This window comes from Leptodactylus fuscus, chromosome 5, assembly GCF_031893055.1.
Source record: "Leptodactylus fuscus isolate aLepFus1 chromosome 5, aLepFus1.hap2, whole genome shotgun sequence".
NCBI classification, from domain to species: Eukaryota; Metazoa; Chordata; class Amphibia; order Anura; family Leptodactylidae; genus Leptodactylus; species Leptodactylus fuscus.
In genome coordinates this window covers 54,676,422-54,964,779 of record NC_134269.1, presented here as the reverse complement: position 1 = coordinate 54,964,779, position 288,358 = coordinate 54,676,422, and the positions used below count along the sequence as shown (strand labels likewise).

Below are 288,358 nucleotides of genomic sequence, written 5' to 3'. Positions count from 1 at the left end.
TCTTGTCTACTGACAATGTCCCTATCCCATTCAGTGCCACATACTGGTGTCTCTTGACCCTTCCACATCAATAAACTGGGACTTGTGAGGTAGAAACCTGATTCCTGCAGTGAAGACCAAATCCCCATATATGTGCTAAAGGGTAATCATTTAGATGACATCCTCAGGTGTAGCACCAAGCCAAAAAATGTAGTGGCACAGTAATTCACATCAGCTGCAATACACTCAGTAGTTACAAAAACACGAAGCATGCTCTAACCTGCTGACAGTCCATTCACGCTATTCACTCTATTCCAGGCATCTATTGCCAATTGCAGGCTTAGCCCATGTTCACGTTTGCATTGCGATCTCTGCTAGTAGCCTACATCGAAGATGGCATAAAAAATGCCCAATATCCATTAAAATACTGTCTGCTGGTCTCTGTTCCTATGTATGCCATGCAGCTGATCCAGGGCTTCTGTTATTCTTGTTGTTCTGATTCTATAACAGTGTGAAGCAATGGAAATAACACAGATATGAACGAAGCCTTACACACTACACACATACTGTCAATTATAAGCTATGATATCACAGCTAAATAGAAGTTTACTTTTACGCTTTTCTCTCTTGCCATCTTTCATATACAGTAACCAGCTAAAGAATAGAATACCTTGATATTAAATTCTTAGCTCTAAAATACACTTCTTGTAACTAGGAATCCTAAAGGATCCTCAAGTCATACAATAAGCAGCAAAAATTATGATTAAGTAGCGAAAAACATGAAGGTCACAAATGGTCTGGTCTCTGAAGTGCAATATAAAATGGAAACAAAACAACGGACCTCATCCTCATGAAAAGGCTTGTAAAAATCCACCTATTATTTCTGACTGGCTTCCCAGGGGGCTCTCGGGCTGTGCAGAATTGATTTTTTTTATGTTTTCTTTTAAATAATTTTGCCCAAATGAGCACTTTTATTCCCTGTTATTGCCTGTCCTGATTAGCCGCTTTCTGGAAACCAAAATGAGCAAAGCTAAAGCAACACTTCACGAGTTAGCAGATGGAATAACACACAATTAGCCGCTCTCTGGGACAGTTTAGCAGAATTTATTTCTCTGGAATTAATATGGCTTAAGAATTTTGAAGACTTATTAAATATGCAATAAAGCAAAACCATTAAGAAATTAGCTGCTTTATATACCAGATTATTTCAAGAGTAAAAGTTACTTAACACCTGGCTCATGACTCATGCACTTTTATTGGATTGTGGGTTTTATCCATCTGAGACCAAGACGACAACGCGGGAGCGGCTCTCATGATTAGACAAGCGCACAAATGTCTGCTGTTTCCTATGTGTCATCTAAGTAACACAACCCAACTACACATTCTAATCTGAAATAGACCAATATTCCAAATTTTACCAGCGTGAAAGCAAAAATTCAAGCATTAGAAGGTGCCAGAAAGAAGCAGGAACCATGCAGACAGCAGGTAGTCTACAGATTATTATATTACAGAACTATAGGTACCTAAAATTGTGGGGGACAAGATATCAGCCACTTTCATTGCAAAAAAAAAAATTTACAACAAGAAATTTATTCTAAATACATTAGAAAACTAGAAATTTCTTATTGTTGATAGTAAACCCACAAGCAAAAATGTATCATTATATATCTAGAACCTGAATTATAAAAGTTCTCTGCCAAAGGGGCTGTAAATAACCCCATGTAAAATCCAGGGCTGTTTAAAAGTGGGTTTCACAATAGTCAAATTATAATATGTGTAAAATTGGTCTTTGCCCAAGGGTCAAGACTGTAAGAGGGCTCAGCGGCAAGTAACATCAATTTGCCCCATTATAATCCTTGTAATCAACTGTATCAGCATCTGCCAATATAGTTTATTACTGTAGACTGCAAGAGGCATGAAGATGATGCACCAGAGCCCAGGGGAGGTGAGTAACACTGTTTGGTCACCTTCACCATGCCTCTACTTACTATACTCTGGGGTATGAAGATATCCCATAGTGTAATAGTAGTTTGTGAGTGGCAGACCCAAAAATTTTGTGTTCAGATGTACACAAAATTTTTGGAAAATTTGTAATGAAAACCTGTTCAGTCAACCCTAGGTATGTGCAATTATGGCACATTATACTGCATGGAGGGGGTCACTATGGGACATTTACTGTATGGGGGCTGCTAAGGGACATTATACTGCATAGAGAGGATCACTATGGGACATTATACTGTATGGGGGCCACAATGGGACATTATACTGCATGGAGGGGGTCACTATGGGACATTATACTGTAAGGGGGTCACAATGGGATATTATCCTGCATGGATGGTTATTATGGTACATTATTCTGTCACAAGGATCTTTGGCGTGAAGTGGTTAGCTTTCTGAACAGTCCTAGAGCCATGGAATCTGCCCCTATTCATACACCTGTATAGTATAGTGCACACTAAATTGCAAAAATATATATTTTACCTGACTGTTCCATGTGCATGCTACCTAAACAACCCCATTCAGGTTAACAGGGCGATTTTCAGACGTTTTAGCAACAAATCTACACCTTGTGAATGTATAGTATATAGTAGATTTGCAGTTAAGCGAATAAAGAGGAGCAGAAAATGATCTTTAGCCGTTTATGAGTCCTAGTTTGACTTTTGCAAAACTGTAAGTTGTGGGACACCAACGTAGCTGACAGTGTTCAGATTTATAAAAGATTTACACAGCTGTAACGTAAAATTTGTGTAGCGCTTCTATATTTCTGTATGTCTAAATTCTATATCTTAGAGAAATTTTAGAGAAATTTGTTTAATCAGATTCTGAATTATGGTGATGCCCCTGGCTAGCATGGCAACCTACATAGGCATCCTACAGTCACATTGTTAAAGAGGACCTTTCATCAGATCGGCACATGCAGTTTTAAATACTGCTGGAAAGCTGACAGTGCGCTGAATTCAGCGCACTGTCGGCTTTCCCGATCTGTGCCCGGTGTAAAGCGCTATTGGTCCCGGAACCGTAGCGCTTTAGTATCAGAAGGGCGTTTCTGACAGTTAGCCAGGGACGCCCTTCTGCCCAGCAGCGCCTATCGTGCTGTACTGTGGAGCGGGGAGGAACGCCCCCTCCCTCTGCTCACACAGCTCGTCCATAGACGAGTATTATCAGGAGCAGGAGGGGGGAGTTCCTCCCCGCTCACACAGTACAGCGCGATAGGCGCTGCTGGGCAGAAGGGCGTCCCTGGCTAACTGTCAGAAACGCCCTTCTGACACTAAAGCGCTACGGTACCGGGACCGATAGCGCTTTACACCGGGCACAGATTGGGAAAGCCGACAGTGCGCTGAATTCAGTGCACTGTCAGCTTTCCAGCAGTATATAAAACTGCATGTGCCCAATCTGATGAAAGGTCCTCTTTAAGATTCTGAGAAATCCCTCCCTTTCAACATAGTATCTGATGGGTATATGATAAGAAATAGAGTTATGGGCTCGTTAACATCTGCACCCGGTCTCCGTTCTGCAGGTCTCCGTTTCCTGCACAAAACAGAGGCAGGATACGGAAACCTGCAGGATTCTTTCTCACCCATTCATTTGAATGGGTGAGAAAGCTGTCCGGCTGTGAGCGGCGGTGAGCGTTTTATGCTCTCCACCGCAAAATTGCTTTTTTTTTTAATGCGGACACAGAGTCGGACATGCAGTACTCTGTGTCCGGATTTAAAAAAACGGTTTCGCGGCAGAGAGCATAAAACGATCACGAGCATAAACCGCCGGACCCGGTCTGTGGTTTCCGTCTTCTTGCATGCAGAAGACGGAAACCACAGAACGGAGTGCCGAACGCAAGTGTGAACCTAGCGTATCTCTGATCCTAGTTGTTGCATTACAGTGTCAGCTGTCTGTAAAGTTAACATTCGATAGAGCTAGAATTGCTTCTTAGCTCATTCCTTCTTTGCTGGAAAGTGTTAAAGCATTTCTTCTAGATGAAGAAATGTCCATACGTAACATTCAGAATAGTTTGCAACTTCTTGTGCCTTTTAAACGCTAAGTCATTTCCATAATGGTCAGCAGCCGCCATCTTCACTAAACCTTTGTTAAGTAGAACATACAGTTTATGATCTCTTAGATATTACTGGTCAACAGCACAAGCCAAAGGCTGCGGAGTGAAGTTCACAAGTGAAATCGCTATGATAGGAAAAGGACAAAAGATACATAGAGATACATTCTGTGCCGCTACCCAATGCACTACAAGAGCATTCATCAAATTAATTACTAGAAGAGGACTAACACCTCGGCTTGGGAGACAGTAAATGAGAGACTGGGGCAGCCTGACAGGACCTGACGCAGTCTGAGCTGTTTGCTTGTGTAATTAATTGGAATCTCGCCAGCTTGACAAATTGGGATGATGAATCTATCTGGGGTGAAGAGATAGGGGGAAAAATGCATAATCAGTCAAAGATTTAGTCCAGACAGTTTTCTACCTGACTCCACACGACAGCAAATCCATTAAATCTGGGAAGCATCACTTACTTAAAAGACAGTGTCCTTTCTTTCTGTTTATTTAACCCTTTCCACGCAAGGGAAGACATTTTATTCAAGAATCCTACCATTTTTGGTACCATAAGCTTGAACTTAATTTCGACATCTATTATCCCAATACTTTAATTTCTTGAACTGAAACGGTTAATAGTAGAACTGGCGTTTGGCTGGGCTGAAGAACAGGTGACTTTTTGGTAGCTCTGGCAGGCAGTGACACTGAGTGGGTTAATCATATTAAAACGATAAAACAGACAAAATATGTTGTAAACTTTTGGTAGAGTCTCTCCAGCCTTTGAGCTTTTTCCAAAGTGAGTTTAGACAAGGCCACCTGCGGTTTAGGGAGTTTGTAAAGCAAAATGTTCTGTAGATATTGAAATACAGAAAGTAAAATAAAGGAACGTGAGACGAGGGAACCTCTTGGCAAGGTTATTAGCTTTATCTTTGATCCATAGCTCAGTGTCTGGTTCATCGCGTAGAAAGTAGTTTATTATTATACTATTTGCCCTGTCTACTTTTAGAGATGGTGTCGGCCAAGATCTGTACAATACACTTTCCAATGGTTTAGAATAGAGGCCCTGCTGAGAAAAAAAGGGAAATTGCACATTTGGAGGTTAGGTCATTCTTTGGAAAATGATTCTCATATTTTTGCGTTTAAAGCACCCAGAACTGTAGTCTGTCAATGAACTGCAGATCAGAAGTTTATCTTAAACCTCTTAGTTCCTAATACATAAAGTCTAGAAGATACCCACATACTTGTATGCCCTCTTTTATGGCACAGGGGCATACAGGCTTTCACAGGTACTGGGATTAAGTGTGCCAGTGGCATAACTAGGAATGGCAGGGCCCCGTGGCAAACTTTTGACATGGGGCCCCTCCCCTACCGACAACCTTCCCCCTGCATTCCTGCACACAGTATTATTCCCTATAGTAGCCCCTGCACACAGTATTATTCCCCATAGTGGCCCCTGCACACAGTATTATGCTCCATAGTCACCACAGCACATAATACTGTGTGCAGGGGCTACTATAGGGAATAATACTGTGTGCAGGGGCTACTATAGGGAATAATACTATGTGCAGGAGCCACTATGGGACATAGTACTTTGTGCAGGGGCCACTATGGGGAGTAATACTGTGTGCAGGGGCCACTATAGCATAATAGTTATGGCATAATTATAGCAGTATTATGCCCCATTGTGGACCACCCATGAACAATTATTAAACACTGGGGACTTTTCAGACTCTAGAGTATAATAATCGGAGCCCCAGGGGAGGATACAAACATAAAAAACACTGTTACTTACCTTTCCCTGGGTTCTGGTGAATTCCTCGGTGATGTCGGCCATCTTCAATGATGGACCAGATGTCACCTGACTCAGGTCAGCGTTGCGATGCATAATGATGCTGGCCTGGGCCACGTGACGTATGTGACATCACCAAGTAGGCCCGAAGCCTCCCAGAGCATAGGAGAGGTAAGTAACAGCGTTTTTTTATGTTCCCTCACCTCTTCAAGCCCTCAGATCATTATACTCCGGGGTCAGAAAAGACACCACACCAAGTATAATGATAATGTTTGTGGGGTTTGCAGGCCTGCAGCCTCACTTATCTTTCCCGGCTCTTGCTCACAGCGGCTTCTGCAGAAAAAAAATATCACCAGCGGCCGTGAGCAGGAACCAGGATCGGTAAGTAAATAGGGTCGCTACCTGCTGAAGTATCTCCAGCAGGTAATGGATTATTTTTTTTTTAAAACACAGCGATATCGGCTGCCGTCGGGACCCCTAACGTCCCAGACCCTGTGGCAGCTGCTACCGCTGCTACCCTGGTAGTTACAGCCCTGCAGTGCACCCTTACAGCTAAAGCCTTGTGCTTACCTGGTTGAAGGAGTCTCATTGCAAGTACAAACGTCAGACAAAATTGCAGTTATTTTGCTATTTTGTCTAGTAGAATGCCAATCCCCATGACAGAAACCCTTTGGACCCCAATATAGTCAATGGGTTCCATTGCAGTCCCCGATGTACCAGATCTGCCACCTCCATGATTTTCAATATTCTGTTCCTATTAAAGAGCAAAACAAATCATTAGCATAGATGTAAACTGAGCTTTAACGCATACAGAGAATATAATAGAATAGAATAGAATAGAATAGAATAGAATAGAATAGAATAGAATAGAAAGAATAGAATAGAATAGAATAGAATAGAACAGAATAGAATCCGAAGACTCAGCTTATATCACAATTTTTATGTTCCATAGTCTTGCTGCCCTTATTGTAAAGAATCCCCATCTACATTGATGGTGAAATTTTCTTTCCTCTAGAAGAGAGGATGGCCACTTGTCATGGCTACAGACCTAGGAGCAAAAAGATGAGTAAAAAGATCTCTGTATTGTCCATTCACATATTTGCCACCATGCCTTTTTTTCTGCTCAGTGCTGTTCTGCCCTGGTGCCAGTGATCAATACTGAGCATGTTGGTATGAGTAAGAGATGTTGGTATAAATAAGAGATCTAGGTTCACACCTGCATTTGGATTTCCATTTGATGGGCCCACTTGAGGTCCCCTGTGAATGGAAACCTAATACAAATAAAAAATCAGTTTGCCACAGAAACCTGCAGACACCATAGACTATAACAGAGTCTGCCAGGTATATGTCTGGTTTCTGCCTGAAACCCATGTAAGCGGAATGGGGAACGGAATCCCCATGCCAAGTGCAGGCACAGATGTGAACCTAGCCTTAAACATTACTCAGGATCCTCAGAGCCCTGACCTCTACATTAGCCAGTCTGTCTGGGATTACATGAAAAGACAGAAGGATTTGAGCAGGTCTACATCACAGAAGATCTGCGCTCAGTCCTCCAAGATGTTTAGAACAACCTCCATGTCCAATTTCTTTAAAAACTGTGTCCAAGTGTACCTAGAAGAATTGATGCTGTTTTGAAGGCAAAGGGAGGTCCCACCAAATATGGATGGGATTTAGTTCATTCACTTAGTTTTGTTAATTGAGAAAAATAAACTATTGACTCTTCTATCTTTGAAAGCATTCTTTTCTATATGCAGAATGGTGAGTACATATGTTGTAAAGTCAGGGTTAAATACTGCTGCTCCTATAGCTGACAAGATACAAATATATTTTAAAACTGAGAAAAAATAGATTTGTGAGACCCCGCAATGAGTCCTTCTTTAATTGGATCTGATGTAGAACCATGGACTGGATACAAATTATCTGACAGAAAAAAAAATAAAAAATAATATAAAATAAGAGAGATTCATTATATGAAGGACACAGTATCCTTCGTCTCTGCTATGATTCAGCATGGTAAGTACTCATTCCTAATAGGTTCTGAGCAGAGCATGAAATATTTGTATGCCACATCATCTAATGAGTGCCTGTACTCCTGAGGGAGGATGCCGGGGTATCCAAGGAGGAAAACGGCAGAAGAACAGCTCTCTATACGACGACACTTGAGACTCCTGCTCATAACCCTCTCTCTCTAACTGATAGGAACAACCCTGAAGTTGAGAAAGTCAAGTCTGTTTAGAAATGTGTCCTGAAACAAATGAATCCATATAGGTGATACTTTAATGAGATTGATGTTACGAATTCATGGACCTTGGCGTACCGCTAGAAAAGGAATAGGGTGCTAACATCATTCATTAGAGGGGGTTACCTTTACTGTTTCACGGATCCACCACCCATGACGTCTACATTCAGGTCATAAATATGCCCTACTGTATAAGTAAAGCAATTTTATTATTAGAGCAAATATGAAATATGTTTCCCAGCATATAAATGTATATACAACAGTTATTATACAACATATAGTGTAGCATTGTATGTATATTTATTAGGGTTATTTCTGTTCAGTATTGTTACTAAAATTACAGACTTGAATCTAATGAATTCTAGTAAAAAGCCCCAGGCATTGAAAAAGTTTGTATTCTGGCTGATGTAAAGGTATGAAATTTTGGAGAAACATGTTATGTATTTTTATGAACTATTATGCCTTTGCAAGGGGCCAGGACCTTAACGGACTACACCAACAGATTGTGCCTGGCCAAGAACACCTATTCCGACCTACCTAATGACAGAGCAGTCAGATCCCCATTACTTGAGTGCATGCAAAGTTGTGGCCCCAAAACTTTGACAGGGTTTGTTGTGACCAGTGCTTTACTGCGGTCGGCACAACTGGGTTCAGCCCATTGGGTTACAATGTCCATGCCGCCTTCTTTCTAGAAAGTGGAAGCTCAAACAAGGTGCAATGATTCAGCATCAAATACAATTAATCTGTCAGTTATAATGATTCATTGTATTAAGTCATCAGCATACACAGCAAAATACAAATGACAAGATACACAACAAGGACAGAATGCACTAAACATTTGCAAAAGCTCATCTTGAGTAAAGACCTAGCAAAGTCGCCCACACACACAGACATTCTACAGAGTGAGGACCATTATACACAATGCTTTCATTAAATTCAAAGACTTTTCAAAATATTATAAGCCAATTAAATGAATTAAGTGATGGGATTCTTAAAAAAGTGAAAGGGTCCCAAGACATGCAAGGAATGTCATCACAAAAGATTCAAATCGATATGGGGCAGACATTGGGTGATAGTGCCCCAACTAATTCAACTGTAGTGAAATAGCACAGAGAGTTAGATTGTTACAGGGAGTCCTGCAAAGGTGCAGAACATTCAGGATGGTCTTCAACCTCTGTCATAGAGGAAAGCATCATATGTGTTCATGGTATGGGCATAAAAGACAGATGAGCCTGTGTGCAATATGCTTCTGAAATAAGATGCATATCAATTGGAAGTGTTGGTACAATCTTAACCAGTTCAGTGGAGAAGACGTGTGTCCATCACTGTGACCCTGAAACTAAATTGTGTGGGGACCAAATGTATCCGCCTTTCGAAAAATGTTCCTTGAGTCGTTGCTTCAGCAGGAACAATTTTTTGGGATATGGATGGAGTTATCATTGAGGATTACCTGGAGATGGATAATACTGTCATAGGGGAATACTACAGAACCTTAACTAGTCATCTATGAGAGAAGCTATGTAGGTGATAAGGTTTGGAAAATTGAGGAAAGGCATTCTTCTCCCACCCACACCTGCAAAACGGTCATGTCTGCCATTGCCACTTCTGAAAAATCCGCCCTACCAGCCAGATCTTTCCCCAAATGACTTAAATTTATGGCAAAATAATTGTATCTGATTCGGAAGTGATATAAGCTGTTGGGGTTTGGTTGGCATATTTCCAGTAGTTGAGCTCTAGCTTCACACTCTTACAACTTTCCACCATGGAAGCTAGATGAAGATTACCCATCTTCCCCCACATACCAGAACTTAACCAAGAGCTCAGGTCTCCACCGTTCATGATGGACCAGCGCATTTAAAGGGGCAATATACAATTACATATAAGAATAAACATGAAGTACAGAGAAAAAACAAACACATAACAAACACTGCACCAGTCCAACAATGACTACTGGGGTGCTGTATTATTACAGACCTTAATGCATACCCGAAGAAAGATGGAATAGTATAGGAATTTGTGTTTACTAGGACAACTTATCTTTAAAGAAGCTGCTGATCCGGATGCTACAGCTGACCTTACACTTTGGCTTTTTTCTTTCTTTCTCAAACAGTCTGAAGGGGGTTTCTTTATAGAAAATAACTTTATCACATTCCTCTGCAGCCCAATCCCTGTATGTCTTGCAGAATGTCAGTCTCTCCTTGATGTTTTTCTTAAGAAGAAGTGGCTTCTGGAAGAACGATTGCCCAGAGAAGAAAAGATGAGCCCTACTGATAGAGAGAAATAATCACTATAGTCTTTACTAATCATCAATTGCTAATACATTCTATTGCACATAATAATTTAGACTTGTGTCCTATGAACAATAAAGGATCCCTACACTATTCATTTGTGGGGGCTGCTTTTCAAACCAAACAATTTCGGATATTTGGGTTGAACCCAGCTTGCACCAAAGCAGTTGGCCCATCTTTAGTGATGAACAATGCTCTTTCCAGCATGATGGAGCACCAAGACACAAGGCAAAAATGATAACTAATAGAGATGAGAGAGTACTGTTCAGATCAGCCGATCCAAACAGCACGCTCCATAAAAATGAATGGATGCACCTGGTACTTCCGTTTTGACGGCGGCCGGCCGCTTAACCCCCCGCGTGCCAGCTACGTCCATTCATTTCTATGCAAGCGTGCTGTTCGGATCGGCTGATCCGAACAGTACTCACTCATTTCTAATAACTAAGTGGCCCAATAATCAAAACATTGAAATTTTAAGTCCATGGCCAGGAACCAAAATCTGTGTTAGTCCGGCAGTTTTAGTTAAAAATAAAAAAAAAAATAAAAAAAGCCGACTGACCCCATTATAATCTAGGGGCCTATTTATGCCACTTAACAGACCTGATTCTATCCATTATTTTCATTCTTCTGGTCCTCTAATGTACCAGAAGACTGGAAACAACAATGCTGATGTGAACCTGGTATAATTTGGTTCATATATTTTTTCACTCACATACCAATACAGAAAAAAAGTTGTAATACAGTCTCTCAATGGAAATGAAAGTGTTAAGTATAACTACCATGTGTAATGTTGTGCACACACGGCTGCTCTTCTCATTTTTAGTATAATACAAGCTTTTCCTGGCATTCTGTCATTGGTGACAGAAATTAACCCTTGCACCGCTAGAATGACCTGCAAACAACTCTTTCCCTTTTGCATTTGTTTAAACACAACAAAAAAAGGCAAACAGCATGAAATTCAGTGTTTCATGCATTAGTAATCATTGCCAAGTGCATTGCTTGACCCTTTAAACTCTGTGAAATTAATATAAGTAGACAACCCAAATGCACTTGGCCCCTGAAGACGTTGGGAAGTTCACTTAAGCTTCCAAATCCCTTTAAAGTTTTATAAGGCGGCTTTTAAAGCAAGTTCTTTGTACTTATTAATGGTGACAGGCAGCAATGCTGCAACTACCGAACCTTTGCTGACCTCTGACCTCAGAACAGTGAAGTACAGTCATCCAGGGAAATATCACAATCACAACTTGTATATTACACTGAGGTCCTGACTCTTGAAAAAGGCCCCTGAAGGCTTCTCAGAGGATGTTAGTGAAACACGGAGCAGATACCATGAAGTATTCCCCGGATAACTCCCTTCTGTCCCACTCAAAGCATTTAGCTGAATTCGCCCTAAATTCCGAGCATACAACATGTTGTGCTTTCAGCCTCTCTGCGCGCTACATCTTCTCATGGGCTTCTGATTTCTCCAGTCATCTACCTAAAGAGGACCTTTCACTTTGCATTTCATTCATTTGTCTTGCAATACCAGGTTCATAAGGACATAAATGTGACTCCCCCTCTGTCACCTTATTTGCACTGACTTACCAAATGAATGTGGTGTGAAAACTAAAATTACAACACTTACTTCCTCCTGCACAATTTCTTCAAGGTATGACCTACTAATAAGGCTAGAGATACACGGCGACCCCGGCCACAACTCCAAATTATGTTAGTGAAGGGAGTTGCATTGGGACCCAAGGATGCCACAACCATTGTAAAAAAGTCAAGTAATGTTCAACTTTTTTGTGACTTGAAAATGTGGTCATGGTACCCTCGAAGTCACAATGTGACTCCTTTCACTAACATGGGTTAAAGAGTTGCAAAGTGACGCAGCGATCATTTGTCGTGCAACGGCAGTCACGGGTAAAGATACCATGTAGCTCCAACCTGAAGGTCAAATGCAGGGTCTGTTCTAGAAATAAATGGCTACCTCCACCTGTAGGGAGCAGATCTCGTCCATGCATTACACAGACAGTTCTTTCACTGCAGTAGGCACAATGGAATCCATAATATATTCAATGGTGGTGCTGTAGGGAGACTGTGCACTTAGTTCCCATGCAAAAAAATGTAGTCATGCATTTGTGGAAAATAGAGCACATGGCATCTGTGTGCAGTCCATGTTTCTACAGACCCTATCAATAGAATAGACAGACCAAGTGTTATGGAATTGCTAGGACAGCAATTCCCCAGTAGCTGCTGGAAACCCTGGGGCAGGGCACAAGAGACAGTGAGCCCTAAGCTGAAGCCCCCCACTTTCCCTTCCTATTGCCAGGCCCTATGCTACGTAATAGGTGGCAACTCGAAGACGATCCCTTCCTATATATGTGAATAGAAAATGCAGACAATACGAACAAAAACAAAGGGAGGTGAGCTAGCCAGGGTTCAGTAACAGTCGAGCAATGCAGTGCCAAATCGGAGTCCAAAGACTAGTCAGTAGGGAAAGCCAGAGGTCAAGGATTAGAATACAAGTAATAACAGCAAGAGCAGAAGTAAGTACGCACAAGGCAATAGCAAGCAAAAACATGAATGCAAACAAAGAATAAATAGGGAAAAAGAACGCGCTCTGAACCTGATAAGAAGGCAGGCTGTCAATCACAGGGCAAGGAAAACATTAACCACTAAATGGACAGAGGCAAGAAGGGCAGAAGATGGGTGTGGTGCAAATTCAATTACAGAACTAGAGCCGTGTTCACACAGTGTAACTAAAAACTCTAAGCAAATTATCAAACTGCACATGCCTCCTGTGCCGCAGCATGTGAGCAGAGGGTGGCGCAGTGACTTGAACAGGCAGAGATGTTACACCAAGTTGCAAGAATAGAACTTGTGCAGCTTATTCCTACAGCATGCTCCACATAGATCCATACAAAATACAGCCACGTGAATGGGTCCAAAGAAATGAATTGGTCCATATACTATCTGTTATTACAAATCCATAATAATGAATAACACATGGACAAATATGACATTTGTGTGTATGGAGCCTTATTGATGGGTTGCCCTGCAGATGATAGTAAAGGCCCCCATGTATAATACACAGTCCAGTCACATTAATGTGACCACCGCCTACTTTTGACATCAACGTTAAATAACCAATCGCAGAAGGCACGTGTCATCACCCATCTGGGTGCACTCATCATTGTGGAAGGCACAATGGATCAACACAAGTATGCATGTAAGGATTAGAGTCAGGGTCAGGCAGTGCAAAGTGACACAGCTGGGAAAGCAACACTGTGCAACTAAGAACAAAAGGGGTCGCAGGCCCTGCGGCTATGACTATGCTGTAATATCTGAGATGAGGCAGACCAATGCACTTCCTAATTGAAGTGCGCCTACCACGGCTCCTAACCTTCTATCCGGTGGCTAGGATAAGGGGAGAGGAGGCCCTGAAAGTCCTAGGGACTGGAGTCACGGGGTCACACCTAAACAGAAAGCACAGTGTAAATGCAATGCAAAACAAAAGACTAAACAGCATGGAACCAGGGAGGACCACAAGTCCCAGCAAGACACAGAAGAGAAAGCGAGGTCAGACGAGCAAGAGGTCGAGCCAGGAGATATAATAAAGGTACCAAATCAAAAGACAAGGTATAGTCAAAAATACAAGCCGGGTCTAAAAACCAAGAAACATATGGAATACAAACAGACAGGGAATCAGACTGAGCAGGGGGACCAGGAAACACAAAGTGAATGGCTGGCAAGGATCCATGCCTGGGTGGGGTTTAAATAGCAGCAGAGAACACACCTGATGGCTAATGACATGGAGACTGAAGGCAAGGAAAAGATTAACCCTTAATGACCTAAGCACACCCAATATAACTCCTAACACGTCTCCCAGGGAGACGCCGCGCAGCAAGGAGACCGCGGCGACTCCGTATCCTGACAATGCATCTATCCTTGCGGACCATGTTCACCCCTACATGTGAAATGTTTTTCCTCAGGATGATGGCATCTACGAGTAGGACAATGCGACTTCTCATAAAGTTCGCAGTGTAGTGCGTGGTTTGAGGAGCACCAATATGAGTTTACCATACTCCCTTGTCCAGCAAATTCCCCGGACTTGAATCCAATCGAGAATCTGTGGGACCACCTCTATCGGGTTGTTCGCGCCCTGGATGCTCAACCGCGTAAACTAGCACAGCTGGCCACGGCACTGGAGTTGGCATGGCTCAACATCCCAGTGAACATCATCACATCCTCTCTCTTCCTACACGACTCTCAGCAGTCCCCTCTGCCAAAGGTGGTTATTCTGGATTTTGACAGCTGGTCACATTAATGTGACTGGACTGTGTAGAAAACAGTCAAACCTCCCAGTTTTGGCCAGATCGACCAACTATCTTATGTGTATGGGGACCTTCCAATTCTCCCCTAACTGATAATGAAGGAACAGTGATGTTCAACTTAAACACCTAATCCCTGTGTTTTCAGAGGGGATAAACCACTGCCAGATGTGTTTGGTAGCTGCTGACCTGGTTCACATTAGCTTTTGGATTCTGTCTGGGGGAGTCCGCATGAGGACCCCCCGGAGAGATTACAATCACAACTGCAAGCGCTGCGCAGTTAAAGCACACGGACCCCATTACAGTCTATGGGGTTCGTGTGCTTTTACAGCATAGCGCTTGCAATTGCAATTGTATTCTCTCCGGGGGGTCCTCATGCGGACTCTAACCGGACGGAATACATACACTAATGTGAACCGACCCTTTCGCCCCTCTTCCCATTAAAAACACATGCAAGCTCAGCTGAGCTGATCATGTATATAGAGAGGTCAGGATGAATAGACGAAAACTCTTCACAACCTGTGATTATCTGTTAACTATACTGTGAGCAATTAAAAAATAGACAAGGCCCTGTTCACATCTTCTTTTGAGGCTCCTTTGGAAACCTCTATTGCAGATTCCATCAAAAATTCAAAAAGTAACTAACCTGTGTATAACACGTAACAAGGAGGTGTGCCAACATCACCAGCATGGTAAAACTAGTGCAAAAAAAAGTATAGCCAAAAAAGGGGCAGATGCTAACCTCCAATGTCTTTTGGGTTCATTCATGTGACAGAACAAAAGGAAAAAACTAAATGTCTGAAGCAGACATGATGCAGATGTGTCCAGCGCCAATATTATAACAGAAACCTAGAAAAGAGACAGTCATAGAGAGTAACTAGTGCTCAGTGTTACATTTACCAATGTCCCTGAAGAACTTACACTAGGTTCACACTAGTGCCATTAAGATGTACCATACAGAGCTAGAACTGTTGGAGCCTAGGGTGCCCAATATATGGGGTCTATGGGTGTCCACCATTTTGAAACTGAAAGCAGCAGCAAAAAAGTTCCCCTGCTGATTTTCAGCAGTCTCTGCAACAGAGTCTCTAGTGCAGATGTGAACCCAACCTGACATACAAAATGTCTCTCGTCTTCATCTCTTCTCCTTCACCTTAACATATTCCATTCCCTTTGTCTGCAGTTACCACTACTACATCCATGATCCTCAGTTCCCTATAGTACATGATTGTCCATATGTTCCCTTTTTGCTAACAGTCACTAATGTCCACTTCCATGCTATTGTACATGCCAGGTATAGGTAGGTTCTCCTTAATTGCCTTTGCCTGGCTTCCTATCTCTTTCTTGCTCCGCCATCCCAGGAGATGTCTCAATTAGCGTGCCTTCTCTGACTACCTTGTCACATCTCAGCTAGAAGGTGGGTCTGACTCAGACTGAATCCATGCAGAAAATAAATGAGCTTGCATTCTTGGAAGGTAGGATGATTTTACAAACTGGTGCACTTTTAATAGATGATAAATGCACTGGAAAGGACCCTTATTAATGCAGCAAGAGTTGATTTGTTTGGCAGGCGGGCGGTGTGCCTTCATTACAGTAGGATTCACTTTTCAGATGCCATGCTTCCCTACAGGCAATGAGTACAGGCTAATTAGCATTGCCTTGGTCAGAAACGAAGAATTAACTCTTGTCTTCAAGGCCAGTACTCATGGATATAATTTGCTTTTGTCTACAATTACATTTGTAGGTAATTATAGAGACCTTTAGGATAGCAACGTACAAGAGGGTTTTTTTTTTAGAAGAGAACGCTGAGCGACATTTTGCAATATCCAAATATTCTGCCACCAGAGTTGTGTGAATCATCTTCCCACATTGGTGGCAAAGGTCAAGAAAACTCACCAAGAGCCATTAATTAGTATAATACCAAGCAATTACATTGACATTAAAATTGGACAAATTTAGGAAAGGCGTGCTAAAAGTTTCATCACCTTACATACTAGTGGATTTGTGATTATCTAAGTAGCTTCAATATAAATGGAACTGATATTCACAGAGGTTATAAGGTAAGCTAAAATGCATATAAAATGGTATTTCCTGAGTCTAACAGGTCAGTATAATTAGGATTTTAAGATCATGATTATTTTTTTATGAAATAAAAGGAAGTTACTTCTTTATTTAAGCCGCGCGGTGAATGTTGTAAAGATTATAATCTCTTTCCCAGAAAGAGTTAATAAAAGTAAATCAAAACCCCCAAATAGTACCATTAACACTACCACTTGTCACTTAAAAAACAAGCTCTTATGCAGTTACATTGATGTAAAAATAAAAAAAAGATATAGGTTTTGCTATGTGACAATGGAAAACTGCAAAAAAAATTTGGTCATAAAAGGGGTTGTCCAAGCAAAATAGGACAACCCATTTAACGTTTAAATCAGCCGAGGGCAGTGAAAGGAAATTTTAAAAAAATGCATACTCATCCCTGATCCTCCAGCGTGTCCTGGTTCTTCTGCCCTCCCGGGTCTTTTATGGAGACATGACCACTGAGGCCAAACAGCGGCCTCAGGAAGAGGACCCGTGATGTCACACGTAGTGACATTGTAAGCCCGTCGCTAAAGCCAATCCCCTCAGAGGCCTTAAATAGGTCACTAAAGGGATAAAGAGGACCCGTCACCACCTTCACCAACTCCAATTCTTAATATCTGTTAATAAGTGCTGTTCCACTAATTAGAGCACAGTGATACCTTAATGTGATGTATAATTCATTACGTGCAGCTGACTGCATGTAGTGACGAATGGTCAAAATGTGGTCACTGACCACAGTGACTGGAAGGGATTTTGGCCATATGTGGCACAAGAATCGGTGACCTTACCATAAAAATACTCAATACTAATTATATAGAAGAACTCACCCAGTACAGTATTCATTATGCAGGAACAGACTTGCCAGTGGTCCATCTTCTGCAGATGCACAGGGGTCCAGTAGATCAGGGGGCCCTATAACCTTAACAGATGCTTTATACCATCTATTAGATAGTGGAAAATGCCTAAACTAATGAATATTATGGCTAACAATTACTAATGGATTGTTGGACATAAGGTAGTGCTCTATGCTAAAATACTGGAAAACAAGGGTCCTATATTTGTTCCTGCCCAGGGGCCATCATTAGTTTGTGCGCACCCCTGATTTCATGATACTCTTAACAGACACTGATAATGTCTGCATAATTACATGTAGCAATAAGTGAACCAATCTAGATCAAAGCAGAGTCAACCTAAGTTTTCCATAAGTTTTAGGTTTGACCCAAACCCAAAACTTTGGAGGTTCATCAACCTGGTGGCATAACCCCTGTGACTGCTGAAACCCAATCACATGCTTCATTGTAAAACCCTTCATTTCACCCAGGAGGCCAAACAAGTACCCAGGGGGAGCACCAGCCAATAGGTGAGGGAAGGCGAGTCTAAATGTTTGTTACGTTCCTGCACCTCCTTTGGACCTCCACTTATACTCTTGGGTCTGAAGAGACCCCAGATTACAACAATTTCACTTCCAGATTGTGAAAAACTTGGGCCAAACCATCTGAACCCAAAGCTAGACAAATCTTCAGAGGTTTGCCCTCTCTATTTACAAGGTGTCCAGGTTAATCTAACATATTTCAGATGAAATTACTGGAAATAAGGGGCCACAAGGTGGCTTAGTGGTTAGCACTGCAGCCTTGCAGCGCTGGAGTCCTGGTGTTCAAATCCCACCAAGGGCATAAAACCATCTGCAAGGAGTTTGTATGTTCTCCCCGTGTTTGCATGGATTTCTATCCCATATTCCAAAAAAAAAAGACATAATGATAGGGAAAAATGTACATTGTGAGCTCTATGTGGGGCTCACAATCTACATAAAAAAAAAATAAAAAAAAATTACTGGAAGTATCATCCATATACCCCCTTTACAGACTATCAGCTACATGTTTCCTAAGTCAGTGATATCTGTGTTGTTCTTACAACTCCTTCATTAATATGAGCTGTCAATGGAAACTAAGTAGAACAAAGCCAATTTCAGGAATTTCACCATGTGATCATCATTGGAGATGTTACAACTTTGTTGCTGAAGATTGCTGTTCTATCAACCTGTTCTGGAAAAATCATTTCTCCACAAAGCAGTTCATGTATTGCGCTGTAATGCTGAGCCTTGCAATGCTGCCTCTGCCCTCAGGATCCATGTGCAATAATTCCAGCAATTGTGGCCATTTATTCCAGGCTTCAAATCGCCTCTGCAAACCTTGCAGCTGTCTCTGGGTAATTCATTCCATAATGTAATTGTTCCATGCTGTCCCCAGCTCTTTGCATAAACTGTAAGCACTTGGATCTGCCTCTTTGGTTTTAGGCAATCTCGTCTGCTTTTATAAGACTATTTAGTGTATCTCCAAGAACATGTATTCCCCATAGTAGTAAGGAGGCTTTCCAGCGAATATAAATAATTTATTTTACTATATTACACTTATAAGTATCATTGAGGTTGGCGTTCTACATAGCATTGAACCTGTTTTTATTTTATTTTTTTATGATATCATGTCTATGGGTCATACTGTACATGGACTCCCTTAGCTGTATGAGCTACTTATAGGTCATGTAATGATGTGTGGTTGCCCACAATGTTAGGGCCCTTCTACACAATGTATTCAGGCCAAGAAGTACAGTCCACGTCTTTTCCACCCCGACTGTGGAATGTGATCCTCAAAACTACTACAGCTCATCAGTGACTGTCTCTCTGCGGTCTCTAACATCATGTCTTCTCTTTATCTGAAATTGAATCTTTCAAAAACTGAACTTCTTGTGTTCCCTCCATCTTCTAACCGATCTAACCCTAATATCTCTGACATTTCTGTCTGTGTTCCTACTATTACCGAGGTGGCATGCCCGCTGTCTTGGGGTTGTATTTGATTCAGATCTTACCTTTACCCCACATATTCAGACACTTGCATGCTCTTACTACTTGCATCTCAAAAACATCTTTAGAATTTGCCCTTTTCTCACCGTGGTGAGCACCATTGGTGCTCTGATTCTCTCTCATCTTCACTATTGCGATTCTCTTCTAATTGGGCCTCATCTTACTAAACTCTCCCCACTACAATCTGTCCGGAATGCAGCCGCCAGACTCATCTTTCTATCAGTCTACCTTGTGTCAGTCAATATATTGGTTGCCCATTCAACACAGAATATAAAATTATCACTCTGACCCACAAATCCATCTATAGCGCTGCACCCCCCCTCCCCCATATATCTCCTCTCTTGTCACTGTCTACCACCCTAATCGTCCTCTCCGGTCTGCCAATGACCTTAGACTTGTATACTCTGTTATCCGACATTCCCACTCCCATCTCCAAGACTCTTCTCAAGCTGCACCAGTGCTCTGGAACACTTTACCCCAAACAATCTGATTAATCCCCAAATACAACAGCTTCAAAACTGCCCTAAACTCATATCTGTTTGGTCAGGCTTATCACATGACCTGATAACAGTGTAGTGTGCGGAGGTCTAGGACAATAACACTTTTTATTCTTCCTCCTCTGTTCCTCAGAACACTGTTACACTGCATTCCTTGCACTTAGTATCTGTTTATTCACACATAGTGGCTGGTGACGGGTTCCTATAGCTTCATTTACACAACTTTTTCTATTAAAAGATGGCTGGGCCATTGTAGCAAATAAGCCCTCTGACCTTGTGTGTCCTCTACCTCCTCATAGAATGTAAGCTCTTGTGAGCAGGGCCATCACTCCTATTGTTTGATATGTTTATTTCTTTGTCACATTGCAATGTATCATATTGTCCGTTCATGTGTCCTCTAATTTGTAAAGTGCTACGGAATATGTTGGCGCTATATAAAGTTTATTATTATTACCGATGACCTACTGTCCAGCACTCACAGCATCATCTGAGCACCAGTAGAGCATCCAATGGAACATTTCAAAGTCAAAATCTCTATTTGGCTTTGTGTAAAATCAAAGCATGCAGAGGTATGTTAGGTAAGTCTACAAGAGCTCAGCAACACCACACACGACCCAGATGACATGAAGACATTACTGTTAGTCCTTATGTTCAATAACATTGAAAAAAACAGATGTTAAAAATGGATAAAATGTCCTGTTTTCAATACTGTTTTCCATCTGTTTATAACATGTTTCTTATCCAATTTCCGACCATCTGCCCATTTTCCATTTGTTATCCGTTTTTTTACTGTCCATTACAAAAACGGAACTGTTTTGCTGGACGTTAAAAACAGACTTATTGAATTGGCCATGAGAAAAATTCTTTTTGCTTCCCTAGTGTTTTTTTTGTTTGTTTTTTTTCCAAAATGCATCATGCTCTGGGTCTGGCGTTTTTACTCAGTGTTCGTCCTATATACTTCTTTATATTAAATTAAAAGCACATACAGGGCTCACAATGTACATTTTTCCGTATCAGTATGTCTTTGGAGTGTAGGTGGAAACCCACACAAACACGAGGAGAACATACAAACTCCTTGCAGATGTTGTTCTTGGCAGGATTCAAACCCAGGACTCCAGCGCTGCAAGACTGAAAGTGCTTAATATTTTTACTCACCTCCCCTGAACAGGTTTCTATTGGAAATTGGCACAATGGCATGTACATACATCACATGACACTAAGTTCCTTTCCATTAATGGTGCTCTACACAGGGAACAAAGATGAGCGCAAGTCCGAGATATATGGTGGTTGGGGAACCAGGATTTCCCCAACTGCTATCATGGTGCTACAGGATCCTGGTGTCTCCAGCTGGACACCATAGTCCCCCTATCCCTCCTGGTTATTCCCTCATTTTAGACAAAATGGAAATATTACTATATTTTTTCTCAATGTTTTAGTTTAGTAAAACAATTCCAGAAATACTGTGAATGAAATGATTCTGTATTTACTGTATAGTATATAACTTCTTTAATGCCTACAGAGCAAGTTGTATTAATCTATGTAGGTCAACAAGGGTCTTGTATCTCACAGCCAAGGAGCACATTACCAAGACATTGTATGGATGCACTGAAAGGTTTCAGACACATGCAACATTCATCTTTCCATCAATGGAATTGATTGACTTCAGCCGACACCTGTATAAAATGATTTGCAATCAATGGCGCCCAGACTGACCTCAGTTTTTCTCCTGCCTGGGGCCACAACACTCCCACCAGTAGAGTAATAGGCTGCCAATAGCAGAAAGTGAGATATGTGTATTACTTAATGCAAACACCTAGTACAACTTTCACATGGACGTCCTGGAGAGTCTCACAGCTGATCACTTAATTTACCTCGAGATTTTTAAGCCGCTAAATGATCTATTTTTTCTGAAATACTATGAATTATTTATTTTCCATCACTTTTATGAGAGATACATTATTGGCATTTGTAATTTTCAGCTTCACAAATCCCATAAATAATGTATACAATCAATAAACACAGTGTTGGCGTAAAGTAGAAATGACTTGGTTAGTTTCCCACCGATGTGATAGCCTGCATTTTATTGAAGTCATACTATTCAGAGATTTGCACCTTTAAGCCATATCTATTTTAGCAAAGGCACACATTTATATTAGAGAACTGCATTTCCTGCAATACTTTATAGGTACAGCTATATGGGACTAGTCACCTAATCCCAGAGAGAAAGTAGTGAAAAATTAAGTCCCCTGGGACTGTTGTCAGTAGGATACAGGTGCCATTTCCATGATGTTCTACATCTCTCAATTGACAGACTTCAGTCACCACAAGGACCTATGCACCCAACAGAGATGAATGCATAGACCCCTATAGACCCATATTAAGCCATGAGAAGAATGTTTCATGTGCCTATGTATTGAACTGGAGACTCATAGAGGGGCAGTATGGAACCTTATAGATCATAGGTGTCAAACTCTTACCCACATGTCATTATATTTAGCCCACGAGAACATACCAAATGTCTACTAGAGCGTCTAGCAGACTGGATCAGAGTGTAGCAAACAGTATTAAGCTTTGCTTGTTCCATATTCTATATTTGAACAAAACATAAGTTTGTTTCTATATGAAAAGGTTCATCCTTATATCTGATGATTAGGAAAAACTTCCTCAATTGTAGACATGTTTTCAATGAATATCAAGGTTAGTCCGTGACTTTGTACAAGTTTATAATTTGGGCCCACTGTGTATTTGAGCTTGACACCCCTGTCATAGATGCTACATTAAGGTTTTGCATAATATGGATCTGTAATACAGAACTGAACATGAGCTATAAGTGGTGGCCTAAACAGCACCTCCCTTGTACACTGGCTGCATCTGTTACTGCAATTGCCCAATTCAAGCAAAAATATTTTTTAAATATTGGTTGCAAAGGTGCACATTGCCTTTTCTATGTAACTTCCTCACTAACCCTCTCACCTTACTCCACCCCCTCCTTCCTCACTCCCTCCCCTTCCCTGTCTCTCTAGCTATCCTGCCTTTCCCTACCTACACAGCCCAAACTCTGTAACATATTATATTCTTACCCTCCATGCTTCTTCCTGTGAGACGACCCCTTCTCCTGTACTGATTCAATCTTTTAAAGGTGAATTACCGGCAGCGGTGCGCTTAGTAGAGAAGAGGAGAAGATCGCACACAGACAGAATCACTACAGAGGGAGAAGCCGGCTCGTCGGAAGAAGCCTGGCTGGTAAGTATAATGGGGTGGATGGGGAAAGTAGTAGTGAGGATCCGTTTCCGGAAATGGGGGATCGTCACTGGATAATCAGAAAATGTCCCTGTGCTGGCCACATGACCACCCTAGGGATACGGGTGACTATACATTTTTGATTACTAACGTTATTCAGAAAGTAGGAGGGGAGGGTGTTTAGATTAGTATAGGGATTTCTAGTTATCCCAGACAACCCCTTTAAGTTGAAGCTCCTGGGTCCCAATACAAAATCATAATGGGGAGCCTACCTACATTGTGCCATTTAGAATAGTGGTATATTTTATGTGGCAGAGGAACCTTTGTTACCCCTCTATAACTATAGCGCTGATGGACTTTGTTATATCATAATACTATATTATTACTATAAATATCTCATCACACAGTCACAGTCAGGGGTTGCAGTAGTATATTACTTAAAATAACCTGCTATGTATTATACAGACATTGCCCTGGGTGAACTTTCCACATCAGTGGCGCTGGTCAAGCATGTATGTAATGTGTTCTCCGCAGCTCTGCTAGGTTAAGTAAATGGTTACACAGATTCTATATACTGTACTTATATGTCATGAGTCATAGTGGTGTATACACAAGTGAATATATGTTGTGTCCTGCTGTAACCAGAAATTTCTCCGACTAATGGAATGTAATCTAAGTCTGATAGTGACCATATTATTTTTACAGGGAGATGCTATTCATTATATACAGTATATTACATTATTATACTTGCCGATCTAAAATGTTTAATTATATTTCTTTGTAAATTCTGACCTGTAGAACGTCTTCTATATATCACTTATCCTACAGGGACATCTAGTGTTCAAATACTCTAGATCTTAGACTGTAAGTGAAACATGATCATAAACTTTAGTTTGTGTTGTATGTAATGGTACGATGCATATGGCAGAAAATTAAAAAAAAAAAAAAAAAAAAAAAAAAAAAAAAAAACTTTGCTGCATACAACCTGGTCCTGAGATACTCTGAAGAATACTAGACCAAACATTATACGCATTACAACCTCCTTTCTCTCGGAGGGTGTTGTCACTTGTTTGGACCCAGAAGTTCAGTACATGTTTGTTTTGTTAACTTTGTGGATAACATATAGAGGAACCAAGGTAAGGGGAATGTAACAGAGCCGGTGTTTGCTGATGTCAGCTACAGGTTTTATAGTCCTCTACTATAGCTGGAAGAGAAACCGCTCAGACAGGTGCAGCGCAAAAGGATATTCGAAACACATAGTCACAAACATACCAGATTTACTAGACAAGCCAAATGAGAGCCAGGGGGGACTAATAAATACTAAGTATTCTAGAATGAGAACTGTAACATTGTATGACATTGGTTTTCACCTGAACAGGAACTGATGTAACCAACAGTTGCTTCTTAAACATGGAGAGATGGAGCAAATTTACTAAGAATACCATATCATATGGCCTTATACACATGTCCGGATGTTTTTGCAGACCATAAATCCACTATGGTCATATTGTAATGTTAACATTTTATTGATGACAATGGCATAACCCTTTAAGTTATCGAACAAAACCTTCAGTTCACCCAAGGAACATGGGTCTTCCAAATCAGTCCTCAGTAACTGGAATGTAACAGACAATAAACGAAGAAGGAGCATGAAAGAGCAAGTAATACAGAAATCTTCAATGGTTTGCTGTGAAAAAAATGAAAAAGATCAAATCTTGTTTAAACTGTATATAACATTACTGATCAGAGAAAAGAATCCTATTTCATGTCAGTCAGCGGCTACACATAAAGCATGTAGTGACCCTGGTCTGACCTGAGCCAGATCTATAATTCTCTCAGTTTCTGCCACCATGCTGCACTGGAACCTGCTCTCGAGTTCACCGACAACAGATTGACCACAGCTTTGATTCCACTGATCTTTATATCGAGAGACAACACTCCCTTGTTAGGTTCTCAGCTCTAATACGGGGGGACAAGTGTGAGGGAAATGTCACAACGTGGGGAGCTACGGAGTGGAAAGAGCGGCCTTTGGACGGGAAGCTCAGAGCCCCTGGTAAAATGATCTAAGTGGTTTTGGACTGTGGCCATGAGCCTCCTCCTTTGGTTAATGTGTGAGGGGATGTGTGAGAGGGTCACAGAAGACTTGCTGGCGTCCTGTACAAACAGCGCCTTGTCAGACGTAGCTCATAGAATATACTCAAAGTAGCTTTAGAGAAATAACACTAAAATATACCTTATAATTGCAATAATGTGCCTGAAATACATAGCATAAAAGATTATAAGTAATAAAGGTAAATAGCCATGTAGTATAGTGTGTAGTTCAAGGATCCCAGGGACTCCCAGATTTCTGATAATCTTTGTATTCATGGGAGCATTAGCCTAAATTCACCCCTGAAACTCAGTCTGTGTCTTCACTGGATTTACCAGCCTAAACTTAATGCCAGCAGAGGATTTCCTAGCATTATAGTTATCTATGCTGGTAGGAGCCCCTGTCTTTCTGCGACATACTGTCCCGTACCCATTACAGTATGGAACAGTATATTGCTGGAAGATAAGGACTCCTAGAATCATTGATAACTACAATGCTAATGGTCCTGCTCCCGGCATGAAGTTTAGGCCGGTAAATCCAGGGAACACATGGACCAAGTATCACGGGGAAACTTGGCCATGTGAATCTAGCCTTCTAGTTTCTATGAAAAGTCTGAATAATAATCTCATGACTGTTGTTTTAGGAAAGCACCATCTAGAACAAGATGTAATAGTCTATCTAGCGAGCATTGCTCCACAATTGGCCATAAATATTAGGTTAATGTCAACCAAACCAGCAGGTTTTAGAGGGACCAACTATTTCCTGAAGAGGATGTTGATGATGTTGTGGGGTTTCACCTCCAAAGGTTTCTGATAGCAACTTATTCCTTTGCACAGGGGTCCTCAAACTATAGCCCGCGGGGCACATGCGGCCTGCCGAGGACATTTGTCTGGCCCTCCGCATGTGGCACGTGCACCATCACCCGGATCGCTCACTAATGGGAAATCCGTCGTAACTCATCGCACCTGCAGTCTAAAGGAGGAGAACGTGCAGCGACTCTTCATTGGTACGTATAAGTAAGTGTGTGTATATGTGTATGTACGTGTGTGTATCTAGGTGTGTACTGAAGAGCATATAATACTGTGTGTGTGTGTGAGGGGGGCGTATTGAGGGGCATATAATACTGTGGGGAGTGTACTGAGGAGCATATAATACAGTGGGGGGTGTACTGAGGAGCATATAATACAGTGGGGGGTGTACTGAGGAGCATATAATACAGTGGGGGGTGTACTGAGGAGCATATAATACAGTGGGGGGTGTACTTGGGAGCATATAATACTGTGGGGGGTGTACTGAGGAGCATATAATACAGTGGGGTAGGCATGCTTTGGTGCGTATAATACTTTAAAAAAAAATGTAACTATTTTTAGGCCCTCCACTGGTCTGAGGGACAGTGAACTGGTCCCCTGTTTGAAAAGTTTGAGGACCCCTGCCTTTGCATCTCATTGAAATCACATGCACACTTAGTTTCACCTGTTGAAAGATTAGCTGTCAGCAGAACAATTCAATTGAGAGCTATTGATGGTGATTCATAGCATTTTTGGCTACAGAAACAAATACTTTAAATACTTTAAAGCAAAGTGATTGAGGATTTTTTTAATCTGATCCACTCATAGCAGAAAAAGAAAAGCAGCATTTAAAAAAAAAAAAAGTGCTTTTTTGAAATACGCAGCATGTTAATATCAGCTGTAGAATCCTATATGTTTTCCCTTTGTATTTAATAGTTGAAGAATTATACCTAAGGAAATTGCTGGTGGTCTCCCTATAGGTATAATGGAAGCAAAAAGTCCACAGAGGAAACTGCTGCAAAGTGCTGTGGGAAAAACTGTGATGTGTTGCTGCTGCGTTTTTTCCCGCAATGCTTTTTTCCTGCAGCCCACTATACATTGTTGCCCTATATATTGTTAAGTTTAGCTCAAAAAAAGACATTGCCAAACATGATACTTTGTATCTGTCTCCTATTAAGCAATTTATTTTACGTGTATGTGCAACAAGTTCATGTGTGATTCAGAGGTGCCTTGTAAAAATCTTACTGTGTACAGTCACAATGTTTTTTGTCCTGCTGCATTGGTGATTGCTAGCGTGACAGAAACACAGGAGATCTCAGCGGCATATGTGTGGAAGGTGTGACATTTTCCCTGCAGGTACACAGCTGAGTCACTATTTGCTTATCTTCATCAGTATTTTTATATATATGACAGTCGGGGGTTGAAACTGTCATTTAACCCATTCAAAGCTGACGGGTGAATAATTCTATTAAGAATCTGATACCATGCATTTTGGAAATCATATTATAGCCCTCAGATGCCTAAAGTAAAATCTAGGATCAATGCTTGTTTCCAATATGAAGCTTGTTTGGGGTACAATGTAACTCAGCACACCTAACTACAACATACATGGAGGTGTTGCATAATGTGATAATTTGCCCTACTGCTAGATATAGGTTCCAAGGTATGGGGTTTGGGGGGGTTTGTTTGTTTTGTTTTTCTTTTCTTCTTTATTGTTTTTTCTGTCTTTTTGGGGACAAGGAGGGTTGTGTTCCCTTTTTAGGGAATGTATATTGTAATTTTTGTTGTTATTGTTTTGTTTCTAGAAAAACAAATAAAAAAGAAAAAAAATCAGATGCAATGCTTTCCATGTGTCCGGAGACATAAGCACTGATTGGATAGAATCTGGACATGTACCATATGTCTCAGGGAAAATTAAAGGGGTTGCCCCATCTCAAGAATCCTATCTATACTGTTAACTTATGAAAATTCAAGAGTTTTCCTAAATCCATTGCTTTAGCAATGCTGCTTTGTTTGCCTGCTATTCAAAATCACTCCTCCCATTGTTTATAGATCATTTCTATGGAGCATGGCCTATGTGATAAGACAGGAGGGATAATGTGATTCACTGCTCTCTTGGGGGGGGGGGGGGGCTGAGTGCTCTCACTGTTATCTACACCTCTGCCAGCAGGATCAGTTCAGCTAATTGCAGTTTGCTGATAAAGGCTCCAGGAGATCTGTCTGTTGTCTCTCTATATAAACAAAAGATAACACTGAGTACGTTCTATAGAAGCATGGTAAGTGTTCTATACAAACCTGTATAATGTAATATACATTTACTGTGCATATTGTTTTATCTACACTTATATTAGATTTCTAGTAATCATAATAAATATTCTCTCATTGAAAAGGCAAGGTCTATATTGTGATGCTTCACAGTGTTCTGTTCAAAAAACGAACAGTCAAAGCTGCCTGCCCCAGCTTTCTGAAGAATACATTAAGTGAAAAGAGACAGCAAAGTTGATGAAACAGGGATGTAGGAAAACCCCTTTAATCCCTTCTCCAATATCAATGTAACAGATTCTTTATCTGATGCACTCTTTATAATCAGATACGTAGCAATTTCTGTTTCTGAACATGTCTATAGTGTTTACAAATAAAGACCTAAGTGTCAATTTTATTATAAATAGACTACCTAAATACATTATAGTAGACTGTGATCTTACTGATATAGTCCATTAGGAATGTAAACACTAATCCCAGCGGTTTTACCTGTGGTGATGGGAAATGCTATTTTACATATGAAGCTTTCATTTATATAGGAGGTATTCACTGCCAAAGCATCCCTGCAACAAAACCTAGAATGAAATACTAGAGCCCAGTCGGTAATATATGCGCCCCAGGGGGTATATGCCATGTTTCTAAAGGGTACTGTCACTTTGCTTTTTTAGGCATAAAAGTGTACAATCACAGCTTTGATGGTAGTTTAGTGTAATTTATTTGAGTAGGGGGCATTTAGTTTAGAAACACTAGATCTAGATTACTATATACATCATGTCCAGCCATTCGGTCTTATTTATGTAGGCTCAATGTAATGTCCCCAAAAAGTTATGACTTTGTGATTAAAATAGAACATGGGTCCAGTTATATTTTGTGCATTTGGGTACTATTGCTCCTAGCCTTTACAGTAAAATATGCCTAAATCCTTCCACTTACAGGTTATATAAAGTGTCATGTAGCAGCAAAAATCCTGGCTAATATTTCCATTGGCTTTATACCAATTAGCTAAGACCAGCACTAAAGATAATCTAGAAGTGGTTAAACTGGTGCTAAGTGAAATGTATCCCTGCGGGTATTAGCATGGCTTGTCACAGCTCTATTATTTGGACTGCCAAGTACAATAAACCCAGTGTTCAAGGTGGGGAAATTGTCGTCTGGGGAATTGAAGAGCTTTGGTAGGAAACAGCTAATTATGTCACCTGCAAAAACTTTATAGGAACAGTCCCCAAGAGGGAGGTCAGTCGTACCATGAATGTGAACTCTTCCTGCCAGGCTGCGCTTATACTAACACAGAAGATCTGGACCTTTTCAGTAAGTAACCAAAATAAATCTGTGATTCGGCTTCAGGACCTTTTCTTAAGTTTTTAATTAATTGACTTCCTTTTTATTACATCTGTCTAGAAATTAGAGGAATTGTTAAACTTTCTGCAATAATTAGGAAGTGTGGGACTGATAGTTAGGCCTCATGCACACAACCTGTGCCGTGCCATATGGAGTCTCGTATGGCGCTGTATGATGGAGCCATATGGGTCTCTGAGTGCTGTCATACAATTTCCCATTGGGGTTGATTAAAGAGGTATGCTCGGTATATAGAGCAGCTAGCCAGTCTGTGAATTATATTGAGACATTTGGATTACGAATTAAGTCTCTCAAGCACCATAAGTGGGATATTGATTATATGCTGGTCACTATGTTACATTGTAAGTGTAAGGCTAGTGCTACACCATGAATTTGGCCGCCAGTCCCGTCTCGATACCAAAGATCACCAGGTTGACCTGGAACTCCTTCACTGATGTTAGTAAATGGAGTCACACTGCAACCTCTAGGGTACTATGGCCCAATATATACATACCCATGGTCCTCTATGCTTATCTATTAAAAAGCAACAAACCTATATTATGTTCCTACACAAGAGTACTGCGCAAGCCACAAGTTATAAGCTGTCATGTATGTCTACTATACATCAAGAGTAAGGTTATATTCACACCACCATATATAAAAACAGTTGTGTAGCAGTATGTTTTTCATGGCCTTTTTTCATCCATATGGGACCCATTTTTATGGATTCTTCATAGACTTGAGTGTAGAGGGAGATCCAAGAAAATGGACCAAAAAGGGCATGTTATATTTTTTTGACGGTCCATTAAAATGGACCATCAAAAAACTAGACAGGTGAATATCCTAATGTCAAGTAATGTATTCTAAAAACAGACGTATGATGGCCGTTGCAAAAAAACCTGAAACGCGTAGGCGGCTAAAGCATCGTGTGTCCATTGTTCCATGTAATCCGAAACAGTTTTTTTCATGTAAGTGCTGTGTCCGTTTTATATTTTTTCACTGGTTTTCTAAAGAAATTTTAAACAAATGGACTAATAAACAAAAGTTTCAATTTAATGCAAATCTGGTCGCTGGATCACTATTGGTCTTTTGAATTTAGTTGCAAAAAAACAGCTAAGTTGTTCATGTGAATTTACTATAACCCTGTTTCTGGTCATTATATGACTGCATTTTTAGCACTTTACCCCTTTGCAGGCTATACACTGCACACAGTAAGTAGAGGAGAATCTGATCCCTAATTTTCAGTAGAAATGATCTGTATTCATGTGAATAAAGCACTTATACTGTTATAAAAAGTTCTAATTTAGCTGCAGCATGAGCCTAAACTTGTCTCTGCTTTCTGCCTCCCACTGCTCATTCTCACTCCTCTCCCTCTTCTGTCCATAGACTTCTATAGACATAAGTAATCTGATACATGTAACCTTAAGTTTGTCTTGAAAGAGATATAGTAGAGATTTCAGAGTGATCCAATTTAATAAGGAAGAGGTGAAAATAGCCTGATAAGTGTAGAGAGAAGCATTTTTTTCTTATAAAATATATATATATATATATATATATATATATATATATATATATATATATTTTTTTTTTTTTTTTTTTTTTTATTACCGGTAGTTTGCGTGTACTATCCATTAATGTAACGTATGCTAAAATGACAGTGACCATTAAAATTTATATATAGAAGCGTATATTTTAATTCTATGTGATGTACACGGTGGTCAAGAGTTTACAGCCTACATAGTTTTTCTAGTATGAATCGATCTATTTTTTCTACCTTTATTATATAATAAGTAATATATAGCTCATGCTCGCAGCATGCACAGCGATTTCAGAGAAGTGAAGTTGTATTTGTCATTATTGGCAGCATTGTTGTTGCCTAGGTTTTTACTCATCTGCACGTAACTTGTAATTGTTAGGTTATTACTCTAGAACAGCGAGTGGGTGGAATTATATATGATACAAGAATACAGTCCACTTATTCTGCATCAACAGACTTCTTTAGTTTTACCCCCTTCTCAAATATTATCCAAAAATTGTCTACCTTCGAAAAAGGAAAAAGTCTAAAATGAAAGATTGATCAATGAATATTTGCAACCATATTCTAAACATGCAGTTATCTCATAGCTTACAGGAACACTATCAACATCAAGCAGTGAATAGTGAAGAGGAATTTTAGGAAGACTTCCACCCAGTGATGTAAATACCGGGCTAGCAGTGGTAGCAGCTGCCAAAAGGCCAGGGACATTAGGCAGTCTGGCGGTCTGTTTGGTGATGTTCCAGATGTGATATGGGCCAGGCCAGCTTCATTATGCGTTGTGATGCCAGCCTGGCTCATGTGATGTCTGGTCCAACATTGAAAATGGCTGAGAGTAGCGGGGAGTGTGCCAGTGAGTGGTAAGCAACATTGTTTTTTTGTTTATATCCCCCCTTGGGTCTCCGATCATTATATTCTTGGGTCTGAAAAGCATTATCCATATTTTCTATAGAATTTTCATGAACCACATCTTTAACATGTAAAACTTAAAAATTGAGACTGTGTTTAAGAGTAAAAGTACCTTATACTCTTAAGCATAATGCCCAATGTACTGAGCCAGACTTGTGACCCTTCCATCTCCTTGCTGATTGTTATCACAGACAGGAAGCAAAGGATGCAAGGAAAAAGGGACCAGATCCAAACAGCTTGGAATACCAAAAAGGATCCAGTAGAACCAGCACCAGTCATACCATAAGGATGCAATAAGCAAAATCACGGCCGCAAACTAGCGCGGCGCATACGATCCCCGCTCCCATTGAAATCAATAGGAGCGTGTACGGCCCGCAAAGGCTCCCACGGCGTAGACGTGCCACATCACGTGGCACGTTACACCGTGTGAACCCTCCCTAATTCAATCCTAGAGACCATATGACACATTATTGCATCCTTATGGTGTGACTGGCGCTGGTTTTATTGGATCCTTTTTGGTATTCCATGCTGTTTGGATCTGGTCCTTTTTTCTTGCATTCAAAACGGAGGAATCTAACATCTGTCATCATCATTCTAACAGGATTTGGTGATATGTCTACTGTGGGTGTTGTGACTCCAACACAACCCGTAAAGGTGAGCAACCACTTGTAACTATTTCCTATCCATTTTTGATAAACGCTAATACACAGGGCGTTGCTCGGTGGTTTCTTTGTGGTTTATAGGAAGCAAAGGATGGTATAAGTGAGCCATTCATCAAACACATATTCACTAAACTGGCCACAATCTGTAATGCAGCAGGTGTGAACCGTCTGTGCTACTAACCTGATTTAGCTTGGGTATACTCCTCAGTAGAGATGAGCAAACAGTGTTCTATCGAACACATGTTCGATTGGATATCAGGCTGTTTGATGTGTTCGATTCGAAACGAACATCATGTGGCAAACTCCAAAAAAATTCAATTACCCTCCCTCCTTCCCTGGCGCTTTTTTTGCACCAATAACAGCGCAGGGGAGGTGGGACAGGAACTATTACACCGGAGGCATCGAAAAAAATCGGAAAAAGTAATTGGCTGCCGAAATCAGGTGACCTCCATTTTAGACGAATAGTGGATTTCAAATCCGGGTCATATGAGAATGTGAACTTTGTGACTAAGAGACAGGGATAGCTGTACAGGCAGGGATAGCTAGGGATAACCTTTATTTAGGTAGGAATGTTATTCAAAATAACTTTTTGGGGCTCTATCGGGGGTGTAATTGTGATTTTTGTGACATAAACTTTTTCCCATAGGAATGCATTGGACAGCGCTGATTGGCCAGAGTACGGAATTCGACCAATCAGCGCTGGCTCTGCTGGAGGAGGCGGAGTCTAAGATCGCTCCACACCAGTCTCCATTCAGGTCCGACCTTAGACTCTGCCTCCTCCGGCAGAGCCAGCGCTGATTGGCCGAAGGCTGGCCAATGCATTCCTATGGGTATGCAGAGACTTAGCAGTGCTGAGCCAGTTCTGCTCAACTATACCATGTGCCGGTCAGCCCATCTGATATAGCAGAGCCGAGTGTGCACACTCGGCTCTGCTACATCAGATGTAGCAGAGCCGAGGGTGCACTAGAACCCTTATGCACACTCAGCTCTGCTACATCTGATGGGCTGACCGGCACATGGTGTAGTTGAGCAGAACTGGCTCAACACTGCTAAGTCTCTGCATTCCCATAGGAATGCATTGGCCAGCGCTGATTGGCCAGAGTACGGAATTCGACCAATCAGCGCTGGCTCTGCTGGAGGAGGCGGAGTCTAAGATCGCTCCACACCAGTCTCCATTCAGGTCCGACCTTAGACTCCGCCTTCTCCGGCAGAGCCAGCGCTGATTGGCCGAAGGCTGGCCAATGCATTCCTATGGGTATGCAGAGACTTAGCAGTGCTGAGCCAGTTCTGCTCAACTACACCGTGTGCCGGTCAGCCCATCAGATGTAGCAGAGCCGAGGGTGCACTAGAACCCTTGTGCACACTCGGCTCTGCTACATCTGATGGGCTGACCGGCACATGGTGTAGTTGGGAAGAACTGGCTCAGCACTGCTAAGTCTCTGCATTCCCATAGGAATGCATTGCCAGCCTTCGGCCAATCAGCGCTGGCTCTGCCGGAGGAGGCGGAGTCTAAGGTCGGACCTGAATGGAGACTGGTGTGGAGCGATCTTAGACTCCGTCTCCTCCAGCAGAGCCAGCGCTGATTGGTCGAATTCCGTACTCTGGCCAATCAGCGCTGGCCAATGCATTCTATTAGCGTGAGCTGAGTTTGCACAGGGGTTCCAGTGCACCCTCGGCTCTGCTACATCTGATGTAGCAGAGCCGAGTGTGCATAAGGGTTCTAGTGCACCCTCGGCTCTGCTACATCTGATGTAGCAGAGCCGAGTGTGCACACTCGGCTCTGCTATATCAGATTGGCTGACCGGCACACGGTGTAGTTGAGCAGAACTGGCTCAACACTGCTAAGTCTCTGCATACCCATAGGAATGCATTGGCCAGCCTTCGGCCAATCAGCGCTGGCTCTGCCGGAGGAGGTGGAGTCTAAGGTCAGACCTGAATGGAGACTGGTGTGGAGCGATCTTAGACTCCGCCTCCTCCAGCAGAGCCAGCGCTGATTGGTCAAATTCCATACTCTGGCCAATCAGCGCTGTCCAATTCATTCCTATGGGGAAAAGTTAGCTTGCGAAAATCGCAAGCTGACAGGGATTTCCATGTAATAAAGTGACTTTTATGCCCCCAGACATGCTTCCCCTGCTGTCCCAGTGTCATTCCAGGGTGTTGGTATCATTTCCTGGGGTGTCATAGTGGACTTGGTGACCCTTCTGAGACGGATTTGGGTTTCCCCCTTAATGAGTATATGTTCCCCATAGACTATAATGGGGTTCGAAACCCGTTCGAACACTCGAACAGTGAGTGGCTGTTCGAATCGAATTTCGAACCTCGAACATTTTAGTGTTCGCTCATCTCTACTCCTAAGGGTTCTTCCCTGGTTTACACTCTTTAACATACAGTATACATACATAACATACAGTATATATACATAACATACAGTATACATAAATAACATACAATATACATACATAACATACAAAGACTTCTCTAAACTCCTCTGTAGGTAACTACATGGTAGTTATGTCTATGAGTGGATGCAGTTTAATAAAGATTAACCCAGGCAAGTTGAGAGATGCTAGCACAGAATACTGAAGAAAACAAGCAGAGACATGGTCAGTTGACAAGATGAGGTCAGAGGTCTGAGCAGATGCTGTAAAGTATCTGAATGTTGCTAGCAGCGTCTACGTCAAATTAAATGTCTGGGTCAGAGCTCCAAAATTTCAATAATTGTGGTGTGTTTCCAGTATACATTGGTTAGCACGGACCAAAAGTGGCCCAGGGCAAACCCATTGGTAAATTGACCAAGACTCACAGATCTGGGTGGGGAGGAAAGATTAATCCCTTTGCTTCAGTCCCACAGAAGAGCTAATGCATAATAAATTGCTGAAAAAGTTAAAGCTGGCTATGATAGAAAGGTGTAAGAACAAAAAGGAAATCACATCGTAGCTGAAGATTGGTCAAAGTACATTATGTAGATGGCTGGGTGGGGATGAGAGGGCTCCAGGATGCTGTAATGAAATAAGACAAGTGAGCAGAGGGAGAACACCTTAACTTGAGTCCTCACCCATGATGGGCCAGGTGTTCCTCATGTGTTGTTTATTTCCCATCTCTGTGTTCTTTTAATACACTGTAACTGTGCCTTGTAGCACTGGGGTCCTGGGTTTGAATCTGACCAAGGGCAACACCTGCATGGAAGTTTGTATGTTCAACCCGCTAAGTTTATTAGAAAATTAGTTTCCATTTTACATACCATTGTACAACCATTAATAGAAATAGAACAAACAAACTCAATGCATCTGTATTCTGTTTTCCTTGGCTGAGTTTGATCTCAGGGCCCAGCGTTGCAAGGCAACAACACAAACTACTGAGCCATCATGAATAATCACATAAGTATGTCGTGCATGTTAGTAACACTAGTATAAAATACAGCCATATTTAGCATATTGCTATCCATAACACCTTAATTCTTGCATGATTTCTGAGCTGTTTGCCTGATAAAAAGAATTATTGTATCCACATCTAACTTGTCTCCAGTTTTGCAAGGAACACAAAATCTCATAAAACCAATATAACATATCACAACATGCTAACAAAAGCCTTGAAAGGCTGCAATTCACACCCTCCTTACCTTAACAGAATGGCTACACATAGATACATATAGGAGAGGTATGGTATTCATTTATGATATTTTGTCAGAAACTATAATGGGGGTAATTCATGCCACTTTTTTTTCATTGCCCTTTCCACTTTCCCAAAAATAGTAGGGGAAGGGAGACATAACCCAAGCCACATTCATCATCATTTATGCCTCAAAAGTAGAATAAAGGGGCTAGAGAAGGACACTGGGAGGACGCAAGGTGCATGGAACAATAATACCATATAATACATAGATGTTGAAGAGTCCCCCTGCTTGTTTAGAAAAGCTGCTTGACTTGTGATACTCATAGCTAAATATGTCCAACCAAGAGGACCAGTAAAGTAAGACATGTCTGTATAAAATAAAATTATTATTAGAGATGGGTGAACCTGTGTGAAGTTTGTTTCGACTTGTTTTGTTCTGAACTTATTCGGATAGAACCAGACGTTAAATGATTATATTCTAGGGTCTCTTAAGGCTCCAGAGTATAATTGGTGGAGGCCCACAAGAGGTGTAAAAATATAACATTTATATTCAACTTTCCAAACTTCTTTTGTTCCTCCTCTTGGTATTTGGTGCTCGTTATCAGCCTTCTCCTGGCCTCTTCCAGCCTCCTGAGTGACGTCATGGCCCAGGGTCATCTGCCGAGGGCTGTGATCGAGCCTCTGTGGTCACATGGGACTAGCACAGTTCAGATCTTCTTTGGACCCTCCTGTCTTAGTATTGGTGGACTCTTTTTTTTTTTTTTAATTTGAGTATCTTTCCCTGCTTCTGTCTCAGCCTTCTCTATAAACCTCCTCACTTCCTTGGAATTGGTCTGAAATATTGTTCTCAGACCAAGTCTGGGGTGTTTCTGTAAAATGGCTTCAACACTTGAGTCATCTTTGCCATATTTCTCACTTTTTAGAAGCAGTTCATGTTGTTTCAGCCATAATTCTGCATTATTAGTCCTGTGTAACCTCTAGCCAGTACTTCTTTTAACCTATTCCCAAAGTGCCAGACAGTGTTGGCTTGCCAGTGGTCAGCCTTAAAACCCATTCATTTAAATAGTTTTCTAAAGGTGACCACCGGTGTCCGTATGCGGCCGCTCCACCTGGAAGTTTTTTTTTTTGTTTTTTTTGCATGGACACAAAATGCACATGCAGGACTTTGTGTCCGTACAAAACAATGGTTTCCAGATGGAGAGGCCACATACGGGCACCGGCGGGCACCTTTAAAAACCCATTCAAATTAATGGGTTTTAAAGCTGACCGCTGGCAAGTCACCCCCTGTCCAGTTTCCCTGGGGTTCATGACAAAAACGGCAGACAGTGGCGGTAGTGAGAACCCAGCCTTAGATTTAACATAGCAGACTGGAACTTAAAAACTTGGAGAGCTGAAATTTTTGCAAAACAAATCCAAAAACAACCAAAACAGTTTTGATTTATATCTCTGAAAAATATACTTGAAAATGTGTAGCATTTATAAAACCTCTTGTGCTTTGTGAACAAAGCTTTATATAGGTGTATTCTAACAAGTCAATTTTTTGACAGTTTTTTTTTCTGGTAAAAATTTGTAAAATCCATAGAGAAAAAAAGTAAGCCTGTAGCAACAATGACAAAACAGTGGCAATAAATATCATGACACCATTGGGTGTGAATGCAGGTTTGCTTGCTATTATAACCCCTTATGGATATTTATATCACCCATACTGCATCAGTGTCCATCACACATATAGATTATTGCCATTGTATTATTCATCAGATTTTTAAAGCACTAAAAAAAATCATCTGAGCGAAGACACCTGGAAGGAATATCATTTTAAAGTCCAATGTTGTATTCACACTTAACATGGCTGCTTGGGAAGAATTACAGAAAAGTCATCGATGTAACACGAATGACTGAATATAAAGAAGAAGAATAAACGATAGACGAGGAGAAGAAAAAACACTAGCTTATGAGCCCAGCTTATCACTGTGGCAGGGTAATAAGGTCAATATGAAAAGAGCTGCAAGGCACATACCCCCCTAAACATGTGGGGAGTGGAAACGGCCCGACCTTCTGTTGTAGAATCCGAACCCATTGAGTCAATTGCCAGAAAACATGACATGACCTTTCGGATTCAGTGAGCATCAGTTTCCAGAGCAGACTGCCGTGCACTTTTCCATTCACTGCTGCCCCCTCAGGGTCTCAACTCACCGGAAATAATAGCTTGCTTTAAAATCTGCACTCCTTTAATGAAAAAAAAAGAATCGCACACACATACACATGGCACCCAACTTGACCCGGGCAGCAAATTTAACGAATCTGTTTAGTTTTTGTACTTTTTTTTTTTAACTGACCATATTTAACACGGCATAATCTCCTTCTATTCCTTTGTACGTCTGTTCCATTATATGTGACAATGCCAGGTCAGTAGATGACCGTGTTTAAGGATTTTAGTTGAAATCTAGATAAAATAGGCAGCAGATTATATCCGTGTGATCAAACATTATACCCAAGCTAAATAATAATTTATTACTGTACATTGTCATTACCTCTATTACTGTATTTACTAGACTGAACAGTCTCCATGTAATGTATGCATCATTTAATGTGGCACTGAACAGCAATAAATATTACATGAGAGGATGCCATAGAATATTTAAAGTATTGAAAAGTGCTTTACACAAATGCTTGTGGATTTCTGCGGCAGTCTCATTACACATGGCCGGCTCGATAACAGCAATCTACAACGGCAAGGGAAGACATTGAGATCATTCTGGCTCAGAACTGGTATTAGCTCTCAATAAAGGTGATAAAAAGGAAAGCTGAGGTTTTATACTATTGATTTATTTATACAACTTCCAGTATATTAAGTTTGCTATTAGAGACAATTTTGCTTTTATCTGGTAAATTGTTTCGTTTTTCCTGTCCACATATTAAACTAAGAGCAAGACCAACAATCCCAGCAGCCACCGAGAGCAAATGACCAAAGGATAAGATTGATTGAACGGCATGGCAAATAAATATAGCTGAGATATGAAACTTCTGGACCCTTCTGCTTAAAGGTCTATGGGGGTAGTAAAGAATTGCAACAAATCAGAGTCCAACTCTTACCACATTGGGGTGCATGTAAAATACGGTGCAAGTCTAGATAGGTTGTGCATAGAAGGCTACAAGTTGCAGAAATGCAGCTAAAAAATGCTGCAGAAAAAATGCAGCAAAGATTCTTGTATTTATCATTTTTACCTTCGCCACCCCTATGGGAAAAAAAAATTATTTTTGAGAACACAGCATTTTTTTCGTCGATGTGTGAATGACATTACACAAAATCTTCATCATTTTACTTGTACTGTAAAATACAGCATTTTTTTCCGTTTTGTTTCCGCAACAGCCAAAAAAGTGGCGTTTCTGCAACATGTGGCCTTAACCTTAGAAGAATTAGAACAGAACTTTGGTTGGTTGAAGCTAGGGCTACACAGTGACTTTTAAATACTTGTTACTCTGCAAATTTGCAAGTAATGTAAGTGAATGAGGAATGAGGGAGGATGAGCTGAGTTTGTTAGTAGGGAAGGGCTATTAGATGGTGGGATAGCTAGATGACAGGGAGGGGGTTTAACGGAGTGTGGGCAGTGAGAGGGAGGTAGTCTGGAAAGCTACACAGGAAGCTACACCAAGTAAACAATTGCAGAGGATGCCAGCTGCAACCAGAGACACCCAGAAATCATTCAAAACACTGCTAAAGGTATATGGGTGTACTTGTTAATCCATTAATAGCACTAACAGACCTTTAAGGCTAAGACCTCAGGTTGTGTGAAAAACGTGGGGGGGGGAGGGATTTTGTGCAAGAAATATAATGGAAACTCTTACACTTTCTGTTCTGCCCAATCCATTCCTGGTAGTCAGGATGAACGTGAACATATGCGGCCGGGACTTAGGCAGAAGAGGTATTATCGTAGCCCAGGAGGGCTATGATAAACAGATCCTCGTAATTTTAGGGATGAATATTCTGAAGGACATGGACCACCTGCTGTTTGCTAGAGATGGGCATAATTATTGGAGAGAAGCTACTGCTCACTGACCCACTCGGGCTGCCTTACAGCGATTAATAAGGATGTGTGGGCTGCAGAGAGCCACTGGTGGAGAACAGCCTGCGGGCTGTATTAGGGAGGGTTCACACGGAGTAACGTACCGCGTGATGTGGCACGTAGACGCCGCGTGAACTTAATAGTGCAAAATAGCGCCGTGTATACGATCCACGCTCCCATTGAAATCAATGGGAGCATATACGGCCCGCAAAAGCTCACGCGGCGTAGACATGCCACATCACGCGTCATGTTACTCCATGTGAACTCACCTTTACTGTTCCTCATCACACCAAAATAACACTACCGGCTGAACAAGAGACTATTATATCACTACCACTGGGCACTACTCACTACTTGCTGGATATTACAGGCGATTTGTGAAAGACTTTGAGCACAAAGCTGAACCACTTAATGCACTATTGGGGAATACTGCTAGGGGTCCGAAGGCTCAGTACGTGCCCTGGGGTATCGAACAAGAGAGAGCATTTCAACCTCTGAAAGATGCCTTGACCAACCCTCCAATTCTGGCATATGCTGATTACCATCTACCCTTTCAGCTTTATACAGACGCCAGCCAATATGGTCTTAGGGCAGTACTCTCCCAAATCCAGAATGGCAAAGAAAGAGCGACAACATATGGCAGCCGGTCATTAAGAGGCTCCCAAAGAAACCCTGATAATTACATCTCCTTCCGTTTGGAGTTGTTAGCCCTTGTGTGGGCAATGACTGAGAAGTTTGCAGGGTACCTCACCGGTGCAGAAGTACAAGTGTTGACGGATAATAATCCACTGGCGCATTTGGATAATGCGAAGGTAGGTGCCCTGGAGCAACGGTGGATGGCTCGGCTTTCTAAGTACCGCTACAGTGTGAAATATCGCTTCATAAATCAGAATCAGATTGCCGATGCATTGTCCCGAGTCACTACCCAACCACCAGTCGGGGACATAAATCAAGAGTAGAATCGACAAAGGTACCTGATTTCACCCAGTTTTCCCAGAAGGTGGTGATTGCTCGACAGAATGAAATACTGGGAACTCAAGTAGCTCCATTCCTGGGTCCATCCCGCCAAGAATGGATCGGGCTCCAGCAACGTGATCCAAGCCTGGCACTACTATGCCGCTGTGTTAAGAAGGGGTGCAAGCCTACTACTGATGAAAGAGAACAGCTGTCACCCGAAGTATTAGCGGTACTGGGGCAGTGGAACACATTGGAGATGAGAGACGGGATCCTACAACAGTGTGTATACTTGCCAACTGAGATTGATGCCTGTTATCAAATTGTAGTGACTACTGACCTGGCCCATTCACTAGCCGTCGAAGTACATCGTAAGAATGGCCACTTTGGAGCTGAGAAAACCTTTAGGTGGCTCCAACGATTGATCTTCTGTCCGAGTCTCTGCTTCATTGTTGAAGAAGTATGTTGTGATTGCAGAGCATGCGAAATCAACAAAGCAGTTGAACAGAGGGCCCCAACACAGTCCATAGTGACGAAAGAGCCACTTGAAGTATTGATGATTGACTATCTGACCGTGGGATATTCTGCAAGTGGACATCAGTATTGCCTAGTTATGGTAATCACTTTACCAATTTTGCAGTAGCCGTTGCAATAAAGGACCAGACTGCTGAGTCGGCTGCTGAGGCCCTGTGTCACCACTTCATACGAGTGGGCTGCCCCCAACACATTCACTCTGACCAAGGTGTTATGTCAGTCCAGGTAACTGCAACGGGGCTAAGGGATAGCAGTAGGGAATCTCGCCCTGCACTACTCCCACTAGCTATCCCGGTCCCTGCCTCACGGGTGTGGGTCGGCTGTACTCAGGCTAAGCCTGACCCCGACAGCTCCTCTCTCACTGATTCCGTAGGCCTAGAGGGAAGTGGGAGCAGGAATGCTCTATAAGACCTCTAGGGACTGGAGACTAAAGGGGGTCACCCCTAACGAACAAGTGAAGCTGCTACTGCAAGGGACTGACAAGGGTGTGCGCTGACTAACACCACAAGCAGCACACAGGAAAAATGTGGAAAAGGATTCCCCCAAACCAATATGGGAAGGAACCATACACTAGGAAACAAACACAGGGAAACTGAGTAGAAATCAAAGGATAAGGCAATTCACTCACACAGTCAATTATACACAGAGGGAGGATTGGTGAACACAGAAGGGAAAACACACAAACCAACTCGTTCACCCAAACCTCCCAAAAATCAACCACGGAACTTCCTCTATCCCAGAACACCACCTACTCCTCCTGCTAAGGCCTAGCTCTGTAAAAGCGACACTCAGCACAGAACCATGGGAGGCATGGGTTTAAATACAGAGTAGAGACCACTCCTCCCAGGTGCAAATGGGAGGACAGACTAATCAACCAGGAAATAAAGCTGCCTACCAACAGTGCGCACGTGCAAGTCAGAAGGTGTGCACCAATACTCACGACAGGACAACCCCGCAGCGCCAGGATGCCACCCCAGACACTGCGCAGCCAAAAACTCCCCAGGTAAGAAAAATAGAAAGTAAAGAACCTAAATACTCCTAACAGGATCCTCCCCTCAAGGAGAAGACTCCGGATTCTCTAGGAGCTTCCTTCTTCGGGAACTCCTTGTGGAATTTCTCCACGAGTCTGGGAGCGGACACATCCGACTCCAGGACCCAAGAATTATCCTCAGGACCGTATCCCTTCCATGCCACCAGATACCATAGCTTCCCCCGAACATATTTGCTATCCAGAACTCGGGATATCTCATACTCCCCGGACTCAGAAACTGGTGGAACCTTAACTGGAGACGTTCCCTTCTTGGCCTTCTTTAACAAGGAGACATGGAAGACCCGGTTTATCTTCCACCTTTTAGGTAGTTACAGCTGCGCCGCCACTTCATTTACCATCTTGATGATCTTAAAAGGACCCACAAATCTGGGACCCAGCTTCTTGCTAGGAACCTTCAACCTGATATTCTTGGTGGACAACCAAACCATCTCACCAGGGAAGAACTGCAACTCTCCTCTCTTCCGATCCGCCTGGACCTTAGCCTGGTGCGACGCCCGCACCAGATTCTCTCGGATACGGGACCATACCCCTTGCAGCTTTTTAGAAAATAGCTCCTCCTCCAGAACTGGGGAAGAAATGGAAGAAAATACTCCGAAAACAGGATGTCTACCACCGGAGCAAAAAAAAGGTGTGGTACCTGTGGCATTGGAATCATGGTTGTTTAGGGAAAATTCTGCCAGGGGGAGAAAGGCAGCCCAATTATTCTGGTTCTCTCGAACAAAACACCTCAAAAACTGTTCCACATCCTGATTCTTCCTCTCTGTTTGTCTGTTAGACTCTGGGTGAAACCCGGAGGAAAACGACAGTGTAACTCCCAACCTGCTGCAAAAAGCCCGCCAGAATTTAGCCACAAATTGCGGTCCCCTGTCCGAAACGATCTCCTCAGGAAGACCATGCAACCTTACAATCTCTTTAATAAACGCCTCAGATAGTGTCTTGGCACATGGCAGCCTGGAAAACGGGATCAAATGGCACATTTTCGTGAAGCGGTCAACGACTACCCAAATGACCGTGAAACCCTTAGACACCGGAAGGCCCATGATGAAATCCATAGACAGATGAGTCCAAGGTGCCTTAGGAGGTTCCAATGGATGTAGAAGACCGTGGGGACGGGTATGCGACGCCTTGGCTCTTGCACAGACCGAACAATTTTGAACAAACTGCAAGACCTCCTTACTCCACCCTGGCCACCAAAAATTCCTAGACACCAATCTCATGGTCTCTGAAACCCCCGGGTGACCAGCAAGAACCGACTCATGACACTCCCTCAGGAGACTTTGTCGGAGAGTAGTTGGGACAAAAAGCTTGTTTCTAGGTATCTTGGAAGGTGCAGCGTGTTGCGCTTCGATCAAGGCCTTCTCCAATTTCGCGCCCAATACTGCTACCACCACTCCATCCCCAAGAATAGTGGCAGGCGCCTCTCGTAACTCCTCAGTCGACATATACCGGGATAAGGCATCAGCCTTAACATTCTTTGAACCCGGCACATAAGTCACGTTAAAATGGAACCGCGCAAAAAATAGAGCCCATCTGGCCTGCCGTGCATTTAATCTCTTCGCCGACCCAAGATAAATCAAATTCTTGTGGTCAGTAAATACCTGGACTGGCCTTCTGGCCCCCTCCAGGAAATGACGCCAATGTTCGAACGCTAGTTTTATTGCTAGTAGTTCCCTATCTCCGATGTCATAATTCCGTTCAGAGGCAGAGAATTTCTTAGAAAAGAAGGCACAGGGATGCGTACCCTCCTCGAACTCCTGAGAAAGTACTGCTCCCACCCCCACCGAGGAGGCATCCACCTCCACTCGGAAGGCCAACCTCTCATCCGGCTGTCTCAAAATGGGAGCGGACGAGAATCGCTTCTTCAGTTCTTCAAACGCAGCTAGCGCCTCTGGCGACCACTTAGCACAGTCAGCCCCCTTCTTAGTCAAGTCCGAGATAGGTTTCACAACCTCAGAAAATCCCTTGATAAACTGGCGATAATAGTTGGAGAACCCCAAGAACCGTTGGACCGCCTTTAGGTTCTCGGGTCGCAGCCACTCCAAGACTGCCCTGACCTTCTCAGGGTCCATCTCGAACCCCTTGTCCGATAGGATATAGCCAAGGAAACATAATTTATTGACCGCGAACACACATTTCTCCAGCTTAGCACTTAATTGGTTAACCCTCAGGAGATCTAAAACCTCTCTCACTCTCTCCCAATGAGTCTCCAAATCCGGGGTGTAAATGAGTATATCGTCCAGATAGACCACAACCCCCCTCCCTATGACGGCACTTAGTACATCATTAATAAAATTCTGAAAAAACGCAGGCGCATTGGTTAGACCGAAAGGCATCACAAGATTCTCAAAGTGTCCTAGGGGTGTGTTAAACGCTGTTTTCCACTCATCCCCCTTCTTGATTCTCAGCAAGTTATACGCCCCACGTAAATCTATTTTACTAAACCAGCGGGCTCCCGTAATCTGGCTGAATAGATCCGAGATCAACGGAATGGGATAGGGATTCCGCACCGTGATTTTGTTAATCTCCCTAAAATCCAAACAAGGGCGCAACCCTCCATCTTTCTTCTTTACAAAGAAAAACCCCACTGCTACTGGGGACTTAGATGGGCGAATATGCCCCACCTCTAGACTCCCCTCAATATACTCTTTGAGCGCCTCCCTCTCCGAAATAGTGAGATTGTACAACCTTGTCTTGGGTAACACTGCATTAGGTATAAATTTAATCGAGCAATCATAGGTGCGATGTGGTGGTAATGTCTTGGCTGCCCTTTCCTCAAAGACCTCCCTGAACTCACATATTTCTTGAGGCAAATTGTCTATAGACAAAGACATAACGGATATGGGCAGACATCGACCATTACACCCCTGCCCCCAAGAAACTACTGACTCGGTCTCCCAGTTGATAATAGGGTTATGCTGCTTCAGCCAGGGCCACCCCAAAACTACTTGTGCTGGTAACTTAGACAACAAGAACAAGTCAATCTCTTCCCTGTGGCCACCCACAATAAACTCCAAACCCTCCACCTGTTTGGAGATGACAGCTTGCTGTAGAGGGGTCTTATCAATAGCCCACACCGGTATCTGAGACTCCAAGACCAAAGGACTCACCCTTAATTGCTCACAAAACTCTGAGTCAATAAGGTTGACTGCCGAACCACAATCAACCAAAATCCGGCACTTCTGCCCATTTACCCATCCTTCAAGGGTCAACCCGGCAGTCTGAGTACAGGAAATATGCACACCTCCCTCCTTAGTAGGTTTTCTCCCTTTACCCTCAATAGACCTGGGGTTATTACTCTCCTTGGCGAACCATTCTCTGGAGGGGCATACCCTTGCTACATGTCCCATCCCTCCACACACAAAACAGCGTACTGTGCGGGACCCTTCACTCTTGGGTCTAGCACTTCGCACAGTGGCCCCAATCTGCATGGGTTGGTCCCCCGGGTCCTCTCTAAAAACAGAGAATTGAGGAGGGCTAAGCCCCCCAGGACTCTTGTCTCCACGCTCCCGGAGGCGCCGTCCAACTCTAATTGCCAGCTGCATGGCCTCATCTAGATCTCCCGGAACAGGGTGAGAAACTAGATGGTCTTTAACCTGGTCCGAGAGCCCTGTCTCAAACTGACTAAGTAGAGCGGGGTCATTCCAGTGTACTTCTGCTGCCCACCTACGAAACTCTGTGCAATATTTCTCTATAGCGTGATCCCCTTGCACCACACGTCGTAGGTTATACTCAGCCGTGCGTACCCTGTCTGGGTCGTCATACAGTAACCCCATTGTGGAGAAAAACGCCTCTACAGTTAGTAAGCAAGCTGAGTCGGCTGGTAACGAATGTGCCCAGATGAGGGGATCATCTCTCAACAAAGTAATAATAATCCCAACTCTCTGTCCCTCAGAACCGGAGGAAAACGGCCGTAGCCGGAAATACAAAAGACAGTCCTTTTGAAATCGGAAAAAATCTGACCTCTTACCTCGGAAGGGTTCAGGTAAGCTGACTTTTGGCTCCAGAGGCCGACCCACAGGGGCGCTACTCACCTGCCTCTGTATGCCCTCCACCTGAGAGGCTGTGTGTTGAGCCAACTGCTGTACTTGAGATACGCCAGAAGCTTGGATGGCATCCATTCGTAGCTTGATCCCCTCCATCTCAGTGGAGATCTGCTGCACCGCCTGGTACAACTGTTTCAGGTCCGTCATAATGCAAACGAACCTTTTTTTTTTTTTTTTTTTTTTTTTTTTTTTTTTTTTACCGGCTGAGTGTACTGTTATGTCAGTCCAGGTAACTGCAACGGGGCTAAGGGATAGCAGTAGGGAATCTCGCCCTGCACTACTCCCACTAGCTATCCCGGTCCCTGCCTCACGGGTGTGGGTCGGCTGTACTCAGGCTAAGCCTGACCCCGACAGCTCCTCTCTCACTGATACCGTAGGCCTAGAGGGAAGTGGGAGAAGGAATGCCCTATAAGATCTCTAGGGACTGGAGACTAAAGGGGTCACCCCTAACAAACAAGTGAAGCTGCTACTGACAGGGACTGACAAGGGTGTGCGCTGACTAACAACACAAGCAGCACACAGGAAAAATGTGGGAAAGGATTCCCCCAAACCAATATGGGAAGGAACCTTACACTAGGAAACAAACACAGGGAAACTGAGTAGAAATCAAAGGATAAGGCAATTCACTCACACAGTCAATTATACACAGAGGGAGGATTGGTGAACACAGAAGGGAAAACACACACACCAACTCGTTCACCCAAACCTCCCAAAAATCAACCACGGAACTTCCTCTATCCCAGAACACCACCTACTCCTCCTGCTAAGGCCTAGCTCTGTAAAAGCGACACTCAGCACAGAACCATGGGAGGCATGGGTTTAAATACAGAGTAGAGACCACTCCTCCCAGGTGCAAATGGGAGGACAGACTAATCAACCAGGAGATAAAGCTGCCTACCATCAGTGCGCACGTGCAAGTCAGAAGGTGTGCACCAATACTCACGACAGGACAACCCCGCAGCGCCAGGAAGCCACCCCAGACACTGCGCAGCCAAAAACTCCCCAGGTAAGAAAAATAGAAATTAAAGAACCTAAATACTCCTAACACAAGGTGCCTGTTTTGAGGGGCGAGTGATGCAAAAAGTGCAACGTATTTATGGAATGAAAAAGTCACGCACCACCCCATACCATCCACAGGGGAACAGGGCATGTGAACGATTTAACCGCACACTACTTCAGATGATCCGCACCTTGGAAGCTGACAAGAAGCGAGAATGGCCGCAGTACCTGCCTGAATTGCTGTGGGCCTATAACAATCAAGTCCACTCTGTCACAGGGTACGCCCCATATGTTCTCTTCTTTGGGCGATCCAGAAAAGGTGTGGGAGACCATAACCTCGAAGACACCGATGAATTTCCTTAACGAAGTCTGCCCACTTGGATTCAGGTTCACCGTCAGAAATTAGAGACTGTCCACCGGATAGTACTTGAGAGACTACAAGAGCAAGTTCACCCAAATCATCGGCGGGTGCAGGACGCCCCTCTTAAAGTGGGCGACTTAGTCTTGGTAGGAGTAAAGAAGCCACTAGGGAAGTTGGACAGTAGATGGGAACCTGACCCTTATCGCATTGTGGCCCACTCTCATGTTGATAGTCCCGTTTACCAAGTCCAAAATACCCTGACCAATCAGACACGCACGCTACATCGTGAAATGTTACGCCCATGTCAGTCTCAGGAGCCAGTTCAGAACGACAGAGTTGAAGTGACTATGACACACTGCTCCACGAGTGAGCCCTGGTTGTGGGATGACGATGATGATATTGGGGGTGCTGTGGAAGCTGTGACCACCCCGACAGTGACTGTACCTGGGCCTGAAACAGTAGTGACACCCCCGACTGCCATACCTGACCGTCCCAACGAGAGACCGACCTTTACACTTGCTGACGACACGACAAGCTTGCAGCGGACCAATCGCTCCACAGCGGGTGTACCGCGCTATGCCCAGAATGAGTTTGTTTGGCCAGTGGCCCATTGTTACATCACGATATTGCGATTACAGAAATGTGTTGACGAGGCTGTTGATATGATTATGTACATGGGAATACCCCTTTAATGGTGCAGTCCAAAGGAAGTGACATGGAGCAGGAAGACAAGAGCAGCCAGTTTGGGCCCAGATTCTGTGCTGTGAGGACCTGTTAGAGGCCATTGCTGATTTAGGGTGCAGTAGAAGGCCTGAAGCACTGCAGAGACTGACAGGAGAAAGCAGCAGTGTTGCTGAGATTGTTCTAGAGACTAAAGCCAGGTTGAGAGACTATGGCTGAAGCCCCACCAAAAGTGTGCATAGACTGTTTCCTGGAATTGCTTTACCATCATTCTTGATTGCTGTGCGTTACAGAGTGTGCCTTAGACTGCGTTCATACCTTCACCCAAAACAGAAGCAGTGCAGAGTCTGCTGAGTTCCTGGACCCAGGCCTGCACCGAGGGAGCACCGCCGAGAGCTAAGAGACTGTATACAACCGGTACCGTACAATTATCTCAGGGACAGATAGGGCCAGTTTATATTGTGTGTTATTCTCATACTGTTATATGTAACTTAGTTGTTTCCCTTGTTATTTCATTCCCATTTCCCATAAGTAAACTCTGTTATATACCAGCTAGTGTGCGTCTGTCTCCTAGTCGTTACCTGCTGGCCCAGACTTACATAGTGACTGCTACCGCTGCACCCCCTATAGCTACACACCTTGCTCTCAGTAATACCAGTGTTATGGGCAGGGTGATTTTAGAGAGGGCAATGTCTTTTGGCCAGTTATCCTGTACAGTCTAGTAACATGCAGCTGTAGTTGTCATTACCCATGGTGTTAAAGAGGACCTTTCATCAGATCGGGCACATGCAGTTTTATATACTGCTGGAAAGCTGACAGTGGGCTGAATTCAGCGCACTGTCGGCTTTCCCGATCTGTGCCCGGTGTAAAGCGCTATCGGTCCCGATACCGTAGCGCTTTAATGTCAGAAGGGCGTTTCTGACAGTTAGCCAGGGACGCCCTTCTGCCCAGCAGCGCCTATCGCGCTGTGCTCTAAGACCGGGGAGGAACGCCCCCTCCCTCTGCTCACACAACTCGTCCATAGACGAGTATTATCAGGAGGGGAGGGGGCGTTCCTCCCCGCTCACACAGTACAGCGCGATAGGCGCCGCGAGGCAGAAGGACGTCTCTGGCTAAGTGTCAGAAACGCCCTTCTGACACGAAAGCGCTACGGTACCGGGACCGATAGTGCTTCACACCGGCACAGATCGGGAAAGCCGACAGTGCGCTGAATTCAGCGCACTGTCAGCTTTCCAGCAGTATATAAAACTGCATGTGCCCAATCTGATGAAAGGTCCTCTTTAAAGACATATTGGGGGAATTCATCATTCCCTCTGCACCAGTTATCTGGCATAGAGGGGTGATATTGAGGTGAATGTTTGGCACCCTTTCTTATGCCAAAGTGCACTTCCAGCCCTGGGGGAACGCCTTGGTCTGACTGAATTATTTTAGCTCACGACAGTTTTCTGGCATAATATAGAATAGAAATCTAACCAGTTCCTAGATTTACATTGTGGAGACGGGACATCAACAGATATGTGAATACGTCATAGCCTCGTAGTTGTAAATCTCTCTGTCCCTGTGCCAGTTGGGCTGCTTATTAACCCTGGCATATAATACTCCAGTCTTAATAAATTTGCCCCATTGTGTACTACACATTGAAAACTTTAATCTGTTGAAGCAGAAATAACTAATAGGTCTAGTAAATATATGGAACCTAGTAGCTCCATAACACAAATTAGGAAAGTTATCTACTAGCCATGTACTCCTTCCCCCAGAATCTCCAAGTGATTGCGAAGCCTGACATTTAATAGGGGTAGCATGTCTGCTTCATGTACAATAAGGTACTTAGTAAGGGGCCACACGGTGGCTCAGTGGTTAGCACTGCAGCCTTGCAGCGCTGGGGACCTGGTGTTCAAATCCTGCCAAGGGCAAAAAACAATCTGCAAGGAGTTTGTATGTTCTCCCTGTGTTTGCGTGGATTTCCATCCCATATTCCAAAAAGACATACTGATAGGGAAAAAAAAATGTACATTGTGAGCTCTATGTGGGATCACAATCTACATTAAAAAAAATAAATAAATAAATAAATAAGGTACTTAGTAAGTGACCTAGACTGTCAATTGCAAGATAAAATAGACAGGTCAATGTCACAGCACAGTGTTATACACTGGTTTTGATCAGTGATCTGTAACCCATTACTTTGCTTAGAAACTACAAATCTCAGTATGCCGCAACAACCGGAAGATGTCAAGGTATGCTGGGAGCTTTTGTTCCACAACAGCTCAAGGTCCACAGGTTGCAAACCACTGGGTCAGATGATGTCACTTGTAACTAAAGAGTATATGGTTGATGTATAGATTTTCACCACGGCTAATATGACATTCATCACAAGTCATTGGCATCCAAGGCGTGATCTAAATCCTTTCTCAAGGATTGTGCACACTAAAAAGTTCTCTGCTAATGTCTAACCATTAATGCTTACTATAATCCCTGAATTTAGATTTTCTTTGTGTTATATACATGTAGAGAAATGGTGTATTCAACAGAAAACTCACTGTTACTAAAGTCATGGTTTTGAGTGGGTTAAATGAAAATAGTGTTGGTGAATATGCTACAGAACACTAGCTCCAATGCTCCGACACCTGCACATAGCCCGCGGAGATCCAGCACCATGTTTATTTATTTATACACTCAATGGCTATGTTCTCTCTGCAGTCAGTGAGGTAATGGGTCTCTATCTACATGCTGCAAATACATAGGTAGTATAATCACTGACCTGATACCTCCCTTTGTTTATCTCCCAATTCAGGAGCCACTACAGAATAACAATAGAGCCCCCAGGCTGGGCATTAAGGAAAATTGCTGTTCTACACTGGATGCTGAGAAGACACATTACTCGCACTGCTCCTCACAGCTTACACTGTGTTTTAACATCTTTTTATATACACTGATATTGCACCTTCAGAAAGTATTTGCGTGAAGCATGGGTCATATAAAATGAATTATCTTGTAAGAAATTATGTAGGGTACAATATTTAGGTAGACTACTAAATGGCCAGACCTCTTCAATGCTATATTTGGTACTTGACCATTACCAAAATATATTGCTAAGAGAGTTCTGCATAGGTTGACCTGAATTAAAAGGTGTAAAATGAAACTCCTGGGCCCCAGTCAGGCCCATTTTAACACATTGGTGGGCCCAGCGCAAAGGTTACATATGTTCCCCCATTTTAAATCTAAATTTATTGTTACAAAAATGTTTTTAATTGTAAAAAATATTGGTATCAGGAAAACACAAACACATAAAAACATTTAAAAACACACAACAAGAGTGGAGGTCGCACTGGACTGAGCAGCTCCAGCAGGTGTATAATCTGCTAGTGGTGTAGGGGATGAGAACAGCCACAATTAATGTGTGTATAAAGAGGCCCAGTATTTTGTATATATAAATGAAAATAGGCTCCTATTGCCCACAATATCACAAGATTAGGGCACTTAATTGAAAAATATCTGTAGCATTGCAAAGATCATACCCACATCACCACTATATAGTAAGAGCATATCAGGTAACAAAACCAATGTAAAGTTACACACACATGCCAGTATTACATAAGCCAACCTACATAGGACAAAATGTGAAGCATATACATAAACCACTGCTCACCAGCTGCGACCTCCACTCTGAGCCCCGACGGACCGTTTCGCCCCTGCTTCTTCAGGGGGCTACAGGGGGCTGTCCCCCTCTAGTTGCCCCCATAGTATATATTGTTCCCCTCAAGTTGCCTCCAGTACAATGGATCAAAGACATAAAGAAAAACCTGATACTCACCTTGCCCCATTTCACTCTATTCTTTTGTCTTTGGTCCATCTCAGAGTTTTCAAGGAGCAACAGTTGTGATGTAAATTACATCACTTCATCCTGTCTCCTGCTCTCAAGACAACATGAGCAGAGACAGGGGCTGAATGGTGAAGCAGGGAGTGGACAGCTCACCTCACCATTGTACTCAACTCACCTGTGCCCAGAGGGGAAGCAAATGTATTGCTGCCAGACTTCCTTTAAGACATTCTCCCATGTGGATTGCAGGAGATCAGTAATGCCCCTGCTCTTCATTCTTAAACAGCAGATGGGACTTTTCTAAGAGTACAAGGCAAATGGCCATAGCAGGAGAACTTCCCCACGTCTTTGTCTGCTTTAGGAGATCAGCCATGTTAAGTCTCACCCATTTTAGGTATCTGCCAGGCATATAAAAGTTATTAAAGCTTTTTATATTTCTACAATACCATTTCAAAAGCCTGCAATTCTATGGTGGCACAGGAGTTGAAAGGGTTAATTGAGTAACAAACTAACCAAGCTCAATGTGTATGGATGGCCCAGTTGGATTGTTTCAGACTACCAAAGCAGAGTGTACACTGAGAAGTTTGAGAAGCTAGTGGCCATTGTACAGAAATATAGAAGGAATAGTTTGATGTTTTGGTTAGAAGAAAACTCTGGCCTTTAAGCATTTGGATGTGAGGTTTAAGGTTAGTCAGAACTTGAAGTGGGTCCATAAAAGTAGATATTTAGGTTATTTAGAAGAATCTCCTCTCTTGCCTGTTCTAAAAAAAAAAATAAAAAATGCTACAATGTGATCAAGGCGCTTACGAGGTTATCAAAGACCCAACATGAATAACATAGACTTAGAATAGGTCACTGACGTTCTGACACCCCACTTGGCTGTTCTGAGCATAGTGTCCAGAGCCAGAAGCAAACAGCTCTGTACACTGTGCACTGACCCTACTGCACTATTACAGTTCAACCCCATTCAAATAACACCCACCAATCTCAAAGATAGGTCATTATTTTGGGCGCTTGGATAATCCCTTCATGGTAATTACATTAGATTGTCTAAATGCATTTAACAATTAAGATCATCTCAATGATGATCACATTTCCTTACTTTTAATCAGTCCAATCGGAATTTTATTTTATCGTGGGTTGCAGAATACATTTGTATTCACAAAGGGAGTCTGTCACTCGAACCAAGCATATAAACCCTGCAAAAAGATAACAAGGTATATATGCAGATTGCAGAGATATCACTGCTCTTGACACTATGCTAATGAGCTCTTTGGAGCAATGAGGGTGTTGTCACTTGCCACTCATTGCTCCAAAAAGTTAATTTGCACAATGACAAAAATCCAAATCTCAGCAACAAAGGCAGCGATTCACCAGGGAAAACCTCTGTTTGATATAGGTGACCCTATTTATCTACTTGCATGGCTCGGTTGATATGCTTGGTTTTGGTGACAGACTCCCTTTAATGCAATTGATATTGCAATATAAACACAACCGGCATTGGATCTGATTTGTCTAAGCTTGTGCTTAGCCAAAGTATCTGGAAACCCAAACATGCTATTTGCCAGCTGAACATCTTATTCCAGAACCAAAGACATTGATGTGGACTTGAGTATAACTTTGATTCATCTAGTAAAGCTTACCACTAGGTCATGACTGTAGGGATCCCTGCCCACTCATACACAAGAGGTCAAGCCCTGATGATGGGCAAGGAGATATGGATCACAGTCAGCGAAGTTCTTCCATGTCACAGACATTGAGCTCTTTAGTATTAGCCATTCTACTTCTGTTTTTTATTCATAGGTATTGTCTAATAGCCTGATAGGAATTATACTATTATATGGCAGAAGCCATAAGGTATATGCCTATATACTCCCCATATAGTGAGCGAGAGGGGGGAGCCAACTACTTCTGAATACAAGAACTCCTTATCTTGGTTGCTGCAAGAAAAAAGCAATGTATGCTGCTCTCAGGAATTGCTGGACCCCAAGGCAAACATTTGACATGCCCCCCCCCCAAGCACAAACTGCATTCCTGCCCACACTATTATACCCCATATTGTCCCATGCAGGCACTGTCATGCCAAATAGTGGCCCCTGCACACACTATTATGCTCCATAGAGGCCCTGCACACAATATTATGCCCCATAGTGGCTCTTGTACACAGTATTATGCCCCATTGTGGACCACCCATGAACCCAGACTATAATGATTGGAGACCCAAGGGAAGATAAAAACATAAAAAAACATTTACTTACCTCTCCCTGGCTCTGGTGCACTCCCCTCTACTTTTTTCTTCAATGTTGGACTAGACGTCACATAAGTCATAAGGACGCCTGTTATTGACATCACCAAACAGGCCTGAAGCCTGCTGAAGCACAGGAGAGGTAAGTAACAGTGTTTTTTATGTTTCTTCCCCTCCCCTGGGCCTCTGATCATTATAGTGTGGGGTCTGGTGTGGGGTTTTGTAGAGTTCGTGGGCCCATAGCCTTACTTACCAATCCCCACTCCTGATCATAGCCGCCTCTACAGAAGGGGAAGCGCTGGCTCCTGTGAGCCAGAACGAGGATCGGTAATTAAATAGAACCTGTTACCTGCTGGGGTTACTCCAGCAAGTAACAGCCTGTTTAAAAAAAAAAAAATCAGGGGCCCACCGGGCCCCCTAATGTCCCGGGCCCTGTGGCAGCCGCTACCACTGCTGCCCCGGTATTTATGTCACTGGTCAGCATGAACCTAGTAGTGACATGGCACCCAATAAATTTACACTTTTTGCTTCATACAAGAGGTGAGAGATAGCCATAAGCAAATGCTGTATATGACCTGTATTAAAATACATGTGATGTCTACTTTATAATACTGTGCAGATCCAGTCCAGTTAACTTGTATTACTATCATAAACTGAGAATATAATGTTGCATGTTGTAAGACAGCAACATTTAGTTGTGAAAGGGTTAATGTGCTCAGATTAAAAAGGAGGCAGATAACCTTTTCAGGATTTAAGAAAAATAAATAAGGTTAATTGGAGCTAAAAATGTCAATGCTGTGCCTGCATCGCCCCTGGCAAGCGCCCTAATGTGTGTATGAGAGAGCAAGTGAAAGAGACAAGTGAGTATGTGATAGGATTGTAAGCACCCAGCTCTGAGTGCAGCTCTGTATTTAAGAGGTTAACGTGAGCAAAAGGAAGAAAGCAAGACCTTGTATGTAATACATCTTAGTTTATTGGAACGCTGCTGTAATGCCAAGGACAAGATGCTAGTCTATTAGCAGAAGTATGATTTGTACAATTTTACTACATATGTCATGCAGAATTTTGGTTGACACAATAGATTCTATAGGGGTCCAAGAAATTGTGAGACAAACAGTTCCTGTGGCAGAGATTATATGATTCTAAAGGCAAAGAATGAATGTTATCATATAGTCTCCACAAGTACGTTTTATATTAATGCATTTTTCTAATATTGAACAAAATCCTGAAAATTTACTTCCATCTACTTCTATACAGTGTTGGCCAAAAGTATTGGCACCCCTGCAATTCTGTTAGATAATACTTATGTTCTTCCAGAAAATGATTGCAAGTACAAATTCTTTGGTATTATTATTTTCATTTAATTTGTCTTCAATGGAAAACCACAAAAAGAATTGCCAAAAAGCCAAATTGGATATAATTCAACACCAAACATAAAAAAGAGGGTGGACAAAAGTATTGGCACTGTTTGAAAAATCATGTGATGCTTCTCTAATTTGTGTAATTAACAGCACCTGTTACTTTCCTGAGGCACCTAACAGGTGGTGGCAATAACTAAATCACACTTGCAGCCAGTTGAAATGGATTAAAGTTGACTCAACCTCTGTCCTGTGTCCTTGTGTGTAGCACATTGAGCATGGAGAAAAGAAAGAAGACCAAAGAACTGTCTGAGGACTCGAGAAGAAAAATTGTGACGAAGCATGAGCAATCTCAAGGCTTCAAGTCCATCTCCAAAGAGCTGAATGTTCCTGTGTCTACCGTGCGCAGTGTCATCAAGAAGTTTAAAGCCCATGGAACTGTGGCTAACCTCCCTAGATGTGGACAGAAAAGAAAAATTGACGAGAGATTTCAACGCAAGATTGTGCGGATGGTGGATAAAGAACCTCGACTAACATCCAAACAAGTTCAAGCTGCCCTGCAGTCCGAGGGTACAACAGTGTCAGCCCGTACTACCCGTCGGCGTCTGAATGAAAAGGAACTGTATGGTAGGATACCCAGGAAGTCCCCACCCAGAGACATAAAAAAGCCAGGCTGGAGTTTGCCAAAACTTACCTGAAAAAGCCAAAAACGTTTTGGAAGAATGTTCTCTGGTCAGAGGAGACAAAAGTAGAGCTTTTTGGGAAAAGGCATCAACATAGAGTTTACAGGAAAAAAAAAGAGGCCTTCAAAGAGAAGAACACGGTCCCTACAGTCAAACATGGTGGAGGTGTCCTGATGTTTTGGGGTTGCTTTGCTGCCTCTGGCACTGGACTGCTTGACCGTGTACATGGCATTATGAAGTCTGAAGAATACCAACAAATTTTGCAGCATAAAGTAGGGCCCAGTGTGAGAAAGCTGGGTCTCCCTCAGAGGTCATGGGTCTTCCAGCAGGACAATGACCCAAAACACACTTCAGAAAGCACTAGAAAATGGTTTGAGAGAAAGCACTGGAGACTTCTAAAGTGGCCAGCAATGAGTCCTGTGGAGAGATCTCTTGATGGCAGTTTGGAGAAGGCCCCCTTCACATCTCAGGGACCTGGAGCAGTTTGCCAAAGAAGAATGGTCTAAAATTCCAGCAGAGCATTGTACGAAACTCATTGATGGTTACCAGAAGCGGTTGTTCGTAGTTATTTTGTCTAAAGGTTGTGCTACCAAGTATTAGGCTGAGGGTGCCAATACTTTTGTCCGGCCCATTTTTGGAGTTTTGGGTAAAATGATCAATGATTTGACTTTTTTTTCATTCTCTTTTGTGTTTTTTCATCGCAAACAAAATAAATGAAGATATTAATACCAAAGAGTTTGTGATCATTTTCTGGAAGACAATGAGTATTATCTGACAGGGGTGCCAATACTTTTGGCCAACACTGTATGTACTGATATAAGGGCCACTAAGATGGAGCTATAAGCCCAGCCATGGTTTATTTCATCCCCATTGCTACTGGGTGACAGGTACTCATGCAGAACTTCTCTCTACAGGGAACTGCTCTGTTAGCAAACGTGGAAAAGGAGCACTGGTACAAGGGACATGGAAAGAATATGGGAGAGGAAACAAAAACCTGGACCGATTCTAGCTTATCTGCTTCCTGAGGCAAATAATAAAATGCCCTCTACTCATTAGCCCTAGGCTAATAAACAATTAAAAGGCAGGTAGCTGGGATAGATAATAAAGAAGAATCTGAGGCCTGAATTCATCTTCATTTTCCACCAGAAATCCACCCCCCTACCCCCAAATAATAGCTACACCTCACATTGGATAATAGTCCCCCAGCACTTTGGTAATATGCCTCATCCTGTATGAGTAATAACATTACTTATATGGGAGTGGGACTATTACCTGGGGGGCACTGTAACCTATGAGGGGGGACTTACTGTAAAAGTGCCCTAATAGCGCCCCCACAGGTAATAGTGTCCCACCCACATACATCGAGTAATGCTATTAACAGAGGGGAACTATTATATTAAATGTGATCCTTATGCTTCAGCCTTCTGTTGTACATGATAATGGATACAATACAATAGCTTTTTCAGTGTATTAGTTTATTACAGGCAGAAGTTTACTACTTCTCATATCTATATTTGCTAATTGTTTGAACTTCTTGAAGATGACAACAACAATCTCTATGGAGATGCTCAACAGGGCCTTCATTTAATGAGCTAAACAGATGCAAAATTAATATCTAGCTGACATATGATAAACAGTATGTGTTTGCTCTTAGTACACTTCATTGTACAATGAAATGCACATGGATACAAAATTAGTAGCAGGTAATTCACTATAATAGTAGATGACAACTGTATTCATGTATTACATTCCAGACATCACTTTTTGGGGATAACCCTTTAAATGATGTATGTAATACTAAGCCTTATTTTTTGAGACGTTAGGAGTTTACAATATTTTACAGATGTATTATAATGATTAAAAAAAACTAAATTGTATAAATATTTTTTACTAAAAAGAGTGGTCCAGGAATTTCAGAAATCCCAGAGGAAGCCAGAAAAGGTTAAACACAACAAAGAAAATCGTACTCACCTATCCCTGGCCCTCTATTGTCCGTCACCACTGTCCTATTTACAGTAAATATAATAGTGTCAGCATTATGTTAGTACTGTTAACACTGTTCAGTCATTGACAAAAACAACACACCCAGATAGAAATGGTGGATTACTGCAAAAGTGGACAAGTAGTTTAGTCTCTGTCTGATTAGACATTGGGTCTTGCCACAATAGGGCGTACAAGTGCTTCCCCCTGCTCCCCTATATAAAGACTCTCAGAGGCTACTTTTGGGAAGCGTACATCTTGGTGAGGTATCGTTGCCTACTAGACATGCCTTTAGGATGTACTCAAACACAGTTTGCACAGTTGATAGACTTTGAGAAGGAGCTGCATGCCTGGAGTGAAAGAAGCAAGATGGTCATTTCAGAAAATTACTCACAACCCAGGCTGTTCTTACGTGGCTGGTTACATGAGGGCATGGAGACAAGACATACAGACTTCAGATGACCCAGACCAACTCCAGTACAGAAGACCATTTTATCCACCAATAAACACAAGACTGTATTCTAGGGTGGCCCAACAGGGTATTAAAGCTTCCTTTCAACTGTTTTCCCCAATAAACCTAACCTTTTGCTCAAGTATTATAATCTCTTACATATATCATCATTACATTCACATAGAAAGTTTCATTTTATTCCAACAACACCTTCTTGGTGCGTTTATTGTGTTGACAATGAGTGGGGTATGGTCATTCTGATGACACTGCTAGTAATATAGTAACATAGTGATTAGAGATGAGCGAGTAGTGAAATATTCGAGGTTCGATATTTGTTTCGAGTAGAGCCGCAATATTCGACTACTCAATCGAATATCGAATCCCATTACAGTCTATGGGAAAAAAATGCTCGTTTCAGGGGAAACCACTATTCGACTAAAGGAGAGTTACCAAGTTCACGAGTAGCAGGAGGAGAGTGTTTAGGAGGAGCGCTGTGCAGTTAAAGCGCATGGACCCCATTATGGAGGTCTATGGGGTCTGTGCGCTTTAACTGCACAGCGCTTGCAGTTGCGCTGATTTTCCGTTATGGGGGGTCCTCCTGCGGACTCCTTCTGGACTGGAGGCAAGCGCTAATGTGAACTTACTCGTCCTGCAGAACAAGCACTGATTGGCCGAATTCTATACAGTGTATAGCATTCGGCCAGTCAACGCTGGTTCTGCAGCAAGGCCTTCTTTGCTAGTCGGGAGAGCTGGCAGCTTGCGTTATGCAGGAGCTGCCTTTATCTCATAGGACTGCATTGACCAGCGTTTATTCGCCGAATGCTATACAGTGTACAGCATTCGGCCAATCAACGCTGGTTCTGCCAGAGGCTCGTCTGTGACAAGGCAGAGTCTAAGATCGGACCACAGCAGTCTTCATTGTGGTTGATTGTCCGAATGCTGTACACTGTATAGCATTTTGCGAATAAACGCTGGTCAATGCATTCCTATGAGAAAAAGTCAGCTCCCACATAACCGCAAGCTGCCAGCTCTCCCGACTAGAAAAGACGAGCCTGCTGCAGAACCAGCGTTGATCTGCCGAATGCTATACACTGTATAGCATTCGGCCAATCAATGCTGGTTCTGAATACCTACTCGATCGAATACTACTCGCTCATCTCTAATAGTGATCAGTCTTTGTTGGAGCCTTTAAGTTGTATTTCTTTATATACACTTATTTTTATCTTGTAGTAACAAGGGTCTGTTCACACTGTTGTCAAGCTTTCAATTTCCACAGCCAACGTGTAGGATATGACATATCTGTTATGATGTATTATGATTAGTTATAACCCATTCAAAGGATTTGTCATCAGTGAAGTGTGCAATGGTAACAACTAAGTGAGTGTTGAACTTAAGAACAGTGATATAGATGTTCTATATAGATGGAGCATGGCCTGAAAAAAATTCCACCTCCATTTATAAGTTCATCCATTCATTAAATAAAAACTCATATACAATGAAAATAAAGAGAGCCTTGGTTGATCTGTAGAGGCCTCCCTGATGAAGAATGGGTTAATGTGCATGTATTAAGCGGAGCAGCCTCCTTACAATCCTAACAATAATTGGTATTTTCTGTAATGTGTTGTCAGAGTAATGAGACGCAAAACGATTTTTGAACCCTGCGTGACTTTTAGCTACAATAAACACAATTTGTCAGTGATGTCTGTGGGATTTAAGCTGTTTGATGCAGATAAAAATAGCTGCAGAAATATAACACGGAAAAGGCTTTTGGCAAAGGGCTGTCCAGTTTAATTCATACATTAAGTATTTGCTAGTTAGGGTCAAAAGCGGAGTGCTTAAGATATTTTGCCCTCTGAATGAACCTGGTTGGAGCAGACAGACTTCTGCTGAAACTTGCAGCTTACAAGATCAAGCCCAACATCAAAGACTCTCTTCGTTCCAATCACTGAATTGGTTTAGCTCACACAGAAGGACAGATGTATCATCGGAGATAATTAGTGCCTGGATTCATTTACCTACTGCACTATCTGGACTGGTGGCAGAGACATAAAGGGCGATAGTAGAAAGGCTCCGAGAAAAGAGAAGACGCTGAATTACAGACAGTACAGACCCAAATCAAGAGCTGCTCCTCAATATAAAGATTAAGCATGGAGTTCCTTCCTGATACAATGTATCACATATGCATTGATGTGCATGTCTATACGGACAAATGGTTCAGAAGTGCAGTTCATTTTGGGGTCTGGTCTGAGGTCTGGATTCATTTAGGGTATGCAGATTGAATTTTTATATAGGTATGGTTTGGGTTCTAAATTCATTTTGGGTTTTGGTACTGATTGGGTAATACTTGGCTCATAGTGTGTGATACCACAGTTGGTGTTTTTCTGCCGCTTACAAAGGTTGCTCCTGAATTGGCCCTTGGAGCAGCAAAGAGGCAGGCAGTCAGTAGAACAGAGAAGAGGAGTAAAACCCGCCAGCAAAGACAGAAGGAGACAGAATGCCTGAGAACAATGAGTCAGGGTCAACTGTGTCTTTTCATCTTATTAGAGGTACATGTGTGTATTGCCAGTACCACATTACTGTAATGTCCCAACCAGCGATAGGCCTGCTGATCAGAAACACTCAACAGAAGTCATGGTGTAATGTAGTCATAACAGGTACCAAGAAGCAGTCACCGACACAGTGGCAATATGGCAGCTCAAACCTGCCAATAACACTCTCTTCTGCACGCCTCTGTGTCCTGTCTTCTTCCAAGCTACTGCCCAGACACCATCCCCTAAAAGTCACCTGGATTTTCATACTGGCAGAGTAAGGACACACTTGACTTTTGGATTCTTATTGTGGTTTCCTCTTTACAGCAGCAGATGTTGGTAAAACAACAGATCTTCAACAGGAGTAGTAAAGTAACAAGGCACGTCTACAGGTCTCACCGTAACAGACCCCATATTCCTGATTAACAGATGCACAATAGAGGTTTGCTTGATGCCTCTCTTTTTACATATGACATCTGAGTATCATCCAAATGCATTTCGTTATGTATTCATGTATATAGGGGATTCCAATCCATTCCATTATGACAAGGATGATTATAGAGGTCTATCCTGCTCCGTGTCATCTGAACTAATTAATCAAATTAATCGGAAGCCCCTTTAGATGTGAATGCATAACGGAATGTACTCAAATATAACTACAAGTGTCATCAGAGTGCACTCCACTGCAAACTTGGCCCCACATCGAAAGCAAACTCACTTATGTGCATGGGGACTTTTGGAAAGTTGTTTTATAATTGAATATATGCGTTAAAGGGGTATTCCAATATCTAGAATCCTATCTATACTGGTAGCTTATATAAATTGAAGACTTTTCCTAAATATATTGCTTTAGAAATGCAGCTTTGTTTGCCTGCTATGTGAAATTATTCCTCCCATTGTTCACACAACATTTCCATAATAGCAGACCCGTGTGATAGGAAAAGTGACCTCACTCACTGCTCTTACTGTTATCTACAGCTCTGCCAGTTCAGCTAATTGCAGTTTGCTAATAAATCCTGGTCTGTTATCTCACTATGTAAACAAACAGATAGCACTGAGAGCACTGAGTCCTTCTCTAGAAACATGAACATATTATTTTATCTGCATTAATATTAGATTTTGTAATAATTATAATAAGCATTGTGATACTTCATAGTGCCCTGTTCAGCAAGCTGGGAGGGAGAAAATACAGGAAGTGAGAAGAAGAGACAACAGGTAAAGCTTCTGAAACAGGGAGATGAGAAAACCCCTTTAACTTATCAGGTCCTATAGCCCTACATTAGCTGTCTGCAGTTTATCATTATTTCCTCCCTGAATGAGCTAGAACAGATGAGCTGTTGGGACATCAGGTAAAGTGCAGACTAAAGTGCTCTCTATAAGAAACTCAGCCAGACTCATGAGGAGGTTACCTTTTGATGTGAAGAAGGATGGACTGTGACTATATTGCAACTCTTTAAAGGGAATGACTTCTTCAGTCACCTCCCAAGTTGGGGTATTGTTGAGGGGGCCTGCAGTGTATCTGATGATGGTGGTAGCTTCCTGGGGCGCTTCCAGTTGGAGGAGTCCTCTATTCTTATTGAGTGGTGGTTGGAAGGACCCTTGATGGTAAGCGCAGGAATTACTTATGAGACAGCAGTTGCTGAGGTAACGGCAACAGATAATGCTTCCAGCTGGGTGTAGTAGTGCACCAGGAGTTGCACTGTAGAAGATGATACTGAGCCTGGTAATGGATTTCGCAACAAGGGGTAATGGCTGTTAAGTCTAGTGCCTACTCTCTACTCCAATGTAACTACATTCCTCTCTCTCTCCCTCAAAAGATCTAAAGGCTGTGAATGTGTAAGTTCTAAGTATTTTTGTCTACCTGAGGGATGGCAGGGTCCAGGCTGTAAGACTCTAGCAAACTTCAATTACTCCTCCAAATTGGCACTTTCTCTCCTGTCCGTAGGCTGACAGTGGGCACATTCCCTATCTCAGAGCTGCAGCAAAGGTAACACTGGGCTAAGGCAATAAAATAGGGTTCCCCCTAAACAACACTTCTCTCATTGGAGGCAGTAAAGGATTCTCTCTCAGTTGACTGCTCTGCTCGGCTGCTCACAGAAGATTCTCAGTCTCCTCCACTTACCCCTGCCAACCGTTGGTTTGGCTGGACCAAGTTCTCCCAAAAGGAAGAATGTACAACCTCCATAGCAGAATGCTTCCTAAAAGGGGCATAACACCCCTGCAAGCTGCAGAACTTATATACAGACAGAGGCACAAATAAAATAATACAGTTCAAGCAATTTAAGCAGTGTCCACTGGGATGCCGCGGCTAGTGGACTAGTTGGGCAGAGAAGGATTTGCAATCTATCAGACACTCTACTTACTTGATTCACATTCTCTTGATTTCTGATGGTCACATTGGTCGGGACCCTTTTTGTGGGGATAACCCTTTAAAAATGAAACAATACAGAATCTTAGCTCTAAAACAGTCATTCACTTTAATGTTACTCCTTTTTAGTAGTCAGATACAAGAAATGATGCCACATTTTGAAGCATCACGACAATGACTTAATAAAACTAAATTATTATTTAACACATATTCATTTTGTGGTCAGTTTATTATGACAATCTACATAATACTTTTAAGATCATCTTTTCTCAATATCTGTATGTTGGTCCCTGATTTACATGATCAGTTATTCTTACAACTCTCTTTTTATCTCCAGCATCTAATACAGGGGTCTCAAACTCAACTCAGCATGTGGGCCGCAGAGCAAGATCCCAGCCAGTCGGCGGGCCGCACCGCGGCAAATTTAGCTCCACCCACTTTTATGTTGACTCCACCCATTCATTTTTCATGTGCCCCCACACTGTATAATCCTCCTACAGTCACCCGTAAACTATATGTCCCCCCTCCATCTTTCCCCCAGTTACATATACACCCTTTAACTGCCCCCAGATTCATGTCCCCCCATCTCTGCCCCCAGATTCATGTCCCCCCATCTCTGCCCCCAGATTCATGTCCCCCCATCTTTGCCCCCAGATTCATGTCCCCCCATCTCTGCCCCAGATTCATGTCCCCCCATCTCTGCCCCCAGATTCATGTCCCTCCATTTCTGCCCCCAGTTTCATGTCCCCCCATCTCTGCCCACAGATTCATGTCCCCCCATCTCTGCCCCCAGATTCATGTCCCCCCATCTTTGCCCCCAGATTCATGTCCCCCCATCTCTGCCCCCAGATTCATGTCCCTCCATTTCTGCCCCAGTGTCATGCCGTTCTCCCCCCTCCCTTCGTCTGCCCCCAGTGTCATGAGCCCCTTCATTCCACCTCAATGTTTAAAGAGGATCTTCCACCATTTTGCCCACAGGCAGTTTTATATACTGCCGGAAAGCTGACAGTGCGCTGAGTTCAGCACACTGTCGGCTTTCCCGATGTGGGCCCAGTGTGAAGAGCTTACGGTCCGGTATCGTAGCTCTTCTATGGTCCGAAGAGCGTCTCTGACACTCAGTCAGAGACGTCCTTCTTCACAGCACAGCCAATCGCGCTGTGCTGTGAGAGCCGGGAGGAACGCCCCCTCCCTCCCTGATAATGCTCGTCTATGGACGAGTACTGCGAGCAGAGGAAGGGGGCGTTCCTCAACTTTAGTGCAATAATTTTCAATATATTTTTACAAAAATAAACCTGGAATTACATTGAAATATCACGTGAAACAGATCTACAGTAACACTAAACCTCTCTGCCTGTTCAGGTACTGCGCCACCCTCCACTCACACGCTGTGGCGCAGGTGGTGTGTTCAGTTTGATTCTCTGCTTAGAGTTTTTTGTTGCTCTGTGTGAACAATGTCCTATTTCCTCTGCACCTTGTTTCCCTCAGTTCATCTAATAGTTAATCTTAGCCTTGCCTGTGTGATTGACATCCTGTCTACCAATCAAGTCTGGGGCGGGTCCTGGGCATCCTAAATACAGGTCATCAGCCCACACAAGTTTGCTGGCTATTTTGACTTTGTCTTGTGACTTTGTCCTCACTAGCTTCCTACTTCTCTTTTTATTGTATTACTGACCTGTGACCTTTGGCTTCCTTTGTGACTACTCTTTGGATTACGATTTTGTACTGCTTTGTCTCTCTGGCTTTGACTCTTAGCTTACTAACTCCTCTTCTGTGTTTTTTTGTCTTGTCTGCATTCTGTGTCATCGCATATACCTAAGAAGGGCTTTGTCGACGAGTTGTCCTCCGCAACCTAGGGCAGTGAGGCAAGTAGGCGGGGGGGGGGGTCAGCTTAGGACTCACTGTAGTCACCCGCTTCCAACTCTGTCCACTGTGTGTTTTTGCTTCTGGCGGCTGCTGATGCAGTGGATTGCTGGCGATACCAGTTTTGAAATCCAACCAATCTTATATTGATGATCTACCTAAGGATAGTCCATCAATAGTACAAACCCAGAAAAGAATAGTCATTAAAAGTAATTCTAACTCACAAAAAAAAAAAATTGGAATTGTCTGAAAAAACTCTTATAATTAACTTCTTGTAATAGTATCTCCTGGTGTTCAAAATGTATGGATTTGTGCATGTCATTCTAGTGAGGTTTTTATAGCATATAGGGAAAGCATCGGAGCAGGAGGGAGTAATAGACTCTGATGTCCCGCTGTGGATATTGTCGAATGCAGATACAGTTCATCATCAGGTCAGATTACAATGGGGACAATTATTTACAATCTCAAGCCCTGGGCTATAACCCAACTTGCCCTTATTATGATCTGCCCCTAAGTGGAAATACCGCCTGGTTATTGATACTCAGTGATTGCTATGTGTCTGTTACATTATGAAGTGTATGAGTGCAACATAATATGTTGCCATCAATTGTTGCTAAGTAGTATTATATCCTGTAGTCATTTAAATAAGGCAACTGTTTGTAATGATAATGTACAATCTCTATTCATGGCATGTGTCAGGACTGATGATTCCCTATAATTGCCTTTTCTACCTGTGTTGCAGAATAGTCTATATGTATTGGTCATCTGATCATATCTATCACTAAAGTAGAAGTAAAATGAAGCCAAATCAGATCAGTCCATTATTGACAAGCGGAGATGACCTAGAGAGAGGGACTATGAACTGCTTTCATAGAGACTAGGCTGTTGTGATAATGATCAGCTACTGTGATAGAGACTGTCCTAGACTGAGACCAGCAATGTGTCACAAGGGAGGGTGAAGTGTTTGTCAGCAAAGTGTTCCACATGTCAGCAAAGTTTTGTAAGTCTTAGTCAGCTGTTGCCTGTTCTTCTGCCACCACCATGTTAGTTGCCTCACTTGAGAACTCTGTAACTACAAAGTTTGTTGCCTCCTCTTGAGTAAAGGTCTCCTGTTATACCTCTGTTCACCGGCATCATTCTGCCACCGTTGAGTGGGAAACCAACGCCAAACAACCATAAGATCCATAAATTTCAGGGGAACATGTAACATCACAATTAATTTATGAGCCGTAAAGACTCAAAGACAAGGAGAAGGTTTTAACCCCATAACCAGCCTTGTGTATGTCCCTAGGTACACATTCCCTAGGTTGCACATACTACAAAGTTATAACTACGATCTGTAGTCATGTCTCTGTAAGACTCCTGTTACTTACAGATTTTTTTTCTCTAGGGTTAGGTCTGACTCCAGATGTCATTACATATCAGACAATGTTTTGCTATATACAGTCCTATATGTGCAAACTTCCCTTTTGCTATTATTATCTGCAATGACCTGTTCTTTCTTTATACATTACAAAAACACGTATGTATCATAGAAAATGTTGGCTACTTAATCTTTTTCCTGTTTTGCCCTCCTCCCTGTCAACATCTCTAAAATGTATTCTTTTGCCTTTTTACTCCTACTAAGTAGGTCTGTATAGGATAGGCAGATTTCAGAAATATATGTAAACAATATTGTAAGCGTTATGCTCTATGCCCATTGCAGACTCAACAATCCTAGGGGAAAAAAAAACAGTACAGAAAAGATTCCAACCTGATGTGTAGATTTTAAGATGAGATAAAGGGCATACAGGGTGAAATATATATTTTCATGTTTTCAGCTATTTGACCTTAAATCCACTTCTGCCTGCAATGGCTGTATCGGCATGTAGAAAGGTAGTGCTATCAGTACAGAGGATAGGACAATTAGCTCGCAACTACTCCCTGAGCATTCAAATTCAGGAGAGACATGTCTGAATCTTCCAGGCCATTGCTGCTGGAAAGTGAACTAGTCACACTGCTGTGACAGACTGGAGACAAGCGACTGGACTCCCTGCTCCCTGCACTGTCTGCCATGTAACCCTAGAGGAATGAAGTTAAAATAACAAATCTTCACAATGTTTCCAGTTCAGTGGAGCCAGGTTGGGTCAGTTCACTCCACAACTGATGCAGAAGTCAGGGTTTCTGTGCTCTTCCAAATAGTCGCACAAAGCCACATAGGACACTCATTATAAGGCTGAAAATAATAAGCAGATAATACCCAGGGAACATGTGACAGCCAATTAGGCCATTTTACATATAACTAGATGCCAAATGGTGCATTGTCACCTGTGTGCAGTCACCTTCTCAATGCACCAATGGTGCTCGCTGGACGGATCCACATATGTAGGAAATTCAGGAGATTCCAGAACTGTAACATGCACTATAGATTATGTCTGTAACACTGCAGTCACTATGATATAAAGGCCTAACCTTGCTATTTCTGATGGTCCTATTAACTTCTAAATGACTCCATATTCTGTAATGATGGAGGTCCCAGTAATAAAGTCCTAAACATGTGAAGGGAACCTGTCACAAGGTTTTACCACTATAAACTATTTCATGATTTATGCCAGGGAATGCCTTTATAAATTGATGTGTACCCCATAGTAGCACCACAAATTTTATAAAGTTAGAAAAAAACCATGCCATATGTAATTGTGCCCCAAGTATCTCTGCACCATGCCAGGTTTCCTGATGAGCCAGTCCTCAGGCCAGTGACCTTTAGGACAGTACATGACCACTTCATACAATTAGTTATACTGGTACAAGAACAATTTGGGACATACAGGTAGTAATAGCAATGGGTTAACTGCCATGATCTTATTGCAAGTTACTCTGCATTAAACAAATCTCATCCACACACTGATACTAAACTAATACCTGCAGCACAAAGTCACCTGTCCTGTGGGTTTTAGACCTGCAGCATGTCAATTATTTCTGCTGTTTCCCTGCAGATTTCCTATACAGGGAGACCTGCTGCATTTCTCGCAGATATGCTGCCGCCACCTGATTTCTAGGGGATCACACTGCTGAATATCCCAGGCAGAAATTCTGCACCGTGCCTGCCTCACATGGTCTCAGCCTAAAGGGGTATAGTAGATTCAGTATGGGGAGGAATTTATTAAGTCTCTAATTTCTTACTCCAGTCTTAATTCATTCCCTGACAGGTGCCAGAATTACTTTGAACTCTAAATAACTCTTGTGTATGTAGGTCAAGCTGAACTGAAGTCAGGGACTGGCGTAGGTTTCTGGAATAACTTGCACCAGTTTTCTAGCACCAGCTATAGTAAATCTTATAGAACAGGCTAACATTTGTCCCTTTCCGCCCACTGTCTAAAAAAGCTATGATGTACAATCTGTCAGGAGTGTCTGTTCGGCTGCTGCTTCTTTAAGGTTGCCCTGATAACTTAGTGAAGCTTTTCAGTTGTATATTTCCATGCCTTGACCTACCAGCTGTGGAAGAGGCCTTTATAAGACCACTCCTTTTTATACAGGTGCTGACTAATTTTCATCGCTCACTAATTTGGCTCTGACTGTATGTGTATACCTGCTTGATCTCTGATGACTGGCTTGCTGCTTGGATTCCTCCTCTGCCTCTTGATTCTGTTGTGACGTTCCTGGCTGGATTTTTGACCCTTGTCTAGTTTTTCGAATATTGATTTTGTCTCCTGTCTCTGCTTATTATGTGCTCTTCTGGGTTTTTGACTCTGCTAATACAACCTCTCTGCATCCACGCCTCTATGTTTCCCGGGCTTTGTGTTGGTTTCTGAAGCAGTGCATTTATTATTAGTACATTTATCTGTTTGGTGAAAATTAAGATCCCCAGAACCAGCTCAAGTCCATCTCTCCTTGCGGTGAGCTCTGGTGAAGGTGTTTGAGAGTCTGTCTTGGCTCATAGAGTTGTACTAGTTGTAGAAAGCTGTCTCTACTGCTCACAGTTATCAGCAAATTTCTTGCTGTTGCTTTTATTGTGGCCTTGCATCTAGCCATAACACTATTGTTGAGGCACATTTTTGGCCACTTTTAAGGGGCGGTTTAGATCTGGGGTACTATTTGTATAATGAAAGGCTATTTGGACCCACAACATATTTTCGGGATCAATTTCTTGTAGCTTCAAAAGGTTGTGAAATGAAACTAAGGTTTCTATCGAATGATAGCAGGCCGAGATTTTCAGACATGAGGAATTGATATAGGAAGTTTATTTAGTAACTATTTATTATGGAAATAATAGCCTTTGTTTGCTGAACTCTTTCTTCTCCTTTAAGCAGCTGTCCAATGTGAAGATACTACATACAGCAGCCTACATCTCAGCTTCCCAGACCCCTTGGATTACTATTTTGTGAATAATTGCACTTAAGCATGCAATGTAATGTTTGCTTGCAGGTGCCCTTTAATGTCGTGAAAATATTCCAGCTCCATGTAATAGAGCAGTCAGTAGATGCCATGCACAAAGCCTGGCGCTCCGATAGATTATCTGAGCTGACTCTTCTATTCCACACGCTATGTTCCAATATGAAAATGCTGACTTTAAACTTTTGCACTTGTGAGAATGTCTGGATGCTTTTTTTCAGCCTTTTTTTCCTGCGAGTTAGTACTATTGATTCCATACACCTGAGGGTCAGACATATAATCAATGCCCCCTCTGACCTCTCCCTGTGTCCGGGCCTGCAGGGGGCTGAGAAACAAGCAGTGAGCGCAACAATTCCTGTCTCACCTTTCCTCACGACAATTCTTTACTGGGAAGAAAAAGCTGCATGCCTCAGAACGCCTTCATCTGACAGCACTGAGAATAACAAAGAGGACACAGATCAATGCTGTAATCTGCGGAGCACTACAAAGCACTGATTGCTTTACAGCTTCTATAGGAAAGGAGCTTGGCCATAGTGTTTGGTGGCTACAATAGAGATCCATGGACTGACTAGTGAAATTTCATTACTTACAATGTGCTCGCAACTAACTTTAATGTTCCTTTTAATCCTTCTTCAAGGAACAAGCACCTGAAACACCTAAAGCAAAACTCCAGGTCTGAAAATATTTTACTTTTTTGTCCTTCTCCAGTCACATTCAAAGTGATATTCAGTATGCCGTGCTAAACCAGTGCCAAGAAGACTCACATAACGGAGATGGCGATTTGTTGTCAAGTCATGTGACATCTCCAGAATGTACATTTAGGCCGGCGCACCACACAGTGAAAACGCTGCGGTAAAAATTGCAGTGTTTTACAGTCAGAGCAAAGTGGATGGGATTCTAGTAAAACCACGCTGAGGACACACCGTGATCTCCAAAACCAGTGCGGTTTTGGAAATCGCAGCATGTCAATTATATCTATGGAAATGCCGGTGTTTTCCCCGTAGGTATAATTGAAACAGAAAGTCTTCAGGAGAAACCTCTGCGAACTTTCTGTCTAAAGCGTTCTTTAGGACTATGGTACTTCAGATTCTCACTGCTGTTACATTCTAAGTTAATAGTTTAATATCCTAGGGATAGGACATCTCTTGTAAAAGCATGGTTATCCCCTTTAGGCTGAGGAGAAGTATAAGAGCTAGTACACGGGGGAAGAGGGGGCGGATTGTGACATGGAATCCACCTCAAAATCCGCCCCCTCACAATAGAGGTCTATGTAGACCGCTAGCATTCTTTTTCCAGCTAGAGCTTTTGTTCCCACTCACGGAAAAAAAAAGAAGCGAGCTGCCCTTTCTTCAGGCGGATTCCACTGCTGATTCAGCTGCGGCGTCCACCTCTCGACACCTCCCTCCGGACTAGGCCCATTCGCGGAAAGCCGTGACGGAATGTGTTCATGCGGAACCCCAAGTGAACTAGGCCTTAGAACTTCCTATATATTTCCCACTCCTCTAGTAGCCATTTTTGGCTTTGGCTCAAAAAAACCACAGCAAAATCTGCAACAAAAAAAAGCTGCATTTCCACAACATGAGGGCCTAAGACTAATGTCCCACAACGTAAAATGCGGCTAAAAATAATGCTACAGAAAAAAAAACAATTGCATAATTTGTATTGCTAGATGGCTTATGTCACTTACCTGGGGACAAGGAAGCACCAGTATGTACTATGGGAACAGGCTCGCAGGCAGAGGCAGTGTGAAACTCTGGGCAATATTCTGCTGAGAAACCTTGCGTCCTGGCATACATGTAGATACCACATTGTAGCAAAGCAAGTACATCTCTGACAAGAAGATAATGTACACTGCGCTACATAAAAAAGGTCCTGATCTCCACATTCCCCAGGTATCAACTCAACTTATCCTCAGCCTATAGGAAATAAAGAAGACTGGTCTTGTTTAATGTCTTGATGCCCGTTCTTAAAGGACACCTTCAGAGGTCTTATAGAGTCCTTGAAGGGTGGGAGCTCTAAAGAGGACTTAGACAATATCAGATAGGGGGGTTATTATGTTATTTGTAATCGGTATATACAGTAGTGCATAGGTCATCAATGTACAGTTCTCGAAAACTCCAATTCAGAAAGTTCCAAATTATTAAAACCGATGGTAAATCTCAATTTTAGTTATTTACATATACAATACATTACGATAAAACCTATTTGTCTCCTACATAGGAATCCTTTGCTGTGAAGGAGAAACTAAAAGCAGGCAGTCCCGCCATTATTCTATTTAACAGCGCGGCTGCACAGCGATGTTCAGCATGGCTGTAGATATTACAAATTAAATATCCAGCCCTCAGGACAGCCATCTGACCCAGAAGAACTGGGGATGAAATTGCTGGATATTTCTCTGGGAGCTTGGATCAAGCCGTCTGAGAATTATCGCCTTCCTCATTTAGCACAGAATACGGTTTTATTGGTAGAAAGTGTTCCTGCTGGCAGAAACAGATATGAGGTGGGGGCATCAAGGCTTTACAGAAATGCCAAAATAACTCAGCGGAATGTTTGGTAGCCGAAGAGTTAAGAAGAAATACCCCAAATATTCCATGTACCTGATGTAGTCATTGACATCATCACCGACCGCTAATTAGAAGCCGGTATTATAAGATAATAATGAGGGCTATTTATACATCATGTTCTTATTTGGAAAGATCCCAAATCTGCAAAGCAAGGCATTGAGGATGTTGGAGCGGCGATCATGAAAGGTGGAGGAGGTGTGCCATGGATGAGTGCTTTGCTTTGATTGCCGCTCCGCTACATGTCCATTACTTGGCCCATTTTAAAATGCCAAATTGAGAACCGTGGAGATGCTGCAACCGTGGCATCCAGGTCTGCACCTTTGGGTGAACAGAGTGCTCTCTATTGCAGCTTCCTGGAGGGTGAAATAAGTGAACTAACCTCAAATTATGATGTCACCTCTGGAATTTTTTAATACTGAGCAGCTCAAAACCCATAAAGTAAGATCCTGAGAAAGAATGTGCTAAGACAATTTACAGATAGTGACCTGATACAGGAAAGAGCAACACTGCCATCTACTGGCCACTTTAAAGAACTGACTTTTCCAAAGGTGTGAGGAGGGCAAGTAAATTGTGTAAGTGCTTATTCACACAATAGGCTTCCATGGCCGTATGCTGTAAATTTTTCCAATGGACAGCAAATGGTGCCATAGAAAATAATGGATTTATTCACACAACCATTTTTTAGTGGTCAGTGTGACCAATCCGTTATGTAATGGAACGGGTAATTTGTTGGACTGTTTTCACAGATTCTTCAGTAGATACAGTCCTATGAAAAAGTTTGGGCACCCCTATTAATCTTAATCATTTTTAGTTCTAAATATTTTGGTATTTGCAACAGCCATTTCAGTTTGATCTATCTAATAACTGATGGACACAGTAATATTTCAGGATTGAAATGAGGTTTATTGTACTAAGAGAAAATGTGCAATATTCATTAAACCAAAATTTGACCGGTGCAAAAGTATGGGCACCTCAACAGAAAAGTGACATTAATATTTAGTAGATCCTCCTTTTGCAAAGATAACAGCCTCTGGTCGCTTCCTGTAGCTTTTAATCAGTTCCTGGATCCTGGATAAAGGTATTTTGGACAAACAATTCAAGTTCAGTTAAGTTAGATGGTCGCCGTGCATGGACAGCCCGCTTCAAATCATCCCACAGATGTTCAATGATATTCAGGTCTGGGGACTGGGATGGCCATTCCAGAACATTGTAATTGTTCCTCTGCATGAATGCCTGAGTCGATTTGGAGCAGTGTTTTGGATCATTGTCTTGCTGAAATATCCATCCCCGGCGTAACTTCAACTTCGTCACTGATTCTTGAACATTATTCTCAAGAATCTGCTGATATTGAGTGGAATCCATGCGACCCTCAACTTTAACAAGATTCCCGGTGCCGGCATTGGCCACACAGCCCCAAAGCATGATGGAACCTCCACCAAATTTTACAGTGGGTAGCATGTGTTTTTCTTGGAATGCTGTTTCTTTTTGGACACCATGCATAACGCCTTTTTTTTTATAACCAAACAATTCAATCTTTGTTTCCAAAATGAAGTTGGCTTCTCCAAATGTGCTTTTGCATACCTCAGGCAACTCTATTTGTGGCGTACGTGCAGAAACGGCTTCTTTCTCATCACTCTCCCATACAGCTTCTCCTTGTGCAAAGTGCGCTGTATTGCTGACTGATGCACAGTGACACCATCTGCAGCAAGATGATGCTGCAGCTCTTTGGAGGTGGTCTGTAGATTGTCCTTGACTGTTCTCACCATTCTTCTTCTCTGCCTTTCTGATATTTTTCTTGGCCTGCCACTTCTGGGCTTAACAAGAACTGTCCCTGTGGTCTTCCATTTCCTTACTATGTTCCTCACAGTGGAAACTGACAGGTTAAATCTCTGAGACAACGTTTTGTATCCTTCCCCTGAACAACTATGTTGAACAATCTTTGTTTTCAGATCATTTGAGAGCGGGCTGTCCATGTTCGGCGACCATCAAACTTAACTGAACTTGAATTGTTTTGTAGAAAGAAATGGTCCAAAATACCTTCATCCAGGATCCAGGAACTGATTAAAAGCTACAGGGAGCGACTAGAGGCTGTTATCTTTGCAAAAGGAGGATCTACTAAATATTAATGTCACTTTTCTGTTGAGGTGCCCATACTTTTGCACCGGTCAAATTTTGGTTTAATGCATATTGCGCATTTTCTGTTAGTACAATAAACCTCATTTCAATCCTGAAATATTACTGTGTCCATCAGTTATTAGATATACCAAACTGAAATGGCTGTTGCAAACACCAAAATATTTAGAACTAAAAATGATTAAGATTAATAGGGGTGCCCAAACTTTTTCATAGGACTGTATGTGAAAACGGATTATCCTCGGAAGTATACTTGGCTGTGATAAATGTATGGTTTCACAGCCAAGTAAACAGCACTCTAATGTGAATTAGGTTATGCTCACATCAGTGCTTAAGCAGTGACGTAACTAGGTATGGCGGGGCCCCGTGGCGAACTTTTGACATGCCCCCCCCCAGCCGACGCTGAAGACCTCGAAAAACTGACCCCTACCGTCACTGCCGCCCCCCCCCCCCCCCATTTCTGAACACACTATAATACCCCATATTGGCCCCTGCACACAGTATTACGTCCCCATAGTAGCCCCAGTACATAGTACATACCTCCCAACCGTCCCGATTTCCACGGGACATTCACGATTCCGGAGACATGTCCCGCGGTCCCGGTTGGAGGGAGGTATGTCCCGATTTCAACTCAGATCTGCGTCCAGAGGACGCAGATCTGAGTTGAACACATACGCGGCTGAAGCAAGGAGCTGACACAGGTCAGCTCCTCGCTTCGCCGCTGCCGCCGGCTACTGGCTTGTAGACGCGATGAGATGACATCACATCGCATCTACAACTGTGCGCCAGTGAGAGAGAGAGAGGCGCGCAGAGTGCAGCGGGGGAACGAGGAGAAGGTAAGTTTAATGTGGAGGTGGAACGTGAAACTGGGAGCAGATGAAGGAGAGGACGGCATGACACTGGGGGCAGAGATGTGGGGACATGAATCTGGGGGCAGAGATGGAGAGGACATGAATCTGGGGGCAGAGATGGGGGGACATGAATCTGGGGGCAGAGATGTGGGGACATGAATCTGGGGGCAGAGATGGGGGACATGAATCTCAGGGCAGAGATGGGGGGACATGAATCTGGGGACAGAGATGGAGGGACATGAATCTGGTGGCAGAGATGAGGGGACATGAATCTGGGGGCAGAGATGGGGGGACATGAATCTGGGGGCAGAGATGGGGGGACATGAATCTGGGGGCAGAGATGGAGGGACATGAATCTGGGGGCAGAGATGGTGGACATGAATCTGGGGACAGAGATGGGGGACATGAATCTGGGGGCAGAGATGGAGAGGACGGCATGACACTGGGGGCAGAGATGTGGGGACATGAATCTGGGGGCAGAGATGGGGGCATGAATCTGGAGGCAGAGATGGGGACATGAATCTGGGGGCAGAGATGGGGGGACATGAAGCTAGGGGCAGAGATGGGGGGACATGAATCTGGGGGCAGAGATGGAGGGGACATGAATCTGGGGGCAGAGATGGAGGGAACATGAATCTGGGGACAGAGATGGAGGGGACATGAAACGGGGGGCAGAGATGGAGGGGGGACATGAAACTGGGGGCAGATGAAGGGTGTATATGAAACTGGGGGAGAGATAGAGGGGGAACATATAATTTACGGGTAACTGTAGGAGGATTATACTGTGTGCGGGCACATGAAAAATTAATGAGAATGGGCGGAGTCAACACAAAAGTGGACGGGGCTAAATTTGCCGCGGCGCGCTATGCATTTTGGCCCTCTTTCGGTTCTTCAAAAGTTGGGAGGTATGCATAGTATTATGTCCCCATAGTGGCCCCAGTACACAGTACTATGTCCCCATAGTGGCCCCAGTACATAGTATTATGTCCCCATAGTGGCCTCAGTACACAGTATTATGTCCCCATAGTGGCCCCAGTACATAGTATTATGTCCCCATAGTGGCCCCAGTACACAGTATTATGTCCCCATAGTGGCCCCAGTACATAGTATTATGTCCCATAGTGGCCCCAGTACAGTACACAGGATTGTGTCCCATTTTGGACACACATGAACAATTATTATACTCTGGGGTTTTTTCAGACCCCAGAGTATAATAATCGGAGACCCAGAGGGATACAAACATAACAAACTACCATTACTTATCTATCTCCCGACTCCCCTGCATTCTCCGTCGCTGTCGGCCATCTTCCGGGACGTCATGTGACCGGAGCCCTGCGTCGTGGGTCATATGACATCACGCAAGTAGGCCGAAGCCTGCCTGGAGCCTGGAAAGGTAAGTAACACAGTTTTTCATGTTATCTTACCTCTCCCGGGCCTCTGATCATTATACTCGGGGGTCCGAGTATAATAGTGCTTGTGGGGCCCGCGCTGTCACTAAGGTAAGTATATAGGCCCCGTTACCGGCTGGAGTAACTTCAGCCAGTAACGGCCTATTAAAAAAAAAAAGCAGCGGTAGTGGCTGTCGCCGGGCCCCTAACTGCTACCACTGCTACTACGGTAGTTATGCCACTGCGCTTAAGTCTCTATTGGAGACTCCACCAAAGGGTCTGCTGAAAATTGGTAGAGAAAAAAGTCCTGCATGGAGGACTTTTTCCTCCACCTGTTTCAGTTTAAAAACGATGGACACCAAACACACCCCATGATAGTCAATATGGGGTCTGCCATGTGAAACCCCTGTTCTTGCAGCCCGCCTCTCCATTGTTTGGGTCCTCCAATAGACCTAAACAACAGAGAGACAGCACTAGTGTGAACCTAGAGAGTACAATACACTGACTTGTGTACAAGAAGACCAGTACTATAAATAATACATTATATTCGGGGCACTTGATACAGATTTTGCACCGGAGTTACGTTATACCTCTACACAATACATTAGTCCATGAGCAGCCATTTTATTGTTCTTAATATTTTCCCTGATTAATTTTTAAGTAAGGCCATAAAATAATTTTAAAATCAATACTTAGCACACAATGTCCAGTGCTATCTTTTTGGTCACTGGACTGGAATTGATAACGTTATGTTTATTGCTCCCATGAAGCTGCAGTCACTGGCCTCAAATGTGTTCTGCCGTTCGTGCACATAGTGACATTTCAGGGGTGAGAACCAGTGGCATAACAATCGCGGTCGCAGGGGGTGTGATCAGGTCCTGAGGGAGCTCTGCACTCATCTCTGCTGCCTGTTATGTTATGTATGTACATGCCAGTGGGCCCCTTTCCAATAGAAGCCTCTTCAGGGGAAACAACAAACACTTATATCCCCTCCTCTGGGGCTTCTGAAAGTCCCCAGAATTTTCTTTGGGACTCTTCCAGTCTGCAACTGGCGTCACGCATCCCAGTGGTTCATATAAGGCACATCGAAGTAATGACGTCAGCGCGCCCCACATGACCACTGAGCAGTGGCTAGGTGGAAATGGCCGGGGCCCAGGACCACCATGATAGTGATTGGGGAAAGGCTGATTCCCTGACTGCTATACTTATTGTTAATGGAAAGGGGCCCGACCGGGCCCCATTCTATTAAATGCCAGCCCACGGGAGGAGGCAAAAAATAGTGGTTAAGCGTCAGTACTAAAACCACCATCAGGTAGCAAAGCAGGCCCCCCTCGTCAGTGTCTGGGCCTAGGAGCTGAGCTGGGGAGCTTATCCAGTGGCACAGCTACCGCCACCACTACTCCCATCCCACAGTTACCTCCTTCTGGTCTGGCGAGCGTATTATACTATGTGGGGCCCCTTCATTATTTACATCACATACCAACTGTTTTATGGCAGCTATGCAATGTTATTAGTACAGGCTATATTTACATTGCATGGTCACTATAAAACTGATATTGTGTGATGTAAATATTGAAGGGGTCAGGGCGCTTGCAAAAACATGGTCCCTTCAAACAGCTGATCAGCAGGGGCCCTGAGTGTCAGACTTCCACTGATCTCTTAGGCTTCCACCGAACCCTTAGGGTCAGAGTTTTTTGGACCAGAATTTGATGCAGAGGCCGCCTCAGATTCCGGTCCAAAAACGGCTAGTTGCGACTGCAGTGCATCGGCAACCAGTCGCGGCATTCCATCCCGCATTAAACCCAAATAAATGGGCCTAGTTGGGAGGGAGGTGTCGTGAGGCGGACGTCGGTGGCTGATTTGCCTGAAGAAAGGGCAAGCCATTTCTTTTTTTCTGTGAATGGGAACAAACCGATTGCGGAAAAAGGAAATTACCTTCTCCCATTGATTTCAATGGGATGGTGTTTTTTTCAGCTGGATTCTGATGCGGATTCCGTGTCAAAATCCGGACCAAAAACCCCATGTGAACTTACCCTTAGACTGTTGGGACCTGCACATCAGCTGTTTCCCCAAGCACTGAGCTCCCAGTATTTAACCCTTTTCTCGCGAGGACGTCAGCTCTACGTCCTCCCAGGGTGTCACCACAGTAGCGGAGGACTACGTCCTCCCTACTAATGCTGATATCATTGGACTGCATGAACATATCTTGATGCTTTAAAATGAATTTCAAACATCTCCATTACTCTTTCCCCTCCTCTATCCCCATTAAAGGTATGTTCACACAGAGTTTTTTGCACGAGGATTTTGACGAGGAATCTGCCTCAAAATCCGCTTGCAAAAATGGCTCCCATTGACTTCAATGGGAGCCGCTCACTTTTTTTTCCTCTAGCTAGTAGCGGAAAAAAGAAGCGACATGACTTATCTTGCTGCAGATTCCGCGGCTGAGTCAGCCGTGGCATCTGCGGCACAAGACACGCTCCTGTTTAGGCCCATTCGTTCGAGCCTAAACAGGATCAGATGCCGTGACGGAATGCCAATGCTGCATCGTCATCCCATCACTGCTAGCCACGTGGAATGTTCACAAGGCAGAAAAGGTTTCCACCACCTTTTCCTCCATGTCAAAATACTCTAATAATTACCAAGCTTTCCTGTCTACTATTCCTAGTAGTGGGGGTAATAGGTTAGGGATGGTTCACACAGGGTTCCGCATGAACACATTCCGTCACGGCTTTCCGCTCCAGATTAGGCCCAAATGAATGGGCTTAGTCCGGAGGGTGGTGTGGCGAGGCAGACACCGCAGCTGAAACAAACCGCTCACGTGTTGGGGGAAACACCCCTGGGGTCACATGCTGTCGGTTCCAAATTAAAACAAAATGGTTGCCGAGGTTGGGAGAACACAAAGCAACACATACTCAGATGTATATCAAAATGTTCTGACGTTTATTACATGTTACTTAGCTTTTATAGAGGAATAATGGCTGTATGCTAATTTAGGCATAACAAACTACATCACATAGAAATCTGAATTATCATTGGTCAGAGTACAAAATGGGCATTTACAAATGATAAATACATGCATAAACAATTCATGAGTTAACACATGGTTGTCCGTGTCATCCATTTTAGTTTTATGAAAGTATCTGCACAAAACACTAACATGGATGCTCTTGTCCTTGATCTTTAGAACTGGTTTAGACTGATCTAATATCTAATGGTCATTCTGTATTTGTTATGGAACATGAGAAACTAAGTAATAGTTATGAGAAACTCAGAAACATTCCAACGTTTTTCCTAAATATGATAAGAAAGCCCAATTGCAAGTCTCTCACAGTAGCTGCGTGAGAGAGACAAGATATTAGTGAAAGCAATATGGAATATACGCAGTAAAGATGGCGGAATGATCTCTCTCTTTACATAGATATTTTTCCCCTCACACACGTAAAAAGGAAATGACCTGCTCCCATTAATTTGACCATTTTGCCTCATGTGAACTAGCCCTTAGCTAGGTAGACAGGTGAGGGTGGGAGGGGCTTGTAATGGGCAGGATCTCTAGGCTTAGTGAGACAGGGAAGGTGGGAGGGGATACTAGTGGGCAGGATCACTAGTCTTAGTGAGACAGGAAGGGTTTTGTAGGGAAGTGAGAGAGGAAGGGGGTCTGAGTGAAAGAGAATAGTGCAGCAGCTATACAGGAAGATGCGTAGCAGGAAGCTAACGTCTTGTAAACAAACGCAGAGGATGCAGCAGCTGCCAGAGACACCCAGAAATCACTCTAAAAAACTGCCAAGGTATATGGGTGTATTTATTAACCCATTACTAACACTAAGACACCTTTATTTAAAAAAAAAAAAAAATTCTTCCTGGAAAACCGCTTTAAATTAGTACAGCCCTGTGTGCCCCATTTATTAATGCACCTTGTGTTCTTTAAATTAATAATGTCCATGTGCCACCTTAAATTAATACTGTTTCAAACAAAGCCACCAATTCACCAGTGTATGATCAAAAAGAAAAAAAGTGAGCATTGCTAAAAACTGTAACCTGAGGTTACGCACCTCTAATAAGGATTACGACAGTTTTTAGCAATATTCACTTTTTTCTCTTTTTGTCTGTCGAGACAAATAGAGTAGCGGAGGAGGTGGCTTGTCCAGCACAGGAGTGGAGGAGAGGATACAGGTAAGTACAGTTAGGGCCAGAAATATTTGGACAGTGACACAATTTTCGCGAGTTTGGCTCTGCATGCCACCACATTGGTTTTGAAATGAAACCTCTACAACAGAATTCAAGTGCAGACTGTAACGTTTAATTTGAAGGGTTGAACAAAAATATCTGATAGAAAATGTAGGAATTGTACACATTTCTTTACAAACATTCCACATTTTAGGAGCTCAAAAGTAATTGGACAAATAAACATAACCCAAACAAAATATTTTTATTTTCAATATTTTGTTGCAAATCCTTTGGAGGCAATCACTGCCTTAAGTCTGGAACCCATGGACATCACCAAACGCTGGGTTTCCTCCTTCTTAATGCTTTGCCAGGCCTTTACAGCCGCAGCCTTCAGGTCTTGCTTGTTTGTGGGTCTTTCTGCCTTAAGTCTGGATTTGAGCAAGTGAAATGCATGCTCAATTGGGTTAAGATCTGGTGATTGACTTGGCCATTGCAGAATGTTCCACTTTTTTGCACTCATGAACTCCTGGGTAGCTTTGGCTGTATGCTTGGGGTCATTGTCCATTTGTACTATGAAGCGCCGTCCGATCAACTTGGCAGCATTTGGCTGAATCTGGGCTGAAAGTATATCCCGGTACACTTCAGAATTCATCCGGCTACTCTTGTCTGCTGTTATATCATCAATAAACACAAGTGACCCAGTGCCATTGAAAGCCATGCATGCCCGTGCCATCACGTTGCCTCCACCATGTTTTACAGAGTATGTGGTGTGCCTTGGATCATGTGCCGTTCCCTTTCTTCTCCAAACTTTTTTCTTCCCATCATTCTGGTACAGGTTGATCTTTGTCTCATCTGTCCATAGAATACTTTTCCAGAACTGAGCTGGCTTCTTGAGGTGTTTTTCAGCAAATTTAACTCTGGCCTGTCTATTTTTGGAATTGATGAATGGTTTGCATCTAGATGTGAACCCTTTGTATTTACTTTCATGGAGTCTTCTCTTTACTGTTGACTTAGAGACAGATACACCTACTTCACTGAGAGTGTTCTGGACTTCAGTTGATGTTGTGAACGGGTTCTTCTTGACCAAAGAAAGTATGCGGCGATCATCCACCACTGTTGTCATCCGTGGACGCCCAGGCCTTTTTGAGTTCCCAAGCTCACCAGTCAATTCCTTTTTTCTTAGAATGTACCCGACTGTTGATTTTGCTACTCCAAGCATGCCTGCTATCTCTCTGATGGATTTTTTCTTTTTTTTCAACCTCAGGATGTTCTGCTTCACCTCAATTGAGAGTTCCTTTGAGCGCATGTTGTCTGGTCACAGCAACAGCTTCCAAATGCAAAACCACACACCTGGAATCAACCCCAGACCTTTTAACTACTTCATTGATTACAGGTTTACGAGGGAGACGCCTTCAGAGTTAATTGCAGGCCTTAGAGTCCATTGTCCAATTACTTTTGGTCCCTTGAAAAAGAGGAGGCTATGCATTACAGAGCTATGATTCCTAAACCCTTTCTCCGATTTGGATGTGGAAACTCTCATATTGCAGCTGGGAGTGTGCACTTTCAGCCCATATTATATATATAATTGTATTTCTGAACATGTTTTAGTAAACAGCTAAAATAACAAAACTTGTGTCACTGTCCAGATATTTCTGGCCCTAACTGTATATATGCAGCAGTGGCATAACTAGGAGTGCCGAGGCCCCAAGACAAACATTTGACATGGAGCCCCCTTCCCAGACCGACCAACCCCTCCCCCACCCCGCACACAGTATTATGCCACATAGTGGCCCCTGTACATAGTGTTATGCCCCATAGTGGACCCTGAACACAGTATTATGTCCCATAGTGGCCCCTTTTCAGACCCCAGAATATAATAATTGGAGACCCAGGAGAGGAATACAAACATACAAAATACTGCTACTTACTTCTCCCTGGCTCTGGTGCACTCCCCACTGATGTCGGCCATCTTCAATGATTGAAGAGACGTCACTTGAGCCGGGCTTGCATTGTGAAATAGACCCAAAGCCTGCCAGAGCCCAGGAGGGGTAAGTAAGAGATATTTTTATGTCCCCTCACCTTCCCTGGGCCTCTAATCATTATACTCGGTGGGTCTGAAAAGACCCCGAAGTATAATGATAGCAGTGTTTGTGGAGTGTGTGGGCCCACGGCCTCACTTACCGAACCCAGCTCCTGATCACAGCTGACTCTGCAGATGGAGAAGTGCAGACGGCAGTGAGCAGGAGCCAGGATCCATAAGTAAATAGGGCCTGTTACTTGTTGGGGTTACACCAGCAGGTAACGGCCTACTAAAAATAAATAAATTCACAGTGGTAGCTGCTGTCGCTGGGCCCCCTAATGTCCCGGGCCCTGTGGCAGCGACTACTACTGCTACCCCGGTAGCAGTACGCCCCTGATGTGCAGGGCTATCTTTACAATACCCCACTGCTTGCAGACATTTTTTTTTTTTTTTTTAATTCTGGACAACCCCTATAAAGAGGCCCTTTCATGTCCTCAATTCAGCACTCTGAGTTTTGCCAGTTTCTGTCTCAGCTGTAGAAATATTCCTGCACTGTAAGAATTGCTGGCCTCACAGATCATTGTCATCGCTGGATGGCAAGGAACACCCCTTTGATGGTATACTTCTACAGTCTTGTACTGTCAGGGGGGTGTTACTCACCATCTAGTGATGACGCTAATCTGTGAGGTAGGTACTTGCAAAAGTGTCATTCTGATGAATTCCATATACCCAAATAGATCCCCCCCAGTTATTATTGTACCCCACCACATTACCACAGGTAATAGTAATCCTCATGTAATTTGGAAGGTAGCTATTACCTGGGGGCCCTATTACCTATGTAGGAGGGGACTGTTACATGGGGGGCACTATTACTATAACAGTATTACTCCTCCACAGGTATTAACCCCACATACAGATAATAGTCCCCCCACATAAGTAATTAAGTAATAGTATTCCTTATGTGGGAGGGGATAATTAATAAGATAATCCTTTAATAGTCCCACAATGGGGAAATTTCAGTGATACAGTTTCATAGATGGTACAGTAGTATATAACAAGAGAGAAACACATACAAGCACATGGCAGATAGAGAAATCCTAGGAATCATAGCAACTAAAAAGAAAGAAACACAGACACACTGCAGGATCATTTAGTTCATTGTGTGGAGTGATGTTGATAATACAACCTGACCGTGGTTGGAGGACACGAGGAGGGGTCACAGCATGTAGATATAACAGGCAGAAATGTTTTTTTGCAGGGGTGGGGGACATATGCAGCTATCACGATAATATGTGGTAGTTCTTTGGTAGGTGGTGAGATCTCATGCTCACAGCTGATAGTTCGGTATCTTGCATCAGCGCTATTGTTCCTTAACCACAAAAAATGTCCCAAATGTCCTTCATCCCAAGCCCTCCTCCTTTCTTCTTACCACTGTGTTCTGCTGTCCAAAGAAGTCTGAAGCCATCCAGGTAGACAGGGTGCTGCTCTCTTGACATGTTTCCATAAACTCATGGGGTAGGTGGGTGATGGTAGGTTCCCAGGCTGTAACAGAGTCCCACGTGTCCACAGGAAAAGAAAGAAATACCAGCCAGCTGTAGTCACACATCAGCAATAGATGCCAAAAATCATCTACTTTAACTAAGAAATCCACACTTCCATGCAGGTTTCTCCTCCAGCTCTGTCTGCCTCATGGTGACCATACTGTCCTTAACTCGTGGGTGGATGGTAACAGGCACATGTCCCTACAGGAAATTCCAGCTGATCAGGTCTTGAGTCTTGTCCATGCTTTAACAATAGAAACAAAAGGAAAAAAGGAAAAAAAAAATACTTCACAGGGTCTTCCATTCGATTTATAGTTGTTAATTCATCGTGCTAGGTTGCTTGAGTAGAGGATTCTTGAAGATACAGACAAAAAGAGTGAAAAGGAAAGATAAAGGTTACTCTCAGCTTGGAGCTCTGTATCGAGGCTGCCACTCATGCGGCACCATCTTGGAAATTACTTGTGTAAGGTACACTATTAATGTAATAGTGTCTTCCAGGTAATAGTTCTCCACACATAGGTAATACTATTACTTAATTACTTATGTGTGGGGGCCCTGTTACTGTAATAGTCCCCCCACCCCAGAGATAGTAGCTTTCCCCCATACCTTCGGTACCATGTCCACCATGTGATACGAGCGTATCACATTGAAAGCAATAGGTAAAAAAGCCTCCCTTTGATTTCAATGGGGAGCGTATGCCAGTACCCATTGAAGTCAATGGGATCTGTTTTTTACACTGCTCACTCTGAACGAGTTTTACGTTCAGAATGAGCGAGCGTAAACTCCGTGTGCAGGCTCCCTAATACTCCGTTATTGGCCTCTTTGCAGTGTCTGGCACTCTTTTTCTGCCTCCTCAGTGACGCCATCCAACATGGCGGACAGACAGGGGCGTAAGTGTGAATGTTGATGTTTGAATGTGTGATGTGTGAATGTAAGTGTGAATGTGTGATGGTTGATGTTGATTGAGTATGATAAGGGGGCGTTCACACTACCGTCTGTGTCCGACAGGTAGTGTCCGCTCCTAGTGTCCGCTCAAAATCTGGCACAGACATTAGGAGCGGACACTAGCTGTGTCCGTGACACTTGTCATTTATTTAAATGAGCATCGGGTGCGTTCTTTTGCACTCCGTGCCCTTCCTTCACTGTCCGCATGTAAAGATGTCCGACTTTTCAAGCGGACAGAAAAACCCGACGTAGGAGCTTAGGAGCCAGAGAAAAAATTCCAACTGTGATCAACAGGCTCCCTCATATGAAATGACAACAACACTGTGGTATTTCAGAAAATACAGGTACACAGGGCCCTATGGTAGTGGAGCCCCCTTTGGACAGAGGGACAGTCCTGCATTTGATGTCCAGAGCAGTGAGTCCGGGCTGCCACAATTCATTGGTGTTCTCCAAACCCATTTGCGGGCTCCTAAGGCCCAGTTCACATCTGCATTCAGGTTTCCATTTGGGGAGTCCACTTGGGGACCCCTGAACAGAAACCTATATGCATACTTAAGGTAAACCCACGGACCCAGCAGACTATAATGAGGTCCATATATTTTCTGCATGAAACGTGCGGAGAGAAAAGTGCTGCTTGCAGTACTTTTCTCTCAGCATGTTTCATGCGGAAACTGCACAGACTCCATTATAGTCTATTGGGTCCATGGGTTCTCAGGTAACTGCTTTTTTATGCATATAAGTTTCCATTTGGGGGGTCCCCAAGCGGACTCCCTGAACAGAAACCTGAGTACAGATGTGAATGGGCCTAACACATCAGTGGCCATTATAATTTGTGTAGGTCTGGTATTTGTAGGTGGTGATGATGGGGGCCCATTTATGAATCCTTTGCACAGGGCCCACCAATGTGTTAAAATGGCCCTGGGACAGCTGCCCTTTTGTGTTTTTTCACTGTCAACACTGGTTTGATTTACAGACCACTCCCCAAATAGACACAGACCTGTCAAACAAGTTGAGCAAGATCAGGGAGCATCCAGAGATGAGTCATTTGAAGAGCTCTTAAGTGACTACATATAGGAGTATGTGACTATACAGTCCTATGAAAAAGTTTGGGCACCCCTATTAATCTTAATCATTTTTAGTTCTAAATATTTTGGTGTTTGCAACAGCCATTTCAGTTTGATATATCTAATAACTGATGGACACAGTAATATTTCAGGATTGAAATGAGGTTTATTGTACTAACAGAAAATGCGCAATATGCATTAAACCAAAATTTGACCGGTGCAAAAATATGGGCACCTCAACAGAAAAGTGACATTAATATTTAGTAGATCCTCCTTTTGCAAAGATAACAGCCTCTAGTCGCTTCCTGTAGCTTTTAATCAGTTCCTGGATCCTGGATGAAGGTATTTTGGACCATTTCTTTCTACAAAACAATTCAAGTTCAGTTAAGTTTGATGGTCGCCGAACATGGACAGCCCGCTCTCAAATGATCTGAAAACAAAGATTGTTCAACATAGTTGTTCAGGGGAAGGATACAAAACGTTGTCTCAGAGATTTAACCTGTCAGTTTCCACTGTGAGGAACATAGTAAGGAAATGGAAGACCACAGAGACCGTTCTTGTTAAGCCCAGAAGTGGCAGGCCAAGAAAAATATCAGAAAGGCAGAGAAGAAGAATGGTGAGAACAGTCAAGGACAATCCACAGACCACCTCCAAAGAGCTGCAGCATCATCTTGCTGCAGATGGTGTCACTGTGCATCAGTCAGCAATACAGCGCACTTTGCACAAGGAGAAGCTGTATGGGAGAGTGATGAGAAAGAAGCCGTTTCTGCACGTACGCCACAAATAGAGTTGCCTGGGGTATGCAAAAGCACATTTGGAGAAGCCAACTTCATTTTGGAAACAAAGATTGAGTTGTTTGGTTATAAAAAAAGGCGTTATGCATGGCGTCCAAAAAGAAACAGCATTCCAAGAAAAACACTTGCTACCCACTGTAAAATTTGGTGGAGGTTCCATCATGCTTTGGGGCTGTGTGGCCAATGCCGGCACCGGGAATCTTGTTAAAGTTGAGGGTCGCATGGATTCCACTCAGTATCAGCAGATTCTTGAGAATAATGTTCAAGAATCAGTGACGAAGTTGAAGTTACGCCGGGGATGGATATTTCAGCAAGACAATGATCCAAAACACTGCTCCAAATCAACTCAGGCATTCATGCAGTGGAACAATTACAATGTTCTGGAATGGCCATCCCAGTCCCCAGACCTGAATATCATTGAACATCTGTGGGATGATTTGAAGCGGGCTGTCCATGCTCGGCGACCATCTAACTTAACTGAACTTGAATTGTTTGTCCAAAATACCTTTATCCAGGATCCAGGAACTGATTAAAAGCTACAGGAAGCGACTGGAGGCTGTTATCTTTGCAAAAGGAGGATCTACTAAATATTAATGTCACTTTTCTGTTGAGGTGCCCATACTTTTGCACCGGTCAATTTTTGGTTTAATGCATATTGCACATTTTCTGTTAGTACAATAAACCTCATTTCAATCCTGAAATATTACTGTGTCCATCAGTTATTAGATATATCAAACTGAAATGGCTGTTGCAAATACCAAAATATTTAGAACTAAAAATGATTAAGATTAATAGGGGTGCCCAAACTTTTTCATAGGACTGTATATAACATTGTACGTGACAGAAAGCATGGTTTTACTAAAGACAAGAGTTGTCAAACTAACCTGATTTGCTTTTATGGTGAGTAGAAGTCTGGAAAGCAGGGAAGGCTGTGGATATAGTCAGTGGTGTAAGTACCACTGCAGCGGCTGCACAGGGCTCAGGACTTTAGGGGGCCTGATGCTTTAAAAAAAAAAAAAATAAAATAGGATATTACCTGCTGGAGTAACCCCACCAGGTAATGGCCACTATTAACTTATGAATCCCTGCTCCTGCTCATGGCCACTTCCCCTCCTGCGCCCCATATCACTTCGCTGGAGCCCCCTGAAGGGCAAAAGGGAAAGCAGAGGTGGCTATGAGCAGAAGTGGGGATTGGTAAGTAAGGCTGCAGGCCCATGGAAAGAGTACTTGTTGGGCAAACACCAACGAATACTACTATTATTATACTGTGGGGTCTCTTCAAACCCCAGAGTATAATGAACCCAGGGAGGTCTCCTGGGCTCCAATGCTCTCCCTGTCATTTTCGGGCCAGGCTGGCATCGAGACGCGTAATTACACCAGTGTAACCCACATATATGGGGCAACATGGTGACTCAGTGGTTAGCACTGCAGCCTTGCAGCGCTGGAGTCCTGGGTTCAAATCCTGCCAGAGACAACATCTGCAAGGTTTTGCTTGTTCTCCCTGTGTTTGCAAGTATTTCCTCCCATACTCCAAAGACATACTAATAGGGTAAAATGTACATTGTGAGCTCTATATGGGGCTCACAATCTACATTAAAAAAAGGAATATATATATATGTGGTTGACAAACAAATACGGTAACAAAGCATAATACAATACAATAAAAGTGAATAAAACATAGAAAAGATATAATACCAAATGGATCTCTGAAGCCCATGTCCTAGGCTTCAGCGCACATACTTAATAAGTAAGAGTTTCTCAGTCTCGTTCCATGCCTTTCAGAAGTAGAACTCCCTTTGTCTCCTCATGGGAAACAATATATCTCTAGCCAGTCTCCTCCCAGAATTATATCATTAGGGAGGACGTCCAATCCTTCATCCTTAAACCCTCACCAGATGAGTATAGGGTCAGGCCAGTGACATGATGGAGTTCAGAGACCTCATCCTGGCAGTTTCTCAGAGTCTCCCCCACACTGGTGGCTAGATGGGAGAGTTCTAGGGGGCTTTTCACCTCCTCCTTTGCTTCCTTACATGGGGACACCTCTGGTTCTGGCACAGGTTTAACCACCACCTGTCCTCCCTCCCAGTCACTCTGTCCCTTCGGACCTATGCTCACTACCTCATGTACCTTTGTGGGTGATGATGATACCTTGGGCAAATGACAGCGATCATATTCCCCCAAACCACTCCCCCACAATATAGTGACAGGTAATGCATTGGACATACTCCTTTCTTGGAACCCACCCCCAGCACCCTCAACCATATGCACCTTGGCCACTGACACTCCTGGACTGGAGCTAGACACGCGTGTTTCATACTCAACGGACGCCTCTGGCTTCAAAGTGGTGAGGTTAGTCGCAACAGTCTCAGAACTGTCTCTGGGTGATGTAGGGAACGGCTCAGGGATCAGAATGCCTTCTGCCCCTTTAGCACTCTGGCTACGGGTGACCACCGCGATACCCGCAGCCCGTTCTTCGCACTGAGGTCCCCGTAAGCCATCTGACCATCTTGTACATAATGTAACACACAAAATTTATAATCATAGGGCATGTAATGGGGTAGACTAATGATAAACTGATTGTTCTTTTGCCAACAAAAAGGCAAGACTACCACAATAAATATTAAAAATCTGTTCAAACTTTATTAACAAAAATGTTAAAACACAAATGTCCAATAGAAAAAAGAAAAGAAGGAAAAAAGACATACAAATGAACCAGCATACAGGTAAGTATGGTATATAATGACACAATTCACAGCAATAGGGGCAATATAAATGCAATGACTGGTATTTTAAATGTAGAAAGCCACTACCATAATGTTGCTATAAACATGGCTAAACCATAGTCAGTAATCTTGCAAAGTAATAAAGATGCAAATTGACACCCTATAATGACACAATAACAAGAATTTGAAATGCCATAACTTTACCATGTAACCATGTAATGCATGGGAAGAGCCCCGACGTACATTTCACCTAAACTGGCTGCTTCAGGGGGTGTCAATTCAAATTCTTGTTATTGTGTCATTATAAGGTCTCAATTTGCATCTTTATTACTTTGCAAGATTATGGTTTAGCCATGTTTATGGCAACATTATGGTAGTGGCTTTCCACATTTAAAATACCAGTCATTGCATTTATATTGCCCCTATTGCTGTGAATTGTGTCATTATATACTATACTTACCTGTATGCTGGTTCATTTGTATGTGTTTTTTCCTTCTTTTCTTTTTTCTATTGGACATTTGTGTTTTAACATTTTTGTTAATAAAGATTTTTAATATTTATTGTGGTAGTCTTGCCTTTTTGTTGGCAAAAGAACAATCATCTTGTACATAGTCAACAGTTACAGGGCAATTAGCAACTGTTCAATCACAGCCGGCTGCAGTGTTGTCTGCTGGAGGCACGGTCAATAATACCGACCATAGAGAAATAAAAGAGATATTATCATTCAATCCCAACAGTTTGACTCATTGGATCCTTAAGATCCATCTCGCCTCTCTGTATAATGTCCTCAGTCCCCACTCATCTCTTAATGCCCTGAAATGGCAGTACTTTTGAATCAGCATTATGTTAATTTCCCATGTGTTGGCTAAGAGGTCTATCTTTATGGGTTGCAGGTAACGGTGAACAAGGCCATCTTGTAAGGTTCTGGCCCCTCCAAAATATCAGTCCTGCGGTCATACTAATAAGACCCTTTAAGTACAGATCCATATTGAGAATATCCTAATATGTTGCACAGATTCTTCTGATCTGTTCGTGCAGAGCAGTGGTTTAGCTTATCCTACTTATCTCTATGCTTCTGATGAACCCTGATAATTTTATTTTTGGTGGGAAACACATTGAGTAGGCTGGGTGTAGTCTCATTTTGGCAAGACATCATATGCCAGCTATAGCTATCTGTATCTATGGGGAATGTACATAGGGCCCCCAAGACATTATATGGATACTATCTTATAGGAACAATAAAGTGACACAGCTTGAATATACACAGCATGGATATACATGGGCTCTCCTGCTAACATACAAATATCAGACCTGCAGTATTAAAGACTTGGAAAGGAGTCATCAGCTTAGAATCAGCACCATGGCCGACTACAAGCAAGCACTTACATGTACCTACTGTAAACTCCAGGCCACGCTACAGTTCAGAAAAGTTGTGGAAAACTCCAGTAAATCAGTGACACTTAATATGACTGGAAGGCTATGCCAACATTTGTCTTTTAGGAAATGACTCCAGGTATAAGTGCATTAGTAAATCTGCCATTACGGGATGGTGGCAGCATTATGCTCTACTTGTAAATGCCAAATGATCGAACACTTTAAGCTCCACTATAGCTAAAGAGCCAGAAAATACTTCTTTAAATATTAATTCGTTTCAAAGCCAGCTTCCAGGAGTAACAATGGTTCTGCTGGCAGGTATGGTAGTGGTACGGATATTATTATTTATAGCCAGATGTGAATTTCTAGCAAGAACAAATGTCAAAGGATAGTTCTTTAAAACACTTCAAAATGACAAAAATGTAATAACACCTTATATTCAGTAAAAACTGATTATTATAGAAAAAAGGAAACATTTCAGTCTATTTGAGGGGGTCATTTTCAATCTGCTCAATGCACAGAAGTGTGCGGCCTATATCTTCCCCAATTATTTGTCAATAATAACACAGGTCCAACAACTATGTGATAAGCAAATTATATGTGTGATCACAGTAAAAGTTTGCTTCTGCCATCGGGGTATCACATACATTGTTTTTTTTTATGAGGAAAGTGGGTCTACTGCTGCCACTACCAACTCCTTGAATTGTCACATGTGCTATTCAATAGCCTTTATCCAGGGTAGATGAACTATTATACATACGTCACAGTGTTAGTCACAATCCATCTGTCACCATCAGGGCCCATCTCCAAGAGAACAAGAACTGCCCGGTATTCACTTCTCATACTGCACTACCACCTACAATGTACCTGCCTGTCACCATATTGTGCATAGTCACTGTGTGTGGAGAGGGTAGGAGAGCTTATTGTAAAGACCAGTAGCGGGAGCAGATCCCACCATTGTCATAGGATGGGATTATTGCGACAATTATAGGATTCATAGGATTTGGGACCAAGAGTAAAATGGAGTCAGCAGCAACTAAAGTAAAAGTCATCTAGTGAGGCTGCTGAACTGCACGTGTGCAAATTGGTGAGTAAGAGAGCATTTAGTAAGGACATTCAAAGGGTACATGTTACCTGGTTTGAAGCCCCCTTTTCCTGACGCTGCTGTGTTTGCTGCATTTTTAATCTGCTGGAGATGACGACAGTACATTCATTATGTGACTAACAAAAGATGTGTCAGCTCACTCATATGTCTTCTGGTATAAATGTCCATAGATGTTGGGGTATATAACCTCAGTAAAAAGCCTTTGAAAAAATGGAAGATGCACGGAAAATCCAGCCTCTCAATCGTCCAAAATGGAAAAGTCCAGCATCAAATTCCTTCAGTAAAACTTAACTTTTATTGTGAAAAGTTTTTCTGAACATTAAATGTTCCATAAAATTTCAATAAATATTCATGATGGCAGAGTTGAATACGAAAAATGTCTGGCTGACGCGTTTCGGGGCGTTATCGCTGCCCCTTCCTCATAGTCTGGCTATGTCAGCCGGACGTTTTTCGTATTCAACTATGCTATCATGAATATTTATTGAAATTTTATGGAACATTTAATGTTCAGAAAAACTTTTCACAATAAAAGTTTTACTGAAGGAATTTGATGCTGGACTTTTCCATTTTGGACGATTGCATTCATTATGTAAGCCCTGTGAAGCAAGGTGTACCTGCCATGTCTTAAACAGCTCGCTGCACATGGACTAGAAGTTGCCAGAGCTGAGACTGGAAATCATCACCAGCACACTCTTGAGTGTGGGAGGATGGCGGAGGGGTTTGCAGAAGATTTACCTGTAGGAGACCCTGAATTTCCTGATAGCAGTGCTAAATCTCAGCATGTCAAGCTGAATTATCCTAGTAATATGTATTCTGCCATTTCACCAGAAGAGGTCAGTGTGTATTCATATATAAATGTTTGGGAATTAAATAGTCTGTAAAAATTACAAAACCATTTCCAGCATAAGTCCTGGACTTTTATTTTCTAGATAATGATAGTTATAATGGATACACCAACATAACCATGCACAATAATGGAAAAGCACAGTTTTGTAATTTGTAAGCTTTGTAATTTATTTGATGTGTTCCAGGTCTAAAGTTCACTATACACAATACATAAAAACCATCTAAAACATCATATCTACACCTTCAGATAACCAGTTGACAACCACTATGCTACTGAGCTGTTCTGGCTCTGCGCTAATTGAAGATATTGCCTAAGTCTGGGGTCAGCAACCTTCGGCACTTCAGCTGCTGTGAAACTACAACTCCCAGCATGCTCCATTCACTTCCATGGGAAGTCGGAGAATAGCAGAGCAAGCATGCATGCTGGGAGTTGTAGTTTTACAACAGCTGGAGAGCCGAAGATTGCCTACCCCTGTTCTAAGTGATGCCGTTTTTCATCCTTACATGGAATTGGTCTTCACTGTAGAGAGCCATCAGCTCGCTACCTCAACCAGGAGTGAACCTAGTCTTTGTGCCGCCTGAGGCGGGCGTCAGAAAGCCGCCCCTCCCCCCCAGGGAGGAGGGGCGGAACCGATCGGAGGGGGCGGATCGGGCGGCGTTAGCAGGCAAGGAGAGGACCTGCTCTCTGCTAAGTGTGAGGGGCGGCCGCTGGAGCAGCGCTGCGTCCACAGGGCCGCCCCAATCCACCGCTCGGTGACGGTGACGCTAAGCCAGTCCAGGACAGCTTGTCAAAAATGCCCTACAGGGAGGAGCAGAAGGCTTAGGCTGGGGCAGCCTCAGGGATGTTGCCAAACAGACATTGAATTGACTTTTCATTTTTAGGTTTAGTTCACTTGGGGAGCGTACGGGCAAAAATCCACCTGCCTCGACTTCCAACAGTCGCGGCGCTCCAGTCCGGCGTAGGCCCAAGTGAATGGGCCTAGTCCGGAGCGTGCAGCCACGAGGATTGCACCTGAAGAAAGGGCAGCTCGCTAGCGGTCTCCATAGACCACCATTGTGAGGGGTCGGATTAAGAAGTGGATTCCGCACCATAATTCGCCCCCTCTGTGCCTGTGTGAACGGGCCCTAAAAGTACAATTTAGATACCCTCCAAGCAAATAGAAGAGAATAATGTTCACAGTATCCATGGACTTGTCTATGGAACAATGTTTATCTCCTTTGATTCCACCATTATATCATTTCCATGATATGATGATTACAATCCAATCTGTCTTATCCCCATTTCACCTGATAGCTAGAAGTATGGTGATACCAGCAGGTTCGGCCTGGTCATAGGTGAATCCCATGGTGGGCCTCCTGATAAGGTACAGTACACTCACTGTCTCTCAGTATCTCAACCAGGCTATTACATCAGTATAATATATGAATAGAGTGTTTATGGCCGGGCCCCTATGTGGCCTAAATGGCGCCGTTTGGCTACGGCGCTTTTCAGTACCAGCAACATGGATGGGATTCTTGGGAATAAGAATAAGTCATTAATATCTATATCTTGGACTACCCCTTTAAGATGTTGATGATATGCCAGTTATATAACACTATCAGTAAGGACATAGCCTTCTCCACCATAGCCAAGATTTTTCTTACAAGGACAGAATTAGAATAATTAAAGATAAGAAATAAAACAGGAACACCATTGCGTGCTAGCAGAACATCTTTATTGTTACTATAATGGAAAGAGAAAAATCCACACACTATATAAACCTGCTTTCAGAAGACAATCATGTTAAATTAAATTAGATAATTATATTTTGTTATAGATAACAATTACAAAAAAATCAATGTAAATTATAGTGCAATATATCAGTAGTGTAGCAGCGTCCATATGTGACTTACCATTGAACCCGAGGTACACAAATCACACAACTTATAAAATCTACATCAGGTTTCACTCTAAAAATGCCCCTCGTGGTACCAACATTTCTAATCCAAAAGTCTTCCACAACTAAAGCTCCCCAGCTAGTATTCCACTCCTGGCAGAACATAGGCACCAGTTATCCACCTTCCTGTATCCATCATTTACTAACTGCTTAGATAGTATAGGTATCATTAGTGCAAACAAAGCATTTCCCTTACAAATCTGGACAAATTAAACCATATAAATAATCGAGTTGTTCTCTTGTGTCAAGTCAACAGTTTCATTCAGCCTCTCCTTATCTATACCTGCTTCTAGGAAAGCTGAGTGACAACTGATAAAGCAGCTCATAGAAGGTCATCACCCAGCTTACTAAGAGCCATATGGACACAGTGCGCTGCATTATTAGCAGATTGACCATTCAGGAGTCTAAGAAGGCTGCTCCTCTCTCCTGACATGTCCATTTTAGTAAATTTAGTAAAGTATATTCTACATGAAACAGCAATTCTGGATCATCTTTTCTTATAATTTTGCTTTGATTTCCTCTGTTATAACTACTAGAAATCTATGAATAAATTGACAAGTGGGTGTTACTAGTAGGGGGTTTGTCCCTGCAGATTCTGACACTATCCAAGCAGGAACAAACTCCTCTGACAAAAGAAAAAATTACTCAAAAATCTAGTTGGAATAACAAAGAACGGCAAATTTAGAAGATAATGTGCAGTTTTTTCTTGCAGAAATGACAAATTCTATTTCTTACGAACATAATGCAGATTTTTTTTCTTTAAGAATAATAAGACAATAAGAGTTTAGTTGCGCTTCTGCATTGCGCCAGGAATCCGCACCATGCACCCCGAGAAGTTATCGAATGATGGATATATATCAGTGTATGATATCTAACAGGGCTCCCCATCCAGCGAGCTATTCCATCATTTGTAACCACAGCTAATGATTATCTCTTTTCATGTAGTAAATAGAGATGAGCGAACACTAAAATGTTCGAGGTTCGAAATCCGATTCGAACAGCCGCTCACTGTTCGACTGTTCGAACGGGTTTCGAACCCCATTATAGTCTATGGGGAACAGATACTCGTTAATGGGGAAACCTAGAACCCTTGTGCACACTCGGCTCTGCTACATCAGAGCCGAGGGTGCACTAGAACCCTTGTGCACACTTGGCTCTGCTACATCAGATGTAGCAGAGCCGAGGGTGCACTAGAACCCTTGTGCACACTCGGCTCTGCTACATCAGAGCCGAGGGTGCACTAGAACCCTTGTGCATACTCAGCTCACGCTAATAGAATGCATTGGCCAGCGCTGATTGGCCAGAGTACGGAATTCGACCAATCAGCGCTGGCTCTGCTGGAGGAGGCGGAGTCTAAGATCGCTCCACACCAGTCTCCATTGAGGTCTGACCTTAGACCGCCTCCTCCGGCAGAGCCAGCGCTGATTGGCCGAAGGCTGGCCAATGCATTCCTATGGGTATGCAGATACTCAGCAGTGTTGAGCCAGTTCTGCTCAACTACACCGTGTGCCAGTCAGCCCATCAGAACCCTTGTGCACACTTGGCTCTGCTACATCAGAGCAGAGGGGGCACTGGAACCCTTGTGCACACTCAGCTCACGCTAATAGAATGCATTGGCCAGCGCTGATTGGCCAATGCATTCTATTAGCCTGATGAAGCAGAGCTGAATGTGTGTGCTTAGCTCAACTACTCCACCGGCGTAGTTGAGCTAAGCACACACATTCAGCTCTACTTCATCATGTTAATAGAATGTATTGGCCAGCGCTGATTGGCCAGAGTACGGAATTCGACCAATCAGCGCTGTCCAATGCATTCCTATGGGAAAAAGTTTATCTCACAAAAATCACAATTACACACCCGATAGATTTTTAATAACATTCCTACCTAAATAAAGGTTATCCCTAGCTATCCCTGCCTGTACAGCTACTAGAACCCTTGTGCACACTCGGCTCTGCTACATCAGATGTAGCAGAGCCGAGAGTGCACTAGAACCCTTGTGCACACTCGGCTCTGCTACATCAGAGCCGAGGGTGCACTGGAACACTTGTGCACACTCAGCTCACGCTAATAGAATGCATTGGCCAGCGCTGATTGGCCAATGCATTCTATTAGCCTGATGAAGCAGAGCTGAATGTGTGTGCTTAGCTCAACTACTCCACCGGCGTAGTTGAGCTAAGCACACACATTCAGCTCTACTTCATCATGCTAATAGAATGCATTGGCCAGCGCTGATTGGCCAGAGTACGGAATTCGACCAATCAGCGCTGGCTCTGCTGGAGGAGGCGGAGTCTAAGGTCGGACCAGAATGGAGACTGGTGTGGAGCGATCTTAGACTCCGCCTCCTCCAGCAGAGCCAGCGCTGATTGGTCGAATTCCGTACTCTGGCCAATCAGCGCTGTCCAATGCATTCCTATGGGAAAAAGTTTATCTCACAAAAAACACAATTACACACCCGATAGAGCCCCAAAAAGTTATTTTTAATAACATTCCTACCTAAATAAAGGTTATCCCTAGCTATCCCTGCCTCTACAGCTGTCCCTGTCTCTTAGTCACAAAGTTCACATTCTCATATGACCCGGATTTGAAATCCACTATTCGTCTAAAATGGAGGTCACCTGATTTCGGCAGCCAATGACTTTTTCCGATTTTTTTCAATGCCCCCGTTGTCGTAGTTCCTGTCCCACCTCCCCTGCGCTGTTATTGGTGCAAAAAAAGCGCCAGGGAAGGTGGGAGGGGAATCAAATTTTTTTGGAGTTTGCCACGTGGTGTTCGATTCGAATCGAACAGCCTGATATCCGATCGAACATGTGTTCGATAGAACACTGTTCGCTCATCTCTAGTAGTAAACACTTATTATTTTATTATATTCTGTGTGATTATAGTCATTCTTTGACCATCTTTGAGCTAACGTGTTAAAAGAAGAACCCAACTGAATACGCGGCACATATTAAAAATAAAAAATACGTAAAAAGGTTTCAAAATCTTAAAAAAGCTGCATAAAAATCTTCACCAAAACCGTGTAAACTTCTGCGCGGCTAGTCGTGACAGGATGCCGATGCAGCATCGCACTCCTGATTAGGCCTGTATGAATGGGCCTAAATAGGAGCGAGTCTCAAGCCACGGACGCCACGGCTGAGTCAGCCGCCGAATCCGCGGTAGGATAGGGCATCTCGCTTCTTTTTTCCGCTACTAGCTAGTGGGGAAAAAAAAGCAAGCAGCTCCCATTGAAGTCAAAATCATCTGCAAAAAACTCTTGTGTGAACTAGCCCTTAGAGTTGGAAGAAGTTGTTATGTCGTGGGGAATACAAGCATTTACTAGCATGTCAGGAGAGGTGGCCATTTTTTTGTAAGGAGAAGATAATGGTGGCTATATTGTTGACACTGTTTTCCCTACAAGGCATATAAGGCACAAATAGTTGGTTAGAAGTTTTGACAACTTAACCTGGTAAGTTCAGAACATTATTTAGACTTGGGGTAAATAAGTTAAGTTTTTGCAGTAGTTCTCAACTTAATACAAGTATCTCAGAGTCCCCAAGACCGACATATATTAAAATAAAGAATAAAGTTGATGCAGCATTTCAGGCACGCCTCTATATACTCTCTCCTATTCAAGTGATGCATATCCAGACTTTACAGGCTACAGTCCACATAAAATAACAAGACTTGAGGAAACTCCCTGCAGTAAGACAATGATAACAATAGAGGGCAGCACTAATATATTAAGTTCCTGTAATTGTGCTTTCTATTGTGCAGTCCAAGCCTCCAATAAGGAGTATAACACTGTGAATTACATGCTTCTACTTTTTACTATATTTCAATACACCTTATAATTCCCCTTTTCCATCACAGTGGTTGACAGTAATCCATAGATCATCCTCAGAAACAATATCATCACCCTCAACAGAGAATAAGGATTGCGTGTACAGAGTCAACATATTTTACTTTGCTTTGTGTTATAGACTTGCTGGGCTCGATTCTTCCTCTTCTTGCTGAGTTGCTGAGTTGAGCATCCAGTATTCCGCTCATCCTTGGCGGACGCAGTGTTTCTTATGTCAGGATCACCCTGATCTGCCAACGTGGGAACCTCCTTTTGTATGTGATCAGATGATCTCTCCACAGGACAATTCTTCATCTACAATAAGAAGTGTAATATGACAGATGCAAGTCATTACTAGGAGAGGGGTTAGAATGACATCCGCAGCCTCAATGGATGGTGAGGGTCTGTAATTCTGCAGAAACTGCAGTGTCTGTACCTGCTGACAAGTGTCTGAGAGCGGAATAGATCTATAAGGAGCTTTTAACAGGTTTGACTACGGCAATGTTGGTGCTCATGTTATAAAATACAGATGGATAAGATGGATGGAGTGGATAAGATATCGATAAGAACTGCAATCAACAATCCTTTTAATCTGCCTTGGGCCGAAGACTGGAGTTCCTTAGGCACAGACAGACACACTGAAACCTGCCCTGCAATACGTACTTGTGATGTATGTCTGAGTACAACATATGGTGAAGGAGAAGAGTCGTGTTAGGATAGGAATAAGACATATTTATGGACAGAACTGTATATGAGTATGATCTCTTTATATCTTGGTACTTTTATCTGGCCATAAACAATACCATGATCTGCAAATACCTGTAGGATATCCCAGCTGTTAACAATCAGCTTTATGTCTATGGCCCTAAACAAAACTGCTTCCAATCAATAAAATTCTGCTCCATTGGTCACAACACTTATTTTTACCTAATAATTTCTCCCTTAAAAGAGACACTAACATTCACACAGGCAACTACCCAGTAACGCCTTAAAGGGATTGTCCTGATCTCTTTTACTGAAGATTCCAGGTAAAGTTTCTTTCTATTTAGTTTTACCATCTTCAGATTATATTAACAAAATCAGAAAAACTTACCACTGGGGTCTCACCAAGCTGAATCTGTAACCAAATATTAGTGCGTTGGCTCCAGTCACCTGGAGGATCTACTTCCCAAAGACGATCTTGCTCCTTGGCATTGTCTGCTAGAAATCTGCCACAGACTAATAATAGAAGGATATTATACTCAATACATAAGACTCGGCTTATCATGTCATTTATGCCCTCATTGTATGAACATACAGATGTAATTTTTCAGGTTGACACATATCATTTTCTGTTTATATGTGGGGACTTCTGATTGATTCACATTCTGTTCAAGATTAGACTGTTCATATCTTGTTATTTGAACACTGGATTCAGTATACACAAGGAAATCTCCTGGCACACACAGTGAACTTATTTATAGGCCCCCATGTAGACCAGTGTGTGTCTGCATACCTATTATTTTCTGTTTGGGTAAGCATCGTAGTATAGTGTACAAAGCCCTCCTATATATACATATATACATACTAGCTGGTACCCGCGACTTCGTCTGCGGTGATTGTAGAAGTGGGTATATACAGGCGCGGGTAAGGTTTTCGTACTGTGTATAAGGTATGGGATATGAAATGTAACTTTGTATCTTGTTTTTTCTGTAATTCTGAGAATACATGAGACTTTTGTGTTGAACGTAATTTGTAGTTCAGCTGCTATACGGTGTTCTGAGAAACTGTACATAGTGACTTTGGGACAGAGGTATTTCAGGTTAATATACTTCGATATACGACATTGTATGAGTTGTTATTTTGCGCCAGTACATGTAAGTTTTGGGTACAGGATACGCTTGAGCAAGCAACATAAAGTCTGGCCCTGTGCATGACAGTTTAGTAACTCCATGTGCCTCTTATTAATAGCAATTAACCCCATAATGTCCCTCACATTAACCCCTGTGTAAGAGTTACTGATAGAGATGAGCGAGTACTGTTCGGATCAGCCGATCCGAACAGCACGCTCACATAGAAATGAATGGACATTGCCGACACGCGGGGGGTTAAGTGCGCCGGCTACGTCCAAGCGGAAGTACCAGGTGCATCCATTCATTTCTATGGAGCGTGTTGTTCGGATAGGCTGATCCGAACAGTACACGCTCATCTCTAGTTACTGATATGTGAGAGACTTGGAGGTAATAATTAAGTATCTTCATTACTGAGGTCTTTTATTAGTCCCTCCATATGTCTCACATATTAGTAACCTTTATATGGGGCACACAGGGGTTAATATGAGGGACATGATGGGGGTTATTCCTATTAATATGAGGCACACAGGGGTTAATATGAGGGACATGATGGGGTTTATTCCTATTAATATGAGGCACACAGGGGTTAATATGAGGGACATGATGGGGTTTATTCCTATTAATATGAGGCACACAGGGGTTAATATGAGGGACATGATGGGGTTTATTCCTATTAATGTGAGGCACACAGGGGTTAATATGAGGGACATGATGGGGTTTATTCCTATTAATGTGAGGCACAGGGAGTTGCTAACACTAAACTAATAACCCCAAATGCCTGACATTAATGAGAATAGGAACTAAAGGAAGAGCTGTGTGTTTCTTACTTTCAGTTTGCTAGCAGCTTCCTGTCCTCCTCGGGGAATGTTTGCAGGGTGCAAACTGCAGGAGCTATCACTATAGCAGGCAGAGACTTGAGCGATTAAGCTCCACCCCCTGGGTTTCCTGCACCCCTCGCAAAGGGGAGTGTCCTTATGCCTCAGCTCTAGCAGAGCACGGACTTCATTTGACTCTTGCAGGTCCTGTGCTGCTGGTGTGCCAGTGAAATATGGCAGGAGTGCCATTCTTGGCACGTGTGCCAGGGGTTGCTGACCTCTGCTGTAGAGGGTAATATGAATTTTGTGGCTTGCTATGGTCCAAAGTGTGTGAGATTGCGGAGATAGTGATGTGAGTTTGGGTTTTGTGGGGGTCCTGGGAAAAACGTATGTGCGCTATTGTGACGAAAAGTAGCCTATTGCGCAATCGAGTGTAGGGACTATGTTTGTGGAAAATTTCAGCCAAATCGGTGGAGCGGTTTTTGCGTGATTGACCGCCAAACATCCGAACATCCAAAGTCACAAACCCACAAACATTTCACATTTATAATATTAATAGGATTATATATATATATATATATATATATATATATATATATATATATATATATATACATATATATATATACATACATACATATATGTTCAACACTTCATGGAGAAGTGTTGCTCCCTTTACATAAGCAGAGGACTATTCATTAAAAGTTTCCTAGCCCACTGGCTAAATAAAAGATAATGTTGTACAATGAGCGGATGTAGTACAGTGCTCTTATGTAAGTATTTTCTTACCATGATACATTTCTGCAGAAATTGGGGAGCTGATACCCAGGGCAACTTCTTTTGAAAAAGTCTGACAAAAGTCTTGCAGCATTACCATTCCAAAACCATGCCGCCGCCATTTCTTCTGCACGTAAATGGTGTCCAGCACTGGTAGCATGTAACATTGACTGCTTATGTCACATAAGCTGCCTATCAACAGACAATACATTGACAAAGTGAGTTATTTTTTGGCCTTTCCCAGCAGTCTTGTGCGATAGAGCTGTAGGCACTTTGTGTGCCCCAATATGGCATTTGTTTGATTCTTAGCGAGTTGCCAGTCGTGGCCTGTGAGAGGTTATGGCAGGCAAACATCTGTCTGGTAGATTTCCTACTGGTCATGTGCTATACAAGTGGGTACGGTCAAGATGTCACATAGGCCTGGCTGGAGAAGCTGACTAAATGAAGAAAGGGTGAGGGAGAGGGTGCCCTGATTTAAAGGGTCTGGTCCTAAAGGTACATACCAGCTATGCAATACTGAAACAGAGTTCATAAATCAAGATTATATAGGCTATTTTATGTAATCATATAAGCACTATACAGGATAGATAGATAGATAGATAGATAGATAGATAGATAGATAGATAGATAGATAGATAGATAGATAGTGGGGAAGTTAGCTCGGTAGAAGCAGCGGTGCGGACCCAAACAATATACAACTGGTTTATTAAAAAAAAAAAAAAAAAAAAATACAGGAAAATAAATAAACCTTGACTTCAGGCACAAAATAACCAAAACAAAATAAAACAGTAGAAACAAAATAAATACCTGCTCGTCCGAGCCACTAGCTAAACAGAACGGATAACCTAACTATATGTGTGGCTTACTTCCAGCCACACCAACAAAACAAGCGCAATGTTGTCTCACCGGACTCAGAGTTACAGAACAGAACCATACACCTGCTTTCACCTCATGGAACTGCCCTAGAATGCAGGAGCTGCAGCTTTTTTTGGCCCAGTAATGAGCCCAGAATCTACACCTGGGCTGAGGCCTACTCCAGATCAGCCCTGGACCACACATATGTCTGAAACCTGGGGCTGATACATCTGGACACTTGAGGTGCATACACATATACCCTGAACCTGCTCAGTGGATGCACCATGAGGGTGAGAGATGGTAACAAGAAACAGCAGTGTCGCTTTTTCTTTTGGTTGGAAAACATACTCCCTGAACCCACAGCATGTACCCCCTGGGGTATATGTACCACAGGTTCAGAACCCCTTCTATAGGAATACTATAATAAATTTAGCTTTCAGGGAGTACTTGTTCTCATGGTGTTATGGCAGGTGAAATGCTGCCTGGGAAGAAGTATGAAAATTACTTCTCCTCCAGAAGGAAAAAAATGATCTTTCTTTTGCCTAGTGCAGATTATGGTTCAGATTCATTGACGCAGCCTTTATGGGGTAACTGGTTCTCCTTGCAGAGATCCAGCTGGTATTGGGATTCTTACAAGCTAAGTATAATACACTCTTCACAGTACAACAAACCCTATAATTATGTGTATTATTTCTTCAAGATATGGTTACTGGAGGCAGCAGTTAATCTATTAACATTAATGTCGCCTTAATACAAAGTCAAAGACAGGGTTAAGAGGGATGGATCTGGCTAGCAGGTCATGTTCTCTACGGTTGACCAAGTCAGCAGACTGAGTATATTGTCAAAACACACAGTGGATATTGTCACTTCGGTCTGATGAGACAGTCAACAGGAGGTAATTATTTCTGCTGCTTTAATGCTGGCCTTGGCACAGGGGAGGCCAGAGGAGACCTCGCTGCCAAAAAATGACCCTGTTTGTTAAAAACACTGACACCACCAAGAAAGAATGCAGCACTGGGAGCTCACAAACAATGTTTTGCAAGCTGACATCTCACTACAGGCTCAGGGTAAACATGTCATTACCGGACAACAGGGGTCACTTAAACATCATTAAGTACTGGCACTATTAAATCCCTTTCATTGGCTTAAAAGAAAGGCTAGCATTTTCCCCTACGTAATTTATAATTAGCAGCAATACTGTATATATTCAGCATACCTTCCCATAAATGTGGACAGCATATCCCAGTCATGGAATATTTGCAGAGGATTTCTCCTACTCAATAAAATGGTAATCCAATGTATTTGTCTTGGAGCATTTTAAAGGTTTCAAACATTTTGTTTGGTTAAGTTAATAAGGTCCCCTCAACAATAGGGTGATCACAGGGAAGCCACAACCCAATTGGGGTACATAGAATGTTTTGATTGGCTTTTAGTTAAAATTTTTGGGGCACCATGTGAAATGACACACAATTCTATCATCATTTTTTGCATTTTATTTTCACGGCGTTCGGCATTAAAAATGACATGGCAGCTTTGTCCGGCAGGTCATGATGATTACGGTGAGACCATATTTATATTGGTTTTCACTGGTGTTGGAGTATCTTATCCTACTCCGGCGGCTGGACCCAGCCTTAGGTTGTGTAATACAGCCAAGAGCAGAATGTAAAGCTGCAGGTACAGTTTCTGTGCCCGTGGCATTACAGCGTGGTAATAGTACGGAGCTGAACATGAACTACATGCCGTGAAGTACTATTACAGTACTATTACAGCACGGAGTGGGAAGGGGGTTAATATTCTGAATTATGCACCGGGGTTTATACCGGTATGTTAATGCGATGGGGGCGTCCCATTGCTGCTCGAAAACCGACTCCAGCGCCGCCTCTGTCTTTTTCTGCATCAAGCCAAAGAAGGAAGGGGAGGATGCAGAAGAAGATAGAGGCGGCGCTGGAGTCGGTTTTCGAGCAGCAATAGGGACGCCCCCATCGCATCTCCTGTGCTGGTAGACGCCCCCATCGCTGCGAGAGAACTAATTAGCATACCGGTACAAACCAGTATTTCGAACGAACGGCGCGGCGGAGATCACTTCCAAAGGTAGGAGACGAATAGCCTTTCTAAAGGCTATTCCGACGTGTTACCTAGAAAAAAAAGTTTTTTAATGGTAGAATCCCTTTAAAAAAAAAACACTCATGGTTTCTGATGCAAATACCGAATCAAAAACCACATCGAGGTTTTCTGCCCCCCATTGATTTCAATGGGGTTTTCAAGAAGGAGTCCGCCTGAAGATAGGTCACGTCGCTTTTTTTTTCCGCAATTTTTTGACAATTGTAATGTTTGCTTGCAGGCTTGTAAATACAGTGACCGGTGACCAGTCTGCAGCTCCACTGCGAGTATAGTATTGCAAACAATGAAAACAGCATCCTATTAGTGGATGAGTAAGAGGACTATAGCATGAATAGGAAAGACTCCATGAAGATATGGAACATGAGGACATTTTATTCCTCACTGGAGGCGTGCTTCCATAACAATGTAATATTAGAGTTTAATAGGGAGGCTGATCCTTAACTGAACGAAAACTCAACTAGTATATTGTTAATAAGGCGGTTAGAGGAAACAGGGACTTATGAAAGAAGAAATGCAGTTTATGTCATTGACAAATATTAATTCTCATTTCCGTAATACAATTAAAACCATATGACAATTAGCAACCAGAATCTACAGCACAATATTAGGGATGCAATGAAAACGTGGTTCCAATTTCATATTGAGATCAGAAAGCAGGAAAACCTCTCTCTATGAACTTATACACACTTGGGATTTTTTTAACCCTTTACCTCCTGCAACCTGTAAAATCATTACAAAATGTAACTGAAAGACCACATGACTCAACTAAATCTTGTGCACAACATTAGAGTATAGGAATCAAAACATACAGATAGAATGACATTTTGGGCATTCACCTTTGTTTTTGTACGTGTAAAATGCCACAGCCTCTCCGTGGTGCCAGAATATCTTGGCCAGCTCCCCTGCAGAGTGTGGAAGGAAGCAAACCCCATTCTCCGAATCGCCGCCCTCCACAAAGCCACACACCAGGCAGTTCAGAACAAAGAGGACAATCATTTCTCCACATGTCTGAACCTGGGGAATGACAAACTTGATTACTCAAGGGAAGTACCAGTCTTCAAAGAATCACAAACTGCTGACAAGATCACTTCTCAGTCTAGCTCCATGAGTAATAAAGAGATCAATCTGTGCTTCAGGTCCTCCAGAAAGCTGTGACATGATGCTAGAAAAATAACATTAGCAAAACCTAACCTGTCAAAATGAGAAGTCCCGGCTAAAGTTAGGGTACAGGGATTGCAAAGCATAGAACACATACAGACAACATTATAGGGAATCTGCTATTACTATAGGCCGGGGCCCTACGCAGTGGAAACACTGGGGCAAAAACGGCAGCATTTTACAGTACCTGCAAAATGGATTCTGGCAGCATGTCAATGATACCTACTTAAACGCGTCATGTTCTGTATAGGTATAATAGAAGCAGAAAGTCTGCAGAGGGAATCTGTGGGCTTTCTGTGAAGCAGCTCTGTGCCTGCAGCTCACTATGTGGGCCCTTAGCCTTAAGGGGCCAAGTCAGAGCTGTCAGATTTATTATAGATGCGGTTTCCATAATGAAAGTCAGCAACACCGTATAGGGTTTAAAACCTTATTCGCCTATAGGAGATATTACCACTGCAGATTTGAGGATCCACTGCAGATTTTCAAATGCAAAACATGAGCTGTGGATTCCAACATACTCTAACATATTGGTGGCCCTAGTGTAAAGAATAACCTACAGAAAAATTTAACGTAGCCCATTATGTGGGCCATGCAGATATGTAAGTATACTCTGCAGGGAAAGAGGCTCACTGAATAAGTCTTTCTCATGGCCAGGATTTTAGCCCAAATGTTTGTTTAAAAGTAAATATCATTTCACGTTTATATAGGTGATATATATATACGTGATATATATATACGTGTTGTGTAGGAGGAAAATTTTTGTAGTACACTTTACTGACTTATTTTATTTCTTTTTACTAGAAAGCAGGCTCTAAACTTTCTACCTAGTAACATTCTAATGTAACATACACATTGGGGTCGACATTTTTTTTTGTCTATATTTGCGTCAAAATTTATGGTGCACAGCATTTATGACATATTTATGAACAATGTGCATCAGAAAGAATAGAAAAATAGGACTGGCTCGATACTTTTGAAACATCTGCACCAGAACGAGTGAGGTTTAGAAGGGTCTAACTTTACAACACAGTTATGAAGCAGAAAAGAACGAATATGGCGCAGATTTTCTTCTGCAAAGTAGATCTAAATAATGGTGTAATGAATTTCTGACAATTCCCATTGTGCACCACATATTTGTCTCCTCAACACGTGTGAGATGATTGTGTCTGCTTATGTTGTGCAAAAAATTGTAAGGTTTTTGATGCACGTGCCAAATATTTGTTCCTTACCGCCTGCAAATTAAGCTTTTTGTCTGGAGCTTCTAGAAAGACTCCATATTTCTAAAAGGTACTAGCAGTTACCTGCGACTTCGTCTGCGGGTTGGCAGTGGCGTTGAACCGCTTATATGTGTTGTCCCCCCATCTCTGCCGCTAGTTCCTTGTACCCCCATCTCTGCCCCCAGTTTCTTGTCCCCCCATCTCTGCCCCCAGTTTCTTGTGCCCCCATCTCTTCGCCCTAGTTTCGTGTCCCCCCATCTCTGCCCCCAGTTTCTTGTCCCCCCATCTTTGCCCCCAGTTTCTTGTTCCCCCATCTTTGGCCCCAGTTTCTTGTCCCCGCAGTTTCTTGTCCCCCCATCTCTGGCCCCAGTTTCTTGTCCCCCCCATCTCTGCCCCCAGTTGGAGTGTCGGGTGCAGCAGCCTCCTCCGTCCGCGATGTGTGCAGGTGGCCTATTATAGCTGCGGCTCCGGGACGATGTGGGCTGCCACCATCTTCTTCACTGTGTCCGTGCTCAATCGGCACACCCACATTCAGCCCCCAATCTATGGTGCCGCAGCCCTGGCTCTATAGCCCGCCCACAGCCTGCCATGCACCAATAGGAGGTGCGTGGACAGACCAGCGCTGGCAGAATGCCAGGTTCTACAGCCGAGCCGGGTGGTGTCTTTGGAGGGTCACGGTGGCGATTTGGGGTGAGTGACCCATATTTTAAAAAGTCTACTACATTTTCCTGGCAAATATGTGTGTGTGTGTGTGTGTGTGTGTGTGTGTGTGAAATTTCCCCATAATCCATTCAGTCGTTTGGCTGTGATTGAGGAACAAACATCCAAACACACAAACCCACAAATTTTCACCTTTATAATATTAATAGGATAATAGGTACTGATGGACTCTATAATTCCCATCACAAATCCAGTTCCCTTCCTTGTTGCGCCTCGACAGTCAGATATGGTGCTAGGTTATGCTATTCCAATGAGCAAGTCTGCCAGGCCCCATAGTAGAGGGGAAGGAGAGAGCTGAGTGCCTAACACATGACCCGGCAATGGAACCAGCTCACACGCCCCAGGTTCTGAACCTACAGAACCCAGGTTGGATGTTGGTCAAAGTCTCTGGATAACTCCTTTAAGGACAAATAATATCATATTCAGTTCATATTTGTAATTGTTTAAATAAAAATAACTCACCTTTTTCAGGCCTTGTTGGGTTGGAAGGCACGATTGTAAGACGTCACCAACTCCCCACCACTTGTCATTCAAATAAAGAGCCAAAACTGTGATGACACACAAAAATGAATTATAAAACAACCAGCATGAAAATGTTGTTTTTTTTTTTGTAGGAATGATGTTATTGAGTCCCTTTTCTGCTGTTAAAGCAGTATTTCTGGTACAGTTAGCACAATGCACTATTCTTCAGTAGTGGATGACCATGTAAAGCGCACCCTGTGAGGATACTGGCTCCATAACACTGCATCTACTACTCTGGCTGATTCCATGGATAACACTTATATCTCTACTACAATTTAAATGGTGCATCATTGTGTACCATCTTCCTTCCCTTATATATGTACAGACCTAAGGGCAGGGACCCACACTTAATCCCCAAAACTATTTCACACCTGAGTCTCTTTTCTTTGGGTCTACTAAGAGCAGCATTTTCTGAGAGTCCTCATCACGGAACAAAGGTGCATGAAGAACAGAGTTTTCATCTACTTCTATCTGCAAAAGGAACAGTGATTTAATGAGTCTCTTAATGTTCCAAATATTACAGCCTTAAAAGAGAATTTCATCCAGACGCTGCTCAGTTCTGAAGGAATTTGCATTGATCTCATGCCTGATCTAAGAAAGTACAGTTTCTCCTTGTGGATACCTAATTGGTATACGGTGTCTTTTACTTGGCAAATTAGCTCTCCTCCAGAAGGAAGACAACTGTCTCTCTAGTGCCACAAATAGGTAGTGGCCCTGTCAGTAAATATCCACTAGCCATGAAACATAACTAGGGATATCGGCCAAACCAAAGACATCCATATGGAGACAGATGTGTCTAATTTCTCAAACACTGCGAAAGACACAAATGACGCCAGAGACTCCAGAAAAACTGAATTTAAAATATTCCCCGAATGATCTCTCTTCCCCATCGTCATCTATGGAATGATAAGAAGTACTGTGTGTTTTCAGGTATAGTCAGTGGAGGGCGCTCAAATGAAATACAAGGATGTCCACAACCTCTACTGCTGGAAGCATGCAAAACAGCTGAGGATTCATAAGAATTTCTGCTCAGTTTAGGAAGAGCCTCTCGGCTGGAGGAGATGAATATAGTTGAGGCATTGAAAATATGTGAGGGACGTGGGGGGACTCTAAAACAGGGAAGCAAAGGGAAAAAAAAAAAGCTAGGTTCACACGGGGTCTCTGCCTGTAGATGTTGAGAGCCGGACGGTTTGGGTGGGCCTTTTTACTGGCAAACATGTTATTTTAAGGTTGCACAACTGGAAATTAGGTACACAGACCTGTAAGAGAAACAACATAAAAAAGCAGGCGAGAACATTTAGGCTGAAAGCCATAGTTATGTCTGAACAGAAATGATGAACACCATTATAATATAGTAGTCCTTAGACCGGGTCAGTCCAACTGAGAAGTCAAACCACATGAACTTATCACACATACATACCGTCTTTCCATCAGGACAAGAAAAGAATTCAGTAGAAGGGCCATGACGCTGTCTTATATGTAGGTAATGCTCAGCCGATCTCTCCAAAATGCCTGGCAAATCTGACAATGATAGATTGTCGACAGGGGAGCGGTGTTCTACAAAATGACATCCTGTGTTAGATTCAGCACATAGGTCAAGCTCATCAACCTTAACAAAACATAGAAAAGCAGTAATCCTGTGAAGTAAAGAATAAAGAGGGTTAAAGGGGAGCTGTCAGCAATCCAACCATGTCTGTTTTAGTATATTCTCCCATACAAGAACACGTTTTCTTTGAATGCTTTGTCATTCCTCTGTTGTTCCTCCTAGAAATGTATGAATAAATTGACGGCTGCCAATATCAGACTGTGTACGGACACACACCCCTTTGACAAAAGCAATAGTAACACCCAATTGTCAGCTTAGTCATAAATATCGGCAATGCCACAAGATAGACGTATAAGAAAATATTTTCCTAAACTCTTATTTTTAGGCAATGGTATTAACTAAAACAGACAGGTCCCCTTTAAATAGCAATTGACTGAAATAATGTTATTGTAATTGCTTATTTTTCATCTAGGGCTATACGACAACTTGCAGTCATGTGACATAAAATTACAAGGTTCCGCTAACACATCACACCTAATAATAGTAAGCGTGTTGACTTTGAGAAACACAACCTACTGTGACTATATTAACTATTGCTAAATGTGATTTTATATCTCACTCCAACACGTCTCCATGTCATCCTACTCCTATTAATCCATAGTCACTGGAGTCCATTACCGGGCAGTGGAGGAAAAGGTACAGGAGCACAACAGCTTAAATTCCCTGCATGAGAGTACTACGGGAGGCCAGGCATCACGTATGGTATCTATACTGGGCTCGCCACCATCACTGGCAGCTAACCTACTACAATATACAGTGGCATTGTGGTGGATGTGATTTATACTGCTGAAGAAACCTGCAGGACAAAATGTCTTGAGCTGCAGATTTACAAAACCCACAGCAGGACAATTTCTTGCTGTGACCTTATCACGGTTTTCAATCACTGCAATGCATAACCGGCCCAGAAGTAAAACCAGACATTTAATGTATTTCATATATTCCCTGAATTAACCTATATGTACAATAAACCAAAATCTCTCTCCTTTATGGATTTGCTACAGTGTATCAGTCTATGTAAAATGAATCAGCCTGTGGCTCGTCATAGCCTATCACATATGTAGTTGTATGGCAGTTTTTAGTTTAGTTTAACTGGAAAACATGATGCTTTTCATGAAACAGCCAAAGGCAAAAGAAGATGAAATAATGTGTGTACAGACATATGGCAGACTAGACTGGATTCAGCTGTAGCAAAGCCTCAGCTATGAGGAGTCTGAATCCACCATCCATTCACTGACAGCAAGCAGAGATCTTGCAGTCTGTGCTGGATTGAAACAAATTAGAAATTTGTAGAACTGTTCAGTATACGATCACACTTTGTGAACCACGGTAAAGACCTTTTTAATAAATTATTATAATAATAATTATAGATTATTAATGTCGGTGAATATTCTTATTTCTGGGCCACCAAAAATAGTGAAAATACGCTGTAATATCCATAATTCAGTAGTATACATTGAAAGACACATAACAAAGGGGAATCGGCACTATTTAAACATACAAGTGCATCAAGGGTTAAAAGCAAAATTATTAGATAAAGAACGCGACATATGAAAGGCGATGAAGTGCACAGGAGATACCATACAACCACAAGGAGGGTAAATTTAGAAGCGCTGCCCTGTGCAGAGGGAATTCTGGGCATTACTGGGTCCATGTTAACCAGACAAGAACTGGTAAACAACCCCCCCTCCCTCTCTCCATCCAGCAGAGCGCAGACTGGAGGGTCCCGCTTGGATATCAGCTTCCTTCCATTTGTTTCTGCGGAATTCGACTCCACCGTAAGGAATGTATTTATATAAAGAAATAGAAAAAAAAAAATAAGTGAACCTGGCATTAGACATGGTGTAAAACACATGGGAAGCGGAGGGAACTTCCTATAGCACTGAGTTATTTTATGCAATGCATTGTGAGAGTGACGGAGGGCACATGTACCGGACATCGCTGCTCGCATTCTGTGGTCAACAGGAAAGAAAACCGTGAACTTTCCCAGAACACAAGTCTTACAAAGTTACAACGGATCACGTATCAGAAAGGTTTCTGTAACAATTGCGTTAAGAATAAGTTCTAGCCTGTTGTAATGTATATGTACTTCATTTTATAAAGATCTTGCCGCTTCCTCTTGAGATCTAGCCCGATGTACTGCACATACTTCCCAACTTATTGGATTGTCAAAGAGGGACACTTATAATTTGTTTGTATACTTAGCATCAGGAATATCTGAATACATACATTTTAAGGTGTAAAATGTACAAAATTATGACAATTACCGTATATACTTGAGTATAAGCCGACTCGAATATAAGCCGAGGCCCCTAATTTTATCACAAAAAATGGGAAAACTTATTGACTCGAGTATAAGCCGAGGGGGGAAATGCAGCAGCTACTGGAAAATTTCAAAAATTAAAATGGTCAGAGTTTTTGGGTGCAGTAGTTGCTGGGTGCTGGGAAAGGGGAGGGGGTGTTTTGGTTGTCTGTCTTCCCCTTTCCTGAGCTTGAGGACTGTGTTTTTTTTTCCCCCACTTGGAATCCAGCCTGGGTGAATATAGGGTATCTGCAGTGCTCCTATTAACCCCTTCCTGACGGAACAGGAGCACTGCAGATCCCCTATATTCAGTAGACCGGGATACCTAATGTGTATGTGTTTCACAGTCATTTTATACTTTTATATGTATTCTAGGGAAAGGATGGATTGACAACTTTTATTTATTTTATTTTTTTTATTATATCTTTTTAAAGCTTCTTTTTTGTTTATCACTATTTTATGGGAGATTCTATACATTACTATCGCGGCTGGTCATAGACTCTCCCCCCCAAAAAAAATAAAATAAAAAAAAAATATATATATATATACACTTTTTTTTTTTTTTTTTTTGCTTGACTCGAGTATAAGCCGAGGGGGGCTTTTTTAGAACAAAAACTGTGCTGAAAAAGTCGGCTTATACTCGAATATATACGGTATATTAGGAACCAGTTCATTTCTGGAACAATATAGCTCCGTTTATTAATGCTCATTTTTTTCCAGTATCAAAAAGAGGGACATATAAGGGGCAAAGATGGACAGAGGTGTTTGGGTCAAATACAGGGACTGCGACTCCAAAAAAAGGGAACCTTGGGAGATATGCAATATGTATTCAGAATGAATGACGCGGTGCAAGAAAGGGCCATGCAACACATTTACACCCATCTATATCTGGAATAGATGGGTTAATAAATTCCCCCCAATGAGTCATATGTTCCACAAGAACACCAGTTTTATGCACGCCAGCACAGAGGAATGTACAATGCAGCAATATTAGATTTGTAAGGGTCTGACACCCAGGACCCCCACAGATTAGCTGCTCTGGGACAGCATGGCTCCCATGTTTGCATGATGGAAGCTATTTGTGTTCAATTACTGTAAAAACTTTAGTGGCGGCTTTAGGTACTGCAACACTGCCCCACTTAAGTCTATGGAAAAGCGATGCAGAGAATAAAGCCGCCACTACTGTATGTATGGAGTATAAGCAGGGTGTCCCAGCATAAAACCATTACCGGGAGCCACGCTATCCCAGAGCAGCTGATCTGCAGGGGTACTGGGTTTTGGATAGTGTTGAGCGAAAAGATCGGATTCCGATCCCGATCTTTTCCGGCGGGATCAAGGTCGGAGGTGATTTCCCACAATGCTTGGCTACTGGCCAATCATTGTGAGAAAAGCGAACAATGATTAGCCAGTAGCCAAGCATTGTGAGAAATAACCTCCGACCTTGATCCCACTGGAAAAGATCGGGATCGGAATCCGATCTTTTCACTCAACTCTAGTTTTGGACCTTTGCAAATGTAATATTGATGGCCTATTCTAAGGATAGACCATCTACATTAAAAAGTAGACAAAACCTTTAAATACTAATACTCCATGTTCACACATGGCACTTGTTCTAAACATAAAATACTTCCCCAGCCAGTTCTGATATGCAACAAGAATTACAAATATCTTTCATAGACTGCACAGAAAAGTCAGTCAATACAATTTTGCGCCCATTTTTAGGGTATATGGATATCAAAGAAGCGGATCACCCCTTTCGATCAGTTGATAGAAGCTAATAAAAATCAGCTCTATTGAAGTTGGTCGGTAAATGTATTATATGGTCACCTTTCTGCAGGCATGTGATAATACATTTCCCCTGCAGAGGCTGGGGTCTCCATAGCTGGACATGTGGAAAGCTGATCATCAGGGCCGCTTTATTTTACAATGGTGATATTGGCACGTCATGGCCCTTTTAACTTTACAAGAAAAATACAAACACATGAACTTTCTTTCTAGGAAGTAACACTTATGTCTTCCAAAATGAAAGAACATCTGTCATCCGGAAAAGCACTTTATTTTCAGGCCTTTATAAAATACCCTGGAAGATAGTGGGATCTGTGGGCAAGGTTGAGCAGGCAGAAAAAGCCATCACATGGCTAGTAAGAAGTCTAAGGGCTCATGAGCAGAATGCAAATACCCTCCAAGCAGAAGATAAGAGTGACATGAAGTGGATGCAGTCAGATATAGTTTATTCTGTATAGCAGGGCATAACATCCACTCCCTACAGTGTATCGGAGGGGTCACCATAAAATGCTACGCTATTGAAGGGCAGCACATTATAGTGACAGGTCCGCTATAGAGGAGCATAAATGTGCCGTTCTAGTGTTGTGATGTGAGAGATGGCGCATTTCTCAACTTCACTACTAAAGCTGGTCATAAACATTAGATTTTCTTTGGCCTAAATGGTAGATTTTGGCCAACAATCAGCTGCAAAAATAGCAGGAACTTTGGCCTGCCAAAATAAAATTGGTCTTGTTAGATATTTTTGGCCAGCGCTTGTGCCATCAGCCAGCTTGTGCGCAAATTTATTAAATGGTCTAAAAGAAAAACACATATATTACTTGCCTTAGCTCCCCTTGTGGTCCGGTCCCTGAATAAGGAATTTAGATTACTCTACTTGGGACAGTGAGTGTCTGTAAAGCGAGGCAGAATATATTGGTTCTATATATGCGAGGAAATAAATAAATAGTAAATAAGATGCTCAATGTCAGTCTTATAGGAATGTGAGTAGAAATGGGGCCTCTGTGATTCTCTGAACCGATGGGTCTGTTTGTCGGACATGTGACACAGTCAGGGACCAGACCGCTAAAGGAGCCAAAGCAAGTAAAATGTAAGCGTTCTATCCAGACCTTCAGTATTATGAACAAATGGGAGGGAAACGTCAAAAGAAAAAAAGACTGGTCGTTCTTCTTTAGGCTAAGGCCCCACGTTGCGGAAACACAGCTTTTTTTTGTGCCAAACCTAGGAGTGGATTGAGTAGAAGGTAGAAGTATAAAGACTTCTTATACATTTTCCATTACTTTTGTAGCCTCTCTTGGCTTTGGCTCAAAAAACCGCAGCAAAATCTGCAACAGAAAAGCTGCGTTTCCGCAACCTGGGGCCTCAGCCTTAAAGTTCCACCCAAAGCTAGTCCTTATTCACAGAACCCTAGATAAAAACAAACATGAAAAAGGCATAAAATGGTTTTGTCATTGTCGGTTTGCATATATGGGAACGCCATTTTCACAGATCCCTCTCACAATCTATTCAGGGATCTGTGAAAACAGCCAAAATAGGACATGTTCTCTTCTATTTTTTTGTGTTAAAAAAATGGACATGTGATTATCCTCATTTTAGTCAGTGGCTGAAATTTATCTAGCAACATGCACTAAAATTCTGGCATAATTTGCACCTTGCACCACATCTATCAAATATCTAAACACTGTTATGACTTGCAACTTAGGCAACATCCACTATGTTAAAACGAACCATTAAAAGTTAATTTTTATTGAAAAAACGAGCCGTGGACGTTGCGGATCAACTTTATTACATTGTTCAGATTGGAAGCCAGACCCCTTAGGACTCGGGATCTATGTGATCGTGCACACCTTGGGACTCGTACGCATTGGTGAGTCTACAGCTTTAAATTTTTCTTATATACAGTTAACATCCACTATCTCCAAAGCGCAATATTTTGTGCCAAAAAAATGAGCCAAATTTTGGCACGTTTTTCTAACGTAAACTAAGCCAAGTGATAAGGTGTAACGTTAGACTAGACAGTCTAATTACGTGACCTCCCTATGGCTTCAGGGCCTGGTAGCAATTGCTACACCCCTGCAAACAGCATTAGACACTTTGATAAATCTGACGTAGTTTAAAACCATCTAGTCCAAGTTTGCACTGTCTAACTTTTAGATAGTATTAGTAAAGCCGCCCCAATATGTTCTAAAAACGAGTATGTGATGGCCAAATTTGAACTTCATGTGAATAAGGCCTAAAGGGGCGTTCACACTACTGCCGCTGTCTTCCCCAGGGTCTCCATCCTAAATCCCGGGGAAACTGGACAGGGGACATATGCAGCCTCTCCACCTGGAAACCGCTTTGTTTTTTTGCAGGGACACCAAGCTGTACATACAGGACTTTCTGTCTGTGCAAAAAAAAAAAAAAAAACCTGTTTCTAGGCAGAGAGGCCACATACGGACATCAGCGGTCATCTTTAAAAACGCATTGAAATGAATGGGTTTTAAAGCTGACTGCTGGCAAGCCGTCCCCTGTTCAGTTTCCCCGGGGTTTAGGATGGAAACCCAGGGGCGTACAGCAGCGGTAGTGTGAACGCCCCCTAACGGTGCAGTCACACAGCCTTATCACATCTCTGTGCATGAGACATATATTTTATCTCATCTCTGGCAAAAAGTTCAGAATATGATCCTGCATAGAGCTGTAATACACTTGTGTGTATGGAGCCTCAGCAATAAGCATGGAACAGCCTGTTGTCTTAAACTAATGTTTAGATTGTACAGACTTTATCACAGGAAACCTCAGACACTAGTTTGGCAAGCAACCAAGTAACACACTTTGTGCAGAAACCTCTGCAGGGCAATAAACATCACATTGTAACTGCTCAAAATATTTGTACTGAAAACTTCCTATCTACTAAATATCGCAACCAACTAAAGCTCAATATTAGTTATCACCCATATTATACACATCACTGACTATTTATCATTGATATGTCAGTAAATTATATTTACATGATCATCACATATTGATGTCAGAACCTAATGATTAAACAGAGTGCAATGGGTAAAGTGACAGACTTTACGAATAGGGGAGAGCAGGCACAAGTGTGAACCTAGTCTCAGTCATCAGTATTATTGTTACGGCATGTATATGGCCATATCAATCCATCTTTATGCAACATGCACTCGACTGTGGTAGTCTGCAAAAACATGTCCATATTCCTTCCGTAATCATGGATCTGAAAGAGACTTCTATGAAGTCTGTGCCCAAAATACAGACAGAAATAGGACTCGCCACGGCTGGCGTCTGGTCCATATCCCACGGATTGAACAATCTTTTGCAAAGCTCCCCTTAAAGAGTACCTTTCAGCACCTCCACCAACTCTAACTCTTTGCATTCTTCCATATTCTCTGATCCACAGATTCCAGCAGAGTTGGAATTTTTTGCTGTGGCTCCCACTATTCCCGAGCAATCAATTCTATTAGGTTCAGCACAATTACGCTGTCAGGTGGGCGGCCTCTGTCCCCTTTCTGCTCCAACCCAGGACTGTCCACTGGCAGGAAAGAGTTTAAGTAATGACGTTGCTCAGGAACAGTGGGGGCTACAAAAACATTCCAACTACGCTGGAATCAGTGAAACAGCACCTATTCAAGAATGCAGAGTTGGAATAGATGGTGAAAGGTCCCCTTTAAAAGAAATGTAGAAGAAAATCTGATGTTGGGTATTGGGTAGGTCATCAGTATCAGATCGGTCATGATCATTTGTTTTTGCCACTGGCACGACATATTCTAGGTATGAGTGGAAGCAACCCTGCTCCTATTCAAGTGAATGGGAGCAGCACTGCTTTTCCAAGCACAACTACCACAGTGTAGAGAGCTCCATACACTGAGTGGATCTTCTGGTCTGTACAGTTTGGCAGTGGCGCCTGATGTTGCAAGCCCTGCCCCCATTCACTCGATAATGGGAAGGCATCAGGGTGCTGGATCCCAACTGATCTGATACTGATGACCTATCTTGTGTATAGGTCATCAACATCAATTACCTTCAGATCCTGAACAACCCCTTTCTTGTACTTTTCTCGCAGGCGTACACTCTGCATATTGCCAGTGAATATAAATATTTGTGGATTTATCAAAAATTAAAATCCACAGGTTTTAATTTACAAAGACCCTTTAAAATAAAAGAGAGCTGGAGACAAATACCATTCACTACTAACAAGCAGAGATCTTAAACATAAGGTTTTCTACACGACTTTGGCCGCTACTCCCGCCGCATGACCAAATGCTTTGTGACCCTGAAGGTGTCGCCAATGAAAAAAAAAAAATGAAGATTGAACAATGTCTGATATCACAGTACCTTAAGGGTCACAATGTGATGGCACTAACATTAGCGTTGCCACAGACTAAAGGGAAAGATTTGCCCTTCATATCCCCTGCGATGGTGGGAGATGCTCCTTATTCATGACGAGGCCGTACTGAGCCCCTGGAGTGAAATCTATGCCAGCTCTTAGATGGCGTAAATGATAATAAATCTGGTAGGGCTGATGCATCTGCTCCCAGAAAGCTCTCGCCATCGCCAGCCCCTTGAGAAAGTGTCATGCTCAATGTAAATATACCAGATGCGACAATTTGAGGTCAGGATCTTTTTTTTACGCAACAAAAATGGCATAAAACAATAGCAACAATAAGTCTGCCCCATAGCCGTTACAAAGTATAGTGTATAGTTGTAGTATGTTACATCATACCGTGAAACCCGAAACTCCTAGGCCAGATACAGGTTTCTGTAGCTTTATTTACATGTAACATCATTCTGTGCACTTTGTATCAGTCTAGACACACTATAGTGCTGTAATATACACAAATCCAGCAGATCCTATAGCAACCAGTTTATTTTCTACTATACAACTGCTGTATGAGCAACAACTCACTGTATATCCCACAGGTGCTGCAAAACTACAACTCCCAGCATGCATTGTGTGTGTGATGGCATGATGGGAATAGCTTTGCAGCAGGTGGAGGGGCGACTACTACAGAGGATATAGGAGGTCTGGGGGCTTTGGCTGCAGGAGGGGCCCAGGTTGGGGGTGACTACTACAGAGGATATAGGAGGTGGAGGGGCTCTCCTGCTCGGGTAGTAACACAAGTCCCAGCAGGAGAGCCCTAGGCCTGCTGACAGGCCGTGTACCACAATGGCAGGGTGCTCCAGTGTGTACAAGGCCGCTAATGGCTGCAGGGCGGGAATCCTCCTGGCAGCGGCCCTCAGCTCCCCGTCCCCCCGCTCACACTATACCTCCTGCCCGGACAGCTCTGTGACTCTGTGTTACACTCGGCTGCTCCATCATATCCTGCTGTACGCCAGGCCCACTACCTGTGAGCCGGCCTCCCCCCTGACCCTCCCCGCTCAGCCGGGGCTGCCATAGGCCGAGGCTAATCCCTGATAAAATGTGGAGAATTCTCCTGCTGAGAGAGGAGAGCAAAGGACGAGGCCTGTAGTGTGAGGCAGGGAGGGAGCAGGGCAGCAGGCATGGGCAACATGATGGCCTCCTCATACTGTAACACTACAACTCTCACTATGGCTGATAGCTATAAACTGATAGGAGTGGCTGGGACTTGTAGTTCTACAACACACAGCTCAGCAGGCCGGTGCTGTCTGGTTACATAACTATATCGAATGGCGAAATCTAGATACACCACCCTGCTAGCAAAACCAAGACCCCACTGCTAACTTACTGAAGGTGAACCTGCTATGGGTTGTAATAGACTGGGGTATGTGGCCATGCATAGTAAAAATGAGCTTGCATTGAGGGGCTGCTGTATATTACAGCACAGGTATATGGCCTAGCAGTGCTTGGGATATGAAGAATGGTGTTCATAAATATCCCCTCTGTGTAGAGCACTATTATACTGTATATAAGAGTACTCTCTCTGTATTTGGAATTCAGGTACTCTATGTTACCATAAGGGTGCAGTAGCAATTTTCAAAGAGATATTATTATTGTATAGGGTCTATAATACTGTATTAGAGGCACCTTGTTTATGGGGCATTATCACTGTTTAGAGGCAGTATTGTAGTTGCAAAAAGATCAGACATCAGAGATTTTTTTGCAACTAGAAGTAATGGTCACTGGAAGGAGTAATCTAAAACATAACTTTTATTGTGATATTAAAGCAAAGTAACGGTGATAGTGTCTAAATAAACGATAAATTCTGAGGTGGCTATTCTGTATGGAGAGGGAAGATAACCACACCCCAAATCCAGATCCACTTTCTCAAAACCAAATGAACTGGTCTATACCCAGTTCCCATCAATAATAAGTAACCAGGGAACTTGGTGCACTAATAGGAGTATGTTAGAAGTGGAGCAAAAAAGAGTGATAAAACTGAGCAGGCTAAGAACTGTACTGCTATACCAACATGGTGTCAGTCCACTAACCATAGACAATTCAACCTAAATACAAAAGCTCCAACAACTAAATTGACGCTGACTAGGTAATAGGGACGGGCCCTATACTTGTGAATCATAAAGTCCTAATAGATATCTTACTACTGACCCCGTAGGTGGATAACCAAAGGGGAAAAGCACAGTGTCTAAATACTCCCATGATTGTGCCCTATTGCCGTTCCTCTACGCATTTCGTTGACTAGTCATGTCAGCTCATCAGGAGGGTAAATTAGATGACCAGAAAAAGTGAAGATCTGCAGTTACAACTTCATTTCCCGTGAGCTCGGTGGTAGGCCACGGTACTAAATGAAAAGCCATTAGAAGTAATGGTCGTGGCACCCTTGGGTTTACAATGTAACTTCTAACATGAGTGAAAAAGACAGAAGGCCACCCAGCGATCTTTGGTCACACAATGACCTTACTGTTTAGGGGCAGTAAGGAGGCACTATTATCGTACAAGGGCAGAAAGGGAATTTTTTGTGTGGACACCATACACAAATATCATCTTCAATGTAGTATGCAACACATTAAGGGCTAGTACACACAGGAATTCCGCGTGTGCACATTCCATCTCGGCTATTCGCTCCGGATTAGGCCCAAATGAATCCGCCTGAAGAAAGAGCAGCTAGCGGTCTACATAGACCTCTATAGTCGGGGTGGATTTTGAGGAGGATTCCACGCCAAAATCCGCTGTGACCTCTTCACTCAGGTGACTGGTGAAAGTACCTAAGGATAGGCCATAAATATTAGAGCCCCAGAAAACCTATTTAGGCTAAGGCCCCACGGGCCGTAATCGCAGCACTGAACCGCTGCGTGAACGCATTGCAGTTCTTTTCGCAGCGCTTTTAAGAGAAAGTTCAGAGTTTTCCTCTTGCACTGGCAAATCGCGGCGTTTACATCCTGTGGGGCCCCGGCCTTAAGGTGACCGTATAACTGACAGCCAAACATTTGCTGCTGCTGTCCCTTCCACTCCTCCTCAGCCTCACACCAGGACCTTCCCCTGGTCCCTCTTTATCAGCCTATTTACACCCTCTCTGGAACTTCAACCAGGACATGCCAAGCCTGAGGAAGGGCAGTGTTGCACAATATTGATTATTGTTATACACACACACCAACTTCTGATTTCGATGTTCTACATCTGAATCTATTACCACATCCACATGTTGTGTGCTGACTGAATGTAGAATATTTTTCTTCTCTTTACTTTATATAGGTCTCAGTATTACTGCAAATATATAAATTAACTAGCAAGCTCCAAAAAAGAACTTTGGAGTGCTGTCCCATTCCTACCTATGCAATATTGTGTCTACAGGGAATCCAGCCAGTCCACTTGGGAAATCGCACCCACCATTACAAAAGAGGAGTGGGCTGTCTATTTACTGAATAAATAACGTTGCAATGCTTTGCTGCTATATTGCACCCAATGATAGTGAATGGGATCACAATATAACCTGATAGATCACGGCCATGTTCATCATCATTAGGCACAACTGACAGTACGACATTTGCTGCTGTAACTCTCCAGGTTTGGAATTACTATTTGTTTTATAATGGAGAGTGGACCCCTATAATGTTACAGGAATCTGAGCCTTAGAAACATGTACCAAGCAACTTTGCTCCTTGACAGTATTTAAACAAATCCAAAATACTATGGACTTGTTTACTAGTTTCTAATCTCCATTGCAGAGTCATTGGTTAGGAATCTCTACGACTTGGAATGAGATCATTGTGGCCAACATCAAACCATTATAAAGAATATCTAGTCTGCAATTAATTCATTCACCATAATGCACAGATCACAATCTGTTATTTCTACTTGTACACAGGTCCATGACTGACGCATTATTATAACTGGCTGTCACTAGTGTATTATCAACCTGCTTAAACAAAAAGAGATTTTCCAAAATTAATTTTTTTATGCCCTATTTATAGGATTGGCAATCAATATGCGATTGGTGGAGGGCTAACACCAAACCTCTGCGTGGATCAGGACTTCAGCTGGACCCAGTACCCTAAAGTGTACAGAGCCGGAAGCAGAGAGCGATCTCAGCAGTCATAACATGGTTCAGCCACTATATAATGTGCAGCCTTCTGCATCTGACTCTGTACACTGTATAGTGCTGGGTCCAAACCAATCCTAACAAGATACCTTTAAAAAAAAAAAAAAACTTGGCAATATTCCTATAGTAGATATTTATAGCATATGCACAGGATATGCCATAATCTCTCTATATTATAAAAATGAATTTCTGTCTGTCTGTCTGTCTGTTCTCTAATGCGAACCAAACGACTGGACCGATCTTCACCAAATTTGGTACAGAGATACTTCAGATATCCGGGAAGGTTTAAGATGAGACTCCAACTCGCTCGGACGTACCGTTGCTGAGATACAGCATTCCAAACACAGTGCCCCCCCCCCCCCCCTTAGCCAATACAAACCTGCAAGACTTTCACTCATATTCCAACTGCAATACACACGGTCACTCCACATGCACAATACAACACTGATATCCAAACTGAGATACACGCATCAGAGGATTAGATACACAGATCAGCACACAGTATCACACTCCAGAAGATTAGATACACGCGTCTGCACACAGTCCCACACACCAGAGGATTAAATACGCACTTCTGCACACAATTCCACACACTGAAGGATTTGATACGTGCATCTGCACACAGTTCCACATGCCGAAGGATTAGATACAGGCGTCTGCACACAGTTCCACACTCCAGAGGATTAGATATGCGCGTCTGCACACAGTACCACATGCAGTAGGATTAGATACGCGCGTCTACACATAGTTCCACACGACGAAGGATTAGATACGCGCGTCTGCACACATTTGTACACGCCATAGGATTAGATACACGCGTCTGCACAGAGTACCACATGCCGTAGGATTAGATACACGCGTCTGCACACAGTTCCACACTCCAGAGGATTAGATACGCGCATCTGCACACAGTTGTACACACCATAGGATTAGATACACGTGTCTGCACACAGTACCACATGCAGTAGGATTAGATACACGCGTCTACACATAGTTCCACACGCCGAAGGATTAGATACGTGCCTCTTCACACAATACCACACAGGGGAGGATTAGATACGTGTGTGTGCACACAGTACCACACTTTGGAGGATTAGATACATGTCTCTGCACACAGTACCACAAGCCAGAGAATTAGATACGCGTCTCCGCACACAGTAGCACACGGGGGAGGATTAGATACGCACGTCTGCACACAGTACCACGCGGGGGAGGATTAGATACGCGCATCTACACACAGTACCACATGCCATAGGATTAGATACGCGCGTCTGCACACAGTACCACGCGGGGGAGGATTAGATACGTGCATCTACTCACAGTACCACATGCCATAGGATTAGATACGCGCGTCTGCACACAGTACCACATGCCGGGGGATTGGATACGTGCGTCTACACACAGTTCCACACGCCGTAGGATTAGATACGCGCCTCTTCACACAATACCACACAGGGGAGGATTAGATACACATGTCTTCACAAAGTTGTACACGCCATAGGATTAGATACACACGTCTACACACAGTACCACATGCCGTAGGATTAGATACGCGTGTCTGCACACAGTACCACATGCCGTAGGATTAGATACGCTCATCTACATACAATTCCACACTCCAGAGGATGTGATACGCGCGTCTGCACACATTTGTACACACCATAGGATTAGATACACACGTCTGCACAGAGTACCACATGCCGTAGGATTAGATACAGGCATCTACACACAGTTCCACACTCCAGAGGATTAGATACCCGCATCTGCACACAATACCACATGGGGGAGGATTAGATACGTGTGTGTGCACACAGTACCACACTTTGGAGGATTAGATACATGTCTCTGCACACAGTACCACAAGCCAGAGAATTAGATACGCGTCTCCGCACATAGTATCACATGGGGAAGGATTAGATACGCACGTCTGCACACAGTACCACACGGGGAGGATTAGATATGCGCGTCTACACACAGTACCACATGCCATAGGATTAGATACGCGCGTCTGCACACAGTACCACATGCCGGGGGATTGGATACGCGCGTCTACACACAGTTCCACACGCCGTAGGATTAGATACGCGCCTCTTCACACAATACCACACAGGGGAGGATTAGATACATGTGTCTTCACAAAGTTGTACATGCCATAGTTTTAGATACACGCGTCTGCACACAGTACCACATGCCATAGGATTAGATACGTGTGTCTGCACACAGTACCACATGCCGTAGGATTAGATACGCGCATCTACACAGTTCCACACTCCAGAGGATTAGATACGCGTGTCTACACACATTTGTACACGCCAAAGGATTAGATACACACGTCTGCACAGAGTACCACATGCCGTAGGATTAGATACAGGCGTCTACACATAGTTCCACACGCCGAAGGATTAGATACGCGCCTATTCACACAATACCACACGGGAGGATTATATACGTGTGTGTGCACACAGTATCACGATTTGGAGGATTAGATACATGCCTCTGCACACAGTACCACAAGCCAGAGAATTAGATACGCATCTCAGCACACAGTATCACACGGGGGAGGATTAGATACGCGCCTCTTCACACAATACCACACGGGGAGGATTAGATATGTGCATCTGCACACAGTACCACACCAACAAGGATTAGATACTTGCATCTAAACACAGTATTACACGGGGAAGGATTAGATACAGCTTTACTCCAGGTATCCATAACAACTGATCACAGGTGTTTCACTGATATCCAAAATGAGATACACATAACCACATGACGCTTATGGACATACACAGAAACCACATACAAAATACACCAGTGCAAAACTGGACAATTCTTATGGGGCCACTACACAAACATAAAATGTAATATACCCGTGCGAAGCCGGGTCCTCCCTCTAGTATCTAATATGAATGACTGCACAGAATGTCCAGAATAGAAATTCCCCAGCTGACCTGGTGACTGAGCCGCAGACCATTGCATCCAAGTGAAGAATGAATGGAGAAATGGGGCTGCATGAGCGTGGCTCTCTTCATTCACCTTTTTGGGAGTCTCGGAAACAGCTCCCACAGAAGTGAATGCACACACTTGAGGTACACACATCACAGCTCCTTCTCCATTCATTGTCTGTCTCCATGACGCATACTCCTATCACACCTGTTCTGGGGATTGGTACAGGTCTCACATGAGGGTCCCAGCCCTTGTTAGGCGCCATCTGCTAGACCCAATGAAGGTGGCTTCAAACAAATTACTGTTGTCCATGTTTTCCTATCGGTAGTTGCACATATTAGCCAACATTTGCCCCCCAGGTGGAGCAGTAGATCTTGCCCATATCTAAGAAGCTCTTGATAAATTCCCAGGATTTAGTGATGTAATGAAGGTTATAGAGTGGTGCCACGTGAGATGTCTCTATAGCAGCATCTAGTACTCGGGCCACTAGTGTATACACTTCTAAGCTTTATATTATGGGGCAACATCAAAGCCACGGGCCAGTAATGATATCTAGCTGATATTAATCGGTGTGTCACCTACTAAGATCTACTTTCTTCTTACATAGAAAAGCATTGGCAGCCCACATCCCCATACATAATGGGGTACCACCTATACATAGACTATGCCTATAGATCGTATAATGCTCTGGTTTACATCCTTCTTCCCAAATATCTGTTCTGCCTTGCAGGGTCTGCCAACTGGTGCATCAATACTAGCGGACTGTTACTAACTAATGGCTTCCAATGCAGATAGTCCAAACCTCATTGTTGTCACTGGTAAGTCACTGGTATCACTAAAATAAAGATGATGGGCAAGGAGCACCAATTTCTATGACAGGTTTATGTTTTGACCTTAATACATGAATTTTTAGACTCCATCTAGTTATCTAAAGGTGTTCAGTTTTACTATTCAGCGCATTATTTCACTCCTGCTTGGTAGGAGTCCTGATGGAATAATTCCCACTATGGTCTACAACTAAAGCTGGCCATACACATTAGCTACTTATAAATCATTGCTAGATCCAATTTATTATTGTAGCATCTGCTGTTAATCTTAAAGGAAGCCTGTTACCAGCAAACTCTATACCAAATCTGTATAGGGGAGACTATACTGAGCGCCATTATACATTTAGATAGGTCCAATAGATGCCCTATTACCTTGTATGATAGAAACGTACAAATAAATTTCAAGTGCAATTGGACATGTCAGAGCCAACAAGGAACCCAGTTGGGAGACACCAGGTACATGTGCATGAATCCAACAAGCAGCTGTAGGATAGGGAGAGGCTTCTGTCATTTTGGTTTACATTGGAGTGAATGCAGATAGACAGAGTTCCTTCTGCATTAGTTATTCTAGCATGGTCTAAGCCCGTTGCTCTCATCTCATGAAGAATGAGAACATTAGTCTGTAATAACGTAAATGTGAACTTAGCCGCATACATCTGTCCAGTTATAGAGCAGGGGAATACAACAAGATGCTACTTTATAACAGCTCTAAACATATTAATACAGGCATTTGCTGAGATGTTTTTTTTTATCTGAATATATCTTTTTTTTTTTCTTTTTTGTTATTGGAAGGTTTTGGCCCATACAGAAATTATTTTGTTAACTCCAGCTGGGAAGCAGTGAAGGTAATCTCCCATGTTAGTTTTTCTAAGTAGATTTGCTGTATGCCATCACAATTTGGCTCTTGTCAGAAACACTCAGACCCTTTTGCTTGCTCATTTTTCCTGCTTCCAGGACATCAACTTTAAGTTGTGTACCCTAGTATACATCAGATTTGATATTAAAGGAGTCTTCCAGACATCTGTATAGATAAAACTTATGGATAAGGTTTTTTTTTTTTTTTTTTTTTTTAGATATGCCAATTATGTCCCAGAGATGGTGGGGCCCAAATCTGGACCTCAATATTTCTCAAAAACTGGGTCCCTTGACCCCCATCTCACAATTACAAGGCGGCCTTTGCTCCATAAAAGTGAATGGAGAGAGCCCCACATATACAATGTACTCTTCATTCACTGCAGCTGGGGGCTATATCATAGGTGCCCGATTCTGTGCGGATCCAGAGGTAGAACCTACAACTATGGGACACTTGTGTCCCAAACGTGAATACCTGACCTCAACAGCAGCTCTGCTTATGATGTATGTGCTTTTGTAAGACTATAGACTATTTATATTCACCAAATATACCATACACCAGCCTATATATGTATTGTAGTTCTCCATTACCTTGTTACAGGAGCTGGCCAAACTTGGTCTTGGTGACAACTTTCAACTTAAGATCCTGGAGCTTCCAGTGAAATATAGTGCGGTGGAAAAGAAGATCAAATGGATTTGGACAGAGGTGCAGCCACAGGTTGGTCTATCAGATGCAGCAGAACTTGATGGGGCACAGTTGTCACTACTGTGGGGCAAGAAGGACACTTTACAGCAGGCGGGGTTCACACACAGCAGAAGTATAGTGCACAGACAATTACCACGTGGGAAAACCAAGGCAAACTTCTTTTATACATGAATCACCTTTAAAAACTGTCATATGCAAGAACGGCAGAACATGTGGTTTGACTGCGCGGCACTCTACCTACAAAGAGATCAATTTGTTCAATGTGGTATAGTTTATCAAGATGGTACGCAAAACATATATCTTCCATGTAATGGTTGTAACTTTAATATGTGTCTGCAAGCCTAAAATACGTGCCTATAGTTATACATCTGCTACTGCCACAAATTATATAATAGAAATATACACACACATATGTATGAATTTAGCCCAACAAAGAGCTTCATGCAAAAAAAAATAAAAAAATTATATATATATATATATATATATATATATATATATATATATATATATAAAGAAAAACCCTAGAAATGTTTAAATAAATTATATATATATATTATATATATATACACACTGTATATAAATGTTTATATATATCTTATGTACAAGCATATAAGGTGTTAATATGTTAATAGGACAGTGTAACCATTCATATCATGTATCGTAATAGATAAACAGACCCATATTTTTATTCTATTTCGTGCCCAGATGACTTCTAAACAACCTGCTTTTTTTGCTATGTTCATTTCCTGTTATTCTTTCCTGGCAAAAATGGCAAAATACACTAGCTGTCTGTACATGTTGGAATGATGTCTTCATCCAAAGCAATTGCCCTGGAGCAATGCGGAAGAAACAAAGGCTACATGGAGAAAGACCTGAGTGGCGCTCACCCACAAGGAGGCTGCTGTTTGCTGGAAGGACCGGATAGAATAGAGTCTGCCGTTAATATGAAAAGCATCTGCAAAAATCTATCATGGCCAGGGGTTCATGTTATCCATTCCAGAGATGCCGGGAGGTAAAAGAAGTTTGGATAAGTGCTTTGCCTGGAAATAACAACATGGCACATTTAAAGCGAGTTGTGTCTTTTGTTCCTTTATATGTAAATCCATCTTAAGCATGAACCATAAACCAGAGATTTGAGCTCAGTTTTCTGAACGTCTCATTGTTAACAGTTGGTCTTGGAAAAATTGTTGCCTTAGACAATAACAGTAAATGCTAGAATGATACATTGCCAACAACTGGCAGATCTATCGCTACCCTAATCTATGGCTTGTGCCAAGACCAGTCGGCGGTAAGATTTTCTAGGTCCATGCCCATAGGGAACATATCCTGTCACAAGTGACTGCACCCAATGACCAGAAAATCCATAATGGCAGGTCAACATATGTCTGCTGATATGGGTTCAGGAAATCACCAGAAATGAGAGAATAAAAAAAAAAAAGAACCAAAACACTCTTCGCTCTTCGTCAGCCTTTCCAGAATTCTGAGTACGTGTATGGACATCTTTGATACTTTTTTTTAAAGTGCAAGTATCATTTATTCTTTCTTAATCCAGTAGTACTTTAAGAAAAGTGTCAGTTTCATTAACTATTACTTATGTCTTTACTTTATATCCAAGGGATTTTGTGCTGTACTTATATTATAGTCTATGGAGAGGGGAGAGGAGGAGGTGACATGAGAATGCTGGATATTGATATCTCACAGATATGTTGTGAAAGAAAAGCCTCTCTCTATAGGACAGGTATCTCTGTTTTGAGGAGCTTTCCCACTCCATAGACTTCTATTGTACAGATCTGATCAGTGTCAAATAAGTAGAGAAACTAACCATTTTCTTTAAAAAAATAAAAATAAAAAAATTTCTCAATAGCATGGAAATATTAAAAATATGTATATACACAGTACAATGCCTCAAGCTTGTTGTAGACAGCAATATGAAATGTGTGATTTTTTTTTCTGTATTAATTTCAGTGTGAGTCTTATGAAGAGAATTTACTAATATGTGTATCCCTATAGGTACCTCTGTGAATATGCCTACTACATCTCCCTGCATTGTGGATCTGGGAAAGCTGTGTTTATTCATGTGCCTCCATTAAGCAGAATCATAACAGCAGAAATACTGGGACAAGCATTGCAAATCATCATCCAAGAGGTGCTGAGACAGCTAAACCTACTATGTGACTGATGAGAGAAGCAGAGTAAGGGTGCATGCACACTGAGTAACGCCGGGCGTGTATGAGAGCCGTACACGCCGGCATTACAGCAGACTGCCGAACACTTCCCATTCACTTCAATGGGAGCGCTCGTAACAGCGGCGTTTACGAGCGCTCCCATTGAAGTGAATGGGAAGTGTTCGGCAGCCCTGCTGTAACGCCGGCGTGTACGGCTCTCATACACGCCCGGCGTTACGTAGTGTGCATGCACCCTAAGGCTAAGTTCACACAGGGGTGGTGGGGCGGATTTTGTCACCAAGAGTGACGCAGGGAGCCGCGTCACTCTGGGGTCAAAACCCACCTGCCACAACTGTCGCCATCCGGAGTCGGCGCAAATGAATGGGCCGACTCCGGAGGCTGCTGCCGCCAGGTGGACGCTGTGTAATCCGCCTGAAGAAAGGGCAGCCCGCTTCTTTTTTCTGTGAGCGGCAGCATGCTGCTCATGGAAAAAAGCAGCCTGGCGGTCTCCATAGACCACCATTGTGAAGGGGCGGATTATGACGTGGATTATGCGCCATAATCCGCCCCCTCTGTGCCCGTGTGAAAGGGCCCTAAGGCCCGTGGCAGGCGAGCATGGTGTGGGTTAGTGTGCTCTCCGTATTTCACAGATCACACACTGACCCATTCTTTTCTATGGGCCTGTACATACGACCACGTTTTTACGGTCCAGCAAATGGGCCGACAGTCCGGGCCGCATCAGATAGGACAGGCCCTATTCTGCGTCCTGTGCTTCCGTGGCTCTTATTGATTTAATGAAAGGAGCCACGAAAGCACGGCCTGTGCACTGGTGGGACACAAGGACATCCCTGTGTTCCCCATGTGCAGCCCATGCTTTTAATTCACGGCTGGCCAGCTGCAGCAAGGTCGTTGATCCGTGTGCTATCCTTAGTTTTCACGGATAGCACACTGACCCATTCATTTCTATGGGCAAATGCACACACCCTGTTTTTCACTGATCAGTGTTCGAGCCGGGAATCTGCGCCACAACATATAGAAAAGGTCCTATTTTGTTCAGTTTTTGTGGAAACTTGCCAATAGAAGCCTATAGAAACCTAGAATGGCACACTGACCTAGCCCACGGTCGCCTGCAATGGGCCAAAGGGACAGTATGCCGCTGGGAGAAAGGACTTCTAGAAGCATAGATAACTGTATTGCTAGGAGTCCTTCTCCCGGCATACTATGCGAAACCTGTAAATCGGGTAACAAGTTTCACGGCTAAAATTCGATCATGTGAATGTGTAGTTACTGTATCATGGTAGAACAAATACTTTCAGAGGATCTGAATAAACTATACTAGCTAGAGTTTATTTAAAGCTTTGTGGGTTCTTTCTTCAAAAAAAAAAAAAAAAAAGTTGAAGCTCACTTTCACACAGCAGTATTTTGCATTAGTATTTCTAAACCCAAAAGGTTGAAGCCCCACTGTTTGTTTCTTAAGATGGGAATACACCTTTTAAGACCTACGCCCCACGCCGCAGCAAAAAAGCGCTGCAAAACAAACCATGGCGCTTTCCAGAAGTCTGTGTTTTCCTCTGCAGACTTCCTGCTTCCATTATACCTATAGGGAAATTGCTGACATTTCCGTAGGTATATTTGATATGCTGCAATTACTAAAACTGCAATGGTTTAAGGCCGGGGCCCCACAGGCTGGAAACGCCGCAGTAAAAATCGTGGCGTTTTACAGTACTTGCAAAGTGGATGGGATTCATGCGAATCCCATGACCACTTCGCAGGAAAAAAAAAATTGCAGCGCGGACACGCGATTTCTAAAACCATTGCAATTTTGAAAATCGCAGCATGTCAATAATATCTACTGATAAGCCGGTGGCTTCCCTGTAGATATAATTGTAACAGAAAATCCGCGGAGGAAAACTCTGTGAACTTTCTGTTCAAAGTGCTTTAGCGCAGCGGTTCCGGCCCGTGTGGCCTTAGCCTAAAGTGGTTTTCTGGTGATTTAGTGCTATAGCCTTTCCACTATCTGAATGGAGCAGCATGTAAAACATCTGCATTGCCTCTTCATTCATTCTCTACGGGACAACCTGAAGTAGCAGATTGTCATGCTCTGCTATCTCTGGCAGTCCCATAGGGAATGACTGGAGCACCAATTGAATTGGCCACTTCATTCACAGGGAGACACAAGGTACCTCAGTTTTTGTGGATCATTTCAACTGACTAATACCCCTTTAATAAAAAATAAAATAAAATAAAGTCTTAATGTAAAAGGTTGGTGGTCTCAATAAAAATTGGTGTTTACAGCAAGCACAGAATCTACGTAAAACCATATTACACATACATACAATCAACAAGTGCTAACATCCAAATCAGCAGGTTACACCAGTATATCTGGAGCTTTTATTCTATTTTGTCAAATATTGCAGCATCCAGTGTCTGATACCACCTCATCACAACTTTATGGACGCTGGGTTCACACTAGCATTCGGGTCTCCGTTATGAGGTTTCCATCTTCTGCATGCAGAAGATGGAAACCTGTCAGACTGGGTCCGGCAGTGAGAGCGCCAGTGAGCCTTTTGTGCTCTCCGCGGCTAAACTGTTTTTTTTTTTTTTTTTTTTTAAACCGGACAAAAAGTACTGCATGTCCGACTCTGTGGTGTCCGGTTTAAAAAACAAAACAAAAACGATTTTGCCGCGGAGAGCATAAAACGCTCACGGCTGCACACTTTTCAAACCCATTCAAATTAATGGGTTTGAAAAATGCCAGCAAGTTTCCGTCTCCTGCCCAGTTTCGGGCAGGAAACGGAAACCTGTAGAACAGAGGCCGCGACGCAGATGTGAATGAGCCCTTAGTGAAAAGAGCATTGCCAAGACCGTGAACTGAAATAATATATGAAGACTATACAACATGTACCAGGCAAAGATGTAATAATAACACTATACCAGAAGAACCCTAATGATCAATATCCCCAATTCTTAAGAAAAAAGGGTTAACTAATAGGGGGGAAAAAAGTGATAAATTGGCCAAAAGCAGTGAATGGATTAAAATACAAACAGGTCCATACCCACCTCTTCAGTCCCATGCCACACTAGTGATCCCTGCTGGTCTCCACTTACTTCCTGCAATGGTCACATGCCATTATCGGAGCCGGATCAGCACAGAGAGGCAGAGACTAATGTGTTGGTGGAGGGAGGCAATTACTATAGAATTTAGAAATTTTCTCCCATTCCCTACTGCTGAGAACAAACCAATATCAAACTTTTGACCATGTTACCTTTAAAAAACAAACAAAAAACCCTTGCTAAATATAAGTCTTAGAATTGTTAACAGTCAACTCTGTTAAAAGGGCTCTATTCATGTGGGTCCTCCAAAAAACAAAGTCATCTTAGCGAACAGTTGTAATCTATGGAGCAATCTGGCATCCGCAGTGGTCACCACATGGGTAATGAACCATTACAAACATTACACAGTTCCTATCAGAATCAACAGCCTGTCCATATAATGCAGAGACTGTAGAATCCTCCGGGGTGAAATGTTCTGTCAAGTCACAATTTGCTCTAAAAGATGAAAATCTTGATGGGGATCCTACCTGTAATAATGAAGGATTTTCAGAATGATGTTCTTTTCTTTTTTTTTTTTTTTTAATGTAGATTGTGAGCCCCATATAGGGATCACAATGTACATTTTTTTTCTTCATTTAAGTATGTCTTTGTAGAATGGGAGGAAATCCACACAAACACGGGGAGAACATACAAACTCCTTGCAGATGTTGTTCCTGGTGGGATTCGAACCCAGGACTCCAGCACTGCAAGGCTGCAGTGCTAACCACTGAGCCTGTTGCCCCTGAGAATGATGTTCTAACCTAGACAATCCCCTAAAGTAGTTGCTTACTCGTTTCTGGGAACCTTTGACAACCAAGTACTCACCAGAGCAGTTCCCATAGGTGTCACTTAGCTTGTAAACAAGTTTGTATCTAGACCGCGACATTGTTGACGTAACCAAACTTTTCCTAAAATAGACAGCCGATCAGGATTCTCAACGAAATTGACAGAGGAGGACGCCGCAAGTAAGGGATTTTTTTCTAGTCTTATATACAGACACACAAAACAATAAAACACACAAAACTGCATACAGATTTATTTTATTTAACTTAACTCTTGTAGTACTGGAACTACTAGAAAAAAAGCAGAGTAAGAGAAACTAAACTGCCTTAGGTTCAGCCATTCAAAATAGACAAAGTTTCTTTTTTTCCAATAATGTAAAGAATTCAGATTATATAGCAAGAACAGGAATAAATTCTTACAACAGAATATACAAAAACATGTTGAAAATTTTCTCTTATCTACTGATTCATTTAATATAAACACAGGAATATTTTATGAATAATTTACACACAGCATGTAATTTTAATGTAACAAATTGACCATGTTATTTTTTTTTTTTCATTTTTTTGTTTTGCTTTTTTCTTAAAACAAGAAAATTTGGAAAAAGTTTTTTTTGTCATTTATATTATTTTTTTTTTATTAGCAATGCATCAATTCAATAGTTTTTTTTTTTTGTTTTTTTTATGTTTTTTTTTTTAAGATTTAATGTTCCAGAGGTAGTGATTATCTCTGGCCAGTACTTTTCTTTCTGAAGCCTTACTGGATTGAAGAAGCAGAAAAATTGAAAAACACCTCTGACAAGATTGAGGAAAGCCGCTGAAGGAGGTTAGAACAAGCGGATGCACAAGACGGCATCAAATTCTTATCGGATCTTTCTAATTTTTGTTTCAAATACCATTTCAAGCAGTAAAAAATATCTATTCAAACCAGATTAGAGATTCCTAAATATTTCAGCAACCAAAACCTTCAATTCTGCTGCCATCCAGTAAAGGCCGTTCTATCCATTGCGTTAACTGTAGTATACAGTAAAAGTGAAATGACCAGTATAGCTCTTCCCAAATTATTCCAATGAAACTAGAGAGGGTTGTGTTAAAAAAAAAAAACAACTCGTATATTGTGTTACAACGATAATATTAGGGAGCAGAGGATACAGAACTGTTCATTTGTCACAACCAGTATATAATAAAAGGGTTACGTGTCCTTTTTGGCATTTCATAAAGCTCAGAAACCAAAGACATTGTAGTGTGTTGTTGTAGATATACATTATATGTACATACCGGGACAGAAACAAACAGGGAGCAATAAGAAGCAGGTAACAGGAATACATAGTCTTGTCACTGTAGTAATGCAGCAAGACAAACAGGAGTGTTAACTGTAAACCAGAACCTTAAATATTCTACCCGTAATCTACCGGACCTGGCAGTCCCATTGAAAAATGCTAGTCAATAAATAGCAGATAATGCAAGATCATTTCAGAAAGACAAATGTTAAACTAAGGTGCATAGTCTTGGAGTTTGGCACAAGTGTATGGGGGTAGTTTTTAAATAAGCATTAGTTAAAGAGGGTATTCAAGAGGGGTAAATATTTGCTAAATGAGGCAGAGTAGGTTACAAAAAAGACACGGCATAGTTTCCCTGCCGCTCCTGTTCAGATGCTTGGTCTCTACTTCCCGGATCTGTCTCCATACACAGACAGTCACTGGCTTAGGAGATTCACAGCTGTAGTCAGGGATTGGAAAGAACTTAGTAAGCATTGGGACAGGTGAGGTAAGGGGCTTGGGGTAGGTGAGGTAAGGGGCTTGGGGTGATAACCCAAAAATGAGTGGGAGAAGTAACAATGCCAAATGTATTATATAGGACCCAAACCAGTTTATACCCTCTCGCCCTTCATACTAGCATAACCTCCACTGATACTATAGGATCAAATAAGACATTTAATGCTGTATGGAGTCAGCATCTAACTTTTCGGGTGGAGTTGCTCTTAAATATGTCATTTTGATATGTATTGCTCTCCTATTTATGGAAAAAAAATATGTTTATAGTTGTTTCTGATATTAGAATGAACAACCATCTCATGACATCTGACAATTGAATCCGTTTTAAAGAGTTCAGCTAGTGAAAACGAATGCCTAACACTTTACATAAGTATTACTATGATGGGGTTGTCTGGCATTAAAAAAACAAAGGGTCTGCTTAACCCCATTCTTGTCCATAGGCTGGTATAGATCTGTAATACCACACATAGACCATGGACAATAGGTGACTATGACTAGTTCCCAGCTAACTCATATATTCGAGACTGCTGTACCACCGATGTGCAGAAAGTGTTGTCTAAATGCTTGCTCAGTAGACAGCTATCTCTGCAAGTTACCCCAAACACATACACACCTGGCTGGGCATGCATGTGTTGTCAAAGTGGAGGGGAATAAACCACTTCCAGACACCTCTGACAGTGACTTATCTCCTCAAGAATGAAAGGATTGGGTGTGTTCTTCTCTCTCCTGACATCTCTCCTTGAGAAAGCGTCAGTAGGCACCCATACAACCTAAACCCTTGGCCAATCCCTGCAAAATCCTCTGGATTTGCCTGACATACATCTGGTGAGTATGACCAACTTAATTCCCAACGCCAGGTGAAAAAGATTAGGCAATTCTGAAAATACATTGGCAAATAAGGGCGACATCACATTTCGGTTATTTATTAGGCCTATGTCATGTAGCGATCTGCCAAGACAACCAAAAGAAATGCACCATTTAATGCATTTTACAAAATCGTGAGACCAGTATAAGTAACACAAAGTAGTAAGAATACTATAGTAGCTAGTGTTATCATGTACAGTGCTACATCCTCATTTTGGTGTCCAAGGACATTCTTAATTGGGGGAGGGGGTTATAAGTGCCTTTTACATAGAACGCTGGACAAGAAAATGAAGCAGCAAGTTCATAAAATGTAACAAAGAAAGTTCTGTATCCCCTGCTCCTCATACAACACACATCGCAGTCACCTGAACATAGCAGGTATATCAGTTTAGGACAGACAGAATTACAATATTGAATGGATAGTATAACTCAACTACTTTGCAGAATGGGATACGGTTCAGATTTTGCTTCCTTAACAGACAGGTGATTTCTAGAAGCCAACGTTGCTACGACCAATTGCCTTCCTTTGAAGCTGAAGTATACTCTATAGCGGACCTGTCCGATCACTGGCCTGCCATCCGCTGAATCCTTATAAACTAGGCCTGGTCTCTTAGTAGTGTGACTTTGCTGTTAGAAACCGCCCATATAGGTTATGCTTTGTACTACTGACATGGTGTTCAGTCAATTCACACTACAATAATTCACTTATACATTCAGCCAGACAAATCTTGCAGGTATCATTAGAGCAGAAATAAAGCCTCTATGTAAAAGGAGACCATTGGTCTGTATCATTCAGTGGCCACATCCAAGGCACATCTGCCTTATGAGAAATATATTCTTGGCCAATTCCTGCATCCCCTTCTTTCTAGTGAAGGGGAAGTCACCAAAAAAGTGTGAGCTAGTCATTTACTGACATAAATAGTGACAGTGTGCTAATTCTTACTGGTGAACAATGTCAGCTTTTGTGAATGAGTACAACCAAAAAAAAGCAAGGATGACATTTTGCACACTGCCTAAAGAAAAATGGCATGTCCACTGCCAACATATGCCTGCAAGAAGTCTTATATGGCTATAGCATGGGCTTTACAAAGCTCTACATGTCATCTTGTAAAGTTTCACCCCAAAGCCAGCCATATACATATGATAATAACCTTTAGGTATAACGCATGCGATCAATTGTGTCAGCCAACCATCGGACGATCAGGCAGCCTGACAGAGCATCCTGCCGTCAGTCATTGTGAATGGTAATTCATGTTCATTTTTCAGATGATGGTTGGCTCAATTGTGTATGGCGCAGCATCAGCAAAAGGGGTACAGTTAAAAGGGGTAATGCAGGGAACTAAAACTATCAATGCTTCCCTGCAGTGGGTGAGCTCACTTGCTAATATATAAGCAGGTCTCCCCATTTTCAGAGATCAGCAGGGTGATGTAAGTCTCTGTGCTCAGGCTCTAGGTTACGTCACTGACTCTTCTCTACTCTCCTGCTGCTTGTGGGGTAGAACAAGAGTCAGAAGGTCAGTAGGGGAGGCAGAGGAACTCAGTGGGACTGCACTGGTAAGCTTTTTAGTTCCCTACATAGCCCCTTTTAAGTGAAGGCACCAATGAGTTAAGCATACTTTTATGTATCTTGCCTACCAACTATCGGCAGGAGAGGGACTCCAACTACACAGACTAGAGGCAGTGGTAGCATGTCATCTGCGCTATAAGATCAGTGCAATATCAATGATAATAGCAGTGGGAGCAATATTTAAAGGGGTTCTCCCAGACTTTGAAATTGAGCATCACTTCCTCTTGTCAGGTAGCAAGCTCATGTCCATTGGTCACATGACTACGTAGCAGCTCGATCCCTTTCAAATAAATGGGGATAAGCTGCAATTCCAATTACAGCCACCTTATAAGGTAGATTGCTGTGCCTGGGAAATAAAATATGTTGCAGCAATTAATTATAATCCTGGACAACCCCTTTAAGTACAACATCCGTGGGCTTTACAGGCTACAGACTGTTGTACAACTAGCAGCAGCCTACTGACTTATTTACAAGATATAATTCTTCCAATCGTCAAGCCTTACTTTTACATTGCTCTTGTTGCCAAAGTGGCAACTCTGCTATGAACATTGTATTCGGGACTATCAATTCTGTAAAGCACCTACATATGTGGATTACCTTTGCCGACTATCAATTCCGCTTCTGCTACTGGCCATAAGGAAGTGACAAGCACTGTAAACCCATTCCCCAACATTCTAGCAAGATACATGTAGCGTTTCAATTTATGATCCTGAATTTGGAAAAAAAAAAAAAAATTTCTATTGAGGCCATTTGTGACAACATTGTTTTTCTATACACCCAATAATAAAAATTTTATTTTATTTTTTTTTAACATAACCCTCATAGTTTATTGAGATCTGAGGAAACGGTTTAGCAGTATGTGCGACAGAGAGAGAGAGGGGGGTGAGGCAATCGCCATGTCAAGGAGGTGCAGATTATTCTGAAATTATTTCTATGCAAAAAAAATAAAAAACAAATCTGTAACATTATAGGAAACCAACCCACATCAAACTTCAGTACATTAATATATTATTACCCCTTCATTAGAACGAGACCTGGACAAATGCCCTTTACTGCCCATACAGTCACTGACCCCCGACAATATCTTAACAACAACCAATTACTTTCTATGTATTGCTAAAACTTGGGATGCAAACTTGTTTTTCTGTGTCCCTACCAGCTGATAATATGAGTAACTTGCATAGAAGATTCCCAGCTGTAAGGCTTTATCTAGAAAGAGCAGCATAGGTTCTACCAAAATGCCATAAAGCCAGAGCGCCAAAGGTTGTCACTTTCTCTAAGAAACTCAGAAATTGTCAGGTTAACCGCATGCAAGACTGGTTGTATACAAGTGGCTCAGCTGCCATCTGCAACACTGGGAACGGATTCCACTGGGATCATGACGACAACTTTATCCTTTGATATCTCTTTGGCATCTGCTCCTGATTTTCCAAATTGGAACCATGGCTGGACCACTAGTGAACGAGCCTGGCCTAAAAACTTACAGGCTGCATGGCTCGACCTTCTGTGACAGTGAACGGTCAAGTAGCATGTTGGTCGGGCACAGATGTTTAGGTAAGACCATTGAGCTACTTGGCTGCCATTGCTATGAGTATACTTTACACTTCTTACAAAAAGAGGACAACCATTGGAGATCTAGAGACTAAGCATCATGGCCGTTTAGTTTCAGCTACAGCTGGAGCAGTGAATTTTTACCACCGCTTGGACTAAAGAGATGGCTCTTTTTTTGGCTAGGAAAGAAGCATCCCCATATAAAAGGCCAGACTTCATCTACAGCGGTTCCATTATGTAACATTAAACAGCACATCACTCAGTGACACTAATACTACCCTGGGCACCCCAACACACCCCAGTAAATTGGAATGGAAGATCACCTCTCCCTCCTCTCTGTAACAGCATTTTGTGGCTTGAGTAGTGTATGAGGTTACCGGTTTTATGGTTATTGTCAACTGCTGAGAAATGTGAGATGTAACTTTTTTTTTCATTTTTATATATATATGTTTATATATAGATATTTACACATATAAAAAATAAAGAGTGAGGTAGATAAATGTTTGGGAAAAAAATATTGAAAACTGTCCCCTGTCATTTACAAAAAAAACAAACCAAAAAAACACACTATCTCAATACATAAGAATGTGTTGGGGCATTTTTACAGTGACCGAAACCAATGAGAACAATAAATTAGGAAAAAAAAAAAAAAAAAAAAAAAAGAAATCCTACATAGAATACCTTCTTAGGTTTAGGGGCTGAAGGGTAAGAGAAATATACAAGATGAGATCAGATTTAATATGCTTTGACAGGAAAAGATCAAGCATCACTACAGACATTCATGTTACTCTTATGCAGACACAATAACCTGTTACCAAGTGAAAAACTCCTCCACCCCAAAGCCAAGATCAGAGGGCTCATGATGGGTGACCAAGAAATCTGAGGCAACCAATGGGAACTAATCTGGCTATGTTATCCTCCATTACTTAGTACACCCATTTTTGAAGATCCCTTGGCTAAAACATTAGCATTGCCTTATATGCTGACATTGGCCAAATTATTCCAACAGCAAACAGGAACAGTCATAGGGAATTCCTAGATATGTCTCCGAGCCCATCAGGAAGCTATAGGCCATCTATACAGTGAAGACATGTACAACGTAACATTTCCCACGGCTTATCTGCTCTACTGTATGAGTTACAGGGCTAAGGGAGGGTTCACACGGTGTAATGTGTCACGTAGACGCCGCATGAGCTTTTGCGGGCCGTTCACGCTCCCATTGATTTCAATGGGAGCGGGGATCATATGCGCCACGCTATTTTGCGACCGCAAAATAGCGCGGTGCATACGATCCCCGCTCCCATTGAAGTCAATGGGAGCGTGAACGGCCTGCAAAAGCTCACGCTGCGTCTACGTGCCACATCACGTGGCACATTACACCGTGTGAACCCTCCCTAAGGACGATCCATTAAGGGATGTACTTCTAATGCAGTCGCCTGCAGACAGCCCGCTGCCAGTTATCAAGTTACCAAGAAACTCCAAATTTGCTGCAGATTCCTTGCTCTGTTGTAGGCAATATATTAGAGGATGGCTTATAATGACACCCCTAGTACTTTAGCCATGGTACCCTCAAACTTTAAGACTAAGGATCAGTTTTTAGATTTCATTATGATGCAAAAGATAAACCAGTTTCACTCACGAAACAGAATTATCTTGCGTGTGGTGCGTTCTTTACAGAAGCAAGTGCAGACTCTTATATCTGAGTCCTGGACTAGCTTCCTCCTCATATATGGATAAATAAGCAATAAGAGAGGATACAAGACTTACACTTGTAACAGCATATCCCATTATCAGACCTTCTGCACAGTATCGCTGGAGTCCAGCAAGTGAACCCCACAAATATGAAGGTGATGGCACATCCTAATAATATGCCAAATGAAACAATAGTAGATCTTACACTGCCTGTCAGATTATTTCCTATGGATACCTCACATTTTTACACCCTGTATCATGTTTGAAATATTGGTATTTTGGTCTAAATGTGGACTAAGGTCAAGTCTTTAAATGGCAGCAAGTGGCAATGCAAATGAATATGGTTGTGTGATCTATAAAACATTGAAGCTGCTTGTGGTAGACGTCTAGCTTAATTTATCCTTTATCTGCACTATATAGAATATACAGTGTATATATATATATATATATATATATATATATATATATATATATTTATTTATTTCATATTGTACTCGGTTTCATTAATGATGTATAGGATATGGTCTAATTGAATAACATAACATTGCATGCTTCTATTCAGTGTTTTCTATAGGAGACATCACGCTGCTTTTAACTACAATAAAATGTAATGATTTTTTTTTCTTCACCTTTTGCTTTTACAAAGCACTGGACAGTAATAAATTGGACAGTCTAATGTTCCTGTCTGGTGCCTACAGTGCCGGTGTGCTTCAATAATAGGATATGTCATGGTGCAATGCAGCAGAAAACATATATTCTTTCAGCTGCAGACACAGTTTAGTGCAGTGTGGTTTGGAAAGGTGAGAATTAAAGGTGATGTTAATCCAACACCTAAAAGACAGCCCACTGCATATAGATCAGGTAAAATATCACAGGGCCTACCATCATTTCAGATGCATTGCCTCTATTTTCTATGCAGCTTGTAGATATAATAAGGTACCACAAGGTGGGCTTACCGCACTTGAAGACAGTGACAGGAATTAATTTGGCTTGTAAGAATTTGGTCTGTGTATCGCATACAGTTTGTCCTTGGGATTGAAGGGTTTTTCAACAAAAAAAAAAAAAAAAAAAAAGATCTCCCAAAATACACAGTGAAACAAAGCATGGCGCTGTATCTAACGATCCACACAAATACACATACAGACGACAGATTTGGAAATATGTCCTGTAGCCACCAGCCAATGAAGTGCTCTGGCTATGACAACTGGAAATACAGGGACAAACAGAGAGAATTTAGTAAAGATGAAACTGTATGAATAACATTTTTTTTTCTTGTTTAACCTGAGTTTTTGTTTGACGCATTGCATTATGACAGAATGGTCGCTGTGTGATGAGATAAGGGACATGGGACAAAAAGTTTACACTGTATCATAAGACACTTTTCTCTGCCCCTCCACCCTTGCCTAGACACTTAGTTTAACACCTATAGGAAACCACATAATAATAATAATAATAATAATAATAATAAAAAAACAACATACACACAAAAAAGGCATTAAACAAATGGATAATACTACAAGTTCATTTGTGGGAGGTGCACGATGTGAAGGGGTGGGGGCGTTATGTGTTGAAGTGGCGCAGAATAATGCAATAATCCAAAATCTCCCATCCCAGTAAATGGAAGTTTCTAGCAAAGTGTGTCTGTGTATGTGTGCGCCCTGTGAAGAGAAAAGCGACTTGATAGAAACATGAGGAGATGGAAGAGTAGACCTGAAGGTGCGCTTTTTTTTATGTTTTTTTTTTTTCTATCATAGATTAAATACACAAAAAGATAAAGAAAAAATAGCAGCCTTTTTCTGTACAGACATAGATGAATATCTGAACCATAAAAAAGTTATAAAAGGGACACAAAATGTGTATGTAAATGACGCTATGACCTCACATTGAACTGTAAGGACCTTCTATAAAGTCATCGCAAGAAAGAAAATCCCACCCGTCCCACCCAAGAAATTGTATATACGTATGAGGTGCAAGAAAGTAAGTTTAGAGATGTGGAGATGGCTGGGATTTGCAGGCAAGCCTCATGTTGTAAAAAAAAAAAAAAAAAAATCCATTACAAATAGGACCTTAAAAAAGCCAATTATGATGGCCTAAAAACAACACAGCCTTCTATCAAATATCCAATTTCATCGCTGTATCCTCCATGATCCCCTGATAAGCAAAGTTTTGCACTTTACTGTAAACCCCTGCCTGCATTTCCTTGTGACGTGATATTTTGCCAGTTTTCTCCAGAATGTATTACATTACATATATGTATATATTTACAAGATTATTCCACTTCCCACCTCATCACACGCAAAAAAAACCCCCAAAATAAACTGCTTAATTTAGATAGCAAGTTCCCCAAAATGTAGACAAAAATGTAGTAAAGTGTGCATGGGTTTGTGATATGAAAAGGGACTTCATACATCCGCACTGTCCATGCTGTAACAAAAACAAAAAAAATCTATTTGGCAAAGACTGTCAGAATTAAATAAATTTCTGGGTTGCATTACGCTTTAACGTTACTAGTCTTTCTTAGATTGGGCCAAAAGTAAAAAGTAGTTTGTTTGCTTTGCTCTGGCCCAAAGCTCGAAGGGAAAGAAGTGCTTTCATCCTTGTTGTGTGAGAGCAGGTACAGGCTTACCGTGACACACAGTTAGAGGGGGCACTGGCCTGACGTACCATGTCCTCCAAGTACACCAGTGCCAACTCTGTAGGCAGCTGAAGCCCAACCAGAAGAGAAAGTGGATTAGTGTTTGCACGGATACGGAGGCAGCCTCCCATGTGTTAAGTCTTAGATGCACACGAGGGGCTGTACTTGTACAAGTGTTCGTCAGACCTCCAACCTGGATCAGCAGGCTGAGGACTGGGGGAGAGGTAGCGCCCTCTCGTTCTTGCGTCCCCCGTTCATGTGTGCGTATGGTTGCCTCTCATCAAAGCTTGCCCTTAAGACAACTACACCTGGGCCATTCTCAGCCTTGTGTCCCACGAGATGCTCAGATGTTTGCAAGGTACATGATGGATCCAATGGAATGCTCTCCATGTTCTCCGCCTCCAGGTCCAGCTCCTCTGTATCAGGTGGTTTGTTCTCCTCACTATAAAAGAACGACACCTCTCTGAACGCTGGATCAAGCTCGTCTTTAATGCTGCTGATTATTTCCAGGAATGAGGGCCTCATTTTAGGGTTGTATTGCCAGCACATGCGCATCAACTCAAACCTACAAAGGAGAGAAGAAAAAAAACACAAGAGATTAAAGATTTAAGGAACAATCCAGTCTCATACTGCAATTAAAACTAATTTTATGAGATATATCTGTACATGAACTCTTCGCTGTTTGGAGTTCAGCCATTTTCTTCTCCTCCTTCTTCTGTAATACTATAAAATAAATAGCTGGAGCCTCCCCTTCTGCCCAGACGCAGCAAGGTGGGGAACAGATCAGAGTAAAAATTAACATTCCTTGCTAAGAACAGGCAGAAAATCCTGCAGAATGGACAAGGGTATCATTCATTTCTAGGTTTTGCGACCAGTTTAGAGAACTCATTGTGATATAACCTATTGGGGAACTCCATAAGATAGAGCCAGGTCCCCCCTAGCAGTTACAAAGAGAGTCTCTCTACCTGGAGGACCTTGTCATGTCCTACTCACAGCCCACGGATGTGAATGGACATTTTGTAGGACATAGTTTCCTTTATTGTGGTGCGGTTTTCCATCTTCACATCTGCCAGCCTCCTTTGCACACTTTGTGATCTGTTTATTGTTAAATTACCCACCTAGCGTACAGGTAGAGACTCCCTTTAAAGAAACACCATTATAGCTATGTCTGCTCCATAGACAGAGGAGCAGCAGCACATTTATTATATCTCTTCTGGATTTATCCATGCAGTTTTTGATGCAGTGCTTCATGCAGACTTTTCAGCCAAAGCCTGGAGTCAATCCAAAAACAATAAAGGAATGACATATTTCTTCTCTCTCGGATCCATTCCTCTACTTGGCTAAATATATTGCTTAAAAAACGGCATGTGTGAATTCAACCAATCAAAAATTGCACAATCTTACTTGTGCAGACTAAAAGAAATGTGGTAGCATTTACTGATCACCAGAACAATACATTCTGCATTACAGACATTATACTAATAGACTAAGTAGTCAGTGCAGCTTCTAGGGCATTCCTATAAAGGAAAGTCCCCATGCATTACATGCAGTCTAATTCCATTAAGGGTGCCTTTTCCAGTAATAGTTTCTCTTAAACACAGGATCCCTCCTGTACCCTTCCGGCCCCTTCACGTGGGGACCACACTGGGGAATCAGGTTTGAGTCGAGAAGCCAGACGTGTGACGTGTACACAGAGCTCTGTCACTTGACACTCCCTGAGCCATTCCGGACTGACCATGCTTCCAGCTCTTGCCATAAATGGAATGCTTTTTAATCCCCCTCTTCCCCTCCCGTGTGGATTTAATACCTTGTTTACTGAATCTCAAGGAGGAGCTGCACAGAGGAAAGGAATCATGTGCTCACAAGCACACCACAACCCCATTTGGAGGATGGATAGCTTTCCACCTCTGATATGTTTACAGCAGAAAAGCTTACACATGGGAGAAGAAATGAGCAGTGACTGCACACGTGGTACATAAATATACATCAGCCATGATCATTATCCTCCCAATACTTATTATCCTGTATGCAGTTCTACAGCAAGGGACCACACAGAGACCTTGTCAACAATGGGGCAAGCTATCGCCTAATAAGAAGAATAACAGCACGTCTTACAGCTATGCTCATAGTCACTGGCTTAGTCTGGCAGACCACTGGTAGCCATGTCAGGTGGTGACCTCTGTGCCTTACCATTATCAAAACAGTAACCACAGCCGATACACTTGAGAGGTATACAGCAGCGGCCCCCAACCTTTTTTTCTACCAAGGACCACTTACATATAAGCAAATTTTCCTATGGCCCAGCAGGGAGCAGGTTTTTCAGCAGAGGGGCAGGATTGGAGCGGCTCATATAAAGTACACAATAATGTGCAGATTTTATAATTACATTTATATATTTCCCTATACTTTATTAAGGGAGATCTCTCTATATGAAGTATAACTTATTGGTGGTATGGACAGCTGCCTTAATAAAAGCATGGGTAGGACTGAGGCCCTCATTCAATTAGGGGGGACTATCACTCAGGGAGCTCTATTACTGTAACAGCGCCCCCCACAGGGGAGAGGGCGGTTATTAAGTGTAGGGGCACAATTACAGCAATAGTGTCACCCCCCCCCCTCCTGCACACAATAAAACTGTAATAATCCCCCCACATACTGTATCTATACTTACCTGGTCACTAATGCAGCTCCTAGGATTTCTCTGGCCCCAGCAGCACCATAGTGAAGGTTCTGGGAGCAGAATAGAAGATACACACACATCCTATGTGCCAGAAGCGATCCTGGGAGCTGCATCAGTAATCAGGTAAGTGGAAAGGGATCTGTTGGCAAAGCCTACACCAGCAGATCACTCTCAAAAACAAATCTTGTACCAGGTGTCTGCCGATGATCCTATGCTATGGATTACATGCACCCTAGGAGCATCAGCTGACACATAGCAACCTACAGAGGTCCCCAGTGACCGGGCCGGCCTGGTGTTAAGTGATCCAGAGCCCGGTACTGGTCTTTGGTATACAGGACTGAGTGTGGCCAATACCTTACATTATTCCTATAAACTCCCATGTCATACACTAGTATTTTTGGCTGACAATGGCTGAAATTGTCCAACAGAGTATACTAGATCATATTTTCAGCAAAGAGAAGTAGTTTGTGTTTCATGTGAATGGGCAGTTAATAAAATACTTCACAGTAAGTGTGAAAAGTCACATTTTTCAAGAGCGGTTAGAATTGTGAGCAAATGGGGACATTTTGTTTGGAAAACCAGAAGCTGCAATAAATATTATATCCTGACCTCCTGTGATCAGCCCTAAGGCCAGCACTACACCGCCACTATCTATTAAGCTACCAATGCAGTACAGATCAATGCACTGAGTTGTATGCAATCTAGTGGGGTGCAGGGGTCATGAAATAGTTAAAATCAAACTAGTTTGCACAACACATAGTTGCAAAGTAGCCCTGACCCAAACAGCATCACTACAACATACCTGCCCACCACTGATGAATGACCAGCTCCACGCAAACAGAGCAAAGAATTGTAAATTACACATGTCTGACCTAATACATTACACCTCATTAAAGGGGTTATATACAATTACAAAAATATGCTATCTTCCCAAAACAGTGCCATAACAGTCCAGGGTCTAGTAATTCAGCTCAGCTTCATTGAAGCAAATGGAACTAACCTATACCACCATACACAACCTCTGGACCAGTATGGTGCTTTTGTTTTGGAAGAAAGTACTGATATTTATCTACTTCTGGAAAGCCCCTTTATAGCACGAAACAGTAAAAAGGAGAGTGACATTGGTTATCGTCTGGAATATTCAAGGATTGTTGCTAGGAACTTGGTATCACCAAAAATACAATGAATAAATTGTAAATTCATGACACAGAATTATCCCAATAAAGCAGTAAGTGATGTCCCCAGACACAGAATATTGTAGCTAGGTATCAGGAGCATCCCCCTAAAGGACACGTTATAAAAGGCCTTCCCCTTCTCTGGCCCCTTTAGAAATGTCCCATGATACTCATCTTTCAATCGCAGGGAGCACAAAAACAAATAAACATGTTTTGCAGGCAGCTCACACAGCGTCTGATAGTGAGGGATCACTGGAGCTCGGACAGAAAGAAAACGCCCTGTCAGTAGAAGGGAGGATGGAAACTGAAACATTCATTTACAGTCTGCACCGGCCATCAGATCAATTAGATCAAGACGGAACAGACTGAAAATAACCTATCTACTCTTACCTACCTACGTCACAAAATATTACACCATAGACCTAACAGCAAACACCCTCTTATGATAGCCTAGCGCAGCATTAGGCTCTGTTCACATTGCCTTAGAGACCTACTTTTGCCATATAAACTGTGAAAGCTCCTGCATATAAAAAAAAACGTCTAAGGAGGGTTCCATTAATCCAACAAAGGACAAATGGGTATCTGTCAGTTAAAAAAAAAAAAAAAGCTAAACTATATAGTATAGTAAGCTTTTCTATGTGACAGCATCTCTCAAGGTGAACAATGTTTTCTTCTTTTACAATAGAATCCTTCATCTCTTCTTTTTTTTTGCCTATACAAAATTCATTCAAAGCTGTATGTGCTAGAATGCCAGATGCCAATTGCTTTTATGTTCATATACTTCTGTCTGGGACACACGCAGGACACAGCTTATGTAAGCAGTGAAGTTGTATAATCCTGCTGCTCTGAAAATACGCATGGTAAATATGAAGTGTTATTGAGTATATCACGTGTAGTTGCTGCCACCAGAGGGCGCCCCATTGTATCACGAGAGCAGCTGTAGGGCCTTATGGCACCACAGCTGCAGCAATAAAGCTGTGCCCTTTCCTGTTGTCCATTGCATAATAAACTGTGAAGCACTATAGCAGTCACGAGGAGATCATACTGGAAGTAATTCCTGAGCACATGAAAAGCTTTCTGCCTAGCTAAAAGTTGCATAACTTTTCAGTGTGCAATAATAAGATTTTATTGACTTAACACAGAAAACCCCTTTAAGAGTATGTTCACACAACAGAAACTTCACAGGAATGTCAGCATGTATTCCAGGTCGAAACCCACAGTTTCAATGGGAATCTATGTTGCAGTTCACACAGGTGTGGGTGGCAATCTACGTAAATAAGTGGCATCCTTTACTGAAGTAGATTCTGCTCAAAAAACGCACGAGAGTTACATCACGTGGATTTGCAGCATCAGGGGACATTCACACGGAGTAACGCGGCGCTGATTCTGGCAGGATAACTCGTGTAAGAATCAGCACTGCAAAACAGAATCCCATTGACTTCAATGGGTTCCGTTTAACGCGCATAACACAATCAATGGGAGGCTTTTTAACCCATTGATTTCAATGCGTTACGTGCGTTAATAAGGAACCCATTGAAGTCAATGGGATTCTGTTTTGCAGCGCTGATTCTTACACGAGTTATCCTCCCAGAATCAGTGCCGCATTACTCCGTGTGAATATCCCCCTCAAACTGCAAATCTGTTTCAGAAATACGGGGGTCAGATGTGGATTTTCAGTGGCATTTTCCATTGTGTGCACATAAGCTGCTGATGGGATACTGTAACATGTGGAAAAAAAAGAAAAAGAAGGGGGTAACATACAGCATATCCGGGCAGTTATCAGGCTTCTCCAGGAGACCGCCTTCCATGACAAATCGGAGAACCTGCTCGTTGGACATGCCGTGGTATGGCTGCTCAGCCAGTGTAGCTATTTCCCATAATACTACACCAAATGACCTACACAGAGGAAAGAAGGAGAAAGGTTACAAGAGAAATCCAAACAATATTTTACATTCACATTCTGGTTCCTCTTCTGCTAAGTCAATGTATTACCAGACATCAGAGTGAGTGGTGAAGACACCATCCTTGAGAGACTCTGGGGACATCCAGCGCACAGGAAGGAGACCCTTTCCTCCCTTTCGATAATAATCTGTCTCATAAATGTCTCGGGTCATTCCGAAGTCTGGAGAAACACAAAAAACAAAATAATGAATGAAAAGAACACACTTTCCTGTTGGGGTAGTGAAAAAAAAAAAAAAAGTTTAATTCCAATTATTGTAGTCGCCATTTTCATGATTTATGTCCAGCGTGATTAACCCCTTAAAGGAGCACTAAACTTAGAAAATTAATGCAAAAAGTAGTGTTCCTTTAAGGACAGGACCACTTTTAATTTTCTCATCCTCGCCTACAAAACCCACAACTCTAGTGTTTTCCTGCCACCGCACCTCTCCGGGGAAGGGGGGGGGGGGGCGATGTTTTTGTATCAGGCAAGTGATGACTTTTAATGGCATGATTTAATGTTCTAGAAAAAGTATTAAGAACCTCTAAAGAACATATCTGCTGAGGGAAAATACAATTTTGCCAGCGTTTTATTTATAAAGCCTTTACTGTGCAGTAAAATAAAAAATGACATGTTTACTTTTGGGTCGGTACAATTATGGAGTTAATACAATTATGTCATTTGCTTTTCTGCCTTGAAAAAATGAAAAACATAAATATATATATATATATATATATATATATATATATATATATATATATATAGTAAAAATTGCTTTTTGTTGTCATATCCTGACTGATGTTGTCTATCTGAGGTATGACCCAAACTCCGCTTCTGAGCCAGGACAACATCTGAACAAGTTGTTACCAAAATCTGTGTGTATGCTGCTGTCCTTTAGTTCTGTACTGTGACATGCTATGCTGAACACTACATTTCCCAGTCTACCCCAAATCTATCTCATGTATCAGAAGTCAAACCTGTTTGCCATGTGATCTATGTGCCACACACCGGGGGACAGTGCATTTAAGCTTGTTTAGTGAGCATCAGACCTACCATGGTGCATGATCAGTGGCCAAAAAAATAGCTTGGCCCCATGTGCAGAAAGTGATTGATGAGCGCCTTTACAGAGCTATGTGAGTGATGTCACACGCACAGAAAAAAACACATTGACCTCTCCTGCAATACATCTTCAAAGAGGATAACTGAAATGTGAGTAAATTACAAAGTGCTGATGCAAAAGGAACAGTAGATGGAAAAAAAAACACTAAGAAAACCTCTTTAACGCTGGTTTACCGAGGCCCAATAATGTGACTCCCTCATTTCCAATTGGTTTCTAATGAAAGTCATCAGGCCTGCTGGCTGTCTTCGTCTACAGTAAAATGGTTATTGTAATGGTTATTTATTTGAGAGGTGGAAAAAAAAAAAACTAAACTCTGGAAGTAGCATTTCTTATAAGTCTACCTGTACTAGGTTTTCCCTTAAAGGGATTATTCATTTAAAAAGAAAATCAAATTGTTCGAAATATGGAATGAACACTTGGATACACAAACCGTAAAACCAGAAGAGAATAAAAATAGGAGGTGCATGATCAAGCGTGCATGTGGTGCAGCAGAATGCACTTGGATGACATACGAGTGTATTCTGTTATACATTCATGTCTATAGGGGGCTTCAGATTCATTCCATTTCCATCTTGTTCTCAGTAAGTGAGTGGTAAACAGAGGTAGAGAACGACAAGAGGTATTATGCTTGCTCACCTGAAGGCATCGGGCAAACACATACAATATTATTGTAGGCAGGTATGTATATATGGTGGTCAGTTTAGCCTACTTCTAGCCTAGGAAGCAATGGCACCCATGTAATGAATGCATAGGAGGAGAGGAAATACAGGAGATGTTCAGCAATTCTGATTTCAATCCAGAGCTTGGGACATAGAGAGGAAAATGTAGGCAGGTCTGTATCTTTATTAGTAAATGTGTTTTAGCTGAAACACGTCACCTAATAAACATACAGACTTGCTACATAGCTCTCATGCTTTGGATTAAACACAGCAGGGCCCGACATATCCTGTATTCTCTCTTTCCTCCATCTCTACATACAAAAAGTGGCATCCTGATAACCAGTTGAAGTAATATTCCCAATAACATCAGTACATCTGCTGCCCCTCCTCAGGCACAGATGTAAAACGTCTTCCTCCAAGAAAAGATATTCGCAAACAGTGGAAAAAGAAATAACTACTGGTAAATTAAAGCACCACAAGACATATGGTATATATACATATATGCACAGATATTGTACATACATCTGATGCATCTTTCACATATGGACACATACACAAGTAAACAAGCTACTAATCCAAATCTACCTCCGATTTTGACTGTAAAATCTTCTGACACCATGCAGTTTCTGGCTGCTAAGTCTCTGTGAACAAATTTATTTGCATTGAGATATGCCATCCCATCTGCAATCTCCCCTGCCATCTGGATCATCTTCTTCAAGGAGGGAGGAGGCTGCCCAGGGTTACTCTGAAATGGAACACAAGTGATGGTCAGGTATAGACATGCACAAATCTGCTATATGACACTGTAATGATAGGCTTCTCTGGACTCAATGGAAAAAAATAACTATGGTTTCGGTATAGCGATAGACAACCCTTCATCACGTCAGCTAATGTGACTCCCATCATGTGTTCTCACTTTGCTGTTCTTGGAATGCCCATAAAAGTGAATGGAGCATGCTGGGAGTTGTAGTTTCACAGCATCACGGATGCCAAAGGTTGCTGATCCCTAGTTTAGGAAATACATTTGTTCAAAATGAAGGTCAATGATCGGCAGAAGAATAGTAGAGAGATTAGACCAACATGCCCAAAACTACTACTATACCTCCTAACTTTTGGAGGTGAACCATTTCCAGACATATAAAACAGTTCCAGGTACAGTCCCTATGCAATAGAATATACTTGTGTCTCTCCTTTAATAACTATAGTTATACAGCCTTACAGATCAATAAGACTTTGCAATTTGCCTGTACTAAATATTGGTAAACTGTGATAGTGAAGGTACAAAGTATCCCAGTATGTACAGTATTTTACATCAGACAGTAATAATTACAATCATAAGGCATGAAGCATCATCAAAATGGAGGAAAGAACATAAATCCACATGAATATTTTTCAAGGTAAAAGTCAGGGCACATAATGTTCTCTCCTGTCTGCCTCTACCAAGCATCACTGTGGAAACACAGTATGCTGGAAACTAAGCTCAACAGATTTGCTTATTAAATTGGAACTTCTCCTCAGTCTTAAAGTACAACCATCACCTTATTCCATACGCAGACGTATATGCATATACATGAACAAGAAACCAGTTTTGGAATTTGAATGACTACTGTCATTTACTGCAGCCTAAGGCTCTGTTCACATTTACGTTGGAGGTTCTATTAGTCACCCACATCTCATCTGATGGAAGGGAAAAAAATAGCGCAGCGCTCCTTTTTATTGATAAAAGGCAGTAGAGTCGGTAGGCTGAACATCCGTAAATGGCATACAGCCAGGGCCAGACAGAAAGAAAGCTCCTCTAAATCCTGAGAAAATCCAGTGAATTCCTATGGAAGTAAATCTCTAAGTATAGAATATTATAATTAGTATTAATATTAGTTGGAAAAGGTAATATAAGTATTTTTCCTCTTAGCTGTTGTTTGAAACTTTTTTTTTTCTCCAACTCTAGCTCCGCAGCCCTGACAGACATCACGAATGATCTTAATGGACCCCATTAAAAGACAATGTTGCCTGTTAAAGTTGAATTTCATTTTCTGCAAAAATGCAAAAATAGGAAAGCGGATATCATGCTTACATCTAGCCACTTGTTTCTTACCCCCTCCCCATTACATGCTTTATTGGTTTGGGTTATTGAGAAAAGCAGCAACCTTAAAGGGCTTGCCTGTTTTAAGTTGGCCATACACATTAGATTTTCATTAGCCAAAATGCTCATCATCATTCTGTTACGTAGATGCCTCAAGCGTTTGCCGACAGCCAATAGACTTTCGTTCATTCGTGCTGGATATTTCCGACTGGCTGTCAGCCTACAATACCAGTGTTTGGCACCATCGACCAACCTGCCCAGATTCATTTCACTTGGCTATCTGAAGGGCATGGCTGGCCGTAGACAACTACTACCAATATGTCCTATAATATATAGGCGCAGAGATACAGGCTACACAGAGCTGCTCCTTCACAGGACCCAGTCTGTCATCTCTTACCATAAATCAGTAAGAGGGTCAAAAATAACAAAAAAAAAAGAAATGTTGAGCTTCACCATATGGGTTCAAGCACACATAATAAACACACAACGTCTGCCAGGAAATGAATATGCCCACATTCACACAGGTTAGGGTTTACAGCAGCCTGTTCTCTAAACGTATAGCATAGGAATTTAGAGCTCTGGTGATGGCGGGGTCACAAACAAATTACAGTTCTCGGAATTTGGAAGGTACTGTCTTGGACACTGGAATGCAGATCAGCAGCCTTACTTAAGCTAACATGGCCCAATAACCTTTTCCTAATGGCACCTGGCACAAATAGAATTTACTGTCTGGAGATAGGTGACAAAGGAATGTGGGGAATGAGCTGTGGGATTATCTAGAAATAATCACCCTCTTCTACAAGAGCAAAGTCCGGAGGTGAAATGTATATTTACAGGTTACCAACAAGGGCACCGAAGGGGGTGCCCAAACGCTAAAGTAAAGCATGTCTGGCCTTGGGCTGTCAGATCATGAATAGTTAATCTCAGCCCCTATAGATTGATGGCGTATCGGTCCTTGCTCCATTCTGGGGTTCACAATCTCATTTGCCTACAACTGAAATACACAGACTAGGAGCAATGTTATGGGAAGTAAAACAATAGATCACTTTTGTTTTTGCTGTCCTAGGTAATGTTCAACTCTAGGAACACGATGTTACAAGTCCTCGCTCCCCGTTCCCAATTCATCAAAGGTAAATGCTAAATACTAAGTAAACAAAAAGATCATTATTATTGTGCTATTGTAGATGAAGGCCAAGCCACTCTTCCATAATTTGTCATATACATGAGATATCCAATTGTTGAAAGCTCTCTTCCAAACAGTCTGATACACATGCACTTTGCGTATGTATACAAGTGTTCTCAATACAAAGGGACCTTTCCCATAGAATAAAAGGATTGGGCATATTGAAATCCAATATTCACTCTCCAAATGTCAGAGGCACAGTGTTCACTAACATATTTCCAGTACAATATGTGTCTCTGACGTTTAGGTAGTTGTGTACCAATATGTGCATTGGTCTGAAAAGCCCCTCCATTGCCTACTGTATGTTCAGTAGTCACATAAAGTAAAAGCTGCTGTAGGACAGTGGATTTATAGATGCTAACACCGGAGATAAAAAGACGCTGCTTCTATGACTTAAATTATCCTGATTCCATTTCCTTTCTGTAAGTGCAGCAGAAATCCTTGCTTCTTATTCTTCATCAGCAGCCGCTACTCTACCCCCTTTCCTGTTTACTTCCACCTGCATCACTGAAATGTCTGAAAATAGCTGTATTCCAGATGTAACATGCCTACGAACAGGCTTTCCATATATCAGGGACCATTCTGCGGCACAAGAAAGTGGGTAAGATCTGGAAGCAGCCACTTCTGGAGAAAATAGCAAGCACAAAGTTTCTCATGTGAAGGCCCCTTGCACATGACATATATTGTGCAGAAGCATAAAAGGGCATATACATTGTACCCCATATCTCTCCAATTTCATTTGGAGGAATACAATTTTTTTCTGTCAGGCTGCATGGCTAGGGAAATATATCCTTCATAGTGCAGCACAAAAATCTCCATAAAAAAAGGGAATTCCACAGGAGACTTAAGATGTACAACTAAGCTAAGTCTAAGGTGTTGGGGTCTCCATCGCAGTTTGCGTTCAAAATCGGCAGACAAAAAAGTCCTACAAGCCTGATTTTTCCATCCAGCAGTTTCAGTTTTAAATAACAGACACCTGCTAGATTCCTTCTAATGGAGTCCGTCAGGCTCTGTATGTGACCGCTGCTGTAGCAGTCCATCTATCCGTTGTTCTGCTCCTCCGATGGACCAGAACAACAGAAAGGCCGATGCTAATGTGAACCTAGCGTCATACAAAATATCACAGTAAGGTCACAATTTTCTTCCCTAATTCAACACACATACCGCTCACATTTACAAAACTATATATTAATACAGCTACAGTATTCTACATGTGACAAGAAAAGTCACCAGAACGGACAGATTTTCTTGATACTTAGACATGATGACATGGTATTCTACTGACCTCTGCATCTGGTCTTAAAGATCTTAAATAGCTCTTGAGGTCTCCTCGAGTCATTAACTCCATGATGACAAGAGTTGGTTGACCTTGAGAAACGACACCTAACAAACGCACCTATGGAAAAAAAACATGTAAGAAAACGTATGCGGGGTTAGATGGATTCACTGTCAGACAGTTCTCGGGCAGATGACACAATATACAGAAGAGCTGGTGTGTACTTACCACATGGTGACAGTTGAATTCCTTCATCACTGAAGCCTCATTTAAGAACTCGATCCTTTCCCTCATGCTTGCCGCCTCATTCACGGTTTTTATCGCCACTCTGGTTTCTGCTTCATCTTTCACAACACCTTTTGCAATTCCTTCATATACCATTCCAAATGATCCCTGTCCCAGCTCACGATTCATTGTTATCTTCTCCCTAGGAACCTCCCACTCATCGGGGACATACACTGTGATAAAAGAGAGGGCAACAGTAAATGGCAAGGGACATCTTACGATACAGCTTGTACCCAAATACCAATTAAAATGCATTGTTATCTACAAGAATAATCGAAATATCATCTACATTTACACCACACAGCTCAGTGGTTATCACTGTCAACCTATACCACCTGGGGCCTGGGATAAAAATCAAACCAAGGATAACATTTACATGGAGTTTCTCCAGATTCTTCAAAGAATTCCAAAAAACAATCAGATGGGTTAAGTGAATTCCTATGAAAGCTGTACTTGAGATGGCAAGATCAAACTGTCAGCAATGGTAGGTAATATGTTAATGCTGTAAAAACAGCAACAAAACGAAGTTATTAGGTGACAGGGCTACTTTAAGAGTGTGAGCTAATGTACTGTTTTCACAATACAAGACAGTCTGGAGTCAAAAGGAAGCTGTGGCAATGATAAATTTGCTTTCTGGGAAGAGGAGGAAGGATAGAAAAAGTGCCAATTCTGACCCTTCCAAACCCAGAAGATTTAAGGGGATATGACAGAGGGAGGAGAGTAAATTCTTCAACAGATTAAAGCTCCCTGAGGCTGAGAGAAACCAAAACCCAGGTGGAAAGTAATTATGGGATAAGGAGGAAAAAAACATCTTCAGAATACATTTTGTGGATAATTAATGTACACATGACGTTTTAGTCAGACAGCTCCAGGGTCCTGGTATATCTGCGGTTACGTCTGGTTATAAATACTGAAGGAGAGAGGGTATCGAACAAACAACTGACAAGTATATTCTGTAGTGGAAAACTGCTGTGAAGGTCTCAAGATTGTTTCATCCGGCTAGAACATGTTTGTTTGGCTTCTGATTTCTTTTAATACAATATGATGGGCCTATAATGAGTACTAGGCCTATTTTAGCAGCGCTGGGGGCAGCAGAGTACAGTGCTCAGCTATCTCCGACACTCCCATATACAATTAATAGAACAGCAGGGCACATACCCGGCCTGTTGCTCCATCACGATATGGGAGCGAGACCCTCAATCTCAGAATTGCCCCAGCCAAGTATGAAGATATTCAATGTGGGGCCACAACAGTTTGTGAATAATTCTGACACAAATATCAGTATGAATAAGATGACTACTATAACCACTGCCATAATTGTTAACTAGGCAGAGCTATCCTTCCCAACAAAGACCTAAAGACGACCTCCAGTGAAAACGTTTCATCGTTCCATCTGACTGTATATCACACTCTGCACTTCTTTTTTAAAAGACTCCTTGTCTTCGCCCCCTTTATGTTTTGCAAATAATCCCATAATTAAAGGGGCAGCTAGAGCCAGTGCCATCTGTACATGCAGGAGTACACTGTGTGATTATTCTACCCTCTTTATACTCCTTAACAAGCTGAGAATCCATAAGTATGCATTTAAGGAAGGTGAACGATCATCTTCTTCATTATAACCATGCGACAGGAGCAGTTTAATCATGTGCAATACATTAACAGGACATTCTGACCCCTGCTGTAGAAAACCTGTATGGTATAGTCCATGCAATGAACTGCTTTTGGCTCCATAGCCCTGTGGAAGGTGTTATTTTAGAAATGCTCAGGTTGCGGGTCCATCATCTTCTAAGTTCAGTAACAGTATGAATAGTTTCCTTCACATTTGTACAAAACAGGTCTAGGGGAGCGAAGGTCATGAACTATGACATTCTGTAGGAACTGCTCTCTACCTACACCTGCAAAATATTGTGGGTTAATCTCCAAGGTGAAGCAAGGAAGGAGTTTTGCGCTAGAACTTGCTCAGTTAATAAAACAAAACTTTGGAATTTCCTCTCCGGCATTACAGCAAAACAAAGGAGCTGAGACAACGTATATCTATATGTGCCAGGCAATGTCATCCAGCTATACACTGTATAGAAAGCACTGTACAGCACACATAGCTAAAGTCAGAGACTGTATTCACAATACCCAGGGTGAAAGAATAGGCTATGCCATTACTTACTTTCTGCAGCACTGAAGTACTCAGGATTCACAGAGGCGTATAGGACTCCATTTCCCAGTCGTTCACTGTTCCTGCAAGGATAAAATAGGTTATGACTGAAAATGAAATAGTGACCATGAGAGGCTACGTCCACGGTCACAAATAATAAGACTATTGTATATAAGACCTAAGCAACTGAACAATAAATGTTAATGAAAAAGGTCTTTTCAGTACGATTCTGCAGCTCCTATGCTTCTCCATAGTAACAGACCATAGTCTGATCCTGCGGTCATACTACTCTGTCCTCTATTGCTGACTGACCTATCAAAAAGAACATTAGCACTAAGTGAAGAGCAAAGGGAGGAAAGTAGGAGACTGCAAGATTAAGCAACATTCACATCTGCATTAGAGACTCCTGCAGTCACACGTTCTATCAAAGATGGTGACCAAAAAAGTGCAGTATGCTGCGCCATTCTGCCTGGTAAAGTGACAGACATTATACTGACAACCTGACCGACTCCAATATAACAAAAGAGATGTGTTGGGCAAAACTGGCGTTTGTCATAGAACATATAGTATACTATAGCACTGTCCTATAACAGACATTATGTTGGGTGAAACTGGCATTTGCCATAGGATGTATACTATGGCACTATCATTTTTTTTCTGTTCCCATACAGTGTACATGTGAATGCAGACTAAACATCACAGTGAATGTGTGTCTGTTAGAAGGAGAAGAATAGTCTGCAGCAGAAAATAAAAAAAACACATGAAAAAGATAGTATATTGTCAGTGAAGACCTACTGCAAAACTGCTACATTTTATTATTATTATTTTTTATGTGGGGGAGTGGAATAGGGGGATCTGAATGGAGGACATAACTCCTCACTACAGTACTGCTTTGCACATTTGAGATTGTCCTGAATCATAACTCACTATGATGCAGTCAGTTCTATTCACATGGCCATAGACAGTCGAGGACATACGGGACCCACATACAAACCATGTTCTCAAGAAAAAACATGGTTGTGTATTAGATTCACAGAATACAATAGATATACACTCACCGGCCACTTTATTAGGTACACCTGTCCAACTGCTCGTTAACACTTAATTTCTAATCAGCCAATCACATGGCGGCAACTCAGTGCATTTAGGCATGTAGACATGGTCAAGACAATCTCCTGCAGTTCAAACCGAGCATCAGTATGGGGAAGAAAGGTGATTTGAGTGCCTTTGAACGTGGCATGGTTGTTGGTGCCAGAAGGGCTGGTCTGAGTATTTCAGAAACTGCTGATCTACTGGGATTTTCACGCACAACCATCTCTAGGGTTTACAGAGAATGGTCCGAAAAAGAAAAAACATCCAGTGAGCGGCAGTTCTGTGGGCGGAAATGCGTTGTTGATGCCAGAGGTCAGAGGAGAATGGCCAGACTGGTTCGAGCTGATAGAAAGGCAACAGTGACTCAAATAGCCACCCGTTACAACCAAGGTAGCCAGAAGAGCATCTCTGAACGCACAGTACATCGAACTTTGAGGCAGATGGGCTACAGCAGCAGAAGACCACACCGGGTGCCACTCCTTTCAGCTAAGAACAGGAAACTGAGGCTACAATTTGCACAAGCTCATCGAAATTGGACAATTGAAGATTGGAAAAACGTTGCCTGGTCTGATGAGTCTCGATTTCTGCTGCGACATTCGGATGGTAGGGTCAGAATTTGTCGTCAACAACATGAAAGCATGGATCCATCCTGCCTTGTATCAACGGTTCAGGCTGGTGGTGGTGGTGTCATGGTGTGGGGAATATTTTCTTGGCACTCTTTGGGCCCCTTGGTACCAATTGAGCATCGTTGCAACGCCAAAGCCTACCTGAGTATTGTTGCTGACCATGTCCATCCCTTTATGACCACAATGTACCCAACATCTGATGGCTACTTTCAGCAGGATAATGCGCCATGTCATAAAGCTGGAATCATCTCAGACTGGTTTCTTGAACATGACAATGAGTTCACTGTACTCCAATGGCCTCCACAGTCACCAGATCTCAATCCAATAGAGCATCTTTGGGATGTGGTGGAACGGGAGATTCGCATCATGGATGTGCAGCCGACAAATCTGCGGCAACTGTGTGATGCCATCATGTCAATATGGACCAAAATCTCTGAGGAATGCTTCCAGCACCTTGTTGAATCTATGCCACAAAGAATTGAGGCAGTTCTGAAGGCAAAAGGGGGTCCAACCCATTACTAGCATGGTGTACCTAATAAAGTGGCCGGTGAGTGTACATATTACAAAAATACATTTAGCTATTGGTGACACGTGAATTTAAAAGAGGTTGTCCATGATATCTATCTATCCATCGTAGACTGGGGAGGGTGGGAAAAAAAAAATTAAAAAAACAAATAAAAGGAAAAAAAAGAAAACCACACACACTCACCTTTGCTCGGTACTCTGTTGCCTCCCAGTGTGATCTGGTCTTGCTGCTTCGGTGTTTTTTATCCAAAAAAATAAGACAGCAGAGCAGCAAGGCCAGACCGCACTGGAGATATTGGGCACAGGTGATGAATATATGCATAGGGTATGAATGAAGCCCTTTTCACACAATTACATTATCAGAATCATACTCCTTGTTTACATGGCGAGATATTCCGCCAACAAACAAGCATTTAATATTCTTGTAAATGATGTGATCAGCTGAAAAATGAGGGTTCCCTTGTGTCAACTGATCTCTGCGATATTTATATTGCCTTATGAATGTTCACCTGATCATCAGCCTGTGGAACAGGCTCTTTAGGGTGCCTTTATACATAGATACTAGTGATGAGCGAGTAGTATTCGATTGAATACCTCGTCGGCATAGGAATGCGTGTAATCGGCCGAACACCAAGGGGTTAAACGCTTCAAATATTCGATGTGTTTAACCCCTTGGTGTTCGGCCTCTTACACGCATTCCTATGCCAGCGAGGTATTCAATCAAATATTACTCGCTCATCACTAATAGATACCCGACCACATTATGTCCAATCAGACCAAGAGCAATCTACATGGACATTTTCTTACTGAAATCAGACTGATAAGCCAGAAAACTGTTCTGACATGTATTAATAGCTATCTGTAAGTCACAAGCATTGCAGCATGCAAACTCATTCTGAAGAACATATCTATTATAGAAAATAGAAATATTTTATTATAGGGCAATTTTCTAACTAAATATCTATGGGTGTAAAGTACCAACTCAGACTAATTCCATCATATGTAAGATTAGTCTGTAGTAAGTCTGTTTGTGTAAACCCATCACCCTCTCACCTTCTAACAAGTCCCCTACAAGCCATTCTTACACAAGTCTTACCTCTTCTTTGTAATGTAGCAGGCGATGAAAGAGATAGTTACGAGAAGAAACACTGTGGTGACGGGCAGTATGATAGCCAGGTGCAAGAGGTTGTCATGTTCAATAACTGCACAAGAATGAGAAAAAAAGAAAAAAACATCACTAACAGGAGGGACTGGAGAGAAGAAAGGAGTACGGGTTACATTCCATACAATACCAAGAAAAGTTAAGAGAAAAAGGATGTGATCTGATCTATATACTTGTTACTGTGAAATATAGGCAGGGAAGTCTGTTACATTTACTGTGATTAGATTTATAACAAATGTACTGCTGACAGACTCTGTCTCGGACTGACAGGTACATATAACAGTCACTAGGGAGACTATGAAATATAGGACAGTAAGGCCGAGCTCATATGGCGCAGCAGATACCGGTAATTTGTACTTAAATTTCATGTACTTATAAGTGAGGAGTGATAGGTTATGGTTTAGGATCTGTAGAAGCTTTTGCCCCTGGACATTTATTTCTTTAACGCCATCACATTTGCTTTATAGATACTGTCCACACTGTCCCATATAGGGCTCACAACCTAAATTCCCTATCAGTATGTCTTTGGCATCTGGAGTACATGGAGGAAACCCATGCAAACACGGGGAGAACATACAAACTCCCTGCAGATATTATCCTTGGCTGCGTTTAAACCTAAGACTCCAGAACTGCAAGGCAATACAGTATACAAGGGGATTTATGTAGCAATGAAGTCATTTTCTATGTGTACATAGGTTTCGATTGGGTGTGCACTGTTTGTGTATCATCCTATATGTGTAGTATTATGTAGTATAATAATTAATGTGATATTTTTGTAGATGAGTTGCACCCTATTGTTTTTGCTTTATGGTATGGTGGTGCCCACTTGGCTCTTTTGCTTCTTTACATGGTGCAGTTACAGAATGTACATATAAAATCAGAACAGCAATTGTGTCCAATAGAGGAGGAATAAAGCTTTCTATCTTGGATTCATTTCTGCACCTAAGTGCAGCATGCTGTGTGTTCTGAGTGGTATAGACACATGAGTGTCTATACTTACATGACGTCTATTGCTGTGGCTTTTAAGGGAAGAGAAAATTGCTTGTTGTGTTAGGGCTTGTGGAGCAGATATTGTTTTTGGCAGATAAAGATGTAAAAGTGGTGAAGACCATGCCACAGACCATCTGTAGGGAGTGTGGTGACCTGCTTTATTTCTTATGAGGCATGGGATCAAATATTAGTATGTAAATCAATCTTCCCTTCACTGCAAAGATGCTACTTACCTCTCTCCTTCACATAGAAGGATACCATCTCTGTCCAGGAGCCATTTCCAGAGAGCGATATGGCTCGTACCTGTGCGGTATAGTTGCCTGGGTTAAGTCTAGTTAGTTTGCAACCTCCCATTTTAATGTAGTCATGTCTGGAGACACACTCACTACTGAGTGGCTGCAATGGAGAAAAGACAAGATTAATTGTGGTCATTCCAACCAGAAAGAGTGTAAAAATACATCTAAGAGGCTGAATAATGACTTTTGCTCCCCCTTTTCCTTCACATATGGCTAGAGATAGACAAAAAGACACCACTGAAATTCGACCGAGCAGGCTATGTATCCCATAAATCAACTTGTACAGCATTAAAGAAAAACTGTGATATAAAAGATGAAAAGCAGATTTATTGAAAATTGGTTGGTCATGCTAGTCATAGGATAAGAATCCATTACAATCCTATTCAATCATAGATTACATGCTACAAGACTACAGGGCATGGCAGTAGAGGGCCCTGGAGAAAATGACTTCAGCTCAGGCTGGGAGGTCTCAGATGCCATTCCTTGGTCTGCCTCTATAGTTATATGCATCTTACCTCCCCCTGCTGCTTGTAGTCAACCTCATACATCAGGATCAGTCCATTGGGATTAGGGGGCTCCGGCCACTTCAGGACAATAGCATTATCATCTGATTCATCAACGATGACCGGTCCGGGTATGTTGTCAGCCCCAACTGAAACATAGATGTAAAATAAGTGCATACACGTGGCAAATACTTGTCTTCACTTGCCCCAATTTTATAGATTTCATTTATTTCTGGTTTACTGTAGGGGAAAATGGAAGCGACAACCTTAACAACAAGGCTGCAGTAAGTCATAGGAGAGCAACAATCCCACTCAACCAAAGTATCAACAAGATCACATGCCAGGACAGGACAATATCATTGAGGAACTTGGCAGCTGAATGGCTTGTCTCAATACTAGATACGTTACATGTGCCTATGGTCATCAAATGTGGATTATTGTTGAGTCCTGGGTTTCACCTGTACTTGTCATGTGAACCTGATGAAGGGTTTTAGGGTTTGTTAAAAAACAAAATTGGGGGAGCTTGTGACATTAGCAAGGAGTTTCTACGTTCACCATATGTTTGTGAATCTAAGAGTCTTTGACAGGGAAACATAACTGTGAGGTGATGGTGGAGAGGGACTTGTTGAATTGGGGACATGTAGAGGATCACAAAATACAAAAAAAAATAAAAATAAAATAAATAATAATAATAATAAAGCACTTCACAAAAGTTGGCAGTATTTTAGTGTGAATACTACCACATGATGACAAATACATTTTTCCCCCAGTAACTAACCTGCAGGCATGGTTCTGGCAAACACAAAGTTGGAAGCACTGCAACCGAGCCTTTCTGCCTCGTGGTTACAGCTGTGAATATCGATACGGTACAGAGTAAATGGCATCAGGTTTGAGATAACCGTTCTCTGGTATTTATGGTCCACCTTTGTCTCATAGAATGGATACTCCATCTCCTTTGGTTCAGAGTCTGATGTATTGGAGAAGTCATGTGTAGTGCCATTTCTGCTATAGCCAGCCGATGTTGAATTGCCGACAGCAAACACATCACGACGCCTACGATCAGGCCTAACAAACATTGAAAGGGTAAGAGTAAACTAATAAGATAGGTGGAATAAGAATAAGCCACCAACATCCATTACCAACAATACAAATACCCCAGCTCATTGATGCTACATGAGGAAACCATTCTGGAAAGAACCATGCACGTTTCTGGGTAAAGGCATTTGTAGCATTTTAGGTCACGGAATAGAAAATGGTAGCAAACTTCTGATACATCATAGTGACACATCAGAAATATTGACTGTAGGAGGGGTCCAGGTAGAGAATGGCAAGGATTGTTATTTCCATTTTGGTTTTCGCCTTTTCTTGGACTTTCTATAGGAGGTACTGCTCCCATATGCCAATTTGTTTTAGCAACTGGGGGGGACAGAAAACCATTAACGTACCAATTACCAGAAGTGTGTAAAAATGCCAAGTACCCTTTAAAACAAAAGATTAATTAGCGATTTTAATATTCTCCTAACATTTCTGCCACATGTGAACAAACACTTAACGTACAGATGCATCCAGTCACTAACAGGCGGCAGTAACGGACTGTATAACATCTGTAGGTGCCTGACACCAAGCAGGAACAAGAGACTTGGATTACGAAAATAATAGTTACTGATGTGATAATGTCGTTTAATGTTGTTTGGACATATCAGGGATGCAACCATTTTGTGTCTTGTCAGGTACAGCTAGAACAAGGGCCCTCAGTCAAACGCGTCTGAAAGGCATAGCCAGATTCTCCAGCGTTTATAAAAGAGGGCAAATGAGGATCACTTGTCTACTTACATTCACTTCCTCTGCTCTGTGATCACAATTTTGTCTTATAAATCCGCAGGCAAGCCAAGGCAGGATGAAATCATGACATCCACCACACACATTCATCACACTGCTGTGTACGTTTTACACACTCCTCAAATAGACAGAATAACCAAGGACCCCTCCCAGAAATTGTGCAGGAAATGTAATCTAGTATTCACAGAGACTGTGTCGAGTGATGAATTAAGTTTTGTCTGTGCTTTAGAAAGGTTCACTCACTGCTTTCATACACTAGGCCTCCAGCTGCCACTCACATGGCGGATTCTAAGGGTCAATATGAGCATAACAAGGTATCATGTTCAAAGCATTCAGTGAACGTGACTGATGTTTTAGAAGGCGTGTACTGAACCTTTAAAGAGAATATGTATGTTTTTGTAATTGTTTTCTGTCCTAATACATATATATTAAATATAAAAACTTTGCAACAGGTCTTTTAAAATTTCCAAAAACGGGCTATGGAGAAGATTTATCATAATTATTATGATGATGATGTCTAAAGAAAAACTAAGCGGGCGTTCACACTTGCACCCCTGTGCACCCTGTATCATTCTGTTTTTTTTGGCCGGACACAAAGTTGGACATGCAGGACCAAAAAAACGGTTTCCCCACATAGAGGCTACATACAGACACCGGCGGATTGCTTTTAAAATCCATTCAAATGAATGGGTTTTAAAACTGATCGCTGGGAAGCCGTCCCCTGTCCAGTTTTTCTGGGGCTTGGGACAGAAACCCAGCAGAATGACACAGGGCGCACAGGGACGCAAGTGTGAACGCCCCTATCTTTGTTGCCTATAGAAGCCAATGCACAGCTTTAAATTTTTTTTTTTTTTTAATGTAGATTGTGAGCCCCACATAGAGCTCACAATGTACATTTTTTCCTATCAGTATGTTTTTTTGTTTTTTTTTGGAATATGGGATGGAAATCCATGCAAACACGGGGAGAACATACAAACTCCTTGCAGATGGTTTTATGCCCTTGGTGGGATTTGAACACCAGGACTCCAGCGCTGCAAGGCTGCAGTGCTAACCACTGAGCCACCGTGTGGCCCCTGCACAGCTTTAATTTTGTTTTGTTTTTTTCCCTATACCCGTAGCACCCGCTGACTATATTCGTCTGGTCACTCTTAACCCTACAAGGACGTATATATACAGAGATGTTTCCCCTCCTTTTTGGTTTACATTTTCTTGGCTATTAAAAGAAATAAAAAATGCTAATATTAAAAACAGCCTGGCGTGTCATCGGAAAAAAAAAAAGACAAAAATGATTTGGTCAACAAAAAAGAAAATAAAAAAAATATGTTACAGCCCTCAAAACTGCATGTTTGAAAAAAAAAAAACCAATGAGTTTGGTCCTGAAGTGGTTAAAAAAAAATAACACTGATTGGTTGCTATAGGTTTTTTCTTTTTTCGAGATGACAATAAATGTGTCTGTGTGTCTTCATGGTAACAGATCAGAAACATTGTGTGTAGTGCAATCCTGTAGTATTACGGTCTAATACTTTCTCCCATTTGTCCCCTACTCGGTGTTACAGTACACTGGGTAGAAGCCAATAATAGAGGATAGACAGAAGGGGGGCTGACGGCAGGCGCAGACTACACAGTTTGTTTACTCGTTGTTACCATAGAGGCGCTTGGTTTTTATAGGAACAAACTAGAAACAAAATGATAGGACATTTTTTGAATTGTGACCTACTGCAAAGTTGCTTCATTTTTCATCTTGTGGGTGCAGAAAGAATTCTTGCAAAAGTGGATAGAAACTTTCAAAATCATTTTAGTCACTACTATTTCTATTGAATAAGAAATGCTATCTATGTACGGATCACTAGAAAATGACAGATTTTTATCCACTTCACAATGAAACTTGCTATTGAGCATTGGTAAAAGTTATTGAGCATTGAATCCACTAGTTTCATTGGGATCGGCTGACCCACTAATGTGTATAGAGGTGTCCCTAGAAATGAAAGAAGAATCAGTGTGTATTGTGTATGGAGAGGACGACAAGCAGAATAGACACTGGCCAAGTGAGTATTTGACAGTCAGCTAAGCTGTATAGCCAGCTTAGGCAGAGATCTTAAACACCCAGAGGACTTGACACAAAGTACATTGGTATAACAACATTCCTTTTCTAAACGTGGACTGTGCTTTTCAGAGGACATTATATTTTATCTATTCAAGCCAAAAGAGCAAAAGGGGTTAATACGAGAAGGGATGCCTTGTATCTGTCTTAACAATAGAAATCAGGACCTTCCATTTACTTCAACCACCCCCTTTGGACAAACTTTTCTTCTCTCTGGGCTGCCTGAACTTGTCAGGTAGGATTATACACAATCCTGCTTCACATTCCTCCTACAGCAATATCTCGCTTCTCCTTCCTCTTGTAAAACATTTTTTAAGCAAGTTTTAGGCCATCATGTTTTCTCTAATATATTTTGTGCATTTAAGGCCCATAGATCTCAATTTGTGCACAGTCTATACAATGACCTACTTGAAAAACACACAATAAGAAGGTTCTCTGGAACTATCCTCGCTTTAAACAGAAACACTTTTTTTTCCACTTTTTATATTTTGATTTATAATTTTGGTTTATATGCTCCAAAACTCCTTTTGGTGAATGTACAAAGTGGTTTAGGTGTTGAGTAGGTAGAAAACTCACATTGGGATAGGTTCACTTTAAATAAATGCAATGCAGGCAGCAGGTTATTGAGCAGGAGCTGACACCTACGGCTTCGTTCACATCTGCGTCTGAATTCTCTGTAAGAGACTCCGCCGAAAATGGGCGGCGAGAAGAGTCCTGCATGGAGGACTTTTCTCTCTGGGAGTTGCTCATGTGTAATCGTTGTTTGTGCAGTTGGGCTGTCATTCGGGTTCCATGGCGGATATGAACGACGATGGGCATGGCGCAAGTGTGAACCTAGCCTACTTTTGTTAAACATTCTGCAATAGACCTTAGCATTTATTTATTCACTGAAACCTTTGTATGTTCTTTGCTCAGGGGTTGGTCAAGAAAACCCCTTTCAAAATTTACTATTGATCCCCAACTTCCCCTAATCACAATCCCAGTGAATTACCTTGGTACGAAGATTGAGTTGTGCAGGAAGTTCTCAAACATCTTCCTGTACTCTGCTTCATCCTTTTCAGCTTTCTTCTCAGCCTCAGTTTTGGGACACGCACAACAAGTTCCCTTCTCCTGTCCTTCTCCTGTTTCTTGCTTGGTTGGCTCATTTTCTTCATCCATGTCTATGGTCCCATTAGCATATTTGCGATTAGGGACTTTATCTAGAGTGGAAAAACATATTATAAAATATAAGTTTAAGTTCAGTGGTATGCTGGCAATGTAACTTCTTAAGGGTACGGGCTCATGACCAAATGTATGCTAAGGAGGGGAAAAATTTATAGCAGAATGCACTTGAATGACATCCGAGTGCCTTCCATCCCCCTTTAACCTCAATGGGGGGTTCCAATCTGTTCCGAACAGTACTATAATAATTTGAACAAAACATTGGACCCTCCTTCCCATCAGAAGAGCCTCTGTTTGCACACTTGGTTGTGTGCACGAGGCTTTAGGGATCTGTAATGATAGTGTGTATACACAAAAAGAAGTCAGAATGATGCCCCTAGTACAGCACCATGGGAGCACAGATAGGCATGAGGAGAAGCACCTTTAGAGCAGTAGTTGTCCTGGTAGAGGTAACTGTCCTGAGGCTGCTGCTGCCAGCGCACAATATAATACGAGAGATTGCCATTTGGCAGTGAGGGAGGCTTCCATCTCACTATCAGCTGAGAGGATGAATTCGAGGCAGAGATGACATCCAGAGGAATGGAGGGCACTACACAGAAAAATACACACATTAGTTCATACAGACAACCTCATTTTTAATAAAATGGAGAACAGCTGACACATGCTACACAGTGGCATGATCCAAAGTTCCGAAATGTAGACCCAAAGGAGCAGATTGAAGTAGCATTTAGTACAAGTAGTCAAAGTAATTCATCTCAAAGTTTCAAGATAGGCCATCAGCTTTAATATAATCATTTTAATGATGTGATTTTCCAATGACATTTACTATTACAACTAGTTTTATTTAAAAAAAAACAACACATTGTTAACTCCATTTGTGCTAGAGAGTATACATTGCACATGTATTTTCAAAGCATAGCAAAAACACTATGACTTTTACCTGCAGCTTCTGTACGTATGTAAACAATGTTGCTCTTGGCTCCATGAATCTGATGGTTTTCCAACATGGTCAAGGTTAGTGCTTTTACAAAGATTGCATAGGAAGTCCAGGGCTTCAGGCCCTGCAAGAGAATTCCTGGGTTCTGATCCTTGTTTTCCGGTAGGTCCACATCAACCATGTTCCAACTGTTGGACCCACAAGCATCTTGACCATCATATTCCGTTACATTAGGAACAGGCCTAATATTAGAGAAAAGGGCACAAAATAACTTAGTCATTTATTTCTTTTACATTCCTGTATTAACTCGATCGTTGTGAACATAAAAGTAAACTTGCACAAGGGTCAGGATGATCATCGAACCTGCTAGTCTATCAGTCTATAACAACTGCATCTATAAAAACTTCATATATAGATGCTACAAGCTACAGGCTAATTTTTTTATTTTACAGTTTACATGTATTAACACAAACCTATTAGGTGATTTCTGCTGCCATATCGGAGATAGAATATGACAGATGGAGAGAAGCCGATATCTGTGATATATAGGTTTATATGATTTGGAGCAGGCTCACTGACTAAAAAACAGAGTAAATCCTGACAGGACTCCATGAAGAGATGGGGAGAGTCCTGATCATGCCGTCCACATAGAAAGATGACCACAGACACTGTCTCTCCTAGGATTTACCCTGCTTTTTATTCAAAGATCCTGCTGCAAATCATATAAACCTATATTTAGTCACAAAGCTCAACTTCTCCACATCTATCATATCAGTTATAGGTTTGGGCACCGAATGGTCCTGGACTTACGCTTCTTTATAGTAAACAGTGAAGCTGATGAGGTCTCTGTAATCCTTGGGCTTGTAACGCTGCCATGTCAATAGGATTCTGTTCTTACTGGTAGTGTTGGAGATGAATTTCAGAGTAAAGGTCGCACCTGTGGAAATAAATTATGCTCATGGTAGAAAATTAATATGTACCCTTACATTCAACAAAACATGATAAAATGGTCATATACACAGATCTGCACCTCAGATGGGTACTGACCTGACTCATTGCATACACAGACAACTGCTGTCCCTACAGTTGTGGCTATGCCCAAAACTTGGGGCTCAGTCATATTCACTTGACGATGGGCCATCAAAGAAAAGGGCCTTGAAAACCCTGTAAATCATCTGATAACCCCCTGTATATAATTATAGTTAAAACATAATGTGTGTGTGTATCAGTACATAGCAATTATATCTCTGAATTCAAAGACACTGAAAGCTAGCTACAAAGTATATTAAAGGCTATCCACAGACCAACATTGTGGCTCGTGGATTATCCATATGGAGGTTACAGCATATGTTCTACCTGTGCATTAAGTATTTCTGGGAAAATATAATATCATGGTACAGCATCATGACCGACTGTGGTCTATGCTGTGGTGGGGGCTACTTATATTTACATACTAAGAGACAGCCCGCCCTGCTTCATCTACTAGGCTCCCAAATTAAGCACAGGAGCAGCTATTGTAGGATACAACATTCATTTATATTGCTAATGCCTGTACTGGACACCTAGGAGAGAGAACACAAAGTCTCCTAATGTACATTATTATGAGTAAAATCTGCTACCCAAGTTATTTAGAAATAACATACTGCTACACTATATTTGTTCCTCAGAATAAATGGACACACACTTTACAGCTCTGATTTTACCTACTGGTTTAGTATACTCACAGGGAGCCATATCTCCATTATTTCTGGGATTTATGTCCAGCTCGGTCTGTCTTCCTCTGGTTCCCGTTGCATTTTCCATATCGTAGATCTCTTTTAAACAAAGCCTGGGGTTAAATGCAAAGTACATCTTGCCTTGTTTGATGGTGAGGTTGTGCTTTGACCAGTCCCATAGCTGCTGAAGATTAGTGTTGTCCAGAACATAAAATGCGTAAGACCTATGTAATACAGATGAAAAAATGAAAAATTAACACTTGTCAAGATCAAAGAAAATGGTGTAGACAAATACCTGACAAATCTACCTAGATATGCTTTTGAAGAAATAGAAAAAAAAAGAAAAAAAAAGTCACAGAAAACAAATCAAAAAACTTCATGTGAAACCAGCCTTAGGCTACACACACACAGTTATTAGAGTGCCTTCCGTCCCCCATTGACTTCAATGGTGGGGTAGGGTTCTGTTCTGAGGTCACGGACGAGAATAGGGCATGCTCTATAACCATCTAAAATATGGAACGGAACATCAGACCGAAAAATCAGAAGAGCCTTGGATAGAACATTCTGTTGTGTACATGAGGCCTTAGACTTCTGAGTATGACAAAAAATTTCAAGAACGTTCCTGGAGCTGGTTTCCATCTGTTAAAACCAACTATTATTCTGAAGTATTAAAAACCTACTGTTCCCAAATAGAGATAGGGGCATTTCCTTACATGTTACAGATTACTCCTTACTCATGGCAAAAGTCAAAGTTAGGCTGGTACAGATCTCATACCCCTTTGAGTGTGAGACATGTGTACTACTCCCTGGTATCAAAATTAATAATGATAATAATAATAATAATAATAATAATAATAAGTGTTATTGATAAATTTACTGATATTAAAGGGGAAAAAAATACAGGAAAAAAAAAAAAAAAAAAGAAAGAAAGAAATGAATAGGTACCCTATGCTCCACTGATAACCTGATCACCCCAAACAACCAGCTATGGTCTGTGAAGGTCCCCTGAAGCAAGTATTCAATCGCCCTGCAGCGATATCACAGAAAAAAAAACAAAGCGTCACATAATTCCTATTAAAAACCATGTACTGTCCATATAACGCACAGACAAGTTGCATTTGCACTTTGCTATGGCTAAGAGATGAGGGTCTTGCCTAGAATAATTTTCCAGTAGGGCAACTTAATGACTTTTTTAACCCATAAAACTCCTTTAGGCCAGGGTCCCACATGGTGTTTTACAGTCTCAAGAAAGTGGATGGGATTCTAGCAAATCTCATCCACATATTGTAGAGAAACTAGAGCAGCAGAAATGCTGCCATTCCCAAAACTATTGCAGCATGTCAATTATACCTACGGAAATGCTGGTGGTTTCCCTATAGGTATAACTGAAGCAGAAAGTCCACATGGGAAAACTCCATGAACTTTCTGTGAAAAGTGCTGTGGCAAAAACTGCAATGTATTGCCGCTGTGGTTTATCCCACAGCGCTTTTTCACTGCGGCTTAAGCCTTAAAAGGTGTATTCCCATCATAAAGTGAAACCAGTGGGGGTGCAACGTCTGGGAACCCCAATCCCATGCCAGACTTTTTTTTTACTTATTTTTTTTCTAGCGCATCCAGGGGCTTCCCCCCCCAATTCTGAGAAGAAAATGAGAGCAGTGCAAGTTCAGCCTTCTGTATTCTTCATGATGTTACACTACGCAGTTGTTGCTGGCTACCTGGTTCTGCCGGGAGCTACAGTATAGCCCCATGTATTTCACTTCCATTATTAGTTTGAGCCCAGGGTGGGAAAAAAGAGAAAAGTGAAAGCACAAACATTTCATCCCCTTCATTCTCACATTCTATGGGTAGCCTAAACGTTTGACCAGCACTAATCATAAACTTATGTTATATCAATATATGGTATTGGAAAATTGCTTTAAATAGAAGCACTAAAGTATAGCCATAGTTTAATAATAGAGAAGCTAAAACACATACAAACATATCTCCAAAAAGTTTGCATATGCCTGAAATCTGTCCTTGATATGAGTTCTTCCCTCAGTTGAAATGGTCAGAGTCAGGAAGGCTGGGAAAGAAGAGTTTGTCTTGGCGGAGGGAAGTGTGAGAAAGCTTTTCATGAAAGCTCCAAGTTCCGATTAGCTTAGACTTTTTAACCTGGGTGAACGTGCTGTATATGCTAAAACTAAAGGGAGTTCAGAAGCCCTACAACTATTGCAGTATAACACAGAACCCATACTGATGATTGAGGAGACTGAACACCAATTCATCATCACTGTATACCGGTTATAGCTAAAAACATTGTGCAGTGTAAAAGGAATATTAAGATGTATTAAATAAAGGTCATTTGTTCTAGAATGAAAAGCGATTGTGGGAATATACTTTCAAAGCTACCCTTATCCAAACAATAAGGACCACTGGGATCCCCACTGATCACAAGAACTAGAGAGCTTTGCACACCCCAGTGTATTGCGCAGAGCAGCAGGTCGGACAGCGCCCTCCTTATCCATTCATTTCACTGGGACGGTTAAAGTGTTGTTTCACCTATTGAAATGAATGGCGCAGCGTGGGCCTGACCTGCCACTCCAATCAAAATTGGGGTAATATTGTGCTATCAGTATGACCACAATTTGTTCCTTACTGGGGTCACAATTATTATAAAGCACATATCTCTTAATGCACATTCTGGGCTGATCGGTGTGCCAGAAACTGGTATAGCTGCCTTATGTTTCACATATAACGTACTCCAGTTTTCTAGCAGAATGAGTATTGCCATAGAGACTTGACCGCTTTTAATCAAAGTAACAAGAGCTGTGAATAAAGGAGAAAAAAAAGAAGTCTGGATTTTTACGCTTCAAAACTGTATTAAAAACCTTAGTAAATCCAGCAGGTAGTTTCCACTATAGGTTCTGTTTAAAATGCTTCAAGATCTCTGCTTGCTGTAAATAAAAGAAAACCTGTTTGGTTTACTTCCAGGAAATAACACTGGCCATACTCCTTCCTTACCATACACATTCCTTCCAACCACCCTATCACATGTAGACTTTTGTGCATGTGTTCTTCTCTATAGGGAGAGGGAGACGAAGCTGCTATCACAAACCTCTGTGGCTTAACTCCCTGAAGAACAAAAGGATCAGGGAATGTTGAAATCCAACATGCCTGACCCTTCTTTACCCCGACATCAATGCAAACCTGGTAGAAAATAACTAATGCACATGAACAGACCCTTATTTAACGTTACTCAACAGACCAGGTGTCCATTCTAAGAAACTCCCTACGTGGGCCACTGCAGACTTGTCAATTCAATTCTATGGGTATGTTAAAAAAATAAATAAATAGAGAACATGGATGACAAATGTGCGCTGTCCAATCTTTATTAATCAGTTGCTAAGTGACAAAAGAAATACATTTTTTTAAAAAAATGTAAGAAAATTACGCAACGTAAAATCAGACATGTTCATATGAATAAAACTTTAAAAAAAAAAAAATTTGCAAGTCTTCAGTAGGTGATACCTTTTTTTAATGGCTCATAACTCATAACGATGACAGAATATGATGTTTCGAAGCTTTGAAACGTCATATTCTGTCATCATTATGAGTTGGCCATTAAAAAAGGTATCACCTACTGAAGACTTGCAAATTTTTTTTGTTTTTTTTTTATATTTCATAACCACTGGCATATATTTCATATATACTGGCATATATTTCATAACCACGGTACAAAAACAAACGTTTTCCTTATATGAATAAAACTCAAATTCTTTAGACTGAGAAATAAGAAAACCACAGGAAAAACTAAGGGTAAGTTCACACTGAGTTTTTTGGTCAGGGTTTTGAGGCCATAGCCGCCTCAAAACCCTGACCAAAAAGACAGCTCCCATTGAAATCAATGGGAGCTGCTCAGGAGCAGTTTCTTCCGGCTCCCGGAAAAAAAAAGCAAGATGTTCATTCTTCAGGCCGAGTCACCTCGCGATTCAGCCTAAAGACACTCCCTACTCCGGACTAGGCCCATTCATTGGGCCTAATCCTGAGCGGAGTGCACGGCTGGATGCTAATGCAGTGCACCACCGGCTTTCAGTCGCGGCTACCCGTTTTTTTGGATCGGAACCTGAGGTGGCCCCCGCCTCAGGTTCCCATCCAAAAAACACATGTGAACTTACCCTAAAGGCTGGATCTGAAAAGTAGAACAAAACACCAGTAAATCAATCTATGGATCATAAAAAAAAAAAAAAAAAAAAAAAAAAAGTAATAAATAAATGAAATATTGGGATGCCAGGAATTCACTGCTCTTGAAATGTTACTCAGACAGGTCAGATAAACTACAAGCCCCTCACACATTAAGACCCCCGTTTCTCTTGCCTAGCCCTTTGTAGGAGAGAACAGGTTATTTCTGTGTGTCAAAGTAAAAGGATGAACTAGAAAACTAGTGGAATATGTCCAAACACTGGCATTCCAGGGCTTAGAAAACGAAGCAGAGATTCACCTATTCATGGCATAAGCCGAATACCATGTGGGGCCCAGGAAGGTTCAGCTGCATTAACCTCTCCAGCCTTATGGCAATTTCATTTTAGAAAAAAGTTCTCCAAGAGCTGCTTTTAAAAGGACAAGAAAACATTTGTCACATGAAAGGGTCACTCACCCATCTGTCTGGTTCTCTCCATTGATGTAACGTAGGCTTTTCAGGAAAGAGAGAGACACCAACGCATGAGAGTGGCGGATTTTCACATACCCGGTCACGGTTTCTATCAGGCCGAGGAAATTCTCCAGCTCTGCAGCGATATTTTCTAAAGCAATCATATAGGTAAGGTATAAGAAATCATGTATATAATGTCAGTAAGGGTAAGGTCACATTATGGATATTAATATATGTTGCTCTGATTCGTTCCCCACCAGTTACAAGTGTAAAGATTGCATCCCACCCTAAAGCCACTAAACATTTACACTGCCAAGGAGCGCCATGTGGACTGTAGTACAAGTTGTGCAATTTGACCCTCCTGACCATAAGAACAGGGGTTTTAGGTCATCCCCTCATATGATGGGAGTGGCATCAAGAATGAGCAACTCTGAATAGCCACTGATGTGCGTTTGTTAAATGGATGGAAAAAATGTGATCTGAATGGGGCCTAAGATGCTCTCTTCTGCCATGGCCATACACTCCTTGTAGATGTTGCCCGTGGCAGGATTTTAAACCCAGGACTCCAGTGCTGCAACGCTAACCACTGAGCCACCATGCTGCCAATACAATTTAATGTTCTTTATAATGTATGCTTATAGGGGTTGTCCAGAAAATGGATAAATTAGAGGAAGGCCCAGGGCATGGGGGACATTTAAAAAAAACAAAAAAACAAACCATACTGCCGTCAGGGGTCTCTCTTTTTTGACCACTGAGGCCACCGATTGGTCTTAGCAGTCCCATGCGGCACAAAGCTCCTGTACACCAAGGCAACACCCGAGTGGACTTTGGTGGCAAACAATGAAGCACCGGGCCAGGAGAATATGTTTTTGTTTTTATGTTACAGCTGCACAGGCACCTCTGTAGTTTGCCTAATTTCTGGACAACCCCTTTAAAGGTTGTTTAGTTTGAAACATGACATGTCTTTCCATTACAATGTACTAAGCAATGAACACAGACATCAGAACAAATGCACAAAAAGATGTATATAGCTAAGCAGATTGTACAAGACATGGGAGATAGGGTGTGGGATGGAGAGACACCACTAAATAACTATCGATTTACAGTTTGCAGTGAACAAGGGACAGTAGAAAGATGAAGAAATCCTCTCTGCTAAGAGCCATTTTGCTCCTCTGGGTTTTAATTCCATAAAATCCAACTATCCAGCTAATATGTAACAAGAGTAGTGTGGGATTTATCATGTGCCAGACCAATGTCAGAGAACTGACAGGTACGGCACTGGAGTGGGATGCTCTTAAGCTCCCATTCATAATTTCTTCATGCATTCGTCTGTTTCCAAGAATACTCCACATGGGTGCCAGTAACAAGTCGGAGCTTTCAGCAACCTCTCTCTTGGCACAAGCGGCACTAGTGGTTACAGTCCCGTATTACATGAGTTATCAGAGCTTCCTCCTAAATCCTACATCTGCTCTTACTACATCTTTATCCTTATGTAGACCTGGCTACATGAACTTTGCAACTGAGCGACAAGATGCACAAGCCAAATAACCGTCTGCTTGTGAGCCAAAAGGTAACTGGTTAAATGAGGTGCGATAAAGGTGCGGGAACAAGGCTGCCTTTGTTTTATAGACTATTAGCAATGTCCAACAAATATAAAACATCTGCGGATGTTCTCTGTTATGGCAACAGTTTGTATAAGACATATTAGCAATCCCTTCCAGTATTTGGATGGCAACAAATGGAGTACAAACCTGTCCCAAAGAGCTTACAATCAAAGGTGGCCAATGAGAGACATGACAAATAAGTGGCAGAACGTCGCTTACATATCTCTAAGAGTAGTAATTTAAAGCCTGTTGAATGAAGGCCCTGGCTTAGAAACTGGAAGACGTCCTAAGTTCATTTGAAGCAGAGGGAGAGGGGGTTGCTATATCTGCATGGCAAGCAGGAAGAGATTATCTTGCTGACACTGAGCTGGCTCACAGGCCATCACCAGTGAGCAGCTGTGCTGGGGAGGGCAGCAGGACTGGATCCAAAGTCATCACTGGACACTAGCTGTTTCCGCAGGTGTGAGATCCTACCGCTTTGTTATTCTGTGTGTTGCAGCCAGCACACTCCAGCTGCCACCTGGGACGGAGCCCTGTAACCACATGTAAACACAGACACCAAGCAACTGTACCGCTCTTCATAGGGCGACAGAGTGCAGGTCCTAGAAAAAGTCACTATCCTCACACCAAAGACAAAAAGAATCGCAAAGGAGACGAAAAAAACTCATCCAATATAACTGCCAGTGCACTGAAATCCACTGTAATACTGCATGTTTTTTTTCTTATCTATAGCATGGATATAGTGATGTGCTAAATACTTTCTTCTCGGTACTTCTCTGGTGTGTACCGCACTTTCAGAAATGCAAATTGCACAGAATAAAAAGCCATACTAAATGAAAGCACAAGTCAGAGATACTCACGGCCCTTGCGGATGTTGAGCAGCAGGTTTCCTTTCAGCACGGTGCATCCTTCCAACATCTGGGCTGATGTGACAGAATCAATGGTTTTCTCCTCAGAGTGACAAACTTTTGGACAAAGCCCATCGCAGGGACTGCAGAACATGCTGCGGAGAAAGAACAGAAAGACAGAAAAACTTATTATTACCTCAAATGCGAGGAGCAATCTGACAGTAAAATCATTACCCAGAGTAACATAGAATGTTCTAAATAAAGTCATTGGATGATTTCCACTTCATTGGCAGCAGACCACCCAATCCTACACGCCATTTATACAGGATGCCTAACATACACTTGTATAGCAAATGAGTAGAACCATAAACCTGAGGTCAAGAAATTGATCAGAACAGAGAATCACAGAGATTTACTAAGCAACGTGCACCAGAACGGACTCTGGTTTAATTTGGACATTTTTTGCACCCCGCTCAACAAGGTGAGAGGCCTTTTGGGAAAGAGAACAGCTTAGCGGGAAAGGGGCATGGCTTAGGAAAAAGCAACAAGCAGCAAAGCTGCTAAAGTAATTTAATCGAAAGGTGGAAAACGCAAAAGTATTTAATCTGGCATCAACATGAGCCACTGTGATAAATCAGGCACATCTTTAGGTTGCCTGGTCTAATGTGCCCCATTAACTTTTGCTTTAACCATTAGACATTATTGGTTAGAGCAGGGGACAGCAGCAGCTTTTCGCATCTCAACTGCTTTGAAACTACAACTCCCAGAATGCTCCATTCATTTCTAAGTATTAAAAACAGCTCAGTATGCATGCTGGGAGTTGTAGCCTCACAACTGGAGTGCTGAAGAAACTGTCCATGGGCTAGGTCTGGTATTGTAAGCTCATCTTCTTTCACTTGTAAGGGATTGAATTTCAGTAGTTATGTAGAGCGTGCGGGAAGAACGCAGGCCGTCTGATGATAAGTTCACATCTGCGTCGGAGTCTTTGTAGGAGAGACGCAAAAATTTCAAGCGAACGGTGGCGCAGAGAATACAACAAAAGGTAGGAGATGAATAGTCTTTCTTAAGGCTATTCAGACTTGTTAGAAAAAAGTGTTTGAAAGATAGGATCCCTTTAATAAAGGGACCATTTCATTTGTTTTTCACTACCAATTTCATAAACTGTCATAATAAAAAATAAAAGCCTAAAGTGGATCAAACAACCATGGAAACGTGACCGTACTAAGAAAACCAATAGTGATCAAACTTTATGGACATAGGAAAAGAAATATTCCTTTAAAAAATAAATAAATAAATTATATATATATATATAAAATATATATATATATATTAATATGATAGGACACAACAACAAGAAAAACCACAAATGTGTCCATAGTCTCAGCTAACGAAGATAAAACAGCAAAATTCCTGCACCATTTACTATTCACAGAGCTTATCAGGGAACTACAGAGGAGTGGTGTGAGGGCCAATGAGCGAGTACTATTCTAAACTCCCATTTCGAATAGCACGCACCCATAGGAATGAATGGACGCAGCTGGCACGCAGGGGGTTAAGCAGCCGGCCGCTGGCAAAATCTGCGTGCCGGCCGCTTCCATTCCTTCCTATGGGTGCGTGCTATTCGAAATGGCCGTTTTGAATAGTACTCGCTCATCTCTAGTGAGCACGCGTTGTATATTTGCTATTTATCCCTCTTTACTGCTTCGTAACAATTGTGTCTCTAACCTATTATACAAAGATTTATGTACAAACACTGCCGCGTATTTGCCATTATTCTTCCTTTGGCTGTTTGATGGTCCGCTGCTTTTATGTAAACAAAGCTTGCTCGATGAAAAGTCCTGCAGCTTTCCAACATCATTTGTAACTCAGGTTCTCACTGGAGAGTATGTAGGAATACAGTACATGCAAATTTTGCCACAGATTTTGCCGCAGTGCAAATTCACATTAAAAACCATCATGTTGCGGATTAAAAATTTACACAATGACTCAATTTCCATGTGGACTTTTCCATGTAGATGATATTTTTCAGAGGGGTTTTCTCATCTCAGGATTTCAGCTCCCCTTTAATCTCCTCTTCCCTCCACTTCCTGTTTTCAGCTCATTTTACCAGGGAGCTTTGGCTTGTTGTAAAGGCACAGTTATCTGGATTTACATACACAGATAACAGAGACACTGCTGCAAGAAACTTTACTAGAACGGGCTCAAAACTAAAAGCCATACGATTTTCGTTTTTCATTTTTGACTCCCCTCCTTCCAACCCCATAACTTTTTTTATTTTTTCACTCTCAGAGCCATATTAGGTCTTAATCTTTGCGAGACAAATTGTTCTTCATGATGCCACCATTAATTGTTCTGTATAATGTACTGGGAAGCTGGAAAAAAATTCAGAATGAGGTGAATTTGAAGAAAAAATGCATTTGTGCGACTTTCTTAAGGGCTTTGGGTTTTACAGCGATAACTGTGTAGCCAAAATAACACATCATCTGTATTCTATGTTTTGGTACGTTTCCAGGGATACCAAATTTATATAGTTTTATTTATATTTAACCCCCTAACAAAAATCCAAAACTGTGTTTAAAAAAATTTTTTTTCTAAAAGTCGCCATATTTTGACACACATAACTTTTTTTATACTTCCGTGTATGGGAATGTATAGGGTGTCTTTTTTTTGCGGGGCAGGGGGTACTTTTTAGTTATACCATTTTGGGGAATTGTTTTTGCTTTGATCACTTTTTATTCATATTTTTATCATAGCTCAAACAGTGAAAAAATGGTGGTTTGGCACTTTTGACTTTTTTCCTGCTACGGCATTTACCATACAGGAAAAATATTTTTATGGATTTGTACAGCGGGCATTTTTGGACACAGAGATTCCTAATGTGTATGTGTTTCACAGGATTGTAACTACTTTTATATGTGTTCTAGGGAAAGGGGGATGATTTGAACTTTTAATATTTTAAATTTTATATATATATATATATATATATATATATATATATATATATATATATATTTTTATTTGCATTTGTCTTGAACCCCAGTGAGTCTGATCACTAATGCAATGCATTACAATGCTAATTCACTGCAAAATACCAGCACTTCTATTGCAGGCTACCTAGCGTAGTCTGCAACAGAATGACAGGTCGGGGAGCCTTCACAAGGCTCCCGGCTGTCATAGCAACATGACACCAGCCCTGGAGCTTACTCCGAGTGCCAGCGATCACAGGGAAAATGGCATTTTATAAAGGGGCTCTATCACTGGGAAAAGTCATTTTGAACTAATCACATCCTTGCATAGCCTTTAGAAAGGCTATTCCACACCTACCTTTAGTATGTAAATTGCCTCAGTGGTTTTTATTCATACGCTAATGAGCTTCCAGCCAACACAGGAAGTTCCCAGCAGCACTTGTCTCTGCTATTATCTCCTGTGTGTGTGCAAACAGGAAGCCGAGTCATCAGCAACAGCAGCCTGTGCTGCGTACACTCATAGGAAACAATAGCAAAGGGGGTGCACGATACATTGTGCACCAGTCTAATTAGCATATGAATACAACGGACTTATTCAAAAACCGCTGAGGCAATTTACATACTAAAGGTAGGTGTGGAATAAACTTTCTAAAGGCTATGCATATATGTGATTAGTTAAAAATGACTTTTCCCAATGATAGAGCCCCTTTAATATTGGTCCCTGATGTGCTATTTAGGTTCTGTACTGTCAAGAGGGCAGTGTTAGGCAGGGGGTGTTATTCTGAATTCTGTAATGACTGGCTCTGATTGGAGCAATGAATCAACACCCTCCTGCCTGACACCGCCCTTCTGACAGTACAGAGTCTAAATAGCACATCAAACATCAAAACTATCTGCAATTGTTGCTCAGGAATGGTGAAGGCTAGAGAGAAAAATTCTAGAATTGGTGAAGGTGGCAAAAGGTCATCTTGAAGCTTTACTTTATTTGTAATACCCCATTAAAAGGGCACTTTAAAAACTTCTTAGTTTTAGATGTAATTGTGCCTGATTTAAAGAAAAAAAAACACAAAAAAAAAAAACAATCCACTTACCTCCCATTGTTAGTATAGCCAGATGGACATTCATCTATACATTCACCATGATGGATGATAAAGGGGTTTGCTCCAGTATACAGTGTGTGCACATTGGCACAATAATCCAAGGTGATACAGCGCCATCCTTCAAAGCTGTAGGTGTTCTCAGGGCAGCTCGGGACACATCTGCCCTCATAGTAGAAATGCTGGCAGGCCACACAAGCACTGTCATTGTTTGGAGCAGTGCAGCTTCCCAGGCATTCTGGATGGCAGCACTCGTTCTGGTCTGAGCAAGCTAGCTTCCCGCACTCGCTGGGGCACACTGCAAAGACAAGATCAATAGAATTATCAGGGCGGGTTCAACAATTTGTTGCTTTTTTTCTTTTAATATTATTGTTATAGCCCCTTAAGTGACTAAAGCAAATATTTTATTGCTGACATGAACTTTTGTTAAACCATCTGGATTATATCATCTCAATATACCGCACATTAAAAACAGAAACTAGTACAAAATACACAACTCACAAATATTAACAGGAAAGACAATGGGATTGCTTGTATGTGTGTACAGGAACCCCATCACACCACCTTAAATACTCTGCAGTGAATCAAACTAAAGAACTTAAAGGGTTTTTTTGTCCCCAAATTGATCTTTTGTACTAATTACCTATGCACAAGATTGATCATCCGTATGTGATCTGCTGTTGTCCGACACCTGGACCCCATACAGATCAGCTGTTCTGTATGCAGTGGATGGGGTGTATGTATAGGCAGCTTCTTTTTAAGTAATAGGAGTCTCCAGGTGCTGGAACCTGCTGCAGTGGACGGGGTTGTGCCTGGAACATCTGATCTGTATAGGGTTTGGGTGTTGTACCCCTACAGATTAGATATGGATAACATATCCAGTAGACAGGTAATCAGTATGAAAAATCCATTTGGGGCCAGAGCCCCCCTTTAAGGTGGTGTGATAGGTATCATAAAATATTACACTGATAACTGCCCCAAGGAACATTTATAAAGTCCATCTATTAAAAGAAGAGGTCATTTCAGATGAGCCCTACCCTAAGCTAGGTAGGGAAGTGTTCACATTTATAGAAAAAAAATAACTGTTGGATTGCCAAAGTTAACGTCACAAGTCTGGAAAACAAAGTTATCAATCAAGAACAAATTTCTTGCCTTGTATGATGAATTGTTCACAAGCTTTTCCAGGTTCCCGAAATAAGTTATTCCCTACTTTCTACTGCTTAACTATACTGTAAGTGTGGCAGAAGTTACCAGAAAATGCATTAAATGAAAGTTCCAAGTCATAATTTTACAGCATAGCTAGGGTTAAAATAACAATCTATACTTACCTGTTCGCTCAGACGGAAGTCTCCCTGACCTCTGACCCACACAGCGTGCTTCAGCCAATCAGTGGGGCGAGCCGGTGCTCTGTTCATACAGATTGGCTGATCCGCTTGTGCACAGGAAAACAATAGACAAAGACGGAAACCCGAACTCTCTGCTAGATAGCGGCTTACACAGACAGGTAATTCTATATAGAAGCATCACTATGCCGTAAAAAAAATAACTAGTGGAACTATAAAACTAATGTTGGCCAACAGCCCTTTGAAGAGAATCATTGTGCACAGTGCTGCTCCTCTATTACTCCTCCAAGAAATGTACTGGGTAGTGCTAGTCAAGGGGGGGGGCACATTATCCTATCAGTGCTGACAGTATCAGGCTGCGTAGGGACACACATCCCTCTAACAAGGGAAATGGTAACAGCCAGTTGTCAATTTCTCAGAGGAACAATAGAGGAACAACAGAAACTTCTGAGAATAGATGCTCCCGAACTGTAAAATACAACTATCTAGTAAAATGCAGAGTGGTGACAGGTCCTCTTTATATAAAAGGCAAGCAGCTTTTCAGAAAAAAAGACTGGCTTATTTATTCTTCCAGGCCCAAGAGACTGACATAAAACCATAGAGTCCACATGGCAGGCACCGTGCGCCTCTCCCTGGCATCTTATACAGAGCAGCTCTGTTCCACCATGTGTCTGACACCGACGCATCAATGGACATACAATGCACTGAGCTAAGATCTGTATTCTGCTGTATTGCTTATTAGCAATGACTTATCCATGTATGGAAACAAAGAGCGCAAGTTTCTGGAAAATAAGGGTCATCTAAATATGCATGTACACCGCCTGAGCGGATGATGGAGAGTGAAAACAGGATGTCTATGAGGACACAGAGTGAATAGAACTGTCCAGGCCCTCACCAATACAAACCTCTCATTATTTCTCCCTATTAAAGTTAGCAGTAAAATTCCTCAACATTACAAATCTGCACTGCAGGCCAATGTATGTGCGGATTCTGCATCATGTACAGGAGGTCTGGGAAATACAAGGATCCCAATAGATGGAAGAAATACGTTGTTTTTATTACATTGCTAAAGACATTGTGCTACACGTGGGTATACAGAGTGTCGAGCAACGTTTCGGCCGCATAGGCCTTTCTTTAGCAATCTAATAAAAACAACATATTTATTCCATCTATTGGGATCCTTTTATTTACTATATGTACTGGGGTGGGACCCTATCCTATAGATCCTTGTAGGTGGCGGTCCTGTGTACAGGAGGTCTGGTGACGTCTCATCCACTGTGCTACATCTGCAAGTTCATGGTGGACAATGTGCAGCGGGTATGTCCTGCAGGGGGGTTCTTTTAGGCTGCCAAATAATGGTCAGCACCTAGTACAACAGAGGGGCATTAGAGGGTTCGGACCTTCCTCATCTCCACTAACAATGGACTTGCACCTTGTTTGAACAGACATTGAAAGTAGACAAAAAGATCAAAAAAATTACAAGAATTATAATTTAAAAAAAAACAAAAAACTTTTTCTCTCGAGGGTCTGATCTCTTACATACTTCCACGAACGCATCATCACGACTGGAAGATCCATGAGAAATGGAAGCATCCAAACAGATTTTTGCCCAAACAATACATTCAGAGTTTACGATCCATCTGTCGCTTGTGTGAACAAGTAGTGAGGAGCCTCCATTCCGGTTTGTATATACCTTATAAGAGTAAAAGTCCCACTGCCCTTCTATGACTAACAAGTGAGGAATTGAGGGCGCTGAATATTCTATATTTATAACTCATCCTGACTGTGCTTATGGCCTATTTCCACTCCTGCTTACTGTACACAGAGCTATTTGAGGCATTGTACGCTGCCTGAACAGCGTAGATGGATTTCCTAACAAGGCAGGTCTGTGTCCCACAGGAACAAACCTCAAGCTGTCTGGTGCAGAGAGAGAGGGCCAAAATCATAGGGGAGAGGCCCCCTGCCCCGCGGTTTTGGCAGTTTTTCTGAAAACTGGTGTTGGTTACAAGTTTTGGGCAATTACACGCCTATCTGGTGTTAGACGTGTGTCGGTGCTCGTGATACTGACTGGGTAGAAGTTTTGCATAGGGAGGGTAATGGCAGCACACGCCACAAGATTTCACGTATCTCAAAGGCTCCGACAGAACTGAAATGACTCTGTGTTCCCAGGATATGAACTTCTTTACAGCGAGATCACTGCAAACACAGAAAAACATGTTTTCAGCCAATATGATTTGCAAGTGACCTAAAATACAACGTCAATAGACTTCCCTTACAAGGTTATTCCCATCTCATCCATGGCTGCAGGGCTGAAGCTATGACGTGTCCAGAACTGGAGAGTTAAGGAGACCGTGTATCTCAATGTGCTACCATGTTTGCACAACTCCTATTTACTCCTCGTGTACTTACTGAAACAGGGTAGAACAGCCATATTTGGCTGTTTGTTTGTTTTAATGTAGATTGTGAGCCCCACATAGAGATCACAATGTACATTTTTCCCTATCAGTATGTCTTTTTTGGAATATGGGATGGAGATCCATGCAAACATGGGGAGAACATACAAACTTCTTGCAGATGGGGTTTTTTTTTTTTGTCCTTGGCGGGATTTGAACACCAGGACTCCAGAGCTGCAAGGCTGCAGTGCTAACCACTGAGCCACCGTGTGGCCCCCATATTTGGCTGTTTACATAACGCCTGACCACCTCTGAGCGACTGTCATGAAAAGCAGAGTTGAGAAGGCTCCTTTAAGAAAGCACACACACCTCCTAGGCCTTACGGATATGCTGCTACTTTTGTTTGCAGGGGACTTCTACAGTACTTCCATATGATTCATGTTTCATAAGGAAGCATTGTATAAATGGATTGATCTACCATTTCCTACAAGCAGGAGTGACCCTACATAAAGTCCATGTTACTACATAATACTGGAGAGTCATACAGCTATACATGGGGCCTTATGCTGACCTTACACATTACATGGCTGTCTCTCCTATGCACATGCATGTTTGGCTTGTTTGAGTGCTGTGTGAATCATGAATGAAGAGCGGGGAGAAAGCAGGTGCCTGAGAACAAAATGATCAGTCATACTGAAATCCAACTGCCCGATCTTTATCTCCCTGACATCTGCTGAACTTCTCTATTAGTTGTTAATAGAGATGAGCAAGTACTGTTCGGATCAGCCGATCCGAACAGCACGCTCCATAGAAATGAATGGATGCACCTGGTAGTTCCACTTTGACGGCGGCCGGCCGCTTAACCCTCCGCGTGCCGGCTACGTCCATTCATTTTTATGCGAGCATGCTGTTCGGATCGGCTACTCGTTCATCTCTAGTTGTTAATAAACAGCTAAATGTTACGTCAAAGCTCTGCAAAACATACAGGGACATTATTTCTACTGTATTCAGTATAATAAGTCTCGGGAAGAATAAAGTGTTATTTTAGGTCACAATGCAAAACCTGACTGGTGACGGCACCAAACAGCAGTTTATTGTATATGATGTGTTATGTTTGATGTAGTCAGCACCCTAAGGGTATGTTCACACTATGGAATTTTCCCTATCTGAAAAATTCTGCTTCAGGAATTTGAAGATTAATTTTTCCACTTGACCAAATTCCACACCTGCCAGGCTTTATTTTCCACCTCTCGTTCCCTTCAATGGGAGTTATCAGACGGAATGCATCTGAAGTTTGAGCATGATGCTCATTTTTTCTGGTGAACATACCCTAAGGGTTAGTCTAAGGCCGGGGCCCCACAGGATGTAAACGCTGCGAAGGAAGAGCAGGCAATAACAGCTCAGAAGTCCTGGAGCTCTCACCTCCCCCCTCCTCTATCTGAGGAGCTTAGTTGCTTGTCTGTGGCAGAGACATACACCGCTCAGAGCTGCTCTCAGCACTCAACCCCTCCCTTCCCCCCTGAGAGCAGGCTAAGTCACTTGGGGACTGAGCAGATAAAACTCAGAACAGGCCCATGGTCATAGAAATGCATGTAAACAATGAAGTGAATAAATTAAGATAAAGGCCAAACAAAGCAGTTTTTGATAAAGCAATGTATTTAGAAAAAGTCCTATATCCACATAAACTAGCAGTATAGATAGGATCCTTGTGATGGGACAACCCCTTTAAGTGCACAGTATAGTGGCATGTATTTAGCACACACAGACTGGTAACTCCAGAGTCAAAAAAAAAGTTTGAGAGGCTCTAGTCTACAGTACCAGAAACCATTAGAAATTTTGCTGCAAGTCCATAGCAAATGTTCAGCAAAATCCCAAAGTGTAACATTTTACTATATTGAAATAGCATCCACGCGCCTGGTACTTTAACTAAATGCAGATTTTTCCCAGAACAAATCTACAGGTAAAATCTGCAGCGATTTCTTCCTGTGGGGGACTCCGAGAAGGCTTGAACAATCTGGCTGGGTTAGTCATGACCTACATACAACGGAGACAGCCATGAAGTTGAACCACTTCACTTCTAGTGAACATTAAACGTGAAGAAAGGAGCAGCATACAGAACTGACAGGTCCACTATAATGGAAATGCAACAAAGACGGGTAAATATTTCCTAAAAGGTTCTACCTGGCAAGTTAACAAAGGCAATTGGAGCCATACAGAAATAATAGAGAAGGGTGTGCCGCCTGTTAAAACAATGACTCAAGATGTTTTTTTTTTAAGGCTTTATTTCATTCTCTTAGGGTCACTTGAGGCAGCAAACTGAGAATCTGAGAAAGACAAAGACAAATATTGAATGACGGGAAAACAGGATAAAACTGTGAGGTTACTCTTCAGTCACCCTTGGACATCAGGAGTTAGTCTGATCTGTATGTACCTCCCAGTGGGTAACACGCAGGTCACTGCCCAGGCAGAAAGCACAAAAGATATAACCTGCTGCTCCTCTGTTACTCCTACTGGAAAGTTACGAATACATTTATAGGGGTGTGCCAATACACAGTCTGACCCTATCCAATCAATACTGACATGATCAGACTGTGCAGAAACACACCCCTTTGGCAACAGAAACCATAACACCCAGTTGCCAATATATTGGAATTTATAGAAGGAATAACAGGAAAGCACAACACGGATGAGGAATGATGATCCAAAATTATTTCACGTACACAAAAATATAGGGGCAAAAAAAAAAAAAAAAACCTGGGACACCTACACATGTTACCTCCCAGAGTGATAATGACATGACATTCTAAATCTATAGGCGTTAATATGGAGTTGTTGCCACCAAACTGAAATTTAGAGGTCTATAAAATCTAATCTACAGCAAGAAAGACAGATCTAATACAAATATTCACAAAACTGTGGAAGCTCAGAGGGACACTGCATGTCTATCTATAGCAGTGGATGGAACACTCAGTCAGGGATTTTGATGGGAAGCTGAAGTGACTTCTCATAGGTTGTGCAAAGAATCCTAAAGCAATTCTTCCAGACTGAGCCAGAACGCAGAACGTCCTCCTAGTTATCTGCCACAAACAATCTACAAGGACTCATTTTCTAGCCACAAAGAGGACCAGTGGGAGGAGGGGTGGTGTATGTATGTATATATATATATATATATATATATATATATATATATATATATATATATATATATATTTATTTATTTATTTAATATAATATATAATATATATATATATATATATATATATATATATATATATATATATATATATATATATATATATATATAATATGGCTATAGTATGGCTGAAATACACTTGCCCTTAAGTGGCAGATGGGCTTAAATACAGTATGCTAATCTCAAAACCAAGAATCTATTTTCATTTATTTCCATGTACAGTAGGTGTTTGCAGTCATGCTCTTGATGCTACCAGACTGTTGTTGTAACTTCTTGTGTTTGTATACATCTATATATACTCACATACCCACAAAAAACCCCCTCAAACATATAAAAATGGGAAGATGAACTCATTCTTTGAGGTTCTGTGAAATGCAGGGGAACATTTTTTTAAAAAAAACCTTGCTATCACTGCACCACATGTCTAACAAGTAACATTTAAGTAGTATTTCTATGTCATACCTTAAGAGGTACATGTAAATCCAAGGGGCAATCAAAAACGTATGTTATATACTGTAGTTCAGATGCCTGGTTTGCCTATACTGCAAGGTATATGGCATAAAATGTGTATAAATGGATGCACCAATGCTACTGTAGACAAGTAATTCCTATTATACAACGCTTGTGAAACCTCAGGAATTATGCTGGTTCACATCTGGATACTGGAAGCGAATAGCGAGTTCTCATGGAAACGTCTCAAGGACTTCACAAGGTGAGAACAAAAATTCCCTTACTTGTCTTGTTGTAGTGAATAACACTGCTAGATATTCTAGAGAAGGGGGGCTGAGGAAAAGGATAAAGCATGCAGAAAAACAACAGTGTGGATGAGAAAGGAACAAGCTACATGAATGGAGTATTGTGTGCAGACGTGGGCATCAATGGATGAGGCTGGGAACAGGAGCTCCTGGGCACAACGTGACAACACGTGATACGTGTTTAGAAGTCTGGAGTGAAATCACATGACTGGCCGTGTTTTTCTCCAGACATGAAACGTCACAGACACTGTCTACACCAAAAAGACGCACTGGATGTATGGCACAGGAGAGCTCACGATGCCATCTCACTTCATACTATGCACCCACAACCTGTGACTTCCATTGTATTAGCTGAGAAAACTATAATTAGAAGATCAAAGGCAAATGAATAGATTGAGACTTCAATAAGATGTGTCTAGTGTTTACAAAGCTTTCTGCCAACATACATGCAAAATACCTGGCACTGATGCAAGCAGCTTCAAATAGAAAACAGGATTTATTCCAGCACAGTTGTAGATCACAGGATTAGATACATAGAAGACATTAAAAAGAGTCTATCATACAATTGTTACCACTACATTAACACATTGCTGTGCAAGACCGTTAGCAAGAAATGCAAGTCTACCCTCCATGTCCTACAGCCCGTTCATGAGGGGAAAAATCTGTTATTAAGTCATTTGCAACTGAGACTGAAGTGCAAAGGAAGAGTCTCCAGAGGAGAACAAGTCTCCGGCTCCCCAGCACAGATCTACACCATACATTTAGCCCAAACTGTGACCCTTCCTAGTCTACTCACATCACCCAATAATAGAAGAGGAGTGACAAAGGTAAAGGGGGTGGAAGGGGTCATAAACACTCCCACTGCACGTCCAGCCTCATTTGCATATTACTAAATAACAAATTTATTCACACAATTGGTCTGCATTCGGGGCATTAAAGGAACAATTTATCCCTAAGATAGAATCATATACAGTGTGTTTTTGCAGAGTTTCAGATAATATTTTATAATAATAATTTTTGGCGGCAACAAGATGTTATTATGTTTTCATAATAGGTTGAAATATGTGTGGGGTCTTGCTGGGCGGCTTGTTTTATTACTGTATAAGCCTTCATACATGATGTCCTATCAGTTTTGGCTGAAACACATTTTGCACTGGTCTCTGAAGGCACAATAAAGACCGGTCTGCCCCTTCCCCTATACATTACTATTGCTGCTACAGGTTTTACATCTTACTCTGACAACAGTAAATGTGCAATAGGAAACAAATAGCTGAGAAAAGCCAAAGTGACCATAATGCAGGAGGATCCTGGATGGCAAGCACAGGACAAATAAACAGAAAAAAAAATATTAAATTTTTTTTTTAGCAGAGTCAGGAAAGTGGCCACTGTCTTTAATGACACAAGCAGCCAGAAGTAGATGCAAGTACATAGAAGCCTTTTCTTATATTCTAAGCAGTGAGATGTGCTGAACAGTCTGCAGATACAGTCCTATGAAAAAGTTTGGGCACCCCTATTAATCTTAATCATTTTTAGTTCTAAATATTTTGGTGTTTGCAACAGCCATTTCAGTTTGATATATCTAATAACTGATGGACACAGTAATATTTCAGGATTGAAATGAGGTTTATTGTACTAACAGAAAATGCGCAATATGCATTAAACCAAAATTTGACCGGTGCAAAAATATGGGCACCTCAACAGAAAAGTGACATTAATATTTAGTAGATCCTCCTTTTGCAAAGATAACAGCCTCTAGTCGCTTCCTGTAGCTTTTAATCAGTTCCTGGATCCTGGATGAAGGTATTTTGGACCATTTCTTTCTACAAAACAATTCAAGTTCAGTTAAGTTTGATGGTCGCCGAACATGGACAGCCCGCTCTCAAATGATCTGAAAACAAAGATTGTTCAACATAGTTGTTCAGGGGAAGGATACAAAACGTTGTCTCAGAGATTTAACCTGTCAGTTTCCACTGTGAGGAACATAGTAAGGAAATGGAAGAGCACAGGGACAGTTCTTGTTAAGCCCAGAAGTGGCAGGCCAAGAAAAATATCAGAAAGGCAGAGAAGAAGAATGGTGAGAACAGTCAAGGACAATCCACAGACCACCTCCAAAGAGCTGCAGCATCATCTTGCTGCAGATGGTGTCACTGTGCATCAGTCAGCAATACAGCGCACTTTGCACAAAGAGAAGCTGTATGGGAGAGTGATGAGAAAGAAGCCGTTTCTGCACGTACGCCACAAATAGAGTTGCCTGAGGTATGCAAAAGCACATTTGGAGAAGCCAACTTCATTTTGGAAACAAAGATTGAGTTGTTTGGTTATAAAAAAAGGCGTTATGCATGGCGTCCAAAAAGAAACAGCATTCCAAGAAAAACACTTGCTACCCACTGTAAAATTTGGTGGAGGTTCCATCATGCTTTGGGGCTGTTTGGCCAATGCCGGCACCGGGAATCTTGTTAAAGTTGAGGGTCGCATGGATTCCACTCAGTATCAGCAGATTCTTGAGAATAATGTTCAAGAATCAGTGACGAAATTGAAGTTACGCCAGGGATGGATATTTCAGCAACACAATGATCCAAAACACTGCTCCAAATCAACTCAGGCATTCATGCAGAGGAACAAGTACAATGTTCTGGAATGGCCATCCCAGTCCCCAGACCTGAATATCATTGAACATCTGTGGGATGATTTGAAGCGGGCTGTCCATGCTCGGCGACCATCTAACTTAACTGAACTTGAATTGTTTGTCCAAAATACCTTTATCCAGGATCCAGGAACTGATTAAAAGCTACAGGAAGCGACTAGAGGCTGTTATCTTTGCAAAAGGAGGATCTACTAAATATTAATGTCACTTTTCTGTTGAGGTGCCCATACTTTTGTACCGGTCAAATTTTGGTTTAATGCATATTGCACATTTTCTGTTAGTACAATAAACCTCATTTCAATCCTGAAATATTACTGTGTCCATCAGTTATTAAATATATCAAACTGAAATGGCTGTTGCAAATACCAAAATATTTAGAACTAAAAATGATTAAGATTAACAGGGGTGCCCAAACTTTTTCATAGGACTGTATGTGTGGGCTTTGAGGATAATCAGCTCTTCCCCTCTGCTTTCGTGGGCTCTGGTGCAATCTTTTGTCCAGGGCCCACCTACCTCATCCCTACAGTGAATTCTTGATAGTGATGGTTTCGGGTGCTAAGGAGTCTAATCAACCCTAGTGTGGTTAGGGTAATCTGTGGGTCTCATTGGCCTATGGACCAGACGAAAGCTGCAATCTCAACACTGATGCCAGTGCTTATGGGCTTCTAAGGCCCATGGGCTCCAGTGTGACTGCACCCTCTCAAATTGCACCCCTGCTCTCCCCCCCCCTTCCGTCGCTATGATCCCATCTTGCTTAGTTAACTTATGTATGGATATACTTTCTTTGTAACAAAGGAGTTAACTGCAAACTAGCTAGGAGGGAGACACCTAGTGGCAGGAACTTTAGGAAGATTATACAGGCAGAAAACAGCCACATTTTTAATTAAAGTGTGTGTCATTTTAGTCCAGAATCACATGTTCTATTAAATGAGACTAAGTTATCTGCAACGTTACTGACCATATAACAGCTTGTCCGCCAGATAAATATTTTCTATACATGGCCTATAGCTTGCATACTCAGGTGTGTCCAGCCACACAAACTGATAAAGGGACATAATAGCACATGGTACTTAATGCAGAATCTGGTACTTAAAGGGGCTCTATCAGCAAAATCATGCTGATAGAGCTCCACATATGCGTGAATAGCCTTTAAAAAGGCTATTAAAAAAAAAATGGCCTGGGCGCATGCGCAGTAGCCATAGTAGAAGCCGCATGCTACTGCGCATGCGCCTAGGCCATTTTTTTTTTTTTATCAATGTCAGTTCGCGAGCGCCGGAGGAAGACGGGACCCGAGGACATCGGAGGAAGAGGAGGCGTGGATGAAGAAGAAGACACACCCTGAATGCCCGCCCATCGTGCACGATGCGTAAGTAGATCACATTCTTTTTTAGGGTATTATTTTAAAACTGGGGGGGTAGTTTAATATAACATTTACGGTGCCTGAATAGCCTTTTTAAAGGCTATTCACGCATATGTGGGGTTCTATCAGCATGATTTTGCTGATAGAGCCCCTTTAATGCAGCATCTCTCCCCCCCCCCCCCCCTCCCATGTAATAAGGCCTTCACTTCCTGGGGATAAAAATATAAAAATCTATCCGGGTCATGTGATAGCAGCTTTGGTTATCAATTGTTATTGCCTACAATATTCTCGAATCTTCTCTCTACACAGATCACAAAAATACATTTTTGTTGTGCCTACTAGACTCACTTGTAAGAGTGAAGCCTCACAAAGCCCAATGGTGTAAAGTAAAATATCACCCAAAATTAGAAATGACCCTCTTACTGCACAGTCCTTGGCACATAGACAAAGAAAGGTATTTTAAAGTTGCTAGTAAATGTGTTTAACAAAGAGACAGCTGGTCAGTCCCACTTCCCAAATACACACTCATTTGTACTGCAGGTTCTCACTTCTGCACTCATCCCCCATATCCCTCTTTGTAACATAGGAGGTAAGAAGTGATTAAATGGTCTTATTACTGATAAACCTTTGGGAAACATTCATCTTCATTACCCCTGTGCTGGAAGGCTCTTCAGCTGCCACATTATGAGTGACGTGTCAGGAGATAGTTCCGACAGCGGCTGCTTCTCCACAGCTACATATAGAACGGACTGAAAGTTGGATTTTAACCCGCTCAATCCTTGGTCCACACATGTTTCTAAGCCACTGTCGGAGAATTATAGCAATGGCTTACTCATTTAAAAAGAACAAAATTGTCTGAACACTGTATAAGCAATGCCGCCCCTGCTACCTCTTGTGTCACCCTCTCTACCTCATAGATTGTAAGCTCTTTTGAGCAGGGCCCTCAGTCTCATTGTGTGAAATGACGTTCTTTGTTATGTATGTCTGTATCTGAACCCTATAAATTGTACAGCGCTGCGGAATATGTTGGCGCTATATAAATAAAATGTATTATTATTATTAACATCAACACTGCTGAGAGGGTATGTTTATAATGAAGTTATAAGAATAACCTGCCAGTCACCCATTTGGTTTTGAGGATATTCACACAGCTGTATTCAGTCCATAAAACACTTTCCACATGCCAGCCATATATCCTGAACTAACAGCTTCATGGAGTGGAGTCAATAGCCAAAACAACAACTATAGCTCCGACTCCTGCTTCTTCATAGCCATGGGCAGTCAGAAGCAGTAAAGATCCTATAACTATATAAAAAGTCAGTTATTGACTTACTATCAAAATACATATGCAAGAAACCACGTATCTGATTATACAGTACTAATAACTAGATAAAATAAACTATTTTATTTTGAAGACTCCATGACGCCAGCTATACAGCACTGGTCAGTCCGGGAACTACGGCTGACAATCAGACTGAACAAGACTGTGTGCATAGCCCCTTAGGGTAATTCACATGTGTCATTTGCCATGCAGATCTGCATGTGGAAAATCCTTAGAACACCATAGTGCCAGCCAAGTAGATTTCCTATGCATAAACTGGCTTACAGTGCAGATTTTCACAAACCCAGCAAGTCAATTCTGTCAACAGCTTTTTGTTGCAGCTTTCATCCTCTGCAATGCACAGAGCGAAATCTGTGACAAATTGTTGTAACAAAAAGTAACATATGGATATCCCACAAGTGACATTCAGTTGACTGTGCGGCTCCTAGTGATGGTGCTGCTGCAATCTTTGTCTGCTATTTAAAAATGTCAATTGTGGGACAACTATGGGTCGCATAAGGATATGCAACCCATTTCACTGCAAATGTGCACTCAACGTCTCCTATTGCTGCTTCAGATCTCTATGATACCATCGACTCTACTCTGTAAACATGCAGCTGGAGTAGAGCAAAGAGAATTCGGTCATGTGACAGAGAGTTGGCGCTTCAGCAAGGAGGCGGCTAAGGAATGAAACTACCCCCCCCAACTCCCTCATCCCAACATCGCTCTGAGCACGTTTATACAGTGCCCTGAACACACTGTAGGGATACCAACATACATCAGCCCTTCCTAACATTGCATCTGTCATAAATCAGCATGACCTCATCAGTGTAGAAGATAATAAAAAAAACAAAAAAAAACCCAAACATTCTTATTTTTAATGGACACAAGGGCCATCCTGTAATATATTTCAGTGGGCTGCAATATTGCACCACACAGGCTCCAACAAAGCTGCATTATACAGAGAGATATTCAGAACAAGTAAATGCCAGGCACAGTATGTCAGGTCTGCAGTGCTCCACATCCACTCTGCACTCCAGTCCACATTTTCTATCTAGCTCTGTCACTAATAATTTATGCTCCTTCTCCTGTATCACAAGCAATGTAATATCTGTACTGCTGGAGCACCAACCCAATTCAGGACAGTGGAGGAAAAAGATATAGCTGGCTATGTATACTTCAGGTGTATAGTTGTTTACATGGGAATATATCTTCAGTCTATCTACAAGAACACATATTGCAGCAGAAAATCCATGTGTTCACCGAAGCTGCTTTTCTACAGGGCGCAGCGCTTACTCCTATAGGGGCCGTCTGACATGGATGACCCCACAATTATGTAATGTTAACTAGTCTTTTCCTCTGGGACAGCCCCCCCAGCATCCCAGAATGTTCTTCTATGGTAATTCACCCAAATCACAAAAATTTTATATGCAGATTTTTAGAAGATTGTGTGGGTAGGTAGGCTGCAGAAAAGGGAAATGCAGCAAACCAGTGAGTGTGAACACGGACAAAACATACTGTTGATTCAAGAAGTAGAGAGATCAGGCCAACACAGCACAAACAAGCTGCAGAATTTGGAAATGGAGTGGATTTCGCTGTGATTCACCTGATGGTTAGCCTGTGAGCCCCTTGCAGCTTTCAGCCTTTGCACTTGAAGGTTGAAATCTGGTAAAGCCAGCAGCAATAGCTGACATGTTGTGGGTTACAGCTGAAGCATGTGGAGAATATGTGTTTGAATATCATATTGTAGATCGCAGCCGGTTAGTTGCTGGGTATCCGGCTGTGGTCATGCTGTTAGTGGCCCCGGCCTTAGGCAGGATTTACACATTCTAACAACTGCAAATGGAAACTCGGAGTTAACTGGTCAAGTAGTATTGTGAGAAATATATTAATAAAAAAAAAAAAAAAAAAAATCTTAGTAATGCAAAGAAAATTGCAGTATTACTGGCAAATGTCAACAAGATGTGCACTCGGTTGTGTGCATGAGGCCTAAAAGTTTACACTGTTACAATTTGGTCACAACCCTTTCCAATGCAGAATGTAAAACGGTCTGTCAAAGGCAAAGGTGCTGCGGGAAAAACCATGGTGGCAATGCGACGTAGTTCTTCCCGCAGCGCTCTAAACAGAAATTTCAGAGGTTTTTCTCTGCGGACTTTCTGCTTCATTTATATCTATAGGGAAACTGCTGGTGTTTCCATAGGTATAATTGACATGTTGTGATTTCCAAAACGGTTATGGTTGGGAAATCACTGAGTGTCCGCTGTGCATATTTTACCACAAAGTGGGGATGGGATTTGCTAGAATCCCATCCACATTGCTGTGACTAAAACGCTGCAGTTTCTTCAGCAGCATTTGCACCATGTGGGGCCCCGGCCTTAGGCTAGAGCTACATAGTAACGTGTGTTGAATGACTAAACAGTTGTCCATCTTACACAAGGTTCACACTAGCGCTGGCTCTTCATTGTTCTGGTCGTTGGGGGACCAGAATAAGGCCCCGTTCCCACGGAGTAACGCGCGGCTCATTTAGACACGTATACACATGTTAGAGCGAGGCGCTTCAAAACAGATCCCACTGATTTCAATGGGTGCCGGCTTACACGCGCTACACAATGAAATCAATGGGAGTCTTTATAAGCCATTGATGTCAATGAGTAGCACGCGTAAGGTCCGGTGGACCTCTGACTATAATGTGGTCCATTGTTTTAAAACCATAACGGAAGATGTCCTATGAGCCAATGTGAACATAGCCTTACTGTTGTGGGTGTTTTTGCTATGTGTTTTGGTATTTTTTGGGTCCCCGTTACATACAAATTCATTAGTCTGGTTCATTTTGCTTAGTAAATCTCCCCCAATGCATTTATTTGTGGCCTTTTTTTCCCCACTTTTGCTGCGTTTTTAGGCGCACGTTGCCATCCACAATGGGCTTAGGGGGGGAAAAAAGGCATGATGGAATCAGGAATCCTCATACAGATTACCTAGAAGAAACGACGCACCCCTTGCTCACTACGTGGAACAACCCTACAGAGAATTACTATAATGTAACCCAAAGTCATCAGGGCGAGTTCATGAGTGTGTGTGTGTGGGGGGGGGGGGGGGGGCGCTTATGCAATGCTTAGCTATAATAATGGCAGGTACGATTCTTGTGTGAGGTGATTCTCGTACACGTTCATGGTGCAGACTAGAGGCTGCTCCTCCTCGCCACACCTGCCCTGAACACTCATGGAGGAAGACATAAACACATAGGCTCAGCCTGATTCGTTCTTACTACAGCTCCACGCTGCCTCGCCAGGGATTATCCCTATTGATAATAGGCGTCGGACGCGGCCAATAGGTAACCGTGGACGTGCAGAAAAGGCGGGATCTTGGCCGTGACCAATGAGCGCGGAGGGGGAGGAGCCTGGCGATCTGTTATTCAGAGCAGAAAGGAGTAAACAACGTTTTTATTATAGTGGAGGGGGCGGGGGAGCGCTTAACCCGTGCACTGCTGGCCGAGCGCGGCTACTACAAGCGGCACAAGAGGTCGCCGTGTCTGCCTGCTATATAGTGTATAGTACCGAGCACTACAGCGCAGTGCACACCAGCCGTCATTCTGACAATAGACGCCGTGCCCTGTGGTATTCTCTATTATAAGTGCTAGTACAGACGCCCGGTCAGTACGAGTACCTATCATATTCTTCAAGACTAGCCAGGAACGGCAAATACTTAGCACCTGTTTAAACCATGCGGTTTCTCACAGACTTCTGCACTCCACCTACAGTCACAGGAAAAGCCACTTCCAGCTCATCTGAATAGGAGTCAATACTTGTTACCTCTTGTGTCACCCCCTCTACCTCATAGATTGTAAGCTCTTGTGAGCAGGGCCCTCAGTCCCATTGTGTGAAGTGGCTATGTCTTTGTAATGTATCTTTCTGTCTGTATTTGACCCTACTAATTGTACAGCGCTGCGGAATATGTTGGTGCTATAAATAAAATGTGTTACGCTGGGTTCACACCTGCGTCTGGGGTCTCCGTTCTATGGTTTCCGTCTTCTGCATGCCAGAAGACGGAAACCATAGACCGGGTCCGGCCGTGCGCGGCGGTGAGCGTTTTGCGCTCTCCGCCGCGAAACCGGATTTTTTTATCCGGACACAGAGTACTGCATGTCCGACTCTGTGTCCGGATTATAAAACCCGGTTTCGCGGCGGAGAGCGCAAAACGCTCACCGCCGTGCACGGCCGGAAAGCTTTCTCACCCATTCAAATGAATGGGTGAGAAAGTCTCCTGCAGGTTTCCATATCCTGCCTGTGTTTTAGGCAGGAAACGGAAACCTAAGTACGGAGACCGGGCCGCAGATGTGAACGAGCCCTTATTATTACATGCACTCAGCACTTCAATCCATCTTAGCATTCCAGTGGTGTCCAATATGTCATAGCCAGGTCCAATAAGTGTGAACACTGACCAGCACCAACCATACATGATCATCTACAGATAACACCCAAAACTATTGTTTGTGACTGCAGATTTTGCGTGACAAAAAGAAAAAAATATATACAAAGTTTTTGGCAGTATCAGCCAAATTCTGTCACTTATTTGTGTGTGAACTCAGGGAAAATGTATTTATTTCCTAAACTGCTCCTGTGGCTATGCCGTAAATGTCCAAGATGGGGGATAACCCCTTAAGACTGAGGCTCCACGTTGCAGAAACAGCTTTTTTTGTTGCAGAATGGCTCCAAAGGGAATGGGAAATATCTAGGAAGTTCTTAAACTTCTACCTTGTGATCAGTCCACTCCTGGCTTGGCTTAAAATACAGCATCAAGTCTGCAAAAAAAAAAAAAAAAAGCTGCTTTTCCACAGCATGGGGCATTAACCTTTATTGTTACATAGCCAAAGCCACTACATAGCCATAGTGTTATGGTTGCTCTCATAGCGCCATCATTCCACAGCAATGTACAGAGACTGTCATCTTTCACACTATAAATTCGCCATAGTCACTGGCCATAGGCTTCAGATAAGTGTGCTATCTCAGGGCAATGAGATAAGACCTGCAGCTTTTATAACAAGCATGAGCAAGTCAGACATAAGATGTACCCATCACACCAGCCCATGTGTAGTCCTGGCTTAGTCACATATAGAGGAGACCAGGAACTGCCTCTAGATTGGACATAACCTTATTCCCCTGGCGCTGCCGACATGGCAGCTACTTCTGGATGACACATCTATTTGATTTGCTTTTTACTATTCAGATGGAGAGCGTCACTGCATACTAAGGTAACAGGACAGTCATAGATTTCTATGAAATGCATGGGTTCACTGCCCACATAACATGATTACATCGCTGCTGCCAGGATAAACCAACGGCATAAAATATAACAATTTACTGCACCACATGACTTGTACCCATACACAGGGCAATGTTCACTATCCATTGGGACCCCAATCTAATCTCATACCAGCCAAACCAGAGACACTGGAGAGGACGGGTTCATCGAGACTGACACGTCAGACACCAGTCTTTATCTTCCATGTGCTGGAGAGAGAGGTACCTAATATATAAAGAAGGTCACGCTTGGAAGGCTTGGATCGACTTTAGAGGTTCTGTATCAAAAGGGTCGGGATAACTTCATGACTGGTGGGGGTCCGACCGCTCAGACACAATCTGAAATTAGTTGTGGGGGAAGATCAGAAGCCATTTCAGAAAATATTTTTTCAGTTGAGGCTTGGAACAAACTTCCAGCAGATGTGGTTGGGAAATCTATAGTAAGTGAATGTGAGCCTGCCTGGGATAAACACATGTCTATCCTAAGATAAGATGGTAAGAATGTAGATAGAAGATTGATGGTACATGGCACATGGTCTGTCTCTATGCTGCCCACCAATAGAGGGTGGGGTCCGGTTCCCAATGGACACTAGAAATCCATTCATATTCAATCAGAATACAACTATTACTGGGGTCTGAACTGATCAGGACGTTATCCCCTACCATACTGATAATGGCTTTAGTTGTTACAACCTCTTTAATACATTAGCCGCACCACTGACCCGCAATGTGCCAGAATAGTGCCACCCGGTCACCTGTTACACCCATGTGCCCACTGCAGCCACCCAGCTGGATGTATAGCATGTCCTTCCCTAAAGAAAGAAAGGTGTGAACCCGCCATATGGGGCAGTAACTGCATTATTACATATAGCCCTATCGTGAGGCCTCTTCTCATCACCCGTTGTATGGTCACTGTAAGCAGGTCTCTCCACCATGAGCGCAGAATGACAGCACTGCAGCCTTGGCCTAAAATCCTCCCTCTGTTTCAGCCTCAGAGAAAATATTCCGGCAGATTCCATACAGGGTCACATGACCACATAACCGGAAGCCTTTAACACAAGTGCCAGCACTATAGAATTTGTGCCTTTGTGTTCCTCCCCAGTTACTACATTTCATGGGCTGACAGCAGCTGATCTATTGCATCCTCTTGTCACTAGATGTGTGAACAAATATGCACTGGCCTGGTGTATAAAGAACCTACAGACAGCAACTGTATCATTAACTATCAATGAGCCATGTGCCAAAGAAGGCTGCACACCCAGGCAGGCGGCGGCGGCAATCATATCTCTGTGTAAGCACACAATAAGAGGTGTGCATGACGAAATGTGCCACATCCCTATAAAAGATGGAAACGCGCAAACAGGGATAAACAATTCAGACTGCCATCAATGTACCAGGGCTCTCAGAATCCTAAAAGATAATGGGGCGGAAATGTATTAAGACCAGGGTCTTAGGCATGTGACCCCCTCCATCCCACCTTGGTTCCCCACCCTAACCTGCCCACTTATTTACAAACTGGCGAATGTGGCAAAAAAATGGCAAATTGTCAAATTATTTAGATGGCTGTTCAATGTGGTTTTGGGCCTAGATGTTCTGAACTGTGAGAAAACCCGACAACCACTGCTAGACACCTCCTCTGATGGCTTATCTCAAGAACAAAAGCCTCAAGAAACCAAAATGTCCAACACTTCTCTACCCCAACATGGGCTCTCAGTAAAGAGTTGGGAGGCCTCATACACATTACATGGTCAATTGGTCCTGACAACTAGTTTGCTCGGCCTATTAATGTCTATGTCCATTCTCAGGCATAACTGATAACTACTTTTTTTTTTTTGTCCAGTGCTGGCTTTGTAAAAAAAGTAAAGTATATAAAATACTAAAAAAAAAACAACATATGGGTCTGGTCAGCTTGAAGACCATCCTTATGACTGCTACATCACAAACAAACTGACCAAATCATGTCTATTTCAATGCTAAAAAGAATTTATTCGGATCTTGCAGAAAACTAATGCGAGAGTCACGTTAGCATTCCCTGTCCGTTGTTCTGGTCCAGATAGCAGTCACATATGGAGCCCAGCAGTCTTCATTGACAAGAATGGGGTCTGTCGGGTGTCCCTTGTTTTAAGACTGAAAGCGGTGGATGAAAAAGCTGTGTGTGCGGGACTTTGTCTGCCATTTCACGACGACGCAAATGTGAACATAGCCTGATGTATATAAGGGCAGCCTGTTTTGCCAGAAATAAGTGCTGGAACCTGAAAGTTGCTTATACATATACCGTACGCATCATAATATGTCCCCCACTTGCAATAGAGAGATAATAATAATGTAAAAATTATGTACAAAGTAACAATGTGGGGGGGGGGGGGGGAGAGACAAAAAAAACAAGGCCTGGTTCACATTTGTGTATAGATTTCCGTTTGGGGGATCTGTTTTGGGACCCCCTGAATAGAAACCTAAACTAAATAAAAAAGCAGTTATCTTAGGAAACCTGCAGACCCATGGACTAGAATGGGGTCCGTGTGGTCCCCGCATGAAAAATGAGGAAGAAAAGTGCTGCTTGTAGTGCTTTTCTCTGCATTTTTCATGCGGACAGGGTAACAGAATGACTCAAATGCAGGTGTGAACTGGGCCTAAGAAGTAACATTTAACCTGAAGTGAACCACTTAAAAAAAGATTCCTAAATTTAGACCATTGACAGTTTTCGGCCAGCAGTGAACAGATTAACCCAATAACCCACTTAGACTAATTAAACAGAGTTACTACTTAACAAACAATTTCATGATCCTGCCACCTTCTCTCTATGTAAACTGCATTCCTGGCCAAGTCTCTTATTTATTCAGGATTAATAAATGCCACTATTTGCCCTGGCAGGAGGCGCCCAATCTATTGCCACTTGGTGAAACAGAAATTGATTCCTGATTAATGTTTAATCAAACCTAAACAGAGCCATCTGTGGGGAATACTAGCACCCGCTGTAGTCTATGGGAATGTGTCCGCGCTTATCTCACACAGACGTGAACCGCGCAGGGTTATCGCACTCGCAATGTGGATCCAACACATCTGCAGCGCCAGGGTCATGACATGTACTGCAGGATCTAAAGGCAACTTGCTGCTTTTTCCGTGAACCCAAGGCCACTGATATTATGGAGTTAGTTGTGAGGCCTAAAATGGGGAGCTCCCATACATCCTTATGGAGGTCAGACCTGCTGAATACATGGAAAGATGACTACTACACAGAGCCAATAAAACACGGGATTATCCAGCTCACCACTTAGTGTCACAGCCGCACTGGGTGACTTGGATGGACAGTGCCGGAGGGTTCGTGAGTCACCTGCGTGGTGCACAATACACTGGCTGTACCTCCATTTATACTCCATGAAGCTAGAATCAGTCTATAGAAATCTCTAATACAATCCTAGTCTTATTAAGGCAGTTATAAAGCCTCTGTACTATCATGTCACTGGGCTAGGAGATCTCCATTCCTTATTTATCGCTAAATACGCTGCTTTCACAATTCAATATTATAAAACGATTTAGGTGATGTTCACACTAGAACCATAATATCGATTCTTAGAGAAGTGATAACCAATACGATCTGTTAAAAGTGTAACTAAAGTTTCAAATAACTTTTGATTACCTGGCAGTATTATCTGTCATTACTAAATTTTGTGATGTACTTTAACATATTTTGGCTCCTTTCTGTGATATCTTGCATTTTCTTTAGTCTTTCCTTTGCTTCTCTATTGAGAGCTGTTCCTGCTTTTCCGCTTGAGGACCCCCAAACGGAAACCTATGCACATAAGAAAGCGGTTACCTATGGAAACCCGCAGACCCCATAGACTACAATGGGGTCCGTGTGGTTTCCGCTTGGTTTCCACATGAAACTTGCAGAGAGAAAAGTGCTGCAAGCAGCACTTTTCGTGCGGAAACTATACGGACCCCATTATAGTCTATGGGGTCCGCGGGTTATCTTAGGTAACCACTTTTTTATGCACATAGGTTTCCGTTTGAGGGGTCCCTAAGCGGACCCCCGAACACAGATGTGAATAGGGCCTCAAATAAAGATAAAAAGGGTAGGGAAGGGTCACTTCAAGCAGTTATAAATTTGTGTTTTTGACAGGACCATCTAATGTGTATGGCAGTGTCCCGACTCCTCCTTGATAGAGGCAGCTGCCTGGGTTGTTTGCCGTCTGATGTGCATGGCCGGCCTTATTCATTTTTGAAGTCTGACCAATGTTGTAACCAAGCTCAGTACTCTGAGTACTCGGCTGTCTCTATCAGACACATACACTACAGAGAAAAGGTGAATGCAGATGGCGAGTCCTAGAAAGAGAAGCAAAAGTTAAAGAGGACTTTTCATGTCCTCCTGCTCAGGCGGTTTTATATACCGCTAGAAAGCAAACAGTGGGCTGGATTCTGCTTTCTCGTTATGTGCCCCCGGGGTTGGAGATATCAGTGCCGTTAGTTTGGCATCTATCTCTGCCCACTGTCAGAAGGGCATTCCTGAGAGTCTAGCTGGGCTGTGAAGAACGCCCTCCTTGACAATACTCATCCATAGACTTGTACTGGGAGGCGTTTTTCACCGCTCAGCATCATTCCTGGTCGGTAAGGAACACCCTCTCTGACAGTATAGGGCTATGGACAGTACGGTCAGGAGGGGCGTTCTTCACAGCCCATCTAGATTGTCAGGAACGCCCTTCTGACAGTGGGCAGAGATCAGTGCCGAAACGAACGGCACCGATATCTCCAGCCCAGGGTCACGTAATGGGAAAGCTGACAGTGTGCTGAATTCAGCGCAGTGTTAGCTTTCTAGCAGTATATAAAACCACTGGCGCATGAGGACATGAAAGGTCCTCTGTAAGGGCACACAGGTCTGTTCCACAGATGTCTGCAGTGGACCCAGGTGAAAAAAAAGTTTTTTAAAAATCAGCTCAAACTGTGTGATGTTTGCCTTGTCTTTCAACATGACTTTTCTCTCCGCTGATTTTCAGAGAAGGGAACTAAGCCTAACCTGTTGTAAATGTGCCCTGTCTCTAGCTAACCTTAGAAAGCTTCTTCTGGTTGTGCACGGTCAGGCATAGGTAATATTCCTAAATCAAGCTGCCATATATCTGTCTCTACTCTCCTATAGACACCTAAGAATGAGTAGGAGGGATTTGTAAATGTACACGTAGACCTAAGTAGTGTGACAGACAGGCAGGGATGTTCTTCTCAGTCATTGTTTCTTCCGGAAGATTTCTCACTAATCCACATAATGACAGGCTATGAGGTATTTCCTTCATACAACTCCTTACCTGTTCCCACACACCTGGAATCCAACAAAACAGTTATTGTTACCCCTAAACAACAAGGACATGAGATCACATAGCAGTGTAACATTGGGACCAGACCCGTCTGCCTACCTACAGTATAAAACAATAGAGCGCTCTGGGACTATTTGTGCAGAAAAGTTAGGAGTGGATTTAGCAGAAGGGAGAAATAGAAGAGTTTCCTTTATATTTCCTATTCATCTTGAAGCCACACTTGGCTTTGACTCAAACGATTGAAGCAAAGTCTGCAAGAAAACCGCAGCTTTTCCGCAATGTATGGCCTCAGTCTTAGGCTCCATGGGACGATATGCAGCGCTAAAGAGTTGCGGGAACAACCGCGACAGGAGCATATTGCTGTTCTTCTGCAGCACTTTGAACAGAAAGTTCGCTGCGTTTTTTTCTGCGGACTTTGCTACCATTATATCTACGGGAAAGCAGCCGGCGTTTTCATAGATATAATTAACATGCTGCGATTTCCCAAACCGCAAATCGTGGCATTTCCGACCCGTGGTGCCCCGGCCTTAAACTGGATATATAAAAGCAATAGCATTTCCTCCTAGTATATCCATACATGCTCAGTTCAGCAGAGTGTGCATGGGTGCTAAGTGGGGAAAGACAGGAAATAAGCTACTGCCTGACACTGGTAGGTAGGTTATCTCCTGAGAACAAAAGGTCTGGGCACCAAAATTCATGCAGACGATGCTGGGGCAGTCAAGAGGCTATCACACATTCTGGATGATTGGCATTTTTGGCAGATATAAATTTAAGGGGTTGTCCAGGATTATGATATAGATCGCTTGGTCACTTCTCTACTTACCAAGCACAGCACCATACATTATATAGTGGCTGTGCTCAGACTCATTCATGTACACAGGACTGAGCTCCAGCATGGCCATGTGCCCAAAGGATGTGATCAGTGGCCTGAAAAGAGGAAGTTTAGGTCAACATCATGTTCCTGGGAAACCACTTTAATGTGTATAGTCACCTTTAAGGTGATATTAGCAGACCTTTGTGATGCCATAGCATATGGCATGATAGAGAGGTCTTGCAAATGCTGCTGTTTGTTGCATACATCAGCAATACATGAGAATATATGAAACTCTGTAATATATCTTAATAGGAGAAAGGCTCGGTATCCATTCTATTCAGGTCTATAGTCATTCAGATATGTATATGATGATAAAGGCAAGTGATGAATGCTATGTAGGGACATTTGTCCTCCTAAGGAATCTGTTTAAAAAAAAACAAAACATAAAAAATAAAATATTTTGATTTCTATACTGAACTGCAGTTCCCGATCTGCTGTGTTTTCCTGTGCAGTTAAGAACAGATACGCCAGCACATAGATCAACCAGACAACTTGCAAAATGGTGTCCTTTTTGGCCTCTAAGAGAACTTTTCTGGCCGCCCTACATCTAGTACACCTATACTGCTGCACATGACTATATTTTTAGTAACAATGTCTGTTCATTATTATGTCCTCTATTAGTAACGCCTTGTATTTCCAATGATACTACAATGGTTTCTTGTTAGATTTACATTGTGCTCTGCAATAAGCTATGTCTAGACAGATACTGACAGATCCTCCCAAACCAGCGTTCTCCTCCCATCTTCCTTTTGCTTGGCATTCCCAGTCTTACAGGAAGATTTAAGTCTTTGATTAAAGACCTGGGTATCCGACAACACACAAAGACGACATTGTGCCATTTTACATTGCTGGAGGGATGAGAAAAGGTTAAACTTCGATTTTTTTCTTTCAAAGAAACTAACACTAAGATGTCAGGCACCACCTGCACCATTGTAGCAGTACGTATTAGATAATATAAGCGCATCCTGTCGCTACATAAAGCGGAGACAGGCCATCAGTTCTCTTGCAATGAGTGACATAGTGAATGTTTCCCTTTAAAAATCTAGAAACTCCCAGGAAAAAGCAGCTCATCCTCCATTTGGCCTTGTTCAGTAGTCCATACCATAGCTTCCAACAGGTAGAAGCTTAGTTAAAGGGGTATCCCTTTATACTAGTCATTTCAAGTCCTGTCTATAGGAGGTAACTGGCTATTTGGTGGGTGATGCAGTGGTCAGATTCCATTTGACAGCAAGGAGGGTGTATTAGGCTCGGTTCACATCTGCGTTCGGGCCATTCTGTTCCCGTCTCCACATGAAAAATGCAGAGAGAGAACTCCTGCAAGCAGAAACCGAACGGAAATCACACGGACCCCATTATAGTCTATGAGGGCCGCAGGTTTCCTAAGGTAAACGATTTTTTTATGTGGATTGGGTTTCTGTTGGGGGAGGGGGTCACCAAGCGGACTTCCTGAACGGAAACCCATACGCAGATGTGAACTGGGCCTTAGAGTACCATGGTGCGTATCCGTTTGGAGCAACTGAGCTGCCCTCAGTGCTCCAGATTGTTCATTTGCATACTATGAAATAAATACATATCTCGGCAAAGGAGGCAAGCATTTCCATGTGGGTGTTACATTCAGGTAAGTCTGACCCATCAGTCTTGCTGGTTTGATTTGCTTCAGTCTAGCACACTTTTTTTCCCCATGGAGCATTGCCTAAAAATAGGTTTTCATACCCTAGCTGTGTCTCTTTAATGAGAAGCAGTAGCCCCCTCCCCTCCCGAACTCCATCTAAGGCTCCTTTTCCAGACAAGCAGTTCCCTGCCCCGTAGTGACAAGGGATGAGCACCCTGGCACAGCCATCTGCTGATGGTCCTATATTCCTTCTATAGGAGGCTCTGCTTTTGCTGATATGAGATGAAGGACGGCCTGAAAATAATTCTCCATACACCAGCTGTATCACTTCAGTGTGTAGCAATACCCCCCACCCCCAAACTCGAAAACTTATGTAAAAAGGCATAAACTTCGGCCAGGCATAAATACTGTTGCAACTGAACCAAATATGATAATCCGGCTTGACTGAGCACAAAAACAGTCAAAGTCTGGTATGTGGGATAGAAGGATAACAAGTCCACAGATCATGTTAAAGAAATATAAAGGCAATTCTGAAATGAGCGTCTAGAATAACTTTGACCCATAGCAATGAGCCCTGTAAGGTCATAAGAAGTCCATAATAATGTATTTTAGAAGAAAAGGGACACAAAAAAAAAAAAAAAGCAAGAACACAAGGAAAAAAAAGTGAGAGGATTAAAGATGAGAGTGCGAGAAGCCATAGAGAGAGACATGCTGTAAGCGGTGGGGACTGTGCCTAGGTAACATTAGTAAAGGTTATGTGGGTGTGAGGGATGTCGTTTTCACCATGGCTGGGATTTGGGGAATCTGGCCTGTGATTGGTGGGCTAAAGGTCCGAAGCCTCCCACCCACCCTGCTGTTATTATTTGGCTATACGCAGTACTCTGTTAAGCATCCGATATCAGATGATACTGATTGGTCCGTGGTGACTTCATTGGTGTGTAGGTTTCAGTTTCCCCCTCACAGGGACCTCCAGAACTCACACAGCCTCCAAGCCAAACCAATCCACAGGGCAGAGGCATCAAAAACAACCACCCACCAGAGCCGCACTGCCCACTGCAAACAGCTCCTGCACAGCAGGACCAACAAGACATGCACTGACTGGCCTATATAGGATAAACTCCTTACCACCACTACATAGAATACAAGGATAGACTGTCACTTAGTAGGACACTGATGGTCGATGCACTGTAGAGAGAAGAGCTGGAACCAAAATAAAAATAGGGTGTCAAAATGCCCCATCTTCCAGATACAATAAACCGGAATAACCCAACAGAAATTCTACAAGAGTAGCAAGTGGTAAAATAGCTAAAACAGTTAATGATAAAATATCAAATCGATCAATTCTGATGAAGCCTAAGGAGCAATACAAAGAATCAGAGCAGCCATTCAGTGTGTGCTAAATTTAATTTTTTTCATCTCGAAAAAGTTGCAAAAGTGACTGTGCTTGGTATCACAGCTCCATCCTACTCTGCACAGCCATGTTACCTGCAAGCATAGTGTCACTGGTCTGAGAAGACAAAGTGGTGCTCACCCGAATGCTGCGGACGGAGTACTGGACCAACCTCATATTAAAGGAAGTCTATCACCACAGGAGGTTTAGGTTAGGGTTACATGAATCAAGCTGTGAAGCTATCTGTGCAAGCCCCCATCTATCTGTGGTTGATGGGTTCTCGTGATGGATTCCCTTTAGGCCTGGTTCACATCTGCACATGGATTTCCATTCGGGGAGTCCACTTGGGGACCCCATGAACAGAAACCTAATCCGCATTAAAAAAGCAGTTATCTTAGTAAACCTGGGAACCCCATAGACTATAATGGGGTCCTTGTTATTTCCGCTCATTTTCCACACAAAAAAATGCGGAGAGAAAAGTTCTGCTTGCAACGCTTTTCTCTCCACATTTTTCATGCGGAGAGGGGAACGGATGGCCCAGATGTGAGCCAGGTTGTACTGACCCATCTTCTGGAAGTACATTGCTTGTATTTTTACCCCCACCCCAAATATGTGTATGGGGAATAAACAGACTGGGTTTTTCAAAAACACTCATGTTCTTCAAACCTGCAATTTCTGCCGTTTTTTCCCCATAATGCGGGTATGTGAATTAATGAAATCTCATTCACTTTGTTGGGACTGTAAAGTGCAGCAATTTTTCCCGCTACGTCTACCTTCCTGCAACGTGGGGTCTTCGTCTTAACTAGGTTAGGCAGCTCTTCTTCACCCCTGTTTATGCCAACATATACGTAGCTTTCATTTAGCCTAAAAGGAATTGCTAATACAAGGCACAAAACAAGCTCCAGTTCTCAGAGCCAACGCATGGCACACAATGAGAACTGCCTGCTGTATTGTGCTGCCTGAAAATATTTACAAAACCCTTCTTCCTGTGTTTGAACACCAAGGACAAGAACACAATGCGTTTGTTTTGTACATGATCGGAAATTTCCCATGAAACAAGTAGGGTACAACAAGTGAATGGTTTTGCCGCTCTGAGTTTTCAAGGACACGGATCCAGACAATAATCTGAACCACCATAACCTGAAAAGAAAAGATTCTCAGCATCCGTCAGCTGAAAACATCACTGAGTCATCATAAAGGTAGCGGAGGACATGTGGGATGCTCTGGAGACAGGGGATGGGGAGGGGGTTTAAAGGGGTGGCATTTAAAGGCATTATCTCGTCACATATTCTTAGGATAGGTTGTCAATACCAGATTTAGTGTGGTCTGATACCAGCCCCCTTAGTGATTAGATATCCAAAGCAATAGCAATATGTGGTACATAAAAAAAAAATCAAAAAAAAATCCCAGAACTGAGAACCACACAGTAGTATAAAAACTATACAATAGTAGCTAAGTAGTAGGTTAATAGTACTGAAGGTTAGATCCCACAGGTGGCTGTATACGATAGGGGATAACAAAGATCAGCGAGGGACAGATCACTCAAACCCCCCCCCCCCTTTCCTCTGATAGGTGGGGGTCTGTCCCCCATTTCGAATCAAGAGCTGTCTGCACCCTGTCCATTCATTTCAATGGGCACAGTACAATGCTCAGCTATCTCCAGTGGACCCAGTTATATAAAAGGAGCTGTATGTGCACTGCCTGATCAGCACTCCATTCAGAATGGGGAACAAAACACCCCTGTTCTCCTGTGCAGTGGGGGTCCAAGTGGTTGGACCCCCACTGATCTGAAAGTTATCCTCTATCCATCTAATAGTAGATAACTTACTTGGTTGGGAAAACCTCTTTGGGGTCTTAATATCCCGCTCAGCACTGTCTGTACCGTTTTTGACAAGTCTTGTATTTCACCTGAAATCATTTTTTTCCCAGAACTCTTTGTTGATCCATTCCTCTATTATTCTTCCTAGAAATGAGTGCATAAATTGACAACTAGATGTTACCATTCCTCTTGTCAATGGGGTGTATCCTTACACAGTCTGATGCCCCCAGCAAAGATTGGACAGGGTCAGAGTATGTGGGGACACAGCCAAACTGGTAATGTCCAGAGGTTAATTCATGAATTTCTAGGAGGAATAAACAGAGGAACAGCACAGTATTTTAGGAAAAGAAGTTGTTTCTTGTGTTTTATACTAGAAGTCAGTAGGCCTACCCTGAACCACCGCCATGAAAATCATCTCTGTAAGTCCCCTAACAATGCTAAACCCCAACCTAATAGCTTTAATTTATGGTGAAATCTGGAGAAAAGTGTTCAAAACCCCCATAACACCACCGCTAGGAAAATGAGGCATTATATGGTTTCCATTTAAATCAATTGGTTCCTTGTCTAATGCTCAGACAGACCGGATAACCAAGAAGTGTTCAAGTCGGCTATTTAAGAAGAGATTCTGAGTTTAGATAAACCTCCCTGGGAGAACAAGCCCTAGACTATGATATGTATTCCCATTCACTCTTAATTCCATAAAAAGAAAGAGGATCTGTCAGCTCCGGTGACATGTGGGCTTTAGTAAATGCTTGTATTCCCTACAATATAAGTTTTGAGATATCTTTGCCGGTGGGGGGAGATCAATAAGCCTATATTAAAGTTTTTGGGGAGTAAGACAACACTTTTAGCACCATGAAATCACAGAGAGTCTAAAGGTAAGAGAGACGGTCATCAACAAGAACAGCCAAAAAGTTCAGTGTCAAAGGTCAATTAGTGTCAACAACTATGTGTTAATGAGGGTAAGGGGCGAGTGCACTGGGACAAGTGGTTTTCACCTGCCATCACCTTGTGCTTCAAGGACACTAGACTAAAGGACAAGCACTTTCTTCATCAATAACACCATTACAGCTACTTGCCGAATCATTAACAGAGGCCTTGCTGCCTTCACAAGGAGATACTTCCACTAAATATAGAAAGATCACTCGGCAGGTATGAACGTCAGCCATCATGTGCACATAGAACACAACTAAAACACCAAGCTCTGACAGGGCACTATACAACTTCTAGAAAGATACATGAGGAATGCAAGTAGTGAAAGGAACACCTAGGAACATATTCCTTTAACAGGAACCTGGCACATTGAACGTGCAATCTGATCTGCCAGCAGTAAGTTATAGAGTTTTTTTGTCAGGTCAGTGGGCATCCATCATCTAGGACCCCCGGGGGTCAGTAGTTACAAGGAGCAGATAAACTGAGAATGGAGCAGGGAGCAGACACCTGGATTCTCGGTGCAACAGGTAGACCAAGATACCCCAGATCAGATCCCATTCACTTCAATAGGTGTCGACCTGCAGTGACTGGTCTCAGCCACTAACAGAGAACAAGACCATCTGCTAGGTCAGCAATATATTTGGCCTGGAAACTTTGCGGAAACGCAGGTTTTTTTTTGTTGCAGATTATGTTATGGTTTTTTTAAGCCAAAGCCAAGAATGACTACAAAAGGAAAGGGAAATATCTAGGAAGTTGTTATACTTCTACCTTCTGCTCAATCTACTCTTGGCTTTGTCTCAAAAAACAGCAACAAAATCTGCAACCAAAGAATCTGTGTAAGGCTAGTGCCATTGTGAAGTCTACCACTAGTACAGACTCAATGACAGTCTGGGTGGCTCTAGAAAGCATAGAAGGTAGACTACCTGTGAAGAGTATGGCTGTTGTGACAGAAACCTGAAAGAGGTTATCCCGTTTCTACTATTAATGGCCTCTCCTTGGAATAGGCCTCCAATATTAGATCTGTGGGTGTTCAACCACGGCACTCCCACATATCAGCTGTACAGAGGAGCGCCGCTCCGAGTAATGTTACATGCAGAGCACTGCTCACTCACTACTGTACTGTCAGATTTTGGTAACGCAGCATAGATGCATTGATGTGTATGGGACGACACTGGCTACACAATACCAGGAGCCGAAATGCCTTATTACAGATTGGCAGGGGTCCTGGGATTCTAAGGATAGGCAGTCAATAATAGAAACTAGATAACCCCTTTAAAATACTGACAGAGTGAACCTTTAACACCCCACACACACACACTCACTCAAATTCATCTACACTAGTATCCCACCTATCTAGCCAAGCGTATTTAATCCCTTTAATCTGTACATTATAGCCATGCCTGGAGGTACAAGGAACTCCCAATTCTTACGACAGGTGGAGGTCGCAGTGGTCGGACCCTCGCCAATCACAAACGTATTACTTATTCTGTGTATAACTGAGAAGTTGTAACAACTTGGCACAACCCTTTGAATCCCAATGGACCGGAATAAAACAAAGTAGATGTCACTGGAAATCAATGTTAAAATCATTCCGTTTACATTGAAAAAGGGCAAAAGATATTGACATGTTGAAATCTACTATGCATTTCAGTTCTATCACGCCAAGTAAATGGGGCTTGCAAAACTGCACGTACCTTCTGCCAATACAACCCATTGAGACGGAATGATATTTAGCCTTAGAAATTTCTGCAACCAACATCCCTGCCTATAGGCGACCACTAAGATCTAGAGAGTCTTCCTCAAGAGCGGCAGAGCTATGAAAAGACAGAGTGGTTCCTGCAAAGAAACATTAGCTAACCCTATTCTTCCTGCAGGTCCTTTCTGGATCCTCCATTTCTACTGCTAGCAAATTAACCCTTGAAAACCTCTACACATTGCAGCAGGTCCTTTCTTCTACACCTTGCCCCTGCTCAGAACAGTATACAAGTAACGGTTGTCTCAAGGTAAAGTTCAGTTCTAATGAACATCGTCCATGTAAATCCCTGTACACAAGATGCAGGCGCGTAAACAGTGTGCTGGCCATGACAAGCGGACAACTATAGCCATCATTAGTTCTCATCTCCCCTATCGCTTTATCCCATTTAAGGCTAAATATAAAATTCAGTTCGACTTTCCAACCCACATGCAGTGAAGCGTCCAGCGCTCTTGTGCCACCGGCGTCAAGCAATGTCTCTGTGGTCACACCCTTTGTCCTGCCGGTCACAGCTGAAATTATCTTACTGTATTAAGGCTCGCACGTGTCTTGGTTTTTCCGACGGAATTTTTTTTTTTATCTTGGAACAATTTATTTTCTAAGAACTCAGACTCGAGTCTGGCCGAAAGATGTTTACCAGAATGGCATTTTAACTATTAGGGATAGGTTTAGATTTAAAGGGGCAACATAAGGCGACAAGGGGCCCGTATAGGTATAAAACACAGACTGCTAATACAATGCAGCATGTAATAGCCTACAGGAGCCATGTTTGGGAGGGTGAGCGACATTTACTAGGTGTAATCGCACTTTCCAGCTTGAAGTAAAAAGTACAAAGATCCTCAGCATCACTTGTATGGCTCCATGCTCCTTACTGTAGCACTCACTAGTCCAGTTTTATAAATCTGTCCTATTTATACGGATCGGCCACCATTACAGATACGCCAACACACCACAGCCAAGAAGATCAACACATAAGGACTTCCTTCCATATACTGGAAAAATCTAATATTAGGCAGAGCTGCAGACATCCTGTTATATAGCAGGTCCATCCCTGGACTTAAGATTTAGGGTAACTTCACACACATTGGGGGAAATGTATCAACAGTATCAATCTGTGTGATGTGGATGGGTATTTACATGCATCCTCTACTATCTGCAAATGCAGGACGGTCAGCAGAGACTCCTCAGACCGACATATTTATTAGAAACCATTAGAGATGAGCGAACAGTGAAACGTTCGAAGTTCAATTCGAGTAGCCGTTCAATACTCGACTGTTCGATCGAACATCGAACCCCATTATAGTCTATGGGGAATAAATACTCGCTTAGGGGGAAACCACTATTCAACTCAGGAGGTTCACCAAGTCCACTATGACATCCCAGCAAATGATGCCAACACCCTGGAATGAAACTGGGACAGTAGGGGAAGCATGTCTGGGGGCATCTAACATGCCAAAGTCACTGTATTATGTCGGGATCCCTGTCAGCTTGCGATATGCACGAGCTGACTTTTTCCCATAGGAATGCATTGACCAGCGTTGATTGGCCGAATGCCATACAGAGTACAGAATTTGGCCAATCAACGCTGGTTCTGCCGGAGGACGCCAAGTCTAAGATCGGTCCACAGCAGTCTCCATTCTGGTCCGATATTAGACTCCGCCTCCTCACAGACGAGCCTCCAGCAGAACCAGCGTTGATTGGCTGAATGCTGTACTCTGTATGGCATTCGGCCAACCAACGCTGGTCAATGCATTCCTATGGGAAAAAGTCAGCTCGTGCATATCGCAAGCTGACAGGGATCCCGACCAGATAGAGCCCCAAAGAGCGGGGTGAGTGACATTCCCACCTAAATAAAGGTAATCCCTAGCTAACCCTGCCTGTACATCTATTCCTGTCTCACAGTCACATAGTTCACAGTCTCATATGAACCGGATATTAAATCCACTGTTCGTATAAATTGGAGGTCACCTGAATTAGCCAGCCAATTACTTTTTCCGATTTTTTTTCAATGCCTCCGTTGTCGTAGTTCATGTCCCACCTCCCCTGAGCAGTTATTGGTGCAAAAAAAGCGCCAGGGAAGGTGGGAGGGGATACAATTTTTTAGTGTGTTTGCCACCTGGTGTTCAACTCGAATCGAACATCTCGAACAGCCTGATATCCAATCGAACATGTACTCGATCGAATGCTGTTCGCTCATCTCTAGAAACCATCAGTTCCTTACTGGCATAGGTTTCCGTTTGGCACATGGGCATACACCAGATGTATCGCAGTCCTTGCACCAGCCAGGGCCTTTATTAAGACTGGTCTAGGAAACATCAGTCTTAATAAACTCCCCAAATTGTGTATTTATTTTTTTTTAAAGCAGTTTTTTTTGGAGTCAACCCCAAAAGAGTGTGTAGCAGGAAGGAGAAATGTAGTTCCTCCTCTATACTCTTCCCTTACGTTGAATCCTCATCTGGGTTTGGCTCAAAAACAGACATCAAAATTGCCACAAAAAAACTTACCTACGGTATATAAAAAAAAAAAAAAAAAAAAAAAGCAACCCAAAAAAGCTGTGTGTGTAAAACGATCCTTAGAGCCGTGTTTGTAATATAAACACTTATCTCCTATGTATAGGAAAAGGGAACAGTGTCTGATGGTCTGGGTTCCCTAAACGATCCGCAAGTTCCCATGAGTACTCACATGGCTACCACCACTCACTTATACACTCACCGGCCACTTTATTAGGTACACCATGCTAGTAACGGGTTGGACCCCCTTTTGCCTTCAGAACTGCCTCAATTCTTCGTGGCATAGATTCAACAAGGTGCTGGAAGCATTCCTCAGAGATTTTGGTCCATATTGACATGATGGCATCACACAGTTGCCGCAGATTTGTCGACTGCACATCCATGATGCGAATCTCCCGTTCCACCACATCCCAAAGATGCTCTATTGGATTGAGATCTGGTGACTGTGGAGGCCATTGGAGTACAGTGAACTCATTGTCATGTTCAAGAAACCAGTCTGAGATGATTCCAGCTTTATGACATGGCGCATTATCCTGCTGAAAGTACCCATCAGATGTTGGGTACATTGTGGTCATAAAGGGATGGTCAGCAACAATACTCAGGTAGGCTTTGGCGTTGCAACGATGCTCAATTGGTACCAAGGGGCCCAAAGAGTGCCAAGAAAATATTCCCCACACCATGACACCACCACCACCAGCCTGAACCGTTGATACAAGGCAGGATGGATCCATGCTTTTATGTTGTTGACGCCAAATTCTGACCCTACCATCCGAATGTCGCAGCAGAAATCGAGACTCATCAGACCAGGCAACGTTTTTCCAATCTTCAATTGTCCAATTTCGATGAGCTTGTGCAAATTGTAGCCTCAGTTTCCTGTTCTTAGCTGAAAGGAGTGGCACCCGGTGTGGTCTTCTGCTGCTGTAGCCCATCTGCCTCAAAGTTCGACGTACTGTGCGTTCAGAGATGCTCTTCTGGCTACCTTGGTTGTAACGGGTGGCTATTTGAGTCACTGTTGCCTTTCTATCAGCTCGAACCAGTCTGGCCATTCTCCTCTGACCTCTGGCATCAACAACGCATTTCCGCCCACAGAACTGCCGCTCACTGGATGTTTTTTCTTTTTCGGACCATTCTCTGTAAACCCTAGAGATGGTTGTGCGTGAAAATCCCAGTAGATCAGCAGTTTCTGAAATACTCAGACCAGCCCTTCTGGCACCAACAACCATGCCACGTTCAAAGGCACTCAAATCACCTTTCTTCCCCATACTGATGCTCGGTTTGAACTGCAGGAGATTGTCTTGACCATATCTACATGCCTAAATGCACTGAGTTGCCGCCATGTGATTGGCTGATTAGAAATTAAGTGTTAACGAGCAGTTGGACAGGTGTACCTAATAAAGTGGCCGGTGAATGTACACAGAGTATACATAGATAGGAACAAAGTGGTGACCACACACCTGCACTAAAGCTCTGTTCCTATGAAGCAGTCAGGGTAACTTATGGCACCCGTTCTTGTACTCACTAGGGGTCCCAGCAGTTGTACCCCCAGCGATCAGTGATTTACTCCTCTGTTCTGTGGCAAAGTAAACAAATGACCTGTTGTACTGACTCTTTTCCCGTTGTATAATACGCTGCCCGCCGATCCAACTACACATTCCCTTTAATACTACCATGACAGCCCCACTGAATACTCACACAGTAAACAACATCTGTATTCTGTCCAGGGTACATGGAGCAGAGCAGCCATGGAGACAGATTTCCCTGCACCCACTATACCCAAGTAACTAAGCCACTTGTACTTCTAAGTGGAGCAAGGTGGCGATATATACGAGGAAATATATAGGTTGTAAACCTTTTCCTGAACTTTCTTGTAGTACAGGAAGGTGGTGGAGGGGGAGATGAAGGCTTAATATATACTCTCCATTGGAATTTCTCCTGGCACAGACAGGCATTCTCATATTTGTTTTGGTAATTGTATATGTATGTCAGACTGTTTGCACAGCTCCATTCAAGTACACTGTGCTATACAAGTAATGTACACATGGAAACTCCACCCTGCCAGAACTATGCTCCTCGTATCGCTGCACCATGTGCATTTTAAGGAGGGCAGCTCAGGACAACTCCATTTCATCAGGTCACTCCTAACGTGCAGTGTTTTACATGTTGTGAATATCCTATAAACCTGCCCTCATCTAATAACATGGGCACATCCGAGGAGCCAGGTAGTCACTGCACCCACAACTTTGCATAGGCACACATTATACTCTATGCCGCTCCACTGCTGTTAGAGCGTATTCAGACAACTAGAGGGACACAGAAATGGTTTATCCTTCACCCCTGGCATAGAGGATAAATTGCAGGGTGGTGGTTTCTTGCCAATGAGCAAGGGGTATTTTTCAATGGGAGTACCAAGGCTATGTTCGGTGCTACCACTACAGTAATTGTGAGCAGGGGGGCTTCTGTAGTCACATTCACAAGGGAGATAAAACATCTCAGCAGTCAGACCCCTGCTGATCAGCTATTTATCCTCTATTGTTTACATGCCTGGCGCTGTGCTGCTCACTTGCCATAATCTTAGTAGTGGCAGTGCTGGGTACTGCAGCAGTGCTACCAATATGTGTGCCTGCACCTTACAAGTCTATTTCTCCCTGTATACCTCCAATGTGCACAGCAACACAAATGGGTTTTTCCAATTCGTTTTTTTTTTTTTTTTTTTAATGCAGTTTCAACCTCATCTTAACTGCTACATGTGAACGTACCCCAAGACAATAGTCTGTGGTTGGCCATGGATTGGCAGTTTAGCCGTATGAATAGTCCCCGGTCAGTGTGCAGATATTATCGGCCTGTGGTCACCTCCCAACGTTTCAGTGCAGCGAGAATAAACCTGCTGCTTCCCCCACAAGTCCTCGCTACAGTTTCCCATGATAAAAAAAAATAGGACAGCATTTTTTCACACAGATTCAGATGTGGAATAGGCACCAAAATCCAAATAAAAAAAAAAAAAAAAAAAAAAAAAAAAAACACTAAACAGTCTTACAAGGCACAAGGACAGTGTAGTCTCCAGCTTTGCAGGACACTGCTGCAGAGAGGTCAGTCGGTGCATACGTGTCCTCAGGTCAATAGCAGATTATTATTTCTAGATCACTTTCCATGCAAGGGTCTCCTAAATGTGATATTTATCCTGGTGACCTGGAGCCATTGCTTTCCCCATCTCAGCAGTCACCCGCACACCATTTGTATGAGGTACACCTTCACAGATGCCAGGTGTACATCGAATGTAACCATAGAAACTATTTCCGAGAACCTAGTCTCCTAATGCTCCGCCAAGCAGAGGAATTCTCAGGAAACAGCAGGTTAGTAGGGGGACGACCAGATTACACCTCTGCCCGTACAGTCACCAAACACTCATGCAAAGGAGTTAACTGGCAGCTATTCCTGGAGTCATGTGTTCAGCTCTACACTCTTAAAATAGCCCGCACGGCGCTGAAATGAATGAGGAAGACGCAGTAATGAGGAAAGTGCTAAATATCAATGTCCAACCTCTGCAACAGCAATCCCACACCGAACATGAATCAGTGGCACCTAGGGGACGTGCAAAGTCTATTTCTAGCAGGAGCCGCTCACAAAGCCAACATCTGGTTGCAAACGTTTCCCCCTCAGAGAATGCCTCACAGTGTTCACAAGAATGTCCCACGCACAGAAAAAGAGAAAAAATAAGTCTGTGGGTACAATCGGTACTTCCTGCAGCCCACTAGCTACAGGCACCCACCCACAAAGTGATCAGACGTGAGGAATAGACCGCAACGCCTGGTCATCAACCAGGAAAACTTCCAGCTACATCCATATAGAAGGCTGGACAACCCTCTATAGACTCTACATGCATTGATCTGGAATTGCAGAAATAAGTCTTCTGTATTCACATCCAAAGCTGCACTCAAAATTCGACAAACTGCCATTTGGATCTCCATTGTATAACACAGCTACGCAAGATCCACAGCTAGCTGTTATACAGACTTATTTTGTAATTAATATTATTATTTAGTCATATAGCACCATTAATTCCATAGTGCTGCACACTATTATATTAATTCCATGGTGCTGCACATTATTATATAAATTCCATGGTGCTGTACATTATTATATTAATTTCATGGTGCTGTACATCATTATATTAATTCCATGGTGCTGTAATCATTATATTAATTCCATAGTTCTGTACATTACATTCATTCCATAGTGCTGCACATTATTATATTCATTCCATAGTGCTGTACATTATTACCGTATATACTCGAGTATAAGCCGACCCAAATAGAGAGAGACCCCTAATTTTACCACAAAAAACTGGGAAAACTTATTGACGCGAGTATAAGCCTGGGGAGGGGGGGATGAAGCAGCTACTGGAAAATTTAAAAAATTAAAATGGTCCTAATTTTTGGGTGCAGTAGTTGCTGGGTGCTGGGGAGGGGGTGTTTTGGTTGGTTGTCTGCCCCTTCCCTGAGCTTGAGGACTGAGTTTTTTTCCCCCACTTGGAATTCAACCTGGCTGAATATAGGGGATCTGCAGTGCTCCTATTAACCCCTTCCCGACAGAACAGGAGCATTGCAGATCCCCTATATTCAGTAGACCGGGCACTGTCAGACACAGGATACCTAATGTGTATGTGTTTCACAGTCATTTTCTACTTTTATATGTATTTTAGGGAAAGGAATGATTTACAACTTTTATTCATTTTATTTTTTTATTATATTTTTTTAAAAGCTTCTTTTTTTCACTATTTTATGGGAGATTCTATACATTACTATTGCGGCTGGTCATCCGCAGATGTGGACTTAGTCAGCTTTAGTGATGACCTCTCCCTATATACATCATAGACCGTAAGCACTTGCGGGCAGGGTCCTCTATACCACTGTGCCAGTCGGTCATTGTTAGTATTATATCTGTTAGTATATTTTGTGTACTGTATTTTGTGTAACCTCCAAATGTAAAGCACCATGGAATTAATATAATAATGTACAGCACCATGGAATTAATGGTGCTACATACAGGTAAATAAACAATAATAATACTACCTCATATGCTTTTTAAGACTATTTCTATGTGTTTGCCTGCATCATATAAATGGATTGCAAACAAAATTAGAATTTTTAATGCAGCTTTGAATAGAAAAGATCATATTTCTGTAATTTAAAGTCAATACCATCAAAGTACCTGCAAGTTTGCTGAGCATTATATATAGAATGAAATGTAAGTGACAAAGGGGGAGACTGCCTGGTGATATTTCATGCCCTATCTGACAGCTTAGTATGATAAAAGTGTCACTGTGAGGAAAAAGCAGAGGATGTTGGGACAGGACTCCTAGGAGAGGCAGAGAGTCCTGCTTACCCCACCCAGCCAGTGACTGACCGCTCTCCTTGTATCACTGTGTGTGGGCGGAGTCATCAGGACTCTCAATGTCTCTCCTAGGAGTCCTGTCTGGACTTCCTTATCCCTTTAATAAGTAATCCTGATCTAAGGTCATATAAAGCTATATATTACAGAGATCAGCTTCTCTCCATCATATCCTGCTCTCAGACAGGGCAAGTTGACTTTAAAGATACTTTCAACAATGGGAATCCTTCATACCAGGTATTCAGCAAACCCTATGTCTTCTATAGTTGTATAACTAAAGATTATTGTTACGCATATGGGAACTACTAATGATACACTTATTTTTTCCTTCCCCCCCTTCTTGTTACCATAGTTTCCATAAAAATAACAGAGGTGTGTTCGTATCCTAAGACAGGTTTTCTGGGGACACTTGAGCAGTACTCCGAGGGCGGAGAATTGAGATATCAGCAGAACATTACAATTATTCCCACCACGCTGTGACTGTATGAAGAAGGTAGTAAACCGTACAGTATTACAGAATCGTGCAAGTACGGGAAAAAGCTATTCTCCTCAACGCAGGGGGAAAAAAGGCAAGAACAGCTGCCAGCAGCCAACAACTGAATTATATCCTTCCGACAATTAAACCCATCCCCCAGCCACCCACACACAGGATCTCCCTTATTATACTCCAATATCGTGTTCCCTTAGCCACAAAAACAGTAATATCTGAAAATGTAAGGAAGACATTATCCCGACATCATCTACCTGAAAGCCCCCGAGATATGAAGGGCATTACAAGGGATCTGGAATGAATAGCACTATTGTATTTGCTAATGAAATGTATTATTGTAAGACCGTGTTCAGATGGTGCGGTTAAAATCGCATCAATAACAAAAAAATAAAATGCATTTGGTCCTGACACTTTTTTCAATGTGGTTTTGGTTTTTACACATTAAGATGTGTTTTATCGGTTAAAAAAAAATTATATATTATTTAATAATAATAATGAAGTTTTGGGGTGAAGTTTTAACTGCACCCCATGTACACAGCACAGCCACGCATGGGAAGCTTTATGGCAGCACACAAGGTCCCCCTGAGACCATATGGAGCTGTAAAAACGACAAGTAATAGTTTGCGCCATGATTTTGTTTTTCTGTCAGACTGGTACAGCTCCCATTGTATGGCACAGAGCGGGGCCCCAAAGAGACCTATAGGTGCTAAATTATGGCTCAGGAACGCTCAAGGCTGTATGGAAATTACAACAACATCCATACACTGAGCATTGTGTGGTAACCTGATATTTCACCGCTTTCGTTCCCTAACTTTACCTTCTAAAGATACTGAGACACATCTGTATGGCTATAAGGTGACACACGAAGCGTAGCCCACTCTCTGCCCTCTTTCTAGACTGCCATAGTTTATATACAACCCTTTACGCCCCCCACATACTCCTCCGTCCACTCCTCCCCTCCATAAATTCCAACAAACAGAGGTAAATTTCCCCCTTACTCTGTGCCTCAGCTGCATGCCTCTCTGGGAGCTCCGGAGGGCCCTGTAGCAGCATGTTAAGAAAGAACAAGGGCCTCAAGAAAGGGGAAGAGCCAGTCACCTCGCAGCAACCTCTACCAAAAAATACCAAAATAATAGAAAAATGTGCAAGTGGCGTCAAAACACGTCTCTCCGTGCTGCCTCCAGGGGGTGGATTTATATACTGCTGGGCTCACAGAAACCCCAGAGAGGCCGCAGCAGAGGTAAAGCAGCAAAATATAGAATTATCACTGGAAAAACCGATGAACCAGCTGTGTTACTGGCTGATGGCACCCATATAGCAGTAGTATCCTGGCCAGTGCATGAAAACTGTGCTACTATTACAATTCCTGCAATATCCGGCACAAATCTGCTCCAAAAGCTGCGTGCAGAAATAGTGCCAAACTCCAGTGAAAAATTCTGCGCCACAACACAATTTCCAGTGTGGATTTCTTTCAGATTTGTTTAGCTCATCCACCTTCCTGCATTTGAAAGGGTAGGGTCACACGGTTGCATTTCGCGCTAAATTTGAAGTGGATTCTGCCTTAAAATCAGCTCTAAATTCTGCCTGAAACCAGTCTCCATTGATTTCAAAGGAAGGCGGCTAGTGGAGAAAAAATATTATTATTATTATTATTATTATTATTATTATTATTATTATTATTATTAATAATAATAAGCAGCTTGATCTTCAGGTGGGTTCTCCCTGATAATTCTCACTTAAGTGAATGGGGGTGTGTGTGTGTGAAGATACTGCCTGGCAGGTGTGGAATTTGGAAATTGTGCCACTGTGGAATTTGGTGAAACAGAAAAATTCTACTTTGGGCTAAGACCCCATGTTGCAGAAACGAAGCTTTTTTTTGGTTGCAGATTTTGTTACAGTTTTTTTAGCCAAAGCCAGGAGTGGATGGAGCAAAAGGTAGAAGTATAAGGGTCAGTTCACACTTGAACTGCCCGCGTGGGTTTTGAGCCGCGTCTCTCTCTTGTCAAAACCCGCCTGCCGCGACCATCGCGGTCGCGGCTTTCCCCTCCGCTGTCGGCTCAAATGAATGAGCCGACATAAGAGGGAGCTGCCGGGGGCCCACGCGGCTTCCGCCTGAAGAAAGGGCATGTCCTTTCTTTTCTCCGCTAGCGGCAGCCCGCCGCTAGCGGAAAAAAAAAGCCCAGTGGTCTACATAGACCACCATTGTAAAGGGGCGGATTTTGAAGCGAAATCCGCTGTCAAAATCTGCCCCTTTGTTCACGTGTGAACTAGCCCTAAGAACTTCATAGATATCTCCCATTCCTTTTCTAGCTATTGTTGGCTTTGGCTCAAAATACTGCAACAAAATCTGCAAACAAACAAAAAAAAAAAAAAAGCTACATTTCCTTAAGGCTCCACATTACGGAAAAGCAGCTTTTTTTCGCTGCAGATTTTGTTGCGTTTTTTTGAGCCAAAGCCAAGAGTGGATTAAGCAGAAGGAAAAATTATAAGAACTTTATATATATATATCTCTCATTCCTCTTGTAGACATTCTTGACTTTGGCTCAAAAAAACGCAAAATCTGCAACAAAAAAAGCTGGGTTTCCGCAATGTGGATCCTGAAGCTGCACAGAAATCTGCACCAATTTACACAGATTATGTTCCAGATTTCCATACATGCACAGGAGGGTTTTGAAAAATGAAATAAATTGACATGCAGCGGACTTTAGAATCACCACCATTTCCAAGAAGGTGAAAATCTGCATAATATGCATGAAAAATAGAATTTCTCATTGGCTTCAATGATTATAGATTACGCTGCAGATTTTCCACGTTGAAATCAGCTCATAATACTTACCTATGCATGTACCCTGAATTTGTGGGATTTTTTTGCATATCTGCCTTGCGTGGACGAACCCTTACAAATGCCAATTCCTCCATAAAATCTGTGATGGCTTTGCTTTTACCCCATGTTTATATTGTATATGCCTACGATATTTCCCATGACATCAGTCTATATAAATCTCTATAGCTACCTGTATATCTATATCCGGAAGACGACTTAAGGCAGTTCTATAAAAGACGTTCCTCGGTCACGATGCCATTAACATAACACCCTTGGTTCTCCATATATAACCTTTCATCCCATCTGTTTCCTCACAAATGAAATAATGAATTGATAACAATGCAAACAAGGGCTGCTGCCTCCACTGCCTGCGTGCTTGCATTGCTAAGGACTGCTATATATAGTCCTTGTAATATACTGTAAGTCACTCAGACATGAATGGAGCATAGGATTCTTGTATGTTGGCGAACCTTCTGACCTAAACACACCACCTATTGGTTTACAGGAAGGATTAAGCAGCAGGGTTTATTTCACTGAACTCTCATAGACTATAGTCTATTGAAGGATCCTTGAAAATAACCTGAGAATTGTGCAGGGACACCCCCACCAGGTAACACCCACTTGTCAATGTAGATATATTTTCTAGGAGGAGTAATACAAAAACGGCACAATGCAAATGTTCAAGAAAAAAGTTCTCAAGGATTGTTAACGTGATGATTTATCTACTTAGACATGTCAGGAGAGCCGAGGGGTCCTCCTTAAAGGTAACCTGTCAGGGATACACGGCCCCGGTTGTTTAGTGCTCAAATAGCCCAAGGCTAATGCCATCAGTGACAGGGATAGATAGAAAAGGGGGGGTTGGGGGGGGGAGCATTATATATGTCCGGTTCCTGTACTCTTCACTGAAGACAAAGTAGTATACAGCAGCCTTATCTCACCTGTACTAAACCACAGGCACATGCACAGTGAAGCCATGGTATACCCCGATTTGGTGGAGGTCTGCACAGAGACAAGTTACATGACACTCATATACTCATTTTGTATAAAGGTTTGGAGAGAGATCGGAAGGACTTGTGGGTGGTTTAGTGCACCAAACAGCCCTGACAGACAGAAGCAAAAAGCACCAGAACAATAGTAACACTATGACCCTGCTCTAGTACAAAAGAATATAAAGACTAGATTTATAGTTTACAATGGTGCAATGCAGCTCGGATCAGACTTCTGTTCATCAAACTCGCAGTAAAGAGTTAATACTTTATTTTATCCAAGATAGAAAGTTGTGGAGGTATATGTTATAGTGTGCATGAAAAAATACCGTCACAACAGACTTGGCAAGTTACGGTCCTGATAATATCTAGTAATATTACTATCGGAAGAGGATTCGTAAAGGGTTAACCAGAGCGTTCCCTGTGTGGGTCACATAACACTGTCTGTATAACACTTTGTAGTACTGGTGAAAGACCTGGTGCCACATGGCGAGTTGTAAAACGCCTCCATCACTCGGGAACAGGTGTTCTGTCTGAAGCATTTGTTTTTTCTGGACAGCAATCATCATTTGTACCTTTCCAGGCCAAAAACAACACTGACCTGCAAGAATGAGCCAAAAGAGGTGATGGCGCTGTTAAAGGGACAGGTCAAGCTAGGGCCATGACATCTTATTTATGCACAGGCCAGCATTACGTCTTTTACCTGTAAGCCATCAATGGATTTCTTTTCCTTCTTATTTGCTTTGAGATTTGTTCCAGGAACAAGCTCCAGCCTGACAAGCAGGGACAGAGCAAGAAGGGATTAAGAAAACATCACATCACTTGCAACAGTACTCCTAGGCAGATTATAAAAGGGTTGCACAGGATTACAAAAACATCACTGCTTTTTAAAGAAACAGCACCACACCTGTCCATTGGTTCTGTCTGGTACTGCAGCTTAACTGAAGTGAATAGAGTTAAACTGCTATACCACACATGACCTGTAGACAAGTGTGATGCTGTATTTGGGGGGAAACGTCTAGCCTTGGAGACCCTCTATAAAAAGTCTGTCCTCACTAGTTACAGCAATGTCACTGGTTATGGCCTCTGACAAGGTTTATTTTATCTGGAAAGATCACGACTATTCTTCATCAATTCTATAGAATGCAAAGAGAAGCCAGATATCATCAGTTAAAGGGGTGGCACTGAATTATGAAATGATCCCCTATCAAGAGAATAGAGATAAACTTGTAACAGTGTGGGTGATGTGCCAGGACCTCCGCTAACCCCAAGAACGGGGCTCCAGTTCTCTGATCCTGATAGAGCAGCGGGCCAAGCATGCACTATGGTGTATAGTCCTGTACTCAGATATCTCCGGTACTCCCACACACAATGAATGAAGCATCAGGACATACGTTTGCCCTGCTGCTCTATCACGATGGATGGACTGGAACCCCATTCTTGGGATTGGTGAGGGTCTCGGAATCTGTCCCCTACCCCATTGATAAGGACTATCTTCACTTTTTCTAAACCCTTTAAAGGGACTATCACTGGTAGAGATGAGAGAGTACTGTTCGGATCAGCCGATCCGAACAGTACACACGCATTGAAATGAATGGACGTAGCCGGCACGCGGGAGGTTAAGCGGCCGGCGTCAAAGCGGAAGTACCAGGTGCTTCCATTCATTTCAATGCATGCGTGCTGTTCGGATCGGCTGATCCGAACAGTACTCTCTCATCTCTAATCACTGGGAAAAGTCATTTTTAACTAATCACATCCTTGCATAGCCTTTAGAAAGTCTATTCCACACCTACCTTTAGTATGTAAATTGCCTCAGTAGTTTCTGAATAAGTCCGTTTTATTCATATGCTAATTAGACTGTGTACGATACATCGTACACCCCTTTTGCTGTTGTTTCCTATGGGAGGCTGATGATGATGATGATGACTCAGCTTCCTGTTTACACACACATAGGAGATAATAGCAGGGACGAGTGCTGCTGGGAACTTCCTGTGCTGGCTTGAAGCTCATTAGCATATGAATAAAAATGGACTTATTCAGAAACCACTGAGGAAATTTACATACTAAAGGTAGGTGTGAAGTAGCATTTCTAAAGGCTATGCATGTATGTGATTAGTTAAAAATGACTTTTCCCAGTGATAGAGCCCCTTTAAGCAGCCCATACACATTAGATGATTTTCATCATCTAATGGTACGGACCCCCTGACCATAGACGTCAAGTGGAGATAATAATGGGGTAAACTGGATTTCAACAAGTCTGATACTTTTGTACTCCGGTTAACAAAATATTGCCAGGAGCCTAGGAATAGATTATTCCCCTCTCCCATTCACTTCTTGACTGTATATGTATGTACACTGAGGGGTGTCAGGTGAGACGGCTGTAGAGCAACCGTACACGGCTTACATGTATAGCCAGAATTACGCTCTGTTCACACTAATGTCATAGCATCGCTGCAGACTACACTATAGTTGCTGCAGAATCTCTTAAAACAGTAAAGGTGGCCGCACACATTAGATTTTCATTAGACAAATGCCAGATTTTTTTTTTTCTGTATAGGGATTACAATGTACATTTTTTTTCTCTGATCAGTATGTCTTTGTAGAATGGGAGGAAATCCGCGCAAACACGGGGAGAACATACAAACTCCTTGCAGATGTTGTTCCTGGCAGGATTCGAACCCAGGACTCCAGCACTGCAAGGCTGCAGTGCTAACCACTGAGCCACCATGTTGCCCCAAAAATGCCAGATTTTGACCAATAACTGGCCCTGAAAATGACAACTTTATTCTGCTAAAAATATCAGTTTCACATGATCCAGACGCTTTTCGTGAATCATCAGCCAAATTTTGCGGACTTGCTGCACTTGGTGGTTCTTGCTACACAACTCAACTTCCCCAATCCATCAGTTTAGTTGGGAATATTGATGGTCAGATTGTTCTTACAATTGGCCATCGATCGTATGGCGAACGTGTGGCCAGCTTTATTTTTTTAGAGCCCAAGCCTCTGATGAAACAAAAACTGGTGACAGCGACAAGCTGCATGAAATGTGAACAAAGCCACTCTTCAGCACCACTATAACACCATTTATATAGCAGTTTGGTGCACATTTCAATGTGTAGCGGTTATTCGGAGCATTAAATAAAATGCTTTTATTGAATTATTTTTGCATATGCACATACAGCCACATATAACTAGATATTTGCTGCTAATTCTGACAGCTATCCTCCTAAGTTGTCAGGTCAGAGCGCTTCTTCGGAAAATGTGTGAAAAGTGCTCACGTGAGAGGCTTCACCACAGAAATCCATTGTTTTTCTGCCGTCCTTGTCAGGGAGAGTCTTCAAATGGCTTTGACTAGTATTCGCACTTGAACTTGTATGAACTGTTAGAGCATAAATGATGCTAAAAAGAATACTATATACTCAAAGAAATCCTACTAAATAAAGGCAAATGCTCCTACAGATAAATAAATACGACATGCCGCCATGCTTGACTGGAACATCACAGGCTTGTCATCCAAATTGTGTCAGCGTGAGAAGAAAAGCATCTAGTGCCATCCGAATTTCCAAGAAAATGCACCTACTACAAACGTAGACGTCACTATAATAATAAAGAGCTATGTCATGCCATCATCTGAGCTTACATTAGAGCAATTCAGTCTTCTCCTTTGACTTTGCAAGCTTTCTTTGATCTGCAGAAGAAGCAGATCACATACAATGGACAGCATGAAAACCTTTGCAGGAAAATATAAGACTCCATTCACGCTAGAGTCATTATTTATAGCTAAATCAGAACTGATCTGTAGGATGCACAAAACACACTGCAGGATCAAACACGCTGGAAAGCGGATAGAAATCCGGACAGATCCCTGTAGTCCAAAGGGACTCTTCAGAATTAGACAAGAAAGGATCTGCAGCCCGTCCCTGATCATGTGAATGTAGCAGAACTGCAGTACCAGACACAGCCCATATACAGACATGGCGCTGTTTCTGGCACTGCGGCTCTACCCCTTTCACATGATCAGGGATGGGCTGCAATACCAGACACAGCACAAGGACACATGTACCATTGGTTCGAGTACGTATTCTGGCTTGGCTTTCTTCCCTGATTATTCTACTACTAGATTTAAAAAAAAAAAAAAAAAAAAAAAAAAAAAAAACGGCATTGATCTATAGGAGTTACCTTTCAAAAGGTTGCGCTAGAGCAAGTTTTCCTTTTTTTTTTTTTTTTTTTTTTACCTTGGGAAGTTATTTTAATACTTTTCTGGGAAAATAGCACACCATTTTCTCTAGTTCTAGTCCTATAAACTAAATTATTCTCCCAACTACAGGAGACATGGTAAATGTATGATCATGAACTAGACCAAGTATAAGACAACTTCTCAGAAATGAATAGCAAAGCTGAACATAAAAAAAAATCTGTGTAATATATCTTATTTAAATCTGTTATCTTCCCCACTTATCAGACTGAACTACTTTTTACGTAGAGCTCTACGGAGAAGGGAGGGGAAAGCTGCCGGAAAATACACAAATAGTTTCAGCTACCATACTCTGTTACTCTCAGTGAGAGAACCCCTCTAGCAGAATGAGGCAATAAATTAACGGCACCCCTACCCCTGGAATTGTGTGTGTGTGTGTGGGGGGGGGGGTTAAATACAGGGTAGGACTCCGTAAAAATAGCCTGGAGGCGGAGTACAGTCTAAAAGTGGAGGAGGAGACAGATTTCTTAAATAAGATATATCACAAAGTTTCTTATATTCATCTGCACTAGTCATTTAGTCATACTGTTTTATAATTGGAGGTACACTAAGTGTGAACACAACCTTACATACAAATAACCTGCAATTTCATCAGTAGTATGGAGGTGGATGGCTTCTTGCCAGCAGAGAGATCTATCATTTCTTTACCATATCTTATGATTTTATATGACCTGATAATTCCTGACTAGTATCTTTAATCTGTCACATTAAGGACATAAAACAAGAAGTGATTTTCCTCTATTACATAGCTGTATTCATGGCAGTGTCTGAAGTCATCAGTGGCGCAGGAAGAATCAATCGCAGATGAAAAAGGAACATTTCAGACAAACACCGCTCCACTCAGTATAATGACGGCAATTAAGAAAACCACTAACTATAGCTAAGGAGAAAAATAATGACTTTGTTTGGGGTGCAGATCGCAGGATACATTCTTGAGAGAGAGAGAAAAGTGCAAAGCAAATCAAAACCACCCCCAGCCGTCTCCCTGCACCATCAGCAACATTCACCCTGCCTGACAACGCTGCTCTCGGCTTCGCCCTCTACCTCCCAGAACCTGCATGTAGCACAGCAAGACGGCGGACTACCGGGTGCAGAGTGCTGCAGATCATCATCCCATGAGCGGAGGACCTGTCTCTTCAGTATCCTGTAGTGTAGTATGAAAGTAATAGAGCCCCCATCTACTCAAAGATGGTCATTACTAGCAAATACTACAAGCTGTTTTCTCTAAAAACCTTCCTGTGGGGCATACATATCCTTAGGGAAATATTTCCAGCCATGAAGTAAACCAATATTCCAAAGGTATCTTATAACAGGTATGCACTTAGAACACTCTCAGTTTGGCAATGGACACTTCAGTTTTACATTTCCTATGCTTTTCAAAGTTTTTTTGGTCCGCAAAAAATGGATGTCACCCATGAAGGCCATTCCTTTTTGGGGGGGATTTTCCATTGACGCATACACTTGTATTGATGTGATGCATCTGCAACAGTGGGGGGGGGACGACGACGAACATGCTTGTATACGCCACAGAGCCACAATAAAAATTGTTGACTAATTAATTTAATTCCTAGTTCCTAGAAAAACAAAGGACAACCTGCATACATAAATTATTGACATGTGCATAAGGCCTTAAAGACATACCAGGGCATACCTTACAAAATACAGCACCCATAGATCTGATCAAGGTCCCTACTGTACGCCTCCCATTTTCCACACACTACACATGGATTATGGATTATGTATGAATCATACACAAACACCCTGGCATTGATCCATTAGACCTCATACTATGAGCCTAGTTTTACCCCAAAAGCATTGCTTTGTAGAACGGCTTCATTCTGACATGTGCATGAGGACATGTGTTCTAAATTCCAAATTAACCCTTTTCGTATGTTTTCAGAGCGTAGGAGGAAACCCACAAAAAATACGGCGACAATATACAAACTCAATGCAGATGTTGCCCTCGCTCGAATGTGAACACAGAACCGCTTTCTCTAAGGGTATGTTCACATCTCCGTTGTGGCCTCAGTTTCTAATCTGTTATTCTGTTCCATCAATAAGAACAAAAACAGACTAGAACGGATCCTTTCTAAGGCTAAGGCCACGGAAAAGTGCTGTGGGAAAAACCGCAGCAATGCATCGCAGTTCTTCCCACAGCGCTTTAGACAGAAAGTTTGCAGATGTTTCCTTTGCGGACTTTCTGTTTCAATCATACCTATAGGGAAACCATCAGCGTTTCCGTAAGGTATAATTGAAATGCTACAATTTGCAAAATCGTGACGTTTTGGAAATTGGAAAGGATTTATAGAAAAACCGGGAAATGACATTTTGCATCACCACCCACTGTGTGGGATGGTGTCCGGGTAAGAGCTGTAATTGGCCTGGTGGGCTTCTGGCTGGAGTCTACTATTGCCACCAGATGGGCACCAGGTCACCATTTTTGAACTTCTCTCAGTTTTGGAAATTGCAGCGGGTCCACAGGAGTGTTTCACTAGAATCCCATCCATTTTGCTGTGATGACCCCCCCCCCCCCCCATGTGGGGCCCTGGCCTAACAATGGCATCAAAATTGACTCCAAATTTCAGCCAGAAATTGACCCTCGTATTGTACTCAATCCTCCCACAGATTCCATGCCTGACACAGCTGCAAAATCCCCGGCACAAGACTCTCACGGATGGCCCATGGGATCCACATGGACAAAATCTGAAGAGGAATCTAAGGCGAAATACCACCTCAAATTCCACTTCAGTCAAGCGTTAGTTGATTGTGTCCATTCAGTGAAATACACAGAACAGCTGGTACTACACGTACGCCACTTCTGGTGTATGAACTGATGTAAACAATGAAACAGCTACTCCGAGAGTTGGACCCCTTCCAATCTGATACTGACGGACTATCCCATGGACTGGCAACACGGTAATCTCCGAGAACTCTTTTAACCAGATGTCACTATCAGAATACCAAACTGGTGTCTGGGGGGCAACTCGGGTTTCCAAAGTAGTAGTGTGTTGGTTGAGATCCTTTGCTTTAGGTGATATGGTGGGTCCATCCCTCCCATCAAGCGCTAATGTATTCAGGGAGGTACAAGGAAACGGAGCATTCCTCCACCCGTAGTTTCACGTAAGGCGTGTATTTGTGACAGTCCCCATCTATCCATCAGCACACGGCTAATGATCTGTAATTCTGGCACCTGTACAACCACACCCAACGTCCATTCACAACTTGCTTGTTTGCTAGATGACGCATTCCTTTCCTGTTGAGTAGAAATCCTAGTGCAACGCACGCACATGTATCTCTTTACATTACAAACACACACAGTTGGCACAGGCTACCGGGGTTTTCGCTCACCAGTAACTTATGTCATTTGCCCAGACTTTCGTCACTAGTGACCCAGTTGCACCAGTGTGAACGTAATCCAAACCTTAAGAGCGTCACCACCAAAGTAAGGTGTATTTGGGCAGCTATCAAGAACTCTTATAAAAAGCCTTACACAAACAAACCATTTTCATACTTACAAGCGTGTGCTCCCTACCGTGAAAGGTGCATTAACCTTTACAGGAACACAACTAGCACTAGCTGTTCCAGGGAATTTTCTTACTTGGAGAGATGTAAATGTCAGTTCGTCCATGACCAGAAAAGGCTCTTTAACCTTATGTCAGCCTTCAATATTAGACATACCCATGAAAATGGTCATCCGTGTTATTCCAAGCACCTTTTATCGGAGATCACTCAAGGAGTACACCATACCATTAAGAAGCCAGGGTATCTTTATGGTATGAGCAGAGGATGTAGGAGATGACACCATTCCAATTTCACCATATCAGCCACAATGAAGACCTGTCAAGAGACTGAATAGTTTCTAGGTTCTTGTCTCATCAGTACAGAGTAGGGTACTGGCTGAATGAAGTGCTTGTGGAGTGTGGTTGGTACCCACTTCTGTTCTGATGAGGGGGAAAAACCCAGAAATGATGGCATCTATAGGCGGGAGTTTTGTTCGGCTGGTGGGTGGTACCCACTTCAGTTCTGATGAGGGGCAAGAACCCAGAAATGATGGCATCCATAGACAGGAGTCTTGTTCGGCTTGCATGACCTAAACTGCATATTCTATAGGGAAAAAAAATAGAAAAACAAGAGGATAAAAAACATTGCACTGTAGACAAGGTAGTAACCAGATGGAGAAGTCACTGACTTGCTGAAGAATTCAGGGGTTTTCCAATCAAACAGGGACTTGGCTAGTCTGCATGTAAGACAGCCAGGTCTCCTTGGAATTAACCACATGACTCATGGTGTGTGATATTGACAGGCAGCAAGACATTTTCTTTCAACATATTGAGGATTTTCCTTAAAGGAGACCTTACAAATTGAGTACTAGTTATATTGGATCGCCCACAAGCGGCATGGATTCAGGTCACACATGAAATGAAAGTGTAATGTGTTTCGAGGCGCAGGATGCAGATGAGGTGTCACTGATTTTATCCTGGAAAAACTTCAACACATCCAACTTTCTTCATGGACACTCCAGGACATCCTGAATGTTTCCTGTGTTTACACGATAAGCCAACGGAGACCATAAAGAAATGGAAGAGGGGGGCCAGCAAACAGATTCTGGACTAAAAGGGTATATAAAAAAATCTGAAGGCAAAAATATTTACATGGTGGAGTCTACTGCTCCAGGAAACACAACATCTGGCAAACAGTCGCTTGCGTTGGAGGGCTCCTTGTGGCAAGAGCACCTTAAGGAACAGTACATGTAATCTTATACAGGGACCTCAGAAACCACTGCAAGGGTTAAAGTACATGTTGTTTGCCGATAAAGTTATTCCAGTATCCTATTTGTGAAGGTCTCAGAGTCATACTGATGGTTTTCCTGCTGCTACATTAGCTTGAATGTCTCTGCAAGGCAGTCACTGTCCAGAACCATATCTACTCTATTACAGACTGGGCACGCACCTAAAACAGCTCCTCCCCATGGCAAAAATACATGGCATATTTTTTCAATCCATATTTTTTGCCATGTGAACATGCTCTTAAAACTGAACCAGTTATAGATTTGAGCGGTTATGACCACCGCAATACTGGAACACTAATAGGTTTACAAAGATGCCCATATATGCCCTTCCCTTGAAAGAGTCTTCAGGGTAGCGCTAAAAAGCAACAGAGTAATAGGCAGTCCTGTTCGGAATATGCCCCTCAATGAACTGCTCACGTGAGGCGAGACAGGAGACTCCGCTGAAGATTTCAGTGAAATTCGTCAGAGCAAAATGTCCTGTACAAAGGACTTTTCTCTCAACCAGTTTCAGTCTAAAAACAGTGGAAACCCAACAGGTTCCATTATAGTCTATGGGGTCCAGGGGTGTCCGCTGGCAACCACTGTTTTGGTGGACAGGTTCTTGGTTTTTGGGCTAAAAATATTGATGACCTACTCTAAAGAGAGATGGAGCTGTCTGCTTCCTGCTCCATTCACTGTATATGAACGGCTAAGTATAGCTGATCAGTGGGGGTCGCGGATGTCAGACCCCACAGATCTGATATTCGTGACTTCTCTTTAGGACAGGCCATTTATAGCCTGTAAAACCATTTTTAGTGAGGATCCACATTCAAAAGCTCCAGGATAGCACCACTGAACTTTAATGGAGGCGAATCTGTAGAAATCCATTAAAATTCCATGATAGAAATAGCTTTTGTATATTCTCACTGTGTGAACTAGCCCATACAGTGTTTGTGTAACATGTTTGAGCTCTATATTTCCTTCCATATGTTTTTGCCAAAGAAACAACAACAACTGGATCTCAAAGGGAAGACATTAACCCCAAAGGACAGGTTTTCCTTCTTCCCTTCCCTGGAATCCAAGCACATTTCTGGCAAACAAGGAATACAAAGTTCAAAGCCTCTCCTGTACACAAGTCCTTACACCGGAAGATCAGAAAACACATCTCAGGCTCCATCTATTATATCACTGAAGAAGACAAGAGGGGGGGGGGGGGGGGGGCGGAGTCTCCTTATATACGGTAAAATATGCTCACTGGCAATTAATCCCTAATCCGTGACTCGCTAGTGGATGATCCCATTCTCTCCTGACCGCCTATAGTAAGCACTATACAAGTGCTGTACACTGTAGTGCAATGTGTCTCCAATGTTTGGACAGTGTTGCAAAATCAATTTGGAAAAGCTTCCATGCCGCTCTCGCAGCATTCCCAGACTGTCTCTATAGCAACCAGAAATAGGATGGAAATGAAGTACTAAAGCTGAACTATTAGGGTTTAAAAAAAAAAACAAACAAAAAAAAACATTACATCTAAAAATGGAGAAAAAAAAAAAAAAACCACGATGCACAAAGTACTAAAAATCCCATACAAGCAAACTAACAAATAGCACCATACCTCCTGGTCAGCCCCCCGTACAACAAGGCGTTACTGACAATTGCCAGGTAGTACTACATAGGTCAGTAATCTGTTAGCTATGCTATACCAAGTAATATTTGGTTGCCAGACAAGTTTATGGCCTTACGGGCCAGTCATGGAGTTGGGAGGATACATCTTCGGTGTCACAGACATACCATACTTGCACTGAATCTATTTTGGGTCAGAACCCCTCAGTAAACATGGTTTCTAAATGGTACATTTTATGACGGCAAATGGATTTTGCTGCATATATCACATTACGTCAATTTACTGTAGAATGTGGATGGAAATCACAAAATCTCAGTCAGTCAATCTCCTGGTACTCTAAAACACTGCAGATTATACACCTGTCACAGAGAACCTGCTACATGTATGTCCTAAAAGTGGATGCCACACAAGACTTTGTTCAGACATGAAAAATACTGAACAACTAAATATATATATAGTGGGGAAGGTTAGCTCAGTAGCAGCAATGGTGTGGGCCCAACCAGTCAGAGACAAGGACACAATATCTTGTGCAAAGAGGTTTATTTGGGGAAAAAAATGTCAGGTACAAAATAAGCAAAATAAAATACAGCCTAAATGGTAAACAAAAACCTGCTCATCCGAGCACTAACTAAACAGTATAAAGCCAACTACACGTGTGGCTTACTACCAACCACACAAACAAACAAAATAGCACAGTACGGTCTCACCAGACTCTCAGTATTCCTGGACAGACCCAGGCGCCTCCTCTCGTTCCCCGTATCTGCCCTGAAGTGCAGGCTCTACAGCCTTTTATGACCCACTAACAAGCCCAGGACCCACACCTGAGGCCTACTCAAGACCCGCACTGGACCTCACATAGATCAGAAACCTAGGGGAGATATACTGGGTCTACTCTGCCTATCACCTTCTTACAATATATGCGAATGGGTTTCAAAAAAATCAAGGCATGCTGAGTCTACAAAGTGCAAAGTTTGTGGCAAACCTGCAATAAAATCTATTTGTTTTTTTCAGCTCCGGATTTGCATCTGAACTCACCCCGATAGGGATCTCAAAACTGGTAAAAAGATGACATGGAGCGGCCACCATTTCACCAAGGGCATCTAAAATGACAGCTGGAATCTGAATGATTTCATGATAACTTTAGGAAAAAGCAGCCAGTATTAACCTAAATAGCCATTTCCATAAAACAGCGCTAAAGCTAAACAACCCACCTGTGCAGGGCACCAAAGAGAAGATGATACCAGCTGAACTAAATAAATAAATGGGGGAAGAAATGACATGCAAAAGAGAAGTGCCAAAATAAAAATAAAAAAATAGCAAAATTCTGAGCAGCTGGAGGCTTAGGTGTCACAACAGGTAGAAAATGGGAAAATTGCTGTCAATCCTCATTAATCCCACCCCTTTCATGTGTCTTGCCAATGTATTTGTGACTTACATGTGCAAAACCTGCTCTACACCCAGGCCGCGCTCCCACGCACAACTCCAGTGAGCCTGTCACATCGGATACCACTCCAACCTTCCTGTCTGCCTTTTTCAACATCGTTCTCAGGCTGAAAAAATGAAAGCTGAAATGTGACGTCTTGTCGAATAACACAAGTTCCCAGAGATGGTTTTGCATAAAAGAAACTCTGATATTTTGTTTATTATAAATTATGAAGCACGCTGACATTAATAGGAGCAGAAAACAGGAACTCAGCGGCTCACATGGCCACATGTATTATCAATGATCACCATCCAGCTCCGGGCTCAAGCTCTGCTCCAACCATAAATGGCAAAACCGAAGGAACCAGGTGAAAGGGTTTTACAGGACTAAAATACATAGGATCTATCCTTAGGATAAGGCCATTATATCAAAATCGGTAGGTAGCCGACCTCCAGCACCCCCACTGATCAGCTGCCGAGATATGGCATCACTTGGATGACAGCTATGGCCGCTTCACCATCTACCACGGACAGCACCGTACATTAATGTTCTTGGTATTGCAGTTCAGCCCCATTTATTGGGACAGGGCTGAGGTGAAACAGACCTCTTAACTAAAGGATGAAGTTGCAACGGTGCTTGGGTGTACCATGTAACAAACAGCTGATCTGTGAGAGACCCTGTTATCAGACCCCACCAATCTCACGTTAATGACCAATCCCAAGCATAGATTTTATATTTTGCCCTGGAAACATTGGGGGGGGGGGGGGGGGAGAGGAGTTTTTTTTTTGTTTTTGTTTTTTTACCACAGTGAGTTTTTATTGTGTGTTCTTCTGCAATTTTTCTTCCCTTATTAAACTTATAGGGAATCCACTTGCGTTCCCGCTACTAAAATTGTCTTTGTTGATGATCGGCAACAAAGACACCGCAGTTGCCTGTAAACTGCCACACTCGCCCATAGAGTTCTATGGGCGAGTCCATACAGTGCCGTAATTCACGGCCATTACGGACATGTTCTATAAATTGCGGACCACGGTTGCGGCCCAGCCACAGCACGAATAAAATATCCGGTGGTGTAAGAGACCTTATTGACTATAATGTGTCCACAATTGAAAACCCTCAATTGCGGACTTACATTATGGCCGTGTAAGACCAGCCTAAGCCTAAAGGCCCTGCATAGCAGGCTGCAGCCAAAAAGCACTGCAGGAAAAACCGCAGCAGAAACGAATCGTGGTTTTCCCTGCAGCGCTTTTCACAGCAAGTCCGCAGCGCTTTCCTCTCTTGACTTTTTGCTTCAATGATACCTGTATGGAAACTTCCAACATTTCCGTAGATATAGTTAGCATGCCGCGATTTCCAGCGGGTATTTGTCTGCAATGTGTAGATGGGATTTATTAGCTGTGGTTTTTGCTGTGCCGTTTCTGCCACAACCAAACCACGGCATTTGCATCACGTGGGCTTAAGCCTATACCAGAGAGTTTCTTTTCTGCTGCATTTCAGCAACATGGGTCTTTAGCCTATAGGTAAGTATATATGTGGGGAGAATCCTTCTACTATGGGTCACACTAAACATTTGTAGCAAATCAGTCAAGATTCCAGAGGAAAATTCACATTTTAGGCTAATTTCACATCAAGCTTATGTTATGTCATAAGCGCTAAATGTGTCCATAGGGAATCCATCAGTCAAGAGGTCAAAAGCGTATTTTCCACCTGTAGTGCCAGCAGGAGGTGACAGACAGGGCCCCCATTGGCTCAGGTGTGGTAGCATGGCCATACTAGGCTTAGTTTTAACATTCACACATGGGCTGGAACTGCAGGTTTGCAAATACGCTGCACTCTTGCTTCAACTAGTATGTAGTATGAATGAATACACCCTTAGGGTAAGTTCACACAACTGAATTTTTGCGGTGAATCACACAAATTCCTCCCCATGTTCATGCCATTGGGTGGCAGACTTTTTTTTTTTTTTTTTTTTTTTTTTGAGGGGGATGAAAAGAAGCAGCAGCAGCATCCTTGCCATTCTTCACAAGATTCTGCATGAAGTGAACGGAAGCAGGAAATTCTCGACAGTAGGAAGAATTTCCCGGTGGATTTAACATGGTGTGTGCATTTTGCGTTAGCAGCTTAGAGTACCTGATGTGCCGCTACCTCTGTTGCAGGTGAAAGGCCAATCCTTGTCCTTGTGTCAATTCACTGACAGCAAGCAGATTTAATGAAACGTGAATCCCAGAAAAACTGGACAATCTGTAGTAACAAGAGGTCCAATAATAATCGGGTACGATGCCCTGCTCATACGCCCACGGCTATAATCTATCGCTTTTGGCATTAATTATGTCCTAACTGCAACAGCCACATTTTGGAAATATATGGAGCCATCTCTTGCCTTTAACCCAAGTGCCTCAAATCAGAAGGAAATTGTGCGATATACCACCAGAACACACTGTAACAGGATAAAACCTTGCCTGACGCTTGGCCATTGCCATGATGACTGGTTGTTCGTTAGCTCAGACCCTTCTCCGATCGGATGAGTCACTCTGCCCAATTACTGCTGTGATCAGACATTTCCGGTTGGCTTATAGTGGTAATCGCTGTGTACTGCTGGGTTTACATTGGCTCATCTGACCCGCAAACAGACCCAAGTCTGGTAATGTTATCCGCACGTCTGTCTAAGCTCTGCATTCATGTGCAGATAAATAGTGCTACCATTCCCTGTCCCTGCAGCCACTGCTTCTAGACATTGTTTATGAGACAGTATTGGTGAACTGTACAGGAGCACAAACCTACCCTTTTGGCCACAATACAGGGAAAATCCACTTTTTATAGATATTTAAAACAGCCTGTAAGTGCCCCAGAGGCGGAGCCAAGACAGCTGAAAGTGCGCTCGCTTTTTTCCGAAGCTTTCACCCTGTAGCCCACAAAAGTAAGTTTCTGTTCCTATTAAAAAGCCCCTACATGCCACTCTTATTGGTTTAGTGGGCATTTTGGACTCTATAGAGTCTCAGACCAAGTTCTAAATTCTTCTTCCAATCCTAGCCAGCCTGCCGTGTGTCACCTTGCCTTATAGCCTAGGACTCTATGGAAGGTGTACATAAGCAGAAGATCACAGCACACCGTGCGCACTGGGAGGTCACACCTTACCTCTTTGAAGTCTTTGTTCCTCGCAAGCCTTTGTTATGAATGCGCTTTCTGTGGGCAGCTAAGAAGGTTGGTCTATACTTGGCTACACACTTTGTCCTCTATCCCATGGGAACGCTGAAAACGCTCACATGTAAACAGAGCTCGGAGATATTGCATATTCCAGTGGCTAATATGTTAGAAGAGGATAAGAAAGTTGGCAGCATAAGGACGATCTGAAGGCCAGCATCTTCCTCCAAAGATTAATAAAAATTTCATTCAGGCATTCCTAACACACCAAGTTGGATGAAGAAAGAGGAAATTTTGCACTCATGTTCGAGAGGAGAAGAATTCAGAAAATGGGAAGCAACCCTACATCTATCTATACACTCTGGAGAAGAAGGCTGGAAATAAATAAGGCTCTGTTCACATGACTTGAAGACATCGCAGCATGCCAATGGACAATGGCATCTGTCAGTAGGTCAGGTCATCTGTTGGGGCGCAGCAATTTTGATATTTTCTTTGAGAGAGCAGAACAATGGAAATAACCAAAGCAGCAACGTATCAATATTCTTATTTACATTTAGAGTCTGAATACGTAGTCCATTGTTCTAATCCATCAAGGAGAATAATGGCTGATATATACATATAATTTAAGGAAGTCAGTCTGGCTTCGTATGTGACCGCTGTTACAGTCACATACACTTCCCAAATCTGATTCATAAACCTCTTCAAAAATCTGCAGCAGGTTTTTTCTGCCTGCCACTATATTGTGTGTGAACCTGAAACATACTAGGTCTAATGAGAAATAGCAGGCAGTCCTTGGTCTCCCAGAGACAGCGCAGCTGTACACAGATAAGTGTTTTATGAATGAATTAGAGGAGAAGAAATTGCAGTCCCGGCCTTCCAGGAGGGCAGGATCTCACTACATTGTAAGCCTCATTCATGTTGTTAAATTGATAATATTAACCTTGCTTGCTCAGATGCATTAAGAAAGATCTGGATTCCCAGAACAAATGTCATTAGCTGACCGGCGTCCATTCACTTCAGCCTGAATGGGAACAGACAGGATATGATAGGATATAATCACGAAGCCATCGACATAGGGCAAAGCAGATACCTCGCGAGGCCGGCAGCTGGGACTAGAAGGGCATGTTCACACTGGGTTTCTGAAATTTGTGGCAGATATTTTTTCCTGCCCCATTCAGAACCATAACTCAGGCAGTAGGGGGTCCAACCAAACTTCTGCTAAGACCACCATTTAATGGTCACAAGACTAGATATAGGGAAACCTCAATAGCAACACACCAGGTAGCAGAAGCAAGCAAATGGTTAAAAGTGTAAAGTTACTTGTAGCAGACAGAATGACACAGAAATGAGTCAGAATTTAGGGAAAATGAGGCCGGTACACTGTGGTAAGAACCTCAAAACAAACCAACATCCTCTGGGTGACTCACAAAAGTGAAAGGAATGAATCTACAGGCACAGGCATCGTACAAAGGAAAGTCTTTGTTTGTCCCTAGGACATGCTCACACTGATCTCACCCAGACCACAGGGACTGTGCACGGGAAAACTCACCCACTGCACAAGGGATTCACGTAACACGTCCACCCAAAGACGTTCCACCATGACACCTCACTACTGGCCAACAAAACAGGAAGAGTATAGCGCGGCCGCTGGAGACAACAACAGAACGGACTGCAATGTGCCCCATTAGACTGGTACCCACATGTCTGCCTGACTAGAGGAAACCATAACGGTGGCTAAAATAAAAAGACGTCAAAAACAGGACAACCAAGACAAGTCCCATTTTATAGAACATGGAGATACAAGACATTTGCCATGGGTCTCCTCATGTTTAAGCTGGATAACATCATTGCCTCCTGTTCAGATAAAGTCATTTAATTATTCCGGTATAAGTCCATGCATGGGGAACTCAGTCCAGTACTAGTAAATGGGAAATGATCTGATCCTTGAAGGGTGCCTGCTCATATAGCGGCAGCAGAATGCGGCCACAACCGTCCCAAGTGTGGCTACCAGTGGTGGCGCAGGTACCAGAATCAGTGCAAACACACACTCTCTACACACTGTTATAATACTGAATATCTAAAGCTGTTGGCACTTATTGCTCCCGATCCTCCATAACACATGCACACTCAGCAGAGCATGCATGTGTTCTCAATAGAAAGAGGCACATAAGCTACTACCAGACACCTCTAGCGGCTGCGCATCTCCTAAGGAAAGAAAGGATCGGGTATTTGAAAACCAACTATCCAAACCTTCCCTCCCCAACACCCCATATGGGAGGACCCAATACGTATTAGGTGCTCAGTCTTGTTGCTCTCTGCTGAAGTTCACATCTATCAGCACTATGGTGGATTTACATTTTGCTTAAAAAAATAAAAAAAATTGTTGTGTGTTCCTAAAAACGACATGCAGTTCCAATATAAAAGCACATGACTTTCTACATGCTTTTTATTGGAAGAAAAAAAAAGCGTATACCCAAGGGTTATGCCACTAAGAATATGTATCCACTATTCATAGGAGAGCAAATAAGTAGTCAATGGCGTGAAATTCTCCCCGTAGTTACATTCAGTTTTTACCCTGTGGGTAAATAATGCAGCATTTGCTAGATTTACCTATAACGGAGTGTCCTTTAAGACAAAGTGATGCTGCAATCGGCCACTTTTAGCCTGCGCACCAAAATGTGATACCATGGCTATATTTAGACTGTAAACAGTTTGCTGGCATTGGCTACATGGCTAATTCCGTTTTTTATACGTTCATCCATGTGCCCATACAGTTCCCTCTTTGCATAAACTCTCATGGAACTAATTTAATTAAAATAAAAATAAAAAAATCAAGAAAATTTTTTAAAAAATTTAAAATAATTAAAAAAATAAATAAGATGGGAGTAACAAGTGCCGTGGATTTCTTGGAGCGCTCCACACCTTTGTTTTGGTCTTGGAGGTAGGATTCCTCTCCGCGATGTAGATGGCAGAGATGTCAGCCTTGCAGACTATGCTCTGATGTTTCTGTACAAATGGGAAGTTTTTCTCTGCTGGCTTGCAAGTTATTTTAATCTTTGCTGTGCTCCGGGAGCCAAGCAGATGCTGCAGATTTTGGCCGGCTTTGGAATTCCATCTGATGCAACGCGGCAAACACCTCCAGTGAGAGCTGCCCGTGACATTCCTGTCCAGTGCAACCCCGTACTACTGCTAAACATACAAACAAGAGGTAGCGGCATCTAGGCGGCCTGGCGTGGATTCACAAATAGCCATAATAGAAGACGGTGGCGGTGCCATTATTGGTGGCGCTCGCCCAGAGTCACATAAACCTCCGGATTTAGTCAGCGCTATCGATTAGGATTCCTCCGCCATGTGACCTCTTTTGCTCGCTCAGTCGGTTTTCTCTATTTCCAGAAAGTGCCGTTACTTTGTGTCTGGTAATCTCCCTTAAGGACGCGGAGCATTTCTACAAATCTATAAGTAAACAGGAAGCTGGGCTAATGCGGACAGCATGCAAATGGAATTACAGACTATTTGGGGGATTGATTCATTTTCAACATTACAAATGTATTACAGAAAGGTCATGCAAGGCAAGCGCAGCTCGGTGGTTTGGATAGAGTAAGGTGACCCCACAACGGGAGAGTAGAGGCACGGCAACAGTGTTTAACCTTTCGCCGACCGGAATAATAATGTATGAAGCGGGTGGGGAGATTCAGCCCATCTGCTCGGCGGCGTATCACACCCTGCCTGAAGTCTGGAGCTGTTTGGGCAAAGAATCTCGCTGCTTTGTTCACACACACATTCCTTTGGGATGACAAGCACTGCCCACTGGGTTTGTAAGGGTTGGGGCCTGTGGGTTTTTAGAACTCTACCCCCTGCCCCCCCACCAGTGACTCAGCTGACAAATATTCCAGGCCAATTACATATCTCTTAACCCATTCTTTGCCAGGGGACCCAACTACAATGATACACAACCACTTATTGGCAAAGTCCTGTCACATGTCGTACGGTTTAGCAACCAGGCACCATACGTATGTATGGAAACGACTCACCCAAGAATGCCGAATTTACAGGCTTAAAAAGTCACAAATATTGGTACAAGCCAACAATGGGCAGAGCTTTTCACAGGCTGACACATTTACCTTCATTTATTCCAGAGATTGGCCTAAATCATGGCTTATATTAGGTGGAAATTGGCTTTACTGGTACATGGGCAAGCAAACGAACTGCACTAACCGAAGCCTGCAAGGACCAAAATGCCTCCGAAACTACCAGTGCCATATAGAGGCATTGGAGTAGAAATATAACAATAAAGAAGTGTACTAATATTTTCTTGCAAATCAGCCCGTAAGTGCTTCAGGGGCGGGGCCTGATTTGCAGGATCACACTACAAACCGCTGCAAGATTTCCAGCTCTCTGGAATCGCTGCCCAAGGTCTTGTGTGCAGCTGGTAAACCAGGCCCCTCCGGAAAGCACTGTTAGACCTGGGGTCACACATTGCGAAATGCCTAGGCAAAAAAAACACTGCATTTTACTTTATCTAGAAAGTGGATGGGATTCTGGCTAATCCCAGCTATACAATGCAGAAAAAAGTCTACAGCGGAAATGCTGAAATTTCTAAAACGCATGAACTTTCTAAAAGTGATTTTTTGCAAATCGGAGCATGGGAATTATACCTACAGAAATGCTGGCGTTTCCGTATAGGTATAATAGAAGCCGAAAGAAACGGAAAGAGGATTATCCCTGTATATTTATGGCCACAAACGTTTCTATTCCTATTAAATGACGGTATATGGCACCATTACTCGTTTGGAAGGCATTTTGGTCCCAGCAGACTCCCTTAAAGCTCCTCTTAATAAATTTGGCACATTTTATTCCAGCATACTTTGGATTAAGACCAATGTAGGAAACGCCATTCTCCGTATATACACTCCATATGGGCAATGATAAGGGGTGAACTCATATTCAAGGATTGCAGAGAATTGCATGTTTGGAAAGTTCACAGTGTGAACATAACCTCAGTGAAAGGAAAAAAAAAAAAAAAAAAGATACTAGAATGGTGCAGTTTTGGTGGCATAATAGCTATAGGCTTGCCACAGATTTCAGCCTATACATTGCACAGATTGAACACATACAGATACATATCTTATTCACACTAGAAAATCTCATCCGCTGATGATGCTGGGAAACTTCTGCATGCAACTCCGCAGAGAAACATTTGCAGTGCGTCTGCTGCATGTGAACATAACCTTAAGCAGATGAAGTGGATATAATAACGCCCATATCACAATGACAATCCAGCTGCCTGAGCACCTGCACAGCAGTGTCTATGACTTATCATGGGAAGTTTCGGCAACAGCTGCAAGGCTGAAAATCTGCCCATCCCTGGCTTCACATTTGTTGTCAATAAGCCTGTGTATCCTTAAAGAGGCAACCCAGTTGTTTCTTTGTAAGGATTACAGTACAGGTAAGGCCATGTATACAGAACTGTATTACGGACCTACTGGCACTCTGTATTCTCCCCTTGAGGTATGCCACCATAACATACGGCTGTATTGAATAGAGAAGAACAGATTCAGAATCTTTCACCCACATTGTACCTCTCAATGCCTCCAATATCATACAGAGCAGTACAGAGGTTTTAGGGGTGACTACCTCAGCACAGGCGCACCATACACCAGCACATGCTGATTTCATGGCCAAGACTCCCTTCACCGCCCACGTACTTGTGCAAGTCCTTGAATCTTGTAGTAAATAAGAAAAGAAAAAAAAAAAAAAAAAAAAAAAAAAAGAAAAGCGTGCACAGCCTCCACCTCTCCTCAGCAAGAGTAATGAAAAGAGAGTTTACAGGCCCTGAGGCCAGGAGGCCATTACTGAGCCTTTCAGGATATGGAGATGAATAGAGAACCTTCTGACTTCCTGCAGCAAACATCAAAGCGGGCCACATAAAAATGTACTAACAAAGGTGTTGGAGAAAACAGGCAGGCACTGTGCCCCTTACCATGCCCCGCACCCAGGTATGTGCGGCTTCTAATACAAATTAAGAGCTTTCCATCTCATTAGGTGAAGACATGGCCACATCTCGTTTTAGTGGAAGTAAACTTTTATTTTATTGTTAATTTATTTTTTTAAACTGTAGTACAGCAGAATTATTATTATTATTTTTAATTGTATAGGAAATCAAAGTCATGCTAACCAAAAGGTCAATATTATAATCTTTGAGTCAATTTGTCTCCTACAAATACATATATGGCCAGCTTCAGAGTGGCCATACACATTATAAAGGGGCTAGGCCAGGACCTACAATGAAAGACCCTTCCTATAGTGGGAGACGCGCTGCAATACTGTGATCTGTGCACTGTACAGTGTACGGAGCCACCTGATTCTGACACTACACAGAGCAACGAGTGGGGGGGGGTCACATAGTATCAGGAAAAAAACAAAAATAAAGCACATTTCCATTCTTTTTCCAGGAAATGTTGGTCCATGGAAAGAGAGAGGATGTCTGCATAAGACCATTAATGGGCCCGAGTGGAATAAGCCCTAAGATAGCGGTTAGCTGAATTCATGTGCTTGTAGTCTTAATAGGGAGAAAGGATAAGAAGATGCCGGACAAGGCTGGTCGCAATCTCTAAGGATTAGATGGTGGCTGGTCCCACTAAAAAGAGCTTCTTTGGCCGACATACACCTAAAGCAGTGGTTCTTAACCAGGGTTCAATCGAACCCTAGGCCCTATGCACGATTCATTTTGTGTACCAGTAAAAAAAACATATACCTATGTCTTAAATTTGGAAATAAATCATATTTGATTTATCACTAAAGAAGGGTTCGGTGAATGTGCATATGAAACTGGTGGGTTCAGGAAACCTCAAACAAGGTTAAGAACCACTGGTCTAAAGTATAGTATATACACAATTATCTAAAGTACTGTATATAGCCAGCTTAACTTCAGGGCTTTCCTCTTGCCTCAGTACACATCATCTCAAGTCATAAAAAACTATTCTACCATTGATATAAAGCACAGAACACTCTAAAATACATAAAACACACAAATCATAAAAACGCTCTAACAATAGCACAAGCCAGAACAGTATTAGATGTTCAATGCAGTCTATAGTCAGAACTACTACAGTAGTGTGTACTGCACAATAGAGACATCAGATTGTATACTAGCCAGGAAACTATAGCAGACCCATTCATACAGGTCGCAAAATGGCCAATTGGAGTCAGCATAGCATAGTCATACACCGCTTTTCTGCATCTGATGGTTTCCATACACAATATGTTATAAACAGACCCTGCAGTTTTTGCCAAAAAAAACAGAAAAAATGTGCTAGGTGTGGTAGTGTAGCTACAGCTGGGGTTGTCATACTGCATACAGTATATAGGTATATACGTGTGCAGAGACTAGTCCATCTCCAATGTGTTTGCTTCACTACAGTCTGAGCCCACAGCAATGATGTATGGCCGGTGATAGGCGTTCTCTCCCGCTCCTCTGTCACTATAGACTGCTCCCATAAACTCTGCAGTAAAGGGATTTTTTTTGTACTCCATGAACCATTGGCACTGCTATGTCTATAAATAGGGACTGCAGCAAATCGCAGACACTGGATGTACGATGCAGCAGACGGTGCTATTGGAAGTGGCCGTCACAATATTTAGAGCCGCTCTAATGTGACAATGAAGACTTCACAGATAATAACACCCCCCACCCCGGTATCTGCAGCTTATGTACATTAATACTAACCTGCCTACTTGGGTCCATTAAACCCTTCCCTGCAGAGAAACCTTCTTGTAATTGTATTTAATATGTAAGCCTACATTATGGGCATATACCGCAGTTAAAGGGCTATTCTGGGATGGCTATATTGATAGTGGTTAGCACTGGGTTCACATCCAAGCAAGGACAACATCGACATGGAGTTGGTATGGATTTCCTCCAGCACTCCAAAGACATACTGATGGCACAAAAGGACATAGATGTCAATCACTGAGTAGAACCGCCTACTGGACTCTGAAGCATAGAAAGAGCAGATTTACACTAACACGTAGTAATATCTTCCTAGAACGGGGTTTCTGACATTGTTCCCATACATCGATCAGAAATCGCAAGGGAGCCAATACATCCTCTTATTTGTGAACTGGGAAAACAGACTGGAACACCAGTACAATGACTGACACAGACAGAGCCTCCGCCATCTGCGGCCAGCCCCATTCACTGTCATGTGAAAAACAAAACTGGACACTTGGGTCTTACAATTGGAAAGTAAGATTCTACTTTCAGGACTTTATCGTCCATCTGAAAAGTAAAAACAAACATTCATTCTGTTGGCGTTTCAGGTGGTTGCTGTAATCCTATGACAGATCAGAGCAATGGACTGTAATGACAGTAGTATGATCTTGGTCTTAGAATATCACTGCAGTACAAAAGTGAGCAAGTGCATATTACAAAACAAAACAAGGAGCATCAGACCAGCAATGAAAATGCTCAACATCTCTGACTAGCGTTTTATTTTAGGATACAAAACACTACGCAGCCCCCTAAAATGGAGGTTTATTTTCAGAAAATAAGAGCAGTAAGGTCAGGGATGAGGAGACGGAGCAGAGATGTAGCCCCCCCGTCTGAGAGACTAATTAAATCTTTCCCTGCAGCCACAATAAAAAAAAAAAAAAAATTAGATTCGAAGAAACGTTTGGCAGAGGAACACACTGTTTTAAGAGCAGAGATAGAGGAGGGAGAAAATTCATTCATTGCTAATATACAGCCCAATTTAATCAACAACAAATGCTGGCAGCGAGCAGAGAAAATCTACTAATTAGCCACTGGCTGCAGGTCCTGGAACAGCCTCCGGTGTTTGGGGGGCGCCAGATCACAGCCACTCTCTGCTGGTTCAACATACACTTTAATAGCAGGTGGGGAGGTTTGGGGTTCCAGTGGAATTAGATGGAAAAAGGTAATAATGGTGAACAGGCCGAGAGCTAACAAAAAGAACCACGTGCTTCACATATCTGAATAGTCATCGAGGTAAGGTGAGCAGAACAATTAGGGTAAGGGGGAAGTATGAATGCAGGGTCTCCGCTGTTAAAGTGGATAAACCTGAATGCCCCAAACCTGGCCAGTACTGCAGTGCACCCAAGGGCTGGAATTTGAGGCAACTTTGTTCGTCTGTAATCACACATGAAGATTTTGATGCAATTTTTTGAACCAAAGTCACAAGTAGATCCAACCGGATTAGAAAATATAAAGAAATGACTTCTCCTTCCTGATGGATCCACTTCAGGCTACACGTATTTATACAGTATAACTCTGCTGGAGACTCCGCCACAGAAACCACTGAAGAACGGTGGAAAGAGAAAAGTTCTGCACAGAGGCTTCCGTATAAAAACGACGGACACCCGGTGGACTCCATTATAGTCAATGAGATCAATGGGTAACCACTGTTTTAGTGGTTCGGCTCTGTGTGCAGATGTGAACCTAGCCTAAGGCCTCATAGACACGAGTGCAGCCGGGAAGGAAGAAGGTGCAGTTTTATGGCAGAAAGCACTCTGATGACACTGGATGGACTACGACATGCACACTCATGAGGCCTTAGACTAGATGCAGACATTCAGTTTTTGTTACAGATTTTGCTTCTTTTTTTGGACCAAACCTAGGAGTGGATCTCACAGGAAGTCCTTCCTTTCAAATCCACTCCCGGTTTTGCCTCAAAAAAAAAAAAAAAAAACAACCACTGCAAAATTTACACAGAAAAAAAAAAATGTCCCCAAAACTTCTGTGCGTCTTTTCACCGATTGTCCAGTATTTTCAGAAAACTTTTTCCCACACAGAAATATGTTATGTGATTGAAATCAGCAATACTCATGTGTTCAGTTCCCCAAAGCTTTGAAGTATCCTGATGGGCTTGGCTTACTTCCATTCAGCAATGACTAGCCTGCAGAGGCATGTGATTGGCTACAGCCGTTACCTAGAGGTACATGATGTCATCATTGCAAGACTAGTAAGCCAAGAGCAGCGAGGATCATCAAAGCATTAGTGTTGGAGCTACGTGGAAATGAACAGGTGAATTTATTTGGATATTTTTTTTTTTTTTTTTTTTTTTTAAATCACATTTTTTTGCAAGAAGCCTAAATATTTGACTCCTGTAAATTTCTTCAGACCCATTAAAATTAACCTTATTTAGAGACACCACATGAGATTCTCCTCTCTTTCTATAAATTGTATTTATTTGGTTTCTGAAAGCAGGAGGACAAGGAAATGCACCCCTAAGACAGTACTCAAAAAGCACAAGCATCGGGGTCTCCTTATAAGGACACTTATTTGTCTATCACATGGAACATCCTCTAATGAGTTTGACCTCTACATAAACCAATGAAGCCCACTGACCTGTGTTTTTGTGTTTTTAAGATGGGTCAATGGATTCCTATTTTATTATATTTTCAGATCCGGAAGCTGTTGAAGCCGTCTAAGCAGATAAATGCTACAATGTAAACCACAGGAATCTACTCCTACAGTAACTTTTAATCGAAAGAGGAAAATAACCATCCAAGCAAAGTCCTTCATAATCACAAGCTGCTGCAAACTGGTCGGAAGTCCCTTGGCATCCATTCATGGGCATCAAAAGACGACTTCAAGGGTGGTTTCACACACAGCGGTTTTTTGGACTAATGCCACTGTAGTTCTTGATGCAGTTTCTTCAGCCAAAGTCAGAAGTAGATCCTTTCTTTGAATCCACTTCTGGCTTTGGATCAAAAAAGGCAACAAAAACTTCAGTGTTCTTCAAAAAATCGGTGTGTGTCTAAAAACCCGCTTAGATAGGGGGCGACCGGAAGTAATCGCAGTAGGATGGCTGCCGCTAACTCGATCCATGTACAATAGCAGCATGACGGAAGAGAGGTAAACAGATCTCACCAACACACTACAATCCACAGCAAGAACCACCCAAATTCACAGCCGTGGCCCCAGCCTTAAGGCAAAGGATCAGAACAACAAACTGAGAAAGTAATATCATGCCAGATACAGACAGAGCACATTCTGAACACACAATTTTATCTTCCAACTAAAACTATAGCAAACAAGATGGAAGAACGCTTCACTCTTGCTTTTTACTTTACAGTGAGTGATAATAGATGAAGAGAGAATGTGCTCCGTGTCTGTGTCTGTTGTTCTCATCCATCTGATGTGGACTGAGCCATAAAGAGACGTCACTCGGCTTCTTACCTTTCTGGCAATGTTCTGCTGACCAGCAGCGGTACGTGTAGTCATTGTTTATGGTGGTCTTCGTACAAAGTGGCCTATCCTCCGTAACTCCGGTACACATGTCACCACACTCCTTAGGTGGCTTATTTCCGACAATATAGTTGTTGTAGACCGCCTCCAAGACCAGCGACCAATCCACTGTAGAAAGGTAACACAAGTCGGAGTTCTTTTCAATCCGTATAGCACCACGAGTAATGTTTCTCAGGCTGTACAACCCAATGTCCTTCAGGTCAGTCATCTCAAAAATGACCAAGGCATAGTTATAGAAGAGATTGCGACCGCGGATGACTGTCAGATTGGGAAAGAGGTCACTGAGGCTTTCCAGGCCAGAAACACGGAAAAGCAAAAGATAGTCCGTAATAACAGTGAGCTTGGGGAACCGCATGTTTCGAAAATCCTCAGCCTTGGCAGTGGAGATGAGCAAAATCTGGAGGTAGCCTTCAATCACGACACAGTCTTCTAACTGCTTGAGCTCTTGTACGTCATTACGGATGTCCATGCTGTTACTGCAAACTATAGTGCGGAAAAAAAACAAATCAAAGCTTAGTAAGAGGAAAAGATTTCTATTAACAATGCACATTTCACAAAGAAAATTAAAAAAAACAATGCGCCAATGTTTATGAATTGTTTCTGGCTTGGCAGCTTAGGTTTATTACAGCAAGTAACAATAAACTGCAATACCACACAATGCCTGTAGACAGTGGGGTCACTATTTTTCAAAGCAGAAGCCAAAAGTTTTCTAATCACAGATATCCACTAACAAAAGCATTGGGATTCTGAATTGATATCTTAATTATAGATTAAAAAGGAATAGTTGAAGTGAATATATGAAATGCTTCATCACAAGAAAAAGGTTTCTATCCCATTATCAACTCCTCTCCTGTCTGCTAAACTGCTCATTTTACTACCACATCCATCTTCATTGGTGACAGATTACAATTCATAGAAGTCTATTGAGGAGGAATGGAGAGGAGTGAGAAGAAACGCATGTCCTGGAACAGAGAACAGTAAGAGCTAGTTCACATGGGACACGGGAAGCCACGTCAGAACAGGACCAAAATGTGCCTGTTGCGGCTTCCCGCTCTGGAGTAGGCCCAAATGAATGGGTCTAGCCCGGAGGGTGCTGTCGCGAGGCAGACGCCACGGCTGAATCAGCTGCGGAATCCACCTGAAAAAAAAATTCTTGAATTGCAGTTATAAGTCATAAGGTCAGATTATTCCTGATCACCGCCTCATATAAATGTGCCTGTGATAGCACGACAGATGAAAAACCGCTTATATGTTGGATGATCACATCCTTTATGTAGCACAAAAACAATAAATATAAATGATCTGTCTGCAGCACATACGCTGTATATAAACAAGGATGTGCTGCCGATAAACAATGAACATGTAAGGGGGAGGATATAAAAGGCTAGTACAAAAGAATGCTGGCTGGTCTTCCATGTTTAACGGACCCTTAAGAAGGTCACACACATTAAGACCACACTGGTTGGAATGTGGTTGGTCATTCGGACATTGGATAGTTTGCACGTGACAGACTTGGGCTAGGATCACATCTGTGCTGGGCTCTGCGTGTTTGCTGAGCCAACAGCGATTACACATGGACAGCGGTGGGACTCCATTGATTATAATACTTCGAAAACAGAGATTTTCGGCGGTTTCGGCGCAGATGTGGGCTTAGCCTAAACTATCCTTCATGCTTTATTTTCATATGCTGATCATCCAGAAAAATAAAAAAAATAGTCCAATTCAGCCAACTTTTCTTTAGACAGCTTTAAGGTAATTCACAACCTAGATTTGCTAGACTCTGGAAACGCGGGAAGATGGCACACGCACTTTTATTTTTTATTCTAAACCTGAATTATCCCAATGATAAAGGTAAAATAACTTTTGCTGTGCGTGTAGTGTGACGCTTTTCTAGCCCGTGCAACAATCATTATTTGCTACAGATAATATCAATCCACCACTGGCCATACTGATCCTTATGTCAGACAATTTAGTAGCAGTCAACCAAATAGTATAGGTATTGATCTGTACATTCGGCCACGGCAGCGAGGCATTATGATCGGTGACTCGGCTTAGTCAATCAGATTTTTTTTACATCATTATACAAAGCTGATTATATATGAACACTTGTAGACTCGTGGGAGCCAGGCGGCCTAATACTAGTATGTATGACAATCCAATTATACCTATATGGTCAACCTCATCAAACCGGACAGGGGCCTTTCTTTCTGTTCTAAAGGCTATATGTACGATCGACCGGGATAATACTGACTAACTGGGTCTACCTAGGCAGTAGGCAATAGTATGTCTACTTAGATTACCTGGAAATACAAGCTATCTAATGCCGTGTTCACACTCAGCAGAAAGTTCTGCATCTGAAAATGACAACTACATCTTCTACCATGAAATCAGCACCAAAAAAAAGTGTAACCAGATGTTATTAGTTACTCAAAAAAAAAAAAAAAGTGAAATCTCTTACATATACTGTATTTTTTTCCTTGAATTTTTTTTTTTGTGCTTCTTTTTTATTCTGCCAGTGCACAGCATGGTCTGGGGGCTTGACGTATTTTTCAGGCGTTTCCAATTATATTTCATTTGGGGGGAAACAAAATGTCACAACACCAAAAAAAAAATTAAAATAAGGCAAAATAAGGCTAAAGCAACACAGCTCTTATTTATTTAATTTATGCTTTTAGTTTATTTAAAAAAAAAAAAAAAACACTAGAATAAAACTGTGTGACGGAAGACATTGTTTTTCAGCACGTGCACGCATTTCTGCAAGCCCCATTGAAAGGAATAGGACAGTCGCAGAAATTTCAGCAATAAATCCACTGCATCTGAACAACGTTTGGACAATGACACCAAGCGAGTTGCCACGGTACGGCCAACCAAAATCCAATGTGTACGGCCCGCAGCAGTGGCCAGATTTGCTGCGGCAGTCCGACATCACTACATGACTAACAGGGATTTTGAAAAGCTGGGTGACAAACTGTGGCTGGTGGCCATACTTGTCCTCCACCAGTATAAAAAAAAAAAAAAAAAAAAAAAATCAAATTCTATATAATTTTTCACAACAAAAACTGTTTAAAGCGCTTAAGAACTAAGGGTCATACACAAACTGTATTATAAAGGAGTTTGGCAGTAGCAGAATGAAACAAGTTTACATAACCATGACCAGTCCTTAGTGGCTGCAAAGTGGCTAAAAAGGGTGATTTTGTTCCCGGCGGTAGGGAAGGGGTTAATACAATGCATTAGCACAACACACAACGGGGCAGCCTACCAACTTCCTACAAAAACACACTTTTTTTCTGCACGGTTTACAAAAGCAGCTTTATCCAGATTGCTCGCACTCGCGGCAGACAGTGTGGATTACACAAGTGCTCGCCTTTTTTTGTGCCCCTAGGTCATTTTTTTTTTCTCCCTCTCTAAATGCAGCTGCTTTAAATTCTCTAATTTGGTTTCTGGTGATTTTTATCGCAGAGGACAATAACATTTTGTATTCAGGTACAATAGATTCACCTCTAATCTGAATCGTACATCAGAGACTTGTGCGGCCAAAGATACATTTACTAAAGCTACAAATTCTTCAAATATCAGGGATTTGGAAGAAAGAAGAAAATTACAATGAAAGTATATGGGGGAGTAGAGATGATCCTGAAGTAGAAGATAAGATCCTCTGGCCCACCCAGCCTTTACGTGAAACACCCTGGCAGGATCAGCTTGCCAGAGCTGGACAAATCTCAGAAGCCAGGTAGCCAAAGTGCCCAGAAATTTGCCAATGAGGCCTGAAATTCAGATTTTCAATTTTTTTTTTTTTTACTTTTTGCTTTAATACCAACACACACATTTTGCAGATGCGGCCATATATAGCTGAGTTCATAATAGCAATTCTAGTTGATCACAGTGTACATAGGCCTACAGAAATCAAAGTTACCAAACATACCCTGAGTCCTTGAGAAAAAAACGTCACAGCATGTCGGATTTTGATCCTTTTGCCTGGATCGAAAAAAGGACATTAACTGTGTAATCCCAGATTTCCTCAAATCGCACATTCATGCGTCTTGGCCCTATATCAGTTTTTCTTAATGCTCCGTGGTTCCCGAAGGCACCACAAAGGATAAAACTTTGTCGTCTAAAAGGCCCTAAGGCCTTAGCGTGCATATGTTCTTAATAGGGAGAGGGGAGTAAGCTGTTGTCTGACATCTCTGAAGAATTCTCTCCTGAAGCACCAAAGCATAAAGCTGGCCACACACATAAGATACGTACCTGCAGACCTTTGGCAGATCCAGCTAAGCCCGGTGTGATCTGCCAAGAATCTGATATCTGTGGTGGTCATACACATAAGACTAACAACAGATGCTAGTACAATAGGCAGGATCTGCAGATAAATATCTCATGTGAATGGCCAGCATTAGGCATGCTGCAATCCAACATGTCTAGCAATTCTTCACCCAAGGATGGTCAGGAGGCCCTACACACAACGCTAGTGTTCAGGTTTCTGGAGGCCCTACACACGACACTAGTGTTCAAGTTCTGTTCTTTGGGTCCGCTTGGGACCAGTGATTAAAGAGTGGTTATAAGCGGTAGAGTGTGGTCCTCCAGGTTTCCGCACGAAAAATGTGGAAACTTTCTTTCCGTATGAATTTTTCAAGCAGATTTGGGGGACAAAATCCCTGAACAGCATGCAAGTGTTGGTGTGAATCCAGCCTTAGATGGTGACCTGGTCCTGCCAACATACATTTCATTCATAAGACTTTACTGTTGGGCCACTAAATTGTTAAACTGGCTCTTGGCCATAATAATTGGCCAATGTGAATAAAGACAAATGATTAACAAAACATTGAAGGTAAGGACGCACATTCAGGTTATGTTGATGCAGCGTCTGAAGCCAGGCGTGGACTGACAAAACAGAGGTATCATCTGTCCTTTAGAAGTCCTCACCCTTGATAAACTCCTGGCTTCATAAAAAGCCTGAACAAGTCTCTCTACCATAAAACTTTGCCAGGTAAAAAGAGCTCTGCTACCCCTGGCCACAAAATCTCTTGTAGAGTTAAAAAAGCGGTCGAAACCTATAACCATGGATGGGGAGTCGCTAGGCCAAACCTTGTGTTCAGATTCCTCTATATTCCCATAGCCAGCTTCATAAATGGCTGACACCCAGGATCAAAATATGGAATATGTAACTAGCTATGCCTCTAACTATACAATGTGAATAACTATATAACACAGGTTAAAATAATTCAGCATTTTATTTTGAAGCAGGAGTCAGTGACTTTTTTTCCACCCGCATTTGCAGTTTTGTAATGGCAGACTCCCAGCCAATCCCATTACAGTCAATGCAATCCGCTGACCTCTGAAGCTTTTGTTTGGTTGATTTGGTGTTTTTTTTTTTGTTTTTGTTTTGTTTTGTTTTGTTTTTTTTTTGGGGGGGGGCGGGGTTGTTTTTGTTTGTTAAATCAAACCCAGATAATCTTTAACTTCCTCATATTCTTGTAGACCCCAGAGCCAGCCCTATAACACTTATACAGACGGAAGGGTCCGGGTCAGCATCACTCTTCTCAGAACCAAATCCGAGGGACACTTGCTGTGACGTCATGTCCACTCAAGGAACTAGATTTGCTCCGCACTTTTTGGAGAGGAGGGGGAGGGCTTGTGTTTGTTTTTATGGATACGAACAATTGCACATCAAATCACCTTCTGCATCACAACTCCGTGAGGTTTCCCAATGTCTGGACCACAGAATTATTCTGGTTTGCTGTATATGTGTAAATAGGTCTATAGGCAAAAATGACATATGGGGGCATGTTGAATCTGTAGCCCCCTGGGGGATGCATATCACAGGTTGAGAACCACTGACATAGGGGTTCAATGTGACTTATTAAATTGAGCTTTTATTTGTTTACATCAAAAAGTATAAAAATGTTCCTTGTAGCAAAAGTCAACCAGCAGCTCATGGTTTGCAATCTGGCTGGGACACGTCACGTTATAGTCAGAGCCCTAGGACATATCAAGTACAGAAAACAATGCTAACCTTTCTACTCTGCGCCCGAATATAAAACTGGAGAACATACAGACAAATCCATGGTACATACATAGAGTAATGGCTGATAGACAGAATGGGATATGGATGAGCTCAGATTTCTACAGCAGCGAGGAGTTCAGACAAAAGCAGGATAAAACAAGGCTTACATCCCGTTTCTCGTGCTCTGCCATCCACCGCTTTAAAGGAGCAACTGGAGTGGGTGGCATATTATGACAGATAAACCTTTCCTCAGCTGTGATAATAATATTTAAGCTGTTTTCTGCTAGTAGCTGTCACTATGTACGGAGGAAGACAGGAAATTACAAGCAGTCGTACACAGAAAACACTTGTCTACCTTCCCTCTATGATGCCCGACTGCAAGAGGATACTGTGCTAGAGAGTCTTAGGGTACACATGGCCCGGCACTGATACATCTGCCTATCTGGCTAATGAGGGCTGTGGAGTCGGAGTAGTACTACTGAACAGTCCTAATACATTTGCCGCAGTGTGCTCACGCCTGCATGGATCTACATAGGTAAGCCCAGGATTACAAAAACCATGCCTGCATTATTCTAAGAACATTGCCACCCCTGCCCAATGGTTGGGTCTGGTATTGCAGCTGAGCTCCACTGAAGTAAATGGGACCGAGATGCAATACCACACACAACCACAGAGCAGAGAGACACTGTTTTTGGAAGAAAGCAGCCGTTTTTCTCATCCTAGACACTGCCTTTAATTTACTATATGTACTGAGGGTCTTGAACACAGTACTCCATATTTCAAGAGGGATTGTCAAAGATTAGAAAAATATATGCCTGCTTTATTCCATATGTGTCCACAGGTTCGGATCTGTTAACGGTTTCTAAAAATGCAGGTTGCATAACTGAGAAATCCACGTTTTAATTCTCCTGACATCACAATGGTAATTGCCCATATGGAGGCCCCTTTATGTGCAGCTGCCGAGGGCTCTGTGCGCTGAATGTCTCCTAAGTGGTCACTACAGCTGTCACTCAGAGCAGGAGTGGGGGGCGGGAGAGCGTGCAATACAGAGCTACGCCCAGGCCCATGCACAGCCCATCTAGGCACAGGGACTGCGGTGCAAATAAGACCACATTCACACCTGCACTGGAGTCTCCATGCAGAGACTCCATTTGAGTGTACATCCAAAAATGGTAGACTTAAAAATTTCATGTAACACTAGGTTCATATCTACACCAGCCTCTTAGTCATTTGGGTCCACAGGGGGAGCTGGACCACTAAAGCAGCAGTCCCCCTCCGATACCGGCGAATCCCATTGACTAGAATTAACCGTTTTCACACTTAAAGCGATGGTGCAGGACTCTGACAATTTTTGTTTTACCGATTTCTACAACGGAGTCTCCTGAAAGATCCCAATATAGTCAATGGGGTCCTTTGGGCCCCGCCTGTGACCATTATTGTAGCGGTCTGTCTGTCCCCCGACCAGACCAAAGCAATAACTGGACATGAGCAAAACCCAAGGCATAATAACACTGGTCTCCCATCCTCTACATAGCACTATCCAAACTTTTGAGGGTTCAGTTTTAACTCTGTTTTAATAAAATAAATTCTGCCTAATTTGTATCCTGTATAAAACTTCTCTCTACTCAAATTTAGCAACGATTGGATGAGAAACTTCTATTTAAGGTGGCACAAAGGTTAAATAATTTCTTGCTATGATCCTTCTGATTTCCCATAGGAAATGATAGTAAAATAAACGGCCGTCCTCACATAGCTGGAGATATTTCCCACGACTCAAGAACACTTTGTTAATTTTATGATGTGCCATGGCTGCTAGCAACACATCATATCTGGAAGCACATGTGAAACTGTACATAATATATATATTATGGAGTCACAGACTGGACCCAGTATAGATAGATAGTGTGTGTATATATATATATATATATATATATATATATATATACACATACATACACACATATATATACACACACACACACACACACACACAGGCTGATGGCGTGAATTCTCCATAGGACATGTAGGTGTAAGTAAGGACTCTGCTACTGCCAGTAAGTAAGTCCCCCCACTCCGGCCCATAGGCAGAGGTTGACCTCAGACTGAAGTCACAGGAAGTTCTGCCCATTCTTTCCCTTCGCTTCTTCAATGGACGCTTTTATGTGGAGTGGCCAATCACATTGCAGCCATAACAAATCCAGAGTGCAGTCTATGAATGAGGGTGGGGGGTGGATCATGAAGGGGGGTCAGTACAGTCCTTTCTTCCAGTCCCTGAGAGGAATGCCAAGAATTCCAGGATTTTGCATTATTTTCTGAGTGGGGGGAGGAAGAGGATGGCTGAGGAAATAACCCTTTGGCTCCATGGCTTTCTGTTGAAAAGCACTTTGTCATTGTCAGATCCGACCATGCAGAACAATAAATGTTAGCAGATCGGAAGAGAAGCGTCACAATTCAGACATCTGTTCTAATGAATTCCATGCAAACCTCCAAATACTACAACATAGCTACAATATCATATTAGAAAAACAACCAAGACAAACTTTAGGAGAAAAGGGTTGGGAAGGAATGGACAGTACTACTAGCATCATACATCATATAAAACCATAGAAACTCAAATTATACTCAATTTTATATATTATAATAATGGGCTTCAACTACCAGCCCCAAAAATTCCAGAATAGAAATTGAACATGAGACATTTTCCCCAACTAGGGTTGGTTTGCCTAAGTGTGGTCTACATACGATGAACACATCCATAAATGATATTCCCCAAAGCATGTCTGACGTATGGCGGCCAGTGTATGGCCACTGGTCACAAAGGCTGTGGAGATGGTCTGCCAAACTTCGGACTTCTCTAGTTTTCCACAACCCAACTTAATAATTTCTTTCCAACTCAGACTCAACCTAAATGGATTTCCACCAAATTAAACATGCTTGATAGAGATGAGCGAGTAGGTATTTGATCGAGCAGGTATTCGAAATACTCGTACTCTGTCAAGTACCACGTGGTAAATGCAGTAAAAATTTGATTCCCCTCCCACCTTCCCTGGTGCTTTTTTTTACCCCAATAACTATATAGGGGAGGTGGGACAGGGACTAGGACAACGTAGGCATTAAAAAAAAAAAAAAAAAAAAAAAACGTATACAGTAGAGATGAGCGAGCAGTGATATATTCAAAAATTCGATTCGAGTAGACCTCAATAGAGATGAGCGAGTAGTATCCGATCGAATACTCGCATCGGTCGAATACCACGTGGGAAAATTCCATTGAATTCAATGCAAAAACCTCCTCGTGCTCCTCGTCCTGCTACTTCGGGAACTTGGAGGATCCAATGTGTCGAACTTTGGATTCCATGGAAACCGGAACAACATTCCTGTTTTTTCCCATAGACTATAATGTTATTCGATATTCGAACGAATACTACTCACTCATCTCTAAACCTCAATATTCGACTACTCGATGGAATACAGCTCGCTCATCTCTAATGCTTGACATTGTGAGGTGTTCTCATCTAAAACATCTGTAGAATTTCTGCAGTACATGCCACAAATATATGACAGGTGGGGTTTCCATTTCTGGGGCCAAATTCCCATAGAATAAGGAGTCCTCTGTGAGGAACTCCATTGGAGATGATGTGGCCATGCATGAGAGACTATTATATTGTAGGGGAGATACAGAAAAAGCTGACCATATTACAACACCTATAAACAATACAGAAACATACTCAGCCATATCTCACCTCTTCCTCTATGTACTGCTACATGGAAAGGAAACCTCAAATATGGGATCCTAAAGATGCTGGCGGATCACATAGCAAGGAATCATGGGCACAGGTTATGCCCCCTTACTCTAGAGGATCTGTGCCCGTATCGACCCAGAACCAAATCTAGAAAATACACAACTGTCCATACAGGTAGATAAATCTGATTAATTATACTATACAATTTTTCACATTTTATAATTAGTTTGTTCCATATTTACTTCCATAGGAATCAATCACTAGATTTTTCCTGTTTTTAGTGACTAAACATTTCTGAAGGAGTTGGAGTCAGAGGTTTGGATGTCAATTCTTAAAAGTATCTACATGAAATCAGTTCAATCAACACAGACAGAATTAAAGGGGTGGTCCAGGTGGACAAAATGGTTTTAAACATAAGTGGTTGACCTCACGGATACCCTACCAGTCCTGTTCTGATGTTTCTTGGGTCTCCTGCAGACCTCTACTCCCTTTTTACCAATCACCGGTCCTCTTGTTACATTTCTGACCCCATTGTAAGCATTGTGTTAGTGTTTTTCTGCCTGACAACCCTTTTAGATACATTTCTGTTCTGCAGAATTATAATGACACCGCTCTGTTACCGTCGCACCAGTGGCTAAAAATACTATAACTATCTGTTCATGGCAACAAGCACCATGGCATCAACCTGCCGAAGGGGCTGCTTGTGTAACAGATTGTCATCTGTACTAGAACATGTCAGATTTTACATAATTCACCTGCTAGAAAGACTAAAACAGACCAATTCTACATGTAGGTTTTATCAGTCTTTATGTTGTATCTACAGAAACAGATGTGAGTACACTGTCAGTATTTATGGTGCGCCTTTGGGAAAAAGGGAGTCTGTTTACACACATCAGCCTGCCAAGTCCCTGGTGGTCCTGCAGATCCTCCTCCACGCTGCACTAAAGCTGTCCTGGCCCTAATATGATTCAATGGTAGAGAAATTACATTTATGTTGACAACCTCTGTACATCGCTGCAGAATATGTTCACGCTATAGAAGCTACCATATGAGAAATGTTACGTCTGTCTCACAAGAAAAGACTTCTCTCCACCGTGATCGTTTCTGCCCCTTTGTTTTAGGGGCTGGGGGGTTTCAGCATCCAGAACAAAATTTCTATAAGTCACTATGACATGTCTGAAGTTTTTTTGAAAGTTTAGTTACATTTTAGAAAGAAAAGGAAAAATTAACTCCAAAATAAGCAGGACATAATGTTGGATAATGGGTGTCTGTAACAATCTTACAGTAAACACAATCTAACACTTACAAATAGATCAATAACATTATATATAATATAATATATTATAAATAATATCAATAATAATAATAATAATAATACTCTTATTAAGAAAGACATCCACATTCGGAGTTAATCTTACTGCCCAGTATGTCGAGTCCGATTTCCCCAAAAATGAGTAAATAAAAGATGACGGCTGACTATATCAGCACCCCCCACCCCCAGGGTTTCCACAATGACTACAGCTCCACAGGAATGTCCCTTTATCCCTGCTGTGAATGCGGAGCGTCACCGACTTTCCTCTAGAGAAACCTCTCCCCAAGCAAAACAATTGCAAGGCTGATATCTTTAGAGAAGTCATTTTAGGGCAAACCTCCCTCTTACTAGGAGACTCCCAGCATTCCAGTTGTAGAAATAACATTATAACTTATGATGTCAATATTGCAGCATAACCCAGCAGTACATGTGGCCAGACAACAGCTATGACCGGGCAGATAGGCTGAGCGCCAAAAAAATAAAAAAACTGAGGAGCACTGGGTACATTTCTGGGTAGGGAGCCTATATAGATACATAGATGAACGAAAATGAATAGGGACAGGTCTATGGTACATCTGCAATAGCGAAGCCAACACCCCCTATTCTGAGAAAAATCTAATATAATCTTTTATTTTTAGAAGAACATTCACAAATACAAACCCAGACTCGAATCTAATAAAATCCACATAAAAACTTCTCAAATAATTTAATGCAGCTCCGAAAAACAGCATATAAAAAAAAAAAGGAAAGCTGAAGACAATACTGCAGATAAGGTCTGCGCTCCACGAGGGAGCGCGTGGAGCATTGCAGAGCACAGCTGGCTGGAGGCACAGACTGGAGTCTGGGAGGAATCTGCTCTGGTGTACAAGAAGTTATAGCAAGAAATATTTCTCAAATCGAGGCAATTTCCTCTGCTAGACTGCAAGGGCACCAGCAGGACAGTAACCTCTTTCCTGGCAACCAGACTAAGGAGCTTCTCAATTGAGCGGAATAAAAATAGGATAGACGCTCTTCATTAGGGTCACGTGAGATTTTTTTTTTAGTCTCTGTGTTTAAGTGGACTCATTGAGAAACACGTGGTGCTACAAACGCGGATACTACCAAGATGGTTAACCCCCTAACTGGTCTGCTGCAGAGAAAAATAACACCGCACAAGCAATGTAGCATGGTCCTAGAGCACAAGAGATAATGCACAACATAAAGCCTGCTGACCAAATAATGGCCTATGCCAAGAATGCAAATAACCTACAGGAGGCCAACCTGAGTCACTCCATAAAACCGGCTCAGAACAAGCAGAAGGACACAAGCAAACTATTGCATTAGAATATCACATCATGTTTCTTGTCTGGACGTGAACCCTACAAATTGTACAGCGCTGCAGAATATGTTGACACTATATGAATAAAATGTATTATTATTTATCACAATAAACAGTACACCGAGGCTAAACATGGCACTATATACTACTGTATATCACTCTAGGAGCCCACATGACAGTTGTGGTATCAACTTTCATAGAACATAGAAATGAAGAAGCTCAAGCGAATCTGTCCAGTGATTTCTGCTGCATATGATATAACGGATGAAGAGAAGCTGAGCTCTGTGGTATAAAGGTTTATAAGATTTAGAGCCGGATCTAAGAAAATAAGTAAATCCTGACAGGACTCCTAGGAGACAGTGAGAGTCCTCATTACCCCGCCCGCCCAGAGTGATTGACAGCTCTCTCTGTATCAGTGTGTATACAGAAGACAATCCATCGCTGTGTGTGAGCGGGGTAATCAGGACTCTTACTGTCTCTTAGGAGTCCTGTCAGGATTCACACTTTTAATCTTGCTCTAAATAATATAAACCTATAAATCGTAGAGCTTATCCAGTCCTGTTTTCAGATAGGGCACCAGAGATCCCAACAGATTTACCCTTCGTTTTCGGATATACTAACCACTGAGTATCTCTACTTCCGCAGCACATCAATACATCTTATCCTCAAATGAAGGGTCTTTAGTTTGTTAGACTATAAAATAAGTCACATGTAGTATATCATTTAATGCGTTATATAATCCTTTCTACTAAGGTCGATGGTCACCTCCAACCACAAGACAGAGCAGCCAACAACGGTTCCAATCTGCCCCTCCAATCTATACACATACAGGCGCAACCAAATTGTATATGTGAACTGGGAGACCAGAATAAGCCAATGACAGACTTCTCTGGATGAAGCTTATGTCCTCCTTGAGAACACAGGATTAAGCAAGTAATATTTCCACCAACTTCACTTGCTGAGGGAAGATTGGGACACCTCCATACACATCAGATAGCTGGAAGGTTCAGCAAACATCAGAAATATCCATGATAGTGTTTAAGGAGGTTCTCAGAAATAAACTAGAGACCATGGCATGGCATCATTAAAGGGAATGTGTCACCAGAAAATGACCCATTTTTCAAACCAAGTTTTCATGTTAAACATTTAGATTTAAAAAAAAAGTTATTTTAAAGAATTTTCCATGTCACTATTATACCTTTTACTAAGTCATGCAATTTTCACCATGGCTATCAAGCCTAATAATAGCCCAATACCTGCAAATTTACATTATAGTTGAGATCACAATGATATCTCATCTTATCCACTCCGCCCTCCAATGCACAGAACATGCCTAGAAAACTCTCCAATATACTTCAATGAGGTAGCCTCAGACTATTGCTGCCTATGGCCATAAGAGTGCTGTTAAACATAAAACTAAATGTTGCTAACAGAGCAGAGGAGAAGCAAGATGGCAGCTCAAATAACACTGCGCAGAAAATAGAAGCTAAAAAAAATAAATAAAATTGCAGTCACAAATTTATATATATATATATATATATACACATACATATATATATATATATATATATATATATATATATATGAAACTTACTATATTTCATAGAAAATGTTAAAAAAAAAAAAAAACGGCAAGACACTCACAGTTATGTCGCTATATCCATTTTATTAGATAGTGATCCGCCAGTAATCTATTGTGTACGTGGCCTCATAACAACAAAATCTGGGCAATATGAGGATCAGGTAAATTGGATATGGGCAATCCATTATGTTGGCGTTTAAGACAGTAGACATGTCTCTTTCCCCACTGAATTGAACAAGCACAATAAGCCGAGGGTTCACATTTATAGGGAGGTCACTATCTTGCCATCCAATACCTTATGTATATTCTCTAACACTTTGAATGAACCCTTAAGGGTCATGGAAAACTTCACATAAAAAAAAAAAAAAAAAAAAAAGATCAAAACCTAAATGAAATAGAATTGGATCTTTGATTATTCTCAGATAGGGGAGGCAGGGTCTGCTAATCTGCCAGATTTAGTACAGATTGGGATTCTGCAGCTTTCTATACACTGGAGTACATGCACACAAAACATGTAACTCCCCACCAGATCATACAAAGGTGCCCATCGCCTTTAAGTCCATCCTAGTCAGATGTGAGATGAAGGCTACAATTTCCCTATATGTACCAGTACATGAACACATTCAGTCTCCAGAATAGAATGAGACCATTAGAAATTATCAGAACTAGATTTTTGGAGATAAGGAGGTTGATCCAGGGATTTATCCTGTTTGCCAAATTTGGAGCACAGAAGGAATTTTTTCTTTATTTCGATGGAGTAATCGCATCCATCTCATAAGGGTTTTTGCCTTTCTCTGGATCAGCATCGTAGGGTTATAGGTTATACATGACGGACCAGTGTCTTTATTCAACCTTATTAGCTAGATAATAGGAAAGATTACGCTACAATTCACTGACAGGCAGCTAGACATTAGAAGATTGGATGGAGTTCTCCAGTCACTGGAGCATCTGGTGGTATCATCTCTGTATGGCTGTAAATATATGGTTTGTGCAACCTGAATATGTTATATGACCCGTATTTGTCTATAATTGTCTTACAAATCTGTAGAAGATTAGTCACAGCCATATAACTACTGCTATATATTCAAAGATACAATAGCCTTATGCAATAAAAAACGTCCTAACATGGCGACATCTGGGCTACAATCATTTCTAGAAATGTGAAGACTGTAGCTGACTGAAAATGAGTGCATGTGCCATGTTATCTCATGTATCAATGGGGTTTTTACTGTTATACATCACCCTTACCAGCTTTTTTCGGAAGGGAACTTGTTTACTAATTTTAAAGACTTCATTCACATACAAAATACCCCCTTACACTTCAGCACCATGCAATCTGTCCCCCCAACTCTAGTGGTTTATTACAATATAGACCAAATTACATTGAATTGAGAAGGTTTTTTGTCATAGGCAAAACCAATGAGCAACAGCAAATGAACAAATATTGTGACGGTTTTTAAAGGGAAAGGTTGAACTAATACATGACCTATCAACTGAGGCATCACACGAAATAATCCAGCTATTATAGGGTTATTAGTATGACGCGGACATACACAACAATTACACAACTAATATCCCATTTATTGAACTTTTTTCTAATGAAAACAAAATATTTCACACAGTTACAATATCTACACAAATCTGAGCACAGGCTTTAAAGAAAAATAATCTTATTCTTATTCGTAGTAGTAGTAATAATAATAATAATAATAATAATAATAATAATAATAATAACAACAACAACAACAACAACAAACAACAACATCTGGATAAATCCAAATTATGACGATGTTGAAAGAAAACACATATACAAACAATACTTTTCCCCCGCCTCAAGTCTTTGCTCTGTTTACAGGTTTATAACAAAGAGTGAAAGGTTTGCCTTTAGAAGTTCTTTTACTAGGCATTTTTAATCACAAAGTTACAGAAAATGAAGCATTAAAATGAAAGCGGTATATCTGTACCCAAAACAACCTAAGAATACAGAAGGATCAGATATAGAAGGATTACTATGCTAAAACAAGCAGCACATTGCCAATTTTCCAGTGTTTTTGTCCCACACGAATCTAAAAACATATCATTGTTCTCTCCGTGCAGTAGGCGAAGCTTATTTAGTCAGGAGAAAAATAAATTAGTAAACCATTTCTTTCAGAAAACAAACCCAAATCGATAGGACAGTAAGATATTCTATACGGTCACGCTAAAACTGGGCTTCTAAAATAGTGGCTGACACTTTTTATCTAACCTCTATGTCCTGAAACAGATAGAAGATAGATAGATAGATAGATAGATAGATAGATAGATAGATAGATAGATAGATAGATAGATAGATAGATATTACATATAGGTAGAAGATAGAAGAGAGAGAGATTATATATAGATAGAAGATAGAGAGAGATTATAGATATGAGATAGAGATAGATAGATAGATAGATAGATAGATAGATAGATAGATAGATAGATAGATAGATAGATAGAATAGGTAAAAGATACGTAGATAGATAGATAGATAGATAGATAGATAGATAGATAGATAGAATAGGTAAAAGATACGTGGATAGATAGATAGATAGATAGATAGATAGATAGATAGATAGATAGATAGATAGATAGATAGAATAGGTAAAAGATACGTAGAGAGATAGGATAGATAGATAGATAGATAGATAGATAGATAGATAGATAGATAGATAGATAGATAGATAGAGAGATTATAGATATGTGATAGAAATTATAAATAGGTAGAAGATAGAGAGAGATTATAGATGTGATTGATAGACAGATAGATACTTATGTAGCAATTTTTCAATTTAGAAAATTATAGAAAGTTATTTTGAAACCACTATTCAAAATAAAAAATACTATAGATTTAAAAAAATATACATAGGATATCTATCTATCCCCTCAAAAAAGGTGTGATTTCTTTCAATTTATGGGTAATATAAGTTATAGCTTTGATAATTTTTCATAATCTTTAATTAATAAATGCTATATACAATCTAGATTTCCTAAAACTGGCCAACAACATATTTTTTATTTTCTTAAAAAAGCTGAATTTCTTGTTCGGGTACGTGATCCCCTACTGTAACTAGTAATGTCAGATACTATTACTGGTACAATCGGAGACTAATAACCAGAAATATAGAATACAACAACCACCACAGTCATCCCCCACTATCCGGGATCAACCAAGTCAACGACAGACACAAAACATGTTCTTGTTTTTGACTACATAATGTCTTCTAAACTAGACAAGTGATAATTCAGCACATAGTGAAAATGTGACCAACTATAAATGTTACATCTGATCAGACAAGGATCAAAGCCTTTATTCCAGGCTCTGGGATACAAGATGATAAAACGGATGACAGAGGGAGGAATTCATAGAGAGAAGATGCTTAATAACAAACCTTTTAGAATGAGAATAGAACCTTAAAAACAACGAAAGAATACAAAACATGGGAAACCCCGACAAACTTGTTGGAACATATTCAATATAACGCAAAGGGCTATTCTTAGTCTCTAGATCATACTTGAAAAATATGTTAAAATGTTTACAAGCCAAAACTTGCATAAAGTTCTCAAAAGAAACAATACAGAGAGAAGCTTACTATATATTGTGCTCAACCCTGGAGAAAGAAAACTACTATTATCAATGATGTGCCTTCTCATTCTGATAGGTATCTTCAAGTCAGAGCTTACATAGCAGATAGTATAGATAAATATTACAGGACTAGGTCTTAGGAACAAAGTAAATGAATAAGAAGAATTTATTTGTTAAAAAAATAAAGCTTCATTTATTAAAATAGAATAGAAAATACATAAAAATACAAAAAAAAAAAAAATTACTGCGTTTCCGGAACCGTAAACAAAATATATATTGAAATAAAAATAAAGACTGGTTCTTACTCCAGGACTAATTTTACTTGTGCAAGAGGTAACCTTTAGATGCGGCATTAAACATAATGAATATGGAATTTATAAATTGTGGTGTTGACTTTTCTCGAGACTTTCTACCTGTTGAGTCTGTAAAATATAGAATTATCAAATAATAGATAAGGATCTTCAGGCGTTCATTCCCAGCATAGAGCTATGAAATCCTAGTGTCAGGTCTGCGAGGACTAGTTAAAGCTTGTAAACAAGGAGGTAGTAAGTGCGTAGTACAGGGTAAGCCAGGACCACCGGTCACACGCCACTCCCCCCTATGATGAAAGCATCAGGTCTCAAACACAAAGGATCTTTATAAATCAAACCAAGGAAGCACTACAGCAAAATCCTTCCTGCAGACAACATACAATATCCCCAAATCGCAAAAATGCAACTTTCGCCGCTTAGATTCGATTTTTAGGCAATTCTAAGATTCCCTTTATTTTGGAGACAGGCGATGGCTATGTGACCCCACAAACAAAGCCCTGTCTGTAGAAGATCTATGAAGAGATGCTTCATTTCCTACACGACTAAAAATAACAGGCGGCAGCGAGAAAAACATTAACTCCTTAGCTGCCACACAAACCATGGCACGTAAACATACAGGTAGAATTTCTAAGCGTCTATGAAGAGTAAACATGGGAAAGCAACCATATCAGTATAATCCCCAGACACAAGGCTGAAACCAGAACGCTGGCGCTCGGTCACAGTTAATCCAGGACTACTGTATATAGTACGGGCCTGTCTTTCACCCTCCCTGACAAATAATAGCGCAGCCATTGTATACAGTAGAGACTTCTGTTCCATGTTGACAGAGCACTTGATGAGTGTAGTAATACAGTGACTATGAATGGCCTGAATATCCGGCACAGCAGGACAGTGAAAAACACTATACATCCCATCCCATCCCATCCAGGGACATGGAGAAGAAGCGCCGAAACCTAGAAAAATCATCACCGCCCATGGTACAACAAGGAGGAATATACACAGTTCCATATGTATCAGGAATACGCTTTGCTATGTAAACATCTATAGACATGGCAAGCACAGACAATCATATTTTAAAAATTTGGAAGCAATATTGTAAAGACATCATACACAAAGAAAACAATCACAATCACACAGAAAATCACAAATATTCCGTTTTGAGAGTTTTGGGGCAAATTCTTGATAGTGGACCTGTCACCTCTCCCGACATGTTTTAGTCAGTACTTGTGCTGCTCAAGAAATAACAGTACTGGATCCCATTTTCTTTGAACGTGACATTGTACTGTATCTCTGTTGTTCCTCTTGGAAATGTTACACTGATGTTACCCTTGGCGTATCCTTACACAGTGTCAATGTGAGAGCGTGTATGGACAACCCTGACTGGAAACTTAGGAATAACAGAGGAACACAGTTCTGAGATATGATGATCCAGAATTGTTATGTCATGAAGAATACAAGTATTAACTACAAGGGACATGACCGGAGAGCGGACGGCTTCTCCTTAATGATTAGGTTAATGATCGTTAGTATACGGCTTCTCTTTAATGATTAGGTTAATGATCGTTAGTATATGGCTTCTCTTTAATGATCGCTAACATATAGATTTTATTATATTAATATATTTTCAATAGAATTTATTTTATGACTAGCAGAACAGATTGTCATTGATCTGAAATAACCAGATCCCTGTGAAGCTGCAGCCTGTCACATCTGAATTATAGCCACGACCATGATCCAAACAGATCCCGACACGTAATAGGATCTAACAAGAGCCATGGCGCAGACCTTAACATGGTCAGGGTTTGGCCAGAACTAGACGTAGATCCAACAGAGAGGAAAACTAGAACGGAAAGATTTCTCCATCTGACATGTTTATGAGCCACTTCTGGTCCTGACTTAGAAATCCTGATACAAAACATTAACAGTGTGAACGTTTCCTTATAATCTAAAGACACGGCAAACTCAATAACCCCATGCCAGAGCGGACAGAAAGAAAGACTGACAAAACTAATGGTAGATCTCAAGGAGAAATGTTATCAGGAAAGACACAACCTGAAGGAAAGAAAGGAAAGGGAGGAGGACATGACATGTAAATCTATATTACAGGGTTAAATAAGGTTCAGGAAGGAAGTGTTTTAGTAAGAAGATAAACACAAGAAGAAGGGGCACAATCTGCAAGGAGATCAGGAGCAATGGAGTAGAGGCTGGGAACTAGAGTCCAGCCGATGTGGTTGGGAAATCAATAGTAAGTGAATGTGAACACGTCCGAAATAAACATAACTATAGAGCGCTAGAAAGGAAACGCAAGGACAGCCTAGATGGACACTACACACTTCTCTGCTGTCAGTCTTCCATAGCTTATCCATAGGCACCTTAAAGGGAACCCATCACATGAAATCTGGGGTCAGTACATTATAGAGCAGGATAAGGTGAGCAGATCGAGGGACAGGTTTGTGGGAATAGATATAACTTGTGATGTATCCACTATGCTGGGAAGTCAAGGAGGCGGTCTTATAGATGACAGCTATCTCCATAGTCATAGACTAGGTCTGTCAGTCACTGATGGCTCCACCTCCTTGACTTCTCAGCATTAAAAAAAAGCAGAAATTTCAATAGATAAATGACAAGTGATACCAAATCTTTCCCCACAAACCTATAGATCAATGTGTTCAGTACGTCCTGCTCTATAACATGTCGCCAGCAGATTGAACCGTACTTATCTCATGACAGGCTCCCTTTAAGTAGCACGCAACAAGACAAGGCATTGAACCCAGTAGAAAGTATTAGGGCATGTTTACACCGTCAGATTTCTGATTCCAGTGTATTGCAGCTGAGGGTTGTTTTACCAATATTAGATCTTTCATATACTGGAACCAACTTGTGTCTCGGTATACGGAAGAGTATACTATGCAGTGCTGAGATACGGCCGTATACATAGACAGAAGCAGCAATTTATATACTGCACAATATATAGAGTCCTACTGACAACTGACCGTGATCACTCAATCTATAGGAGAGTCCACATAGTGATATATGGTCCAGCCACAAAGGCCAGGATAGTAGGAAAGCCTTCGGAATAAATACATATATAGCACATGTATTGGATGCCATAGCACAAACTGGTTGAATTGGGGGGTAAATTACCAAGGTATGACCAGTTTATCTCTGACTGACAATACAGCCAAATGAGTGCACCCTAAAAATATCACCCATGCCCCTGCTTACTCCTTAACCCCGTCCTGTCCTCATAGGTAGCCTTATACAGCACAGGTAGCATAACAACATCGACACGTATGTAAGTATCATACTCAAGGAAGATCAAGTGATGACTATGGAGACCACAACAGTCAGCAATGGCTGATAACAGAGAACAACTTACTGCACCGTAAATGAAGAACAGATAGATTGAATTTAGTGTCCCCCTTAAGGCCAAGTATGATGTTATCAGACAGCCGGGATCCATGTGTTATTATAGCAACCGTGACATCTATGTTGTAGATACAAACACAAACTAAACATCCGCGGTGCCCGTAGATTAGGTAACAGATTATAACAAGGGGCCACGGGCAAGGATTGCCCACTATAAGAAGGGATTACATGGCAGAATAAGACTGATAAACAAATCCTTACTCATAATATTGTTATAAACTGACCACTCATCCTCTATGAGGCTCTTCAATGGTATGGAAAAGACGTGTATATGGCGGCATTACTACATGTAAACACAAGTACCAGTGACCTGGAGGCAGAGAGATGGCATACTCGCTGGTGCCAGAACTATAATCTATGTCGTATACGTAGCAGTATGCCAGCTATATACCATACCAGTGACAGATAGGACGAGACTCAGCTGCCCGTAGACAGTATTCGGGGTGGCATCAGCCACAACAACAATAGGCTGGTACTGATAAACACTGCGTCTATGGCACCACAACAACCACGCCACATCTCCTGAAATTTAGCATATCAGAACGGTGCAACCATTAATGATTTTATTTGGCATTTGTGGTTCCTTGTGCTGGCACCAGGCACATGCCAGTCAGGGATGGGCAGATAAGTCGGTAACCAGCATAAGCTATCATTTTGGCGATCCGATCAATCACAACCTATAGTGTGCTGATAAATACACTGGAAGGGGTTAAGAAGAATGGGCATGTCTATGGGCAGCTTTACCTAACACAACCTCTGTGCCAAGGTGGTCACCTCTCTAGCAGCAGGCACACATGGGATGGCCAACCTGTTGCTGTAGAGCCACAACCCCCAGCATGCTGTGACAGCCAGTGCGTGTATGCTGGGGCTTGTAGTTCTCCGGCCGCTGGTGAGCCACAGGTGTCAGGTGCCCCTTATAGAGCATCAGATAGGAGCAGGGCATCCCAGCCTGCTGCTGCTCCACGTGTATGACGAGCACATCATCATCATCATCATCAGCCCAGACCAGACAGTCTCCCACGGGGGGAGGAGAGGGGCAGACACCCGAACCAGACACTCACCTTTCCCACCCAAGGGCCCCAGGCACTGGCCCGGGCAGAGGCACAACAGCAGCAGTAGGAGCAGGGGGACCCCCGAGAGCCAGGCCGGAGCCCCCCAGCCCGATCCGGCCTTCATCTCCACAGAAGAGTAGTATCCGCCACTCCGATCACATCCACAGCAGCCCCAAAGTGCCCGGGATAAAGATGGCGGCCGGAGCCCACACACGCACTGACCCGATATCTGTCTAGTGTGGCTAGAGTCCGTGCCCCGTGACCTTGCCCGGCTCCCCCGGGAGGATATGGGGTTCGTTCTTTGGTTCAGCCCCGGTGTGACACTGAGCAGCGTGACCCGAGATGGGGGGAGGTTATGACCCCAGATACCTCCCCTGTGATAGAAGGGGCGCAGTCACGTGAGGCAGACGCCCGCGGGTGTCCCCGGTCTGTAGTAATAGTAGTAGTAGTAGTAGTAGTAATAGCCCGGTGTGGTGTAGAATACTAACGCCGAGGCTCCAGGTCAGCAGAGCCGCCGCCGCTGGGACGTGAGGAGCACGCAGCAGACACCCGCAGTGTACGGCAGCAGCTCCGAGTCCTCAGCCTCCATGTCACCCGCCTCACTCCCGGAGCTCAGCCCGCAGGAGGCCGCTGCGGGACCAATGAATGGAAGAGTGTCCCCCCTCCTCCGCCGCCGGCCTCTTACTCCCGGGCCGCTGAAGGTCAGAGTAGACGTGGTAGACGATAAGCACGGCGGGGCCAGTCAGTCGGCGAGCGGGCTCGGTGTGCGGCGGGTGTCCGGCTGCGGCGCTCTCATTGTGTGATCCCTCTCTCTGCCTCTATGTGACGTGAATGCTGTAAACAAGAGGCTGAGACACCGCACACTCACATACACACATACACACGGCGCGGGCGGCGGCAAAACCCGGACTGGAGGCCGAGCACAAGCAGCACAACAATAATACTACACTAGACTATACGTACTGCTCCTATATACTACTACTACAGCTCCTATATACTACTACACTATACGTACTACTGCTCCTATATACTACTGCTCCTATATACTACTACACTACACTATACATACTACTACTGCTTCTATATATTACTACACTATACATACTACTGCAGCTCCTATATGCAACTATACTATATATACTGTACTACTACAGTTCCTATGTACAACTACACTATACATAATACTACTGCTCCTATATGCTACTACACTATATATGCTACTGCTGCTCCCATATACTACTACACTATATAACACTATATATACTACTATTACTTCTATACATACTACTACAGCTCCTATATGCTACTATACTATATATACTACTACTTCTCCTATCTACTACTACATTATACATACTACTAATGCTGCTATATACTACTACACTATACATACTACTACAGCTATATATTACTACACTATACATACTACTACAGCTCCTATATGCTACTATACTATATATACTACTACTTCTCCTATCTACTACTACATTATACGTACTACTAATGCTACTATATACTACTACACTATACATATTACTACAGCTTCTATATATTACTACACTATACATACTACTACAGCTCCTATATGCTACTATACTATATATACTACTACCTCTCCTATATACTACTACATTATACATACTACTACTTCTCCTATATACTACTACACTATACGTACTACTGCTCCTATATACTACTACAGCTCCTATATACTACTACATTATACATACTACTACTGCTCTTATACACTACTATACTATACGTACTACTACTGCTCCTATATACTACTACTACAGTTCCTATATACTACTACACTATACATACTACTACTGCTTCTATATATTACTACACTATACATACTACTACAGCTCCTATATGCAACTATACTATATATACTGTACTACTACAGTTCCTATGTACAACTACACTATACATAATACTACTGCTCCTATATGCTACTACACTATATATGCTACTGCTGCTCCCATATACTACTACACTATATAACACTATATATACTACTATTACTTCTATACATACTACTACAGCTCCTATATGCTACTATACTATATATACTACTACTTCTCCTATCTACTACTACATTATACATACTACTAATGCTACTATATACTACTACACTATACATACTACAGCTTCTATATATTACTACACTATACATACTACTACAGCTCCTATATGCTACTATACTATATATGCTACTACTTCTCCTATATACTACTACATTATACATACTACCACTGCTACTATGTACTGCTACACTATACATACTACAACTGCTACTATATACTACTACACTATACATACTACTACATTTTCTATATATTAATACACTATACATACTGCTACTGTTTACTACTAGACTATACATACTACTACTGCTTCTATATACTATTAGACTATACATACTACTACTACTCCTACATACTACTACATAATACTACTGCTCCTATATACTACTACACTATTAATACTGCTACTGCTGCTCCTATATACTACTACATTATACATACTACTACTACTACTGCTCCTATATGCTACTACACTATACATACTACTACTGTTCTCATACACTACTAGACTATACATACTACTACTGCTCCTATATACAACTACAGATCCTATTTACTACTACACTATACGTACTACTACTGTTTCTATATACTACTAGATTATACATACTACTAATGCTCCTATATACTACTACAGCTCCTATTTACTACTACAGCATACATACTACCACTGCTCCTATATACTACTACACTATATATACTACTACTACACTATACATACTACTACTGTTCTCATACACTATTACACTATACATACTACTACAGCTCCTATATACTACTACCCTATACATACTACTACAGCTCCTATATACTACTACATTATACATATCGCAACACCACCAACATAGCCTGCAGGGCAGAGCTAGGCAGACTCCCCCTATGGCTCACCATACAGAAGAGGGCGCTAGCTTTCCAGGCACACATCCAGGGGAGCAAGCCTGACTCCTACCACCACCAAGCATGGCTAAGCCACCTGAGCAAACCAGACATTCAACAACCAAACAGCAGCCAACCACCAAACCAAAAACTCCAACAGATGATAACCAAGGCCGAAATAAAGGCGACCACAGAGGCAAACAGAGAGCGGTACATTGAAGAATGGAGAAACGAAATAAATAACTCCAAGAAACTCACCGTGTACCAATCCCTACAAAGGGACTACACCATGGCCACCTACCTGGAGAGAATACGCCACCCCAAGCACAGACAGACCCTGAGCCGATACAGACTGAGCGCCCACAACCTAGAGATAGAGACGGGGCGATACAGACAGACGTACAAGCCACGGGAGAAGAGACTGTGCCAGCACTGTGACCAGGGGGTCCTAGAAGACGAGACCCACTTCCTGCTACACTGCACCAAATACTCAGCTGTGAGGGCCGTCTACTACCAAAGACTCTCTGCCCACATCCCAGACTTCATATCTGCAGACGAGAAGAGGAAACTCTACATCCTACTGGGAGAAGAAGAGGCCACTGTGGAGATCGCTGCCCAATACGTGTCCAGCTGTCACCAAACCAGAGGAAGATGAGACTCCATGGACTGTTATATTTATCCCAATACACCCGCCACACCCACCCCCACCTCCCCATATAGCAGTCACCAACGAAGAGGAAGATGAGACTCCATGGACTGTTATAACCGAACCCCCCCCCCCCATACCCACCACCCACCCACCACCCACCCAACCCAACTCCCCCCACCCACCCACTTTACTAGCTTTGGCAATGCCAAATACCTATTCGGACGTGCCAATAAAGCATATTTGATTTGATTTGAATACTACTATTGCTCTTATACACTACTAGACTATACATACTACTACTGCTTCTATATACTACTACATTATACATACAACTAGAGCTCCTATTTACTACTATACTATGCATACTACTAATGTTTCTATATAGTACTACACTATACATACTATTAATGCTCCTACATACTACTGCACAACAACATACATGCTACTACAGCTCCTATTTACTACTGCACTATACTTGCTACTACAGCTCCTATATACTACTTTACATACTGATGCTCTCACATACTATTATATATACTACTGCTGGTGTTCCAGTATATTACTGTATTGCAATGCTGCTCCCATATAACATATACATAATACTGCTGCTCAGATATACTACTCACAGCAAAGCTTCACAATCTTTATACACTCACAGAAACTTGATTATTTTCTTTAAAAAGGACCTTTCATCAGATCGGGCACAGGCAGTTCTATATACTGCTGGAAAGCTGACAGTGCGCTGAATTCAGCGCACTATCGGCTTTCCCGATCTGTGCCCTGGGTAAAGCGCTATCGGTCCCGGTACCGTAGCGCTTTACAGTCAGAAGGGCGTTTCTGACACTCTGTCAGGTACATCCTTCTGCCCAGCAGCGCCTATCGTGCTGCACAGTGTGAGTGGGGAGGAACGCCCCTCCCTTCCTGATAATACTCGTTTATGGACGTGTACTGTGAGCACAGGGAGGGGGCGTTCCTCCCCGCTCACACCGTACAGCACTATAGGCGCCGCGAGGCAGAAGGATGTACCTGACAGAGTGTCAGAAACGCCCTTCTGACTGTAAAGCCCTACGGTACCGGGACCGATAGCGCTTTACCCAGGGCACAGATCGGGAAAGCCGATAGTGCGCTGAATTCAGTGCACTGTCAGCTTTCCAGCAGTATATGGAACTGCCTGTGCCCAATCTGATGAAAGGTCCTCTTTAAGAAATACATGACATAGTCACTCATTTGTTTGATTTAGTTCTCTTTGTTTTAGGACCTTTTTGACAATCTAATCTAGTTTTAGGTTTAATTTATGCAGCAATATAGAAAATTCTAAAGGTTTCACTGAGCTTCAAGCACTACTATACTCTGATATATTACTATACATACTACTGCTCTGAAATACTACTATACTGCTCTGATATACTACTATACATACTGCTGTTCTGATACTACTATACTGCGCTGATATAGTACTATACATAATACTGCTGCTCTGAGATACTACAATAAAATACAACTATACGTACTGCTGTCACTTCGATGTACTATGTACATATACTGTGCTGCTTATACTGCTATACATGCTGCCCTGATACACTACTATATACACTACTGCTGATGCTCTTATACAGTTCTATACATATGACTGCTAATCTGATATGATACATACATGCTGCTGATGCTCTCATACACTACGATACTGCTGATGCTCTCATATACTGTTATACATACTACTGCAGCTCGTATATACTACCATTGTATACATACTACTTAATGGTCCCATATAGTACTATATATACCACTGCTGATCTGATTTACTACTATACATACTATTGGTGCTCCAATAGTCTACTATACTTGCCACTGTAAAAGACTACTATACAAATTGTTGCTGCTGCTTCAATATACTACTATATTTACTGCTACTCTAAAGTACTACTATATATACTACCCTTGATCAATATATTACTATATAGACTACTACTACTGCTGGGATGCTATTATTCATATTCTGTAATGTTGCGCTAAAATACTACTATATATACTATTGCTCTCAATATATAGTAGTAGTAGTTCTTTTTAGACCTCCTCTGTGCATCTGAGGGTTTACATACAATACACAAAACAAGTACAATACTAACAAAGTGTCCAGCTGATATAGTGGGATGTAAAGGTTTATATCTATGAAGGAAGGAGGATAGAGACAGTAGGGGAGGAACTAGTACTATACATACTACTGCAGCTTAGATAGTCTACTATACATGCTAATGGGAAAATATTACTGCAGCTCCAATATACTACTTTACATATTCTTTACTGCTGCACTGACATACTACTATATAAGCAACTCTTGCTCAGATATACTACCATATATATATATATATATATATATATATATATATATATATATATAATATAATCACACACACACTACTGCAGCTCCTATATACTACTACACATACTGTTACTGCTTCTATATAGTACTATACATACTCTTATATACTACTATTGATACTGCTGCTGCCCACTTATACTACTATACATACTACTTCTGCTATGATATACTATTATACACACACTAGTGCTGCTTTGTATACATATAACCGCTGCTCTAATATACCACTATACATGCTACTGCTGCTCTGATATACTGCAACATCTGCTACAATACTACCACTACTATACATAGTCTCACTACTAATGTACTAGGGTCAGGGGATACTAATGTACTGCAATACATCACCCCCCATACTACTAGTACCGCTGGTGCACTGCTATTACTACTGCTATTACAATATATCTACGAAGAATACTATTACTGTACTACACTATCCCTAATGGTACTACAGTTGCTGCAATACTTCCACTACTGTACTAAGTTACACTATCATTAATTCTACTACTACACCTATGTACACTTAACGCTGCACTACTAACACTATGCTATGTATACTACCTATACACACACTACTGCACTACCGATGCTTGTTTACGTGGCTGCAACAATGACATCTCCATCTACCTATGTGAAGCGTGCAGCTGATCACATGCAATTGGATGCCATGGTCATGTGGGTAGACGTGGATGTTATTACTGTAGTAAAGTAAACAGTCTATCAGGAACTATTGGAGCAGCGGTGCAGGACTGGTGGGGGATATATCTGATAAATAGCTGCTCCTTTCACTTCCTGTAGACATAGTTTTTTTTTAACCTTAGACAACCCCTTTAAGGCTATTGATGTGAGAATGCAACGTTTCTGGCTGCTAAGGAAATGCAGTGGAAAAAAAAAATCACTGCATTTAACAATACCAGCAAAACGAATGAGATTTTGGTTAATCTCCTGCACACAGTACTGTGAGCGCAATCCATATCACCGTATTGAAATCCAAAGTAGTGCAAATGGTATATGAGCTGACTCAGAGAAACACACAACCACAAGGTGCAATTATGTGACCGATATAAATTCTGGTCTTTAATGGCAGATAGTAAGGTTTTTATACATTGTAGGTGTGGTTATACATTGCATAGGCAAAGAGAAGGTGCGATCAGTATAACTAACAGAACATGATTGGGTATAAAGTTGTCACATACATTTTAGCACATAACTATTGGATAAGACTCAAATTAAGAAGTTTGATCCAATTATAGATAAGTTTTCTTCAAAAAAGGGGATGAACTCTGGGCGGTGCCCGAGAAAGGAATATAAGATGGAGACCAGTATAAGCCGACACCCTTCACAGTGGCGAAAAAACATCTGCGGAAAAGCATGCATGTTATGTGTTTTTTGAAAAACAAAGTACGTTAATTTTGGCTGCGGCATTGCGAGTGTTTCCCCAAAGATTCAATAGGGGAAGTAAAAAAGTTGGCAAAAAGTCAATTAAAAAAGTTGCGGAAACAAAAAACATTTTGCATTGTTTTTAGCTATGTTTTGCCACATGGGGCCTTAGCCCAATACTACTTAGGATTACCGATCTGAAGTGCTGCTGCTACAGTATTATATACTACTTACTGTGTATTACTGTTATACGACTGTCTGCCCTACTACCGATGCGTAAACTTTTGTTACAACTGCACCAAACAGGACTGCAGTGCACTACCTAATACTGTCCTTATTGCCACTAAGTCTGCTGTGTTACTATTGATAATACCACCACTGTTGTACTACTGTCACTAGTACTGCTATACTATTGTCACTATTACTACTAGAGATTAGCGACTATACTCGATCCAATACCTCAGTCGCATAGCTCCTGTTGCAAAAACACTTCTGGGGCTTCAAATTTTTACTACCCCTACCACCTTCCCTGGCTGCGGGAGCTATGCGACGGAGGTATTCGATCGAGTATATTCGCTCATCTCTATTTACTACCACCATTATAACACACTACTTTATTGTTATATTATATACTAAGCACTGCTGGTAGTTACAGTCACTATATTAAATGAGTTCTTATTGATTATCAGCCCTAAACTTCCTGATATACCATAGTAATAAGAACTATCCATATTCCTTAATAACTGTAATAATGGTAGCACTAATCCATAAAATCCATAGTAATGTTAATAATCCTAGTTTATATTAAATGAATAGCCCTTGGTAACTGTAATCTCTGTAATAACTTCAGAATAGCCCTAAAATATTAGTAAGAATACATTTTTAATACTTAGTAATATTCCACTTTCTTTCTACTCATAGTAACGATAATAATAGTAATATAAATAATCCTAATCCACAGAAGTCCTTATAATAGCCCAATGTATAATAAATACATTAGTTCTTATAATAACATAATTTCCTAATAATAATTTTCTGAATGCTAAATACGTATAATAAAAAATACAATTACTAGTCCAGAAATTAATTCTACTGATTTATAATTTTCTGTTTAATAATAAAAAAACCTCATCAACAGTCCTAATAATAGTCCTCATTAAAGTAAAATCTAATCCACCATAGTCTTTCTATTAATAATCCCCATACAATAATATATTCCAAATCCATAAGGATAATAGTAAGTAATAGTTGTAATACTCCACACTAGCTGTTATAATAATATATACCTAATCTATCATTGTAGTAACAATAATCCTAATTCTGAAAACTCCTACTACTAGTCCTGTGCTTTATAAAAACTGAGAACAATGTGAATTTGATAATCCATTCCACATGTGGCCAGGACATAATACCTCTATGTTACAGGCTGACCTATTGGCTGGTGCATTTGTAGGAATATTTTTATTTATTCAACCTGTTGTATGAAGAATTATCATTTCACTTACATTCCAACATCCCCCTCCACATCCAGTCCTAGGATGCATTGGGAACATTAGCATTATTTCTGGATTCTTGCTGAGCATTCCTCTAATTTCTAATGCATGCCGTCTGAACATCTAGATTCCAGCTATATCTGGCATGGCCATTACTAGGAATAGTAAGCACTAAGCATTACACATTCCTGCCTCTTTAGTAAACATTTCTAATCCCTGTCCTACTCCTAATAGATTGCTAATTCCTGCCACAAACAGTATTGGTTTAGTAATTGTTACTACGCCTGGGCTAAATATTCTAATCCCTTTAGCCTTTCTAGGGTATGCCCCAAATAATTCTTAGAATTAAACTCAGAATTATTCTAGAAAAAAATATGCATTTTTTCAAGAACAAGCCAGAAATGAGTTTAATAGGAAATGACAAATATAAAGCAAGGTCTTATACTTATTATTAGAGATGAGCGAGTATATCCGATCGAATACCTCCCAATCCATAGATATTGGTGCTAAAAAAAAAAAAGGTGCCAGGGAAGGTTGTAGGGGAATCGCATATTTCCCGCATTTACCGTGTGGTATTCGACCGAGTACACCAATAACTATGCAAATGGAGGTATTGGATCGAATACTACTCGCTCATCTCTACTTATTATTATTATTATTATTATTATTATTATTATTATTATTATTATTATACTTTATTGCCAGATTCACTTCTGGCTTTTTTTTCAAAGAAACTGCTTCAAAAACTGTAGTGGTGTTTTTTTCCCCAAAATGCTGAATATGAAGTTACCCAAACAATATAATCCCCACCTGTTAAAACTCCCTAGAGAAAAAAATGCAGTGTATTTAGTGTGCTTCATTATTCCCTGTCGCCAAACAGCTAAGGGAGCCTTCACACGGAGTAAACACGCATTTTTTTTGCAAAATACACGTGTAAAAATAAGACTCCCATTGACTTCAATGACATTTTACAGGCGTATTCTTACACGTGTAAAAAATATCATTGAAGTCAATGGGAGTCTTATTTTTACACGTGTATTTTTCAAAAATACATGCGCATTTACTCCGTGTGAAGGCTCTCTAACACTGGATAGGCATTTTTGTAGGAAAAAAAAATAGGTCAATGATCTCCCCTTATCATTTCCCCATTGTAATGTGGTCCGGCTTTGGGGTCCCTATCGCAGCTGCTCTTTGTCTTCATCTTTTGCTCTTTGGCTTTTCTTATTCATTTTTGAAAAAATATTTTAATAAAACTCATTGCAAACAAAAAAAATGGGGAAAACACAGTTTTTTTTTTTGCTAATATTAATATCAATGATTTCATGATAATTTCTATGATTTCTTCATCCAATCCTATTATGATTATTTCCATCTCTTTACATTATATTTTTTTAGATATTTTTATTCTTATGATGACACACAATGTAGCATTATAATATCAGTCCCATCATAGCACTTTATTTTAGCTGATAATATAAGACAGAATTTGTGATCCCCAATTGTGATAAAATAGAATAATGGAGGGTACAAAGTCTAAGTTTCCTTACATGAGGGAGATATGGCTTTGTAATAGATTTCACCCATTAGTATGCTGTCGAAATGGATTTTCACAGGTTCGCTTTTCTCTAGACTCCAGTATTTCCAGCCTTCTCTCTACATGTATTGCCAAAATAAGTGTAGGGTATCCTATGGCACAAACTCTGTCCATATGACCTATTAGGGCATAAAAACGCATGGCATCTCGTCCGAGAGCTGCTTCTTTCGTGGATTTAGTCTATGTACAGATGTAGCACTCTTTAACTTGACTTTCTGCATTGTGATAACTTTCTGTGCTGTGATATCCTATTTCAGAATTGTTAAGAGTCATGATAACCTTTGCTACACGTGTGTTTCGTTTTCATTGTAGGTGTCTGGACTGCTTTTTTTCAAGACAGGTCCAACTTCTGCTTTCCTAAAGTGGTAGTCTGATGGCTGCTGCTCCATATCCACCTCTTACCCCCACTGCCAATTTGGCTCATTTTTCATAGCCTCTTTCCAAGAGCTGTACCTTTATTTTCTTCACTTAATATACATCAACATCTCA

General features: G+C 42.1%; 3 protein-coding genes across 4 annotated transcripts; 1 reads left to right on the top strand and 2 right to left on the bottom strand.

Moving 5' to 3' along the window:
* Positions 1-98,725: 98,725 nt before the first annotated feature.
* On the bottom strand, positions 98,726-121,154 carry LOC142204849 (protein FAM169B-like). Its single transcript, XM_075276177.1, has 8 exons — positions 121,095-121,154; positions 111,560-111,696; positions 110,511-110,610; positions 110,080-110,165; positions 107,359-107,536; positions 103,559-103,738; positions 101,216-101,340; positions 98,726-100,437 (listed from the first exon to the last, which is right to left on the bottom strand). Exons 1-8 carry the CDS (start codon positions 121,144-121,146, stop codon positions 100,234-100,236), a joined length of 1,062 nt encoding a protein of 353 aa, XP_075132278.1. The 5' UTR covers positions 121,147-121,154; the 3' UTR covers positions 98,726-100,233.
* On the top strand, positions 113,420-131,899 carry PGPEP1L (pyroglutamyl-peptidase I like). Of its 2 annotated transcripts, XM_075276178.1 has the most exons (6): positions 113,420-113,520; positions 127,983-128,070; positions 128,872-128,924; positions 129,533-129,649; positions 130,423-130,649; positions 131,648-131,899. In XM_075276178.1, exons 2-6 carry the CDS (start codon positions 128,028-128,030, stop codon positions 131,814-131,816), a joined length of 609 nt encoding a protein of 202 aa, XP_075132279.1. In that variant the 5' UTR covers positions 113,420-113,520; positions 127,983-128,027; the 3' UTR covers positions 131,817-131,899. The 2 variants fall into 2 exon arrangements, with proteins under 2 accessions (XP_075132279.1, XP_075132280.1); XM_075276179.1 differs by lacking the exon at positions 128,872-128,924.
* Positions 131,900-142,817: 10,918 nt separating this feature from the next.
* Positions 142,818-278,278, bottom strand: IGF1R (insulin like growth factor 1 receptor). The gene is made up of 21 exons (XM_075273216.1): positions 277,417-278,278; positions 254,990-255,541; positions 184,391-184,694; positions 180,346-180,488; positions 177,888-178,032; positions 173,264-173,478; positions 172,350-172,476; positions 171,543-171,781; positions 171,024-171,191; positions 170,433-170,640; positions 166,280-166,566; positions 165,514-165,650; positions 164,936-165,098; positions 163,647-163,752; positions 160,320-160,390; positions 158,102-158,331; positions 157,883-157,993; positions 153,920-154,079; positions 151,609-151,738; positions 151,378-151,512; positions 142,818-146,326 (listed from the first exon to the last, which is right to left on the bottom strand). Exons 1-21 carry the CDS (start codon positions 277,529-277,531, stop codon positions 145,960-145,962), a joined length of 4,113 nt encoding a protein of 1,370 aa, XP_075129317.1. The 5' UTR covers positions 277,532-278,278; the 3' UTR covers positions 142,818-145,959.
* Between the last annotated feature and the right edge of the window lie 10,080 nt (positions 278,279-288,358).

What these genes read in the sequence shown, in the direction of transcription:
- PGPEP1L (XM_075276178.1), top strand. Translation starts at nt 128,028, where the DNA reads ATGGCTTCCAATGCAGATAGTCCAAACCTCATTGTTGTCACTG. An exon ending in GGACAGAGGTGCAGCCACAG is followed by an intron (nt 129,650 to 130,422) that starts GTTGGTCTATCA and finishes AAAATACACTAG; the next exon opens with CTGTCTGTACATGTTGGAAT. An exon ending in CATTCCAGAGATGCCGGGAG is followed by an intron (nt 130,650 to 131,647) that starts GTAAAAGAAGTT and finishes GTATCCCTATAG; the next exon opens with GTACCTCTGTGAATATGCCT.
- IGF1R (XM_075273216.1), bottom strand. Translation starts at nt 277,531, where the DNA reads ATGAAGGCCGGATCGGGCTGGGGGGCTCCGGCCTGGCTCTCGGGGGTC. An exon ending in GGACAACTACTGCTCTAAAG is followed by an intron (nt 170,641 to 171,023) that starts GTGCTTCTCCTC and finishes TTTCCACTCTAG; the next exon opens with ATAAAGTCCCTAATCGCAAA. An exon ending in AATTCAACTGTCACCATGTG is followed by an intron (nt 157,994 to 158,101) that starts GTAAGTACACAC and finishes TTTTTTCCATAG; the next exon opens with GTGCGTTTGTTAGGTGTCGT.
- LOC142204849 (XM_075276177.1), bottom strand. Translation starts at nt 121,146, where the DNA reads ATGATGGAGCAGCCGAGTGTAACACAGAGTCACAGAGCTGTCCGGGCA. An exon ending in TTACACGTACAAAAACAAAG is followed by an intron (nt 103,739 to 107,358) that starts GTGAATGCCCAA and finishes GTCTGTTGATAG; the next exon opens with GCAGCTTATGTGACATAAGC. An exon ending in TTCTGCAGAAATGTATCATG is followed by an intron (nt 101,341 to 103,558) that starts GTAAGAAAATAC and finishes TTCTATTATTAG; the next exon opens with TCTGTGGCAGATTTCTAGCA.